At 38.8% G+C, this 243793-nt stretch overlaps 3 protein-coding genes, 1 long non-coding RNA gene and 1 pseudogene across 7 annotated transcripts; 2 read left to right on the top strand and 3 right to left on the bottom strand.

The window, feature by feature from the left end:
• Positions 1–1087: 1087 nt before the first annotated feature.
• ABCB4 (ATP binding cassette subfamily B member 4) lies at positions 1088–72549 on the top strand. Of its 4 annotated transcripts, XM_003896372.5 has the most exons (28): positions 1088–3001; positions 3174–3259; positions 5982–6036; positions 9196–9346; positions 17504–17561; positions 18974–19165; positions 20303–20474; positions 22021–22145; positions 24934–25105; positions 27223–27336; positions 28435–28545; positions 28764–28889; positions 31800–32003; positions 32358–32528; positions 41120–41281; positions 45930–46100; positions 48800–48946; positions 50628–50732; positions 52782–52859; positions 54215–54298; positions 55337–55540; positions 59095–59195; positions 60793–60933; positions 63441–63597; positions 64592–64789; positions 66365–66571; positions 71311–71457; positions 72296–72549. In XM_003896372.5, the coding sequence occupies exons 1-28, from the start codon at positions 2897–2899 to the stop codon at positions 72500–72502; spliced, it is 3951 nt and encodes a 1316-aa protein (XP_003896421.3). In that variant the 5' UTR covers positions 1088–2896; the 3' UTR covers positions 72503–72549. The 4 variants fall into 4 exon arrangements, with proteins under 4 accessions (XP_003896421.3, XP_009201778.3, XP_009201780.2 ...); XM_009203514.4 differs by lacking the exon at positions 27223–27336; XM_009203515.2 differs by lacking the exons at positions 1088–3001; positions 3174–3259; positions 5982–6036; positions 9196–9346; positions 17504–17561 and having other exon boundaries at positions 19077–19165; positions 20380–20474.
• On the bottom strand, positions 9282–13546 carry LOC116274675. The gene is made up of 3 exons (XR_004183447.1): positions 13492–13546; positions 11984–12085; positions 9282–9362 (listed from the first exon to the last, which is right to left on the bottom strand). It is a non-coding gene; the product is annotated as an uncharacterized LOC116274675 (long non-coding RNA).
• A 2260-nt stretch (positions 72550–74809) lies between the features above and the next one.
• On the bottom strand, positions 74810–126148 carry CROT (carnitine O-octanoyltransferase). Its single transcript, XM_021935310.2, is given in 21 exon segments — positions 74810–76076; positions 81845–81964; positions 82080–82173; positions 82259–82337; positions 83204–83327; positions 97975–98105; positions 98336–98443; positions 98523–98606; positions 103105–103206; positions 104310–104435; positions 104538–104631; positions 110700–110808; positions 117501–117625; positions 117785–117966; positions 120009–120133; positions 121473–121504; positions 121506–121554; positions 122694–122829; positions 123221–123274; positions 125439–125529; positions 126043–126148. Coding segments are annotated over 18 exon segments (1920 nt in total). The 5' UTR covers positions 122809–122829; positions 123221–123274; positions 125439–125529; positions 126043–126148; the 3' UTR covers positions 74810–75955.
• Positions 125373–132468, top strand: LOC108585098. Its single transcript, XM_031665854.1, has 3 exons — positions 125373–125440; positions 126015–126845; positions 130567–132468. Exons 1-2 carry the CDS (start codon positions 125373–125375, stop codon positions 126511–126513), a joined length of 567 nt encoding a protein of 188 aa, XP_031521714.1. The 3' UTR covers positions 126514–126845; positions 130567–132468.
• Positions 131525–132001, bottom strand: LOC108584804 (annotated as a pseudogene).
• Positions 132469–243793: the final 111325 nt, after the last annotated feature.

The following is a 243793-nucleotide window of genomic DNA, read 5'->3' as shown; positions in this document are numbered from 1 at the left end:
AGTTTTGATATTTATTTAGTAAGGCAAACCCATAAATAACTGATAATTTTTCAAGATAAAAGTGAAATAAATTTTCAGGAAAAAAAGAAGCTGAGAAAATTTGTCACAAACTAAAGAAAACATGAGAGACAGTAGATGAAAGAGTGCTCATTAGGTGAAAGGAAAATGATCCAAGAGGGTAGTTTTGAGATGTAGGAAGAAACAAAATGCAAAAAAATAATAAATGTCTTGATAAAGCTAAATAACTATAAAGAAAAAATATTCCCATAAGAGTCATGAATATACAGAGAAAATTAAAGTGCATGACAATGGCAGTGTAAAAGTTAGGGGTGAATAAAAAAGAGATTTAAGAGTTCTAAAATCCTTGCATTGTCCTGGAAGAGGAAAAAGTACAATGATTAGTCAAAGATACATGTCATAATCCCTAGAAAGGAGATGATTATTAAACAGAAAATAAAAGAATACATCTTAATAATCTAATAGAAAGGAAATCTAAATGATAATATTAAACAGATCTAAAATAAGACAAAAATGAAGATAAAAAAGAAAGATGGAACTAATGGGGCAAATAGAAAAAGTAACAGTGTGGTAGGGCATTAATACCAGTCTTACATCAATGCATAAGTATCTCAATATTCTACTGTAAAGGGAAAGTTAAGATTTCTTACAGCCTGAGTATAATGGAGAAATCCAGCTTATCATAGTGCTTTAAATATTGTAAGTCTTCAACTTCTAGTTGATGAATAAATGATGACATTATCAGTGATACTGCATTGTTATAAAATAAATATAAAAGGAGCTCCTAGAATTGGCTCTAATACAGGTAAAGAAGTAAACACAGCCATATAGGCATGGCTTCTCTGTCCCCACAAACACTCATTTGTCGTAGGGCCTCACTTCTGTCCTCACATGCAGAAAACATTTGATGACCTCTTCTTGCAGGGACAACTTTGTGAATGGGCTCAGACAGACCAGCAAATACACCTCATTGCCTCGTAAGTGTTTTTATTTGTTTCAGTTTTTGTTCTGAACCTTCCTACTCCTTCAAGTATCTGCATTTACTTTCTCAAATTCTCTTTTATTAGAGACTGAAGAAACTGTCATCTCCTTACATGCTAATGAGTTTAATAATGTCCTCCAGTCACCACAAGCCTTCTTTCAAACTACACAATTCCAACTGCTTCAGTCTCAGAGTATCTTGAAATAATGATCTGACCACCTGTTAGACTCGTGAAGGGAAGGAATTTGGGTTGATTGAAGAAGATAATCCTCATGGTCATGGTAGACTGATATGGACAGAAAACATTTTAAGGAAAAATACTCAACTAAATTCATTTCTACTCCAGTATGCAGTTTCAAGTTAAGTTTCACCCTAGCTCCAGGTGGCAGGCGGAGCAAGATGGAGAGGCATAGCACAAGTGAGGGGTGAGTGCGGGAGCTGCTGGCTCCTGTTCCAGTGTTTCTTCCTTGGCCTCACCTGAACTTTTACTATAATAATAGTCATCATTTATTAGGTGCCTCCCGTGTGCAGGACACTTTACACACAGTATCCCTAATCTTATTAACACCCTTATTTTATAAATTCAATGACTAAGTCAAGAGTTACATAACCTGGCCAGACAGCTAGTACATGGGAAAGGTGAGATTCACACCAGGGTCCACCCAGCATCTCTGCTTATACCATGCTCTGCTTTAAGGTTCTCTGAGAACTCACACAAGCCTTGGGCTAACAATGTGTTAACAGTACATAGCAGGAGCAAGGACCCACTGGTCATCCTGCTACCTGATCAGAAGGAAGGAAAGTTGTATTTGTTGAACACCTACTATGTTTTAGGCATAGTACTAGGTGCTTTTACCTAGAACTTAATTCACTTATCCTCAACTCATTTATTCCTCACAATAACCTGATAAGGGAGATGATTTTATCCTCATTTTACATATAAGGAAACAGGCCTAGAGAAATGAGCACAGTGTCCAAAGTCACATAGTTAATAAGATGTGAAACTCTGAGTTTGAAAGTCTCTGGTTTCAAAGCCATGAAATTTATCGCTCCCCATTTTAGACACTTCGTTTTGGGAACAGTGTGGAGGAATTAATCAGAAAGGACAAGAAAGTCATATTCAAATAGGTGGTAGGAGTAGAGACAATTCAATACAGAGAGAAGTCTTAGATGAGAGCAGTGAATCAGGGCACTGGACTGGGATTCAGGAGGCTTCCCCTAGACTCCAGTTCCACCGATGCAGCCTCAGGCAGGACTTCACCTCTCTGGGCATCAGTTTCTTCATATGTTAAACACACGGGGTTTTAATTAGGTGATCACTAAAGACCCCTGTAGCCCTAAAGCTCTGTGTCTCTAAGTGTTGAGAGGGCACCGACAGCATTCCTCCTCCCTAAGGAGCATAATGTGATGGTTCCGGCCGGCCCTGGCTGACTCTCGCCGTCCCTGGAGATGACTGGGTTCAGTGCCACCCGGACCAGAACTGGGGATGCAGAAGCAAGAGGCGAGTCTACTGTTCTCTCTCGGTCCTGGGCCGCTCTGTGATTGTTGGGCGTCCGGAAACTGTCTCCCCTATGGGTTTAAAAAGAAAACTGAGCGCTCAGGGGGTGTGACAGTCATCTGCAGGGGCTTGGGTGGTCCATCAGGCGAGGCTCTCTCTCGGCACCCGAGGCTCCAGGCTGATCTCGGCCTTATCCGCCGCAGCTGGCGCGCCCGGGCTAGGGCTGGCGGGTCGCCAGGGTGGGCGGCGGCCCCACCCGTGCGCCCCGGCGGCGAGAGCGGCAGGCTGGGCCCCTGGCCCGCGCCTGGCCTGGGGAGAGAGACTGAGCGGGCGGCGGGAGCTGCTCCTGCCGGCCGGGGCCCTAGCCCTGGCTGCAGCGGGAGGCGTCTCGGGGCCGGATGCCCGTGGGGGGCGGGGGCGAGGCCGCGGCGAACAAAGTCCAGGCCCCTCTGCTGGAGCGTCCGCGCGCCGGGAGGTTCTGCCAGACACGCGCGAGGTCCGAGGTGAGAGAGGCCAGGGAGCGCCTGGCCGCGAGGGGAGACCCAGGACACGGGGCACGGGGCGGGAGTGGCGGGACCTTCACCCAGTGCCCCCGGGGCCTCGACCAGTCCGCCGGGCTGGACGCCCCGCGCCGGAGCGGGTGCACTTGGACCTGAGGCTGTGGTTTCTCCTCAGGCTGAGATGGATCTTGAGGCGGCAAGGAACGGAACAGTCCGGAGCCCCAGGAGCGCGGAGGGCGACTTGGAACTGGGCGTCAGCAGGTACATTCCCAGCAGCCACTGGCTTTTCCGTTACACGCGAATCAGCAGGACCAAGTTCACCCTTGGAAAGAAGTTGTAAAAATCGGTTGATGCCTTTGAAGACTTTTGTTTTGGAGGCTTCTTTGAAAGGTCTTGCATCCTTCTGACCTTGGAGCAAAAGTGTTATGTGGCCTCAAAGAATGTCACTGAGGCTCCTTTTGGAACAGATTCAGGAAGAAAAGGCTGCCTTGAAAAGTGCTCCCTTCCCTTTGTGCAGGGGGATTCAATGAATATCTGTGTTGTGTAACATTCCTTGTATTACGTAACTCTTGAAACTTTTACAAATGACTTTAATATACATCATCTGGTTGTTCAGACCTATAGGGTGTCAGACATCTGCTGTTGATGGCTGTGCTTTTTGAACGAGGGTAGTGAAACAAAAACTCCCTCCCCTCCTGCCCATCCCCTGTTATGTCTCTTCCTCCTTGTCTTACCCCTCCCCCTCCTCTCATCGCCAGGCTTGTTTGTATTTCTCCTTTCTGGGACAATCGGTGGGGAGGGGGAACTTCCGTACATCCGAATCAGTTTTGTTCAAGTGCTAGGGGGAAACAGCGCTTCCTTTGCCTTCGCGTCTTTCTCGGTTCCCCTGGCCCTTGTTAAACTCACTTCACAGGCTTTATGAAAGGCGCAGAAGCTCCCAGTCAATGGCATGTGTCTTTGTTTCCTCTTTCACTGTGGGAATAGTGAATCATTTTCGCCTTTAGCCTGAAATAGTTTATGAGGCTATTACGGTCTCTGAGTTCATGCCAGGCTACCCAGAAATAATTGACCTGTGTCAAGTCATCACCCAGAGGGACAAATTTATCAGTTTCTGTGGTTTGTCCTCAAGCTGCTAGGGGCTTGATTAGCTAACTGAAAACATGCCTATCTGATGCTTAAACTGAAGCATTATTTTAGCCTGTTAACGTGTTTGTGCAGTAACCTTGCTGTATTTCTTCTAAGTACCATGGTATTTTTTCATAGAAAATTTAGTTTTGCCATATAGAATTGAAAAAGTGATAGATGGTGTTACTTCCAATGGAAGTACTTATACACGCAATAGAAAAGTATGGTTTTCATCAGCTGGCTGTTTAGGCAGGGATTGACTGTGAGTCTATTAATAGATGGCATTTTCATGAAGAAGTCTATTTATGTATTGCACTGGCTTAACATTTGATGCATGTACAGAGGAGCTATTCCTACAAAAGGTGTAGTAACACTTCAGAACCCAGGAAAGTCCTCAGAGGGGAAGACCACAGCTCCTGCTGGGAAGAAGAAAGCAGCTCAAAAGAGAAATACAGAAAGTTAACAATAAGTTAAGACCACAAGATTACGAAATAAAATGTAATGAAACTAATTTTTATAAAAGCAGACCAAAGATAATATATTTAAAAGAAGTTAAGCCTGCTTCAATCAAATTAGTTTTATTCTTGTTCTATTTATGTTGTTATTGCCCATGGCACATTCTTTTGAACGTATTTAGTGGCAGATGTTTGTCCAGTGATTTTAGTCAATACTTTACATAATTGGGAATCATCTTATGAGTAAAACTTTATCATTTAACTGGAAAAATGTATCATATATATGTAAAAATCATCATATATATAAAAATCACACACACACACACACACACATACACTCCCTCATGGATTTTATATTATAGTATGGAGGACAGACATAAATAATGCACATACTAAATAAGTAAGCCACAGCCAATGTTAGAAGGTAATTAATGCTATGAAAAAAACATTAATCCAGGTTAAGTAGATCAGGAGTGCAAAAGGGGAGTACTTAGCAATTTTAAGTAGGGTGGTTAGGGTAGATCTTATTTTAAAGGTAATATTTGAGCAAAGACTTGAAAGAAATGAGAGGAAACAGCTGTGTGGGTATCTAAGGGGACAGCATTCCTGGAAAAGGTAACTGGCAGTGCAAAGACCCTGAGTTCTGAGTTGGGTACATGTTTTGTGAGTTCATCACAGCAGAGAGTCCAGGCTGGTTGGAGCAGAGTAAGCAGGTTTGGGAGTAGGGGTGTGGTAAGAGAGGAAATAAGCAAACAGATCATGTGGGGCCTCAAAGGTTAATGCAAGGATTTTGGCTTTTATTGTAAGAAAAAGGAAAGCCATTGTAGGTTTTTGAGCAAATAAGTAATTTATGGCTTGCATTTTGAAATGATTACCCTGACTGCTGGTTGAAGATAGACTGAAGCAGCATAGGTGGAAGTGGAGAGACTAGGCAGGAGGCTGTCCTACTGGGGACAGCAATGAAAGTGGTGATAAGTGGTTAAATTCTAGATGCACTTTGAATGTATCACCAACAAGATTCCCTGACACCACTCTCCACAATCCTTCAGAAGAATGGACATTCCTAATTTTAAATCAAGATTTTTTTTTTTTTTTTTTTTAGTTTTAGAAAACAAATGATTGACTTAGCAGACACTGTTAACATACTTTTCTTTCCTGTGTATGTGAGCTCTGTAAGGCAGGCTACCATTTCTTATGTATCCATATATCCTTGTAGTACCTTGGACAGTTACTTTTGTACTTGCTGTGTTTGTTGAACTGAACAATTTTGACATTTTGTGAACATCACTGTTATATTTGAAAACATTATAATAGTTGAATATTGTAACTAAATATATTTATGTTCAATTGATTGTAAAACATTTTGTAACAGTTTTAAATTCAAGCAATTATATTTTTTACAGCAACCAAAAAAGGAAAAAAACGAAGAAAGTGAAATTGATTGGAGTATTAACATTGGTAAGCTGTGAAATGTTAAATGTGAATAATCCTACCTTTTATTCAGATTTGATGTATTGAATCAATTACCTTTAAAGCAAATACTTTAAGATTGTCCAGCTAGGCGAGTTGACTCACACTTGTAATCCCAGCTCTTTGGGAGGCTGAGGTGGGAGGGTTGCTTGAGCCTAAGAGTTTGAGACCAGCCTGGACAACATAGTGAGATCTCATCTCTACAAAATAATAAAAATAAAAATCTTTAAAAAATAGCCATATGTCATGGCATGAGCCTATAGTCCCAGCTACTTGGGAGGCTGAGGCAGGAGGGTCTTAGGAGTCTGAGGCTGCAGTGAGCTATGATCACACCACTGCACTCCAGCCTGGGTGGCAGAGCGAGGCCCTGTCTCAAAAACAACAAAAAAACTGTCTGCAGGCAGCAATAAATTGTCCTTGCTGCACCTGTGCTAAGTTTGGCTTATTATAGTCAGTGACCCACATTCTCAAGATGGATGATTTTTTAAAAAGTAGAGACAGGCTGGCGATGACACAGGGCAGAGCTAACTGGTGTGCAAGCAAAGTGAAAATGTGTTAGTAGCACAATGCAAACTCAACAAAATTTCAGGAAATTGCATTTCTGCATTTGCTTCACAAACACCCACCCTAAATTTAGCTTTAAATAAGCTTACATATCAAGAAAGTAATTGTTAAGTACATAAATTTTAATTTAAGGAATCTACATTCACATTTGGCTTCCAAAAATTGGCTAAATAGGGGATAACTATTAGGGATTCTGATTATGCTTAAAACAGTTTTCGGTGCTTTTCTGTTGGTACAAGACAAGACAATATTTTTGGAAGAAGTCTCCTAATCTGGTTTTCATTTGAAATATGTCTTACAGAGGCAGCTCAAGAAAGCATTTGCCCATTTTTGGTAAATATGATGTGTTTCAAACTGTGACAGCCATTAATTTGATAGCAAAGAAGTTAGAATTGTCGTGTCAGCTGAAATCCAACTTAGTAATTAAATGGATAAAAAGACACCAAAACCTCCACACTCTCAAACTCTGCTGCGTACTTCTCATGTAACCACGAAGCCCCCATTCCTTGTCTTCCCTCCTCTTTTTTAATTTGTTTGTTTAAAAAGGCTCAGTAAGGGCAATTAAAAAAATTACTGCTTTGGAGAATAAATTGTTTATCAAATGAAAGCTGGTTTTAATGCATAGGTTTTAAATCTGCCTCCTACAGAAAATAAAATCCTATAAACCTTAATGTAGAAACAGAAATTTTCATTTGAATTTAAAAGTTTTAGCTTAAGTTAAATTTAAATTTAATCTTTATTTTCACCTCTTAATCGATATCTTAATAGATATTTTTTGTTGAGGATAAAGTTGTGCTCTAACAGGAGTTAGAAATATATTATTTTGTGTAAAATCACTGAAAACAAACCTAGGTTTACTTAGGATGTTGCTGTGAAATTCACTTCATTTTACATTTATGCTTAGAGGCTGTAAAATTGTATTCAGTTAATATGAAAACATTTAAAATGCTTTTTAATGTTAACAACCTGACCCTGTGCTTTTAACTGTAGCTGACAGACCCAAGTGTTCTGTTTTCCTTTTCCCGGAACCATTAAAAATGAACCTTTGGGACACTGGTCCCTCTGTGGCAATTTTAGGGACCCAGCTCCATTGGCTCTTGATTTTACCTGCTCCCATTGTTTTATACAAGTTCTGCCTGGCTTCTGACCCTTTGTCTCTTTCAGTTCCCTTGCTTGCCCTGCGTGTTTGATGATGGAGTTTGCCCCATCCCTGAAACCTTGCCTGAACTCCTGGAACTCTTTGAGAACGGTTACACACATACCCACTTTCCACCATGTGCCTCTAACCTCAGCCTCGCCCGGGTTATTGATGCAGTTTGACCTAGCTTCAGCCCTCAAAGGCTCCACTGTGCCAAGCCTGACTCATCACCCACTCTCCCAATAACTGTTCCTTGTCCCCAAAAGGGGCTGGGGAGGGGGGAATGGGCAGAGTAAAGCATTTTAAAAGAGAGGAGAGAAACAAAAAACAAGACAGGAAACTATAGAAATGGAAACATAAGAGGAGGAAAATGTAGTGTAGAAGGCAGAGGAGGAAAGAAGAACAAAGAGAAAGAGTACCATAAATGGGTCAATCAAAAACAGAAAGAAAAGGTGAGAAATGGAAGAGGACTAATAAGACAGTAACAAAGTCCTTTGAAGTGTTAGGACACTGATCTGCTGGTTAGTTCTTGGGCGTTGTGCACTTCACTGTGACAACTGGTATCACCCTTCCCCTCTGTAAGTAGTACTGTGTCCAAGATTCTTGGTGTGGCTCACCAGCATAGGCCTTCTATCTCTCTCTAACTTCCTCTCCCACACTTTGTACTGTGCCCTTCAGGAATTCCACTGCTAGGGGTTACTTAAGCATTCCATCTAGTTTCTAGTTACCTTCTTGTTATAAGCCTAATTCTTCCTACTTCTTCTACACTCGCCGATTCTTCTCCAGGGAACTCCCTCTTACCTTCAAGGTTCTGCATATTTGGCAGGTGACACTGGTGACAAATAAATTTTTACAAAAGGTTCTACATAAGGATCTCCATGAGCAAGACTTCCCTAAGGTGCACATATAGACACACTGTAATGTTTGTTGTGCTTCACTACTGAGTTGCCTTTTTAAAGCTAAGTTAAACCTTTTAAAGGGATCTTATGTCAAAACTCAGAGCATCTATTTTCCCCTATTTTAAATTCTCCCTCTGAAATATTCTGAATGCTTTTTTAAAGGAGGTGGTGTGTATGTGTGTGTGTGTGTGTCTGTGTGTGTGCGTGTTTAAACTTAATGTCTTTTCCTAGCCATTCTTTATTACTGCAGGAGCTCTGGGAGATCAAATAATATTTCTTAAACCTTTATCCCTTCTGATTGTATTGTAATTATTTATTCAAATCAGATACTGATTAACCATAATTAGATTGATTTCTTCACAGAACACAAAATAAACAGAATCATGAAATTAAGGCGTTAATGATTTGAAGACCTCCTTTTCTAAGACATTCATTTGCAACTCTTAAAAAAGTACTGACTTTAAATAAAAATCCAAATAACATATAATTAGGGAAGAGGAGAAATTCCATTCCACAGCTAAGTATTATTTTATTTCCTTTTTTTAGTTTCGATACTCTGATTGGCAGGATAAATTGTTTATGTCGCTGGGTACTATCATGGCCATAGCTCACGGATCAGGTCTCCCCCTCATGATGATAGTGTTTGGAGAGATGACTGACAAATTTGTTGATACTGCAGGAAACTTCTCCTTTCCAGGTAAGCATTTCTTTACCTTTTAAAAAAATCCATAGCATTTCTTTAACTGGGTAAACATTTGGAAGTTGATTTTGCTATTCATTACCATCTTACTTAATGATTTGGATATCTGGATGACTCCAGATATCATAGAAGGAGTTGTAAAATTCTCAGAAAATTGTTCAAATACTCATTTAAATTTAAAGAAATACATGTATTCTTGTTTGACTTTCAATACAGGTGAAGCTTCTAAATAAAGTAAAGAAGTCACTCTACTTGAGAACAGTGGAAATGTAATGAGTATATATCTATGCAGTATCCATCCTATTAGTAATTGCTGATGAGTTTCAAAACACATCAGTTAAACATGGCAGTACTTCTTAGCTGTATTTAGCTTGCAGATCTGTTTCTGGGTTTTCTTTTCTTCTCTCCCCTTCACCTTAAAAAAATTATACCCATTTCTGTCTCTAATTTTGGATCAACCAGATTGACTGGAACTTGAGATGGCACTTCACTAAAGAGTGAATGGATTCAAAATGTCCCTTGGAATTCACCCAAAGGACTGTAATTACTGAAGAGCCAAAAGAGTCCCATAAGTTAATGTTATCAATAAGAGAGGCCCTGACAATAGCATGAGAGTGGGGTTCCAATAGACATACTTATTTTCATAGTAACCAAATTCAACATAGAAATGAAGATTTTCATGCTTTCTACCAAGCCTGAAGCCTCTTTTCTCTAACAGACCTTTGGGCACTGGGCTGGAGAAGACTGAGTGAAACTTTACTGTTGCACAGATGGTAGAATATTTTCAAAACACTGGTAAAGGAAAGGCAGCTTTCTTAGCAAAGATATCTAAGACAAATTATCATTTAGACAGCATTGAATGAGAATTTACAATGTTCACTGACTGAAAACTACATATTTAGTTACTATTGTAGGCCTTATGTGTAAGTTCCTAAGAGAATAGGATTGCTTAATTAATACAACAGAATATGTTTACATAAATATTGATAAATATTAATGCCTTTTTAAAATCTGATAAAAGCATCCTTTGAATATTTAAAGCAAACTCCTATAAAAAGTTTATTTATTCTCAAGTAATATTGTCTCTGAAAAAATACCTCTTCATAATAAAAATAACAGAAATGGTGATTTTTCATTGTGCTTACTATGTGCTAGGTCCTATGCTGAGCACTTTACATACATTATTCCACTTTACCCTCACAAGAAAAATACTACACAGTAGGTAATGTTATCTTCTGTGATAGATGTTAAAACCAAGGCTTGGAGAGGGCAAATAACTTGTCCATAGTTACACTGCTGGTGGATGTTAGGACAGAATTCAAACACAGGTCTTTCTGCCATCCAAACCATGCTCATTGTCATATATATTACAGGGTCAATGTAGATGATTAGGAAAAAAAGTGCTTGGGAAAGTTTTAAATGGATTGCTTATTTGTGACTAGTGACCAAAACTTTAACATAAACACTATGAAGTTGTGATAGGACAGATAGTTTAAGAAGTCTTTAAAGAGGCCAGGCACAGTGGTTCATGCCTGTAATACCAGCACTTTGGGAGACCGAGGTGGCGGATCACCTGAGTTTGGGAGTTCAAGACCAGCCTGACCAATGTGGAGAAACCCCATCTCTACTAAAAATACAAAATTAGTCAGGCCTAGTGGCTCATGCCTGTAGTCCCAGCTACTCTGGAGGCTGAGGCAGGAGAACCGCTTGAACCCAGGGGGCAGAGGTGGCGGTGGGCCAAGATCACACCATTGCACCCCAGCCTGGGCAACAAGAGCAAAACTCCGTCTCAAGAAAAAAAAAAAAAAAAAAAGAAAGAAAAAGGTCTTTAAAGAAATGGGAGAGTAGGAATTTTCTATTGTCTATTTGTTTTCCTAGAAAATCTATAGATCTACAACATATTAATTTTATATACATATAGAGCAGGATGATGCCCATATTAAGACACCTCAGTTAAAAATCTATTTCTCATGGAATACTACACATCTATAAAAAATACAAAATCACGAGCTACTTGGGAAGCTGAGGCAGGAGAATTGCTTGAACCCAGAAAGTAGAGGTTGTAGTGAGCCAAGATCGTGCCACTGCACTCCAGCCTGGGCGACAGTGCAAGACCTTGTCTAAAAAAAACAAAAACAAAAACAAAAACAAAATTGTGTCCTTTTCAGCAACATGAATACAGCTGGAGGCAATTATCCTAAGCAAATTAACACAATAACAGAAAACCAAATGTTGCATATTCTCACTTATAAGTGGGAGCTAAGCATTGGGTACACATGGACATAAAGATGAGAACAAAAGACACTGAGATCTACTAGAGAGGGGAGGGAGGGCAGCAAGGGTTGAAAAACCAAATACTAGGTACTATGCTCACTACCTGGGTGACGGGATCATTCATATCCCAAACCTCAGCATCACACAATATCCCCATGTAACAGACCTGCACATATACTCCCTGAATCTAAAATAAAAATTGAAATTATTTTAAAAAGAAGAAAGAAATGCAGACTCCCAGGCCACATCCTGGACCCACTGAATTAGCAATGGTATTTTAGCAAGACCTTTCCTTCCCCACAGTGAATCAGAGATGCATTTATGCACATTAATGTTCAAGGGTCTATTAAGTGGTCTGACCTTCCAGATGGGGAGCTGGGTTTCTCACTCATCCCTTTAGTAGCAGGACAATGACGCTATAGGAACTTATACCAGCTGTCTTTGATTTCAATCTTATTTCATCTGGAAAAAAAAAAAAAATCAAAGAAACTACAAAGACGCTTCTCCAGCTCCTGAATTGTCAGCATCATATTTCCACTGCCCCTACTTTGAAATTATCTTTGGGTTTCACATTTCCTGATTTTCAAACCATAAAGCACCATTTATTAGAGCACCAATAGAATATTTTTGTGGAATAAGACCCAACTTTATCTGTTCATGTATGGTCTAGCACCTCTTTTCAAGTGTTGCAGATATTATCTCTTGGTGACTCACATTAGCCTTCCAGTGAAGCACTTGTATGCCCATAAAACATCTGTGAAATAATATAGAGAAACTGGTGATTACTTCTAGGGAGAGAAAGTGAGTGGCTTTGAAAATGGGTGGGTGTGATGTCTCCCTGTATTCTCACTTGTAACTGTTGACATATACACCTTTACCAAGAAAAAATAAATTTAAAGTGATTTTTTTTTAAAAAAATGGCTTCTACACGTGGTTAAAAATATCAGATTAACAGATGAATCGAAAAATAAAACATGGTAGATACATACAATGGAATATCATTCAGGTTTTTGAAGGGAAATAACTTCTGACACATGCTACGTCATAGATGAACCTTGAGGACATGATGCTAAATGAAATAAGCCACTCAAAAAAAAAGATAAATACTGTTTGATTCTACTTTTATGAGGTATCTAGAGTAAAATTCATAGGAACGCAAGTGGAATGGTGGTTAGTAGGGGTTGTGGGGAGGGACAGTAGGGAGCTGTTGTTTAATGGGTATAGAGTTTCACTTTTGCGAGATGAAAAAGTTCTGGAGGTTGGCTGGACAACAGTGTGAATATACTTAACAGTACTGAACTGTACACTTAAAAATAGTTAAGATGGTAAATTTTATGTAACATATCACAGTTAAAATTTTTAAAGTCAGATTAAAGCAATGCAATTCACTTATCACAGATCATTTCTCTTTTGGACCAACTTTATTAGTTCTGTTTTTGTTTTTACTAATACCAGAATAATTCCCAACTTTCTTACTTGGAGAACTTTTCTTGTTTTTTTTTTTTTTTCTTTTTTAACTTGTGCCTAATTATGAAACTGAATGGCTTTGTAGCTGGACATGGCAGAGAGGTGCCAAATTCAAGGTCTGTCTGGGGAACGGCCCAAGCAAGTCACTTACAGACCTGTGGTTGACACAGAGATAAACTCATGAGAGTTGCCAACTTTGTTTTGGTAGCCTCTGAATTATAAACACTCCTGTTATGACACTTGGTACCCTGTAGCCATGTTTCTCGTTAGGCTTACTGGATGGATTTAGATTGGAAAGTTCCTCAAATGTTATGAATTTCCAACATCCACTCTTTGGTCATTTGTAAAAATAATATTCGCATACCTCTTTGAAGACAATGAAATCTTTAAAGGATACTTACTCTAAATCCAGACTGCTTATTGATGTGTTGAGAGTTGTAGAGTTTAGCAAAAATCATGGGGATTGGGAACAGATAGAGTGAGTACTTAGCTGAGGTTCCAGCTTATCTCATAGAGATGTTTACTTAGTCTATTCTTTAGAATTGTTGGATGCTTGGACAACCAGACTTAATAGGAGTCAAATGAGAAGGGCATGTTAGAAGAAAAAAAGGTTTATGTTACAAGAGGGTCTGACAATGACTTATTGTGAGCAAAGCCCGTCCTTGTCAACAGAATAAAGCTACTCCATGACAGGGTTGTTCCCTCACAATGAGTCAGTTGTGCAGAAACTATGCACACAACATTCTGCATCCAAAACATTAAGGACAGAGTTGGAGAAAACAGTTTTTCTGCAGAGTGTCAAGGACTTGATATCTTTTATGCTGTCTCTGTGACTGTAATAATCTAGAAAATTCTGGGGGGAAATAGCTGCACCCTGATTGTCCTTGCATTGCCTCTTGGTTGAGGGAAAAAATGCCATTTTGAGCCCCAAGGCACCTTCATTAATTGTCCATCGTGCCTAGGGTGCCTGAACAAACACCAGCTCTTTATTTTGAGATGAATAATTCTATGTGGTAAAAGAAGTCCTAGGCAACATTTAAAAATAACTAAAAGCATGTAATTGGATTGTTTGTAACACAAAGAAAGGAGAGATGCTTGAGGTGATGGAAACCTCTCCTTCTTCCTCTTCGAAGAAAAAGAAGTCTTGGGCAGATTCAGGAAAGGTGGACACTGACTTACTTTGAGACTCAAAAGTGAAAATGAAGACTATGTTTCCCTATCTAATCCTTAATGTATACACTGCTTATTCAGACCCTTCACCCATGAGCTGTGTGACCATGGGCAAGTCTCTGAACCTCTATAATCCTTACTGTTCTCACCTTTGAAAGGTAAGCATAAATTTACTGATAGAATTAAGTGAGATGATTTGTGTAAAGTGTCTGGAACATAGTAAATGATCAATAAATATTGGGAGAAACTAATTATAAGAACTTGGAAATGAAACAACCCACTCTGTTTCTTCATTTATAACATGTACAGGTTATATAGGTATTCTCTAAAATGAATAGGTAGCTTCAGGACTTCCCCAGTTCCTTACTATGGGAGGCATTCAGGTGGACTGGGGTGTAAGTTTTACATCCTGGCATATTAGAATCAACCAGGACACTTTTTCTTTTTTGAGACAGGGTCTTGCTCTGTTGCCCAGGCTAGAGTGCAGTGAAGTTATCATAACTCACTCCAGCCTTGAACTCCAGGGCTCAGGTAATCCTCCTGCCTCAACCACCTGAGTAGCTGGGACTACAGGCACCTGCCACCATGCCGGGCCAACTTTTTGTAGAGGTGGGTTTCACCACGTTGCCCAGGCTGGTCTCAAACTCCTGGCCTCAAGGGATCCTCCCACCTCAGCCTCCCAAACTGCTGTAATTACAGGTGTGAGCCACTGGGCCTGGCAGGAGGCACTTTTAAAAAATGTGATGCTTTGGACTCAACCAGAGATTCTGGCTGCATTGGGCTTGAGTGGAGCCTGGGCATCTGTAATTCTTAAGCTCCCCATGTAATTCTAATGCACAGACAGCATTAAGAACCACTAAGCCAAATGACCATGTAGATATCGTTTATGAGACTGAAGCAGAATAGGTAGCATCTGACAAGACCAGGACTAGGCTCTTTTCAGATCTAGCATACCATGACTCTCCAGGCGACACACCAACATACATTTAGTTCACCTTTGTCCCAGGCAACAAAGTGTCTGAGTTTCCCCGGGGGGTTCTGGGGCTCCTCAGGTTACTAACCCAGCACTAGATTTCCATTCTTAGGACTCTGAGAAAGGAGCGGGTCCAATCTGGAATGCTCATAGATTCTTTCCTAGGAGGGAGAGTCAATTTGAGTTGATATCTGTGTTAGTCCATTTTGTGTTGCTATGAACGAATATCTGAGACTGGGTAATTTATAAAGAAAATGTGGTTTTTTGGCTCATGGTTTGGCAGGCTGTGAAAGTATGGTACCCACATCTGTTTGGAGCTTCTGGCGAAGCCTCAGGAAGCTTTTACTCAATGAGGGAAGGTGAATGGGGAGCAGATGTGTCATATGGAGAGAGAGGGAGCAGAAGGGAGAGGCCAGGCTCTTTTTAACGACCAGCTGTCACATGAACTGAGTGAGAATTTGCTCATTATCTCAGGGAGGGCACCAAGCCATTCATGTGGCATCTGTCCCGTTGACCGAAACACGTCCCATCAGGCCCCACCTCCAACACTGAGGATGAAATGTGAGATTCGGTGGGAACAAACATCCAAACCATATCAGTATCTTTATTGAGAGAATTTAAAAGTTTGAGGTAGGTGTTGAAAGAGAGGAAAAACTTATTTCAGATTTCACCCAATTTTTCAGTTCAGGGAAATGAAAAACCACAATGAGTTTTACAAATGCCACAGCTTTAGAATAACTTGTCTGCCTCTAGTTCCAAACACTATTATAATTTGCTCTATTTAAAACTTCAGGATGGAAATGAACACACAGAAATGAACTGATAAGATGAAAAGTAAAATAGGGCATGAATCTTCAAGGTTCTGATAGCTTATAAAGAGCTAGATTCATAATCAGAAATTTCACTGTGAACATCAGTAGAATTTATAATCCTGGGGGAAAGATTATGCTGCAGTTGGGGCCAGATGCCTGGTAATTTATCCTGACAGTAGTTTGAGTTTTAAATAAATTTCAACCTTATCTTTCTTTGGAAAAAGATAAGGAGGATACACAGCACCATGAAAACATGACCCCTGGGCTATTTACACATGGCAAAGGAACAAAGAGACCAATTTCTCTCCTAGGACCATGGAAAATGAGAAATATGTACCCTGATGTATTTTCTCAACAATGCTGTGGTGATATTTTATCCTATTATTTTGTGAATGCAGTAGATGTCAGCTGTTTCTTATTTTTTCATTTGTGTTTTCTAAAAAGTAAAAATAAGTCATTATCACATGAATAAATCAGTACAGTATAGTGTTACGAGCATAGACCAAATTGCCTGGGCTGACTTTCAGCTCTGCCACTTACTAGCTGTATGACATTAAGTAGGTTATTTTATTTATCTGTGCCTCCATTTCCTCTTTTATAAAATGGGGTTTGTAAAATAGTCTCACCTCATAAGATAATTCAATGAATTTACACACTTAAAATATTCAGAACAGTGCCTGGTATTTAATAAACGCTCAATAAACATCAACTATTATTAAAACATGAAAATCAGGAAAGATACATTGACATTTTATCAAATTAGCTCAAATTAATAGACAATAGATTTCTTTCCAATTAACCCTGCTTCAAAAATACTAGAATACAGCAGTGCTGGTAAACAAGAGGTAGAATGCAGGATATTCATTTATTGCCAGTGATCACTGACGTGCCTTTGAGCAACCAAGTTATCTTCCCTTTCTAGTTTTTCCTCCTTTGCGATGGATAAACTTAGCCTTTCCCTTACTTATGTCATATGAGTTGTGTAAAGAAAAAACACACAGATATAAAAATAAAATTTATTGAAGTACCTATAAAGTGCTTTGAGCCACCAAAAAAAGTGCCTCTTAAATCCTGTGTTTTCTATTTTAAATATTTCTTAATCCCTTCTCTGTCTTCTGTGTGTCTTGTGGCTTCCTCGTCTCTTCAGTGGCTCCTCTATGCCTCCTTAGAAGGCTGCTTTGCTAAAGGCTGAGACTACCAGGATGGGGGAAAGACCTGGGAGGGCTTATCTTCCCTTTCTTGGCCCTTAATGTCCAGTACCTAAACCCTTGGGCTCTTTACTTGAGTAAAGTGAAAATAATGCACTTGAGTGTGCAAAGAAAAGAGTGTTTTTTAAAGAGAACCTTAACAATAGCATCTTCTAGCTTTCATACATTTAAATTAACAGATTTTTTAAAACCTGGCAATGACTATAATAGTTTGATCTTTTAACATGTTTTATTTTATTTTTTAATTTAGTGAACTTTTCATTGTCGCTGCTAAATCCAGGCAAAATTCTGGAAGAAGAAATGACTAGGTAACTCATATATATGGTGTACTTTTTTAAAGTTCCATTTGAAAATAATTTCAAATTATAGAATTATAAGAATATACAAATAACATGTATACCCAGATTCACCTATTGTTATCATTTTTTGCCCCCAAATCCCAATTTAAATTAAGATGCACACATCATGGCCTTTTACTGCAGTATGACTCCTAAGAATAAGGATATTTTCTTACATAATCACGGTACAGCCATTAGCTTCAGTAAATTTCAATACTTTTATCTAATATAACATCAATATTCCAATTTTGTCATTTGATCCAATAATGTCATTTATGGCATTTTCTCCTCCTTCTAGTTTCTCAGTAGTAATCTCTAAAGCCTGTAAGCATGATGTTTGTATGTCTGCATAGCAATGTTGCTGATTGTAACAAGTGCTGTCTGTACACTGAAAGGCCTGAAAGGTGTCTATCTGGAAGCAGTTTATAAAATTAGATAATAAAAATTTGAAAGTATTGATATGTACTTATTATTTTTTAAAATACTAACTTTCTACTAATTTGGTAAAACCTTCATTCCAAATTAGTTTGAATTCATGACATTTTACCATGTCATTTTTTAAAAATATTTCAAATTCTGACAAATAGGAACAGAGTTTTTGGTTCTTTGTATAAAGAATGTGGAAAAACCAGTATGGAAAGGATGATTTCACACGTTCAATCTGCTTATTACTATATATGCAATATGTAAATAGTAGTGAACTTTTCAGTACAATAAGATATACAAGTCTAGAATATAATTATGAAAGAGGAGTTAAATTGTATCTCAAATTATCAATATCAGTTAAAAACAAATCATTAACTTTTTTACAGTTAACAACAAAAATTTATCCATTTTCTTTAGCTAACAGTTCAAATAAACAGATTTGCCATCATGGAGCTCATCATTTTATAATTTAAGAAAAGAAAAAAATGTAATGTCTCTTTGTTATAATGTATACAGTTTTTGTTATCAGTTTAGTAAATTGATTAATTTCCAGTTCTGAAAATTTCTCCTGAAAGAGATGAATAAAGGATGGTAGGGTGGGGGCAGTGGCTCACGCCTGTAATCCCAGCACTTTGAGAGGCCAAGGTGGGCAGATCACTTGAGGTCAGGAGTTTGAGACCAGCCTGGCCAACATGGTGAAACCCCATCTCCACTAAAAATACAAAAATTAGCTGGGCGTGGTGGTGCATGCCTGTAATCCCAGCTACTCGGGAGGCTGAGGCAGGAGAATCACTTGGATCCAGGAGGCGGAGGTTGCAGTGAGCTGAGATAGTGCCACTGCACTCCAGCCTAGGTGACAGAGTGAGACTCAGTTTCAAAAGAAAAGAAAAGAAAAGAAAAAAGAAAAGGAAAGAAAAACAAAGGTATTTAATAGAGCCTTTCTTTTTTTTTTCCAGATATGCATATTACTACTCAGGATTGGGTGCTGGAGTTCTTGTTGCTGCCTATATACAAGTTTCATTTTGGACTTTGGCAGCTGGTCGACAGATCAGGAAAATTAGGCAAAAGTTTTTTCATGCTGTTCTACGACAGGAAATAGGATGGTTTGACATCAACGACACCACTGAACTCAATACGCGGCTAACAGAGTAGGTACATTGTTAATGTCACACTTTCATACAGAAATTAATTACTATGTGAAAATTTGTCAAGGAAAGTTTTTAAATGAAAAATGTGACTAGATTGAGCATCTGACCTGTATTAGAAATCGATCATCTGGCAGCCATGTCTGGCAGCATCTATAGCCTAGGCCATTGCATGTTAGCTTTCCCCCAAGGTGCACAGCAGGTTTATTTGAGGACTGAGCTCACATCTTATACTTGTTTATTTCTCATGGAACTTTCTACTGCAGGACCTGACAGGTGCTAGACTCTTAGTAAAGATGGTTGAATGAATGAATAGATGATTGAATTAATTTACAAAGAGACTTGCTTTAGCAATTATCGACTCTTCACTTATTCAACAAATATTTGAGGGTGTTTAATGTGCTAAGTACCATTCTATGTGTTCGTAATGTATCAGTGAACAAAGCACAGATCTCTGTTCTTTTGGTGCTTACATTCCAGTAGGGGGAGATAGATGATAAACTTTCCTGACTGAGAGTCCTGGCAAGGGCATCCTGAGCAAATAAGTCAAAAAAAAAAAAAAAAGAGGGAAGAGCAAGACATTTAGGGTCTTGTAAACCACAAAGACCTCAGCTTTCACCCAGTGAAATGGCAGCCGTTGGTAGTTTCTGAGCTGAGGAGTAACATGACCAGACTTGCATTTTCAAAGGATCACACTGTCTGCTGTGTTGAGAATAGACTGGGATGAGAATAGGGACAAGGGTAGAAGCAAAGATCTTTTCCCTGTTACTTCCCTATAATAAGAAATGCAGTAATCCTTCCCTATTACTGTTGTTTATTATTGTTGCAATGTTCTTCTTAATTCTTGCTTTTAAACAGATAGATTTATATGCTCAAAATGTTAATGCTTCTCTCATAGGATTGACTTATTTAATAGTATCAACTTTAATGATACTAACTTATTAGAAGCATTGATTAATCCTGAATTTCTTCCTTTGTGCGGTGTTTAGGTGGGGAAGATGTTATTCAAGAGGCTAAGACTCTCAAAGAGGCTTGCAGTCAGTGAACAAATTTTACTTGTCTATGTGTTTGTTGGATGTCTACTTCATCTTTCTAACTGAAACCTCCTGCCTGTAACCACTTAGGTGTGATCTTTTTTAGTGACATCTCCAAAATCAGTGAAGGAATTGGTGACAAGGTTGGAATGTTCTTTCAAGCAGTAGCCACGTTTTTTGCAGGATTCATAGTGGGATTCATCAGAGGATGGAAGCTCACCCTTGTGATAATGGCCATCAGCCCTATTCTGGGACTCTCTGCAGCCGTTTGGGCAAAGGTATGTTTGAAAGCTGGCCATTTTTATGTGTGTTAACCCCTGCACACAGTTATCTTTAATATGCAGAAGTCTCATACTTTACCTGTGCAGGTCTGCATTAAATGTCAGTTGAAACTACATCCAGTAACATGGTGTTAATATGGTGCTTTAGTAAGGAAATTAATTTTTAACATAATTCAAAATGTCACAGCTTGGGTGTGGTGACTCATTCCTATATCTCAGCACTTTGGAAGGCCAAGGTGGGTAGATCACTTGAGGTCAGGAGTTCAAGACCAGCCTGGCCAACATGGCAAAACCCTGTCTCTACTAAAAATATGAAAAACTAGCCTTGCATGGTGGTGCATGCCTGTAATCCCAGCTACTCAGGAGGCTGAGACAGGAGAATCGCTGAACCCAGGAGGTGGAGGTTGCAGTGAGCCACGATCATGCCACTTCACTCCAGCTTGGGTGACAGAGTAAGACTTCATCTCAAAATAATAATAATAATAATAATAATAATAATAATAAAAGAATTCACAGTTCTTACTTCAGTTACCCTTAGTTAAGGAAGTGCAACTTTAAAATATAACATTGCCCTCAAATTATTGCATGAACATAAAAATTTTAAATAGAGTTTGGATTTGTTCTATTTATTTTAATTATTACCTGTTATGGGTAAGTGGCACTCTGCCAGTTTTGCCTTGCAATAAAATACACAAAATGTATTCTGCGTCGGTCAACACTTCAGAGTCGAGAAATTTTACTGGCAATTTTTGCTCATCCTGGGGTTGATGATTTACATAGTGAACTACTTGTATCTCTTTTGTTTTTATTTTTCCTTTGCTTTTCTCCTGAAACGTCTTGTTTGGCTATCTTATTATTCAGCAGAATGCCCATGAGGAGGTCTGGAAGTATTGTTTTTATAGTAATTAAAAATTGTGACACAAGGCCAAGGTGGGTGGATCACGAGGTCAGGAGATTGAGACCATCCTGGCTAACACAGTGAAACCCCGTCTCTACTAAAAATACAAAGAATTAGCCAGGCGTGGTGGTGCGCACTTGTAGTCCCAGCTACTCGGGAGGCTGAGGCAGGAGAATCGCTTGAAAATGGGAGGCGGAGGTTGCAGTGAGCCAAGATCGTGCCACTGCATTCCAGCTTGGGCAACAGAGTGAGACTCTGTCTCAGAAAAAATGTGACACAATAAAGGAAAGAATGGTAAATCCTTTCAAAGCAGTAAAGCTTTATTTTATTTTACCTTATAACTAACAGAGAAAAACAGTAGATGTGGAACTTGACAGTGTTCCCAAGAATGCTATTAAGAGAATTATGTGTGGATTTTCTTTTTTCCTGAGTACTCTTGGGGAGCCTATCACCTGGGTGGGTCAGATATAGCCTTTGAGGGATGTGGACGCAGTCATTGGATCTAGAACACTGGCATTTGCTATGTGACTTTAATATTTGGTAAAGGAGAGGGTTTGAGAAGAAAAAGTAGGTTAAAGAGTTGACCAGAGTGCCTTTAAACTTTTCTCCCTATTCAAAAGTGATCACTGTTTCTTTTCTGTCCAGATACTCTCGGCATTTAGTGACAAAGAACTAGCTGCTTATGCAAAAGCAGGCGCCGTGGCAGAAGAGGCTCTGGGGGCCATCAGGACTGTGATAGCTTTCGGGGGCCAGAACAAAGAGCTGGAAAGGTCAGGAAGGTTCTTTAGCCACTGGTTTAAAGAATGTGTTTTTACATTTCGTTGCTTCTTCTTTTGTGGTTTGTGTTTATTACCTTCCCTTTCCTAATATTAACCCTTCTCCCATAAATTATAAGCACCCTTTACTGATGGCTATAGTTGAATGTCAGACTCTAAAGCAAGGTTCTTAACTTTTTATGTTCCATGGACTCTTTTGGCTATGTGATAATACAAATGGACTCCCTTGTTTTTAAATGCATAAACCAAAATATGCTAGCCCTTTGGGGAGCCAAGGCAGGAGGAGAGCTGGAGTCCAGGAGTTCAAGACCAGCCTGGGCAATAGTAAGACCCCGGCTCTACATTTTTTTTTAATTAGCTGGGTGTGGTGGTGTTTTCCTGTGGTCCCAGCTACTCAGGAGGCTGAGGCAGGATAATCACTTGAGCCCAGAATGTCAATGGTGCAGTGAGCTGAACTCCAGCCTGGATGATAGAGTAAGCCTCTGTCTCAAAAAAATAAATAAATAAATAAAAATTTTTTAAAAACACAAAAACTAAATAAATAACCACTCCCCCCCAAAAAAACAAGTAGGATTACAAAGGAAAATAATTGTATTAAAAATACTTATCAAAATTTTTTTATTTTTACTCCCTTAATGACTATGAACTGGAATATAGAAGAGAAAAACCTGAGAAAAGATTGACTTCCCAGTTATAGCCCAGAATTCTTTGTAGGGCCTTGTGGGTCCTCCATGACAATGAGGTAGGGCTTCCCAACCAGGCCTCTGGCTTTCAACTTTAATACTCCAGAATAAGCCTGGAAAATTGACCAGTGTCTGGGGGCATGTTGCAAACTCTTCTCTGAAAAAATTATCAAGGTATGATTGACATATGAAAAGCTGTGTATACATCTTTAATGTGTATATCTCAATGAGTTTGGGTATAAGCATACACCTATGAAAAAGGCTATTCTGCTCTACTTAAATGAAAAGAATTACTTAGGGTTTTATTTAAATAACATTATCCCCTACTATAGTTGAAGTATGATAAAGCATTTAAAGTATATAAAGCATTTTCTTCAGCTGTTCTATGGGACTCTTGATACCCACAACTCTTGGATATAAAAATTCTCTGGAAATTCTCTAGCATTAAAAACAAAGTTTCCCTTACTCCCCCCATTTCATTTTCTACTTTTCTATTCCTTAATCCCTCTTCAAAGCCAACATGTTTCTGGTCCTCTAACCTCTTCCTTTTTTCTCTCTCACTGCTGTTTCCTGTACACAGTAGTCCACACAGACCACACTAACCCTCAGTTGGACCTCTGGATGTCAGTGTAATCTGTGCCACTCCATTAGTCCCGGTAAGCGAGCCACCTAAGCGAAGGTAATTACAGTGTGTCCGCTGCTGTCACTGGAGCTCTGTGTCACACTGGGCAGACACAAGTCTTCCTGCCATGCCTTGAGGCTCAGCCACGCAGGAGAAATCACAGTGCTGGCCATGGCCTACTGGCTACCCCCAGAGATGCAGCTCTGCTCTATGAATGCAGCCCCCAACCAGAGAAAAGCACCCTGAAGAGCTGGGTGCTTTACGCAATAAAAAAGACAAACCTTCTGGTGGCAGAATATGTTTTTTAAAAAACTAATGAATTCCCATGTTTTATTTGGTTCAACACTAAAAGTGGTATTGCTGTAGTTTTTTTGTTTGTTTGTTTTGGTTTTTTTTGTCACAAAGAGAAATACCCTAATTTGTGTAATATTTTCCCCTCGAAGTGAAGTGTCATTGCATATCATCCATTGGATTTTTCTTTAAATTTCAGGGAGCCCAAATTAAATTTTACATACCCTCTGGGTCTAGCATGGAAAAGTAGATTTGATTTAACTTGATGAAAAAAATATTGTAATTTAACAGAATCATTCTAGATATTTTAAACTTTATATCAAATGCCAGCAGCCAGTAATAATGCATTTGAATTATGATTCAAAGATATGATAGTAATAGAATGAGCAAAACTCAGGAAGAGATAAAAGTTGAACACAATTATACTAATATAATAGTAAGAGAAATGATCAGGCTTGCTAACTATGAACCAGCTACTGTACTACTTTCTATAATTATCTATCAATCTCACAATTATCTTGCAAATTAGGCATTATTAAATCCATTTTACATATGATGAATTAAAGTCTGGAAAATTGAATAAGAACTCATATTGCATAAGTAGTGACTACCTTATAACCTGTACCTACCTTGACAGATGAAGGTCACCCTGATTTTTAAAAGAGTCAAAGAGAGAAGCCTATGTTTATGTACAACATGTAAAATTTTCATCCCTCACCCAGTGGGCAATAGAGGGAGGATTTTCTTTTCTCCAGAGAGAAGACATTGACTAGAATTAAGAATCTAACTGTTTATGAGTTCCGGTAGTGTTTACAGTCAATTCTGGTTTGACTTGGTTTCTCTCATTCCTTCTTAATGCTGACTTGTGATGTTGCCGTGAAGGTGATGGAGAAGCTCTTACATATCCCAGGATGAGCCATCAATTCTGGAATAGCCACAGGAATGTTGGTTGGCCTGCAAGGGATGAAGGGAAATGGAGCCAGGCCAGTAAAGAGAAGGCTTGGATCTGTTCTAGGCCTGGCTGATCCTGAATTAGTTCAATTCCCAAAGAGCTGGGTCTCATCATGGGTTCATTACCTTGACTGATTTTGTTACTTAAACCTCCAACTATATAGGAGCTGAGTGTGACTCGGATTATGGATTGTTATTCTTAGTTATAACGTTTTCCCTCTCATTTTTCTGGTAGGTATCAGAAACATTTAGAAAATGCCAAAGAGATTGGAATTAAAAAAGCTATTTCAGCAAACATTTCCATGGGTATTGCCTTCCTGTTAATATACGCGTCATATGCACTGGCCTTCTGGTATGGATCTACTCTAGTCATATCAAAAGAATATACTATTGGAAATGCAATGACAGTAAGTAGTTCTCCTAACATTTATGAAGAATATGAAAATCTTATTTCTCCATCTACCTTCTCTTCTTTTTGATATCCCTCCTTTGTGAAAGATGAGCATGATTATAGGTTTTTGTTTTTGGTGAATCTTTCCGCTGTCCAGTGGGCAGGGCTGACTTTCTAGAATATACAAGTCATAATTATGAGTGTGGATAAGAAAATAGCATGTGGTTAGACCATTTGCGAAACATATACAATGTATAAAAGGAAATTAAAATGGGATGAATTTACGAATAAACAAATATGGATGGGAGCCATCCTCCCTCTGCCACTGAGTTTTATTATATAAGAAAGTAAGCATCATTATTATAGAATAGGTCATTGCACAAGAGAATTTACATTTGTAGCACTTAAAACAATCAGCTCTCTGAAATACAAGAAGGGAGGTTATGTTAGTTTATTTTTCTTATTTATCAAAATGAAGATAGCTTCATTTTATGATTATTAAAATAATATATACTAATTTTACAAAGGATTAGGATACAGAATTTTTAAAATTAAAATTGCTTACAATCTAATAATTTATATTCTCTTGATGATAATTTTTGGCATATATCTTCCAGGTCATTTTATATATATATATATATATACACATACATACACACACACATACATACACACACACACACACACACACATACACACACATACATATTATTCTCTTTCAAAACTGGGATCATACTATGTATACCTTTTTGTAACCACATTTGTGAACTACCATTATTTTGTGACCATCTTTCTATATCGGAGACTCGAACAATATGTAACTATTTAAATAGAAATCTTTTAAAATCTTTACTTCCCTGTCTTACTAAAGTGAGGATACTGAGCATAATTTGGCCCTTTGATGATGACTTGGGGTTATTATGAAGTGAATATTTTCAGAATGCTTTATGCAGTGGTATCTTCAGACTTCATTGAAGGGTTGTGGGTGTTTGACTTGGTGAGCCCTCATTAATGCTGAGTCTAGTTTTTCTCACTTCTATCTTCTCTCTGGCAGTCAGTTTGGAAGCTTGACACCCTTTCTTCACTTCTTCATTTACTATTGATGTTTTATAAAGAAAGGAGGTTGAATCCTGACTCTACCATTCACCTTTGGTGATTAGTTGGTCCTCTCTGGCCTTAATTTCCTCATTTGTAGTATGTGGACAATGATACCTATCCTGTAGGGCTGAGAGTGCTATCCCCAGAGGGAGCCCAAGCAAAGCCCTCTGCATAAGGGGCAGGGACTCTATTGCATTAACCTTATAACATCTATATGGTCAACATTATTTTTCTTTCTTATTGGTCTTTATCTGTATTGCAGAAGGGGGATAGATATTTAACTGATATTTGAGTTATGGGTACATGAAGTGTTACTGTGTTTTGAGAAAAGCCAAATTATATGTAGAAGTTTTACCATGCCCTGAGAGAAGAAAATAATTTGTCTTCACTTACGTTTTTCTCAGTTAAGTTATGCTAATAATCTGGATTCCTGAAGCTATATTCTGAGCTTCTTTATATCAATTCATTTTCCTAGTGAAAAAATACTGTGAAGGTAAATGTGTTAAGTTTTGTATGCTATAGTACAGAATAACTGTGTAAAGGAATTGCTAACCAGTGCACACTGGAGTGATTTTACATTTTATGATGTGCAAACTGTTTTTATGTTTAAAATCTTCTAAAAATATATGTGACATGGTGCTTTTTAGGAGCATTACATGGGGCCAAAATCTGCCATGTTTTATATTGAACCATCTATGTAATTCCATGCATAGTTAGAGAAAATCATATAGGATGGAATAATAATACTGATTGAAAATGTTTCTCTCTGGTGGCATTTGTGAATGAGTCAATGAAATAGGTTTGAAAAATCTTTTTAACTATATATTCAGGAGAACAACAGGTAGTGTGAGAAAATAGAACCATTCAGGCAATAAAATGCTATATTAGCCTTGTAAATGTTGCTCTTCTGCAAAAAAAATTAAAGGATAAACCTAAACTTAATCCTTTATGTAGTATGTTACATATAAATCACATTTTAGATAATAATGAATGCCAGAATGTGACTTAAGCTTTTCCTCATGTTATTTTGCTCAGGTTTTTTTTTCAATCCTAATTGGAGCTTTCAGTGTTGGTCAGGCTGCCCCATGTATTGATGCTTTTGCCAATGCAAGAGGAGCAGCATATGTGATCTTTGATATTATTGATAATGTAAGTCATTTATTATTTTAATGCCAAAAGAAGTCTTTGAGCTTGTATAATTAAATCTGGCTTTAGGTTGCATATTTTTGAATCAATTACATTGAATAAGTTGTACTGACTAAAGTGACATTTAATTATATGAAATGAATGACCTCTTAGTAATAAATGAAAGAAAATACCTCTTATTAATATTTTTAAAATGTATCTTTAGATAATATAATAATACTGATCTCATTTTGGAGAAGTACATCTGCACTAGTGCAGAGCAAAGATGTTTCTCTTCATAGTTTTTAATCTTGATTTTCACTTTCATGTTGTAGCCAGACTGAGAATCTCACAATTTCTATATAGGATGGGGGGTAGATAAATTATTGGTCGGGCCAAAACTGACAGTATATTTTGTTGTGGGTTGGCCCTCTCCAAAAAATTATCACCGCATGTTTGGCATGATTTTAAATAAGCTACATTAAATAAGTTAAAACTGACTACAGTGAAAAAGAAAAAGTTTTCACATAAAAAAGTATGTCACTGCATTCAAATATTGCCAAGTAGATAACTGAAATTTGATCATTTAATCTAAGCAACATTTCCTTTTTCATTGATCCAAGTCATGAGAAAGTTTCTCAGTTTCTGATGGTATTAAAAGTTGACATTATTTCTAAATAACTGCTATAATCAATCATTCAATCTTCTCAGTTCAATCTATTACATTTATTATTTAGGAATGAGCTAATTTTCACTAAATGCTGAAATATTTGGCTATAATATATATCAATTATTGTATTTTTGTTATTGCACTTGTATAAATATGCATATCTGACCATTTAGAAAATTTATGAGGATATGCCAAAAGCTTAAAGGGAAATATTATATGAAATGAGATGAATATCTCTTATGTACTCTTCAGGAAAAGACTATTTTCTGAAAAGGAGTATTTCTTTAAAGAGCGCACACAGATATACACACAATCTTCATCTTGGGTTTTTCTGATGTATAGGGGATTGTGACATTCCAGGTCCTATTTTTGGAATTTGCTGAATCATATTCCTTAAAAATGCAACTTGTTTGTACTATGATGGAATAGTCATTAAATTTTGTTTTATTTAGAATCCTAAAATTGACAGTTTTTCAGAGAGAGGACACAAACCAGACAGCATCAAAGGGAATTTGGAGTTCAATGATGTTCACTTTTCTTACCCTTCTCGAGCTAACGTCAAGGTACTGCAAGTAATATTTATAGGAATTCCTAACTGAGGTTGATTGTTGAATTATTTTAAAGAATAAAGTCTCTATTATTTTGATACTTATGTGCCTTTTCCTTTGGGGGTTATATTCCCTTATTTGATTTTTTTTTTTCAACTTTCAAACTGAATTGAACTATTCCCATTTTAGGGCTTTGTTGTGAAGTGTGTTCTTTTTTCTCATTTGCCTTACAGATCTTGAAGGGCCTCAACCTGAAGGTGCAGAGTGGGCAGACGGTGGCCCTGGTTGGAAGCAGTGGCTGTGGGAAGAGCACAACGGTCCAGCTGATACAGAGGCTCTATGACCCTGACGAGGGCACGGTAAGTGGGAAGAACCAAGCTTTCCAGAGTGGGAAGCTGGATACAAATTGGCCCTTTGAGATTGGCTTTTCAGTAACAAATTTGCATGTGAATCCAGTTTTGGTAAAGAGCCTACAAAATGGCAATGCCTATGGATAATGCCTTCACACCGTTGGGGTGGTTTCACAAATGTATTAAATGAAAGTCATAAAAGCTGTGGAAGCTGGACAAAGCTCTCCTCTGTTCTGACTAAGCTTTCATAACACATTAAATTACTGCAAAGCAGTCTACAAACCACTGAGAGGATTACTTTCAACGAGTTATTGGGTTTGGTCAAACATATTCCATATAGCAATTGTTGGCAACAATTGATGACAATTAGGGTCACCAGATATTTTAGGAGAGCAATTAAATTCATCCAAGACAGTTGAGTTTTCTTAAACTTTGGAATATCAAAGGGGGAAAGTGGAATGATCTCTTAAGAAACTAGTCTCTTGAGAAATTTCTGGAAACACAGGGACAGTAATAGCCTAGGGTATGTTTTTTGCCGTTTAAAAGTTTTGTTATAAATTTGAATTTACAGAAAATTTTAACTAGAGAACTCACAGATCCTTCACCCAGATTTAGATTGTTTATATTTTGACCCACTCGCTTTATCATCTTCTCTTTCTCTCTCTGTGTGTGTGTGTGTGTGTGTGTGTATGTGTATTATGTATACCCTTATACTTCAGAATATATTTTCTAAAAAGGACATTCTCTTAGATAACCACAAAACAATGATAAAAATCAGTAAATTTAACATTAATGCAATTCAAGTCCACAAACTATATTCAGAATTTCCTCATTTGTCCCAACTTTAGAGCATTGAGTTTATCTGATATTAAAATGGATTATAATTCAATAATTGCAAAAACAGAAGATTATAAGGTAAAAAGTAAAAATAATGACATGCCAAAACCAAAAATCATAAAAAGGCATTGGGAAGAACAGAGATCTCCAGAATTAATATATAATTTTCTATAATACGTGGAACTATTTATTTAATTAAAGAAAATTAATGTTATTAGAAAAATCTGATATTACTATGGGGGAACATAGGCCCATTCTCATTTACTAAAGTAAACTCTGGGTTGGTTCAAGTGTAAATATTTTACTTTTTAAAAAGAACCTAGTAAAATACCAACCATTGAGGATTTAAATTATTATTGAAACAATTCACATTTTTAAAGAAAACATACGTTAACAGAAAAAAAGATCTTCAGAAATTCTGAAACTCAGAGATATTCACTGTGAACATCATGATTTAATAATTTTCTTACCGCTGAAATAATGGAAAAAGTGCCCACTGGTATAATTGATTAATTCAGTTGTTCCTGAAACCTCTTTCCGATAAAACTATGATAAAAGAAAGCAATAAAGGCCTGACATGGTGGCTAATGCTTGTGATCTCAGCACTTTGGGAGGTTGAGATGGGAGGTTCACTGGAGGCCAGGAGTTTGAGATCATCCTGGGCAACTAATGAGAATCTGTCTCTACAAAATATTTTTTTAAATAGCCAAGCCTGGTGGTGCACACCCATAGTCCTACTTGGGAGGCTCAGGCAGGAGGATCACTTGAGTCCAGGAGTTCAAGGCTGCGGTGAGCTATTGTTACACCAATGATTGCACTACTATGCTCCTCCAAAGCCTGGGTGACAGAATGAGACTCTGTCTCTAAAATAAAAATTAAAAAAAGGAAAAAAATAAAGTAATAAATTGGAGCAAAAGATTTGTTATATATGGAAAAAGTATTATATTTATTATTACAGAAGTTAATATGAATATATGAAGGCAACTCTGCTCATTATGAACATGTGACTCTCTGGAATATAAACAGATTTGTAAAAAGTTTCAAGAAATGGTCAACTTTACTTATAAATATATACAAATGAAAACAGATATAAGCTATCACCTCATACCTATTAATTGGAAGAAAACAGATTAAAATGATAAAACCCAGTGCTAGTAAATTACAATGAAACAGATATATTTATATATTCCTGTTTGACATTGTAAATTATTAAAATGTTTTAAGAGAATTATTTAGCCTTTTATCAACAAGCAACAAATGCCAGCAAATGCAGTCATGGTACATGTAGGCAATTGTTGTCAAGGGAGAAAAAATAAATCATAATCTTCAACTTAGTAATTTTCTACTCTTGCAATAAATATTGAAGGAAGCCAAATATTGAAAGGATTGGAAACAAAGTAAATTATAGTATGTAAAAAATAGCAAAACATCAGCTGTGTTTTTGATGGCTCACGCCTGTAATCTCAGCACTTTGGGAGGCCAAGGCGGGCGGATCACCAGGTCAGGAGATCAAGATCATCCTGGCTAACACGGTGAAACCCCGTCTCTACTAAAAATACAAAAAATTAGCTGGGCGTGGTGGTTGGTGCCTGTAGTCCCAGCTACTCGGGAGGCTGAGCAGGAGAATGGCGTGAACCCGGGAGGCGGAGCTTGCAGTGAGCAGAGATGGCGCCACTGCACTCCAGCCTGTGCAACAGAGCAAGACTCCATCTCAAAAAATAAAAAATAAATAGCAAAATATCATAATGCCATCAAAATTATATGTAGACCAGGAAGGTAAGTATGCATTTTTATTTAAATTTAATATTGGAACATAAAAATAATGGTATGCCAAAAACATAAAACCCAAAATAGTTTATGACAAATAATCCTTCCATGAAAAAAACTGTATATATGAAAATAAATATCAGGAGAGAGCAGAAGATTTTTATTTTTGTTCTTGCATATTGCTGTTTATTTCTAATTATTATTTCTAAACACTGAACTAAGTTAAATATTAGATAGGATGTTTTTCATAAATGGTCCTGATACTTCAGCTATTAGATGGTTAAATACCTAATATGAAATATTTCTTTCTTTCAGATTAACATTGATGGGCAGGATATTAGGAACTTTAATGTGAGCTATCTGAGGGAAATAATTGGTGTGGTGAGTCAGGAGCCAGTGCTGTTTTCCACCACAATTGCTGAAAATATTCGTTACGGCCGTGGAAATGTAACCATGGATGAGATAAAGAAAGCTGTCAAAGAGGCCAACGCCTATGAGTTTATCATGAAATTACCACAGGTAAAACCTCTGATAATGTAGTTGTCCTTGAAATTAGAATTTCACCTCATAGGACTGAGTTTGTTCTTCAAAGGTTTAGCTAAGTCAGATGCATGATTGTCCAACTTTGCTAGGCAAGTCCCCTGAAGGACTCAGTTAGGAGTTAAAGGATTATAGCCTGGTAGATGAGTAATATAAAATTTTATACAGAATATGTCAGTTTTTATAATTCAGAATTCATTTATCTTATCATACTTTATGATACATTAAAATAGTTAAGACAAAGCTCCATGTTGTCTTTATGTAGTTCTATAGAATTCCCAGCCTTTTTAAATTTAAGTTACTTCAAGAGCTGATCCATGTTTTCTGTGGTAGAAATTCGACACCCTGGTTGGAGAGAGAGGGGCCCAGCTGAGTGGTGGGCAGAAACAGAGAATCGCCATTGCACGTGCCCTGGTTCGCAACCCCAAGATCCTCCTGCTGGACGAGGCCACGTCAGCGTTGGACACAGAAAGCGAAGCTGAGGTACAGGCAGCTCTGGATAAGGTCAGTAGACCCTAAACAGCTGAAGGACCACCACATTGAAACCTATTAAAAATTCTTGCCAATGCTTCCGGAGCCTGGATTGAGAAACAGTAACATAAGGGCAAATGCAGCTACCTTGTGGAGCTGTATTGATTTCTCCTTTCTGTCAGGTTACATTGTCTTCAGAGAGAGGTGAATGATACTGACTTGTTCTGACCATGGTGCAGTGAGCCCAGATCCAGGTCTGTGCAACAAGCCATTTAGTTTTGTTTATTTCTTGCACATGGGCTATTGCAAGACTGCTTCTGACCAAAAGTAGTCAAATTAAAATAAATATATATATATACACATATACATACATATACATACATATACATATATATATATATATATATATATATATATATATATATATATATGTTTAAATCTGGTTACCCAGACACTGGTCCAGCTGCAAACTAATTCAAAATATTCACCCTATTTTGTAGGCACATAATCTTTATCTATTCATGTAGGTGACCAGGTACTTTTCTGGAAATAAAGTTCAACTCTGTACTTGTCGAAGCATATAAATAAGCAATTCATTTTAAGGGTGCTGAGTTCATCTGTCCAGCTCAGATATTTCTAAGTCTCTCATTAGCATCTTTACTAAGTTGAAGTATCACAGAAAGGACCTTATCTTAGTGCACTTTTGGGGTAATGCTGATGTCATCTGTATTAACAACACAATGTAAATACCAGAGTCAGATGACACCATATAAATTAGTTTCAAACACATAAATATCATAAATATATTTGATTTAAGACAGTTTAGCAATAACATGTGTAAGTTCCTTAAGGAATTCTATCGGAACCACCTCTTACAATTTAAGAGACAAGCTGCATGAACCTTATTTCCTCAGGAAAATTTATATGTGAATCCTAAGTTAACAGAACTCCCTTGTATGCTGTAAACTGTAGTTAGTTAATGCTTCATGGTTTATCAGCTTAATATCTTGACTCTTTTTGTTGTATTTTAAGACAGGGTCTTGCTCTGTCACCCAGGCTGGAGTGCAGTGGTATGATCACAGCTCCCTGCAACCTCCACCTCCTGGGCTCAAGCCATCCTTCCACCTCAGCCTTCTGAGTAGCTGGTACTACAGGTGTGCGCCACCACACCTAGCTAATTTTCGTATTTTTGGTAGAGATGGGTTTTTGCCATGTTGCCCAGGCTGGTCCCAAACTCCTGACTTCAAGTGATCATCCTGCCTCAACCTCCCAAAGTGCTAGGATTATAGACATGAGCCACTGCACCCAACCAATATATTGACTTACTTTATATAATTTAATAATGATTAATAAGATAATAATAATTATTCCTTACAAATTCTTGCACTGAATTATATTGCTTTTGTGTATATTAAATCACGATATGAAGGAGTCAAAATACAATGCATATGAGACTGGTATATGGCTGGTTATTCTGAAGTTACTTAAAGCAGGACATTATAAAGTAATACATGCATAAGTTAAACTATTAATTCTAACTTAAAAATATAATTAGACATTCATGTATTGACATAGACTTTTTAGAGTAGAGTTGGGTAGAATGAGAGATATATTTACCAAAAAAATCAAAAACAAGGAAGAGTCCTATTGAGCCCTGGAGTCTAGGTTCCAATCATTTCCAGGATACAGATATTCAATATACAATATTAGTTCTTGCTGTGCTAAAATAATAGAATTATTGGAGATGACCAGTATGTATTGCTTTTCATAATATGACCTCTGCCAGAAAAACTGTGATCTCACAAGTTTTAGTATGTATTTGGACAAGTCACTTCATTCAATTTTAGCAGTTTCTTTGTGTTCCATAGGATCATAGCACACTCCTTAGTTGATAACCTTTTATATATTTACTTTAAAAATAGCTGATGAACCACTCATAACTTTATAAAGTCTCCAAGAAAAGCTATTAGCAGCTTAGGGTAATGGTTAAGGGTGCAGGCTTTGATGCTAGGCTGGGGTTGGAGTCCTGGCTCTGTTCTTTTCTAGCTGTGTCCTTGGGCACATTAACTAACCTCTCTAAGCCTGAGACATGTCTAAAGTAATGGGGGAAGAGGGGACAGAAATAGTATCATAGGATTATTTAAAGAATAACCAAGATACTACATGTAAATTTATTAGCACATGCCTAGCACATAGGAAACACTTGATATTGTTGGCTGCTGCTATTATTATGGTGATTACCATTACAAATATTATTATTATTATTATTATTTTGGTTGTTAAATTGGTTACCTATTGCTACGTAACAAACCATCGTGAATCCAGGCTTAAAACACTTTCATGTATTGGCTGAGTAGATCCCCTGTTCTTTCCACCTGAGCACATGGCTGCATTTACCTGGAGGGCTGGCTTCATTAAAATGGTCCATGGTGGCCTCACTCACATGCTGGCTGTTGGCTGGCCATCTCAGTTCTCCATATGACTTCTCACACTCATACAATAGGCTAACCTGGCTTCCTTACATGAAAGTTTCAGGGCAGTGTACCCAGAGAGCAAAGACCAATGCGTGAAGTGTCCAGAGGATTAGACTCCAGAACTCATTTTGTTGGTCACAGCAAGTCACAGGCTAGCCCAGATTTGAGGAGAGATAACAGACTGTGCCTCTTAATGGGTGAGCAGTAAAAAATCTGTGACCATGTTCAATCTTCTACAACATGCCCTCTGTCACAATTATTTACATTTCTTCCACATGCAAAAGAAGATCACCTCTTCCTCAGACTGTCAAAATTTTCATACAGTGATAGCATCTGGCTCAAAGACCAGTGTCTGAAGATGTGCATGTGGTCTAATACAGATGAGGGTCTTCATTTTCAGCTCATCTTGACCCAGAGACCTATGAAAAAGACAAGTTATCATCAACACATACTCTCAACATAGAGTTGCGGTGCAGGGACACGATAATCATAGCAGATACTCATTCAAACAGGAAGCTCATAGCAGTCCTTGGCCACAGCGATTCTGACATGCAGCCAATTACCCCACTACTCCAGGGAAATGGAATGTTTCTTGATTAAGGCCCGATTCTGTTCCCCAGGAGTGGGTTCCCTAGTCTATTGTTCTCTTTAGTTCCAGGGTCTTTTACCTTCCCTCTGAGAGGGCTTTCCTTTTTTATAAGAAATGGTCTGTCTGCAGCTGAGTGGCTTTCTTAGCATGTTTCTGCCCATAAAAATTTAGGGCCCTTTTCCTTTTGTACTTTTTTCAGTCTCTTTTAGACTAAGCTGAAGGACTCTTTTAAAGACTTTGTGAGTTTACTTAGAATCTAGCTGTCATTTACTCAAGCCCCAGAAGTTATGCCTATATATTTTATTTTGAGACAGGCCCCTCTCTTCTTTTTTTATTTTTATTTTTATTTATTTTTATTTTTTATTATTGTTATACTTTAAGTTCTAGGGTACATGTGCATAACGTGCAGGTTTGTTACATATGTATACTTGTGCCATGTTGCTGTGCTGCACCCATCAACTCGTCAGCACCCCTCAACTCGTCATTTACATCAGGTATAACTCCCAATGCAATCCCTCCCGCCTCCCCCCTCCCCATGATAGGCCCCGGTGTGTGATGTTCCCCTTCCCGAGTCCAAGTGATCTCATTGTTCAGTTCCCACCTATGAGTGAGAACATGTGGTGTTGGTTTTCTGTTCTTGTGATACTTTGCTAAGAATGATGGTTTCCAGCTGCATCCATGTCCCTACAAAGGACACAAACTCATCCTTTTTTATGGCTGGATAGTATTCCATGGTGTATATGTGCCACATTTTATCAGGCCCCTCTCTTCTTTGGGCTGCAAGTGAATCTGCCATCAGAAAACTCTTAAAGAGTTTTTAAGGCTTTGTGTGTGTGTGTGTGTGTGTGTGTGTGTGTGTGTGTAGCTGAAAGTGTCTACTAGGCTCTGCCTAAAATCTTCCAGAGATTTTTGCTAAAAATCTTACACCCACACACTCTGATTTTTGCCCTAATTTCACTGGATGACTAACAACTTCACTTTCCAACTGAGTACTGGGGTCTGCTATATTGTCTTTAAATTCTCCTTGTAACCAAGTAGCTCATTCTTTAGCTGATCATTCTCTTCCCAAATCTCATTGTACACAGCTAGGGGAATCCACTTGTCTCTCCTAGAGATGTCTGGAATCTCCTCAGCCAGATGTACAGATTCATTAAATAAAATGTCTTTCTTCCTAGTCACTGCAGGAAATATTTTTGTCAAGTTTTCCAAGGTTACATAACGAAGGTACTCCTTTTCTATCCTCTTTACTCTTCTTTCAGTCTCCACTAACAATATTATCACCTTCCTTTCAACCACCACCTACCACTCAATCCCAAAGCCAATGTCACATGCTTTATTTAGGTTTTTGTTACAGCAGCATCCCAGTGTAATTACTAATTTCCGTACCAGTTGTTTTAAGCCAAGAATTTAGTGGCTTAAAATACAAACTTGTATTGCCCACAAATTTGTGGGTTGGTAAAGTGGTTTTTCTGTTGGTTTTGCCTAGTCTTACGTCAGCTCAGGGTCACCTGGGCTGGAATGTTCAAGGTGGCTTCACTCACGTGCCTGGCAGCTGGGGATAGCTGTTGCCTAAGGCAGGTTGCTTTTCCTCTCCGAAGTCAGTTATCCTCTAGGAGGCTAGAGAAACTTCCTTTCACTGCGGTTCCAGGGTAACATCTGAAGATGGCAAACAGACGAGCTGTGTGAGATCGCTTGAGGCCTGGGCTCCAGAAATTGTAGAAATCAATTTCTTTACATTTTCTTTGTCAAAACAAGTTACAGGGCCTGCCTTGATTTGAGGAGGCAGAGAAATTGACTCCACCTCTGTACAGCAGAAGCCACAAAGTGTTTGTGGCCATATTAATCTGCCATAGTTGCTATGAACATAGTTTATAATCTATACTAATTGGCTCCACACTGCAAGGTAACTATGCTAATATTTTTACAGACAATAAACCATACCTTTAAAGATAAACCCTTTATGACTATATCCCCAAAGATGATACCAATCAGTCAGTTAGCCAGTCACTCTAACTTACAAGCCAACTTTCTTTATAATGATGAAAAGTTGAATTTCATAAATTGTAGTCTTGCTTCTGAGGACCATAAGGATATATTACTATTATATCTACTGTTATTTCTACCTAATTACCCATCCTGGAAGAATAATATTTTTCTTTTGTGGATCCTTTATACATTGATCAGTTCTTCCTTGTGTGGCACCAGCTTACTGTAGTTAGCTACTTATTTTTATGCCACCCCCAGGAGGTAGAATTAATAAAAAGATTCATATTTGAATCTCTATAGCAGCCCAGTGCCTTGCAGATAGTAGAGGCCAAATATTTACTAAATTGAATATGATGGTCCAGCTCATTGAGAAAATATGTCTACATTAAAATAATATTTCTTTTTTGAGACAGAGTCTCGCTCTGTCTCCAGGCTGGAGTGCAGTGGTGTGATCTTGGCTCACTGCAACCTCCGCTTCCCAGGTTCAGGCAATTCTCCTGCCTCAGCCTCCTGGGTATCTGGGACTACAGGCACATGCCACCACACCCAGCTAATTTCTGTATTTTTAGTAGAGATGGGGTTTTCCCATGTTGGCCAGGATGGTCTCAATCTCCTGACCTGATCCGCCCGCCTCGGCCTCCCAAAGTGCTGGGATTACAGGCATGAGCCACAGCGCCCGGCCCTAAAATAAATTTTAATAGTGATGACCATATTAGCTTTTGACTCTACAGATAGCAACTATTTGTCAAAAATAATTAAAATGCTATTAAATATAAGATCTTGAAGAAAGATATAACAGCAGATTTGGTATTTTGACTCTTTTAAAGAAAGTCAATACAGTTTCATACCTACACGCACACTCCTGATCATGGCGTTATCATATAAGAACAGGAAAAGAAACAAAATGGTGACTGGGTGCAGTGGCTCACCCCTGTAATCCCACCACTTTGGGAGGCTGAGGCGGGCAGATCACGAGGTCAGGAGATTGAGACCATCCTGGCCAACAAGGTGAAACCCCGTCTCTACTAAAATACAAAAAAAAAAAAAAATTAGCTGAGCATGGTGGCGGACACCTGTAGTCCCAGTTGCTCGGGAGGCTGAGGCAGGATAATCGCTTGAACCCAGGAGGTGGAGGTTGCAGTGAACCAAGATCACACCACTGCATTCCAGCCTGGCAAAAGAGCAAGACTCCATCTCAAAAAAAATAAAAATAAAAAAAGAACCAAATTGGTGATGCTGTGGTGATTTTTATAAAAAGATTCCAAAAGGTTTCATTTTGATGCTGTTTTACCAAAGTTCCAGAAAGGCTAGTAGATTAGTCCTCCCTTTGTTTAGGCCCGCCTTTCATCCCTGCACATCCCAAATTAGTCCAAGGTCTAAATTTCATAACAGTTGGTGTACCTAAATCTAGGATATTTATTTGCCAATGTCCTGTCATCATCAGGATGTCTGGGAGCTCTGGAAAAAAAAACTCTTGTGTGTGTGTCAAAGCTCTACTTTGGCCAACTTCTCTTGGTCAAAGGTGACAGTTGCTTACTTTTAAATTGATGAACACATACTTTATTTCTTTCACATAGCAATCATTCACTCATGCATCTGATTCCAATTCCTTTGTGTATATATGTTGACATATCATCAACCTGTTATCATCATCATGACAATATAGTCATTGTTAGCAATTTATTCATCACTATTAGCATTGTGAATATAATTATAGTAATCAAATTATTTCTTATGTGCTTTATTATATATGGACTAAACCCAGCTTCCATATAAGTAAATATTTGTGAGTGCTTCTTTGGGGCTTATATACTAAAAATGAAAGAATAGTCTTAAATGTTGTCCAAGAGAGCTGTGTTCTAGCCTCTCTCTCTTTTCAGTGATTTTTCTCTTTTATATTTACTTAAAAACAATTGATTCATCTGGATTTATTTTAATGTAAGGACTAAAATAGAAATAGCACATTACTTTATTAAGTGGCTACACAATTGTCCCAATACCATTTATTGTATAATTCACCTTTTCTCCACCAATAGGTAGTACCATATTTATTATAATTAAATTCTTAAATGGTTTATGTCTATTTCTGGACTCTCCATTTGGTTCTGTTGATCAAATTACCCATTCACATGCTGGTTTTCCCTAGATTTTACTATTTTAATTGCTGTAGCTTTTTATGTACTAATATCTGTTCGAGATATTTCCTTCTCATTATTCCTCTCATTGACTTCTTTTTCAGAATTTTCATGGCTATCTTAAAAAAATTGATATACAAATCACATGCCATAAAACTCATCCCTAAAGAATATACAATTTCAGGGTTTTTAGAATATTCACAAGGTTGTGCAACCATCACCACTATCGAATTTCAGAACATTTTCACCACTTCATTAAGAAACCAGTCACCCTGCATTCCACCCTCACTCTAGCCCTTGGCAACCATGAATCTACCTTCTGTCTCTATGAATTTGCCTATTCTTAGATATCTCACGTAAATAAAATCATACCATGTGTCATCTTTTGTGACTGGCTTCTTTCACTTAGCACAATGTTTTCAAAGTTCATCTATGTTGTGACGTGAATCAAAATGCATTCTATTTTATGGTCTAACAATATTCCATTGTATGGATATACCACATTTTTTATGTTTGCCAACTGATGAATATTTGGATTGTTTCCACTTTTTGCCTATTATGAATCTAGCCTCTCATTTTTAATTTATATGTTAACCACTTAGGTGAATTAGGCTATTCTCTAATAACCATCCTAATGATGTGGTTTGATTGTCTCAGAGTAGGACTGATCTTAAGCTATTGGGTAAAAGGGCTAATGAGTGTCAGAAAGAGTAGCTATTACTAATGACATAATATCAATACTTTTATTGGCATTATCTAGGATTTAAATGCCCATTTATAAATCCACCAAGCAAACATATGAGGCCACTAAACTAGTTAGACAGGTGATTTGTAGATTTTAGCATGCATAAAAATCACCTAGTGCACTTGTTAAAGAGCAAAGTTACTTGCCTTACTCCAGAGATTATGCTTTGGATGGTTTTGAACCATAATTTTAAGTCCTGATCCCAAGGTACATTTTCACCTAAACTGCCTGCTTTCAGTTCATCAGAATCAGTTACGATCAGGTTCCTAAAAAGGGACCCTACAGCAGTGCTCTGGAAAAGGCTGTCACTTGGCAACAACTTCCCTAAAATATTTCTGGTAATGTCTCTAACATTCCATATAACTTAGAGCTAGGGATTCTCAGACAAGTGTGAAAACACTGAAGAAGGATCAAACCCCTGTTTTTCTTAAGTAAACACTGACACTACCATGGGTTTCTGGAGAAATCATCCATCCTGCTACTGAAGGGGTTAGCCACTTGTCTGGTCCCAAACTCAAGTCTGACTTTAATTTTTCATCAAGAGTGATGCCTTTGCCATAATCACACAAAGATCTGGAGTATAAACTACTCTCTAATCATCTACAAACAGCATTCGTCCAAGTGCTTAACTGTGCATGTTAATTGACAGTGTGCCAATACTGTAACCCTGATGCATCACATTTTTGTTCTTTTAGGCCAGAGAAGGCCGGACCACCATTGTGATAGCACACCGACTGTCTACGGTCCGAAATGCAGATGTCATTGCTGGGTTTGAGGATGGAGTAATTGTGGAGCAAGGAAGCCACAGCGAACTGATGAAGAAGGAAGGGGTGTACTTCAAACTTGTCAACATGCAGGTACTTGCTTTTCAGGAATTTTTTCTGCTATTTGCCCCTCAATATAGTGTTCTTTAAATAATAAAATATGATCCAATGATTGCTATACTGAGCAAGAAGAAACTTCAATGAGATGCCTAAAAGTGTGTATCTGAGACTTTAAATCAGAATCTGTAAAGAGGTGGCAGGTGAGAAAATAGGGGAAAGGGCCAAAAACATCATGGATATATTCCTTAGGACAGAGATTCCTAATTACCTGAGGAATATGGTCAAACTAAAAGGTCCTTTCTACCAAAATGGAATGATCAGAGTTTTGGGAGTCAGAGGATGAGAGAAGTGTTTCACACTTGTCTGAGGAGTCCTGGCTCTGAATTATATGGAATGCTAGAGACTTTACCAGAGACATTTTAGGGAAGTCATTGACAAGTGACAGCCTTTTCCAGAGCACTGCTGTAGGGTTCCTTTTAACGAGCCAGGATCTCTAGTGGTTGAGGGAGGTCTTGTGTGATCTAAAATTGTTTCCCAGATGATCCTAATAAGACCATCATCAAGATTCATGGCTCTAGGAAGTGAATAGTTTGTCTTTTAAAAGGAAAGAGCAGGCTGGGTGCAGTGGCTCATGCCTGTAATCCCAGCACTTTGGGAGGCCGAGGTGGGCAGATCACCTGAGGTCAGGAGTTCGAGACGAACTTGGCCAACATTGTGAAACCCTGTCTCTACTAAAAATACAAAAATTAGCTGGGCATGGTGGCATACGCCTGTAGTCCCAGGTACTTGGGAGGCTGAGGGAGGAGAATCACTTGAATTCAGGAGGTGGCGATTGCAATGAGCTGAGACCGCACCACTGTACTCCAGCCTGGGTGACAGTGAGACTCCATCTCAGGGAAGAGAGAGAGAGAAAGAGAGAGAGAGAGAGAAGGAAGGAAGGAAGGAAGGAAGGAAGGAAGGAAGGAAGGAAGGAAAGAGAGAAAGGAAGGAAGGAAAAGAAAAGAAAGGAGAGAGAGAGGGAGGGAGGGAGGGAGGGAGGAAGGAAGGAAGGAAGGAAGGAAGGAAGGAAGGAAGGAAGGAAGGAGCATTCATTCACTCTAGTTCCTAAAACAGGTTATATTGATAACTACTGGTTTTTCTTCTTATTAAGACATGTTATTATACTCAGTCACTTGAGCAACATTGCAGAATAAATAACCTAAAAATATTTTATTCTATGAACAGATTCTGTTTGTGAAAGTATATACATTTGCTTTGATACAACTGTAATTAGTATGTACACACATAGTTTTGTTCTTTTGTCTTAACATTTCAGATATATGTCATCCACATACTATTATTTTAATGGGTGCTCAGAAGTTCATTTTATTAATGTGTGAAATTAGTCATTTTTCTAAAGTTAGATATTTGGTCTGTTTCCAGTATTTCTCTATTCTAAATATTGCAATTGTGAGCACAAGTAGATCAAAAAAGGTTGTCAAAATTTTGCCTTGTTTTCTGACAAGTAACTTAACTCTTCTGAGCCTTTGTTTCTACATTTGGAATACCAAACCTACCATGAGAGGTTGCTATAAGTTTATAAAAATAAACATCTGAATATTTGTGTACCAAAAAAAAAAAAAAAAAAAACCCACTGAAATGCTTAAAAGGGTAGATTTTGTGATATGCTAATTATATTTCAAAAAAGCTGTTTTTCTTTTTTTAAAAAAAATTAGATGGTGATAAATGGTGGTTACTAAAACTTGCAAATTCCCCCAAATGAAAATACCAAATGAAATGACGAAAAGTTTTATAACTCAGGCTTGCATTTGCCAAAGAGTGTTCTCCAGTAGGAGGGAATCAATCACGGTGTCTTTGCCGAATGCTACCATATGGTCTAGCCACCATAAAGGATCTTTGTCATTTCACTAGTTAGGAATGCATAAAATGTTACTTTAAATCCATTTTAGTTTTCATTTCATGAATGGTTACCAAGGGTCTGTGATTTTGCCCATAATGACATGTTGAATCCTCAAGTGAGATAACCACTTGGCTGTCCTATTGCCATAAGCTCTGTAAGAATGATTTCTGCTTCCATCAGGACTTGGATTGGGAGACTGCTAAAGAGATACAGACAGCTCTCACCTTTGTATATCATATTCCCAAGCTTACTTTCTTAGGAAAAGTTGTACATTTGAAGACTGAACAATGAATGGTCTGGCATAAAAGAAATCTGTCACCAACTAGGCAACAGCTTTGAGCAAGTCATTTAACCAAATTGGGTTTTGGTATCCTCACTTGCTAAATGAGCATGAGCTTGAAGTAAGATGACCTCTGATATTTCTACCAGCTCTGGCATTCTGTGATTCTCAGCCACTTTGAATGGTTCCACCTGGGTACTCCCAAATTTCACATTTCTGATTTGAGTTTTGCCCTCCCACTTACTTGGTAAGGCTGGAGAGATGAGGGAAAGACCCATTGTGAGCCTGAGAGTCAGCAGATGCTCAAACTAATGCAGTACTCTTTTCTCAAGTCTCAAAGACCAACCTGGTTTTCATTCAACCTTGTTTTGGTGTTGTTTCTAAGAAGTGTCACTGCTTTTCCATTAGGTAGACTGTTGGCTCTTAGTTGTTTCTCTTAAGTGTATCTTAATTTTTTTCTGATTATAAAGTAATGCATTCTTTTAAAAAATCAAGCATTTTTTAAAAATCCAAACATGTACATTTTAGAAACTTGAAAGTCATCATAAGCCAAATCCCTACAAATAGCCGCTGATAGCCATTTCATATTTATTTTTCATCTTTGCCAGTTTAAAGAGTTAAACAGTATCTTCAAATTTAACTATTTATAAGATTGAGCTTATTTTCACATTTTTATTGGCCATTTATATTTTTCTTCCTTTGTGAAAGTATTTGTTCCTGTATTAGGACATTTTTCTGTTGTGTTGTTCCTAATATTCTTACTGATTTGTAAGAACTCTTTACATAAAAAGGAAATACACTCTTCTCTTACATGTATTGGAGAGATTTTTTTTTTCCTGCTTTGTTCCTTTCAATTTCACTTTGTTGTATTTGGCTACTATAAAGAAGCTTTAAAATTGTCTGTAATTAGGTTGTCAGTTTTTTCCTCCATGTCTTCAGGATTTGAGGTTGTTCTTTGAAAGGATATTCACCCCATTTCCTTTCAGAATTTATTGTTCTGCTTTTTACAATTAAATCTTTGAGACATCTGAAGTATATCTGGGTGGAAGAAATGAGGGCTACTGGTTTTAAATAGATACTTTTTGACACCTGGTGGAAAAGTGGCTATCTTGGCTTGGAGCTTGATGACTTTCAGCTGAAGCGCCCAACATCAAGTGAGTGTTTTAGGTAAGGCACAGAAAAAATATTATGAAAGAGACAGGTAATGTTCATTTGGTCATAGAAGGAAGCTAAAATCTGAATGGGCTTATTGGAAGAACTGTCCATTGAGATGGACCTCTTGATAGCATTGATGAAATTACAAAAAGAGGAGAAGTTCTGGGGAAGTATTCATGAGAGGTGGTCCGGTTTGACTTGCCATGAGCTAGATTTTTGGGGATCCAGGCTTGGGCAGGTACTGGGAAGCTGGGGATGATTTTGAGCTGCCCTTTAGGAAAATAAAGCTGGTAGCAGTGTGGGAACAGATGGCAGTGAGAATGCAAGGGATAAGTTACAAAGTTTGTAGCCTAGGTTGGTTTTTGTTGAGAGATGGTATAAAATTGATTCAGTAATGAGCAAATAAGGAAGTCCACCAAGCAGAACATATCATTGCAATGCGGTTCAAGGCAATATATAAGCACATGGGCAGTGTTCTGTCAGATGTTGAATGAGCAACTGGAAGAGATCATAATTGGCTAAGAGATCATAATTGGCTATTGTAGGTACAGTAAGGCACTAGCCATAGGATTGGGTTCAGGGCAAGACTTGAAGGGAGGAGCAAGAACAAGACACTACTACAAGGACTAAGACCCTGAACTAACCGTTAAGATGTGTAGTTGGACATAGATGAAGCAAATAGGGAAGCAGACCAAAGTCCAACTCCAGCAGGGCTTGATGTTCCCTCACCCTTACTAGGCAGTGAACTAAAAGTCCTTAGATGACCACTCCCCATCCCCATTCCCATTAAAAAGAGAGTTGATCTCACAGTCAGCAATGAGGCTGAGCCTGCATGTTGGGTCACGTGGGTCAAGGTGTGTGTCAGAGCAGGACTGTGAGGAAGGAAGATGACCATACTCAGCCAGTCAAGGAAGACAGTTTTACCTCCCGTGGGTAGTGATCAGGCTCTTTGATTCAGCTTTCCTTGTTTGTAGCTTTAAAAACAAACCCTTGATAGTGTTTCCATGTACTCTTCTTCCCTTTCTTGGTGGCCATGACTTGTTCCCTGGATTACTGCATATTGAGTAAATTCCTGTATACTTTCTGGATTATGAAAAATGTGTCTTTAAATTTTTAGAAAATATTCTTATACTCCAATTTTCTTATTGGTCAAATTGAATTTAACTTTTCTATAGTTCTTTATAGGTTTTTAGTTATCCTTGATTGAGAAGCAGTTAGGAAATCTGAAAAGCTTGATACATGTAATATTCCAAATTGCTTTATGATTCTAAACTTGGAGGTTACGTCCATTTGGACACACACACACACACATACACATACACTTTAATGTCTTGATATTCTTTCAGACATCAGGAAGCCAGACCCAGTCAGAAGAATTTGAACTAAATGATGAAAAGGCTGCCACTGGAATGGCCCCAAATGGCTGGAAATCTCGCCTATTTAGGCATTCTACTCAGAAAAACCTTAAAAATTCACAAATGTGTCAGAATAGCCTTGATGTGGAAATCGATGGACTTGTAAGTTGTTTTTCACTTAAATTAAGTCTTTTACTTTGTAGTTTTGCTACAATTGTTGAAATTCTTAGCCTTGCAAATATTTTTCAGGCACAGATGACTGCAACTATGAGCCATACTCTGTAAAGAAAAAAAAATTCAAATTTTAAATGTATTTGACAATTAATTGAAATCAGTTCCAATTATAAATGGATTTTCAAGGAAAAAAAATCCAGAAATGTAGTCTTTGTGCTGAGAGGCTTAATATTAAAATTGAATTTGACATTCATCTTTGAGGTCCAGAGATAATAAGACTGGTCCAAAACGAGAGGCCCTGATATTTGCATACTCTATTGGGTAGGATTACATTTGATTATCTTTATTAGGAAACCCAGAATAGCATCCGTTTAAGCAAATAAGAGCTTTTATTTCTGTTTCACATACCAAAATCTTAGAGGTGAAAAACTCAGGGCTAGAACGGTAGCTCCACAGTCCCCATAGACACAAGCTCCCTTCATCTTTATCTGCACTACCCTGGCATCAGGTTTCCATCCTCAGGGTCACTTATGATCTAATGTGGCTCCTGAAGCCCTACCTATCACATCTGTGGTCCAAGCAACAGGAAGAAACAAAGAGGTTTTCCAGAATTCCCATATAATACTATTACTTATAAGTCATTGGTCATAATTCAATCACATGGCCATACTTAGCATGAGTATGGAAAATTCAATTTTTTTAGGTTTTTTGCGGTATGCATTGACACTCTAAATTAGATTGGAATTATCTTACTTAGAAAAAGAGGAGAATGGTGAGAAATAGCAACGTTGGATTTAGAAGATTATTAATTCCAGTTAACAATTTTATTTATTTATTTATTTATTTTTAATGTTATTTTTTTGAGACAGGGTCTTGCTGTGTTGCCCAGGCTGAAGCACAGTGGTACAATCGCAGCTCACTGCAACCTCCACTTCCTGGGGTCAACTGATTGTCCCACTTCAGCCTCCTGAGTAGCCGGGACTACAGGTGTGTGCCACCACACCTGGTTAATTTTTTTGTGCTTTTTGTAGAGACGAGGTTTTACCATGTTGCCCAGGTTGGAACAAATAATTTTATTACAGGGAGGGAATCCATTCCAAAAAAAGATTTCCTTATTTCAAGATATAGTTTTGAGATATTTTGATGTTCTTTGTTGACGAATGCTGAGTTTATTTTTACTCCTGTGTTGGCCTGAGAAAACTAATACTACCAAGAATGCAGTGCATCTGTTTTTATCTGTGTAGGCTATTACTGCAGAAATTACAAGGCCTATTTTAGAGGTCTTAATCTTGGTATATTTATAGAAAGAAGAATAACAATTGTACCATTTTGGAGCTTCATTATTATAACTAAGATAAGCAATTTCTCCTCTTTTGGCTATGGAATTATCCACTTTTCATTTCCTCATTTATTTTGAGAGTTATTTTACTATCTCTTTAAACTCCAGTATTTCACAGGAGCACGTCTCTTGAGGAAATGCACAGAGAAGAGGGGGAGGCAGGAAATGCTGCAATCAACAACATTGTCCCAAGTACCATCGTAGGGAGAAAACAACGTGCCAAAGGAGAGGGAGAGATTAAGTCTGATTAGAGGGACCTGGGTAGACCTGTTTGTGTGCTGAAGAGCAGTAATCCAAGAAAAAGATTCATTCATTATGCTGGAGATAGGGACTTAAAGATAATGTTAACTAGAGAGAAAAAAAAAAAAAAACCCTGAAGTAATTTGTAAGAAGAAGGCTGAATAGAACCTACTTCTATATTCTCTGTTTTTTAGAGATATAAATATAACCTTTCTCAGTGACCTCAAGCTTTTGGGATTCCATAGTCACCTATGTCTCAAGTTTAATGTTAAACTGCTTCTATCATCAGAACATTCTTTATGAGACCTAAATCCTGCATGCTTGGTCAGACATTTAATTAAACATTTGCTGAGAATCTTATATGTGCCAGGAATTGGATACTTTCTAGGAATATAAAGATATAATATTTACGTTTAAAAAAAGGTTACATACTAGAAATGGAGATATGTAAACAAAAAAATCACAAACAAGCTAAGCTATGAAATAAGAGAACTCTGCACAGGGAAAAGTGTGATAAGAGAAAAGGAATGTAATTAATTTGGTTTTGTGAGTTGAAAATATGGCACAGAAAAGGCAGGGTTTTGGGGTGAGGAGGCCAAGCCCATGTTCTCCAGTTAGTAATGGTTTCCTACATTTGCAAAGATATTTATCCATCTACTCAGGTGTATTGTCTCATTTGACCCTGATATCATCCCTGTTAGAGAGGCAGGACTGTGTCATAATATATGAGAAAACTGCAGCTCAGCTCATGTGGCCCAGCCATGACTGTCACACCAACACAGTGTAGTGTAACTCCAGAGCTGGATGCCAAGGTGTTTGTGCCCAGAGCCTGCTACCTCACAGTCTGCTGAGGCCAGAATAGGGACGGCCTAAGCACACCATGAAGGTTGCTTCTTGGCCGAACAACCTATACTCAGCTTATGATGTGTAATCAGTAAACATTGTTAACATGTTATAATATACTGTCCTACTCTCTAGTAGTTTGCTTGTCATTGTCTGCACCTAGTTTGCAGGTCCCTTGAGGGCAATGGCCATGCCTTTTCTATGTCTGCGGACTCTGGTAACTGTTGCGTCATCACCAGTTTGCCCTGATGTTTGTATGTTCTAGGAAGCAAATGTGCCACCAGTGTCTTTTCTGAAGGTTCTGAAACTGAATAAAACAGAATGGCCCTACTTCGTCGTGGGAACAGTATGTGCCATTGCCAATGGGGGGCTTCAGCCGGCATTTTCAGTCATATTCTCAGAGATCATAGAGGTAAGCTTGCAAACATCCCGTAACAGCCTGAATTAAATCAGTTCATCAGCTGCTGCTTCTCCCAACCTCACTAACTGGCTCCATTCTGGGATTAAGCAGCCTTAAATTAAACTAAGCCAAAGTCCTTAAATCCCTTTTGAGAAAAGCTGTGAGGGAAAAGATAAGTAGCCTTTGAATCACTCTAAGTTATGATATTAATGAAATTATAAAATGTAAAATCAATGAAGAAGGCATTCTAATGAGCTCTCTTCATTTGGTGAAACTGATGTCAGATAATGATCCCCAATCTGTTTGTGTAGAGAAGCTGGTACACGTTGCACAGTGAGGTGGGGAGAGAGTGGAGCAGGGAGGGGTTAAAGTCATAGAGTTTAATAAGAGTCCAGGCACTGGGTATAGATTGGCCTTACCACTCAATAGCTCTCGGTACCTCAGTTTCTTCATCTATACAATAAATCTACCTCATAACATGGCTGAGGATTGAGAGATTATATAGGTAACTATCTGGAAAGCATTTAAGAGTGTGTGCCTTGTAGTAAGTATTCAAAAAGCAATAGCCACCCCATTTTAGCAATCCTTCCAAGGCTTGAGGAGTCCCAGACTAAGAACGAAAACATACTAGTCAATCATTCAATTAATTGGGGGATATTTAAAGGAAGTTATCACAGATATAAACTCTCCATCAATTCCATGAAATCCAGAATTCGTATTCTACAATTTTAGTCAACCTCTAACATTATTGGAGGGACTTTGTTGTTGAGGATAAATAATTCTCCATCATGTTACGAGTTTATTATTTTGTGATGCTGGGCATTGATCCACAATTAAGACCACAAGCCAAAAAATAAATAAATTAGAAAGGATCCTCCTCCACATCTTTTAAAGTTTCAAAACAAAGCAAGCTCTGGCTCTCTTGCAATTCAAGGCAATGTAGACTATATATTTTGGGGCATCTATCTGCCTAGTGCTTCTCCAGGCACTGGAGATACAGTGGTACAGAAATAAACCAAGTCATGTCCTCACACAGCATGGTTTCTGTTGGGGAAGATATGCAACAGACAAACAAAAAAATAATCCACAAACATGTAATGTGTTGAGGGATAACAAGTGTTTTAAAAGATGGGTAGGGTAATAGAGAGGGGTTAGCTGGGGGTGCTGTTTCAGACAGAATGCTCAGGAGAGGCCCCTCTGGGTAGAAGCCTGATGGAATGAGAAGTGGAGGGCTGGGGCAGGGAGGAATCAGAGGGAGAAGGGGACATATAGGAAGAGGAACAAATGCTAAAATGTGCAGCCACTCACAGTCCATATGCAGTATGTCAACCTATGTTAATAACCATGCAGTCAGAAAGTAGAATAGAGATTACCAGGAGCTGGGAGGAAGGAGGGAATGGGGAGTCATTGTAATGGTATCAAGTTTGAGAAGTTTGGGAAGGTGAAAAATTCCATAGATGGATAGTGGTGAAGGTTGCACAACAATGTGACTATACTTAATGCCACTGAATTATACACTTAAAAATGGTTAAAATGGTAAATTTTGTGTTATGTATATTTTACCACAATTACGAAAACCCTACATATTTGAAGCCTAGTTTTAAACATGTGACAGTCAAGCCACTATTTATGGAAGGAATGAACAAGGATCAATCATGTAATCCAAGTGGGCATTTTAAATACTCTTTTGTAGATTTTTGGACCAGGCGACGATGCAGTGAAGCAGCAGAAGTGCAACATGTTCTCTTTGCTTTTCTTATGTCTGGGAATTATTTCTTTTTTTACTTTCTTCCTTCAGGTAGGTACCCATGATTTGCCTTTCTTACCAAGTTTATAATTTAATTAGAGAAGTTAAATTAAACCTAATGGAGCATCCAAATTCTTACAGTGAAATAAATTGCAAACACAAGTGGCATAAGGCTCTGCTGGAGGGTAGACTCCTTATCAGGGGGAACTGTGACTTCCCTGTGTCCTAATTATATTACATTACGAGTTTGCCCTCAGCAAACATTCATTACCAAGGAAAAAGAGACCTCAGTTTACTGCAGAGCATAAGAGTAACCTAAATTCAACAGGTTGCGAACTGGGAAAGTACAGTCCAATATTCTCTTTCCTGTTGTTACTCTTTATAGAATAACAAGTAACTTCTCTGATCTTTTCCTACTTAACTGATGAACTATTTGAAAGAAGACAATATTTTGCATTCTAATATTGTAGACCTGGCCAAAATAAACTAGTCAAACTCTCTAATTATACTTTTCTACCTAGTTAGACTTCTCTCTAATTTCTTTTGTCTCTTTAACCCAGTGGGCACCACATAGGCCTTTCAAATATAATACAATCCAGTCAGCAAAATAGTGTTTCCTAGTCGTGTCAGCATGCTTCTCTTTTATTATTGTTGAACCAATGGCAAAAATAAACCACGCTTTTTATTTAGAAATCATTGCCCTACTAGACACAACTCAATGATCAATCCAGCCCCAATCCCTGGGATGCTAGGCAGTGCAGCTAGAAAAACGTGTTTCAGGGGCTGCAGGAACGGTGGGCTGATGCACAGAACTGTATTGCCTGTAGCAATCTGCCAGCAAATGGAGGGGGAGGGCAGGCTGGTCCTGGACACGGAACACCTGGAGCCTATTCACGAGGTGCACTGATCACCCATCCCCCTGGCTTAGTAAACAGTTCTGATGTGCACTCCCCCACGTGCCCTGGGCACGGCTACCCCAACACTCACACTGTGGCTGGAGACTCACACATCCCAGAAGTCAGCCCACTTCTGGACATCTGGACTCCTCTCCAGTTTGGATGTGGTAATTAGAAAGAAGGAAATTGTCCCAAAGAGGCTGGAGGAGTACCCTGATTGTTCCCCAATTTGAGTGCAGGTGGAGCTGTGACCAGGCACCAGCATACTCATTTGGATCTTATTTTTAAGGACATCCTTCCTCTACACTGCACGAGCCAAAATGAATTCCTGTGTAGGACTTTGTTACTTCTTTATTTAACTGCTTTATTGGAAGTAGTAGGAACATTCCAACTGAATGTTGTAGTTACACACAGTATCTTTGTCACTGAGATGTTGCCCTTCAAAGTTTTGAAAAATAAACTTATTTAGAATGGTTTAGAAGTCAGGACTGGACACCTTTAAGATTTTTGGTCTTTGATTCTAATGCATACTAATGATTTTGCAGTACATGAATTTGACATGGGAGCTTTGAATTCGTATTTTGTCCTGGACTTTTGTTATTTAAATAGATGATTAACATACAAATAATATAAAATCAATGTGAATATATGCACCTGTGTCAAAATACTAGGAACTGTTACCCACACAGCAAGTGGGTTTGGTCACTTGGTGGGTTTCAATCCAATGACCACATCAAGGAGGATTTAGCAAAGGAATTTTATAACTTGTCACAAGTGAGGAGCTCACAGGGCATAGTTCCCAAAGCAGTATCTCCCCAAGCTGGAGGCTGGGTCAGGTTTTATAAGCATATGGTAATGAAGTGTGATCTGATTGGATCTTGCAATGAGGTGATGCCAGGAAGCGCCATCTGACTGGATCCTGCCATGGGCTGATGTCAGAGTTCGATCTGATTGAATCCTGCATCCTGCATTGTGGTGTCTGCTTCTTCATTCAGTCCCTGATTCTTGGTTCGGAGCACTTAGGTTCCCGCTATGGTTGCATGTTTGATTCATCTGGGGTTGCTCAGGTTATTAACATGACTTGAGGGTCTGTGGCAACTGTAAAACAACTCATAACTTTGCCACATAGAAGTTGAACAGGATTGGTCTGGTGCAATTACATACATAAAGATCAAAAGAGACCATAGCCTTTTTTCTCAACCAGGGTTTCACGTTTGGGAAAGCTGGCGAGATCCTCACCAGGAGACTACGGTCAATGGCTTTTAAAGCAATGCTAAGACAGGTAGGAGTGTGCGCTGGAGAATGCCTTCTGGTTTTTCACATTTCTTCCGTATTAAGCTTCTTACTGTTCTTATTGCTATGTTGATAGGCATGTTTTCCACCCATGAAATTCATGCAAGGATGGGGCAGAGTCCTGCAAATTGTCCTGGTCCTTCAAGAGCTAAAGACCTCTCATGATTTTTTTTTCACAGAAATAGGCTTTGTTTGGGTAGCTTTGGCTTATTCTGTAAATATCTCTCTCCATGTAGACACTATCATTTCAAAGACCTGTATCTCTTTTCTGGATCCTGTGCAGGCCCTGGTGAGTCCATTGAGACTCCAGGATGTCTTTAAACCAAGGAAAAGCTAGTTGGTAGCATTTAATCTCATGTACCACAATCTACCATACTAACTGTAGGTATTCTCAAATGTTAATAATTGTTTTGTTTATTTCTTATTTGAGGTCTATTTTCACATTAATTCATGTGTTGGTTTATTCAAACATTACTTATCATGTACCAGACAGTGTGCTGGTGGCTGGTACTGTACAATCCATTATTCGCTCTCCTGGTAAGTTCACATTCTAGTGCATGACAGAGGAAAATGTGCAAACATGAATTATCTATTTTTATAGAAAATGCCTAAGAGAGGGCCAGAATATTATCCATTCAATTGACAGGAACTGATTACATTTCTTTTCACAAACGGGCACATAGTAGGGAGTATATTCTAATTAAATCTGTTTACAAATCCTATTTCAGTATCTCCTAAACTCTTGCTATGCAGGAAAAATTATTTTATGTGAAGGTAAAAGATGCCATGGATGAGTAGCTTACAATTAAAATCAAGTCTCAGACACGCTTCTTTTTTAACCTGCGGCTAACTGGATATAAGACACACTTTTAAATCAGTGTTTTTTTAAAAAAAAAAAATCAAACAAAAGCTTGGTGAGAAACCAGGGCTTATTTTCTCCTGCCTAGAATCTATCAGAACAAGATGCCCAAGACAGCCCCACCACCCTTTATAAGAGACAACACCATATCAGGGCAGAAGTGTCCATAGTGAACGACGTGATGGTTGGGTGAATGGAATGCCCACCAGCCTCCCAGCCTTGGGCGGAGCTGGCAAAGAGCATGGCAGCCATCTGGGTGAGCCCTGCTCCCCTAGACCAGAGATGGTCTCCCTGCTACCACAGAGCAGTCAGGAAGCTGGGTTCTGCCAGATTCTGGGGGAGTGTGCTCAGAGCAAGGCCAGGGACTACACTGCATTTGAGGTCTCCCCGAAATTTCCTCAGCCTTGGAGCTTTGGGAGGCTTTGTCTGGTTTTCTTTGCTTGTTTTAATTTTGAACTAATATAAAGGTATATTTTATGCCACAGGACATGAGCTGGTTTGATGACCATAAAAACAGTACTGGTGCACTTTCTACAAGACTTGCCACGGATGCTGCCCAAGTCCAAGGAGTATGTAGACTGCACTCTACTTGGATTTTTTTACAAACATGGTTTTAGATAAGCATATAGCATACCCACACTTGTTAAGATGCTTCCAGCTAGAAATAGCAGAAAGCTCAAATCAAAACTGCTGTAAACAATAAGCAGAAGATTAAACTTCAGGGTTGGTTGACCCACTGCCCCTCCAGATTTAATCCAGAATCCAGGTTCCCATCATTGGCTTTGGCTTTATCCCAAGGCTGATTCCCTGCAGTCACAGGATGGCTGCTAATAGTAATTAGAACTACAAGCTTCCTTATTTCCCATCCAGTGAAAGAGAGCACACACCTCTACCTCAACCACCAAACAAAACCCTTTGCTGAAATCTAATTTGGGCTACTTTGGGTCACATGCCCCACCCTGAACCACTAGCTGTCTCCAGGGGACAGTGGTGTTCTGAGTGGCCTACATCCCCACCCCTGTAGCTGAGGTGGGTTACTTTGCAGCTCACTGCTTCCACACAACAGGAGAAGGAGGAATGGATGCAGAGAGCCGACGGTAATGTCACTACAGCCACCTTTGTTTTCTGAGCAGCGAGCCGTACAACACTAATTCATCCTTATATGTGCTTTGTGGTGGATTCTCTCTTAGGACACGTACCCTTTGTAACAACAGATGGTCTCTGGGAGTGTGTAAATTTCCCTTTTACACTTTTGAAGCAAATGATCTTTAAAGTTACCCAGGTACATTGGAGTTAGTTTCCTCTTTGAACATTGCATCTATGAAAAAATACATGCACCCCCAGTGCCCATCCACAAAGCAGAGAAGTTGATTACTTGGTTGTAGAATGTTGGTTCAAGTGGGCAGGAGAGGAATGAGAGTGTAAAGGCACAATGAAGAAAAGTCTGCAGAGCCTCGTGAGTTAAGCACAGGTGTCGTGGGTTTACTGTAATGAAAGTAAGCCAATGTAGCTCAGGCACAGAACCCACTCATCATTCTGACCAAGAGGCTAAGGCTGGAGCGCATGCATTGGAGCTTAAAACTTTCTCTGTGCTTTTTCTCTTCCAGGCCACAGGAACTAGGTTGGCTTTAATTGCACAGAATATAGCTAACCTTGGAACTGGTATTATCATATCATTTATCTACGGTTGGCAGTTAACCCTATTGCTATTAGCAGTTGTTCCAATTATTGCTGTATCAGGAATTGTTGAAATGAAATTGTTGGCTGGAAATGCCAAAAGAGATAAAAAAGAACTGGAAGCTGCTGGAAAGGTAGGTCAAATAAGGTTTTAATTGGTGTAAGTGTTGTTTTTAGACATGTGTTTTATTTGAATTATTTATCATGATATGCAGGCTTTAAAAATTAAATGTGCTCACTACAACTAATAATTGTCAATTGTGTATGAAATATTTTACTGTATTAATGTCTAGAACTTAAATATAAGGTGATTAACATAAAACTTTCAGCCTATAGAAAGCAGTTAACATAGTTATGATAAAGAACTTCTGAATATTCAAAGTGCATTTCATTTTACTTCATAGCCCAATGCTACTGTTTGGACAAATGTCATCCCTGTTTCAGAAACATTCATACAGAAGACTGTAAGTGAATTGTTCAGGGTCAGACATGTGCTGGTATTTAAGAGATCCTCTTCTTCTTGGCTGTGATTTCTATAATTAAGGTGGCAGCCACCAGATGGCAGTAATGCCTCAATTTTGTGGTTCGCACTATAATGGCTCTTGGGCTTAACATTTACTTGAGCCTTACTATGTGCCAGTTATTGTGCTACGTATTTATATGCACCAATTTATTACATTTTCACAATAATCCTATAAGGCAGGCACTATTGTTATCCCAATCTCAGAAATGCAGAACCTGAGATTCAAACAGAAGTTAGAGATTTGGCTGGGATTTAAGTTCAGGTCTAGTCTCAAAGTTCTTATCTCTACTATATGGTCTCTTTATATGTGTTTAAGTGTGTTTAAATCTACACATAAACATTTTATTTACATGTACATGCACTTAAATGTTCAAATGTAGATTATACTCATGAACATTTTAGTCTGATTTATGTTATTATCCTTTGTTGAAACATGAGGAAGTGAAACAGATGATAAATATAAATTGTGGTATAGTTTTTATAGCATTGCACTTTACAAAGCCCTTTTACGAACATTACTGCAACTGACCTTCACTAGTTATGAGAAATGGAACAGACAGTATCTCTATAGGGAAGAAGGTGTCAGAGACTGGGTGAGTGACTAGCTTCAGAGGTACCATATTAAGGGGGAAGATTAACATTTGGACCAACCGTGTTCCCACTAAACCAGTTATGTCTGGTGAAATCCTTTCCTGTCCTCTTGTAACCGGCGTCAGCTGCTGCTGTGTGCAGTGTTAGGTGTAACAGTATCTCCAGGTTTCCATCAGAATGCACTCTCCTCATTTTCATCCTGCATCCTCTCCAGGACTTGGAGCTTGCTAGGACAATATGTGGTTCCCAGGAGTTGGGAACCCCTGGGTGTCCAGAGTTCTTGAAGATTCTCTTGGCTGCTGACTGTGGGTACTTTAGGGCATCATTTCCTTTACTTGTGAGCGTCTCAACTAACTGTTGAAGAAACACTGTGTAGCTCTGTTTCCTCCCCTGCCCCTCAATCCTGCTTCTTTCCACATTTCCTATGGGAGAATGGTCAGCTGGATGGAATGAAAATCAACTTTTCTTAGACAAGTTAACATGATAGAAAACATCTTGAATCTAGTTAATAGTCTTAACTCCATTAATTGTTAGAATTTTGTCAGAGTAAAGCAGGTAGAACTGAGCAGTATTGAAACAAAACAAAATCTTGCGTTATTAGCCTTGGTCTTGCTACTCAGTGTGTGAGGCTGGAGAAGATGCCCAACTTCTCTGTTCCTCACGTTGCACTTTAGTAAAATGAGAAATTGTACCAGATACTGTCCCAAGTTCCTTCCAGCTAAAACCCTGTTATTCTAGGGATCAGAGATTGAATAACTCAGACTGGCCAGTTTAATTTTTTTTAGTAGCTACTTTGACCTACTAGGGCTTTTAAAAATACGAAAGATTAAAAAATTTTTAAATGTTAGTATCAGCAGTTCAATCATAGTTCAATATTGTTTACTCAGTCAGCACTTGATTGAGAGTGAGAGTCGGAAAGAAGTTTCTAGAAAAACCCTAAATCACTGTTTATTTAAAAAGAAATGCTCTCATTTACCTGGGTACAGTTTCATCATTGTTAAAGGACAACAGAGTTTGAGGTATTCCCATCCCAATTTTCCAAAAAGGGCTTGGTAGTGAGAGTGTTGGTTGCTGGGCAGGGAGTGGGGAGGGAAGACTGCCTCATAACCGTCTTGATCCAGGCCCTGTCTGGTCACTGAGATTAAGGGCCCTCTGTGCCTGAGCTAACCCGCAAAGCAGTTGACCCATGACTAGAATGTCAAGAGAAGTGTCAAGTCATTACTGGTTTCTCCTTGTGTAAATTACACAGCAGGGGTAGCAGAATAGCATAATGGCTTAGGAACGTGGACTCCGCATCAGATAGCCTGGATTGGAATTCTTGCTTTGCTACTTATTAACTTTAGAACTTAAGGCAATTCAGTTAACTTCTCTGTGCCTCGGTTCTCTCATCTGTGTAAATAGGAATACTATTTACCTTTCAGGGTTGTGACGCTAAAAGAGATCATATCGGTGAATGAGGTAATACTTGGACATAGTAAAAGCTCAGTAATTTTTCTCTATTCTCGTAATAGCTATCTGTTATATCTTTATTACAAATGAAAAATCTATGGTTATTCAGTCTCAAGCATCAAATATCTTCCTTTTAGCTCATTACAGAAGCTAAGAACTGAGGTAAAAAAAAAGTCTTAAAGCTGTTAAAAGCCTAAAATTAAGATCTTATGCTCTGTGTGCTGATGGTTTAGATGACTCAACTACAGAGCTATGATTTAGACTAAATAGCTAAGTCACAGACTGAACATTTGTCAAGGGTGGTTTGGCTATAAGAATCAGAAAACTTCTCTGGCTGGTTTGGGTAAAAGCGATTTGATGTAAGTACACTTCGAAGTACAGGAAATACAGGCAGTTTGTGTTTAACTGGCTCTTAGAGCCACAGGCTCTAATATCTGAATCTTCATATATACCTATTCCATTCCTCAGATGCTATATATTCAGACCAGCTTCTTACACATACCCAATGTGACATCAGCCTCTGAAGCCACAGGGCCTCGCAGTTCAAACTTGTATCCAGGGCCAGGAAACCAAATCTGATTGACCCAGATTAGTCAGATGTCTGCCTCTGATTTAACCACAGATTTAAAGCATGCTCATGTTGTTTACAATTGGGATCTCCTTCCCATTGTGGGTGGACAGCTTTTATAAGAAGTTATACTCAGGGAGGAAATAATTGGCAGCTCCAATAGGCCCTTAGAAATCACAGCCTAATCCTTTCTTCTAGGACTCTGCCCTGCGAAGAAAGTCAGGCCACAAAGGGGTTGTGACTAAGGCCAGTCATGTAACTGGTGGCAGGCTGGGAATAGAACCAGACCCTTGGTTCCCAGGTCACAGTTCTTGCCCTAAGCTGATCAGCCTTCCTGGGCATACAAAGACTTGCCTACCATACTTAGCAGAACCAGAAGTACCAGTTTTGTCATAAAGCTAGTCTTGAACATATTATACCTTTTGTTTTTAATGTAAAGAAAATTAAAGCCTATCAAAATAACCTTCAGGGTGCTTTTGACAGAGCCCTAGGGCTTATTTTTCATTATTTCAGAAGTAAAAACACCACTTTTAATGAAGGTCTATTCTGTGTTACAGATTGCAACAGAGGCAATAGAAAATATTAGGACAGTTGTGTCTTTGACCCAGGAAAGAAAATTTGAATCAATGTATGTTGAAAAATTGTACGGACCTTACAGGTAATGAACCATATGATTCCTGCTAAGAACCTAGTGCTTTCCTAAGGCTGAATTATTATCCCTTATAAAAGATAATAAAAGCTCTGCTGCTCCAAACAATGATATGAATATAAGGGTGACCTTTTTTCAATAATTCTATCACTGAAAATAAGTAACTTTTTGATATGACTGGGACACAGAATTATATTTTTTACATCTTATGCAAACAATAAGAATAGGTCTCCAAGAGGTAAAAGATATAGAGAATTGCACAGTCGTTGGTCATCAGTGCAGGTAACAGAAATAACCTATCTGGGTGACTTAGGACAAACATTCCTTTAAGGAAATGCTCAAATCTTCCTTTGCAGTGTGTAGACTGAACCAAAAGTGAGACTTGCTATTGGGTATGTTCCAGAGGAAAGTATTTCATTTGTTCTCTGAATGAGGACCAGATCCAACCTACTCTGAAGATAAAGAAACACAGCCTATTTCAGTGGTTTATAGTTGAGCAATTCAAGAAACTCCTAATGGCACCATTTGCCACTCATTTCCACCGCAGCCTGATTTTATAAATGAGTATGTTTTAACACAAACAAAGTTGAACACAACTTAGATTACAATTTTGCAGACTGGAACAGTAGTTCTGAACACTTGCAAATTTGAACAGATATCTTCAAAAGTCTGAATTGATGCCATCTCCTCAGTTATGCACACTTCATATGACACTAAAGAACATGCAGCTACATCTTTGTGTCCATTTGATGTTGGACATATAAACATGTATGCACCATTAATGATAACCTATTTTGAACTTCAAGGAGGGTTAAGGAAGAATAGAAAGCTGAAGCTAATTATGAACTTGGTTATAATTTAAAGATTCAATAGCATCACAAATTGCTCAGTTAAGTTTTGTAACACCATGTTCACAGCACGTAAGTTAAACCATCCAAATTAGTAACATTTTGAATTTTTCCTTTTGCCAAATATGCCCTCATATTTGAGAGTAACTCAATTATAGTTCTTTTGGAGGATTCAGAAGCCAATAAAGTATAGCATGAGGTCAAATTAGAAACTGTACAAAATAAATTATATACAGGGGCTGGCAGGATCTAGCTTGGGAAAGGACTTCTGGTGTATATCTATGTAAACTTCAGGGACTCAACTTTTGTGAATCTGAAACATGAATTTTAAACTAACAGAGTACAACTAGTTACAGGAAACAACATAATAGTAGTAAATCACATTCAGATAATTCAAACTTAAATTCAGATCCTGACGTTTTAGGCATTTTTGAAACAACAGCTATGCTTACATAATAGGAGTTGAACATTGGAGTCATCAGATATTAATATGTAATAACAGTTATCATTTGAGGAACCGCTATGAACTAGGCACTGAGCTAGACATTTATATGGTTTTTAATTGTCAAAACAATTCTGCATTACAGTGATTATTTCCATTGTATAAATGTTTAGAGAAGTTATCATTTACCCAAGCTAATATAACTGGAGGTGGAACTTAAACCTGGTTGGCCAGACTTAGAAGCCGTGTTCTTTCCACTACACAGCGCTAACGGAGGCTGAAGAGATGGTTACGAGTATACTGATTTGCTTTTCAGGAATTCCGTGCAGAAGGCACACATCTATGGAATTACTTTTAGTATCTCACAAGCATTTATGTATTTTTCCTATGCCGGTTGTTTTCGATTTGGTGCGTATCTCATTGTGAATGGACATATGCGCTTCAGAGATGTTATTCTGTAAGTAGTTTTAAAAATATTAAGATTATTCTATAGTAAGGTTTTAGTAGGTTTATGCAAAAGTTTAGAGTAGGAAAAAAACGACTCCTGTGTCCAAAGATGAGGTCAGGGATTTAAATCTACCATCCTGGCAGGCACAGAGATCTGATCTTGTTAATACTCCAAGTGCAGTTTCACTTTGTGGACTACAATAAAGCTTATGAAAATGATCAGAAAGCACAGTTTTAGTTGCACATATAACCCTGGTCAGGATGATGCAAATTTTCTCATTATGGAATATAGGCAGAAAAAAATCATAATTAGAAAGTTGCTGGTGACCATGGACTCAAAACAGGGTTATATAGCTTACTATTATCTACAACCAAAACATGGCCTGGAAAACGAGATGGGAATACTCGATGGAAGTCTGGCAAAGGCACTCTCTCCCTAACCAGGCCTGAGATGAGATGGCCCTGCCAACATTTGCCTCTCGGCTTCTCCTTTTTCCTTGGTTTCCAAGGCAAACTACTGGTCTGTTTGATGCCTTCTTTTCATAATGTGCTCAGTACATTCCATTAGGCTGCAATCTAGGCTTGAAAGAGGGAAGCCACTCTTTTTAAGATCATTTAGTATGTTTCTGCTCTGGTGGGATGATTTTAAAGCAGTGGTGAACGGCCATTTTTGAAACAGGGTCAAGACAAAAAAGCAAAAGTGTATAAGAGCTAGTATTTTTTTTTCCTCCAAAATTAAAATTACCATGAAAAAATGTATCTGTATAATCTTTGTATCAGGATCCCAACAGGAAACAAATGGCACAGCAAATGGGTTAATTGATGAGTTTGCTAAAGGGTCTATTTACAAAGGCCTGGGAAGTGTTAAGGTAAGCAGTACCCAAGAAGGAAGTTAACACCCCAGCAATACCCAGCTAGAAACTGCTACCACCCTAAGCCTAAAGGCAAGAGGAAGGAAAGGTTGCCGGAACTCAGCATAGGTGCTGTCTGTGGTCTCTGATGGAGGGACAGCAACTGCACAAGCAATCTGACAGGAAAGAAGCCAAAGAAACACATACCCTGGCCTCACTCTTCCAGCCTCCCTATCCTCTGCTGTGCCTTCCATTGGCCAAACCCTGTGAAACCAGAGGACCAGAAAACCTTTTGATTCCGTTCATGACAGTTGGAATCCCCAGACATGGAGTAGGGAGATAGAAGGTAGAGATGGGTAAAAAGTGAGGAGTGATTTTGGGGGACAAATGGAACTAGCAGCTGGGGATTACAACTTAGAGTACAACTATTGTATAAAAAATGTTGAGAACGTTTCTGAAAGTGAAAACCGTTGGAAAGTTACATTAATCCTGCTTCGTTTCTTTTTTAAAATCATTGAAATGTTAAATTATGGAAACCTAGAAGACAGCTTTTTACTCTTTCATGCTAAAACTAAATAACAGGCAGTACAGGGAAGCTATGAAGCCACATGTGGGTTGTTCATCACTATTTTAAAACTTAGTTTTTGGCGACTAACCTTTTCATCATATTTAAAGGCAAGCCTTACTATACCTCTCATCCCAGCCCCTAGGTACTAAAAACTCATTTTTAATGTCTTAGCTTGAGAAGTTTGGGAGGTGAAAACTTAAAGTTCTCTATTATTACTAGAGAACTCCCACTCCTTTCTCTGGGATAGTGCTAGTATCAAAAGTAAATTATTTTGTGAAGTTGTAGATCTCAGGATCTTTAGCCCTTCCTAAAAGTTGTCATAATCAATATCCATCCTTTAAAGAGCATATAATTAGAAAATAGAACTTTAGTTTAAGGTAACCTTTTTTTTCAGAGTGCTGTCAATAGTTATTTTAACTTTTATTTTAGGTTCAGGGGTACATATGCAGGTCTGTTAATACAGGCAAACTCATGTCGTGGGGGTTTGATGGTCATCAAACCCAGGTACTAAGCATAATAACTGATAGCATAGTTAATTTAATTGTAAACAAAAAGCTATTTCTAGTAAAGGCTTATTTTCCCTAACAAAAATTCTTTACAGTGATGATGATTATCATTTGTGTGGTAGTATAGAAGAAACCACAAACTGGAAGTCAGTCAGGGCCGGAGCTTTATTAGAAAAAGCTTACTTGGAACTGATCAAGGCCCTTACACACTTTGTGCTTCAATTCCCTCAACTCTAAAAAGAGTATAACCAGCAACTAAAATTAGCTGAGCTCACAAATCAGATTCAGTTATAAGCCTCTTCTTGAAAGTAAAAACCTTTGGAAAGTCACAGTAGTCCTAAGAAATTAGGGGCTCCTATGCAAAGGGAAGTCAGAAAGCAAGTCGAGAAAAGGCAAACCCTCACGAAGTGGATCTTGCCCCTCTCCTATATTTATCTTGTTACTAGAATTTTATGGAAATGTATGTCGGGGAGATAGGGGATGATTAAGGAGTAAAGAGGAAAAATATTGGTAAGCTCTATGCCTTTAGACTTTCAAACATCATGGAGTTAATTATATAATCTAATTTTTGAATTCCTCTCCTTCTGTCTAGGGTGTTTTCTGCCATTGTGTTTGGTGCAGTGGCTCTAGGACATGCCAGTTCATTTGCTCCAGACTATGCTAAAGCTAAGCTGTCTGCAGCCCACTTATTCATGCTGTTTGAAAGACAACCTTTGATTGACAACTACAGTGAAGAGGGGCTGAAGCCTGTAAGTTCTCTGATGCCTGATGATGCTTGATCAATTTTTCCCTAACACTTGCTGTCTGCTAGATTATAGCTACAGGATAAGTTTGTGATGATTACACCAACATGTGTTTAATTTAATTTGTAATATTTATATAGCTAATATTTGGGCAACTTGACTGGCATTTAAAAACTTTATAGGTGGTTCAAGGATCCTGAAGTTTAGCACATCGAAATAAAAAAAAGGAAAACCAGATATATTAGAACTGAATAGTTTCCACAAAAATTTAGTCATTTCTACATAAAGGTATAATTCTGCCATGTTAACGCAATTAGCAATTTGACTTTAGTCACTTTTTATAATGGTTAAGTATAACTGGTAAGAAGGCAGTTCATTCACAATGAGAGTAATAATCCTATGCTTTATTATCTACAAAGGTAACTTAAACTCACATCTGAGTGTTCTTTGTATGAAACAAGATGCTACACATTGTCATATACAAGCAGCTGTGCAGGTAAAGAGACTGGGACTTACACAGTCTTCCCAGGACTTTCCCAGGTATTTCATGTTCTGATAAAATTGCTGTGCCCAGTAAGTGAGATAAAGAAAGTGAACTTAAGAAACTGCCAGGGTTTGCCATCAGAGCTGTCCACTGAAACTTTAGGTAGAAACTGTTGCTAAATTTCCAAGTCTTTAGAGCCTTTTGGACACTGGCTTGATTCCAGCTTCAGAATCAGCAGTTGGGAAAGCTAAATCAATATCTTAAAGAAATCAGAAACTGAGTTAGATAACAACTCATGGTAATGACTTTTTGTCTAATCTCACCTGTACCTTTATCTCTCACCTTCATTTCACATCATAATAACTTGCTATCAATATTAACTGGCACCAGAACTATACCAAATATGAATTTTATGTTTCTCTACTACAGTCTTTGGTAAAGGTTCTTTGAAATAATATTTCTTATTCCGATAATTATCAGTCCAATTATAATAGCAACATTTAAACATTTATTCAGGATAAATTTGAAGGAAATATAACATTTAATGAAGTCGTGTTCAACTATCCCACCCGACCAAACGTGCCAGTGCTTCAGGGGCTGAGCCTGGAGGTGAAGAAAGGCCAGACATTGGCCCTGGTGGGCAGCAGTGGCTGTGGGAAGAGCACAGTGGTCCAGCTCCTGGAGCGGTTCTACGACCCCTTAGCGGGGACAGTGGTGAGCACATTTCCTTAGTAACTTGATTGAAGGCTATATTTTAATTGGCCCAACCAATATTGTCATAATGGAAAATATTGGACAAATGTAGACCCAGAATCCTGTTTGATACAATGACCACATTCTATACACCCCAAACTGGCACCATATCCAAGAAATATATGGGGACAATAGGACAGAATGTCTGGAATTCAGTCTAGTTCAGAAAACACTGAATATAAAGTTAATTTTTACCCTGCCATGGACCTTTCCAGTCAGCCTGATTTTTCTAAGCAAACACTGACTTACTGGCTTATAAAGGTGAACCACAAACTCCTGCCCAAATTCAAAGTTGACTTCCAAAACAAGGTGCTACCTGCTTATTGCCTCCCTACTGTTTTCAGTTTTGCCACCTTCTCTTATCTTGAATTCTAGGCTCTTGAACTTTGACTTTGATCCTCAACCTCCAGCTCTTTCATATTTGGCTTTTGTCATTGATTTTCTAGCATGTAGCCCTCTGGCTCTCTTCCTTGAGTGAAGACCAGCTCTTACCAATAATGCTTGTATCTGCCATAACCTTGGGACGGCACCCATGACCAAGCCCTGGGAGCCTGTCCCCATTAGACAGTCACCAAAGTGTTAAGCCTTGTTTAAGTTGTTTTATTAATAGTTGTTAAGCCTAAATCAGCCTTGTTAAGCCTAAATCGGCCTTGTTAAGCCTAATTTAGTTGTTTCTCTCTGGAAATCTTATGCGTTGCTATTATAACTATTCTGCAGGTAACATAGGCAAACCAGTTCACCAAAACTCTGTAAATGTGAAGTGCTGATACTATGGTGGGAATTTTTTTCTTTATTGAGATCAAGACTAGCTGGGCTTGTGTCTAGTCCTTTGCCTGTAACCTTTACCTTACAGAAGGCTGTATTTTCAAGTACATATTACAACACTTCCCTAGGAGCACCATGCCTCCTGCCTATAGCAAGTAAAACAAAAACGAAACCATCACTGCCAGCAAAAATAATTCTCCCACAGACACTGCCCTTTGTAACTTGTCCATTTTCCACTGGATTCTTGTCCTTAGTGCTATCAGAGAGGTGGGGGGAAGTTAAGGCTAGTAGTTTTCAGGGAAAAGAGAGGTAGAGGTAGGACCAGAGTCAAGCAACTTTTGGAATCTGGGGGCCATGCTTCTGATCAGCTTTTTCACTGGTATGTGTGGGGGAGGGGAAAATCAAGTCAAGTTGAAGGGTTACGATTATTCTGGGGACAGCAGACCTGAGTGGGACACCTTGATGCAGGCTTCTTTAAGGCAGAGTAGGACACAGATGGCTGGAGGAGGGCAGACAAGGACAAAGCGAAGTGTGAAAAAAGAGGGTCAAATGTGCTACCATTTTGCCAGTTAGACCAAGATAGGGATGGCTTAATCACCATAAAAATCATCATGTTGGCCATGCTGGCCTCAATAGTGTAAGTCTTGGAGGGTTGTTGTTTTGCAGCTGCTGATGCCCTCATGCAACAATCCTCCAAATGGACAATCTAGTAACTTTTTAGTTTTTTTCTTTTTTAAAACCTCCTTATAGTTTGTGGACTTTGGTTTTCAGCTTCTCGATGGTCAAGAAGCAAAGAAACTCAATGTCCAGTGGCTCAGAGCTCAACTCGGAATCGTGTCTCAGGAGCCCATCCTATTTGACTGCAGCATTGCCGAGAATATTGCCTATGGAGACAACAGCCGGGTTGTATCACAGGATGAAATTGTGAGTGCAGCCAAAGCTGCCAACATACATCCTTTCATCGAGACGTTACCCCATGTAAGTTAACGGGTAACTTCTTAGCTGGAATCAGAAGAGACTATTTTTTATCCCCCAAACAATTACCAAAGTTATGCCAACAAAATCTTGTAACCAAATATGTTGATTTACTAACATTAACAACTTGGACAAGGCACTTGACTTCAGGATACCAAGCTTCCTTATTTGTAAATGGGAATACATCATGCCTACCTCATACAAATGGAGTGAGAAGCTGAAAACCACCATACTTCAGGTTGCAGACTGGTGATTGAGGGCTGCATTTAGACTGCAGTCATGTTTGATTTAGACCTATGGTACTTTTAAAACAATTATAGTTTTTATTTTGAGATAATTATAGATTTACATGTAGTCGTAAGGAATACAGAGATATTACGTACCCTTTACCTAGTTTCTGCCAATGACAATATCTTGCAAAACTGGTATACAGTGTCACAAGCAGGATACTGATATTGATACAATCCACCGATCTTATTCAGACTTACCTTGTAGACTTCCCTTGTTTTACTTGCATTCATTTGCATAAGGATTTAGTTCTGTGCAGCTGTATTGTAGATGTGGATTCATAGATCCACTAATTAAGATACAGAACACTGGTGCGGTGGCTCACACCTGTAATCCCAGCACTTTGGGAGGCCAAGGTGGGTGGATCACGAGGACAGGAGATCGAGACCATCCTGGCCAACATGGTGAGACCCTGTCTCTACTGAAAACACAAAAATTAACCAGGCGTGCTGGCGGCTGCCTGTAGTTGCAGCTACTCAGGAGGCTGAGGCAGGAGAATTACTTGAACCTGAGAGACAGAGGTTGCAGTGAGCCGAGATCCCACCATTGCACTCCAGCCTGGGCAACAGAGTGAGACTCTGTCTCAAAAAAAAAAAAAAAAAAGATACAGAACATTCCCATCTCCATAAAGATCCCTCATCTTGCCCTTTTAGAGCCATGCATACATCCCTTCCTCCCACCCTCACACCTCCCAAACTCTGGCAAACACCAATCTGTTCTCTGTTTGTATAATTTTATATCTTAAAAATGTTTTATAAAAATATATACAGTATGTAAACTTTTGGGATATCTTTTGTCATTCAGCTAATTCCCTGAAGTTGTGTGTATTCATAGGCATTGCTTTTTATTACTGAATAGTATTCCACAGTATGGAGGTACCACAGTTTAACCACTCACCTGTTGAAGGATAGCTGGGTTATTTCCTGTTTCTGGCTATTGCAAATAAAGCTGCTATAAATACTTGTATACAGGTTTCTGTATGAATTCACGTTTTTATTTCTTTGGGATAAAGACCCAGGAGTGGAGTTATGGAGCAGTATGGCAATTTCATGTTTAGTTTATAAGCCACTGCTCAACTCTCTTCCAGAGTGGCCATCCCATTTTACATTCCTACCAGCAATGTCTAAGTAATGCAGTTTCTCTGAATCTTTGCCAACATTTACTGTTGTCATTAGTTTTTATTTTTACCATTCTGATAGGAGTGTAGTGATACATCACTGTGGCTTTAATATGCATTTCCCAATGGCAAATGATGTTGAACATAGTTTTTTATATGCTTATTTGCCATCTATATATCCTCTTTGGTGAAACGTCTCCATGTTGTTTGCCCATATTCTAATCGGATATTTTTCTTTTACTGCTGAGTTTTGGGAAGTTTTTTGTTTTTGTTTTTTTTTAAACATATTGTAATTACTGTTGGATATGTAGTTTGTAAATGTTTTCTCCCAGTCTGTAGCTTGTTTATTCATCCTATAAGAGGATTTTTTGCAGACCAAAAGTTTTACTTTTGATGAGGTCCAATTTATCAATTCTTCTTTGTATGGATTATGCTTTCAGTGTCAAGTCTAAGAACTCGTTGCCTAGCCCTAGGACCAAAATATTTTCTGCATTTTTTTCCTAGAAGTTTCATAGCTTTACGTTTTAAATTTCAGTCCATGACAGTTTTGAGTCCACTTTAAACATGTGTAGCCCCAGAAGGATGGCTTGAGGTCCCTAAAAGTGATGGTAGGGACAATTCATTTTATGGCATTCTTCCAGCATTCGAGGTTCCACTGGGTTACACTGACGTAGAGCTTAATTAGTTTCTGCTATAGTTAGAAATCACTCACACCCACAAATAAAATTTTAAAAACATTTCATTTTGGTTAGTCTTACCAACCTTTAATGCACAGGCATTGACCTGAATCAAATATTGGATTTGATTGTGAATAGAAAAATTTACAGCTTCAGCTCTGAATATGAGTGACCACTGGACTTTAGGAAATTAATTCACATGATATACATCACTGCATAAGCCCTGCAAACTGAACTGACTCAATTTACCTCTCTATTCATGTTCTTTCTCAGCCTAGAATGTTATCTCAAAATCTAGCTCCCCAAACTTCTCTAAAAAGTTTCTTTCATTTATTTCCCCTTTTTTTCCTCCTTCCACCCTGTCTCCACAACAACTTCTATCTCCCTCTTCTGGTCTTTCATAGTGTGCTGTGTATACTACTACAGTCATGTGTTACATAACATTTTGGTCAATGACAGACTGCATATACCACAGTGGTTCCCATAAGATTATAATGGAGCTGAAAAATTCCTATTGCCTAGTGACATAGCTATTATAATATCATAGTGCAACACAAAATTCATGTGTTTGTGGTGATGCTAGCATAACAAAGCCACTGCGCTGCCAGTTGTATAAAAGTATAGCACATACTACTATGTACAGTGCATAATACTTGATAATGACAACAAATGACTTATTGATTCATATATCTGTCATACTATTTGTTGTTAGAGTATACTCCTCCTATTTTAAAGAAAGTTAATTATAAGATAGCCTTAGGCAGGTCCTTCAGGAGGTATTCCATTAGGCAGGCATTACTATTATAGGAGATGATGGCAGCTCTGTGTGTATTATTGCTCCTGAAGGCCTTTCAGTGGGACAAAACATGGGGGTAGAAGACAGTGATATTGATTATCTTGATCTTGCATAGACCTAGGCTAATGTATGTTTGTATCTTAGTTTATAACATAAAAGTGTGAAAAGTAAAAAATAAAAAATTAATTTTTTTGAGACATCTGCTCTGTTGCCTAGGCTGGAGTACAGTGGGATGATCATGGCTCACCGCAACCTCTGCCTCCTGGGCTCAAGTGATCCTCCCATGTCAGCCTCCAGAGTAGCTGGGACAGGTGCATGCCACCACGCCCAGCTAATTTTTTGTATTTTTGGTAGAGATGGGGTTTCACCATGTTGCCCAGGCTGGTCTCGAACTCCTGACCTCAAGTGATTCACTTGCCTCAGCCTCCCAAAGTGCTGGATTATAGGCATGAACCAGTGTGCCTAGCCATAAAAAATTTTAGACTGAAAACTTATAGAATAAGGACATAAAGAAAGAATCTTTGCAAAACTGTACAATCAATGTGTTTTTAAGCTAAGTGTTATTACAAAAGAGTCCAAAGGTTTGACAAATTTAAAAGTTCATGCCTGTAGTCTTAGCACTTTGGGAGGTTGAGATGAGAGGATTACTTGAGGCAAGCCCAGCCTGGGCAACATAGGGAGATCTAGTTTCTACAAAAACAAAAACAAAATTAGCCAGGCTTGGTGGCACACTCTTGTAGTCTCAGCTACTTGAGAGGGATTGCTTGAGCCCCAGAGTCCAAGGTTGCAGTGAGCTATGATCACACCACGGCACTCTGGCCTGGGTGAAAGAACAAAACCCGATCTCTAAAATAATAATAATAATTTAAAAATTTATAAAGTAAAAAAGTCAAAGTAAGCTAAGGTTAATTTATTGTTAAAAATTATAAAATTTAGTGTAGCCTAAGTGTACAGTGTTCATAAAGTCTACAGTAGTACACAGTAAGGCCTTCACATTCCACTCACCAGTCACTTACTGACTCACTCAGGCAACTTCCAGTCCTGCAAGCTCCATTCATGGTAAGTGCCATATACAGGTGTACCATTTTTTAATCTTTTATACTGTATTTTTACTGTTCCTTTTCTATGTTTAGATACACAAATACTTACCATTGTGTTACAACTGCCAGTATTCAGTACAGTTACATGCTCTATAGGTTTGTAGCCTAGGAGCAACTGGCCATACCACATTGTCTAAGTGTATATAGTATGTGATACCATCTAGGTTTGTGTAAATACTGTACAATGTTTGTACAACAGTAACATTGTCTAATAATGCAGTTTTCAGAACATATCGCAGTCATTAAGCAATGCATCATTGTAATTCAGTCCTTACTTGACCTTACATTGAATGATTTATATGTATAGTTTTTCTCTGTAGATTATAAATTCCTTTAGGGCAGGAACAAAGCTGAATTCATTTTCATATTTTTCACAGTTCATAGCATAGCATGTGCTCAGTAAATATTTAAGGGAATAAATAAGTTTGAAAGAATACACTAGTATCTACATGGATCATATGAACATTTGAAATTTAAAAAAAGACTTTGAAAGTATTCATATTTAACCTTTACAGGACTCCAGTGACATCAGATTAACTGGCATTATAACAGTAGGAACTCGAAAATTTGCTCAACTTCCTATTGTAGAATACCATTGAGAATTAAAGTCATTAGTTTTGTAGTTTGATTTTTAAAATAAACACTTTGTTAAGTTGAAATGTTATAGAAACTGTTATTGACTCTAAATGTTTTTCTTATAAATTGAACTGTCAACTGTTAAGCAAAAGTTCATTCAACATCTTTATAACTTGGTTAACTTGCAGAAATATGAAACAAGAGTGGGAGACAAGGGGACTCAGCTCTCAGGAGGTCAAAAACAGAGGATTGCTATTGCCCGAGCCCTCATCAGACAACCTCAAATCCTCCTGTTGGATGAAGCTACATCGGCTCTGGATACTGAAAGTGAAAAGGTATGTGTGGCCTCCCAACTTATGTCCTATTCAATTTATGAAATAGAAGGGATTTTGTTGTCAACCATGAAAAAAAAAAAAACACAAGCACAGGGGGGAAAGCATGGAACTTTAGATAGTGAGTTTTTTTTAATTTTTATTTTTTTGAGACAGGGTCTCGCTCTGTTGCCTAGGCTGTAGTGCAGTGGCGCAATCTGGCTCAATGCAACCTCTGCCTCCCGGGTTCAAGCAATTCTCTTGCCTCAGCCTCCCAAGTAGCTGGGACTACAGGTGCCCACTACTATGCCCGGCTAATTTTTGTATTTTTAGTAGAGGCAGGGTTTCATTATGTTGGCCAGGCTGGTCTCGAATCCTGACCTTGTGATCTGCCTGCCTCGGCCTCCCGAAGTGCTGGGATTACAGGCGTGGGCCACCTTGCCTGGCCGATAGTGGTTATTTTGAAGTAATGGAATACTTTATTCCAAATTTTCTAAAATGATTATATATTTTATAAACAAAGCATTCAAAAGAAAAAAGCTGCATAAATTACATTTTTAGCACATTAGGAATGAAAAACTGGAAAATACTCAAAAGGGAACTAGTTAAACAGAAGATTAGAAATTTTAAATACTTAAGAATTTTTTTACAGCATGGGAACCCATTTGTGTTATATTTAAAAAGCAACATAACTATGTAGATTAAATGTTGATTATACAAAATACACATACATAAAGTTCAAAGATTCTAAGAGATTAGAAATTAAAAGTTTATTAGAATGGTAAGATTTTCAAATTTACTTGAATGTTAAAACTAATTTATGCAATTGTTATGATAAGGTGTCTGTCTGATTTATCAATAGGTTGTCCAAGAAGCCCTGGACAAAGCCAGAGAAGGCCGCACCTGCATTGTGATTGCTCACCGCCTGTCCACCATCCAGAATGCAGACTTAATAGTGGTGTTTCAGAATGGCAGAGTCAAGGAGCACGGCACACATCAGCAGCTGCTGGCACAGAAAGGCATCTATTTTTCAATGGTCAGTGTCCAGGTTGGGACACAGAACTTATGAACTTTTGCTACAGTATATTTTAAAAATAAATTCAAATTATTCTACAATTTTATCTGACTTGTAAAAGAAGTTTCTAGTTTGTCATCATAAAACATAGGTATATCTCATTCTAGATCAATTTAGAAGATCCAATTGGGTTTATTACGGCATTTGAAATTTGAGAGTTAGAAGTGACACCTGTCTTGAAGTATTAAAACAACAGGCTGGCTCTCCCTAAGTTATTAGAAACATCCAGAAAAAGAACAAAATTCAAGATAAGTACAGGTATAGAAATATAGAAGCCACAGACATAGGGAAATGGTCTTATGGTCCTGAATGGGTTGGGTAGACAGGATAGTTTGGGAATAATTTTCCCAAGTACAAAAGAAAAATAAATTGTTCAATAGCCTCATCTCTCTTGGTAATTTTCTAAATAATTCTATTATGGAATCAAAGTTTTTTAAATGAATGAATTTCCAGCTTTATCATCGAAGACTAAGAGAAAATGAAATTGCCCCTATCTAGCTAACTCTGAAAGCACATATCAGTTCCATTCAGCAAGAAAGAGCCCTATCATTAAGTATCTCTTTAAAGTTTTAAACTCGTTAATTTAAAATGTACAATTATCAATATAATTTGAAACATCAAACATCAACGATACATGCTGAGTTTCTATAGCAACTGTGTTCTCTTTTATAAATTTACTACTTTTCCCAGAAAATCCGTTTTTCCTACAAGGAAAGGTATGTTTAATGGAAAGCCAAAAATATTCTAGACAACCCCTGGAAGCTAACCACACTGAAATGTTTCCGTATTTTTCCCTTTGTTTTCTCCACAATTTTCTGCAACAAATTAGTTCTTAGTGTCATATCAGGTTGTTAAATTCAGTAAATTATCCAAAGTTCTTCTAACTGTAATAAACCATATTACCAAAGAATTTTTCAAAAGTGACCACTGTGTGAGTGGATCAAATTTCAGATTAACCAAGACAAAAGTGAGGCAAAAAGTATATTACTGCAGTGACCCAAAGTAGTATTCAACCTATTCCTCTATAATGATTCCCAAACTTGCCGGGTCAGAATCATGGGGCATCTATTCCTAAACAAAATAATAGATTCAGTAGGTCTGGGTTGAGACCCAGGAATCTGTTTTTTAAAATGCACTCTAGATGATTATTCACGTCAGGCAAGTTAGGAAAAGTGGTGAGGTGTGACTGAGAGGGGGTTTCTGTGCAGGTGATGCAGCTTCCAAAATACCCCACTCATTACACATTATAGGTTGAGTATTCTTATCTAAAATGCTTGGGATCAGAAGTGTTTTATATGTCAGAATATTTGCATTATACTCACTGGCTGAGCATCCCAAGTCCAGAAATCCTAAATGTTCCAGTGAGCATTTCCTTATGTCAGCACTCAAAATGTTTTGGATTTTGGAGAATTTCTGGTGTTCAGATTTGGGATTCTTAACCTGTATTTAAACACCAACCAAATGATTCTAAATGCCCTTGCTGTCTAGTTTACAACCCTGCACTAGAGTGAGGGAAAAGGTTCTTAGTTCAGAGCTCATCTTCCTTTTCTAGACTAACCATGAAGAAATGTATCAAATGTCACAGAAGCCAACTCTGAATGTTTTCACAGAGAAACAGTACTGGTGCTTTTCAGGACAGAGGCTGGCACAGTGTAAAGGGCTTAACTGTTAGTAATAAACCAGTCTTATCAAATTCAAAATATATGTGTTTTTTAAAAGGGATGTATAGAATCAGTATGATGTAATCTTTATATATATTAAAATGTCTGGCAGATTGCTATAGTGCCCAATAATCATGCCCTCTCATGTTTAAATAAACATTAAAGTGCCCACTCTTTTACAAAGTGACTTTCTCTTATCAAGAGATTACTTTTTCCCCACTCCTTAAATCTGGACTTCCCTTGTGACTTGGTTTAATCAACAAAATGCAGCCAAGTGATGGCATGTGACTTCAGGGCCTAGGCCTCAAGGGACCTTCACCTCTCAGAACACTCTCTCTACCAAGTAAGGAAGCTCAATTTTGAATACTGGATGATGAGAGACCATGTCAGGAGAGAGAGTCACAGCCACCAAATTTGCAGATAGTGGGTGAGGTGATCTTAAACTTTTCAGCCTCAGTCCTGGCTGCCTGATGATTATAGCTGTATAAATAAACACAGGCAAGACCAGCAGAAGAACTGTCTAGCTATTATCAATCAACTGACAAAGTCATGAGAAACAATAAATGAATACAAGACACTAAGTTTTGGATGGTTAATTACACAGCAATATATAACCGAGGTCAAAAAGCACGAGAAAAGCAAACAGGAATGAATCATTTATTCAAACATAAAAAGCCATATAATTTTGGGAGTTTCATTTTTTGAGAGTAAAAACTACAAAATTGAACAGCGAGGAGGAAAAAGTTCTGATAATCTGATTCAACATTAGTCCTTTAAAAATCTAACAAGTTTAAATATAAGTGCTTTATTTTTATATTCACAAAACTAATTATAATACACCACAATGAATTTTGTTACAGTTTTATGTGTGTGTGATAGAGGGTATACATCTCCATCTACTACCTAATTTGTCTGTTCAAAATAGTTATTTTTCTTTTTTTTTTTTTTTTGAGACAGGGTCTCACTCTCTTGCCCAGGCTATAGCATAAGGGCACCACCATCACAGCTCACTGCAGCCACAACCTCCTGGGCTCAACTGATCCTCCTGTCTCAACCTTCAAGTAGCTTGGTCTACAGGCACACATGCACTATCATACCCCACTAGTTTTTTGATCTTGTAGAGACAGGACCTTACCCTGTTGCCCAGGCTGGTCTCAAACTCCTAGCTTCAAGCAATACACTCCCACCTCGGCCTCCCAAAGTGCTAAGATTATAGGCATGAGCCACTGCACCCAGCCCAAAAGAGTTATTTTAGATCACCATTAAAGTGTAGTGGTCTTTCCCATCAAACGTAACAGGCTTGTAACCCTGTGGTGAACATAGAAGGCATTGATTTCAGGGAAATTAGCATAAAATAATGTAATTCATACCCTTTGGTAGCTAAAAACATTAAAGTGCTTGAAAGATGGACTCTACACTGATGTCCAGAGAGAGGATTTATAACCCATGTAAGTACCAACAAAAATACTTAAAAATTAGAGTAAGATTTGCATTGTTAAAATTTATAGATTTGGATTGTTGAGGCTTAAATACTGCATAGTTCTATATTCACTATGTCATAATTTGCATTGCTGCTGCATCAGAGGAGCTTAAAAATATTTCTACCTCCTATGGCAGAATAAATTTAGAGAGCATGATTCCACTAATTTCTACATTTAACAAGTTTTCTTAACTTGTTAAAGGAATGTTAGCAAGTCAACATTCCTTCCCATCTCATATTACCAACTCACTCCCAGCACCCAGCTTAATGATATGTTTTGGTAAGTGCTTAATAGATGATTCATCTCTAAAGATGAGTAATGTTCATCAGCTGTATCATATCATAAAAAGCACAAAAAGTCAGCTGAACTAGCTTTTCGGCATCAGTCTCGGGACAGGATTTCCAGGCTGAACAGGCCACAACAAACCTGTGAAGCATAAATAATGATTAATGATTACACAAAAGGCTCCAAATAGTGATGGTGAATACAACCAGGACTTTATTTCATCTGGATATTCATACATGAAATGTGAAGTCTTGCTGACATTAGGTAAATGTAACCTGACACAACTGAAGGTAAAGCCATATCTGTAGATAATGCTAAGGAGCACCTCATTCATTAGATGACGAGAGCCTAGGGACAAAGGGGAACAAATTAGCTACAGCTCTGAAGTGCTCTGAAGCTAGGTCTTACTACGTTTAAAACAGAACAAAAAACCTCCTTCCTAGAAAATCCTTCCTAAAGTGCTACTGGAATGAGTTGGAATATAAATTCATGCTACAGTTTTTAATGAAATTTAAACTGTTTTTAAAGAGTATAGTACTTGAAGAAAGTTTGAAAAAAAAAACGGGAGGGAAGGATAATAGGTGAGAAAGGCTATTTCTAGAAGAGTCAAAAAGAGAAACTCTTGGGATCAAGTCAGGCCTTCTACCATCTTTCTCGATATACTCCTAATAGGAAATCCCAGATCTGGCAAGTGAGAAGAGTGGCCCCAGGAAGCTTGAAATAAATAGGAGAGAAGCCTGACTTAGAGCTAGTCTTCCATTTTACAGAGAGAAGTTTCCATAGCAAAATATGAATTAGGCTCAAAATTAAAATGTGCAATGTAATGCTTCTGGAAAACTACGCAATTTTCACATCACTTAAAAAAAGAGTAAATTAAGTAAATTATGTCTTCAACATGTGCTTTAAATTAAGCAAAAAGAAATAAAAATAAGAACATGCTCTGGCCCAGTATATAATTATGAAACCAATGTCTGAGTGGATTATATTTGCAGAAAGATAATACAGAAACCTTTAGGAAGTCCTGCCTTGTTTTCACCTAGTGATTCATGATCACGAATCATTCTCCAGCTACACTGGGCATGGAATTCCCAGATATTTAGCAGCATCTAAACATGTTTCTCTCCACAGATGAACCGTTCTTATTCAAGTGTCAATTTTTTAAAACAATTTATCTTTCTAAATTATAAAGAACAGCCTTTCCTACATGTACAGACAATTCATGAAAGGAACACAATGCCAAAAACAATTAAAAAAAAGTTTTACTTCATAGGTAAACAAGTAATTTATGTTATTTTTTGCCAGCAAATGGGTAAAGACTTTTTTTGAGAAAGACTCTCGCTCTGTTGCCCAGGCTGGAGTGCAGTGGCATGATCTCAGCTCACTGCAACCTCCATCTCCCAGTGTGAAGCAATTCTCATGCCTCAGGTTCCCAAGTAACTTGGACTACAGTTGTGTGCCACCACACCAGCGAATTTTTGTATTTTTAGTAGAGATGGGGTTTCACCATGTTGGCCAGACTGGTCTTGAACTCCTGGCCTCAAGTGATCCACCCACCTTGGCCTCCCAAAGTGCTGGGATTACGGGCATGAGCCACCATGCCTAGCCTAAAGAATTTTTATAATAACTAGAGTTGGCAATGGTGTGATGAAATGAGAAAGGATACATTTATAACCTTATACATTATTTGTAATGATGGAAAAACAAAATAGTAGAGAAGCAGTTAGATAAATCATAGGAATCCTAAGACTGGAAATTATACAATCATCAAAATATCGCAAAGTATACTTAAAGGCATTGCAAACTGCTTGAAATAATAAGAACGAAATTCACAAAAAAGGACACAAATATTTACAGTGTAAATATACAATCTACATACATTATAAGTTGGGAGCATCATATAATTATAGTCTTATGCCATGTAATGGAAATGTAGATAACTTTGTTCTTATGTATTTTTTATATTTAACTTTTTTTTTTACAATCAGTGTGTAATACTTTTAAAATGCAATGGTCTTATCTTGGGGTAGAAGAGATAAAAGGAGAGGCAGGGGAGGCAGGCACACTCAGTGTAACTTTATGTAAATACATTGTAATTTCTATCTTTTTGCTTTTTCATTTCTCTGAAAATCTTTCTATATTGTACCAACCCTTGCCCCACTTGCTTTAGTTTCAATGCTCCTATAATAGAAGGGTCCAGTGCATGTCATAAAAGCCATCAAAAACAGTCTTGAATAATCAGAACACTTCTGTGAGATTATTTAACAACAGTTCTGGCACTGGTTCTACTATGTCTTCCTCCTCGTCATTTGGCTCTGGTTCAGAAGCACTCATCTCCTTCAAGTCACCTTCTGTTAATTTCTGTGGTGTGGTGACTAATAGTGCTTGATTTTTAAAAATTTTTAATAGAGATGAAGTCTTACTATATTGCTCAGGATGGTCTCAAACTCCTGGTCTCAAGCAATCTTCCCACCTTGGCCTTCCAAACTGCTGGAAATACAGGCATGAGCCACCGAACCTGGCCCAACATCCATACCTTGAAACCCTTCACCTTCCCCCGCCTTTTTTTTTTTGGCCATATCCACAATCTGTTACATGATTTCCTAGACTGACTCTGTCGCAAATCCTGTGAAATCATGTACATCTGGACATAGTTTTCTCTAGCAGAAATTTATTGTTTTGGGCTTGATTGCTTTCATGACTTCTTCTATAACAACAATGGCATCTTCAGTGGTGTAATCCTTCCAGACTTTCATGATGCTCTCTTCCATTGGGGTAAAAGACAATCCTTGGTGACCATCCTTTCTATTGAGTCCTGCATGTAATGAGCCTTATAGGTCCTTATGACCCCCGATCTAGAGCCTGAATTAGAGACATGTCTGGGGGCAAGTAGACCAAAGACCTTGACACTTTGGGTGTTTAAATCATGGCGTTCTGGGTGGCCAGTGTCACTGTCCAAAATCAAAACAACTTTAAAAGGCAGTCTCTGGCCGGGCACGGTGGATCACACCTGTAATCCCAGCACTTTGGGAGGCCAAGGCGGGCGGATCACGAGGTCAGGAGATTGAGACCATCCTAACACAGTGAAACCCCGTCTCTACTAAAAATACAAAAAAATTAGCCGGGTGAGGTGGTGGGCGCCTGTAGTCTCAGCTACTCAGGAGGCTGAGGCAGGAGAATGGCGTGAACCCAGGAGGCGGAGCTTGCAGTGAGCCGAGATCGTGCCACTTCACTCCAGCCTGGGGACAGGGCAAGACTCCGTCTCAAAACAAAAACAAAAACAAAAACAAAAACACAGTCCCTTACTGACTAGGTACTTCCTGACTTCAGTGACAAAGCATCAAAGAAACCAATCCAGAAAAAAAGGTTATCATTGTCCAGGCCTTCTTGTAAACTACCAGCTGATGTTTATCTTTTCCCTTCAAGGCTCAAAGTTAACAGCTTTACAGACAAAGGCAGTCCTGATCATAAACCCTACTGCATTTGCACAAAACAGTAGTGTTGGCCTATCCCTTTCTGCCTTAAAGCCTGATGCTTGCTTCTTGTGATGGTTAATACTGAGTGTCAACTTGATTTGATTGAAAGATGCAAAGTATTGATCCTGGGTGTGTCTGAGACAGTGTTGTCAAAGGAGATTAACATTTGAGTCAGTGGGCTGGGAAAGGCAGACCCACCCTTTGTCTGGGAGGACACCATCTAATCAGCTGCCAGCGCAGCCAGAATATAAAGCAGGCAGAAAAACGTGAAAAGACTAGACTGGCTTAGCCTCCCAGCCTACATCTTTCTCCTGTGCTGGATGCTTCCTGCCCTTGAACATTAGACTCTAACTTCTCCAGCTGTGGGACTCAGATTGGCTTCCTTGCTCCTCAGCTTGCAGCTGGCCTATTGTGGGACCTTGTGATCATGTGAGTTAATGCTTCTTATATATATCCTATTAGTTCTGTCCCTGTAGAGAACCCTGACTAATACACTTCTCTTATGAACAAATGTCCTTTGTGGCATTTTTTTTTTCCAGAATAGGGCACATTTGTCTGCATTAAAAACCTGTTCAGGCAGATATCCTTTCTCCTCAGTGATTTTCTTAATGGTGTCTGGGAACTTGTCTGCTGCCTCTACTTCTCCTGTTATCTTGACATTTTTAAAGCCAAACTTCTTTCTAAAATTATCAAACTATCCTTTGCTGGCATTAAATTCTCCAGCTTTAGATCCTTCACCTTCCTTTAAAGTTGTCATATAGTAACTTTGCTTTTTCTAGAATCGTAGTAGAGTCCATAGGTATGACTTTTTATAGCAATCCTGTACCCACAAAAAAGCTGCATTTTTAATTGGAGATCAAAAGGTATTTTGCAAAAAGGGCAAAGTTTTAATGCCTGCCAGTGTAGCTGCAGCAACAGCTTCACAAATTTCCTTTTTTTTTTTTAATGGTACTCATACTAGATTTATTTATGTTGAAATGATGGGCAAATGCAGCTACAGATCTCAATCTATCATACTTATCAAGCAATCAACTCTTTATTGTAATATCATGACTTTTCTCTGCTTCTTGGGAGCACTTCCAGTATTACTAGAAGCACTACATATGGGTCCCATGGTATTATTCAATGTTTATAATACTGTACTACCCACAATGAAAAATACATGAGAATAGAACCACGAAAGATCACTTTTTGTGATCCACTAAAGAGACAAACTGCTTATGCAGAGATGACTAGCATTATATAACATCTTAAGGAGATACTTGCAACTAATCTTTAGCTTACCACAATAGCAACATGAGGTGACTACAAAATTATTATAGTAGTACAGTACGTACCACAATTAATTTTATGCAATTATGACTGAAAACTGCATCTTTACATTTGTTTACATTTCTCTCGACTCCAAATGGCCCCACATAAAGTCTGTAAGGGCTTATGGTCATACATTTTGAAAAATTTTAACTTTTTATAGTAGATTTGTATATATTTTATGGTAGTAAATGATGAAATAGATGAGTATCTTTATATATTTTATGCATTCATGAATACTTTAGTTTTTGGATATTTCTAAGCTACACAGTTTTGAGTTTTTTTCAAATATCTCAATCTCTAAAAAATTTTCTCATTTATTTAAAATCTGCATATAAGTGTATCCATGCAGTTCAAACCCATGTTGTTCGAGGGTCAATTGTATGAGAAACTGAAATATATCATGTATATTACCATTCCAATTTTTCACATTCTATCTGCAGTGCCTCCAAGCCTTCCCTCTTCTTATTCACATAGTGCTAAACGTAGCCACATAATTTTTACGAAACCAACTATGCTTTGAAAGGTCCCCTGTAAAGAGACTGCCAGACTGTAAATAAGGACCTTACAAGCCTTGCTATCACTTTCATTTTATTTTGTTTTCTACCACTCTTTTTTATACTGGGTTTTGATCTTTTCGTTCTCATTCTTTCCATAAACATAAGTCAGACTCCACACAGCCCAAATGAACTGCATCTGAATTGGTAAAACATGTTTTAAAAAGTATAATTTACCCAATCTCTCTTCTCTACCTCATTAATATTGTCTATGACTACATGAACCACCATATATTTAAACATTTTATCTGAGCTTACTATAAAATACCTTGTACAAACCAAATATGTTCACGGGTATACTGATTTTGAGGAGGATGATATGATTGCTGAATCGACCTGAAACAGTGTTCTGCATAAAAACACCTAAGGGACTAATCTGACAAGTGTCTCAAAAGCAGGACAGAGAAACATGAATATGCATTAAATGCCTAAGTGGAAAAAACAGATACTTATGTAGCAAGTGACAGATGGCAATATAAGAATCACCGTGTAGGAAAGGCATTTAAATAACAAAAGTAATACCTTTCTTACTCTACAGCACTGTACAAATAAAAAAGAGAAGCCTCACCTGTCATCTCTGATGTGGTAGAAAAATCCATAACCATTGTGTACCATGGGAACTACCACTCCCTGGACTCGTAAATAGCCAACCAGACTTGTTGAGAGAACAAAATTTCCACCTCCTCCGCTGTGTGGCACAATAAAAGGACATTTTACTAGGCCTACAGATGCTTATATTGTTTCCAAAAAGCATTTAACATATAAAAAAATTGATGAAGTTGTTAAATACTACACTATATTACCTTTTGGAAAAAAGTGGGTCCGTAAAGAGTTCTGGAACAGGAAGACCTTCCTCTTTCGCTATGAGTAAGAGACCTAAAAGGTGACGATCAAATCCTGCAATGAAATCCCAAATCTAAAGTTAGAAAAAAATTTTTCACCATGAGAGATTTTTAAGTCAGAAAAATTTTAACATAAGTACCTTTTCCAGCTGAACAATCTTTCATCATTTTATTATGCTTTGCAAAAGCTTGTAACATCTTTTGCTGCCGCTCATGAGGCTGTATTAAAAATCGAGAGACACTTCAATAACATGCTGTGCAAAACCCAACTAGAAAAAAATCCTAAGCTCATTGTAATTAGGATTTGGGTAATTTGGCAGAGGAAAGAAGATTTCTAGGAAGATCTATAATACATACTGCTACATCTTTCCCTCAGTTATTCTATCGCCTATTCTTCCCTGTATGTCCTGCTTCTTATTTCTTTCCTGGAATAGGAAACTATGAACTTGTGGGCAGCACTGAAGTGACATTAACAAGTATAAAGATAGAAGCAAGATTTCAAAAATGAAAGCATAACTAAACAAATGACAATAAAACAGTTCTATAAAATTAAGATACAGGCACTCATATATAACCACATCTAGCAAAACTAAAGAAACAAATATAATACTAAAATAACAGTGAGAAGGAAATTTGCTGTTGTCTAAATGCTTCAAAAAAAAGAGTATGAAACAAAGCATACAACTGTCCTGGTTCCAGTATATGAAACAAGAATCTGTGATTTCAAAAACATTCAACCATTTCAAGAAAACCTTCCTTTTTAATGGCACCTTGGAACTTCTGCACTTTATTAGTGTTGTTCTAAAGGTAAATAAGAAGTCCTGAAATACCTAAAGTACTGAAGACCCCTTGCCTAGAAATTAACACAAATGGGGTCCTTTTCCCGCCTTCCCTGTTTCTTAGTCTTTCCAAGAAGTACACACTTAACTGGTGAATGAACAAATGCTTTAAAAACCTCAAAAAGATGTCTCAAAGTATTTTAATGATCCAGGAAAACTGAAGCAAAGAAATTAGTTACTCAAAGACCACAGTTCCTTTAGAACAATTAAACAAATCTTGTGCGTTTTTTCTTTTCCAATACTCACAGTGACAGAAGGATCCTGCATGGACTGGCACCACCTGACTGCTTCAACTGTGCATGACCGCATAGTCTCTGTACGGCCATGATAAAAATATCTTGTCATAGCTGTTTCATAGCAACAACCAGGGCTACAAGAAAAAATTAAAAGAGTGTATCATAAGAAATAAAATGTTCTAATATCATTACAGATATAGTTGCCTAATAAAGCTAGCTTTGTTCAGAGAGTAAGCCCTTTAACACAGATAGGTTGGAGACTTTCAATAAAAAAGAGGCTATTTTCAATACCAAAGAGCAAAAAGTACTCTGATAATGTGGACTGTTTCAAAGGCATGGCTGCTGTCAGGTATACACTACAGCCTCTAAGATGGCCCCCGTCATTCCTGCCTCCTGCTATTTACGCTCTGCTGTAACCCCTCACTTTTGAGCGCAGGCTAGACAGTGACTTGCATCTAATGGAAAGAGTACAGCACAAGAGATGGGACATCACACCTGAAATTAGGTTACAAAGAGAGCTCTCTCTTGTTCTCTTATTTCTCATCTGAAGAAAGTCAGCTGCCATGCTGAGGCTGCCCGATGGAGAGCCCTAGTGACAGAAAACTGAGGACGGCCCTCTGGACAACAGCTAGGGAGGAACCAAATCCTATTAGTTCCCGTAGGTGAGGTGAGAAGTGGACCTACCCTCAGGAGAGCAGATGACAACAGCCTTGGCTGATACTGACTACAACCTCATGAAAAACCTTAATTAAGTCAGAGGTACTCAACTAAGCTGTATCACAAAAAAAATGACCCACAACATTGTGATATAAAATTACTGATCCATAAAATACGTGATATAAAAAATGTATGTGTTTTAAGCCACTACATTTTGGGGTAATTTATTATACAGAAATAGGTAATACAGAGTCCTTGACCTTTAGTGCCTCCATATAGAACACGAATGGCTAGAATAAAGTAGAAGTATAATTTAAGAAGTTCCCCAAAGTGATATCTGTTTTCCTGGGTTGGAGAATGATATAGCAATTTTAGGTATAAAACTCTCTTACTTTCTTGTTGGTTAGAATCTGGAGTCAAAGAGATCAAATAAAGTGAGAGTGAAAAGTCTCTGATGTGGGTACTAAGAGGACTCAAACAGTTTTCAAGCCTCTTCTGTTCAGTGTTTCTGTCTCTGGAGTGAAATGGTATCTCTTCAAAGTGTGAAGGAGAAAGTGTGAATAATATTTTTAAATAGCACTGAAATAACATTCTTTCAGGAAAACAAATTAAAAATAAAAGCAGTAAAAATGAGTAACAAAATATTACCACTGTAACCTCAAATGAAATAATGCATCTTAGCAATGATCTTCAATGACTATTAAAATGTTAGGTAAAAATATTCAGGGAGCAAACTTTTTATAATAGATGCTGGCTGACAAGTAAACACACCTCAATCTTAAACTATGGAGTAGAAAACAAAGAGCATTAACTATTTATTATTGTAAAACATAACCAAAATAAGAAGTGATGCTTATTATCAATCCTCTAGCTCTAACTACCAGTTTATAAGACATACAGGAGACTGAGCAACATGTTAAATATCAACATGGGACTACAATCAGGAAAATTCAGAAAACTCTACAGGATAAATGACCCAGTTTCTTCATCAAATCAAATACAATAAGAGAAAGGTAGGAAAAAGATTCCCATATTTAAAAAGGACTTAAGAGGCGTATCAATCAAATGCAATGTGTAAAATTTATTTGGAACCTCATTTGAACATATCTTCTGTATAAAAAAAATACTATGTGAAATTTCCAATGCCAGCTATGAGAAGCTAGTTTGTAGCAAGGCAGTCTTAATGCTAGGAACAAAAACAAAAACTGGACTTAAAAAACATCTATTTGAAGGCTTTGCAGAATTTTTTTTTATTATACTTTTAAGTTCTGGGATACATGTGCAGAATGTGCAGGTTCATTACATAGGTATACATGTGCCATGGTGGTTTGCTGCACCCATCAACCCATCATCTACATTAGGCATTTCTCCTAATGCCATCCCTCCCCTAGGTCCCCACCCCATGACAGCCCCCAGTGTGTGATGTTCTCCTTCCTGTGTCCATGTATTCTCACTGTTCAACTCCCACTTATGAGTGAGAACATGCGGTGTTTGGTTTTCTGTTCCTGTGTTAGTTTGTTAAGAATGATGGTTTCCAGCTTCATCCATGTCCCTGCAAAGGACATGAACTCATCCTCTTTTATGCTGCATAGTATTCCATGGTGTATATGCGCCACATTTTCTTTATCTAGTCTATCATTGATGGGCACTTGAGTTGGTTCCAAGTCTTTGCTATTGTGAAAAGTGCTGCAATATACGTATGTGTGCATGTATCTTTATAGTAGAATGATCTATAATCCTTTGGGTATATACTGGGATTGCTGGATCAAATGGTATTTCTGGTTCCAGATCCTTGAGGAATCGCCACACTGTCTTCCACAACGGTTGAACTAATTTACGCTCCCACCAACAGTGTAAAACTATTCCTATTTCTCCACATGCTCTCCAGCATCTGTTGTTTCCTGACTTTTTAATGATCACCATTCTAACCGGCATGAGATGGTATCTCATTGTGATTTTGATTTGCATTTCTCTAATGACCAATGATGATCAGCTTTTTTTCATGTTTGTTGGCTACATAAATGTCTTCTTTCGAGAAGTGTCTGTTCCTATCTTTCACCCACTTTTTGGTACGGTTGTTTTTTTCTTGTAAATTTATTTAAGTTCCCTGTAGATTCTGGATATTAGCCCTTTGTCAGGTGGTTAGATTGCAAAATTTTTCTCCCATTCTGTAGGTTGCCTGTTCACTCTGATGGTAGTTTCATTTGTTGTGCAGAAGCTCTTTAGGTTAATTAGACCCCATTTGTCAATTTTGGCCTTTGTTGCCATTGATTTTGGTGTTCTAGTCATGAAGCCTTTGCCCATGCCTATGTCCTGAATGGTATTGTCTAGGTTTTCTTATAGAGTTTTTATGGGTTTAGGTCTTACATTTAAGTCTTTAATCCATCTTGAGTTAATTTTTGTATAAGGTGTAAGGAAGGGGTCCAGTTTCAGTTTTCTGCAATGGATAGCCAGTTTTCCCAACACCATTTATTAAATAGGAAATTCTTTCCCCATTGCTTGTTTTTCTCAGGTTTGTTACAGATCAGATGGTTGTAGATGTGTGGTATTATTTCTGAGGCCTCTATTCTGTTGCATTGGTCTATATATCTGTGTCGATACCAGTACCATGCTGTTTGGTTACTGTAGCCTTGTAGTATAGTTTGAAGTCAGGTAGCATGATGCCTCCAGCTTTTTTCTTTTTGCTTAGGATTGTTTTGGCTATACAGGCTCTCTTTTGGTTCCATATGAAATTTAAAGTAGTTTTTATTTTAATTCTGTGAAGAAAGTCAGTGGTAGATTGATGGAGATAGCATTGAATCTATAAATTAATTTGGGCAACTGTTAAAGCAGCCAGAATATGAGGGCCAAGATCTGGAGAGAAGAGCAGCTCTTTGAAGTGAGGTACCTTGGAGTCTCGGCTCCAGGCCTGCTTGTCTGTGTAGTCTTGGAGGAAGTCCCATCTGTTTAGGGACCTGGAAGGTATCACACCTACCTGCTCCCCAGGAATAGACCCACCAAAACTGTGCATTTGACTGTGGACACAGAAGCAGCCCTTTAACCCAGCTCCAGTCCTACTCAATGGTAGTCCTAGAGACAGTCCCATCTGTCCAGGGACCAGGCAGGAGCCATGCCAACCTGTATTCTCATAACAACCTGCTGACTATCTAATACATAAGCAGTCCTATGACCTGGCTGCAGCCCCACTCAACTGTAGCTCTGGAGGCAGTCCTGTCCACCCAGGGACCAGGCAGGAGAAAGTCCTTACCTGCTGAAACAAGTCCATAAAAACTGGAAGTGACTTATTTAAATGCATAGACATCAACACAGGACTACAAGGATAGGCAAGCCTGACTCCACTAAAGAAAACTAATAAAGAAATCAAAATGGCATACTAAAAAATTCAATAAAAAGAGTAGTAATAGAGTAATTAAGGAACAAAAACAATATAAGACCTAAAGTTATATGTTTTATTATCTTATCAGTAATTATTTCAAATTTAAATAATTTCAAATGTAACTCTCCAATCAAAGAAAGAGATTGGTAGACTGGACTGAAAAAGCCTGAAAAAACATGATCCATCTACAGGCATACCTCACAGATATGGCAAGCTCAGTTCCAGATCATCTCAGTAAAGTGAATATTGCAATAAAAAGAGTAACACAAATTTTTTGGTTTCCCAGTATATACAAAAGTTGTATTTACATGATACTGTAGTCTATCAAGTGTAAAATTCAATATGTGTAAAAGCCTATTGGTTCTGCTTTTCTGAAGAACTCCAATACAGATCCTTACCTTACACCATATACAAAAATTAACTCAAAAATGGGTCAAAGACCTAAAGTAATAGCTAAAATTATAAAAATACTAGAGGAAAACACAGGGAAAAGACTTCATGACACTGAATTTGGCAATGATTTCCTGTGTATGACACCAAAAGCACAAGCAACAATAGAAAAAAATAGATGAACTTCATAAAAACTTAAAACTTTGTACATCAAAGGATACTATTATGACAGCAAAAAAAGACAACCACCTACAAGGAGGAGCTGGTACCATTCCTTCTGAAACTATTCCAATCAATAGAAAAAGAGGGAATCCTCCCTAACTGATTTTATGAGGCCAACATCATCCTGATACCAAAGCCTGGCAGAGACACAACAAAAAAAGAGAATTTTAGACCAATATCCCTGATGAACATCGATGCAAAAATCCTCAATAAAATACTGGCAAACCAAATCCGCAGCATATCAAAAAGCTTATCCACCACGATCAAGTGGGCTTCATCCCTGGGATGCAAGGCTGGTTCAACATTCGCAAATCAATAAACGTAATCCAGCATATAAACAGAACCAGAGACAAAACCACATGATTATCTCAATAGATGCAGAAAAAGGCCTCTGATAAAATTCAACAGTGCTTCATGCCAAAACTTCCCAATAAATTCGCCAGGTATTGATGGAACGTGAGCTCAAAAATAATAAAAGCTATTTATGACAAACCCATGTTTCAATATCATACTGAATGGGCTAAAACTGGAAGCATTCCCTTTGAAACTGGCACAAGACAGGGATGCCCTCACCAATTCTATTCAACATAGTAAGCAGTTCTGGCCAGGGCAGTCAGCAGGAGAAAGAAATCATGGGTATTCAATTAGGGAAAGAAGTCAAACTGTCCCTATTTGGCAGATGACATGATTGTATATTTAGAAAACCCCATCGTCTTCAGCCCAAAATCTCCTTAAGCTGATAAGCAACTTCCAGCAAAGTCTCAGGATACAAAATCAATGTGCAAAAATCACAAACACTTATACACCAATAACAGACAAACAGAGAGCTAACCATAAGTGAACTCCCATTCACAATTGCTTCAAATAGAATAAAATACCTAGTAAATCCAACTTACAAGTGATGTGAAGGACCTTCAAGGAGAATCACAAACCACTGCTCAATGAAATAAAAGAGGACACAAACAAATGGAAGAAAGCATTCCATGCTTATGGATAGGAAGAATCATTATCATGAAAATGGCCATACTGCCCAAGGTAATTTATAGATTCACCGCCATCCCCATTAAGCTACCACAATGACTTTCACAGAATTGGAAAAACTACTTTAAATTTCATATGGAACCAAAAAAAGCCTGCATAGCCAAGACAACTTCTAAGCCAAAGAAAAAGCTGGAGGCATCATGCTACCTGACTTCAAACTATTACAAGGCTACAGTAACCAAACAGTAAGTGTACTGGTACCAAAACCAGGAGATATAGACCAATGTAACAGAACAATTCTGAAATAATACCACCACATCTACAACCATCTGGATTCTTTGACCAACCTCACAAAAACAAAATGGGGAAAGGATTCCCTATTTAATAAATGGTGCTTGGAAAACTGGCTAGCCATAGGTAGAAAGCTGAAACTGGATCCCTTCCTTAGACCTTATACAAAAATTAATTCAAGACGGATTAGAGACTTAAATGTTAGACCTAAAACCATAAAAACCCTAGAAGATAACCTAGGCAATACCATTCAGGACATAGGCATGGGCAAGGACTTCATGTTCAAAAACACCAAAAGCAATGACAACAAAAGCCAACATTGGCAAATGGGATCTAATGAAACTACATTTCTGCACAGCAAAAAAGAAACTACCATGAGACTGAACAGGCAACCTATAGACTGGGAGAAAATTTCTTGCAATCTACCAACTGACAAAGGCTAATATCCAGAACCCCAAAGAACTCGCTGAACAAATTTACAGGAAAAACAAACAACCCCATCAAAAGTGCGGGCAAAGGATATGAACAGACTACCATCTGAGTGAACAGGCAACCTATAAACTGGGAGACAATTTATGCAATCTACTCAACTGACAAAGGGCTAATATCCAGAACCTACAAAGAACTCAAACAAATTTACAAGAAAAACAAACAACCCCACTCAAAAAGTGGGCAAAGGATATGAACAGACACTTCTCAAAAGAAGACATTTATGCAGCCAACAGACACATGAAAAAATGTTCATCATCACTTGCCATCAAAGAAATGCAACCAAAACCACAATGAGAAACCATCTCACACCAGTGCTAGAATGGTGGATCATTAAAAAAGTCAGGAAACAACAGGTGCTGGAGGATGTGGAGAAATAGAAACACTTTACACTGTTGGTGGGACTGTAAATCACTTCAACCATTGTGGGAAGACAGTGTGGTGATTCCTCAAGGATCTAGGAACTAGAAATACCATTTGACCCTCAGATCCCATTACTGGTATATACCCAAAGGATTATAAATCATGCTGCTAGAAAGACACACACATGCACATCGCCTGTTTATTGCAGCACTATTCACAATAGCAAAGACTTGAACCAACCCAAATGTCCATCAATGATGACTGGATTAAGAAATGGTACACATACACCATGGAATACTATGCAGCCATAAAAAGGATGAGTTCATGTCCTTTGTAGGGATATGGATGCAGCTGGAAACCATCATTTTCAGTAAACCATCGCAAGAACAGAAAACCAACACTGCATGTTCTCACTCATAGAGGAACTGAAAATGAGAACACTTGGACACAGGAAGGGGAACATCGCAAATCCACCACCAAACAATCGGGCCTGTCGTGGGTGGGGAGGGGAGAGGAAATAGCATTAGGAGATACACTCTAATGTAAATGACGATAATGGGCAGCACACCAATATGGCACACGATACATATGTAATAAACCTGCATGTTGTGCACATGTACCCTAGAACTTGCAGAAGTATAATAAAAAAAGACAACCCACACAATGGGTGAAAATATTTGCAAGTCATATATGTGATGAGGGTTTCATATCTAGAAAATATAAAGAACTTCTACAATTCTCAAACAAAAAGAGAAACAACCCAATTAACAAACATGTGAAAGACTTGAATAGACATTTTGTCAAAGAAGATAAATAAATGACCAATGAAAAAGCATGAAAAGATACTCAACATCTTAAGTCGTTACAGAATTATAAATCAAAACCACAAGGAGTTATGCCACTTCACAAATGACTAGGAGAGTTATAATTTTTTTTAAATGGGAAAATAAGTGTTGGCAAGGACATTGAAATGTACAATGTTACAGCTACCATGGAAAATATTTTGCAGTTCCTCAGTTCCTCAAAAAGTTAAAGAATTATCATACAAACCAGCAATTCCATTCCCCAAAAGACTTGAAAATGGGGACTGAAACAGATACTTGCATATAAATGATCATAGCAGCATTATTCACATTAGCCCAAAGGTGGAAACAACATAAGTATCTATCAACAAATGAATGGATAAACAAAATGTGGTGTACATCCAATAATGGAATGTTACTTGGCCATAAATAGGAATGATGTTTTGATTCTACAACATGGATGAACCTTGAGAATATTATCCTAGGTGAAATAAACCAGACACAAAAGGATAAACTGTAAGATTCCACTTATTTGAAATATCTAGATCAGGCAAATTCATAGAGACAAAGAGATTAGAGGTAACCAGGAACTGAGGAATGGGAAAGTTATTGCTTACGGGGCACAGAGTTTCTGTTTGTGGTGATGAAAAAATTTTGAAAATAGTGGTGAAAACTGTAAAACATTATGAATGTAATTAATGCCACTGTATTATATACTTAAAAATGTTTAAAATGGCAAATTTTGTTATATATATTTTATCACATTAAAAAATTAATTATGAATGGAGCGTGAGTACCAAGCTCATCAAGAGCTTTTGAGGCCGAGATGGGCGATCATAAGTCAGTGATCGACATCCTGAAGTTAACACGGTGAGTCCCCGCCTCATTGCAGCACAAAATTTGCCGGTGGCGGCATCAGTCTCATACTGAGGTGCTGAGCCAGAATGGCGTGAGGCGGAGCTGTAGTGAAAGCAGAGATCCGCCACCGCACCCAGCCTGGGTGACAGAGCCGCAGACCCGCCTAAAAAAAAAAAAAAAAATTAATTGTTTAACAAATATATTAAAGGGGATTGTGTTTATAACACATGTAGAAGTACAATGTATGACAGCAGCACAAAGAATGGGAGAAGGAAATGGAGGCATTCTATTTTAAGGTTCTTACATCATACTTAAAATGGAAAATACTATTTGACTGTGTAGAGTATGATTTTTAAAAAAGTATTTTGTAAACCCTAGTGCAACTACAGCTGATCTGTGAACAACGAAGATTTAAACTCTGTGGGTCCACTTAAATGGGAATTTTCTTCCACTGCTGCTACCCCTGAGAAAGCATCTTCCTACTCCTCCTCTGCCTAACTCAAGGTGAAGATGAGGCTACAGACCTTTATGATGAGCCACTTAATGAACAGTAAATATATTTTCTCCTCCTTATGATTTTTTTTGAGACTGGAGTCTGGCTCTGTCACCCAGGCTGGAGCAGTGGCCGGATCTCTGCTCACTGTAAAGCTCCGGGCCTCCGGTTTACCATTCTGCTCTCAGCTCCCAGTAGCTGGGACTACAGGCTGCCCTCACCACCCTGGCCTGCTAGTTTTTGTGGCCTCTTAGTAGAGACGAGCAGCCCACCATTCAAAGAAGGATGGTCTCGCCATCTCCTGATCTCGGATCCTACCTGCCTCTGCCTCCCAAAGTGCTGGATTACAGGCTTGAGCCACCTACTGCCTTGAGACAAGTTCCTCTGTCGCCCAGGCTGAAGTGCAGTGGCACACTGAGTTCATTCTCCTGTCTCTGCCCAGTAGCTGAATTACAGGTATGCACCACAATACCCAAATTTTTGTATTTTGCCATAGAGATGGGAATACATACATTTTACCATGTTGGCCAGACTAGTCTCGAACTCCTGACCTCAAGTGATATGCCTGCCTCAGCCTCCAAAAGTGCTGGGATTACACAGGTGTCAGCCACCACGCCCAGCCTCCTCATGATTTTCTTAACAAAATTTTCCTTTCTCTAGTTTACTTTTTTGTAAGAATACAATATATAATACATACAAAATGTGTGTTAATTGTTTATGTTATTGGTAAGACTTCTGATCAATAGTAGGCTATTAGTAATTTTGGGGGAGTCAAAATTCACACTTGGACTTTCTAATGCACTGGGGGCTTGGGGACCCCTAACCTCCAAGATGTTGAAGGGTCAATTGTACAAAAAAAAAGAAGTATAGTTGATGTTGGAAATAAAATGAAGCAATTTTTTTAAAGCTCTAAAAATTCAAAAGAGAAAGAAAAAAGAACAGATGGGATAACTAGAAAATAAAGAGCAAGATGGTAGACTTAAACACAAATTTAGATAATTATACTGAATTTAATGATCTAAATAACGTATTTAAAGACAGATATTCTCAGACTTGATAAAAAAGCAAAACTGAGAGGAGTCATGTTACCACAATGGCAGAGTAGAAGCAATGTGGCTTCACTCTTCCCCACAGAAAACCAAAACAACTATCCAGTACCAATTACCCTCACAAGCATCCCAGAAAGCAAAACCGAGGCTGTGATGATCCCGGGGGACCAGAGAGAAGCAAAAAACTTCAAGCAGAAGGTTAGAGAAACAGACTACTCCATCCACAACACCCTGCCCTCAAGCTGCTGGGCCGCATGTGGAAAAACTCCCATGGACTCACAATACTACACTGAAAGAAGTCAGATAAAGGCAGACAGACACCTTTATCTCCATGTTGGGTTCTTTCACAGAAAAATCATTCCTGCTTCAACCTAAGGGAAGCATCTTTGCCTAGAGGGTAAAAAAAAATCCTAAAGGCAGCCAAAGACAATGGGTAGAGATGGGGTTAGCAATCCCCAATGAACAAAACTCAGTGATACTCTTCATCTCAGCCAAAAAAGACACCAAATCAGAGAGGTTGTTCAGCAGTATCATGGTTTGGAAGCATGCTCCATGAGTCCATGAGGCTATGAAGCCCTAGCCAGCCTTCCCACGCTGCCAGGGTATCCTTTTGTTGTAGACACTCCCAGTCCACAACAGTAAGCATTCTGAACTTTTACAAGAGCTGCAAAAGTTAATTTTTTGACAAGATAAACAATATTGACAAACCTGTAGGTAGAATAAGGAAAAAAGAAAAGACTCAAATAAATTAATTCAGAGATGAAATGAGATATGGTAACCAATACCACAGAAATATAAAGGATCATTAGACACTATTATGAGTAACTATATACCAACAAATTGGAAAACCTAGAAGGAATGGATAAATTCCTGGACACATACAACCTAAGATTGAAATATAAAGACACAGAAAACCTAAACAGACCAATAACAAGTAATGTGATTGAAGCAATAAAAAGTCTCCCATCAAGAAAAAGCTTAGGACCTGATGGCTTAACTGCTGAATTCTAATAAACATTTAAAAAAAGAATTAATACCAATTATACTCAAACTATTCCAAAAACGTGAAGAGGACAGAATATTTTCAATCTCATTCTATGAAGACAACATTATCCTAATACCAAAACCAGAAAAGGACACAACTAAAGAAGTAAACTACAGAGCAGTATCCCTCCCAGATGAACACAGATGCAGAAATCCTCAACAAAATACTAGCAAACTGAACTTAATAGCACATTAAAAAGATCATTCACCATGATTAGGTGGGATTCAGATGGTTCAACATATGCAAATTAATAAGCATGATACATCACATCAACAGAATAAAGGACAAAAACCATATCATCATTTCAATAGATGCTGAAAAAGCATTTGATAAAATTAAACATACCTTCATGATAAAAAAAATTTTCAACAAACTCAGTAAAGAAGAAATATACATCAAAACAATAAAAGCCACATATGACAAATCCAGAGCTAACGTCATACGGAACATGGAAAAATTGCAAGACTTTCCTCTAAGATCTAGAACATGACAAAGATGCCTACTTTCACCACTTTTATGCAACATAGTGTTGGAAGTCCTACCCAAAGCAATTAGAAAAGAGAATGAAATAAAGAGCACTCAAATTACAAAGGAAAAAGTCAAATTGTCCTGTCTGCAGATGACATGATCTAATACTTAAGACACCAACAAACAGCCATTAGACTGATAAACAAATTCAGTAAAGTTGCAAGATATAAAATCAACATATTAAAATCAGTAGCATTTTTATATGCCAAAAGCAAACAATCTGAAAAGCAAATTAAGAAAGCAATCCCATTTACAACAGCTACAAAGAATATAAAATACCTAGGAATCAACTGAACCAAAAAAGTAAAAAAAAAAATCTATACAAGGAAAACTATAAGACATGATGAAAGAGAGAGGACACCAAAAAATGGAAAGACAGCCCATGTTCATTAATTAGAAGAATTAATATTGTTAAAATGTCCATCCTACCCAAAGCAACCTACAGATTCAATGCAATTCCTATAAAAATACCAATGATATTCTTCACATAAATAGCGGGAAAAAATCCAAAAATTCATATGGAACCACAAAGACCCAGAATAGTCAATGTAATCTCAGGGAGAAAAAAAAAAAAAAAAAAAAAAAAAGCTTGAGGCATCGTATTACCTAACTTCAAAATATACCACAAAACTATAGTAAACAAAACAGCATGTTACTGGCATAAAAACAGACATACAGATCAATGGAACAGAATAGAGAACCCAGAAATAAATCCAAGTATTTACAGGCATCTCCTTTTCAGCAAAGGCACATTAGGGAAAGGACAGGCTCTTCAATAAATGGCTCTGTGAAAACTGGATATCCATATGCAGAAGAAAGAAACTAGACCACTATCTCTCACCAGGTACAAAATTCAAATCAAAATGGATTAAAACTTAAATATAAGACCTGAAACTATAAAACTACTAAAAGAAAACATTGGGGAAGCTCTCTAAGACACTGAACTGGCTAAATATTTGTTGAGTAATACCCCACAAGCATGGAAACTAAAGCACAAATGGACAAATGGGATCATATGAAGTTAAAAAGCTTCTGCACTGCAGAGGAAACAATCAGCAAAGTGAAAAGGCAACCCACAGAATGGGAGAAAATATCTGCAAACTATCCATCTCATAAGAAATTAATAATCAGAATATATAAGGAACTTTTATCTGACTTAAAATGGACAAATAATCTTTTGTTGTTGTTGTTAGACAGTGTCTTGCTCTGTCACCCAGGCTGGAGTTGCTGTGGTACGATCTCAGCTCACTGCAACCTCCACCTCCCAGGTTCAACGGATTCTCACACCTCAGCCTCCTGAGTAGCTGGAGTTACAGACATGTGCCCCCACATCAGGCTAATTTTTGTATTTTTAGTAGAGACAGGGTTTCGCTATGTTGGCCAGGCTGATCTCAAACTCCTGACCTCAGGTGATCTGCCCACCTCAGCCTCCCAAATAGCTGGGATTACAGGTGTGAGTCACTGCACCTGGTGACAAATGATCTTAATAGACATTTCTCAAAAGAAGACATACAAACAGCCAGCAAGTATATGAAAAATGCTCAACATCACTAATCATCAGGGAAATGCAAATTAAAACTACAATGAGACATCACCTCACCCCAGTTAAAAATGACTTTTATCAAAAAGATAGGCAATAACAGATGCTAGCAAGGAGGTGGAGAAAAGGGAACCCTCATACACTGTTGGTGGAAAGTAAATTAGTGCAGCCACTATGGCGAACAGTCTGAAAGTGCCTCACAAAACTAAAAAAATAGAACTACTCTACAATCTGATGATCCCACTGCTAGGTATATATCCAAGAGAAAGGAAATTAATATATCAAAGAGATATCTGCACTCCAATGTTTATTGCAGCACTATTTACAATAGTCAAGATATAGAATCAACCTAAGTGTCCATCAACAGATGTATGGATAAAGAAAATGTGGGCCGGGAGTGGTGGCTCACACCTCTAATTCCAGCACTTTGGGAGGCCGAGGCACGCAGATCACCTGAGGTCAGGAGTTCGAGACCAGCCTGGCCAACATGGCAAAACTCCATCTCTACTAAAACTATAAAAATTAGCCAGGCATGGTAATGGGCACCTGTAATCCCAGCTACTCAGGCAGGGAGAATTGCTTGAACCCAGGAGGCGGAGGTTGCAGTGAACCAAGATCACACTACTGCACTCCAGCCTGGGCAACAGAGCAAGACTCTGACTCAAAAAAAAAAGAGAAAGAAAGAAATGTGATATATATATACACACACACACATATATATACACACACATATATATACACATATATATATACACATACATAAAATGGAATATTACTCAGCCAAAATGTAAAAAAAAGAAAAGAAATCTCTTTATTTGCAGCAACATGGGTAAGGGCGGATGGCTTTTTGTTAAGTGAAATAAGCCAGAAATACAAAGACAAATATTGCAGGTTCTCACCTATATATGGGAGTTTAAAAAATTGATCTCATGGAGATAGACAGTAAAATGGTGGTTAATAGAGATTGGGATGAATGTGGGGAGAGGAGAATGAAGAAAAGCTAGCTAATGGGTATAATGGTACAGTTAGATGGAATAACTTCTAGTGTTCGATAGCACAGTAGGTTGACTATAGTTAACAATAATTTGCTGTATATTTCAAAATACCTAGAAGAGAAGACTTGGAACATTCCCTACACAAAGACATAATAAATGGTTGAGGCAGTGGATATCCCAATTACCGTGATTTGACCATTACACATTTTATGCATGTATCAAAAAAAATCACATGTACCTGGTAAGTATGTTCAATTATAACCTATTTATCAATGAAAAAGCAAGACTGAGGAACTTCCACTTCCTCTTAGGATGTATTAAGTCACAACATTAATGTCACATCTAAAAATGAGTAAAGGCTGGATTATTTATAAAATCACAACTTTTCATGAACCCATCAGAAAACTGACGTTGCAAGAAAACCAAGCGATCTGAATGCCAAAGAATGACCAATCCTCTTTCAGATGAGAATAGACACTTCAAAAGTCATCAAGTGGATACTGTGATAAACTAACAAGGAAAAACTATGAAACCACCACAGATCAGAAATCTAATAATCTATTGATAGAAGTACAAATAGGACACAGTACCAGCTGGGAAAAAAGTGAGCAAAAACACTGAGGAGTTAGGATGAAACAGCTACAAAAAAGATATACCCTTGGACTTCAAGAGTGTGAAAATAGAAACCGAATGGTCCTTACCGTCCATGAAGTCTGTAATAGGCCAGCTGAAGTGCAAGCTGAATAAATGTATCCGGGTGAAGCATCTTGTTCTTGGTTAGCTTTTTGCCGAAAGATGTAAAGGCATAAGCCGCAATCTGTAGATCAGATGCCTAACAAGAAGAATTAAATGAGAACAGTGAAAAATCATCTAAGGAGAATACACCAAAGAGAACCAAATTATCACCTGCATTAAAGTAATCACCAGACATAAAGAATTAAAGGTGTTAAAGGCATAATTTTAAAATTTTTGTGCAGACATGCTTGGATGACAGCCAAATTTTTACATATGGTTGTTAAAAGAAAAAATCATGATTATTTAAGAGAAAAGTGAAAAATATACCTCCCTGAGATACTGAGCTTTAGCTTGGCTGATGTCATTTAATAGTTTCTCATCCACAGTGAAAATAAGCTCTTCTGGAAGTGGTATATCTCGTACCTTCTCTGAACCCTGAAAATAGGAACAACTTAAAATATTTTATCTATAAAATTATTAGGAGAAAAAAGATGAAATACTTATTCAAACATACCTTCCATCTTCCTTCATTCTGAAAAATTTTCTCATCCACATAATAACTGATGTTCACCATAACCATTGCATCAAAAGGGGCATGCTAAAATGAGAACACACAAGATTTCTGAATACTTTATGTCAACTTAAAACTTGACCCAGTATTTTATTTTCACTTTGTGTCTATTCTTAACAGATAATAAAGCATAGAGTCTTCAAATGCCTCACCTCCTGATGATAAGATATAGGACTCCCTATGGTTCAGTAACTGCTGTATTTTATTTTTTGGAAAAAAAAATTGTTTAAATTTGGAAGCACCTAGTAGGGCTCCTGGTGGGGCTTGGGGTCATGAGGGTGTATAGTGTATAAAGTAACATATAAACAATCTAGATAAACTAATTGCTATTTTTACTAGAAGTCAAAGCAAGTGTATATATGCAATACGAAGATGTTCTGGAATTGTAAGAACGGGGTGGAAAAGCAGATGGGGATGGCAGCCTACCTGAAAGCATTTGGGATGGGCATGAACTTCTTTAGGTAAGGACTTAGGCCACGTAGTGAATATTAGAAAGCATAACCGTTTTGTGTTTTTTATACATATGGGGTCCCGATGTGATAATTCTCAGTTTAAGAAATGTGGGAAAGATAGGCTAGGTGTTACAGGGGTGTTTCAGGTTTGCCAGGTATATTCAGAGAAATAAATTGCAGTTAGTGAATTTTCCCATCATTTATATTGAAGAACAAAGTTTTTGCCCGCATTTTCCCCATGTTCCTTAGATGAGAGTTACATCAGATGGTTCCTTGTGACTGTCACCACTTTACATTAGACACAGATATCATTCATGATCTGAACATGACACTGAGAGCTTGGGAGGGAAAGAAGGGAAGTCTCAAGATATGGGCCCAGTTTCAGAGGAGTAATTAGGTGTCTTAAATGTCACCCTAACACTATAGCTCTATAGCCTGTATCATGGCCCAGTGGAGCCTATAAACACAATTTATTGTTACCAGGCAACAACTAAATCAGGAAAGGCTTTTGAGGGAGGTCAGTATAAGATGCCTGAGCAGTTTATCTGCCAGCAACAGCACACATGACAAGACTCACAGGTCACTGACAAACCCATTTGCTAACAGTATCTCACAACTGTGTGCTACTTTACAATTTTACAAAGAATTTTCAGATATTATCACATATACTGTTTCATTTAAGACATTTTACAACTATTTTACTGGAGCCAGTAGGAAATAGCAAGAATGAAGGATGTCTCTTTGAGTTATAATTCTAAGCACCCATCTCCTAATGGAAACCTAATAATCTCAAAAAAGTTAGAAAATATATAAAATTCCAATGCTATCGTGATGCTTTATTTGTTCACATGATTTTTGCCTTTCATTTCTTGCACTTACACAGAGGCAATATGTGTTGACAAAGTGTTTAAGAATGTAGGCTTTGGTTCTGAATTCAAACTACTTCCTAGTTGTGCAATAGTAAGAAAGTTACTTTGCTTTCTAATTAAACTGCCTCATTTCTCAGTAGAGATAATGCATACATACCTACAGATGCTGTGAAAAATGATTTTTTATGCCCCTTATACTGTACTTACTAAGGATCTGGCTCACAGCAATAATTAGTAACTACTGTTATTATTAACTAAAGTTTTTACATACTTCCTGTGCACCCTCTGCAAAGCCTTACAATAAAGCCTACAATATAGAGAAGAAAACATAGTTGACTTCAGGATTATAAAATATGAGGGAAATGGAATGAATATAATCACAAAAGAACATATTCAAACAATTATAATTATGGAACAGCAACATGGCTTGAGGGTAAAATAGCTTTATTTTACAGTACATATACTTACTTCGTTTTTTTCTTTTTTTTTTTTGAGATAGGGTCTTATTCTGTTGCCTGGGTGGGAGTGCAGTGGTACAACCATGGCTCACTGCAACCTGGACCTCCTAGGCTCAAGTGATCCTCCCACCTCAGCCTCCCAAGTAGTTGGGAGTATAGGTATGCATTACCATGCCCAGCTCATTTTTTATTTTTTGTAGAGATGGGGGTCTCACTATGTTGCCCAGGCTGGTGTTGAACTGCTGGAATCAAATCCTCCCACCTTGGTCTCCCAAAGTGCTGGGATTATAGGCATAAGCTCCCATGTCTGGCCTACAGCATATGTATTTCACTAATAATGATTTACAAAGGTTAAACTGCACTGTCTATAATCATCTTAGGTTAGAAGGGAAACTTCCATGGAATTTAACGCAAATTATCAGGTGGAGATAATCAGATCAATTTTATAAATATATGCATGTTAATGCACACACATAAAACATGTCCACACACTATAGAAAAGCACCTCAGTTGTGCTGAGAGATGCTCATTATGAGCCCAGTATTCTTTATTCAGAGACAGACAATATTATCAAAATTATTTTCATCCTGAATTTGTGTGAACAGCAGGATACCAGTGCTATTAGTAAAAATCAGTTTAGCAAAAGGTGTTTTTTGGTGGGCTTGGGAATGAGGGACGGAAAACAAGATGAGTTACTCTTGATGAGATTGATTTACTCTTATGTAACAATATAACATCCAATTTGAACAATTTAACATATAATGAAACACAACTCTCAAATGAGAATACTAGGTAAAAGCTAGAAAAGTATAACTGCGAGTTACATATATAACAATAGGTCAATCAAACTATTTAAATCAGGGAAGAAAGTGGTCAGAGGGGGAAAAGTGTCATGAGTATTAAGGTCAGTTTCAGAATCAGTAGATAGGAAAATACTGTGAAGAGGAAAGAGGCAGTGTCAAAATATGTATGAAGAGGGTAACCAACTGCAGCAGACAGGTCAAAGAGAAATCAAGGGAAGAAGCCAGGTGGTAGTTAACCACCTTACAAAGGGTAGTTTGCAAGGAACGGTAAGGTCATAAACCAGACTGAGGAATGTCAAGGAGAATCAAATGAGGAGCTGAAAAGACAAAAACTGAGGCAATTAACAACAACTATTCTGTCAACAGTAGACTCAAAGGAAGAGTAAAGAAAACATCTTCAAAATGACTCCTGGCAACTTTTCACTGTAGCTCTGATGAGATACTCCAACAGACATTCACTTTCAGTACCTATTAACCAATCCGCCTTGTTCTGAAATAACAGCTACTTTATTGTTCTTTAGGCAACCAAACACCACTTTGTAATGGTTTGAATGAGACTGATTCTATCCACTAGATTCTAAGGTTGGGCATGTGACCCAGGCCAAGCTCATCCAAGCACCTGATTCCCCAGGATGGGGACATGAATCACACAGGCCAATCACAACTGATGAGGATTATTCCAGGAACTTTGCCGGAACCATTGGAAAAAAAGAAGCTGACTATTTCCTTTGGGAGTCAATAAGTTATGAAGAAAGCTATGAAGACATGAGACTGTTGGTACAACAATCACATTGGGCAGTCTACCTAAATATGAAGCCAAACAAAGAAAAGCAGCACTAAAAAATGGGAAGAGATTTCCAATGAAAGCATTTGAACACTGAAGTCAGCTTTACCCAAATTTAGCTACATCCCTTGCCAACAAATATCTTCTTAAGTTAATGCCAGTTTGATTTAGGTTTCTATCACCTAAACCTGAATATAGATTAATACAACTACTGAACCCTATCTTTTTTCTTTTTTTTTGAGACAGAGTCTCAGTCTGTTGCCCAGGCTGAGCAGGTGATTGACCCAGTCACTGCTCACTGCACCCTCAACCTCCCAGGTTCAAGCGATCCTCCTACCTCAGCCTCCCAAGTAGCTGGGACCACAGGCGCACACCACCATGTGAGGCTAATTTCTGTATTTTTTGTAGAGATGGGGTTTCATGACATTGCCCAGGCCAGTTTCCATCTCCTGGGCTCAAGTGATTCACCTGCCTTGGCCTCCCAAAGTGCTGGGATTACAGGTATAAGCCATCAGGCCCAGCCCTAAACCCCTTTATAAAAAATTTTCTTGGTTCATAGACCTCCTGAATGCCTATCAGACAGTTAGTAGGCAGAGCTAGTAAAGACATCCATGGGAGGGGGAACAGAGGAGAAACAAGAAAAGTTGTTTTTGTTTTTGTTTTTTTTTTTATGAAAATGGTCAAAAATGGTAGTAACTGCCATTTTAATATCCACAGCCTAAATAGTGTTCCAAAGATCATGTGTCATTTTAGGAAAATAGTTACCTAGTTACTAGGTGAATCTTAAACTCTATAAATATATCCAAATGCATTGCTCTGTGCATAGAACACATACATAATGCCATATAATACCTTTTGAAATAGGTATTCTCAGCAAGCAGATAATACTGGGTTTTAAGAGCTTACACTACATAAATACTATATGCAAATTCCATTTTGCAGATATAGTACTAACAAACTGTTGGCCTTACTACAGAAGAAAATAACTTGTCCTATACTCTACTTTCACTGAGAATTCATAACTAAACTTTTCACCAAAGTGCCATAAAACTAAATTAGTATTCACTTACACTGTTCCCCAGCACAAGTATTTATGGTTTATTGCCATTAATTTAACCTAAAAGATCAAAAGAGAAAAAAATTTCAGTAGTTTACTTACATCACAATTACAGCCAAATACTCCATTAGAAAAGGAAATCAAGTTATAGGATTTGTCACCCCAGCGTACTGTTGGATCTCCAATAAGGATGGCTGCAATAATCTAAAATAAATTTAATTTTTCCAAATTAAAAGGGTTTAATATTGGTTTGTAAGAATTCATATCTTAAACATATATATCACATCACCATTCCTCTTCAGGTCAACCAAATTTAATAAAATGATAATATAGTTATACTCGAGAGAGTAATTCTGGCCCTGACTTTAGGGGTTTCTCAAAATCTCAAATCAAGAAAATCCTACCAGAAAAGAAAATGCTGGTACAATATTCATGAATGTTTACAGAACATAGAATTGAGAGAAGAAGGCTTTGTAACTTGAATAGGATAAAAGATCTTGATAAAAGTTTAGTCATTAAAGTCTAGTTAGGAGGAAATATTTTAAGAATTCATTTCCTACTAAACCTGTTTTTCAAACTGTATACTTTGGCCTATTAATGAATCGTGAAATCAATTCAGTGCATCACAATCAATATTCCTTATAAAAAAGAATAAAATAGACTGGAAATATCAGTGTACCTCACAGATAATAAAAGTAGTTAGTGTTCTGTGAAACTCCTATTTTATATATGTGTTTGCATGCATACACACATGTACATATAGTGGGCTGCAATCTAAATGTATTTGTAACTAAAAATTGTGGTCAAAAAAGTCTCAACAACACTGCATTAAAATACGTTCTTCCTTAAAAAGAAGTCTGGTGATTCTCCAAAAACAACAACAACAACAACAAAAAAACCTCTTTCCTTGCTACAAGGTTTTTCAATCCTTGATATTCTTTTCCTATTATTTAATACCAATTAATGCATTATAAAATAATTTAAGTATTTTCAAAAGACTATGAGATTTCTAATACAATTACTATCTTTTATTATTTCCTGGGAAACTGAAATGTCACCCTGGGAGTGGCAGGGGAGCATAAAATAAGGCCGTATTTACCCTTAACGTCACTGACATCGATGTGTTCAGTAATTAACCAAATGATAAAACAAATGATTTACAAGGGTGACATAATTCTTAGGAGAGATACTCCCAGCTATGGTGTCAAGATACACTAGTGCAGGTTATGATTAGGTTCTCGTTTCACCTTTGGCAAGAAAAGTTCATTAACCTAGAGGTCCGTGTAAAACAGAAGATAGTTAAGTACCTCAGAATAATCCTCTGGTGTTACATGTGGACTGTCATCCTCCATGGAATATACCAGTAAACTACTCTGAATTTTTTCTAACAAGGCCAAGTTCTCTGCATCAAGACCAATCAGATACTCTCGTGCCTAAAGGGCAAGGAGATGATGATCAAATATTACAACTGAAATACAATACATCAGAAGAGTTTGTTAGAGAAAAGCTTCGTTAAGAAAAATGTAAATCAGAACCTTAGCCCATCGAGTTCGCTCCTCACTAGTTAATGCTGCAATCCCAGGTCCATCAGGTTCACTATGGCACTTCTTGTGGATATATGTCAGTTGTCTTATGGAAGATGAAAAGAAGATTCAAAAACAGTACAGGCAGAAAGTAACTACTTTGGCCTTTAAAAGGTCATAACATTGATCAATATTTAAATGTTTGGATATATTACCCAAAGAAACCACTTATGATGCCAATAGATTTCCCACAGCACATATTTTTAAGTGATTGTGTTCTATTAATACCCAAAGCATATTTGACAATAATTTAATTTCAGTAAATAAATTTAGTTATTGGCTAAATTTAGTTCGGTTGATATATACTTTTGAAATGTGCATGCACTTCTAGGTTACAAGTAAATATCCTTTTTACTGTAAATATCCTGACAATAGAGAACTTGAAAAATATCCTGGTAATCAATTTCACAAAAACCATGTACATCTTATCCAACTAAAAACTATGTGCATATATATTTAACCAGAGGACTTACTGCATACTCAATTAATACCTGTGTTTAAAAAAAAAAAAATAGAAATACCATGTAATCAGTTTTAAGTATTTTCATATGTGCCAATTTGTTACTTCTAATCATTATATTTTTAAAGAATCTACTAGCTAAGGATAAACTACTTCCCCTCCATAGTATTTTATGCTCCCAGATTGATGAGTTTCATGTATCTTTAAACATACAGCAGATAAATAACTGGGTTCTCCCATAAAGAAATTTTCATCAGTCAAAAATCCACAGAGCTTTAATTTAGCTCTACTTCTTCATGGCACATGTTAAGAAATTACTTCAATTTAAAAGCTTTCAAGGTTTTCTCAGGAAGTGAGCTAATATAGCTTAATAAATGGTCAAAAAACACCACTAGTAGCCATCAGCTCTGACTTCATCATTCAAAACTGGAATTCATCATTTATCTACCGATTTGCATACTCTCCTCTGTTTGTTCATTATATCTGTAACACTGATAAAGAAATAATTTTCTTGCTGAAAAATCCCCCCCTTTTTATTTGCAAGTTAATGGTGTCCTGAGGAACAGAATAAGGGTTTCTTCACCAATCTGCATCTATAGCGAGAGTAACTTGCCTTGCCTCTCTTCCTGCTTACTTGTCTTTAGTAGCTACTGATTTTGCTCCAATTATGAATAAACTTTTGCAGTTTGTGGTTACTAGCATAAACTCTGAATTTCTAAATAAAAATCAACCTGTTTCTCTCTATATGGTACTTGTTGCTACCTTTCCCTTATCAACTACCTCAAAGCACCAGTTTTGACTATGAAACTTTTTCTTCCTCCCTGAAATGATCATTTTCATGTTCGTTTTACAAGGTGGTCATTATTATGGATAAATTACAAAGGAAAGTGTGTTAAACCTGAAATGACATTTTAAGTGTGATAATAAAAGGTCACATAACTGCCCAAATCGTCACCATTAAGAGATGCAGATTTGGTAACAAGATAATCCCTCTTTTCCTTTAACTTGGCTAACTATGCAACTGTTTTTCAGCTACACATCTAATTTTTTATATTTCAAAGCACAAAGATTTGTATTAAAAATATCTGCATTACAGAATCATATATTTTTAAAAATATTCTATACGCCACACAATCTGGCTTTTTCTTCATCGCTTTCCGTTCACTCTTTAATTTACTGTCCTCGATTTTTGTTCTCCAGTGATCATCTTGAAACTGCTCTTCTGAAAGTCACCAATAATGTCCATTAAGGAAACCCAGTAGCTTTATCTAAGTCTAGTTTTCCTCATTATAGAATTTTGACACTCAGGAATGAATGTTAAAATTATCTTCTTACTTGAGTTTTTCACACGGTTCCATTGTGGTCTCCGTATCTCACTGCAGTCTTTTTCATTGACCATTTGTTCTCCTTACACTGCTGAATGTGTCTTTTCCCAAATTTCTGTCACTGGCCTTTCCAAGCTCCTCTTGTAAGTTTCTCCCTCGGTAATCTCATCTACTTCTTTAATAGTTTCAACTATCACTTTTAAGTAAGAGGCAAGCAACTCTTTAACTTCAACACCATTTTCCCTCTCAATCTCTGTTACCAAAGTTCCAAAGTTCCAAAAGCTTGTTGGATATCTCTACTTCAATTCCTGCCAACATTTCCAACTAAATGTACATTTAAACATTATCTCCCCGCTTTCCCACAATTTTTTTTAAAAGATGTTAAAAGATAACATATGTGTAAATCTTCATGTCCTCAGATTAGGCAATGGTTTCTCAGATACAATACCAGAAGCACATGTAACAACAACAAAAAAGATAAAATTGGATTTTGTCAAAATGAAAAATATTGTGCATCAAAAGAGGCCATCAAAAAAGTGAAAAGCCAAGCCTAGGAGATATAATTTGCTAAATTATATATCTGTAAAAAGACTTATATCTAAAGAACTATTACAATTCAATAATAAAAAGACAACCTCATTTAAAAATTGGCCAAGTAACTGATTAGATATCTCTCCAAGGAAGATATATACAAATGGCCAAAAGGTATGTGAAAAAATCTTCAACATCATTATCAAATATAAACTACAACGAGATCCCACTTTACCCTTACTAGCGTGGCTACAATAAAAAAGGCAGACAATAAGTGTTGGTGAAGATGTGGAGAAACTGGAACCCTAATATACTGCGCCATTTTGGAAAACTCTCTGGTAGTTTCTCAATAGTTAAACATAGAATTACCATATGACCTGGCAATTCTACTCCTAAAATATACCCAAGAGAAATGAAAACATACATTTACATGAAAACCTGTACACAATATTCAAGGAAGCATTATGAATAATTTACTATTTGTCTATTATTCATAATAGACAAAAAGTAGAAACAACTCAAATGTCCATCAACTGATGAATAGTTAATAAAATGTGGCATATCTGTAAAATAGAATGTTATTCAGCAATAAAAAGGAATAAAGCATTCATACATGCCGAAACATGGATGAACCTTGAAAAAATTATGCTAAGTAAAAGAAGCCACACACAAAAGCCTACATGTTGTAAGACGCCATTCCTATATTAATGAAATGTATAAAATAGGCGCATTTATAGAGGCAGAAAGTAGACTGGTGGTTGTCAGAACTTTTGGGGTTTTTTTAAGGCAAAAACAGAAATCCAGATGTTTATGTAAAATTTCATGATTTTTAAACAGTGATTCAAAATCTGCTGTCCAAGCAAAATAGGTCACAGGCTGAATGTAGCCCATGAAGCACATGTGTTCAATTTCTGGAAGAGTGGCTTTGAATAATCCAATTATAAGCCTGATCTAATAATTATGTGTCAAATTTAAAACACACTAACTAAAACATGTAATGGGAAGACACACAAATATTATCCAAGATATAAAAGCAAATGATTAAAAAGATAAATCTGCCTAAACCAAAATTAAGATTGGACAATTTCCAAAATTTGCTTCAAGTTAACTGGAAGAAAATGTTTGCAACACACATAATCTATAAAGGATTAATGTGGAGACCATATAAATAATTGCTATAAATCAATCAGAATAAAGTAAAATAGCCAATAGAAAAATAGGCCAAAGTAACTCACGGAAAACACAAATAAGTGGCCTATAAAACATACAAAAATGCTCAACTTCACTTGTAATGAGGGATATGTAAATTCAAACAACAATGAAAACCATTTTTCACCTGTCAGTTCACTAGATACAGCTTTTTTTTTTTTTTTTTTTTTTTTTTGAGACAGGGTCTTGGTCTGTCACCCAAGGCTGGAGTGCAGTGGCATGATCACAGCTCACTGTGGTCTCAACCTCCTGGGCTCAAGTAATCTTCCCACCCCAGCCTTCCAAGTAGCTGGGAGCACTCCCAAGTAGCACTATCATGTCCAGCTAATTTTTTAACTTTTTGTAGAGACAGGGTCACCCTGTGTTGCCCAGGCTGGTATTCAACTCCTGACCTTATGTCATCCTCCAGCCTCAGTCTCCCAAAATGTTGCAATTACAGGCATGAGCCACTGTGTCCCCCCGCCACCAGATGTTTTAAGTTTAACAGTACCATGTCAACAATGATTAGAAGTGGGTGTCGTCATATAAAATACTGGCAGAAAAAACAATGCCACTGTGGATGACAATTTGACTTAGTCAAAAATTTTAAATGTATACATCAGATGATGTGAAAATTTCACTTCTAATATCAAACCGTAGATATTTTATCCAAATACACAAAGAGGCATGTTTGAACATGTTAATTATTTGTTATAGCAACAAATGGAAACAACTTTAATGTCACATCATAGAGAAATGGTCACATCAACTATAATATATCCATTTGATGGAATTATATGTAATAGTTTAAAAGAATAAGGTAGATGTATTTGTACCAATAGAAAAGATTACATTTATTGTTGATTAAAAGAAGCTAGTGAGAAAAATAACACTATTTTTTAAATGTGCAACTACCCTTGTACCTCATGTCAAACACAAAAATCAGTTAACTCCAGGAAGTCTATAAATACAAATGTAAAAGGCAAAACAAAATTCTAGAACATAAGAAATTATCTTCTTGGCAATGAGTTAGGGAAAAATTTTTTAAAACAGAACACAAAATGTATCACCTGTATGGTAAAGATTAAAACATTAATAAACTGGACTACATTCAATTAAGAACTTCTGTTCACCAGGAAGATGTGTTTAATAGAACAAAAGATCAGTTATAAACATCTTCTATTCTGTGTATTGCAACACACACGACCAAGTAAGAACTCTTACCCAGAATGTATAAAGAACTCCTATAACACTCACACACTAGTAGACATAACTACTTTGGAAAACTGGCATTATCTATTGAAGCTGAACATACACATACCCTATGACTTGGCAAATTCTCTCCTGGGTGTTTTCCAGACAGAAATACATGCATGTGTACACCAAAAGACTTACACAAGGATTTTCACAGCAGCCTTTTAAAAATAATAATGCAAACTGTAAACAACCTAAATGACTGCCCCTGGGAAGGAGTGAAAGTATGGAAGAGGGATGAGGGGAATCTTCATGTTCTAATTTTTAGAATATTAGAAATGTTCTAATTTTTGACCTGGGTGCAGGTTACATGAGTATTTAGCTGTACATTTCTGTGTGCAGTTTTGTACATGTTTGTAATATTTATTTAAAATAATTTAAGTTATAAATACATATATATACCCAACAATTAGAAAACAATTAGAGCAACTGATCATCTGTTAATAATATTAAAATACTGTTTATTTGGCTGGGTGTGGTGGCTCACGCCTGTAATCTCAGCACTTTGGGAGGCCGAGGTGGGTGGATCACTAGGTCAGGAGATCGAGACCATCCTGGCTAACACGGTGAAACCCTACCTCTACCAAAAATACAAAAAATTAGCCGGGCATGGTGGCAGGCACCTGTAGTCCCAGCTACTCGGGAGGCTGAGGCAAGAGAATGGGGTGAACCTGGGAGGTGGAGCTTGCAGTGAGCTGAGATCGCGCCACTGTACTCCAGCCTGGGCGATGAGCAAGACTCTGTCTCAAAAATAATAATAATAATCATCATCATCATCATCATCATCCATGGGAAAGTAAGGGAAAGGGCAAAAGAGGTATAGTTGAAACAGCACTGACTATGAGTTTATAACTGTTGATGCTAGGAGTTGGTAACTGTTGAAGTTAGGAGATGTGTACACAGGAGTTGTCAGTATATAATTCCCTATACATTTTGAAATTTTCCATAATATACTTTAAAACATACACACAGAAAATGTATACCATATGTATGTACATATATAATATATTTTATATATGTATTTTTTAAGCTAGGTATGCATGTAAATTCATTGCAACAGGCACAGAAAGATGGAACACACTAAACAAGTAACAGTGATTAATTCTGAGGCAGGGAATGGAATTGGTAATATATGTAATGTTTTCCTTTTCTCCAAGTGAACATATTTATATATGTCTAGTAAAATTTAAAAATAATTTAAATTAAAAGTACAAACAGACTTTTTTTTTAAAAAAGCAAGTATAAAATTCTTATTTTTCAGCTTACTGTCACCTTGAAAGGCAATTCTAAACATGTATATTTTAATTCAAGCAACACCATAAGACCTAATGAGACTCAAGAAAGTAGTCTGAAAACCTGAGAAGTTCTGGCGGGGTGACCAAACATCCTTCATGTATTACATCAAAGACAAAAGCTCGGCCTCGACACAGCACTACAATGTGGTTTGGGGAACGCCCTTCACTCTCTGGAAACAGAAACAGAAAACACAAGACTCAAATCTGATGCTAAACAGGAGTAAAGTTGCATATATCCAATAGAAGAAAAGTAGGTATTCTTCCAATATTTTAATCATATAGTCATCAAATATGTCACATAACAAAAACAATGTATTAATGGAATTGCAGTTACTATGATATAAATACATACTCCTGACACTTGTTCCATGTGAGACATCTAGAAATCCATAAGTTTCAAATACCCTGAAAACCATATAAATCCCAAACTACTACAGACCTTTCTAGATTTATTTAGAAACAGAAATGGGAAGGGGAGAAGGAGACCAGTGGAATCTTGGAGGAGAGCCATTTGAATTAACAGGTTTCTCTTTTGGATTATTTTAATGTTAATTACTCATCAGGTAATTTAATTACAGCAATATCTAGCTATGATAACACAATAAAATAATTTTTAGTAGAGAAGGATACAGTATGCCTGAGTGGCAAAGGAAAAGAATTTTGTCCAGTCTGGTAACATCTGGTAAGCCACTGACAATGGATTATCTCTGATTTCTTTGGCACGCCTTAACTCCCCAAGTACTATTTGTTTGCTGTAAACCTCAGATTATTGTAATACAGCCTCATCTTTAGGTACTTGTCCTTTTGCCAAGGATCTTCTTATATGATCCCTGCCCCACCTTCTAAGAAAAGAAAACGGAAAAAGAGGAAGAAAGAGAAGACATACACTGCTGCTTGAAGGAAATATACTGGTGGGTATTATTTATGGGTCAGTATTAAGTGCTTTACATACATTATCTCATGAAATATTTTCATCAACTATGAGGAATAACAGTTTCCTGATAATATTACTCTTTTTTCTCTTATACCTATTTCCTCAAGACCTAGAGGGTGAGGTATGTATTTTCCTTGTTCCTCATGGCTACCTCCAAACCATTTCTTCTTTCTTCCCCTTCAAAAACCTCCAGATCCTTTTATCTCTACTACCACTACTCTTTTATTGCTGTCCTCTCCTGACCACACCCCTTTCAAAGTTTAGGGCTGGGAAAGAAAAAAGAAAATAAACCTGATGCCAAATTAATCAATGAATGGTTGGAAAGGGTGAGGGTGGCAGAAGGGTGCTACCTCAGGATAAACCTGGGGGATATTTGAGCAGAAAACTGAATGAAGTGAGAAAAGTATGCCACGGAAATACCCACAGAAGAGTGTTTCAGGGCAGAGGAAACAGCAAGCACAAAGGCATCAGAATAAACATGAGTTGATCTGCTTAAAGGAAAACAAGGTCAGTGCAGCTGTGGCACAGAGAAAAGGGTAGAGTGGTAGATAAGGTTGAGACCCGATTACACTGGCCTCAGAAAGTGGTTTCCAGTATGATGGGAAGGAAATCAATGGACGGTTTTAAGCAGGGGAGTGATAATGTGATCTAACTAAAAAGATCACTCTAGCCGCTATATGGAGAACAGATTATAAGGGTGAAGAGAAGGTATGGCAAATTAGGAAGTGACTAAAGTGGTCCAGGTGAGACCAATCTACGGGAGACGGGATGGTGGCTTCGACTGGGGCCTGATACTTGAAGGAGACAAGGGGTGAATTGTTTTCCTTTTAAGATGGAAGATATTACAGATTGGAACAATCGAGTAAAGAAAGAAAACTGATAAGCAGCAGGGAGAGAGGATAATGCAAAAGCAAGGTCCCTGACTAGGCAAGAGGAACCAGGACTCAGCACAGATATAGAAGAGTTGTCCTTAGGAGTCAGAGGAGTTAATCTATTTTTCAAAAAGAAAAGAAAAGTATATGAATTTGCAGTAACATATTACACGGGGGTAGGGAATGGGCAATATTTGAATTAGTATATTTACACTGGTTGCAAAAACAAGTTACTACTGACTTAGTAGCTTAAAACAACACAAATGTATTATCTTACAGGTCTAAGGACTAGAAATCTGAAATGCGGCTTACTGGGCTAAAATGAAGGTGCCGTCAGGGCTGTGTTCCTTCTAGAGGCTCTAGAAGAAAATTGGTTTCCTTCCTTTCTCCAGCTTTTAGAGGCTATCCACATTCCTTGGGCTCATGAATCCCTTCTTCCATCTTCAAGGCCATGAAGGGAAGATCATAACCTTCTCATATTGCCATCTCTTTGGTTCTCTCCTTTGCCTCCCTCTTCCAGGTATAAGGACCCCTGTGATTATACACTTTGGGCACATGTGAATAATCCAGGATAATGTCCCCATTTCAAGGCCAACTAACTAGCAACCTGAATTCCTCTTTACCATGTAACCTAACATATTAACAATTTCAGGAATTTGAAAGTAGACATCTATGGGGGACCATTATTCTGCCCAGCACTGGAAGGCTGGTAAATGTCATGATGGGAAGAAAGCTCATATTTCTTGAGAAGAAGAGTTTGTAAGCTAAAAAGGAGGGAGAAAGGCATAAAACAGTCTTCTCTGGAAGAGAAAGAATAAGCTAACCAAGGAAGATAGTACAGTAGTGCTGGAGGCCAACTTGAGATTTAACTGAGATCATTAAGTGAGGTGTTGCAGTTTTCTCTGGCCAAGTAAATTGCTAGAGTAGGTATCTTTGATATGTTGAGAAAAGACAAATTAAATTTTAAACTATGTTTAGGTTTTACCACATTAGTACTGAGGAGGGGTGACAAAGATTTGAATGTGCATGCCTGGGAGTAATGATGGTGAAGAACGAGAAAGAAGCGAAGACTTGGGGAAGTAGGAATGGAGCCGTGAAGAGCAGTAGCATCATTAAACTGTAAATCACAATGTGGCCAAAGGAACAGCTGAGTTGGAGTACTGAAAGATGTAGTTTCCTAGAGCTATAAACTGAAGGAAATGAGAGCCTATGGATCGTCTGCAACTGAAAGCTAAAATCATCAAGAATGTGACTGAGATAGTAATGGAAAGAAAGACAGGCACTGGAGCTAAAGCAATCAATAGATGAAGGGGAATGGGCAGGAGGTAAGTCACTGCAACAAGGTAGTGGTGATATAACCTGAAGGCATTTTTTTCCCCAAAAAGGCTAAAATTGTTAAGGAAGAAGGGAAAACAGAAAGGGCAAAGGGAAACAAAAAGGATACCAACACCTCCCACAGGCCCTGTAGTGCTACGTAAAAGAAAAAGAAAAATCCCCCTTGCAAGGGTACAGGGGAAGTAGTAAGCTTAATGAATAATCAAGCTTTAGTAACATCTTTCAGAGAAAAGGTTGAGGATACAATGGATTTTGCTGATCACGAGCTCCAGAAAGTACAGCAGAATGGTTTAGGGAAGTCGTGAGGGTATATCGGAGCAATGAGAAATTTGGATCAAATTAGACCATGCACAAATCCATGAATCCAGTTGACAAGGGATAACATGAACAGTCTGGGCTTTTTGTGTAAATGTGGTAGAGAGAGATGAAAGGTATGACTGAATTAGTCTCAATGGTCTCTTGGGCATAGGTAAAAACAAATACATAAACAACAACAGGCTGGGTGCTGCGGCTCACACGTGTAATCCCAACACTTTAGGGGCTGAAGCGGGCAGATTGCTTGAGTTCACGAGTTCGAGACCAGCCTGGGTAACATGGCAAAACCCGGTCTCCACAAAAAATACAAAAATTAGCCAGGTGTGGTGGCATGTGCCTGGTCCCAGCTACTCAGGAGGCTGAAGTGGGAGGACTGCCAGAGCCCAGGAGGTCGAGGTTGCAGTGAGCTGTAATTGCACCTGCATTCCACCCTGGGTGACAGACCAAAAAAAAAAAAAAAAAAAAGACAAGCAAAAAACAAAAAACTAGTTCTAATTATAGCCTGCTTATTGAGACTAACCTCAGTGGCTTAAATGCTGCCCATCCTATCAACACTCATTTTTTCAATTTTCTCTCTTTTTTTTTTCTTTTATTTTTTTGAGATGGAGTCTCACTCTGTTGCCCAGGCCAGAGTGCAGTGGCATGATCTCAGCTCACTGCAACCTCCTATTCATGAACTCAAGTGATTCTCCTGCCTCAGGTTCCCGCGTAGCTGGGACTACAGGTGTGAGCCACTATGCCCAGCTAAATTTTCTGTATTTTTAGTAGAGATGGGGTTTCACCATGTTGGCCAGGCTGTTCTCAAATTCCTGACCTCAGGTGATCTGCCCACCTAGGCCTCCCAAAGTGCTGGGACTACAGGCATGAGCCACCAGGCCTGGTCCAATTTTCACTTTACTCAGGATAGATTCAATGGTCCCAAATTATTTCGCCATTGCAAAAAGCTTTCATCCTTCAGCCCCTCTTCCTTTGTACCTGCCCCTCCTGCCCCTCACTGATGCTGAAGAAAAAACCACAACATGTCATCTCATCTAACTTTAAATGCATGAACACACATCTCAAATGGGCACTCAGCAGTGTTCAGTAACTCCATTATTTCCACAGCATGTTTATTTCTCCCACTTTCCAAAAAGAATATTTCAAACCTCCTTTTTCTTCAAATCTTCCATCCCAGTTGATGACCTCAGTTTTTATTTCACTAAAAACATAAGCAATACAAAGTACCTCCTCATCTTCCTACAGCAAAACTGGCCAATCTGTTTGCTTCTAGATTCACAGTTTCTGCATTCCCTCCTATTGCCTCTCTTCTTTGATCCTGTCAAAGACTAACCCTCTACCTTTCTGCTCTTGATCCTCTTGCCTTTTACCTTCTCAATGACTTTGGCTCCTTATCATCTCCCCTGCAAGATTATTTTTCCTCCTCTCCTGTATCAATGCCTATGATGTAATACCACAATCTTAAAAAAATTATTTTTGATCTCCCAGTGCACATCAAAACTTTTCTTGCAAGCATTATTTCCAAATGTTACCACCACTTCATCAATCTGCTTTTGTCTCTTCCAGCTGGGCTTCCCTCTTCAACTTTCACTAAAACTGCATTTTAAATGCAAACCAAACACTTTACCTTGGTTTATAAAGTACCGTATGATCTACCTTCTAGTCACCTTTCCAATCTGCCCATCCATCTCCCTCCTGTGTACCCTGCTCCATCCGTACTGCCCTTTGAATCTGCTAAATTTATTCCTGCCCAGGGCATTCTGCCCTTAACACACACAAAAAAATAACAACAACAACAAAAGTGAACTAAACAAAAGAAAGCCAAAAAACTCTGCATCTTATCATTCAGATCCTTGGAGAGGCCTTCCCTGACTATCTAATATAAAACAGCCATGTAGTTACTTATCTTATTTGAACACTCTGTATACTATTTGCCATGAATTCTGATTTTTTTTCATGTCTACCTCACACTTTATCCCTATCTCTACATGTCTTCACATGTAAGCCCCAAAATATAATAACCATGTCAGCTTCAATCAACATGTCAAGAGATGCATTATTAATGAATCCCCATTTTACAAACTATAACTCAAAAGAGTCACCTTATCTAAGGATATACCTACTAAGTGATAAAGACAATTCAAAACTAGGTCTATTGATATTAGTTCTTAACTAGTATGCATATTTTCTTTTTTTGCTATTACTCTTCTTACATTGATTTTATCTTGTTCGTCTTTTACATTAAACTTCAGACCATGAATAACTCAGTTTCTCTAATCCTTTAATTGTTTCACTGGTAACATCAAGGTAAATATATGTGGGCTTGAGGACATTAAATATCTCAAGCATGTAAATAAGTTTACAAAGAAGAGTTGAATTCCACATGAAAGTAAGCTCATATCCCTCATACTATGAGCATGATTGGCTATAAATATTTTACTTTTAAATAACATTTTATGTAAGAAAAAAAATCCATTCATAATTATACTCTTCAGTAAGTGTAAACTGAGAAAAAAAAACAGTTACCCCGGCAGATATTTCCATTTCAAGATAAGCTAGGACACCAAGCAGAAACTGCCATTAAACTGCCAGTTTAAAAAAAAAAATTGATGAGTCAATCTGAACTCATGTGTCTCTAAGAAGAGTGACTCCAAGCCAGGCATGGTGGCCCACGCCTGTAATCTCAGCACTTCTGGAGGTTGAGGCGGACAGACTGCTTAAGCCCAGAAGTTCGAGACCAGCCTGGGCCTCATGGTGAAACTCCGTCTCTACAAAAAATACACAATTAGCCAGGTGTGGCAGTGCCTGCCTATAGTCCCAGCCACTCGTGAGACTGAGGCAAGAGGACCACTTGTGTCCAAGAGGTGGAGGTTGCAGTGAGCTGAGATCGCAACCTGGTCAACAGAGTGAGACCCTGTCTCAAAAAAAAAAAAAAAAACAATAAAAAAAAGGAAGAGTGACTCCAGGCTTTTACCTCATATAAGGTGGAGGGACAAGCAGACTCACAGGGAGACTGTGGCATGATGAGCACATATAAGCAAACACTTAAAAAGACAATTCAGGTAATAAAAAATGACGGTAGAAAGAGAAGCAAGAGAAGCATCCAGATCGTATGTTTCAGGATTTTCTTAATACTCTGATTCTACTCTTCAACTAAACTTTAAACTTTCAAATGATGGAATATAAGCATCAGGTTTGTGCTGAACCATGTAAGACACATTTAGAAAATCCATTGCCATAAATCATATCTGAACTAATCAGAATGATTCAAATATAAGGCTCACAGAAAACCTTTCTTTGTCAAAGTCCCAACAGTAATATTCTTCAAAAGTGTATGTTCCATCACATCATAGTAGGCTACCCAAATTCCAGTGCCTTTACTAAAAAAGATACCTGAATTATTACTTACCAGTCCTAAAATAATTCATAATTGAGTCTCTAGTAATTCCTGGAACCTTGCAGGTAGAAAATAGCATTCGGAATTGATTCATATCTAGAGGAGTATTTCCAACTTTATGAACAGGCACTTTTTCTCTATTAAAAAAAAAAGGATTTTGACCAAGAAGTCATTATAAAATTTAAAAACCAGCCACAACTGAAGTATTCATCCCCAAATAAGTAAATTAAGCTTCTCAACATTTTGCTACCTAAGACTTCAGGTAAGCTTGTTACTAAATTCACACGTGTCCTTACTTTCTTAATAGCTGCCAGTAGTTCAAGTTGTGCCAAAGAATTATACTTCCTCTTTCCAACTGAGTCCCTTCCTTTGGAGGCCAGTAGTGTTCAAAGTGAGCTGCAGGACCCGCAAAGTTGACATTCAATTGTGATGGTATACGAACATCCAGATAGGCAACATTCAGCCACCACTCTTCCAGCTAAAAGAAATTGAGAACATCACCTTAATGTTCTTCATAATACATGAATGTGTCACTACTGGGAATTTTAAAAAGCAAGCTACATTTGTTCTTTAATTATTCTTCAACATTTAAAAACATGTTTTTTGGCTGGGTGAGGTGACTCACACCTATAATCCCAGCACTTTGGGAGGCCAAGGCAACATAGAGAGACCCTGTCTCTACGAAAAAAAAAAAAAAAAATTTAATTAGCTGGGCCTGCATGTAGTCTTAGCTACTCAAGAGGCTGAGGCAGGAGGATCACCTGAGCCCAGGAGTTCAAGGGTGCAGTGAGCTATGATTGTACCGCTGCACTCCAGCCTTGGTAACAGAGAAAGACCCTGTCTCAAAAATAAATAAAAACATGTTTTCTTGCTTTAAATCATCGTACATATTGAGAAATGTTATTGTGATAATTTCTTTTCAGCAGGGAGCTATAGGATCTTAGGTATTATTTGGTTTAACTACACTATCAAAAACAAGTAGCAAGAAAGCACCAAAAGATACCTTCAGACATATTGTATTGTAGTCACAAGTATGCAACAAAGTACATAGGTGTTTCTTCAGAGTACTTGGGGCATAATAGATAATCAATAAATCCTTACCTAATCATAACAATTATTAAGGTATTAACAATTTTCCTTTTCCAAACAGAAACTGAAATACTAAATCAGAAATATAAAAACTGGCTGGGCATAGTGGCTCACACCTGTAATTCCAGCACTTTGGGAGGCAGAGGCGGGCAGATCACTTGAGGCCAGGAATTTAAGACCAGCCTGGCCAACATGGCAAAACCCCATCTCTACAAAAAATACAAAAATCAGTTGGGTGTGGTAGTGCGCACCTGTAATTACAGCTACATAGGAGGCTGAGGCACGAGAATAGCTTGAACCCGGGAGGCAGAGGTTGCAGTGAGCCGAGATTGCACCACTGCACTTAAGCCTGGGCAACAGAACCAGACTCTGTCTCCAAAAAATAAATACATGAAAGAAAGAAAGAAAGAAAAGAAATAAATAAAAGTTTTCAGTAGGCTTCAAAGTAATTTAGATTTTTCACAAACACTGTTTTCTATGTATCCCTCTTTCACAATATGCAATTGAATTCCATGTATAAGTAAGTACATCTTATCAAATTACCTAGAGTATTTTTTGAAGAAAGTGATGTTATAAACTATACTCAGTAATTCAGAAAGAGACATAAACAAAAAAGACACAGATAAAACAACAACTTCTTTACCTTTGCCCCACTTTAATTAAAATAACTCAAGGCTCAAAATTGAGAACAAAGGAATCCGGAAGTGTGAAATTTTATTATTCCATCACAGATATCAATGGTTCATCAAAAAAAATATCAGCTTGCTTTTTATTTCTAAAACTAAATGATAGGTACAATAATTATTTCTAGACCAAGGCAATGCTTTTTAATTATAAAACCTTATCCTCTGATTCATAATAGAGAATAACAGAAATGGTTGAGCTGAAGAAGTTAAAGAATTTTGCGGAAAATTATTGAGACCTTCAATAAATACTATACTAGCTTCTTCCTTCCTCAATTTATCTAACTGAAATATACAATATACGTAACCATTCTCCACTCTGATTTTTAATGATTCCCTTTCTCCACTGTACTACTAAAATATTTCTATGCCACCTACGTGACATGTCCATTTTAGAGTTTCAGATTTTTCCAGCTAGTCACCTGGACAAAATGTTTTTCTTAAGCATAGTCTACAGATCACCTGCAGCCAAACCACATGAAGTGATTGTTAAAATAAGAATCTCTGGGCCTCATTCCAGACATGTGAATCAGAATCACTTATCCCAGCAAATCTGCATTTTAACAAGTTCCCGAATCTACCCACTGAAAACTCCCAAAGTTAAGTGATTTATTCCTTCTTTCGGATTATGAAAATGACAATATTAAACTGTAAAAATTTTTACAGCAATAATTTAAAATAAAAACTATGTACTTTTTATTTATCATTCTTTAAACATCATCAATTATTCAATTGTAACAACAAATACCCAATTTCTTTTTCCTTTTGCCCTTTCAAGCAATTTCTGGTGCAATTTTTCTCCAATCCCACTTTGAAATTTTTGAACTATTTCTTCAGTTTTCCTATATTCTTCTTCATTTGCAAATGGTTTCACTAGAAAGGAAAAATACATATTAAGGTATTTAGACCAAGTACCACCAACTCACCTCTATTATTACTAACTTACACAAATCTTAAGACTTGGATATGTAAAACACAGTACTGTACTAAATATCAGAGCAGAACAATAAAATTAAGAGTTGACAACATGAAAGTGGCAGAAAAGAAACAAATAAAAGATTTGGAAATCCTTGCTTAAGAGAGTGGGATTAGCAAGTTGGGAGGGAGCCAGGGAGATGGGGCAAAGGACTACATTTTTCATCACAAGACTATTTACACTATTTGGCTTTTCAAACTGTGGAAAAATTAACATAAAGAGAGAAAAAAAACTTTGGATATTTTAAGGACATGGTTGACTCGAAAAACATGAGTTTGAACTGCACAGGTCCATTTATACCTAATAAAATGAGTGTGCTTGCCTCTCCTGTCCCTACTTCCACCTCCTCTACCACCTCTGAGACAACAAGACCAGTCCCTCCTCTTCCTCCACATACTCAACATGAAAACCATCAGAATGAAAACTTTTATGATGATCCACTTCCACTTAATGGATAATAAATATACTTTTCTCTTCCTTATCATTTTTAATAACATTTGCTTTAACTTAAATAATACAGAAAATAATACATATAACATAAAAATATCGATTAATCAACTGTTTATGTTATTGGTAAGGCTTCTGGTCAATAGTAGGCTATTAGCAGTTCAGTACTTGAGGAGTCAAAAGTTGTACTTGGATTTTCTAATACACATGGGTCAGCACCGCCAGCCCTGCATTGTTCAAGAGTCACCTATACTTTATTACAAGTCTAGATGAAGAAGCACTTAAACCTTCAACTTCTAACAGTGTTGTTAAGGAAGCAGGAGCTTAGGAGAGCCAGAGTAATGCCATTTTAATTTCAGCTCCATCTGCAGACTAACAAGGTACAATTCCTTGCTGGTCGTGACCCACATTCAGAAGATATTTACAGTTGAGTGAACAGCCTATAGATGTCTACAAGGACACACTCCTAAACAGCAGAAAGTCCAGGTGTCCCAATACCCACAACAATATATGTTTTCAAGATAATTACAGTTATGCTTGGATGTATTCACACACTAAAATGTCAAGGATAGTTTAATTTAAATCAATAGAATAATAAATTGTGTCATGTTGTCTGCTCACCCTCATGTAGACGTAGCTTAGTTTAGTCTTTACATAGATAAGGGCTCTATATAAGAAACACTTAAAATAAGTATGGTGCATTCCTTTGCTTGCCCTCTGAGGATGCCCTACTCCACAATGGAGTAGCTTTCAATAAGCTGTCTCTTCTCACTGCCCTCTGCAACTCACCTTGAATTCCTTCCCGTGTGTGATCCAAGTACCTTCTTAGGGTCTGGATCAAGACCCCTTATGTGGTAACATCTTCTGGTGACTATAAAGGAACATTAGGACGAGATCCCATGCTGAGGAAATTCAGCTGGCACAGCACTAATTGACCACCTCTGATAAGTGGGGTCTGTCTTGGCATCCTATCAAGGATAGTATTTCTAGCCCAATGGGGTTAGAGTCTGAAGGATATAATATTTGGGTTAGAGTCCCAGACCAATGGGGTGAGAGTCCCTGGGGTATAATAAAAATTAAAGTAGCCTTGTAAGATGTATGCCAATACATGCTTTGGACTAATCCACTTTGTCCCCTTTGCCAGATATGGGAAAGCTACAGTTCTTGTCATTTCCCAGATTGTTGCCTTTGCTTTACTGCAGCCTTACAGTGGCCCCTATGGCCAGCCCAGAGGTTACTGCATTCACTTTCCACACTTGCCTTTTGTCCATCACCTTTTCGTTTGCTTTGTCATGTCTCAGGATAGCATGGGAAACCTGAGGACTTACAAGATTTGTTCTCGATATATATATTTTGAGACAGAGTCTCGCTCTGTCACCCAGGCTGGAGTGCAATGGCGCAATCTTGGCTGACAGCAACCTCTGCCTCCCAGGTTCAGGCAATTCTCCTGCCTCAGCCTCCTAAGTAGCTAGAATTACAGGTGCCCACCACCACGCCCAGCTAATTTTTGTATTTTTAGTGGAGACGGGGTTTCACCATGTTGGCCAGGCTGGTCTTGAACTCCTGACCTCAGGTGATCTGCCCGCTTTGGCCTCCCAAAGTACTGGGATTACAGATATTAGCAACGGTGTCCAGCCTGTTCTTGCTATATCTTAACCATTGCAGGACTTAGTTGCTTTTACACCCCACGTTATGGATGTGGTTCTAACACATGAATGTTGAACATGCATGTAACATATGACTGTTTAACCCTGTGATGGAGACTTAACCCTTGCCTGACGTGATCTTAGATCCTATTTATAATTTGGTATTTTATTACCATAAAGAGTCTGTTTTGTCTGTGTGTCAACTTCACATAGACACAGCTTAGTCTTTACATAGATTAGACCCCTATGTAAGAAAAACTTAAAGACCGTCTGCTTGCTTTCTGAGGATGCCCTACTCTAAAATGGAGAAGCTTTCAATAAACTTTCAATAAGCTTTCAATATACTAAAAGATTATTAACATACCTGATTCAAGGTATTTTTTTAATGATTCTTTGAGTGAAGGAACAGGCAGTGATGGAAGAGAATCCTGGTACTGAAATGTTCGTTCTTCAGTTGATTTAGCCAATTGATTTTCCATGATAAAATCACAGTAGGAAAACTAAAGAAAAGAGAGACAACCCTCACAACTTCAATCTCATAGATAGTCTTATGTATCCTAGGTACAATTCACAATTCACTAAACCAGTATTTAGGGACCACAGCATATCTAGGATATGGTACCAGTTATTATGAAATTTATAAATCTGTCAGATAGAGAAAACCAACTTAAAAAGAATGTGTAGACTCAAAGTGCTAGAAGTAAAGAGTGATCAATGAGACTGGTATATAATTAGTTACCATTTATTGAATACCTAGCATTTGCCAGGTACTCCAGTTTGCATTACAGAAAATATGTGTTAGCTACCTAACTTTTACGTTATCTCTGAAAGGTGGCATTGTTTGCCATTTTACATATGAATATACCAAAACTCAGAAATGTAGTAACTTACCTAAGGTCAAACGCAGGACTCAAACCCAGATCTCTTAAGACTGCAATCTTTCCCCTATACAAAACATGATAGAAGGTGAGGGAACGTGCAGTAAATCTTAGTGGATAGATAATATTTGATGTATAGAAAAGGATTATGCATTGATACAGAAAACATTGGGGCGCAAAGTACAAAGAGGTGTGGAAGTGTCCAACTGTAGAATTAAAGATTATTATAGAATACATAAACCATATGACAAGCTGCTTTAATTGTACAGGTGGTATGAGGCCTACACAGAATGGTCTCAAGTGTTCCAAAGCAATCCTGAACATATTGACACATGTATTCATTGTTATCAAAGAAATCTAACCCAAAATGTGAATAAGATGTACAAATGCTAAATAAAAAATGAGATTTATCAAAGCCTTTGTAAATTATCATATATTAATTATAATAATGTAATATATTAAATATAATTATATATTAAAATAGCAACTGAGAAATCAAAGAATGTTAATACTGAATTCAAATTTCCTACTCTTTCAAAAACTACTTTTTAAAACTGATAGCAACACTAAACAAAATATTCCACTCATATAAGGTTACAGAATTGAACACTATCAAAAACATGGAGACAGCAGAGACTGTTTTCTGCTAATACCTTTTTTCCTCTGCTTTAACAGAATCCTGAGTTTCAGCCATGCATACAGCCCCCAGTTACATCTTTCCCACCCTCTCTTGAAGCTCAGTGTGGCTTTGTGATGACCTTGTGTGTGTCACTTCCAGGTCATGCTCCCAAAAAGGAATAATGCATGTGTTCTCCCTGCACTTTCCCTCCTTTTCACTACCTGCTAGGTAGTGACGAACTAAACAGCACTGTGGCTCCATTTATGGAAGTCATGTATGGAGGATGTCAGAATCTCCCTACTAGTCCTGGACTCCTACCTCTAGCTGTATGGGAAAAAAAAAAAAAAAAAAAACTTCTATTTTATTCACATCATTGCATTTTGGGCTTTCTTTTGTAGGGAGAAGAGCTTAGCCTGTACCACTAATATAAAGAGATAATTTGAAAATGAGAAATAATAATTAACTCAAAGTTCTTTAGCTTCTTGCTGTCTATTGACTTTGGCTGCACACCATTTTGACCATCCATAAACATGGGTTTGGACCTAATGGAAATGTAGATCTGGATCCAAGTATAGACTCTGCCACTTTCTAGCCAAGTGCCCCTAGGGCAACTAACTTTTTCCCTATCTTAGAGTGGTTAATCATACAATTCAATAAAGTCAGAATTTGTTTTCAATGCCTGTGAAAGCACATTATAAAAACAAAATAATCCTGCCTGAAACCACCATATTGTGGTAGGCACAATTACTATGAATGACCCCCAAGATTCCACCCCTGCTAATCCCCAGAACCTGCAAATATGGTGAGATCATTACTCCTGTGACTGTGATATTCTCTACAGAACTGACCTTAAAATAGGGAAATTATCCAAGTGGAACTAATCTAATCACTTGAGTCCATAAGAGCAGGGAGCTTTCTCTGGGCAGTGGCAGACAAGTAAGACTGCTTTAATGCTTGAGAAGGATTTGTGGTGTCTTTGAAGATGCAGATGGCCTTAAAGAACTGAAAAAGGCTCACGCTGACTACAGTAAGGATATGGAGATGTCAGTGTGAATTTTGTCAACAACCTGAAATAGCCTAGAGGTGGATTCTCCCCTAGAGCCTCCAGAAAAGGACTCATATCTACAGAAACCTTGGTTTCTGTTTTGTGAAATTCTAAGCCAAGAACTCAGCTAAGCCCACCCAAACTTCACATCTACAGAAGCTATGAGATAATACATTTGTGTTGTTTTAATTGTTGCATTTGTGGTAATTGGTTAAAGCAACAATAGAAGACTAGTACACCCATACAGAGAAGATAAGCTATTCTGTTTACCTCTGTGCCACTTAATAGACTCTAGAAAACTGGAAGCAAGAGTATTAGTTTCATACCCACTATAGTGCTTAACCCACCAACCGGTACACATTAAAAATATAAATTATCGGATTCTTTCTTGAAGAGTTTTCTTGAATTCTCAACCACAAAGATTAGATTACACAATATAGTTCCAATAGCACTAAGAAAATGATTATGCTAGATTTAATTAGAATGGACTTTCTGGGGGCAATGAAATATGAATTCACCGAAAGTGGAAAAGAACCACGAACAATAAGTGAAGGAATTGTCACATACCAGTACACCAAGAAGATGAACTGCTTAAGACTGCCAGGAGCCTGCTGCAACAATTGTTTTGGGATCACAGGGAACTAAACTAAGTTGGTGACTGTGGGAAGAAAGAAACAAGCTTAACAAACATTTAAGAGGGAAAACGAAGTGAACAAGCCAGTGAAAGAAGGTAGAATGCAGACAACCTAGGAGCTGGGAGTTCCCAAGACAAACTTTTTGTGAATCGCTGCAAACACACGCAAATAGTCCACCTGCTAGAGAGCAGGAGTAAATGATTATACAATTAATTAGGTTTCAGACAGTACACCTTCCATTAGACGGGTTCAAAGAGTAGAGGATACCTTTTCAGTGGCCGGGTAACAGGTTCGTCCAGAATGGCAAAGGGTGGAAGCGAGAGCAGAGGGCAATGAGAGCTCGGAGGCTCCTCCCACCAACCCAAGGGCAACTCTGTACTCCAGAGGCCATCCAAGTGAGAGAAATCCAAGCACCACAACGGAGCAGCCCCGCGGCCCAACCTTGGGGGTACCCCTCAGACCCCAGCAGGCGAGATGCTTGATGACACTACTCCCCCGCCAAATCCAGGCACCTTTGCGATTCTGCACGACTTAACTCTGCTCTGCACGACTTAACTTTCCCCTGCCCCCGAGTTGAAGGATTAGGGAAGGGAGGGAGTGCTGCTTCAGCGGGCGTCTCCGTCCTCACCGCCGGCGCCTCGCCGCCTCTGCCGCAGCCTCAGCCTACAGCAGCGCCGGCTCGCTCCCCCTTGGGCCTCAAAGGTGCGGGAATTGGACGGAAAGCCGCTAGGGTACCGCCCCTCATTCGCCGGGGAACAGGATTGGACAAAAAGTCGCGAGGGTCCCGCCCCGCACTTACCGGGGAACGGGATTGGACGGACAGCTGCAAGGGTCCCGCCCCGTGCCTGAGGTCTGGGTCGGGCCGGGCCTGCGCGGAAGTGGGATCCGACCCTGCCTCTAGTGGGCGTATTGGGTCCCGGCTCTATTTTGGACTGCTGGCCTGGGAAAGGCTCCTCGAGTGCCAAATGAGCGGTCCTAACTCTGCGGGGCTGCAGCTTCCTGCATGATGCTGGGGAACTTGGCGGCTGACCCAGGATATAGAAGGCACTCTGGGCAGGCCGCGCTCCGCCCACGAAGGTACCCAACCCTCTGGGATAGATGCAGGAACCGATGGCTAGGACCCATTTTCTCCCAACTTCTCGCCCCAGCTCTGGCTTACCACACGCTCCTCCCCATTCCCAGTGAGCCGCTTTTTGCAGCACCAGGCAAACACTTACACAAGTTCTTTGTAAAGGAATCTTATTGTCCACCCCGTGTCTTGGCAAAAGAACAGTGATCACACGGATTCCTACTTGGGTTCTTTCCTTTCATCTTCGGAGGCAGAGTTTGCCCAACTCAGGTATGCCGCAGCACACTACATCCTCTCGGGTCTCCTTGCCCTTCAGCAGCTCTTCCTTGCTACCCAAGGTATTTGAATACCCCAGGGATGCTTACCCTACAAGCTTAGGGGCCTATCCGATGTCTTTTACTGTTGTGCCAAGAAATGCAATCTTTAACCAGAGTGGAGCTACCCAAGTTCTAGAAGATCATAATGTGATTAACTTAGTTTCACAGAGTAATTCATTTCGCTTTTACCTTCTGAAATAAAATATACTGTTTCATTTTTAATTTTAAATACACTTTCATTTTTTTGTGGAAGGAAAGACCAAATGTTTACACTGACTCTGAACTAGTTATCAAACATAAAGATTTAGATTTCAAATTAACATGTCATGACAGGCCCCATTTCTTTGTCTGTCATTTCTAACTCCTTTAGTAGTAAAGTTTGACCTGAACGGAACTGAGGCTATCTGTAACTGAATGTTCATTTGGTGTAAATATTCATAAGTTTTCTACAGAAATACTGTGTTTGATTGCAGTACAGCTTTTGGAAGTGCTGCATAACATATGGGAGACGTACTATTCTAAGAAAAGTTCTGAATTTTGAAACCTATGTAGCCAAAAAGACTTTAAATAAAGGATTAGGAATTTGTAGTTGTAATTTCTGAAGGTGTGATAAATAACTTTTTCTTTCATATATAAGTGCGATGCTCTGGATAATGTTAAAGTTTGCTTACAAGATAAAGTTCTTAAATTGAGTAACTAAAAACTACTCAGAAACCTTCGTTGTACTTTTTTTCTCCTTTTTAGTGAGTTTTGGCATCTCTAAAAGTTTATGCATGTTTAATGCCTGTTGGTGCATAGAATTTAGAACCATTTCGCTGCACTCTTTTTCCTACTCTTGTTGTTTATTTCAATGGAAACAAGATGTTTCTGTAAAGATTCCTGAATTCTTGGATAAACAAAAAGTTGTGGGAGTGAAAAAATGAATGAAACACAGATTTGAGTATGTAGACAAAAATCTTTTAAAATATGTTATACTGATAAGCATATGTACCCCAAATCACCAAAAAACAGGTATTTTAAAATAATTTATGTTTGGCTTCAAAATATGTGATATATATTTTAATGATAGATTCCAAATTATGTTGCATTCAGGTTAAACTTGAACAAGTTTGCATTTCTTAGAGTGGAGTGGGAGATATTGACTGGTAAGGAAGATGTTTTAGACACTTGAAGTATTTCTGATAGCAAGAAGTTGTTCCAAGATTAAAAATTGACTATGAGTTGGCCGGACGCAGTGGCTCACGCCTGTAATTCCAGCACTTTGGGAGGCCGAGGTGGGCGGATCATGAGGTCAGGAGATCGAGACCATCCTGGCTAACATGGTGAAACCCCGTCTCTACTAAAAAAAAATGCAAAAAATTAGCCGGGCGCGGTGGCCGGCGCCTGTAGTCCCAGCTACTCGGGAGGCTGAGGCAGGAGAATGGCGTGACCCCGGGAGGCGGAGCTTGCAGTGAGCCGAGATGGCGCCACTGCACCTCCAGCCTGGGCAGCAGAGCGAGACTCGGTCTCAAAAACAAAAACAAAAAAACCAAAACAAACAAACAAAAAAAATTGACCATGAGTCAAAATAATTTTCTGGAGGAAAATTTGTAAGTAGTACAAGTGGCGATAATTTTTAAAGTTGCCATTAAAAAATATTTTATTTTTGTTCTTCTGTAGTTCTTACTCAGCATACCACAAATTGCAAAAGCCTTTATAGATAAGTCTAGATAAATTTCACCATTAAAAAGTATTAAAATGCTAGACTAAGAAGTTCATATTTCAATCTATATAACTGGCTTCCTGATAAGATTTGTGACCCTAATAAGTAAGGAGATACGGTAAATAGCCCTAATCTATGGGAGATCTGTAACCTCATTTCATCCTGATGTATAAAATGAACATGTTGAAGAAATAATTTTGTGATGTTTCTTCTTTTTAATGGGGGGGGGGGCAGTAGAAATATGGTCATTTTGGTAAGTAGCCAACAGCAAATTAAAGTACACTGGTAGCAAAGAGGTCAATGTAGCATTAAAAATGAACTCCACTGCCAACAGCAAATGAACAGTGTTTGATACAAAAGATCTCTTTTTAGTACTAATCATTGATTTGGTTTGGGGTTGCTTTTGATGATATTTACTGTATATGAAAAGTTGCCACCAAAATCTAAGGGGAAGAGTTAAGATAACTGTGATGTTTTTACATCTCAGAAAAAAATGCCTTCTTACTAAACAAAATATAGCATTTAAAACTTTTGTTAACATCTTTATTGAAATATAATTTACATACCATAAAGCTCTGCCATTTAAAGTCCATAAATCAATGGTTTTACTATATTCACAGGGTTATGCAGTCACCATAATCTAATTTTAGAACATTTGGTTTAAATATTTAAAAAGATTATTTTCTTCTTATTCAAATCTCTGTTCCATTCATTTTTTTTTCAGTCCCACAACTTTTTCTGTATCCAAAAATCCAGGTATCTTTACAGGAATATTTTGTTTCCATTGAAATAAATAACAAGACTAGGAAAAGAGTGAAGCAAAGTGGCTCTAAATTCTGTGCTACCAACAGGCATTAAACATGATTCATCAACTGATGAATGGATAAACCACTTTTTGTTTGTCCATTCATCAGTTCATGGACATTTAGGTTGTTTCTACCTTTTGTCTATTTAAATAATGCTACTATAAACATTTGTGTACAAGCTTTGTGTGAACAGGCTTTCAATTATCTTAGTATTTTAGGAGTGGAGTTGTTGGGTCATATGTTAACTCTATGTTTAACATTTTCAAAAACTGTCAAACTGATTTCCAAAGGAACTGTACTGTTTTTACATATCTGCCAGCAATATATGAGTTTCAATTTCTCTGTGCATTTAGTTACAATAACAATATAACAGCCCTCGTTACTGTATTTTAAAAAAATTATAGCCCTTCTAATGAGTGTAAAGTGGTGTCTTGTGGTTTTTATTTACATTTTTTTGTGAAGACTAAGAGTGTTGAGTATTTTTTCATGTGCTTATTGGCCATTTATATATCCTCTTTGGAGAAATGTCTATTAAGATCCTTTTCCCATTATTTAATTAATGCACATATTTTAAAATTATATTAAAATTAGGCAATGGTCTGACCATAACAAGGCTGCTTATGGAATACTGTTACGTTAAACTTCACTTACAGGATGTTAAATCCTTAGAACTGAGATTTTCCCCAGAAAAAGATTAATGGAAACGTCAGTTGCTTTTCAGACTTAATGCTGCTTCAAAAGATGGTTTTACGCAAATAATTTAAAAAAACTTTAGCACACAATGAATCGTTTTTAGTTTGGTATGGGTCCACATTTCAGCATTTAGTAGTGGTCCTGAACAGAAAGTGAAAAACACAGCAATTTTCCGGGAGGTCAAGTCTGCCAATTTCAGGGATCTGCTGTGTACCCCTATTTCTTTCTTAATCCCTGCTGAGGATCTTGAGAAGCAGGAGCAGCACCAAAACCAAGGCATGCACTGTATCCAAGGTTCTTTTTGTTCCCGTTGTCGGATTCCAAACTAGACCCCAGTGGATTGCAAGGATGACCAAATGAGAGCCCTGTTTAAAACTTCTTCAATTTTTAAAAGCAAAAGCAATTACAAGAAAATAAAACAGTGCAGAGGGATCATGTATGCTTACAAGTGTCTTCATGTGGTCTTTCTCCAGGTTTAACCACCAAGGACTCTGAGAGCTGGCAGGTCTGAGTAACCCTGGTAACCATTCTCTTCACCTTATCAAAACCTGAGCTAAAACCAATGCATCAGCTGATGATGACAGCTGGCAGGGCTGATGACCCAATATTCATTTCCCAGGCTGGTGGAGAGTGAGTAAATGAGATTCTAAAACTAAACAAGGGAGGTCAGAGACTCTTTCCAACCTTACCTGATGGCTTCTGGCCAAAGCAAGGAAGTGTCTTGGAAGGTGTTGGTTGGTGATGGTGTGAAAAGACACTTGAGGAGGAAGGAAGAAAAAGCAGCACCCGTGATAAAGGCGGGGGAGAGAAGATATGGGGAAATCCCTGAATTCCTCACCAAAGGCCAATCTCAGAGAGTAGTGGAGGGGTTACAATCTATGCTTTGGCCAAGGGAGGGAGCAGAGGAGGGGGGGTTAGGATGATGGCTTGAAGAGGCATCATTTAAGACTTAAAGAAACCAGGGGTGCAGGTAAAGCATCCCACACCACTAAGCAGTAGTCCTACAGGCTGTGACCTGAAACCTTCACATCTACTCTTAACAAGCCCCCCAGGCTAGAGGGCTATTGCAAGGGGAGAAGGCAGACACCCCAGACCATGTAATCAACAGCAAGGTGATTGTGTGATGTGTCTTTTCACAGTTGAGTTATTAATAGATGTGCCGCACCAGCTATAATGGGAATCAATTTAAATATACTTTTTTGATCCCAGACGTTCAACTACGTGGACAGTAGTTACATTTAGCACAACTTACATGTTTCAAATGGACAAAAAATTAATATCATTTACACTATCTTAAGATAAATTTACTTTGAATGGGAGCATCCTTTCCAGAATGTTGATATCTATAAGATGTATCCGGAAAATGTACTACTGTGGAAAATGAGGACTGCTTAAATCGAAAGGGGAAGGGCCTGTGGTTTTTCTTTTTGATTAACTGCTGTAACACTGTCCTTCAGGCAGCTGAGGGAGCTTCATATTTTATTTAGACATCATTAGGCACTGAAGCTCTTGCAGGACAACTTTGATCCTGTATGAATTCTGTCATTTTGCTAGCACTGATATGGCTCTTGGGTTTACCACTCCATTAGAACTATTAACTCCATTCATATTAATTTTTGTTACAAATCTTACAAAGGGGGGTGCTTCTGGGTATTTAGGTCCACATTCTAGTTTAAGCCTGCATATTTGGTTTTCATAAATTGCTCTTGGAGGCCCAATTATCATCCCCGTTCATCTTTTAAGTGTTGTGTCTTCGTCACCTTCTAGACCCCAGCTAATTGTGCCATTTTCTATTCCTTTCTGACCTTTTTCAAGTTATTCCAACAGTTGGAAATTGCAAAGGACTTTTACTCCTGAGCCCGTGGTGGCTGCTATCTTGCATTGCTGTCGCTCCTCTTTACAACCCATTTTTAATTGGATTATGAGTTGTAAAGTTTCTTTATATAGTCTAGATACAAGTCCTTTGTCAGATATATGATTTGCAAATGTTTTCCTCGCCTTATTTGGGTTGTCTTTTCACTTTCTTGATAGTGTCCTTTGAAGCACAAAAAGTCTTTCATTTTGATGATCCCAACAAATCAATCTTCTCTTTTATCACTTGTGATTTTGATGCTGTATCTAAGAAATCATTGCCTAATCTAAGTTTGCAAAGATTTACTTCTGTATTTTCTTCAGTTTTCTAGTATTTGCTTGTACACTTATGCCTATAATCCAATTTAAGTTACTTTTTGTGTATTGTATGAAGTAAGAGTACAAATTCTTCTTTTGTGTGTAGAAATCCAGTTTGTTCCAGCACCATTTGATGAAAAGACTATGTTATTTGTCCATTGAACTGCTGTGGCATTTTTGTCAAAAAAAAAAAAAAAAAAAAAAAATCAATGGACCACAAATGGTAGAGTTTACTTCTGAAGTCTTAATTCAATTTTATCTATCTATATATATCTGTTCTTATTCAATGCCACACTGTCTTGATTACTACAGATTTTTAGATTTGAAATCTGGAAGTCTGAGCCCTCCAACTTTATTTTTTTCAAGATTGTTTTAGTTACTTAGGATCCATTGCATTTTTCCAAGGTCATAACATTTGGGAATATAGCTAGGTATACCAGAGTATAATATTTAATTTTCATTTAGTACAGAAATATTGGCTCTTTATGTATGCTATGCTTCTGAGAAGCCAATCTAACCTAGTTAATGAACTGGAAGCCAATCTAACCTAGTTAATGAACTGGAAGTATCAATGTTCTTGTTTTTCCAGTATCACCCAGGCATATTTTCATCTACACAGTTATGAGAAATAAAGTATTAACAACTGTAAAGTTCAATATGAATATTTATTAATAACACTAGGTCTATAATCCATATATTGCATAATATTCATGTTAATGGTATCTAGGGATTTTTCCAAAATATAGCTATCCAAGAAAATAGGGGAAATTATGTTTATTTACCCTCAAAAAGAAACCAGTTTTATTCAGTTTAGTTTTAAATAACTACCCTATAGCTTACATAACAAATGCTGTGATCAGCCCTCTAATGAAACATCAGTGGGTGAAGGTTGTGGGGGAAGAGGGCTGATCAACAGGCCATATGTTCCTAAGTAAATTATATTATCAATAATCTGATTTTGAAAATCATCCTAGAACATGGCCACCCATGGAATTGTGGGTGATCTGCCCAATTATACTGCATCTTGCTTGCTGTCATTTGAACCTGACCTTTTTGAATTTGGAGAATATTCTTCAATTTTTAATTAAGTTTTAATAATTAATATGGAAATGTACCACTAGCAGTTTAAATTTATAGCCTTTCAATTAGCATTCAGTACTTAGAGAAAAATGTCAGATGTTGAGTATGGCTTGTAATTTACCTTTCTAGTACAGTATTTTGTCTTTTTAAGATTTGCATAGCATATTCCAATAAATGCCTATTAAAAATGAATATACATTTTTTGAAGTATATTGAAACTCTTGTATTATTTAAAATACTTCTAGTGACTTAGCCATCATTCTGTTTTTTTCTTCTGTCCTTAAGCTATTAGAAGGCAGATCATAAACCAAACAGAGAGAACTCCATTATGGGTTTATACAGAAGAGATCATGTTATTCTGTGTTATTTTATCATGGCATCTCTAGTAGTTTGCAACTCCTCTGAGCTCTGGGGTTTGTTTGTTTGTTTGTTGCGTATCATACCTGTGAGTAAAATTAAATGTTAAAACTTAACATTACCAAATACTTTTTAAAAGTCCTAGAGTAAGTATTCTTATATCACTCATGAGATGGGGTAAAGTCTCTCCTAAACTCATGAAACTTTGAAAAATGGGAAGCACAAACAAAATTTGAATTTTCCTTTAGTATATGTCAAGATAATTTATATTTATGATGATCTAAAATGTTGCATGATGAACCCTCTGTAATGGCAAAGAGATATATAATTGTTCTACATAGTGTTAGAGTCACGTCATTTATTATAGTTTTATTCTTAACAATCCTTATATTACAAAGCAGAGGCACATGAAGCATGGTTTGTACAACCATCCCTAATATCAAGAAGCTGAAGGAGGACAAAGCCCACACTCCTAAATCAGTCTTTTCCCCCCTTCTAATTTCATCCTTATTCTACCATGTCAAGTTCATCTAAAAACATATTATTAATATTTTAACATATGAGGGACTTGGGAGATATACTGTGTACAAATAAGATCTCAATTTTAGGGAAATTAGTTAAACACAAAAATTGTTTTCTTTATTTTCCTTCTAGTCACTGGTTACTTTTCTAACATAAACTCCTAAGGCTACTATAGTTTGAAGAGGTGGTTTTACTTTCTATTAGAGCCCAGATGGAACTACTCTTCCTACTGAAACTTCTCACAACCGCTGATATCCCCTATATTCCCACTTCCTGCCTAGCTTTTACTTTAGTTCTACACATTCAGTATCTTTAAAATGTCTCATATCAACTAGCATATTTATGAATTCCTTCCTCGAAATTCATAGGACTTCTAAATCCATCTCTTTTCTTTCCTGTTTGTTTTATTTTGGTTGCCTCTGGCCATATCAATTCAAGTGACCCTAAAGCTCATAGGACACATAGTAGGTGTAGCCAGGCTCATGCTAGCAAAGCACAAAGCACTATGTTGAAAGCTCTTGGCAATAGAAAGCCATTGTAAGTTTGTAAGCTAGAAAATATTTTAGAAAGTATAGCAGAGGGAGGGAACAGCTGTAAAGAGATAGAAACACAGAAGAGTCTCAATCAGTATTTTAATTTTTTAGAAGAAATTTATTACTGAAGGGGTCAAAGCTTACTGCCTAGGAAGCACTCCTAGCACACTGCAGCGTTCTTGCTATCGTTTCTGCATTGCAAAAGGCGCGATAACAATACAGAAGTCTCTCTTTATGAGGATTGGCATGTTTCTGGGAAGTGTTTTGGTTGCTCTACTTCAGTTACTCCAGTGTCCTTTGAGCTCTGTCTCGGTGGAGTTGGAAGACAGCTCATCTTCATTTCTTGATTACTTTATATTCAGAAGTCATACAAAGTAGATATAAAAATATCAATTTACACAACGATAATTTAAGGATTTTCGTAGGAACAGCTACTCCAATATACTTACTAGACAGTTCTCTTAAGTCACAGTCTGTCCATTGTTTGGAATATATGAGTCCATGTAATTACTACTTTTCAGGAAAATGAAAGGCACTGAAAGATACCTTTTCCCATATTTAGGAGGGTGAGTTTTATGAATGACTTTAAATATTATGCACTTAATGATTATGTTTATTACTTCGTACAAAATATTTTTGAGGGCCAGGTGCAGTGGCTCACGCCTGTAATCTCAGCACTTTGGGAGCCCGAGGTGGGTGGATCACTTGAGCCCAGGAAGTCGAGACCAGCCTGGGCAACATGGCAAAACCTTGTCTCTGCAAAAAAATTTTTTAAAAATTAGCCTTGTATAGTGGTGCACACCAGTAGCCCCAGGTATTTGGAAGGCTGATGTAGGAGGATCTCTTGAGCCTAGGAGGTCAAGGTTGCAGCGAGCCGTGATCATGCCACTGCACTCCCACCTGGGTGACAGAGTGAAACTTGGTCTCAATAATAATGTTTGAGAAATCATTCAATTTAAGCAGGTACTAAAGAAGAAATTCAGGGCTCTTCCTTACTGAAAGTTTTTCCCTGAGAAATAGAAATTTGGCACCTTTATGCAAAACTTCAAATGACTTATTATTAGGTCAATAAAAATAAAATAATGTTGAAGCACTAAGATTGTTAAAGAAGCTTAAAGATATTATTATCATATTAGTGTTTACACAATAGTGTATCAACTTTTATTCAACATTATCACCTTGCTTTTTGAGCAAATATATTTTGTATAAAGTATTGAGAATGTCTGAGGTGTTTCCTGTACCTCTTCTGGGTTCTCAGTCTTATCTTGGTGTATAAAACCATTCAGGCTTTAGGGGTATCATTTTTTTCCAGATGTAATTTTCCAGATGAGCCTATAATATTCTGGAATAAACAACAAACCATTGTTTATAAAAATTTAGAAGAACCTTGATAAGCCTCAAGATTCCACAGCAGGACCATTGCAATTCAGATGACTGGTTGAGGCACGGTAACATAGAGTGCTGAAGGGGAAGTCTAGAAACTTAATTGTGTCGCTAAAAGACGTGTGGTCTTGGGCTAATCATTTAAACCCTACTGGTTAGACCTCAGCATTCTCTTGGAAATAAAATTATTGCTCTCTGTTCTCCAGAATCCCTACTTATTTTATAGCTCTCAGAAACTCCCCGTGAGCTTTACAAGGTATCTCCGAGCAGAGTTCATTGTGGCATTGTCTCCTGCAGGGCAGAAATCCCATGGAAAAGTGGAGTAGTCATGACAAGTGTGTGATTTACAATCCACCACAGGAAACTTGTAGGATTCCTTAGAAAACAAAGTGGGTTCCACCGTCTCTTGAGTCTGCTATTCCCTTTTAAGAAACCTTTCTTCTTCTTCTCCTTTTTTTCCTCTTCTCGGCTCTTCACTAGCAATCCAGGCCGACTACACAACCTGTCTCCTCAAAGATCATTTTCACTGCCTGTCTTTTTCACAACCATTGTGACCTCTTCTCAGCTGCAGTTTCACCCTGAGGCCTTGTGCAACTGAAGTTGTCTAACTGGGACAGTTAACTGTGCCTGGGCAACTTGATACACTGACCACAGGCTGCCTAATATTTTTTCCTTTTTAGCATTTTAACTACTTTGGACTCTGCTTTGGATTGCACAAGGTTCACTTCTTTTTCTTTTTGTTTAATAGAAGCTGCTGTGTGACTAGTTAAAGAGGTAAAAGGCTATACAAATAAGTATTTATTGAACACTGTTCCTTGCCCAGCATTATGTTAAATACAGATACAAATCAAGGAGATAATTCTGAATTTCCCAGTTTTCTGTTTCCATGGATATGGCAGCTCATAGAAGGTGAGAGTCCTTAGGTATACTTCATTGTATTTTATGGTGAAGCAAGGATACTGTGAAAAATAATCATAGACTGTCCAAGTATATAACTTCTATACACAATACATTTGACTTTCTGCTTGTATAAATATAAGTGCTGCACTTATGTATCTTTTTATTACTTATACAGTTCTCAATGCTATCCCTTGCATTAATATTTGCTTTTGAATAAAAATTCAACATATGGCACATATCATTTTAGTAGACATACATTGCGTGTCTCTAAGACAATGTCAAGCCAAAGTGGATGCAGCTTGAATTTTTATGTGTTAAAAAAACACACTGGATAAGAGCTTTTACCTCTGAGTTATAAGAATATAGGATATTTTTATTTCTTTGCAACCGTCTGCATTTTCCAATGGCCTAACATGAATAATAATTTTATATAAATATATATGTATGTATATATGTATACATATAATTGTATATTTGTGAATATGCATATCCATATTTCTAACGGACCTCAGGATATCATAAATTTCTGCATCCTGCCTTCAAAAGTGTTATGTGCCATTATCTCTATAAGAGGTCAATCATCAGAATCCCAGTAATATTAAGTGACTTCTCTAGAATTATTTACCCAGGAAGCGATGAAAGAGAGATCAGAACCAAGATTTATCTAACTACTAGTCTTGTACTTTTCCTGTTTAAATGCAAATGACAGGTGGAATTTTGGGACTCCCCTTTCCTCCAGCAGTATAGATGTGTGCTGCCTGCTTTATGTTAAAACTGGCATTCCAGAACTTAAAGTGTGCAGTCCAGGTTTGTGTGTTTGTGTGTCTACTGTCCTTAGTCATTTTAAACATTTTTATCTTTTTTTTGTATATTGAAGAATGTCTTACAGAGTAAAATGCTTATATTAGACCTTATAAGCATTTTGGTACCTTAAAGAAAATATAACAAAAAACATTAGCAGTGGTTGCTTCTGGGTTATTGGGTAATATTTGTCTTCTCATTTACATTTTCCTATGATTTTTCTTATTTTCTATAATGAGTACTTCATAGTTTACGAAGCCATCAAAATTGATTTATTTATAGAAAGGAGATTGATATTTCTGAGTTCATGCTTTTTACTTTTTCTTCAAGTAAGGAAGAAGTTTTATTCAACAAAGCCAAATATATATATTTATGGTAAATAACATTATAAAGTGTTGCTTTTTAAAAAAAATTCTATCACAGACTCCTTTAATAATCTGTTGGAAGTTATGAAACCTTTCCTTGGAAAAATACAAATATATGTAAAGCCACAAAATGTTACAAAGAATTTCTCGAGGTTCACAGACCCCTGAAGCTCATTAATTTAGACCTCCAGTATTGATGAAAGGATGGGCTACAATTTTTATCAGAATACTTGGGATGTTTGTATTAAATGCAGATTTCCAGCCTTGCCCTTGACTTCCTGAATTGGATGGGAAGAGTGGGGCCTAGGAATCTGCCCCTTCAATAAGATAGTCCTTCCCTACCCTCTAAGCAAATGGAATGCAAAGCAAGTAAGAAAATCTCAGGACCTACATGTCTAGAGGGCTCGTATTAAGAATCCTAAATAAGAATAACACAAACTAAAATGATAGAGAATGTCCAGTGCCAGTCCTTGAAATTAGGAGTCTGAGCAGGAGTTTGTTAGGTAGAGAATGGGAAAAGGGTGTGTCTAGCTGAGGAAAGGGCAGAGTTGAACAAGTGGAAGCATGGGCACAGTGGAAAGTATGGACTAATAACAAGTTTGCCTGGGAACCAAAAGTAATTAAATAAAGGCAGCTGGAAAGGCTTATACTTAATCACGATCCTACAGGAGTGGCATATAGCAGTCATGAGGCCAAAAATAGTGATGCCAGACTCGGGCTTGTATTGTCTTGGGAAAATAATATTTAAAGCAATCTCAATAACATGTAGCTGTTAAGTTTCTCATTGTGAGAGTGGAATGGGATCCCATGGACAAGTATAGAAGTAGTATTTACCTGGAGAAAAGATAGAGGCACTCATGAGATCTTCGGACTATTCCAGAATTATAAAATGTTAAAAATAGAAGAGTCTTTATTTATTATCTCTTTCTACTTTCTCAATTAAAAAAGTAAAATTCTTTGGAGTTTATCAAATCTTGTTTATTACTATTTGAGTTATTAATTCCATAAAGTAAGATAACAAGTTAATACAGCCACCAAAAAGAACAAGATCATCTCCAAGATCATTTCCTTTGCAGGGATGTGGATAGAGCTGGAGGCCATTATCCTTAGTAAACTAACACAGGAGCGGAAAACCAAATACCACATGGTCTCGCTTGTAAGTGGGAGCTAAATGATGAGAACATATGGACACATAGAGGGGAACAACACATACTGGGGCCTTTCAGAGAATGGCGGGGGGTAGCAGAGGAGTAATAACTGATGATATTAGGCTTAATACCTGTGTGATTAAATAATCTCTACAACAAACCCACATGACAGAAGTTTACCCGTGTAACATACCTGAGCATGTTCCCCTGAACTTAAAAGCATAAAAAAGTTATTATAATGCATATTTCCTTATGTTATGGTTGAAATGGCAAGTAATGATGTGATTTGCCTCCAGGGCACACACTGGCAGAGCTGAGTTAGGAAACAGTTTTATTACTTAATTGCTTCTTTTCAAAAACATTTTAGAGACAGGGCCTTGCTCTGTCACCAGGCTAGAATGCAGTGGCACAAACATAGCTCACTGCAGCCTTGAACTTCTGGCTCAAGTGATCCTCTCACCTCAGCCTCTTGAGTAGCTGGGACTACAGGCATGTGCCACCATACCTAGTTAATTAAAAAAAATAAAATAAAAATGTAGAGCTGTGGTCTATGTCATCCACACTGTTCTTGAATCCCTAGCCTTAAGCAATCCTCCCACCTCAACTTCCCAAGGAGCTGAGATTAGTGGCATGAGCCACCATGTCTGGCTAGATTACTTCTTAAATTACACCATGCCCAACCCAGATCAGCAATAATTGTGTGTTTGCACATTGTACTATGTATCTGTAAACCATCTTTGTTCAGATGTATGACCGTGAGAATGAGCATTGGGAAAGCTATAACAACAGGCTGAAGCCTAGTACCTGGCACCAGGAACGAGATAAACACCATGGTAGCCCTTTGGAAACACTGCAATTTGATAGCTCATGAGGAGAAAAGGAGTAATAGTCTACAGAACCATAAGTGTTTTCAGAAAATATGAAATCAATGAGTTGGATTATATTTGTGGTAAATGAAACCTAGGCTTTGGAAATGACATTCAAGCATTAGGAATATTAGTAGTTCTAGATAAATGTCACAAGCCCATAAGCAAGTGAAAGTTTTTGTCCTGGTTAAATGCCCTAATATGGTACATTTTAATTTTCTTGTTTGTTCATCCATTCAACAATACTTATTGTTTCCATCACGGTACTAAGAGCAAGAAATAAATTAAGAGAATAAGACTGAAATGCTTTCTAGTCTCATGGAACTCACAGGCTAGACAGGGAGATAGCCGTTAAAACAATGAAATACACAAATTTAAAATTAAAATGTTTCACATGCTCTTCCATCTATTTCAAGGACACTTCCCACCATCTCCACCTGGCAACAATTATTCATCCTTCAGCTCTCAGCTTAGATGTTATCTCTTTAGTCTTCCTTTACCACCAAATATAAATTAATATTTTATTTCACCTAACAAACATTTTTAAATGACTTTTACCCAAAAGAAAGGCAATAACCAATGCTGGCAAGGATGTGGAGATAATGGAACTCTTGTACCTTGCTGGTGGGAATGTCAATTAATACAGCCACTATGGAGAATAGTATGGAGGTTCCTCAAATTAAAAATAGAAATACCATATGATCCAGCAATCCCACTGCTAGGTATATACTCAAAAGAAACGAAATCAGTATATCAAAGAGATATCTGCATCCAATGTTTATTGCAGCACTATTCACAATAGCTAAGATTTGGAAGCAACTTAAATTGCTTCCTAAGTGCCCATCAACAAATGAATGGATTGAAAAATGTGGTACATGATGGAATACTATTTAGCCATAAAAAAGAATAGGATCCCATCATCTGCAACAACATGGATGGAATTGGAATTGGAGGTCATTATGTTAAGGGAAATAAGCCTGGCACAGAAAGACAAACTTCTCATACTTTCAATTATTCATGGGAGCTGAAAATTAAAACAGTTGAACTTATAGAGATAGAAAGTAGAAGGACGGTTATCAGAGGCTGGGAAGGGTAGTAGGGGTGAGGGGGTAGTGAGGATGGTTAATGGGTACAAACATAGATAGGATGAATAGTATCTAGTATTTGATAGCACAACAAGGTTACTACAGTCAACAAATAATACATTGTAAATTGAAAAATAACTAAAACAATATAATTGGAATGTTTGTAACACACACAAAAAAAGATAAATGCTTGAGGTGTTGGATACCCCAGTTACCCTGATGTAATTTTTAGGCATTGAATGCCTGTATCAGAATTTCTCGTGTATGCTACAAATTATAAGCACCTACTCACAAAAATTAAAAATAAAAAAATACCTACACAATGGGAAAACATATATTTTCTAATGATAGATAAAATAAGACATTTAAAATTAAAAGAGATTGATATATATAATCTGTTTTAATTTTGATATATAAAATAAGACATTTTATTTAAAATAAAGACATTTTATTTAAAATGTCTTATTTATATATAAAATAAGACATGATATATAAAATAAGACATTTAAAATTAAAACAGATACAAAACCACGGGCCAGTATCTGTCCATGGCCCATTAGGACCTGGGCCACACTGCAGGAGGTAAGCGGTGGAGCAAGTATTACTGCCTGAGCTCTGCCCCGTGGCAGAACAGTGGTTGTTTTAGATTCTCATAGGACTGCAAACGCTATTGTGAACTATGCATGCAAGGTGTCTAGGTTGTGCACTCCTTATGAGAGAATCTAAAGCCTGATTATCTGAGGTGGAGCAGTTTCATCCTGAAACCATCCGCCCGAGTCCCCATCCATGGAAAAATTGTCTTCCAAGAAACTGGTTTTGGGTTCCCAAAAGATTGAGGACCACTGAAATAAGGCTCTAATATCTAGAATATATTAAAAGAAACTCTTACAAATCAACAGCAAAAATACAAATAACCTGATTATAAAAATTGGCAAAGGAGTTAAAAAGACATTTCTCTAAAGAAGATAGATAAATGTCCAATAAGCAGATGAAAGAGGATCAATGTCATTTGTCACTAAGGGACTGCAAATCCAAACCACAATGAGATACCTCTTCATACCTACGATGGGTATTAAAAAAGTAAAGTAAGTGTTAGAGAGGATGGTCTAGTTATAGATGTGAAGAAATTGGAATCCTTATTTATTGCTGGTGGGAAGTAAAATGGTGCAGCTTCTGTGGAAAAAAATGGGCAGTTCCTCAAAATGTTAACATAGAATTCATGGCCCAGGAATTCCACTCCTAGGTCTATACACCCAAGGAATTCAACAGGCACTCATACAAATCTTTGTATATAAATATCCATTGCAATACTAGTTACAATAGGCAACAGGTAGAAACAACCCAAATGACCATAAATTTTGGTATATCCATACAATGGAACATTATTCAGTCACAAAAGGGAGCAAAGTATTGATACATGCTACGACACGCATTTACCTTGTAAATAATACAAGAAGTAAAAGAAGACAAACTCAAAAAGTCACATATTGTAAGATTCCATTTCTATGAAACACCTAAAGTAAGCAAATCCATAGGAACAGAAAACTGAAAGGAGAGTAGAATGGTGAGTGACTGCTAATGAGTATGCAGTTTCTTTTTAGATTAATTAAAATATTCCAGAATTAGATATTAGTGACTATTGGCCAAATTTGTGAATATGTTAATATATTTTTAAAACTACTGAATGTATAACCAAACAGGTAAATGCTATGATGTGTAAATTATATCTTAATTTCATAATGAAAAAATATTATTAAATATAGGCATCTGCAAAATTTTTGTTTCTTTTTCTTACAACATTCATATTTTTTAGTTTTAAAAATATAAGATAAAATAATTTCAAATTTAAACTGGCTAATTTCCAAACCCGTATTTATAAACAATCTGAATTTATAGAAGGATGCAATTTCAACGGTAAATTTAATTTTATGGAAAAGAGAAAAATATTAGGAGAGTAAAACAATGTTCCAAAAATGGGAAAAAAAGCAGCCTATATATCTTAAAGAAAAAAGATAAGCCACATTTTACCGATTTTGAATCTGTAAAATACAGGTTTTGAATATTCTTGATTCAAGAGAGAACTAATTAATAAATTTTTTTAAATTTTTTTTTTTTTGAGACAGTCTTGTTCTATTGCCCAGACTGAAGTACAGTGGCACTTCATACCTCACTGTAGCCTGGAACTCCCTGGCCCCACCTGGAACCATAGGTATGCAAAACCACACACGGCTAATTTTTTAAATTCTTTTTTTTCTAAAACTTGCTTGCAGGACAAAACACAAATTTTAAAAATATATTTTTTGTAGAAACAGGGTTTCCCTATCTTGCCCAGGCTGGTCTCAAACTCCTGGGCCCAAGTGATCCTCCTGCCTCAGCTTCCCAGTGCTGGGATTACAGGTGTGAGCCACAGTGCCTGGCCTTAACAGAAATTTCTAAAACATCAAAAGATGCATCTAAAACCAATCATTCATGAGCAGTTTTGCTGAACCTTTAGAATTCATGTTGGAACAAATTTTCATTTCAAAAGGAAGCTTAAATATAGAAGCAGCCAAGTCATTTTACCAAATATACTTCTGAAAGAGTATAGAAATCCTATTTCTAGGGAAACAGAATACTGAACTTAAATAAACATTTGTGTTCCAAAGGGCAGTCATAACTTAATGACTCTCCTTAAATGATTAACAAGAACATTTAATTTAAAGTCAACCTGTTTACAACAGAGCCTTGAAATACATTTTTTTTCTAACAAAACAGGGAAAAATGTTCACATAAATACTAACCTGAGCTGCCATTATGGTCTAGCAATAGAACACAATTCAAATGAATTACCATTGGTAGCCTAGTGAATTAAGTGAGAGAAAAAGTCCTCCCACATCTCCTGAAGAAGGGGAGCTTCAACAAACTTCACTAATTGGAATGAGAAAGACTAGAGAGACTTATATCGTTTATCTCTGTATATAACATTAATAGAAAAACACTAGCAACATGTAGTCAGTTACTTGAAATAGCCTATTTCTGTAACCATAAAACAGGTTCTTTCTGCCTACCGCACAAACAAAATCAACTCACAGAGACCATGGCATTACAGTAAAGAAAGACTTTGATGCTGGTGATGCCATGTCAGAGACAAAGTTATTACTCAAATCAATCTCATTCAAGGCTTTTAGGTGAGGGCTTTTCAAAGGTAGTTTGGTGGACAGGGGGCTAGGGTATAGCGAGTGCTGACTGGTTGGGTTGGAGATGAAATCATAGGGAGCAGAAGCTGTCCTCTTGCTCTGCGTCCTTTCTGAGTGGGGCCACAGGAGTGGTTGGCCAATCCAGGTAGAGCCACTGGTTGACAGACATGCCAAGAATCCTGAAAAAAAAAAATCAAAAGGCCAAACTTACGTTCTACAATAGTGATGTTCTCTGCAGGAATAATTGGGGAAGTTGCATATTTTGTGACCTCCAGAATAATGGCTGGTTTATGTCTACACCTTAGCAGAATTCAGGCACCTCTGTCCTCCTAGCCTGGTGTTCTCTCATTAGCTTTACAAAGGCAGTTTTATTTTGGAGAAGGGCTGTTATCGTTTAAACTATAAACTAAATGTCTCTCAAAGTTATCTTGACCTAAGCCCAGTAATAATTAAGGGCAGCTAAAGGCAAGGTGGGGGTTGGTTAAATCAGATCTCTTTCACTGCCATAATTTTCTCACTGCTATAATTTTTGCAAAAGCCATTCATTTTTACTTTCATCTAACTATTGAGCCTGATATCATAAATACATTAAACATTAGTGATTTCTGACAACATGATGATCATCAACATCTTAGTTCTCAAATGTCAGTGAGACTAAATAATGCTTCAATCCTATTGGTGTCACTGAGATTATATAAAGGAAGAAACCAGTCAGGCAGGCAATTAGGGAGGGTCCTTGGTTGAATTCTTTCAAACAAAAGAACAGACTGCAGGCACAGATAAGAAAACTTGCACAGGGGGGCTTGCCTAAGATGTGCCCACAGCTGCACAGATAAGAAAGGCTAAACAGGTGACTTGCCCAGACAAGCCCACAAAAAATTCCATCCTCTGACACACACACAGTTAAGGGAACAAAGCAATATGGAGTAACTCAAGCTAAGGGCCCAAATGTGCACTAGGAGGACAGGGTGGAGCTACCAGAAATTCATGCCTTATGCAGATGAGATGTCCAGCTATCATCATTTTCTTATAAAAGCCTTTGCATTCAACTGTAAAAACAGCAACCCTCTTCCAGGCCGCCTCTCAGTGGTGGAGAGCTTTCTTCTTTTGCTTATTAAACTTTTGCTCCAACCTCACCCTTTGTGTCCATGCTTGTTAATTCTCTTGATCCTGTGACAAAGAACTCTGGGTGATACCTCACAATGAGAGACTTCTACATTGTGGTGCATTGGCTGGGAAAGGAAACATCAGAAGAATGAGTAGGAGTGGACCTCCAACTCTACTTTCATTTCTGAGGCTTTTCATCCTCATTTTTAAAAGTTAAACAAAACACTGGGCCCCTGTCAGCCAGTTAAAAGCTTTTAGAGTGACTGCCAGCCTTACAAGACTCAGGGGACAGGCTTGCTCTAGAGGACTTTGTCAATACCCGATTGCCCTCATGTGGTGGGAATGTTGGCTCTGTTCCAATCCAGTTTCCTTTCACAGAGGACCTAGCCATCTATGGGGTTGGAAGTGAGAGACAGGACTAGCTGGATTTCCTAGGCCGACTAAGAATTCCTAAGCCTAGCTGGGGAAGGTGACTGCACCCACCTTTAAACATGGGCTTGTAACTCAGCTCACACCCAGACAATCAGGTAGTAAAGAGAGCTCTTTAAAATACCAATTAGGCTAAAAACAGGAGGTAAAGAAATAATCAAATTGAGAGACAGTACTAGCTGGATTTCCTAGGCCGACTAAGAATCCCTAAGCCTAGCTGGGAAGGCGACTGCTTCCACCTTTAAACACAGGGCTTGCAACTTAGCTCACACACGACCAATCAGATAGTAAGGAAAGCTCACTAAAATGCTAATTAGGCAACAACAGGAGGTAAAGAAATAGCCAATCATCTGTTGCCTGAGAGCACAGCGGGAGGGACAATGATCAGGATATAAACCCAGGCATTCAAGCTGTCAACGGAAACCCCCTTTGGGTCCCCTCCCTTTGTATGGGAGCTCTGTTTTTCACTCTATTTCACTCTATTAAATCTTGCAACTGCACCCTTCTGGTCTGTGTTTGTTACAGTTCAAGCTGAGCTTTCACTCACCGTCCACCACTGCTGTTTGCTGCCATCGCAGACCCGCCGCTGACTTCCATCCCTCTGGATCCAGCGGGTGTCCGCTGTGCTCCTGATCCAGTGAGGCACCCATTGCCACTCCCGATTGGGCTAAAGGCTTGCCATTGTTCCTGCATGGCTAAGTGCCCGGGTTCGTCCTAATCAAGCTGAACACTAGTCACTGGGTTCCACGGTTCTCTTCTGTGATGCACATCTTGTAATAGAGCTATAACACTCACCGCGTGGCCCAAGATTCCATTCCTTGGAATCTGTGAGGCCAAGAACCCCAGGTCAGAGAACACGAGGCTTGCCACCATCTTGGAAATGGCTTGCCACCATCTTGGGAGCTCTGTGAGCAAGGACCCCCTGGTAACAAAATCATCTATTGCCTGAGAACACAGGGGGAGGGAGAATGATCGGGATATAAACCCAGGCATTCGAACCCAATCGGGCAACCCTTTGGGTCCCCTCCTGTTGTATGGGAGCTCTTTCATTCTATTAAATCTTGCAACTGCACATTCTTCTGGTCTCAGCTCAAGCTGAGCTATTGCTCGTTGTCGCAGGCCTGCTGCTGACTTCCATCCCTCCGGATCCAGCAGGTTGTCTGCTGTGCTTCTGATTCAGTGAGGTGCCCATTGCCACTCCCGATCAGGCTAGAGGCTTGCCATTGTTCCTGCACAGCTAAGTGCCCGGGTTTGTCCTAATTGAGCTGAACAGTAGTCGCTGGGTTCCACAGTTCTCTTCCATGACTCATGGCTTCTAATAGAGCTGTAACACTCACTGCATGGCCCAAGGTTCCATTACTTGGAATCTGTGAGGCCAAGAACCCCAGGTCAGAGAACAAAATGCTTGCTCTCATTTTGGGAGCCACCCACCACCATCTTGGGAGCTCTAAGAAGAAAGACCCCCGGGTAACAGAAGGAGACTCTGGGACAACTGAAGACATCTGATAGAGGCTACACCTCAGTGTTACCTGAAGGCCCTTGGATTAATTCTGCCCCCCAACGGCCCATCAGAGTATTGGCACAAGAACTTCCAGACAATCGCATTTCCTTCCTTTCTTTTCACAGCTATCATATCTGCTATCCCTTCTTTGCATGCTATATTAAGGGACTATTTAAAGCCTGGGAAGATAATCTTGTTGGATAAAGTTAGCAAGTGCCTTAGTAACCAGGAATGTAACTCAAAAAAATTGCTGCTTCTGTGATTTCCTTGAGATGGGGGAATTTCAATATTTCAGTCTAAACTTTCACCTATTAAGGGCTTTTTTGTCCCCTAATAATTCATAGCATTCATGGCACTGTATGGGAGGATATTTTACCCTGAGTGAATACCCTTTCCATTTGGGTTGTTTTCTTCTCAGTGCAAGAGCTCAGAACTGCCCAGTGAGTTTAAGCAGTTCCTTTAGAAAACAAATTAAGTTTTTCTTGCTAGGAAGCATATTATGGGGACAGCCTATTAAATCCAACACCTCTCTTTCTAACCTCTCCTTGGAAAGCCAGTTTTTTTCCTAACATTTCAAACCCTACAGTGCCACCTAGCGGGATGGGATTTTTCTCTATGGGGAGCCTTGTCAGCCCTTTGCCCCAAAACTCTAGTTCCCTGATTGCTTTCCCTCTTACATCCCTCTCCCAGTAATCAGTCCCCATGGCCTGTTTGTAATCAGAAAAACTCCCATTTCAGCAGCTGGGAGGAAGCTACCTTGGCAAGACAGATTTTAGCCTAAGTGCTATCATCATCAGAGGCAGGATGGCCAGTCAATTCTTATGTTCTTTTGAGGCATCTGTTCTGTATCCAGCTATATTGGCATCTGAGTGAGAAAGGAATCTTATGTTTAGAAGTCAATTGGTCCCATTCTCTAGGAATTCATAACTTTGCCTGAGTGGTAGTAAGAGGAAGTAAGGGATAGATTTAAGACACTCCTCCCATTAAAGGGCCTTGCCCAAATTCAACTACCATACAGTCTCTTCTGAGCCCCTGGGGTGCCCTCAGAGTCTTATGGGCCAACTGGATCTAGGAAATCAGCAGGGCAGAGAGCTAGGGCCTCACACAGGCAAACATGGCTACTCCTGCTGACTAGCTCCTCCAGATCCATGGGTGAAGGTCATGCTTGCATCCATAGGTGGCACATATGTTGGTTTCCAGGACCCAGAGGAGATGGGAGGGAAGAGGAGAATGGGGATGTCCTTTCTGTCTTTCTCTCCACTCTGGGTCACTCTGAAAGGAGGAAGGAGACTTCTTCTCCCCTTTTTCCTAGATAGGTAACAACCCATCTTCAAGCCTGCACTCCCCTTGAGTGCAGCCTGGATATTCTTTAACCCTTAGACCCTAAAGTTCACTCTGGGAATGCTCCAACATCACTCACATATAGAGGTCTTCCAGGATTTAAACTCTCCTGGAAGGATGTGATGCTACTCTTAAATCAAACCCTAACTGCTGCTGAGAAATAGGCAGCCCTACAGGTAGCAGAGAAATTCAGAGACAAACAGCATGTCTCCTATAGCTAGTCAAAAAAGAAAGCCAGTCAAAAAGGGAAAGAAGGTGAGAAAGAGGCAGAATCCCCATTCCCAGTAGGAAGAGAGGCAGTGTCTCTTAAACAACCTGATTGAAACCCCAGTGATACCTTAGATGAGTGCAAATTAAAACATTTTCAAATGTGCATATTAGAGGGCTTATGGAGGACCAGAGCCAAGCCTCTTAATTACTCCAAACTTTCCGTGATCAAAAACTACCTGAAAATCCCTTGGCCTTTTTGGGAAGACTGAAAGAGTATTTAGTGAAACACACCTCCCTGTCTCCTGATTCAATTGAGGGAAAAGGTAGAGGAGGGATATCTTAGAATGGAATGATGGCTTGGGACTCCATAAACTTACAGTTCAATCTAGCCTGATAAACTGGTCAGTTACAAGCTTTGCTGCAGGACTCCATCTTGTTTTACATTTTGACCTGTAACCACATGGCAGTACTTTGTTTTAGACTCTGCCATTTTACAAAGGTGACCCAGGTTCAATCCTGGCTTGGGGAATTAATACTTGCAAGTTAATAGCTGTGTGACTTTTGCCATTTGCTGATTCTCTTCCCCTCCATGAACAACTTCTAGCTCCTTTCTTAAATCTTCCTTCTCTGAGTTTCCTTTAAAGGTTCTAGATTTTGTAAAAGTGTAACCACACAATGGGTTCATCCTGCCTGCTGCCTAGACAGAGCTGATTTATCAGGATGGGGAATGGAGAAGGGGTGATTCATGTGGGACTGGCTGTGCAGGAGGTGGAGTTCTGTTATTGCTTGGGTCTGTCTCCCGGAGAATTTGTGGAGCAGAGTTTTTGAGGATGGCTGGTTGATGGGGGGAGGCCAGTGAGCTGGGAGTGCTGATAGGTCAATTCAGAGATAAAATCGTAGGGAGTTGAAGCTACCTTCTTGTGCTTAGTCAGTTCGTGGTTTGGGGTCACAAGATCAGATGAGCCAGTTTATCAGTCTGAGTGGTGCCAGCTGATCTATCAAGTGCAGGGTCTGCAGAATATCTGAAATGCTGGTCTTAGGAGCAGTTTAGAGAGGGTCAGAATCTTGTGGCCTCTAGCAGTGTGACTCCTAACACACAGTTTCTAATCTTGTGGCTGATTTCTTGGTCCTACAAAGGCATTCGTCTCCCAGGCAAGAAGGAGGTTTGTTTTGCGAAAGGGCTATTACCGTTTTTGTTTTGGACTATAAACTATAAGTTCCTCCCAGAGTTGGTTAAGCCTATGACCAGAAATGAACAAGGACAGCTTGGAGGCTAGAAGCAAGATGGAGGTGGTTAGGTCAGATTTCTTTTACTGTCTCAGTTACAATTTTGCAACGGCGATTTCAAAAGCTGCTTACCACCCCTTTGAAAGTACCTCATACACTCATGGTTAAATCATAACCTTAATTGAGGCTTCTTGATTTCACCCGTGAGGTTACTTTTGGTAAAGTTCAAAAACCAGAAATGGTAATTGCTTGATGTGGCTAAAGTCGGGTAGCATGAGATTTAAAAGGATTTTCTTAAAGAGTGCTAAGCTTAATTAAAACTGGATATCCAAGCTACAGGTATATGTACAAGGTCTTTATGGTTTCCTCTTCTTGGATCTTGTTTTTCTGGAAAAGGTTTTTTTCTCAGTCAACTGAATTCTTTTTCTCCACTTCGTCTTGCCACTCTAAATGCATGCATGAGAGGCCCTAAGATAATTTCTGATGGCCTGGGACTCCTTGGGAAAAAACGAAAACGTGCCACAGATTCCATTTTGAGAGAAACTTCCATTTTCCTCATGAAACCCCAGGAATTAGAGGCAGGTAGGTCCCTCTCAAAATCTGTTTTTGTCCTCCAGCAATACCTAGAAACTGTATGCTTTCCTAGCCCTGCTCTTAAACAGCACCACCCAGAGGCCAATAATTCAATTAGGAGATTGATGAACAAAAATATCTAATAAATACTGAATCTGCTTCTGTTCGCTTTTGTAGTTATATATGTGTTGTGTGCAATGCCTATAAAAAGAGCTCTGATTGACTTAAAGAAAAATAAGTGCTTAAATCAAATTTTTAAAGGAAATACAAAAGCTGTAATGCCTTTTAGTTCACATAACTTTAATCTTTAAGAAATAAAAATAGTTTTAAAAAATAATTGGTAAAATGCAGATGTCAAAATGTAAATAGGTGGCCTAAATCATGTAACTCAGATACTAGGTTTGCTAAATGTTTCAAGGTTGTAAACTGCCTCCTTTACAACTTGGTAAGGCCTGGGTATATCCAAAATTAACTTAACTATGCTGGAAAAAGTCAGACGTTATCTGTGCCTAGTACATAATTAAGACAATGTACCAGTTTTACATTAAAGGTAAAAATTGCCAAGAGTTACCATTGTAACATGTAAATGAGACTACTGAAATTAGATTTACATGAAAGGTATGTAAGAACAGTAAAATGTGTTTGTGGTAAAAGACTGTAAAAAGACATAGAAATGTAAATCTTGCCTAGGGATAAAGGATTGTTTTAAAACCAATATAAGGGTAAAATTTGGCTTTCTCTGCCTTGTACAAGATTTTCATGTAATAGTGAAAGATAATGAAAATTTTTAATTTGCCTTGCAGATAAACTGCCAAGGAGAAGAGTGAGAAGACAGGAAACAAACTGTTTGGAAAGCTAAATCTTCCCTCTTAATGAGTAAAGGTTTTTGCCTTGTCTTTAAGTTTCTGAGTCCTAATTTTGGCAAAACAAACAACTTATGGTAATCTGGAATCATATTTTGTAATATTAAGTGTTTTAAACCTCTAACATTTACTTCCCAAAGTCAAACTTCAATTCCAAAATTGTCTCTCTTGACCCCTAGCTTTTGGATGCTACAGAAGGCCCCTGAAGCATCCAGTAGAGAGGTAAACAGGATTATTTAACATGTTTAGGTACATGGGATTGGCCAAATGGTGTTTAATGATCTTCAGTTGTATTTTAGTGAATAATAATAATATATGTTCCAAAATTGTATGGGTTTTCTAAAATTCTAATGTCTGAGTATATGCTAGAAATCATAATTAAGGTTATTATGTTAAGTTATTGTAAACCACAGAAAGAATAAAATTTGTCAGTCATGTTCTCGACTAACTACCTTGGACATTTCACCATTCACAATCGTCTTGTTTTAATCCTCTTTAAAGGACCGTTTATTATTAGCTATAGGACTTTGACACATGCTCTCAAATGCAAGTTTCTGATAACTTTGGAGATTATGACATTAGAATAAAGGAAAAATGTACAGGACTCATGAAGAGCTAAAATATTCATGAATATCAAGCAAAAAAAGAGTTAACAAAATGGACTTTTTAACCTTTTTGCTTAAAATGTTGCTGATCCTTGTTTTGTTTTTCAGAGTCAAGGAAACTTATTTTAAGCTATTTGCAGCCTTTAATAATTATGTAAGTATATTACTGTAAACAGAATTCAGAGCATATTTGTTTCTCTCTGTCTGGTTCCTCTAGAACTTGGAAGCTATTTGTGAGTATTCTTAACTTATGACAGTATAATTCTTTGCATCAGCACAATGAGAATAATTTTCTTTTACAAGAGGACACAATTGGAGAAACTGGTTGTCTTGTCAAGGTTTTAACCGGAAGGCTGTGCTTCCCTTTAAGGAATCAAGCTTGACTTGCAGAGCCAATAAAAGCCCCTTGGGAAAACTGCTTCATACTTTGTCTACACAGCCCCCGAACAGAGTTCCTAACCTGTGGCGAGTAAAGAATGTCACTTTCTATAGGCCCAGGAACCCCATGTTCTTGGGATCTCAAGGAGAGAGGAATTTACCCAACTCATAGGTATTTGAGGGTACAAACCCATGGCTGGGCTCAACTTTAAAAAGCTCTATCTGAAATTCCTGTGGAATAGTTTCATCAAAGCCAATTTAAAAACCTAGGTAAAAATAATTATTCTTGCTGCACTTTGTACAAATAATCAGGCCAAGTATAAAACTAAAGTTGATTTTCCAAAAACTCAGTCCTATCATGATTTGTTTTTTAACAAAAATAAGGAGTAGAGACAGAAAAATTATGTTTCAAAACATATCATATGCTTGTCATTAATTTTAATCTCATTGGTTGTTTTTAAGTTCTTCCCTACATTTTAAACTAATCCTGCTTATTCCTATAAGCCAACCAGCAATCTCTGGCTGCAGCTCAGAAAGTACAAAAAGGGATGGGTGATGTACAAATCTGAATCAATATTCTAGTTCTTGGCAATTATCCTATAAATCCTGTCAGGTAATGGGAGTAAATATGGTGCCCATAACCCAGAGGTTTCTTTTGGAAAATAAAACCAAGGAAGTTAACTAAAGGCAAGCCCCTTGCACCCAAATCTTAGCGGGAATAACTGTGACCACCAGTTATCTGTACATGTCAGCAGCCTTGGGATTTTTAAGCTGTCCTTATCCCCTGCTTGTTTCCTCTACTAACCCAAATTGTTTCTTGTTACCTAAAGACTATCAAACTCCAAATGGTAATGCAAATGAAACAATACATGGATGTGCCTTTCTTCCAGGAATCCTTAGACCAGTCCCAGGAGAAACCCTAACCACTGTTCCCCACACAGTGCCCCTTTCCAGCAGGAAGTAGCTAGAAGAATCATCACCCCATTCCCTCTAACAGCAGTTAGGGTCTCCACTCCTGAGGAAGGAAATAAGAGAAAGGTGAAACTGGTCAGGGAGGCAGTTAAAGTGGGTCCTTGGTTGAATTCTTTCAAACAAAAGAACACCCTGAAGGCACATATAAGGGAACTTGCACAGGACGGCTTGCCTAAGACATGGCCACAGCCACACAGATAAGAAAGGCTACACAGGTGACTTGCCCAGACATGCTCAGCAATGGGAAATTCTGCCCCCTGACACATACACAGTAAGGGGAACAAAGCAATTTGGAGTACCTCAAGCTAAGGGCCCACATGTGCACTAGGAGGACAGGGTGGAGCTGTAGAAATTCATGCTCTATGCAGATGAAATGCCCAGCTATCATCAGTTTCTTATAAAAGCCTTTGCATTCAACTGTAAAAATGGCAGGTCTCTTCTGGGCCTCCTCTCAGTGGCAGAGAGCTTTTTTCTTTTGCTTATTAAACTTTTGCTCCAACCTCACCGTTTGTGCCCATGCTTCTTAATTTTCTTAGTCCTGAGACAAGGAGCTCTGGGTGATACCTCAAAATGAGAGACTGCTACATTGCAGTGTACTGGCAAGACTGTAACATCCCTTAAAGGCAAAGAGAAAAAAATAATAAAGAAAAGAATTCAATTTTTCAAGAGATAGTGATAAGAAAGAAGGAGATGGAAGAAATGAAAATGAGTAAATGGAATGTCAGCAGCACTTTTCTCAAATGCCACTGAAGGGAAAATTCACAGAGAACCCCCATCTAGCAACTTTTAAGTATCCCCACTAAACCACTTTATGAAAAAATACCTCAATAAACATACTTCAGCATATTAACCATGATGATTACTGAGTGGTAAAACCATGTGTGTTTTCTTTCTTTCTACATTTCCATATTCACCATGTTTTCAAAAATAAGACATTTTATAAGTTAAAGCTATCAACAGATTGGGTAATATTTTTTCTTCTTTTTTTATTTTGAGATAGGGTCTTGCTCTGTTGCCCAGGCTGGAGTGCAGTGGTGCGATCTCGGATCACTGCAAGCTCTGCCTCCCGGGTTCACGCCATTCTCCTGCCTCAGACTCCCGAGTAGCTGGGAATACAGGTGCCTGCCACCATGCCCAGCTAGTTTTTTGAGTTTTTTAGTAGAGACGGGGTTTCACCGTGTTAGCCAGGATGGTCTTGATCTCCTGACCTCATGATCCACCCCTCTCATCTTTTCTTAAATTATACTTTAAGTTCTGGGGTACATGTGCAGAACGTGCAGATTTGTTACATAGCCATACATGTGCCATGGTGGTTTGCTGCACCCATCACCCCATCATCTACATTAGGTATTTCTCCTAATGCTATCCCTACTCTAGTCCCCCAACCCCCAACAGACCCCAGTGTGTCATGTTTCCATCCCTATATCCATGTGTTTGCATTGTTCAACACCCACTTATGAGTGAGAACATGTGGTGTTTGGTTTTCTGCTCCTGTGTTAGTTTGCTGAGTATGATAGTTTCCAGCTTCATCCATGTCCCTGCAAAGGACATGAACTCATAATTTTTTATGGCTGCACAGTATTCCATGGTGTATATGTGCAACATTTTCTTTATCTGGTCTATCATTGATGGGCATTTGGGTTGGTTCCAAGTCTTTGCTATTATAAACAGTGCTGCAGTAAACATACATGTGCATGTGTCTTTATAATAGAATGATTTATAATCCTTTGGGTATAAATCCAGCAATGGGATTGCTGGGTCAAATGGTATTTCTGGTTCTACATCCTTGAAGAATCACCACGCTGTTTTCCACAGTGGATGAACTAATTTACACTCCCACCAGCAGTGTAAAAGCATTCCTAATTCTCCATATCCTCTCCAGCATCTGTTGTTTCCTGACTTTTTAATGATTGCCATTCTAACTGGCATGAGGTGATATCTCATTGTGGTTTTGATTTACATTTCTCTAATGACCAATGATAATGAGCTTCTTTTTATATGTTTGTTGGCTGCATAAAATTCTTATTTTGAGAAGTGTCTGTTCATATCCTTTACCCACTTTTTGATGGGGTTATTTTCCTTATAAATTTGTTTAAGTTCTTTGTAGATTCTGGATATTAGCCCTTTGTCAAATAAATAGATTGCAAACAGTTTCTTCCATTCTGTGGGTTGCCTGCTCACTCTGATGACAGCTTCTTTTGCTGTGAAAGTGCTATCATCACTCTGATGATAGCTTCTTTTGCTGTGAATGTGCTATCATCACTCTGATGATAGCTTCTTTTGCTCTTTAATTAGATCCCATTTGTCAATGTTGGCTTTTGTTGCCATTGCTTTTGGTGTTTTAGTCATGAAGTCTTTGCCCCTGCCATGTCCTGAATGGTATTACCTAGGTTTTCTCCTAGGGTTTTTATGGTTTTATGTCTTACATTTAATTCTTTAATCCATCTTTAGTTAATTTTTGTATAAGGTGTAAGGAAAAAGTCCAGTTTCAATTTTCTGCATATGGCTAGCCAGTTTTCCCAGCACAATTTATTAAATAGGGAATCCTTTCCCCATTGCTTGTTTTTGTCAGTTTTGTCAAAGATCAGATGGTTGAAGATGTGTGGTGTTATTTCTGAAGCTTCTGTTCTGTTCTGTTGTTCTATATATCTGTTTTGGTACCAGTACCATGCTGTGTTGGTTACTGTAGGCTTGCAGTATAGTTTGCAGTCAGGTAGCATGATGCCTCCAACTTTGTTCTTTTTGCTTAGGATTGTCTTGGCTATGTGGGCTCTTTTTCAGTTCCATATGAAATTTAAAGTAGTTTTTTGTAATTCTGTGAAGAAAGTCAATGGTAGCTTCATGGGGATAGCATTGAATCTATAAATTGCTTTGGGCAGTATGGCCATTTTCATGATACTGATTCTTCCTATCCATGAGCATGGAATGTTTTTCCATTTGTTTGTGTCCTCTCTTATTTCCTTGAGCACGAGTTTGTATTTCTGCTTGAATAGGTCCATCACATCCCTTGAAAGTTGTATTCCTAGCTATTTTATTCTCTTTGTAGCAATTGTGAATGGGAGTTCACTCATGATTTGGCTCTCTGTTGGTCTATTATTGGTGTATAGGAATGCTTGTGATTTTTGCATATTGATTTTGTATCCTGAGACTTCGCTGAAGTTGTTTATCAGGTTAAGGAGATTTTGGACTGAGATGGTGGGGTTTTGTAAATATACAATCATGTCATCTGCAGACAGAGACAATTTGACTTCCTCGTTTCTATTTGAATACCATTTATTTCTTTCTCTTGCCTGATTGCCCTGTCCAGAACTTCCAATACTATATTGAATATGATTTGTGAGAGAGGGCATTCTTGTCTTGTGGTGGTTTTCAAAGGGAATGCTTCCAGCTTTTGCCCATTCAGTATGATATTGGCTGTGAATTAGTCATAAATAGCTCTTACTATTTTGAGATACGTTCCCTCAATACCTAGTTTATTGAGAGTTTTTAGTGTGAAGGGGTGTTGAATTTTATCAAAGACCTTTTCTCCATCTATTGAGATAATCATGTGGTTTTTGTCATTGGTTCTGTTTATGTGAACACATTTATTGATTTATTGATTTGCGTTTGTTGAACCAGCCTTTCATCCCAGGAATGAAGCTGACTTTATTGTGGTGGATAAGATGTTGACGTGCTGCTGGATTTGGTTTGCCAGTATTTTATTGAGGATTTTCGCATCAATGTTTATCAGGGACATTGGTTTTAAGTTTTCTTTTTTTGTTGTGTCTCTGCCAGGTTTTGGTATCAGGATGATGCTGGCATCATAAAATGCGTTAGGAAGGAGTCCCTTTTTTTCTATTGTTTGAAATACTTTTGGAAGGAACAGTACCAGCTCCTCTTTGTACCTCTGGTAGAATTCGGCTGTGAATACATCTGGTCCTGGACTTTTTTGGTCGGTAGGCTATTAATTACTGCCTCAATTTCAGACTTGTTATTGGTCTATTCAGGGATTCGACATCTTCCTGGTTTAGACTTGGGAGGGTGTATGTGTCCAGGAATTTATCCATTTCTTCTAGATTTTCTAGTTTATTTATATAGAGGTGTTTATAATATTCTGTAATGGTGGTTTGTATTTCTGTGGGATCAGTGGTAATATCCCCTTTATCATTTTTTATTGCATCTGTTTGATTCCTCTGTATTTTCTTCTTTATTAGTCTGGCTAGTGTTCTATCTATTTTGTTGATCCTTCACAAAACCAGCTCCTAGATTTATCGATTATTTTGAAGGGTTTTTCATGTCTCTATCTCCTTCAGTTCTGCTCTGATCTTAGTTATTTCTTGTCTTCTGTTAGCTTTTGAACTTGTTTGCTCTTGCTTCTCTAGTTCTTTTCATTGTGATGTTAGGGTGTCGATTTTAGATCTTTCCTCCTTCCTCCTGTGGGCGTTTAGTGCTATAAATTTCCCTCTGAACACTGCTTTAACTGTGTCCCAGAGATTCTGATACATTGTGTCTTTGTTTTCATTGGTTTCATACAGCTTATTTATTTCTGCTGTAATTTCGTTATTTATCCAGTAGTCATTCAGCAGCAGGCTGTTCAGTTTTCATGTAGTTGTGCAGTTTTGAGTGAGTTTCTTAATCCTGAGTGCTAATTTGATTGTACTGTGGTCTGAGAGACTGTTTGTTATGATTTTCATTCTTTTGGGTTTGCTAAGTAGTGTTTTACTTCCAATTATGTGGTCAATTTTAGAATAAGTGTGATGTGGTGCTGAGAAGAATGTATATTATGTCAATTTGGGGTGGAGAGTTCTGTAGATGTCTATTAGTTCCGCTCAGTCCAGAGCTGAGTTCAAGTCCTGAATATCCCTGTGAATTTTATGTCTCATTGATCTGTTTATAATGGACAGTGAGATTGTTAAAGTCTCCCACTATTGTTGTGTGGGAGTCTAAGTCTCTTTGTAGGTCTCTAAGGACTTGCTTTATGTATCTGGGTGCTCCTGTATTGGATGCATGTATATTTAGGATTGTTAGCTCTTCTTGTTACATTGATTCCTCTACCATTATGTAATGCCCTTATCTCTTTTGATCTTTGTTGGTTTATAGTCTGTTTTATCAGAGACTAGGATTGCAACTGCTACTTTTTTTTTTTTTTGCTTTCCGTTTGTTTGGTAAATATTCCTCCATCCCTTTATTTTGAGCCAATGCATGTCTTTGCACGTGAGATGTGTCTCCTGAATACAGCACACCAATGAGTTTTTACTCTTTATCTAGTTTGCCAAATGTAATGGGCATTTAGCCCATTTACATTTAAGGTTAATATTGTTATGTGTGAATTTGATCCTGTTATTATGATACTAGCTGGTTACTTTGTCTGTTAGTTGATGCAGTTTCTTCATAGTGTTGATGGTCTTTACAATTTGGTATGTTTTTGCAGTAGCTGGTACTGGTTGTTCCTTTCCATGTTTAGTGCTTCCTTCAGAATCTCTTGTAAGGCAGGCAACAAAGGTGACAAAATCTCTCATCATTTGCTTGTCTGTAAAGGATTTTATTTCTCCTTTGCTCATGAAGCTTAGTTTGGCTGGATATGAAATTCTGTGTTGAAAATTATTTTATTTAAGAATGTTCAATATTGGCTTCCTTTTAGGGTTTCTGCAGATAAATCTGCTGTTAGTCTGATGGGCTTCCTTTTGTGGGTAACCCCACCTTTCTCTCTGGCTGCCCTTAACTTTTTTTCCTTCATTTCAACCTTGGTGAATCTGACTATTATGTGTGTTAGGGTTGCTCTTCTCAAGGAGTATCTTTGTGCTGTTCTCTGTGTTTCCTGAATTTGAATGTTGGCCTGTCTTGCTAGGTTGGGGAAGTTCTGCTGGATAATATCCTGAAGAGTGTTTTCCAACCTGATTCCATTCTCCCCGTCACTTTCAGGTACACCAGTCAAACGTAGGTTTGGTCTTTTCACATAGTCCCATATTTCTTGGAGAATTGGTCCATTCCTTTTCATTATTTTTTTTCTAATCTCGTCTTCACAGTTTATTTCATTAAGTTGATCTTCAATCTCTGATATCCTTTCTTCCACTTGATTGATTCGGCTATTGATACTTGTGTATGCTTCACAAAGTTCTCATGCTTTGTTTTTCAGCTCCATCAGGTCATTTATTTTCTTCTCTACATTGGTTATTCTAGTTAGCAATTCCTCTAACCTTTTTTCAACCTTTCAACCTTTATTAACTTTCTGCTCCTTTAGCTCAGAGGAGTTTGTTGTTACCCACCTTCTGAAGCCTACTTCTGTCAATTTGTCCAATTCATTCTCCATCCAGTTTTGTTTCTTCGCTAGCAAGGTGTTGTGATCCTTTGGAAGAGAAGAGGCATTCTGGTTTTTGGAATTTTCAGCCTTTTTGCACTGGTTTCTCCCCATCTTTGTGGATTTATCTACCTTTGGTCTTTGATGTTGGTGACCTTTGTTTGGGGTTTCTGAGTGGGTGTCCTTTTTGTTGATGTTGATGCTATCTGTTTATTAGTTTTCTTCTAACAGCCAGGCTTCTCTGCTGCAGGTCTGCTAGAGTTTGCTGGAGGTCCACTCCAGACCCTGTTTGCTTGTATCACCAGCAGAGGCTTCACAACAGCAAACATTGCTGCCTGTTTCTTCCTCTGGAAGCTTTATCCCAGAGTGGCATTCATCAGATGCCATCTGGAGCTCTCCTGTATGAGGTGTCTGTTGGCCCCTGCTGGGAGGTATCTCCAGTCAGGAGACACAGGGTCAGGCATCCACTCAAGGAAGCAGTCTGGCCCTTAGCACAGCTGGAGCAATGTGCTGGAAGATCCACTGCACAGAGCTAGCAGGCAGGGACATTTAAGTCTGCTGAAGCTGTACCCACAGCTGCCCCTTCCCCCAGGTGCTCTGTCCTAGGGAGATGGGAGTTTGATCTATAAGCCCCTGACGGGGGCTGCTGCCTTTTTTTCAGAGATGCCCTGCCCAGAGAGGAAGAATCTAGAGAGGCAGTCTGGCCACAGCAGATTTGCCAAGCTGCAGTGGGCTCCACCCAGTTCAAACTTCCTGGCGGCTTTGTTCACACTGTGAGGGGGAAACCGCCTACTCAAGCCTCAGTAATGGTGGACGCTTCTCCCCCAACCAAGCTTGAACATCCCAGGTCGACTCCAGACTGCTATGCTCACAGTGAGAATTTCAAGCCCGTGGATCTTAGCTTGCTGGACTCCATGTAGGTGGGATCTGCTTAGCTAGACCACTTGACTCCCTGGCTTCAGCCCCCTTTCCAGGAGAGTGAATGGTTCTGTCTTGCTGGTGTTCCAGGTGCCACTGGTGTATGAAAAAAACTCCTGCAGTTAGCTCAGTGTCTGCCCAAATGGCTGCCCTGTTTTGTGCTTGAAACCCAGGTCCCTGGTGGCATGGGCACCCAAGGGAATCTCCTGGTCTATTGGTTGCACAGACTATGGGAAAAGCATAGTATCTGGGCCGGGGTGCACTGTTCCTCAAGGCACAGTCCCTCACAGCTTCCCTTGGCTAGGAGAGGGAGTTCCCCACCCCCTTACACTTCCCTGGCAAGGCAAGGCCCCACCCTGTTTTGTCACGCCCTCCATGGGCTGCACCCACTGTCTAATCAGTCCCAGTGAGATGAGCCGGGTACCTCAGTTGGAAATGCAGAAATCAGCCACCTTCTGCGTTGATCTCGCTGGGAGCTGCAGACCAAAGCTGCTCCTATTTGTCCATCTTGCCAGGACTCTTAGATTGAGCAATTTATAATAAACAGAAATGTATTGGCTCACAGTTCAGGTGACTGGGAAGTCCAATATCAAAATGTCAGAATCTAGTGAGGGCCTTCTTGTTGCATCCTAATGTGGTGGAAGTTTTCACATGGCAAGAGAAGGGGACCAAAATATCTCATATATAACAGCACTAATCCCACCTGTGAGGATGGATTCCTCATGGTCTAACCACCTCTTACAGGTACCACCTATTAATACCTTTACAATGGCAGTTAAATTTCAACATGAGCTTTGGATAGAACAAACATTTAAATCATAGCAGGATATTTCCAGATGGGATTAGCATTTGAGTTAGGAGGCTCAGTAGATTGCCCTCCCTTATGTGAGTGGGAACCATCCAACCTGTTGAGGGCCTGAATAGAACAAAAGCCAGGGGAAGGAGGGGTTTGCCCCTTCCTAGCTGCCTGCTTGAGCTGGGACATCAGTCTTCTTCTGACTTTTTACTGAGATTTACATCCTCAGCTTTCCTGGGTCTCATGCCTTTGAAGTTCTGACTGGAATGATGCCATCAGTCTTCCTGTATCTCCAGCTGGCAGATGGCAGATCATGGGACTCAGCCTCCATAATTATGTGAGCCCATTCTTCATAATCTCTCTTTCTGTACTTATTGTATCAGTTTCTCTGAAGAACCTTGACTAACACAGCATTTTACCACAATTTATAAACATATAAAAAATTCCTTAAGTCATAAATTCTTTTTTCTGTCACAACCTCCTGTGCCTGCACTTTTACTACTCTTTCTTCCTGTAAATCTGTTTCTTGCCCTTGGATGTCCTACAGTCTGTTTTCTTCTCCCTCTTCCCTTACTTTAACCCCCAAGGAAAACAGAGGCTATCAAATCATGAATTCCTTCAACTTCTTTTCTCTGTTATCTCTGCACTCACCTATATGTTTACTAATTCTACATTTCTGCTTTTCATTGCAGAGGGAAAAATTATCCTGACCAGTCTAACCTATGCTATTGACGCTTTTATCTCCCATCTGCTAAGAGACCTTGCCCGACTGCTTATCTTCTCTTTCATCTCAACCCTTCTTTACTGGATTCTTTGTCTTATTTATAAAAATTGCCCTTTTCCTGAACATACTAAGACATAAACCAGAGACTTTCCATAGACTATGCTTCTCCCTCAAGAGATTTCTTTTTCCACCTGCAAATTTCTTGATAGAGACTGTTTCTATTTCTCTTCTACTCACCTTCCATGTACTCCACTGTGTTGCTAAAACAGTCCATGCAAATGTTACTAATGACCTCCATCATAACCACCAAAGTAAGTAGAATTCAGTGCCTCCTTCCCTTCCCAATTTACCTCTTTCTTGACCTCTCTGCAGTGTGTGAGACTGATCACCATCTTCCCCGCATCTTTCCTCCACGATTTCCATGATGCCACTTTCTCCCGTGTTCTGTCTTTAAACATTCTCACTTAAACCCTATTTTAGAGTTTTTTTGTGTGGATTCTTGACTGCTTTCTCCCTAGCTTCATGTTTAACCACTCACAAGATTCTGTCATTTGTCAGCTGAGATGTCCCTCGAATAGTTTATTTCTCTCCATTCACTGCCATGGATCCAGTCCAAGCCCTTCACCTGGTCCATGCCCCTTCCTCCTCCCAACCTGCATGAAACCCTGTGTGACCCTCCGCACTGCTCCTTGAGCTATCTAAGACCCAAATCTGATCAAATCACTCCTTTGAATAAAAAAATTAATGGTTCTCCAGCAATCCTGGGGTAATGTTTAGGCTTTATAGTAGTCCTTACCTGCTTTTCACTCATTTCCATGACTGTGCCTTACCCTCAAGGCTTCCCTCGAAGCCTGGTAAGCACCTCCTTGTGCTTTAAAGCCAGATCAAATGTCTCTTCTAAAATACCTTTTCTAGTCTTCCCTTTTTCTCTTTCTCTCTCCCTCTTTCGCTGTTCTTAACAACCTGAAATACATATGTACAGAGCTCTTTGGGAGTACAGAGAGTCACTTCAGTATCTTCTTCATGCTAAATATTCTTACACATTTATCTTGATTGTTATGAATAACATTGCCAAATAAAATACAGGATGCTAGTTAAATTTGAATTTCAGATTAACAACAAATTGCTTTTTTTAGCATAAATATATTCCATGCACTATCTGGGACATACCTTATACTACAAAAACTATCAAATTTAACTAGTTGTCCTAAAAATATATTTGTACTAAAAATAATTTGTTGGTTATATCTGAAATTCAGATTTAACTATGTGTCCTATAGTTTTGTTTGCAAAATCTTGCAATTCCAGTTATGAACAACATTGAAGGGTAGGTGAATAATCTCAATTTCACAGTTGATGAAACTGAATGGAACAAAGAGATAAATTCCCCAAAGTCACATAATTGAAAAAAAGGGCAGAGACATGATCTGAATCCAGATTTGATTCGTTGTCACCTCTTCAGTCTCAGTAACCATTAGCAATGTTGAGAAAATGATAGCAAGGAGATGGAGGCATAATTTGTGGACCTGAGGATGGAGCTAGCCACCCCCACATTCCCTCTACAAATATAAATGGGCACTACGGAGGCACCCTGCTCACCCCTGCCCAGGCTTCCCCAACACATCTGCGAGTTTCCTCTGCATGAAAACACCAGCTCCATACCTGACTTCATGTTTGTGTTGGTTTTTGAACTTGCTGAGACCTGTCTGACTCATGACTTGCCTTTCACTGTGGCTGTGTTCTCTGAGGTCTTACATCCAGCCTGCCCTTTAGATCTCAATACCTGGAAGGCCACCTCCACCCAAGCTTCTTGATAGCGTGGGAAGAGGGAGGTAAATGAGAGACCCCAAGACTGGGCTAGCTGGCTGCTGGCTGTTGAGACACTCCCAGCAGGGATTAATAGTATGAATATTAATACAAAGAATAGCTACCATTCATTGATACTTGATAGTATTAATACAAACAGCAGCTTCCCCATCCTTGCACTGCTGAATCTTTTATGTACATCATCACATGTAATCCTCTCAGCAGTCCTAGCAGACAATGCTATTATCCTCATTGTACAGGTTTAGGAAAGTGAGCAATGTGCCCCAAATCATCCATCAGAGCTAAAATTCCTGTCTAATTTGGCCTGCCCCCAAATCTCTGCTCCTACCTTTGATACACAGCTTTTCAGCTGTCCCAGAATGTCAGGAAACAACCCAGAGGTGTGGCTGCTGCCGTTTGCAGCTACTCCAGCTTCCTTGTACTTCAGAGAGCGCAAGGAAGGTCAGGAATTTAAATGAGCTCCACTCTGCCTGGGCTTGCCATCCCTGCATGTGAAGAGGTTGCTGAAGAGAAGCAATCCTCACTCGTGTCATTGCAATTTTTTCTTTCTTTTCTAATTAACCATAGGTGCCATGGGTAAAAGGTAAACCATCCACCAGTTTCCAAAGTGTCCTGTCCTCTAGGATAGGCTTTGTGCCTCTTGCTGCCCCCAGGGTGAATGAATATGATCTTTTATTTGGATTTTAGTGAGTAAAGCAAATATAATTTACTTATAAACAAGTACTGCATCTAATTCTTTGGCAATTAAAGCACAAGATGAAACTTGTGTTCTATCATGTCAAGGACTCCAGGACAAGTCACTCTAACTCCACATCAAATCAGGAAATAAGCGTAAATATTGTATTAAGAATGCAAAAAGAATTTAATTAGATTCATCCTCTTATTTAAGAGGTTGGAAACTTTTCTTCAGAAGAACGCCCTGGAAAGGGAAGTCCAAGGAATAAGGGATAGTGTTCAAAGATAATTACTGATATTAACATAAGACTTCCTAGAATTTATAGCTGTATTTTGAGGGAGTGCTTAGTAATAAATCTTTCCGTTTACGAATGTTTGTTGTCATGTTAAATTTATAAAGTGTCAAAAACCCATTTTAGAAAATGCTGGTCCAGACCCTTGCTACTCACTGTGGTCCAGGAACCAGTAGTATTGATGTCACCTGGCAGCTTATTAGACTCTAGGGCCTCACCCCAGAGCTACTGAATCAGAATCTTCAGTTTAACAAAATCCCCAGGTGATTTCTATGCAGTGGTCTAGACTGGCAAATAACAGCAGCTAGGAGTTTTGGTGGTCAGTGGAACCTAAAGTGATACTGAGGCCTATCTTGAAAGAAGTTACTGGGCAGGCAAGGGGAGCAGGTGGACTTTCTGTGGAGCGCATGGCCTGCAGCAAAAGGGTAGGTGGCACTTCCAGCTGGGCAGGGGACTCATATCTGTGGCAGCAATGCTCCGTTTTATTGAGTTCATTGTGCCTAGTGAAGGAAGCCTAGTGAAATAATTTAACCAGCTTCTGCAGATTCACTGCCCCATATAGTCTCATATTCTGCAACTCAGAGGACAGGAGGTTTTCAGGGCTTTATTAAGTCTCTTCTTTGTATTGAATCACAGATGATTTAATGTTTATTAGCAATTCCCTCATTCCAAGCCCTTCTGCCTCATATTTTCTAGAATGCCCTAAATGCCTCTGGTCCACTAACAAAACCTTTCTATATTTTTCAGTACTGCTACAGATTTTGTGTGTGTATATGTGTAGACATGTACATGCGTGTGTATGCGTGTGTGCATATATATGTAAAATCATTGCAATATTATGGTTGTGAGAAAGGTGCTGATTTGCCTTTTTAAAGCCATACTTTCAGCCAATAAAACAACACAAACTTCCCTGAAATATTTCAACCCAAAATTTCATTTTCAGAAACCAGATTCCTATCTAAGTTATAGAACTGACATTTAGAAGTGCTTATAAGTGAGCTTCTAAATGAAAAATAATGTTGAGTAATGGAAAATCTGGAATCCTTTATTTAAATTCAGCATCTTCTTCTGGGAAATAGTGATTATAATACTTACTGGTGGGTTGTAGTGAGATGCATAGTGAGATACATGGTATGTTGTTGTTGTTGTTATTGTTGTTGTTGTTGTTGTTTTGGAGACAGAGTCCCACTCTGTCGCCCAGGCTGCAGTGCAGTGGCATGATCTCGGCTCACTGCAACCTCCACCTCCCGGGTTCAGGCAATTCTTGAACTCAGCCTCCCAAGTAGCCGGGACTACAGGCATCTGCCACCATGCCCAGCTAATTTTTGTATTTTAGTAGAGACGGGGTTTCACTGTGTTGCCCAGGCTGGCCTCAAACTCAGCTTGGCAACTCAAACTCAGCCAAGCTCAGGCAATCCACGCGCCTTAGCCTCCCAAAGTGCTGGGATTACAGGCATGAGCCACCACACCTGGCCAATATATGGTATGTTTTCTAAACTGATAAAATTATTAGAATCAGCATTCATTTATACCAGTGTAAACACAGCATTAGCCTCACTGAGTATCTACATATGAAACCAGTGAGAATCCAGGTTTCTGGCAAGGTACATCTGACTCTTCAAAGCAGCAGACCTTGACTCAACCTGAAGTTCTCAATTACACTAACTTCAAAGCTTATTTGTGACCATATATGATAAGGAGAGTTAAAAGTGAATGACCATAGAGGAGATAAGTGGGAGAACCCTTTTATAAAAGGGACAGTTGTCACCCATCTTGCCAGGAATGATGACAAGGAAGGATGGAATTTCCCACGATCCTAACAATCCACTGGACCCAGGGTCAACCCAAGCCAATAATACCAGAATTTCTTCATATTGTCCTGCCAAAGAGGATATTTTAGATGAATATGGAGCAGGCCTAGCCCAGACCTATTGCTTTCTGTGACAAGCTTTATATAGCCCAAGAGCTGTCGCCTCAACTCCCCACTGTGGCCCCCTCCCAAACTGTTTAGTTACTTTTTGCTGCATAACAAACTACCCTACACTTAGTAGCTTACTAGAACAAGTCATTATTTCTCAAGAATCTATGGTTTGATTGGGCCCTTCCAGACAATCCCATTCTCCAGCTTGGTTTTTCTTTTCGTTCTTTCTTTCTTTTTATTTTTTAAAGATGTAGTCTAGCTCTGTTGCCCAGGCTTGAGTGTAGTGGCACAATCTGGGCTCACTGTAACTTTGACTTCCCAGGTTCAAGCAATTCTCCTGCCTCAGTCTCCCAAGTAGGTGGGATTATAGGTGCCTGCCACCATGCCTGGCTAATTTTTGTATTTTCAGTAGAGACAGAGTTTCACCATGTTGGCCAGTCTAGTATCGAACTCCTGACCTCAGGTGATCTACCTGCCTTGGCCTCTCAAAGTGCTGGGATTACAGGTGTGAGCCACCGTGCCCAGCCTCAAGGTCAGTTTTTGTTTTTGTTTTTGAGAAGGAGTTTCACCCTTGTTGCTTAGTCTGAAGTGCAATGGCGTGATCTCAGCTCACTGCAACCTCCCCTTCCTGGGTTCAAGTAATTCTCCTGCCTCAGCCTCCCAAGTAGCTGGGATTACAGGCATGTGCCACCACGCCCACCTAATTTTGTATTTTTAGTAGAGACGGGGTTTTTCCATGTTGATCAGGCCGATCTCAAACTCCCTACCTCAGGTGATCCACCTGCCTCAGCCTCTCAAAGTGCTGGGATTACAGGCATGAGCCACCACGCCTGGCTTGGGTCAGTTTTTTAGTAATAGAGCTGCTGTCTGATCGCCACTTGTCCTTTTATAGTGCTTCATTTCTCGGGTGTTCTGAATTTCAGAGGCGATGATAATATCACCAACGAAAGACTGTATAATCTGTAACCAACTTTACTACACAGCCATGAGTGACTAGAGGAAATGTCAATATAGGGGGAAATAAACTTAAGTTATATATTAATTATAAATGTTCCCGTTGTAGACTTTTTAAAAATAGTTAAGACTTTCCCTGGACACAATCCATCTCCCTTCAGCAAAAGGGTAGGTAGCACTTACTACCTTCTTCAGAAAGGTCTTGGTGTCCACTCTCTTCAGTAAGAGAATAAGTGGAGTTTCTTCAGTATCGCACAGTAGAAATCAAACCCTATCCTTCAGGAAACCCCTTAACAGAGATAAATGTATTTCCTATCCCTTCTCCAAGAGGCACCTTAAGACAATAACTTGCCATAAACAATTTCCCAAATCTTAACATAGAGTGAGGAGAGGAGCTTTGTCAGATTGGCTCCACTGGGACTTTGACACTCCAGGTCTCCTGGTATCCTTTGAGAAATCTCTACAGGTATGAAATGAGGATGTGTCTCTTCCTCATTCTTCCTGTAAACTCCTAATGGATGTCTTCTCCCAGCCACACATATACACCCTGTAAGGATAAACAGTCAGAGATGAAAGAGTCTAAGTTCATATGAGGAATGAGAGCCATTTCTCTAAGTTCAACCTCTCCAGCATATTTCTCTTCCCTCAACTGAGAGAGTGCTTCACTTTGCAGACCAGGATCCATTCTTCTTTGTGGATTTTCTGTTTCCAGGTCTTACCCAGAAACCTATTGTTTTAACATATATATATTTAAAATCAGACCCATTAGAGTGTCTTTCCAACAATAGGTAGTATAACTCTGACGGCTGCTTTTTAGCAACATAAACCCCAAGCAGAAGCACTGATTGTCAGTTCGCCTTTACTTTGAACAAACTCAAATTCTTGGAGACTAGTCTTTATAAGCAGTAGATGAGCAGTTTAAAGAATTAACTTCTGTCTGTCCAGAGGATACCCCAGAGGGGCTGTGTTGAGGAGGTGTGTTTTTCTTTCTGCATGTATAACTCTATATTTATGAAGGCTATTCATTGTGATCATTTTTCCCCCAGTGGAAGAGAATAATCTAAGGAAAAATGTGCCAAATACCTAGATAGCAGTCAAATACACCTTTAGAGCCTGTTTCCTGCCTACCTCTGTGTAGTATTGCTTTCCCCCATCAGATCACCTGGTGAAGGCAGTCAGTCCCCATGGCTCCAGTCTCTGAAGCAGTCCCTTAAATGCCAAGTGTTGGCTTTACTTTTTCAAAACATTTTGACAGATTTCTTCTTGGAGACTAGATCTCTAGAACAACTTTATCCTGAAAGAAAGCAAGACATACATTGCCCCACACTCCCACTTTGAAAAGTTCCTAGCATATACACACATTTTGCTAAGAATCTTAAAATAACTGACTATAAGATGAATTAATTTTTAAACGACCTCAATAATTTAATCATAATTTGAATAGCAGATCAAATCTCATTTGGGTAACGACATGAGGAAAATATGTACTTGGCCACAGCCGGCTATTTGGTCTTAGATTTAAAATAAATGGATTTAGTGAGGAGCAGGGCTTTCCTTCCAGTACCAACTGTGATGGAGCGACACCTTCTGGCACACATGGAGTACTGCATGCTGGCGGGCTCCCCTTCTAGGAAGCCCTCTTCAAGAGATCTCAATCAACTCCGCTGACCCAAGTTCGGTTGCATCAAAAGGGTCAAATGTAGGCGACAGTGTTGGCTAGAGAGTTAATAATTTCCATTGCTCTCTTTACACATCATTCCTGGCTGGCCATTGGCCTTTTAGAAAAAAAAGCAGCCTCAAGTACCCAGATCATCTAACATTATTAGAAGTATTGGCCACATCCACCCCACTCTTCACTCCCTGTCCCACCCGAAGGGAAACTTCACAGAACCAAAAAGTAAATGAAATCTTTGCAACAGGGATCAGTCCAGAGCTCACTTTGGGTGATACAGGTAACAGACCAGTTGTTAAAAAGGCATTTCATCTGGCCGGGCGTGGTGGCTCAAGCCTGTAATCCCAGCACTTTGGGAGGCCGAGGCGGGGGGATCACGAGGTCAGGAGATCGAGACCATCCTGGCTAACATGGTGAAACCCCGTCTCTACTAAAAATACAAAAAACTAGCCGGGCGTGGTGACGGGCGCCTGTAGTCCCAGCTACTCGGAGGCTGAGGCAGGAGAATGGCGTGAACCTGGGAGGCGGAGCTTGCAGTGAGCCGAGATCGCGCCACTGCACTCCAGCCTGGGTGACACAGCGCGAGACTCCGTCTCAAAAAAAAAAAAAAAAAAAGGCATTTCATCTCATGTTATTCTGGTGGGCCCCAAGGCAATGGTGGCTGGGGGTGGAATGGAGGGGCGTGGAGAACACAAACACGATAATAGAATTCCTAATTTCAGAAGAGAAAAGCAGTGTATGGATACTTAAGTCTGTTCGTTTGCTAGGGCTGCCATTACAAAGTACCACAAACTAGGTGGCTTAAACAGTAGAAATGTCTTGTCTGACAGTCCTGGAGGCGAGAAGCCCCAGATCAAGGTGTCAATAGGGTTTTTCCCTCAGAGGGCTGTGCAGAAGAACCTGTTCTATGCCTCTCTGCCAATTTCTAGTGGTTTTCTGGAAATCTTTGGTGTTTCTTGGCTTGTACAGATTTTTGCCTTCATCCTCCCTGTGTGTGTCTGTCTCAGTCATGGCATTCTTTTATAAAGACACCAGTCATATTGGATTAGGGGCCCACCGTACTCCAGTATGACCTCATCTCATCTAAGTATATCTGCAATGACAGATATCTTCCAAATAAAGCAACATTTGGAGGTACTGGGAGTTAGGACTTTCATATATGAATTTTGGGGGAGACACAATTCAACTCATAACATTAAGGAAATATTTTCTTGTTTAATCTCTTCTCCAAAAAGTACAATAACTGTCTATAAGAAATATGCATGTGCTTATTCTAATAGGCCTCATGCTTAAAGAACATGATGATATGCCAACAGGTTATACTGGAGATAACATTGAGAAGTAAGTCAGGACACAAGCCCACAGTAGTCCTCAATACCTAGAGCAGCAGTGATTTTTGCCTGCTCCTGCAGTACAAGTGAGCACAGCATTGCTAAAAGCCTAGCCACATCCCTGGGACTCCTCCAGACTGAATGACACAGACTTGGGTGAAGTACACAGTTGGAATGAGAATGGATTCAGGACTTATGACTGTTCCCTGTGGGTAGGGGCTGGCTGCCTGAAGGAGATGGTTGGGATTGATCTGGAAAGACCATGGACCACGCTCTTTGGGATGGGGGATACATAAAAGAAGAACCCTCTCTGTGAAGGGCCCTCCAGGCTCTGATGCTATACCTGCAGAACTCTGGCAAAGTCCCAGTTAGAAAGGACTTTGTCCCTGTTTCTATGGTGTTAATCCCTTTGAAAATTTCCCTCACCTTTCAAAGAAAACGTGTATACACCTTACAGGAGTGCCTCAATGAGATGGAAGGAATCAGAAGGTCAGGGAAGGAGAGGCCGGAATTACTCATTTTATCACTAGCTCCAACAGAGAAGGGATATTAGCTGGTTAAGAGGACTATTTAATGCATGGTGAGAAGTGCAGCCAGCAGTGACCTGGTAAGAGCAGTGGGGAAAACCATCTGATCCTACAGTGTGCTCAAGCCAAGAGGGACTGTAACACTATAATGTATATCTGCTTGTGCATACATATTAGAGAAAGCTGGGAAAAAGGGTTGACATCTGAGTTATAATTACAAGGAGAGTCTAGCCTGGAATAAATTACTGCCTTTTCCTGGAACCCTTATTTTCTAAAAGGTAGAGGGTGGCTTTCTTTTTTTTTTTTTTTCTTTCTTTCTTTTTTTTATTATTATACTTTAAGTTCCAATATACATGTGCAGAACGTGCACTTTTGTTACATAGGTATACACGTGCCATGGTGGTTTGCTGAACCCATCAACCGCATTAGGTATTTATCCTAATACTATCCCTCCTCTGGCCACCCACCCCCTGACAGGCCCTGGTGTGTGATGTTCCCCTCCCTGTGTCCATGTGTTCTCGTTGTTCAACTCTCACTTATGAGTGAGATCATGAGATATTTTCTTTTCTGTTCCTGTGTTAGTTTGCTGAGAATGATGGTTTCAAGCTTCATCCATGTCCCTGCAGAGGACATGAACTCATCCTTTTCTGCATAGTATTTCCTGGTGTATATGTGCCACACTTTCTTCATCCAGTCTATCATTGACAGGCATTTGAGTTGGTTCCAAGTCTTTGCTATTGGGAATAGTGCTGCAATAAACATACGTGTGCATGTGTCTTTATAGTAGAATGATTTATAATCCTTTGAGTATATACCCAGTAATGGAGTTGCTGGGTCAAATGGTATTTCTAGTTCTAGATCCTTGATCTAAATCCCTGTCTTCCACAATGGTTGAACTAAGTTACAATCCCACCACGAGTGTAAAAGCATTCCTATCTTTCACCATCCTCTCCAGCATCTGTTGTTTCCTGACTTTTTAATGATTGCCATTCTAACTGGCATGAGATGGTATCTCATTGTGGTATGGTTGGCATTTATCTAAATGACCAGTGGTAATGAACTTTTTAAAACATATTTGTTGGCTGCATAAATGTCTTATTTTGAGAAGTGTCTGTTCATATCCTTCACTCACTTTTTGATGGGGTTGTTTGTTTGTTTTCTTGTAAATATGTTTAAGTTCTTTGTAGATTCTGGATATTAGCCCTTTGTTAGATGGATAGATTACAAAAATTTTCTTCCATTCTGTAGGTTGCCTGTTCACTCTGATGATAGTTTCTTTTGCTGTGCAGAAACTTTTTAGTGTAATTAGATTCCATTTGTCAATTCTGGCTTGTGTTGCTATTGCTTTTGGTGTTTTAGTCATGAAGTCTTTGCCTATGCCTATGTCCTGAATGGTATTTCCTAGGTTTTCTTCTAGGGTTTTTATGGTTTTAAGTCTTATGTTTAATTCTGTAATCCATCTTGAGTTAATTTTTGTATAAGGTTTAAGGAAAAGGTCCAGTTTCAGTTTTCTGCATATGGCTAGCCAGTTTTCCCAGCTGGAAACTGTCAGGTTTAACAACAATAAATTCCCTATTTATTAAATAGGGAATCCTTTCCCCATTGCTTGTTTTTGTAAGGTTTGTTAAAGATCAGATGGTTATAGTTGTGTGGCATTATTTCTGAGGCCTCTGTTCTGTTCCATTGGTCTATATGTCTGTTTTGGTATGGGTACCATGCTGTTTTTGTTACTATAGCCTTGTAGTATAGTTTGAAGTCAGGTGGCGTGATGCCCCCAGCTTTGTTCTTTTTGCATAGGATGGTCTTGGCTATGCAGGGTTTTTTGGTTCCATATGAAGTTTAAAGCAGTTTTTTCCAATTTTGTGAAGAAAGTCAGTGGTAGCTTATGGGGATAGCCTTGAATCTATAAATTACTGTGGGCAGTATGGCCATTTTCATGATGCTGATTCTTCCTATCCATGAGCATGGAATGTTGTTCTATTTGTTTGTGTCCTCTCTTATTTCCTTGAGCACTGGTTTGTAGTTCTCCCTGAAGAGATTCTTCACATCCTTTGAGAGTTGTATTCCTAGCTATTTTATTCTCTTTGTAGCAATTGTGAATGGGAGTTCACCCATGATTTGGCTCTCTGTTGGTCTATTATTGGTGTATAGGAATGCTTATAATTTTTGCATATTGATTTCGTATCCTAAGACTTTGCTGAAGTTGTTTATCAGGTTAAGGAGATTTTGGACTGAGATGGTGGGGTTTTGTAAATATACAATCATGTCATCTGCAAACAGAGAAAATTTGACTTCCTCTCTTCTTATTTGAATACCATTTATTTCTTTGTCTTGCCTGATTTCCCTGTCCAGAACTTCCAATACTATATTGAATAGGAGTAGTGAGAGAGGGCATCCTTGTCTTGTGCCAGTTTTCAAAGGGACTGCTTCCAACAGTTGCCCATTCAGTATGATATTGGCTGTGGGTTTGTCATAAATAGCTCTTATTATTTTGAGATACATTCCCTCAATACCTAGTTTATTGAGAGTTTTCAGTGTGAAGGGTGTTGATTTTATCGAAGGCCTTTTCTGCATCTATTGAGATAATCATGTGGTTTTTGTCATTGGTTCTGCTTATGTGATGGATTATGTTTATTGATTTGCGTTTGTTGGACCAGCCTTTCATCCCAGGGATGAAGCCAACTTGATCTTTGTGGATAAGATTTTCGATGTGCTGCTGGATTTGGTTTGCCAGTATTTTATTGAGGATTTTCGCATCAATGTTAACCAGGGATATCGGCCTGAAATTTTCTTTTTTGTTGTGTCTCTGCCAGGTTTTGTTATCAAATGATACTGGCCTCATAAAATGAGTTAGGAAGGAGTCCCTCTTTTTCTAGTGTTTGGAGTAGTTTCAGAAGGAATGATACCAGCTCTACTTTGTACCTCTGGTAGAGTTCAGCTGTGAATACATCTGGTCCTGGGATTTTTGGTTAGTAGGCTATTAATTACTGCCTCAATTTCAGAACTTGTTATTCGTCTATTCAGGGATTCGACTTCTTCCTGGTTTAGTGTTGGGAGGGTGTATATGTCCAGGAGTTTATCCATTTCTTTTAGATTTTCTGGTTTATTCCTGTGGAGGTGCTGATAGTATTCTCTGATGGTAGTTTGTATTTCTGTGGAATCAGTGGTGGCATCCCCTGTATCATTTTTTATTGAGTCTATTTGATTCTTCTATCTTTTCTTCTTTATTAGCCTGGCTAGCAGTCTTTCTATTCTGTTGATCTTTTCAAAAAAACAGCTCCTGGATTCATTGACTTTTTTGAAGCTTTTTTTGTGTCTTTACCTCCTTCAGTTCTGCTCTGATCTTAGTTATTTCTTGCCTTCTGCTAGCTTTTGAATTTGTTTACTCTTGCTTCTCTAGTTCTTTTCATTGTGATGTTAGGGTGTCAATTTTAGATCTTTCCTGCTTTCTGCTGTGAGCATTTAGTGCTATAAATTTCCCTCTAAACACTGCTTTAACTGCGTACCAGAGATTCTGGTACATTGTGTCTTTGTTCTCATTGGTTTCATACAACTTATTTATTTCTGCCGTAATTTCATTATTTACCCAGTAGTCATTCAGGAGCAGGCTGTTCATTTTTCATATAGTTGTGTGGTTTTGAGTAAGTTTCTTAATCCTGAGTTCTAATTTGATTGCACTGTGGTCTGAGAGACTGTTTGTTATGATTTTCGTTCTTTTGCATTTGCTAAGGAGTGTTTTACTTCCTATACTGTGATCAATTTTAGAATAAGTGTGATGTGGTGCTGAGAAAAATGTGTATTATGTCAATTTGGGGTGGAGAGTTCTGTAGATGTCTATTAGGTCTGCTTGGTGCAGAGCTGAGTTCAAGTCCTGAATATCCTTGTTAATTTTCTGTCTCATTGATCTGTTTAATATTGACAGTGGGGTATTAAAGTCTCCCACTATTATTGTGTGGGAGTCTAAGTCTCTTTATAGGTCTCTAAGAACTTACTTTATGAATCTGGATGCTCCTATATTGGGTGCCTATATATTTAGGGTAGTTAGCGCTTCCTGTTACATTGATCCCTCTACCATTATGTAATGCCCTTCTTTGTCTCTTTCGATCTTTGTTGGTTTAAAGTCTCTTTTATCAGAGACTAGGACTGCAACCCCTGCTTTTTTTGCTTTCCATTTGCTTGGTAAATATTCCTCCATCCCTTTATTTTGAGCCTGTGTATATCTTTGCATGTGAGATGGAGCTCCTGAATACAGCATACCGATGGGTCTTGACCATTTATCCAATTTGCCAGTCTGTTATTTTTAATTGGGGTGCTTAGTCCATTTACATTTAAGGTTAATATTGTTATGTGTGAATTTAATCTTGTCATTACGATGTTAGTTGGTTGTTTTGCCCACTAGTTAATGCAGTTTCTTCATAGTGTTGATATTCTTTACAATTTGACATGTTTTTGCAGTGGCTGGTACTGGCTGTTCCTTTCCATGTTTAGTGCTTCCTTCAGGAGCTCTTATAAGGCAGGTCTGATGGTAACAAAACCTCTCAGCATTTGCTTCTCTGTAAAGGATTTTATTTCTCCTTCGCTTATGAAGCTTAGTGTGGCTGGATATGAAATTCTGGGTTGAAAATTCTTTTCTTTAAGAATGTCAAATACTGGCCCCCACTCTCTTCTGGCTTGTAGGGTTTCTGCTGAGAGATCTGCTGTTAGTCTGATGGGCTTCCCTTTGTGGGTAGCTTAACCTTTCTCTTTGGCTGCCCTTAACATTTTTTTCCTTCACTTTAAACTTGGTGAATCTGATGATTATGTGTCTTGGGGTTGCTCTTCTTGAGGAGTATCTTTGTGATGTTCTCTGTATTTCCTGGGTTTGAATGTTGGCCTGTCTTTCTAGGTTGGGGAAGTTCTTCTGGATAATATCCTGAAGAGTATTTTCCAACTTGGTTCCATTCTTCACATCACTTTGAGGTACACCAATCAAACATAGGTTTGATCTTTTCACATAGTCCCATATTTTTTGGAGCCTTTGTTCATTTATTTTTATTTTTATTTTTATCTTTTCTCTAAACTTGTCTTCACGCTTTATTTCATTAAATTGATCTTCAATCTCTGATATCCTTTCTTCCACTTGATCGATTTGGCTATTGATACTTATGTATGTTTCACGAAGTTCTCATGCTGTGTTTTTCCGCTCCATCAGGTCATTTGTGTTCTTCTCTAAACTGGTTATTCTAGTTAGCAATTCCTCTCTCCTGTTTTCAAGGTTTTAGCTTCCTTGCATTGAGTTAGAACATGCTCCTTTAGCTTGAAGGAGTTTGTTATTTCCCACCTTCTGAAGCCTACTTCTGTCAATTCATCAGACTCGTTCTCCATCCTGTTTTGTTCCCTTGCTGGTGAAGAGTTGTGATCCTTTACCATATCCCAGTGGCACCTGGAACACCAGCATTCTGGTTTTTGGAATTTTCAGACTTTTTGTGCTGGTTTTTCCTCATCTTTGTAGATTTATCTACCATTGGCCTTTGATGTTGGTGAGGTTCAGATGAAGTTTCTGTGTGAATGTCCTTTTGGTTAATGTTGATGCTATTACTGTCTGTTTGTTAGTTTTTCTTCTTATAGTCAGGCCCCTTTGCTCCAGGTCTGCTGGAGTTTGCTGGAGGTCCAGTCTGTACCGTGTTTGCCTGTATCACCAGCAGAGGCTGCACAACAGCAAAGATTATTGCCTGTTCCTTCCTCTGGAAGCTTCATCCCAGAGGGGCACCCACAGATGCCATCTGGAGCTCTCCTGTATGAGGTGTCTGTTGGCCTCTGCTGGGAGGTGTCTCCCAGTCAGTAGGCACGGGAGTCAGGGTCCCACTTAAGGAGGCAATCTCTCCCTTAGCAGAGGTCAAGAGCTGTGCTGGGAGATCCGTTGCTCTTTTCAGAGCCGACAGGCAGGAATGTTTAAGTCTGCTGAAGCTGCGCCCACAGTTGCCCCTTCCCCCAAGTGCTCTGTCCCAGGGAGGTGGGAGTTTGATCTGTAAGCCCCTGACTGGGGCTCCTGCCTTTTTTTCACAGATGCCCTACCCAGACAAGAGGAATCTAGAGAGGCAGTCTGGCTACCATGGCTTTGCCAAGCTGCGGTAGGCTCCACCTAGTTTGAACTTCCTGGCAGCTTTGTTTACACTGTGAGGGGAAAACCCCTTACTCAAGCCTCAGTAATGGCAGATGCTTCTCTCCCAACCAACCTTGAATGTCCCAGGTTGACTGCAGACTGCTGTGCTGGCAGTGAGAATTTCAAGCCAGTGAGTCTTAGCTTGCTGGGCCCCATGGGGGTGGGATCCACTGAGCTAGACCACTTGGCTCCCTGGCTTCAGCCCCCTTTCCAGGGGAGTGAATGGTTCTTTCTTGCTGGTGTTCCAGGTGCCACTGGGATATGAAAAAAAAACTCCTGCAGCTAGCTCGGTGTCTGCCCAAATGGCCGCCCAGTTTTGTGCTGGTAACCCAGGGCCATGTTGGCATAGGCACCCGAGGGAATCTCCTGGTCAGCAGGTTGTGAAGGCTGTGGGAGAAGCATCTGAGCTGGAGTGCACTGTTCCTCATGGCACAGTTCCTCATGGCTTCCCTTGGCTAGAGGAGGGATTTCCCCAACCGCTTGTGCTTCCTGGGTGAGGCAACATTCCACCCTGCTTTGGCTCGCCCTCCTGCTCCGTACCCACTGTCTAACCATTCCCAGTGAGATGACCCCGGTACCTCAGTTGGAAATGCAGAAATTACCCACCTTCTGTGTTGATCTTGCTGGGAGCTGCAGACTGGAGTTGTTCCTATTTGGCCATCTTGCCAGCCACCAAGACTGAGGGTGGCTTTCTAAATAGGAGATATATGCCTTTCTGTTTATAAAAGGAAATAAGCCTTCTTCTGAATATTTTGTGGATGCCTCTCTGTAATTTGAATTTCTTTGTAATTTTAAAGTTAGAAAATGATTTCAGAAGGAAAAGAGTCACTGACTTTTGCAAAAATGTTTTCAAGTTCATCTTTGACAAAGGATTCCTCAAATTATCACCTTTCTTATCAAAGAATAATAGTAAAAAAAAGTCATAGAAATCATTTCTGGCAATTTAGTCTTGTTTTTGTACAGGGGCATTAAGTTCATAATTGTTGGTTTCAGTAGAGGAGTTAATGGAAGACAAACACTTTCTTTTAGAGGAAAATCTTTTTTATGATATAATAAAACAAGGCCAAACAAACAAAAAGCTCAACAAGCACAGAGCTCCACAGGTAAAACATGCAGACAGATGCAGCTGCCTCGACTGGCTCAGGTTCTAAGAGTGGGGCATTAGGACACCTCGCCCTCCATAACAGCAAGTGGTTTCATTTAAAAAGATCCCCAGATGAAAGCTGGAGGATTCTGAGGAAGGATGAGATGAAATAACAAGTCCTATGACCTTGACCAACTCTGTACAGCACCTTAAATTATGGAGACCTCATCTTCTGGTCCCAGTCTTCCAGGTCTGACCCTTCAGTGTCCAAATAACAACCAACGCCTGCCTGGTGGGCAGCAACATGGAGTGATAGTGAGTGCACAAGCACGCTGGACACTGGAGAGCAGACACTGGGCGGTAGTCTTTAGGCTCAGCCTGTCACACATGTGCATTCTCAGAGCTCCCCAGACAGCACCCTGCTGCTTTAAGACAAACACGTCTTAGCAGTTCTGGATAATGGATGGAGGGTAATGTAGAGTGTATTTGAAATTGAACATCTAGAAAATGTCAATAAAAGCATTACTGCCTCAACTATTCTCTCAATGTATCCTTTTAAATCAAATGTTACATTTCCAAATCAAATTTCACACAATTACAAAATTTGACTCTTGGAAATGTCTTTAGCAAACATTTCTGGTCTCCTTATTTTGCAAATGAGGAAAAAGTCTCAGAGAAGGGTTTGGCCTACATTCTGCCTCTAATTACTGGCTGCTTTAGTTAATGTCTCTAGAGCAGTGGTTCCTAAATATTAAGCGCATGAGAATCACCTGTAGGGCTCGTTAAAAATGCAGACTGCCAGGCCCCAACCCCAGAGTTTCTGGTTTAGTAGGTTTTGTTTAAGAATGAAGAATTTGCATCCCAGGCAATGCTGATGCTGTAGGTCTGGGGTCCCCGGATTGAGAACTGCTGTCCCAGAAATTGCAAGCATTTAGAAAAAGAAAACGGAAATTAAAGCTTTAGATTTTTTATTGTGTCGGATAGTCTCTTTGGGTTATAAGGACAGAAACTGGTAAGTTAACTTAGTTAATAAAAGCCTGTTGTGAAGCTGTAGAATATTGTATGAACTTAAGATATTTTGGGGCTATAAGTAGACATTTCCTTTTTTTTTTTTTTTTTTTTTTTAATATATGACAGAGTCTCACCATGTTACCCGGGTTGGTCTTGAACTCCTAGGCTTAAACAGTCTTCTCATCTCAGCCATTGAGATATTTTTAAAAGGCAGAGGATGTGAACACAAAGACAGCACTGGAAAAACAAGTACTGCAGCTCAGCTAGGCTTCAAAATGTACTGTAGTTTAGAGGATAAAGTTTAATCATTCAGAATCCAATGAATGACTTAGTTGACACTTTGCTCCCAGTGGATGAATAAAATGTGTTTGCCATAATGAAATGGAAACTTTGACTACACAGTGAAGCCACCTGGGAAACTTAAACAAACGGAGAAAAACAACCTGAAGCCTAGATTCCACGCCAGTGGTTCTGAAATAATTGATTTGTTGTATGGCCTGGACTTTGGTATTTTTAAAGCTCCCCAGGTGATTTTAATGTGCTTCACCATTAAGGTGACTCGTTGCCTCTCTCTCATTCTGTGACACCCCAAAAGAATACAATACTTCTCCAATAACAGAGTCCAATGAAAAAGAAATTCATGAAATGCCTAAAAAGAATCCAAAATAATGATATTAAAGAAGCTCAGTGAGATATGAGCACACAGATAAATAATACAAAGAAATCAGAAAAACAAGTCAAAATATAAATAAGAAACTAACCAGAGAGATAGATATATAACAAAAAAAGAACCAAACAGAAATCCTGAAACTAAATAATTTAATGAAAGAAATAAAAAATATATTTATTTGATTCAGAAATGTAATCTCTGATTTGAAAGGATATATTAAGAGAATGATTGAGGCAGTAATGCTTTCATTGACATTTTTCAGATGTTCTTAAAAAAGAACTTCAAAAATAGACTAGCTCAAACAAGAAAAAATTTCAGAATTTGAAGACGGTTCTTTTGAAATAACCCAGTCCTACAGGAAAAAAAAAAAAAAGAAATAAAGAATAAAAGAGAGGTGAAGGTTGAAAAATTACCTATTGGGTACAATGTTTACTATTTGAGTGATGGGTACACCAGAAGCCTGGTCCCCACCACTATGCAATATATCCATGTAACAAAGGTGCACGTGTATCTCTTGAATCTATAAAAATTTTAAAAATTAAAAAAATGCATGCTTACATTTGCCTTTTGTAGTTGCGTATGTAAAACCACGTTATATGAAGAAATATAGACAAACATGTTTTAATAACATTCTCTTTTTAAATACTTTTTAAACTTTTATTTTAGTTTCAGGGGTGCACGTGAAGTTTTGTTATATAGGTAAACTGCATATCACAGCGGTTTGGTGTACAGATAATTACATCACTCAGGTAGTAAGCATAGTACCCGATAGGTATTTTATCTGATCCTCTCCTTCCTCCTTCCCTCTACCCTCAAGTAGGCCCCAGTGTCTATTGTTCCCTCCTAGATAAGTGTGTTCTTATTGTTTAGCTCCCACTTATAAATGAGAACATGTGGCATTTGTTTTTCTGCTCCTGTTTCAGTCTGCTTAGGATAATGGCCTCCAGCTCTATCCATGTTACTGCAAAGGACATGATCTCATTTGATCTCATTCTTTTTTATGACTGCATAGTATTCCATGGTGTATATATACCATATTTACTTTATGCAGTATACTGTTGACGGGCATTTAGGTTGATTTTATGTCTTTGCTATTGTGAACAGGGCTGCAATAAACATACACATGCATGTGTCTTTATGGTAGAATAATTTATATTCCTTTGAGTATATACCCAATAATGGGATTTCTGGGTCGAACGGAAATTATGTTTTTAGCTCTTTGAGGAATTGCCACACTGCTTTCCACAATGGCTGAACTAATTTACACTCTCACCAGCAGTCTATAAGCTTTTCATTTTTTTCCACAACATTGTGAGCATCTGTTATTTTTTGACTTCTTATTAATAGTCATTCTGGCTGGCATGAGATGGTTATCTCATTGTGGTTTCGATTTGCATTCGTGTAATGATTAGCAATGTTGAACAATCTTTCATACGCTTGCTGGCCACATGTATGTCTTCTTTTGAAAAGTGTCTGTTCATGTTGTTTACCTACTTTTTAATGGAGTTGGATGTTTTTTGCTTATAAATCTCTTTAACTTCCTTACAAATTCTGAATATTAGCCTTTTATCATATGCTTATGTTGCAAGTATTTTCTCCCATTCTGTAGGTTATCTGTTTGTTCTGTCAATAGTTTATTTTGCTGTGCAGAAGCTTTTTCATTTAATGAGCTCCCATTTGTCAATTTCTGTTTTTGTTGCAATTGCTTTTGTTTTCTTCATTATGAAATCTTGGCCAAGTTCTAGGTCCAGAATGGTATTTCCTAGGTTATTGATATGATTTGGCTCTGTTTCTATCCAAATCTCATCTTGAATTGTACTTCCATATTTCCGGGTATTGTGGGAGGTACCTGGTGGGAGATAATTGAATCATGGGGGTGGTTTCTCCCAAACTGTTCTTATGGTAGTGAATAAGTCTCTCGAGATCTAATGGTTTTATAGGGGAAATCCCTTTCACTTGGCTCTCATTCTCTCTCTTGCTGCTGACATGTAAGAAGTGTCTTTTGCCTTCCACCATGATTGTGAGGCCTTCCCAGCCACATGAAACTGTAATCCATTAAAGCTCTTTCTTTTGTAAATTGCCCAGTCTCAGGTATGTCTTTATCAGCAGCATGAAAATGGACTAATACAGTAAATTGGTACCAGGAGTGAGGCACTGCTGAAAAGATACCTGAAAATGTGGAAGTGACTTTGAAACTGGGTAACAGGCCAAGGTTGGAACAGTTTGGAGGACTCAGAAGAAGACAGGAAAATGTGGGAGGGAAAGTTTGGAACTTTCTAGGGACTTGTTGAATGGCTCTGCCCAAAATGCTGATAGTGATATGGACAATAAGATCCAGGCTGAGGTGGTCTCAGGTGGAGATGAGGAACTTTTTGGGAACTGGAGCAAAGGTGACTCTTGTTATGTTTTAGCAAAGAGATTGGCAGCATTTTGCCCCTGCCCTAGAGATTTGTGGAACTTTGAACTTGGGATAGATGATTTAGTGTATCTGGCAGAAGAAATTTCTAAGCAGCAAAGCATTCAAGAGGTGACTTGGCTACTGTTAAAGGCTTTCAGTTTTAAAAGGGAAATAGAACATAAAAGTTTGGAAAATTCCCAGCCTGAAAATGTGATAGAAAAGAAAATCCCATTTTCTGGGGAGAAATTCAAGCCGGCTGCAGAAATTTGCAAAAGTAACGAGGAGCCTAATGTTAATCCCCAAGACAACGGGAAAAATATCTCCAGGGCATGTCAGAGGTCTTCACAGCAGCCCCTCCTATCACAGGCCCAGAGACCTAGGAGGAAAAGATGGTTTCATGGGCTGAACCCAGGACTCCCTGCTCTGTGCAGCCTAGGGACTTGACACCCCGTGTTCCAGCCACTTCGACCATGGCTAAAAGGGACCAAAGTACAGCTCAGCCTGCTGCTTCAGAGGGTGGAAGCCCCAAGCCTTGGCAGCTTTCATGTGGTGTTGAGCCTGTGGGTGCACAGAAGTCAATAATTGAGGTTTGGGAACCTCTGCCTATATTTCAGAGGATGTATGGAAACACCTGAATGCCTAGAGAGAAGTTTGCTGCAAGGCTGGGGCCCTCATGCAGAAGCTCTGCTAGGGCAGTGCAGAAGGGAAATGTGGGGTTGAAGCCCCCACACAGAGTTCCTACTATGGCACCACCTAGTGGAGCTGTGAGAAGAGGGCCACCGTCTTCCAGGCCCCAGAATGGTAGGTCCACTGACAGCTTGCACCATTTGCCTGGAAAAGCCACAGACATTCAATGCCAGCTTGTAAAAGCAGCCAAGAGGGGACTCTAACATGCAAAGCCACAGGGTTGGAGCTGCCCAAGACCATGGGAGTCCACTTCTTGCATCAGCATGAGCTGGATGTGAGATATGGACTCAAAGGACAACATTTTGGAGCTTTAAGATTTTACTGCCCTGCTGGATTTCAGACTTGCATGGGGCCTGTAACCTCTTTGTTTTGGTCAATTTCTCCCAATTGGAACAGCTGTATTAACCCAATGTCTGTACCTTCATTGTATCTAGGAAGTAACTAACTTGCTTTTGATTTTACAGACTCATAGATGGAAGGAACATGCTTTGTCTCAGATGAGTCTGTGGACTATGGACTTTGGAGTTAATGCTGAAATGAGTTAAGACTCTAGGAGACTGTTGGGAAGGCATGATTGGTTTTGAAATGTGAGGACATGAGATTTGGGAGGAGTCAGGGGTGGAATGATATGATTTGGCTCTGTGTCCCCATCCAAATATCAACTTGAATTCCCATAATTCCCACATGTTGTGGGAGGGACTTGGTGGGGGATAATTGAATCAGGGGAATAGTTTATCCCATACTGTTCTCATGGTAGTGAATAATTCTCATGAGATCTAATGGTTTTATAAGGGGACACCCCTTTCACTTGGCTCTCATTCTGTCTCTTGCTGCTGCCATGTAAGAAGTTCCTTTTACCTTCTGCCATAACTTTGAGGCCTCCCAAGCCACATGGAACTATATGTCTATTTAAGCTCTTTCTTTTGTAAGTTGCCCAGTCTTGGGGATGCCTTTATCAGCAGCATGAAAACGGACTAATACAGTTATCTTCTAGGGTTTTTTTTTTTTTAATGGTTTTAGCTTTTATATTTAAGTCTTAAGTCCATCTTGAGCTGATTTTTGTATTCAGTTTAAGGTAAGGGTCCAATTTCCATTTTCTGCATATGGCTAGCCAGTGATCTCAGCACCATTTGTTGAATGAGGTATCTTTTCCCTATTGCTTGTTTTTGTCAACTTTGTCAAAGATCAGATGATTGTAGGTGTGCGGCATTATTTCTGAGATCTCTATTCTGTTCCATTGGTCTATGTGTCTGTGTTTGTATCAGTACTATGCTGTTTAGGTTACTGTAGCTCTGTAGTATAGTTTGAAGTTGGGTCATGTAACACTTCCTGCTTTTTCCTTTTTATTTAGAATTGCTCTTTTTAGGTTCCATGTAAAATTTAAAATCTTTTTTACTAATTCTATGAATAATGTCATTAGTAGTTTAAAAGGAATAGCACTGAATTTGTGAATCACTTTGGGCAGTATGGCTATTTTAACAATGTTAATTCTTCCTAACCATGAGCATGGAATGTTTTTTCATTTGTTTGTGTTGTATCTGGTTTCTTTGAGCAGTATTTTATAACTATTGTTGTAGAGATCATTCACTCTCCTGGTTAGCTGTATTCTTAGGTTTTTGCTTTTTGTTTTTTGTTTTTCATGGCAGTTGTGAATGGAATTGCAATCCTGATTTGGCTCTCAGCTTGGATGTTGTTTGTGTATAGGAATGTTACTGATGTTTGAATGTTGATTTTGCTTCCTAAAACTTTGCTGAAGTTGTTTGTCAGATCAAGGAGCTTTTGGGAAGAGACTGAAATCATCTTTGCAAAATTTTGGCAGTGATATAGTTTGGCTCTGTGTCCCCATCCAAATCTCATCTTGAATTGTAACTCCTACAATTCCCACATGTGATGAGAAAAGCCCGGTGGGAGGTGATTGAATTACGGGGGTGGGTCTTTCCTGCACTGCCCTCATGATAGTGAATGAGTCTCAAAGATCTAATGGTTTAAAAAAAAATAAGTTTGCCTGCAGAAGCTCTCTCTTTGCCTGCCATCATCCATTTAAGATGTGACTTGCTCCTCCTTGTTTTCCACCATGATTGTGAGGCTTCCCCAGCCACATGGAACTATGTGTTATCCATTAAACTTGTTTCCTTAATAAATTGCCCAGTCTTGGGTATGTCTTTATCAGCAGCATGTAAATGAACTAATTCAGACAGTAAGAGAAATCTGACATGGCTGACTTCAACTTGCTTATAAATCTCACAGGTTGGCTGTCTTTGCTTATTCCTAGGCGTGGACCAAGATAGCTTTAGTAGAAATTTAGTTTATAGTTTAAATGATAATAGCCCTTCCCCAAAACTAAGCTATTCTTGTATAACAAATGAAAGGCCACCTAGTTAGGGAAGATAAGAGAGGCTTGAATTCTAAATAATTGCCAACCATTATTCCGGAGGTCATAAGATTTGCAATTTCCCAATTATTCTTGTAGATAACATCACCATTGTATACCTAAAAATTGATCTTTTAAGATGTCTTTTCAGGTTTTTGCATGTCTGACAACTGGACAGTCTCATCTGGACCCGCCAACCAGTCCTGTGGTCCCTACCCACAAACTGACTCAGCACAAGGTGAGAGCTTTGATTCCCTATGATTTCATCTCCAGCCCAACAATCAGCATGCTCCCTACTTTAGCCCCCTGCCCACCAAACTATATTTGAAAAACCCCTAACTTCCAATCCTTTGGAAAGACTGATTTGTGTAATTACTCCATCTCCCATCTGGCATTGGTGGCTTTGCATTTATTAAACTCTTTATTTACTGCAATGTCATAGTCTCATTGTATCAATTTCATTTGTGCAGCCAAAAGGAAGGACTCTGGGTGGTTATAAGACTATGGGGTTTTCTAGCTATAGAATCATGTTGACTGCAAACAGTGGTAGTTTGACTTCCTCTCTTCCTATTTGGATGCTTTTTATTTCTTTCTCTTGCCTGATTGCTCTGGCCAAGAATTCCAATACTATGTTGAATAAGAGTGGTGAGACAGGACATTTTTGTCTTGTGCTTGCTGGTTTGCAAGGCGAATGCTTTCAGCTTTTGCCCATTCAGTACTATGTTGGCTGTAGTTTTATCACAGATGGTTCTTATTATGAGACATGTTCCTTCAATGCCTAGTTTTTTGAGGGTTTTTTTTAACATGAAGGAATGTTGAGTTTTATCAAAAGCCTTTACTGCGATTGAAATAATCATGTGGTTTTTGTTTTTAGTTCTGTTTATGTGATGAATCACATTTATTGATTTTTGTGTATTAAACCAATTTTGCATTCCAGAAATAAAGCCTACTTGATAGTGTGGATTAGCTTTTTGATGTTCTGATGAATTAGGTTTGCTTGTATTTTGTTGAGGATTTTCGCAACTATATTCACTAAGGATATTGGCCTGAAGTTTTCTTTTCTTGTTGTGTATCCATTAGGTTTTGGAATCAATATGATGCTGGTCTCACAGAAAGAGTTGAGGAGGAGTCCCTCATTCTCAATTTTTAAAATAGTTTCAGTAGGAATGACACCAGCTCTTCTTTATACATCTGTAGAATTTCTTACTTGTTCGGTCTTGACAGGGTGTATGTGTCGAGGAATTTATCCATTTCTTCTAGATTTTCTAGTTTGTGTACATACAGGTGTTCATAATATTTCCTGATGGTTATTTGTATTTCTGTGGGGTAAGTGGTAATATCCCCTTTTTCATTTCTCATGTGTTTATTTGGATTTTCTCTTTTCTTTTTTATTAGTCTAGCTAGCGGTCTATTTTATTATTTTTTTCAGAAAACTCCTGGATTTATTGATCTTTTGAATTTTAAAATAAATTGTTAATTTCCTTCAGTTTAGCTCTAATTTTGGTTATCTCTTGTCTTCTGCTAGCTTTGGGTTGATTTGCTCTTGCTTCCCTAGTTCGTCTACTTGTGATGTTAGGTTGTTAATATGAGATCTTTTTTGACTTTCTGATGTGGACATTTAGTGCTATAAACTTCCTTCTTAACATTGCCTTAATACTCTTAAACAGTGTCCCAGAGATTTTGGTATGTTGTATCTTTGTTCTCATTAGTTTCAATTTTTTAAATTTCCACCTTAACTTTATTGTTCACCCAAAAGTCACTCAAGAGCAGGCAGTTTAATTCCCATGTTATTGTATGGTTTTCAGTGATTTTCCTAGTATTAATTTCCATTTTTATTGTGTTTTGCCCCGAGAGTGTAGTTGGTATAATTTTTTATTTGTTTGTTTGTTTTTGAGATGGAGTCTCGCTCTGTCACCCAGGCTGGAGTACAGTGGTGTGATCTCGGCTCACTGCAAGCTCTGCCTCCTGGATTCACGCCATTCTCCTGCCTCAGCCTCCCAAGTGGCTGGGACTACAGGTGCCTGCCACCATGCCTGGCCAATTTTTTATATTTTTAGTAGAGACGGGGTTTCACCATGTTAGCCAGGATGGTCTTGATCTCCTGACCTTGTGATCCGCCCACCTCGGCCTCCCAAAGTGCTGGGATTACAGGCGTGAGCCACCATGCCTGGCCAATTTTGATTTTTTTGACTTTGCCAAGTATTGCTTTATGTCCTACTGTGTGGCCAATTCTGGAGTATATTCCATGAGGCAATAAGAGGAATGTATGTTCTGTTGTTTTGGGGTGGAAAATTCTGTAGATATCTATTAAGTCCATGTGTTCAAGTGTTGAGTACAGGTCCTGAATATCTTTGTTAATTTTCTCCCTCAATGATCTGTCTAATATGGTCAGTGGGGTGTCGAAGTCTCGCACTATTACTGTGTGGAAATTTAAGTCTCTTTGTAGGTCTCTAAGAACTTGCTTTAAGAATCTGTGTGCTCCTGTGTTGGGTGTGTATATATTTGGGATAGTCTGGTCTTCTTATTGAGTTGAATGTTTTACTATTATATAATGAATGCCTTTCTTTTATGTTTTAAACTTTGTTCGTTTAAAGTCTGTTTTGTCTGAAATTAGGATTGCAACCCATACTTTTTTCTGTTTTCTGTCATTGCATGTGAAATGGGTTTCTCTCTCTCTTTTTTTTTTTTTTTTTTTTTTTTTTTTTTTGATGCAGAACCCCACACTGTTGCCCAGGTTGGAGTGCAGTGGCATGATCTCTGCTCACTGCAGCCTCCATCTCCAACTCCAAGGTTCAAGGAATTCTCCCACCTTAGCCTGCTATCTGGGATTACAGGTGTGTGCCACCACTCCCGGCTGATTTTTGTATTTTTAGTAGAGATGGAATCTTGCCATGTTGGCCAGGCTGGTCTCAAACTCCCAACCTCAGGTGATCCACCTGCCTTGGACTCCCAAAGTGCTGGGATTACAGATGTGAGCCACCACACCTGGCCCCCAAGATGGGTCTCTGGAAGACTGTGTAACACTAGGTCTTGCTTCTTTTTATTTTATTTTATTTTATTTTATTTTTTTTTGAGACGGAGTCTCGCTCTGTCACCCAGGCTGGAGTGCTGTGGCCCGATCTCAGCTCACTGCAAGCTCCGCCTCCCGGGTTCCCGCCATTCTCCTGCCTCAGCCTCCCGAGTAGCCGGGACTACAGGCGCCCGCCACCTCGCCCGGCTAGTTTTTTTTTTGTATTTTTTAGTAGAGACGGGGTTTCACCGTGTTAGCCAGGATGGTCTCGATCTCCTGACCTCGTGATCCGCCCGTCTCAGCCTCCCAAAGTGCTGGGATTACAGGCTTGAGCCACCGCGCCCGGCCTAGGTCTTGCTTCTTTATCCAGCTTGCCACTCTGTGATTTTTAATTGGGGCATTTAACCCATTTACATTCAAGGTTAATATTAATCTGTGCAAGTTTGATTCTGTCATCATGTTGTTAGCTAGTTATTATGCAGATCAGCTAGTGTGGTTGCTTTGATCAGCTAGTGTCACTGGTCTGTGTATTTAAGTGTGTTTTTGTAGCAGCTGGTAATGGTATTTCCTATTTAGTGCTCCTTTCAGGAGCACTTGTAGGGCAGATCTGGTGGTAATGAGTTTCTCAGCATTTGCTTGTCTGATAAGGATTGTATTTCTCCTTCACTTATGAAACTTAGTTTGGCCAGATATAAAATTCTTGGCTTAAGACTCTTTTTTTCCCCTTAAAAACGTTGAATGTAGTCCCCCAATCTCTTTTGGCTTGTAGAGTTTCTGCTGAAAGGTCTACTTTTAGCCTGACAGGATTCCATTTGTAGATGATCTGCCCTTTTTCTCTAGCTTCCATTAACATTTTTTCTTTTATTTCAACCTTGGAGAATCTGATGAGTATGTTTCTTGGGGATGGTCTTCTTGCATAGCATCTTTCAGGGGTTCTCTGCATTTCCTGAATTTGAATGTTGACTTCTCTAGTGAAGCTGGGAAAGTTTTCATGGATTATATCTTGAAATATATTTCCTAAGTTGCTTAGTTTCTCCCCTTCTCTTTCTGGAACACCAATGAGTCATGGATTTGGTCTCTTTACATAATACCATGTTTCTCAGGGGTTTTGTTCATTCCTTTGTTTTCAATTTTTTAAAAAAAATTTGTCCGACTCTCTTACTTCAGAAAGCCAGTCTTTAAACTCTGAGATTCTTTCCTCAGCTTTGTCCATTCTGCTGTTAATACTTGGCAATTACATGATGAAATTTTTGTAGCGTGTTTTTCATCTCTATCAGGTTAGTTATGCTCTTTTTCACACTGGCTATTTTGTCTGTCAGCTCCTGTGTCATTTTATTATTATTCTTAGATTCCTTGAACTGAGTTTTGACATTCTCCTGAATTTTGATAATCTTCGTTGCTATCCAAATGAATTATATTTCTGACATGTCAGTCATCTCAGCCTGGTTAAGAACCCTTGCTGGAGAATTAGTGCAGTCATTTGGAGGAATGAGAGCATGCAGTCATTTGGAGGTATGAGGGCAATCTCCTACATGTGCCTTTTGAGTTGCCAGAGTTCTTCTGCTGGTTCCTTCTCATCTGTGTAGGTCGATGTTCCTTCTATTTTGAAGTTGCCATCTTTGGATGGATTTCTTTTTCTTCTTTCTTCTTTGATGTCCTTGGGGGTTAGATTATGGTATAGGGTAGGCTTGGTTGATTGGTTTTGACTCTAGTCTGCTCTTGGGTCTTGGAGGAGTCCCATCCAATTACTGTCCCATCTGTGCCAACATTTCTTCTTTTGAGTGTTCTGGTCTATGGGGCTCCATCAGGCAGGGGCCACAGTTGGCATACAAGATGTATCATTGCCAGATTGGCCTTAATCTGCTGTCTGTGTGCTTCCTGGAGAAACACAGGGTTGCACCTGCCCACAGAGTTCTGGAAAAAGTGGGACTGCTGGGTTGGAAGCTCTCACAGGTGTGGCCCATCTGACTGTGGGAGGTAGGGGTGGGTGGAATTGCCTACCCTGCAATCAAAGGGTATCCAGGGCAAAAGGGAGACTGTGCTTCTCTGCAATTTCAGGCAGAAGTAGGACTGCTGGGCCAGAAATTCTCTGCAATTTCAGGCAGAAGTAGGACTGCTGGGCCAGAAATTCTAGCAGGCATGGCTCACCTGGCTACCAGCAGTGGCCGTGGGTACAAACACCTGTCCTGCCACCTACGTGCTTCCTGGGACAACAGGAGGCTGCATCTGCCAGCTGAATTCCCATAGAAGTGAGACCACTGAACCAGAAGCTCTAGCAGGTGTTCCCTGCCTGGCTATCAGTGGCAGAGGTGTGGGGTCACGTGCCCTGCTGTCCAGGTGTTTACTGGGACAACAGGAAGCTGTGTCCTTTAGCCAAGCTCACACTGAAGTGGGGCCATTGAGCCAAAAACTCCATCAGGTGTTGCCCTCCTGGCTGCCAGTGGCAGGGGTGGGTGGGGTCACATCTCTGCCATACACATGCTTCCCAGGACAACAAGAAGCTGCTCCCTCTAGTTGAGCTCACACAGAAGTGGGGCTGCTGGGCTGAATGTTCTAGAAGGGATTGCCTGCCTAGGTGTCAATGGTGGTATAGAAGGGGCCACGTGCTCTGCCATCTGGGTATTTCCTGTGACAATTGGCAACTGCACCCTCCAGTTGAGTTCACACAGAAACAAAGCCACTGGACCAGAATCTCTAGCAAGAGTTGTCTGCCTGGCTATCAATAGTGTGGTTGGGTGGATTCATGTGCCCTGCCGTGTAGTTGTTTCCTGGGAGAGCAGGAAGCTGTGCCCTCTGCCAGAGTTCACCCAGAAGTGGCCTACTAAGCCAGAAGCTCTAGCAAGCATCAACTACCTGGTTATCAATTACAGAGGTGGGTAGGATCACATGCCCAGCTATCCAGGTGCTTCCCAGGACAGCAGGAAGCTGTGCCCTCTGGCTGGGTTCACACAAAAGTAGGTGTATTATCCGTTTTCACATTCCTGATAAAGACATACCCAAGACTGGGAAGAAAAAGAGGTTTAATTGGACTTAAAATTCCACAAGACTGGGGAGACGTCAGAATCATAGTGGGAGGCGAAAGGCACTTCTTACATGGTGATGGCAAGAGAAAATGAGGAAGAAGCAGAAGCAGAAACCCCTAATAAACCCACAAGATCTCGTGAGACTTATTCACTATCATGAGAATAGCATGAGAAACACTGATTCCAATGATTCAATTACCTCCCCCTGGGTCCCTCCCACAACATGTGGAAATTATGGCAGATAGACTTCAAGTTGAGATATGGGTGGGGAAACAGCCAAACCATATAATTCTGCTCCTGGCCCCTCCAAATTTCATGTAATCACATTTCAAAACCAATCATGCCTTCCCAACAGTCTCCCAAAGTCTTAACTCATTTCAGCATTAACCCAAAAGTCCACAGTTCATGGTCTCATCTGAGACAAAGCGAGTCCCTTTTGCCTATGAACCTGTAAAATCAAAAGCAAACTAGTTACTTCCTAATATGATGGGGGTAGAGTTATTGGGTAAATACAGCCATTCCAATGGAAGAAATTGGCCAAAACAAAGGGGTTACAGGGCCCATGCAAGTCCGAAATCCAGTAGGTCCATCAAATTTTAAAGCTCAAAAGTGGGCAGGGCCTGGTGGCTCACTCCTGTAATCCCAGTATTTTGGGAGACTGAGGTGGGCAGATCACCTGAGGTCAGGAGTTCAAGACCAACTTGGCCAACATGATGAAACCCCATCTCTCAAAAATACAAAGATTAGCTGGGCATGATGATGGTGGGTGCCTATAATCCCAGCTATTCAAGAGGCTGAGGTCGGAGATTCACTTGAACACAGGAGGCAGATGTTGCAGTGAGCCGATATTGCACCACTGCACTTCAGCCTGGGTTACGGAGGGAGACACGGTATTAAAAAAAAAAAAAAGAAAGAAAGAAAAATCTGTTTTTTTGGGGGGCTGGCAAAATGGCTAAATAGGAACAGTTCAGATTTGCAGCTTGCAGTGAGATCAGTACAGAAGGTGGGTGATTTCTGCATTTCCAACTGAGCTACCCTGCTCATCTCACTGGTTAGACAGTGGGTGCAGCCCATGGAGGGTGAGCCAAAGCAGGGTGGGGTGTCACCTCACCTGGGGAGCAAAAAGGTCAGAGATCTCCATCCTTTAGCCAAAGGAAGCCGTGAGGGACTGTGCCATGAGGAATGGTGCACTCCAGCCCAGATACTATGCTGTTCCTATGGTCTTCACAACCCACACACCAGGAAATTCCCTCCAGTGCCTACACCACAAGGGCCCTGGATTTCAAGCACAAAACTGGGCAGCTGTTTGGGCAGACACCGAGCTCGCTGCAGGATTTTTTTTCATACCCCAGTGGCACCTGGAAAGCCAGCAAGACAGAACCATTCACTCCCCTGGAAAGGGGGCTGGATCCAGGGAGCCAAATGGTCTAGCTCAGCAGATCCCACCCGCATGGATCCCAGCAAGCTAAGACCCACTGGCTTGAAATTATTCCTGCCAGCACAGCAGTCTGAAGTCAACCTGGGATGCTCAAGCTTGATGAGGGTAGGGACATCTGCCATTACTGAGGCTTGAGTAGGCAGTTTTCCCCTCACAGTGTAAACAACGCCACTGGGAAGTTTGAACTGGGTGGAGCCCACTGCAGGTCCGAGCCACTGAAGCCAGACTGCCTCTCTAGATTACTCCTCTCTGGGCAGGGCATCTCTGAAAGAAAGGCAGCAGCCCCAGTCTGGAGCTTATAGACCAAACTCCTATCTCCCATGGACAGAGAACCTAGGGGAAGGGGTGGCTGTGGGTACAGCTTCAGCAGACTTAAACACTCCTGTCTGCCAGCACTGAAAAGAGCAGCAGATCCCCCAGCACAGCACTCGAGCTCTGCTAAGGGACAGATTGCCTCCTCAAGTGGATCCCTGACCCCTGTGCCACCTGACTGGGACACCTCCCAGCAGGGATCAACAGACACCTCATAGAGAAGAGCTCTGGCTGGCACCTGGCAGGTGCCCCTCTGGGATTAAGCTTCCAGAAACAGGAACAGGCAGCAATCTCTGCTGTTCTGCAGCCTCCACTGGTGAAATCTAGACAAACAGAGTCTGGAGTACACCTCCAGCGAACTCCAGCAGACCTGCAGCAGAGGGGCCTGACTCTTAGAAGCAAAACTAACAAACAGAAAGGAATAGCATCAATATCAACCAAAAGGACGTCCACACGGAAACTCCATCCGAACCTCACCAACATCAAAGACCAAAGATAAATCCACAGAGATAAGGAAAAACCAGCACAAAAAGGCTGAAAATTCCAAAATCCAGTACACTTCTCCTTCAAAGGATCACAACTCCTTACCAGCAAGGGAACAAAACTGGACGGAGAATGAGTTCGACGAATTGCCAGTAGTAGGCTTCAGAAGATGGCTAATAACAAACTCCTCTGAACTAAAGGAGCATGTTCTAACCAAATGCAAGGAAGCTGAGAACCTTGAAAAAAGTTAAGAGGAAATGCTAACTAGAATAACTAGTTTAGAGAAGCACATAAATGACCTGATCAAGCTGGGAAACACTCTTCAGGATATTATCCAGGAGAATTTCCCCAACTTAGCAAGACAGGCCAACATTCAAATTCAGGAAATACAGAGAACACCACAAAGATACTCCTCAAGAAAAGCAACCCCAAGACACATAATAGTCAGATATACCAGGGTTGAAATGAAGAAAAAAATGTTAAAGACAGCAAGAGAGAAAGGTCAAGTTACCCACAAGGGGAAACCCATCAGACTAACAGCAGATCTCTCTGCAGAAACCCTACAAACCAAAGAGAGTGGAGACCAATACTCAACATTCTTAAAGAGAATAAGTTTCAACCTAGAATTTCATATCCAGTCAAACTAAACTTCACAAGTGAAGGAGAAATAAAATTCTCTACAGACAAGCAAATGCTGAGTTTTGGCACCACCAGGCCTGCCTTACAAGAGATCCTGAAGGAATCACTAAACATGAAAAGGAAAAATCAGTACCAGCCAGTGCAAAAACATACCAAATTGTAAAGACCATCAACATTATGAAAGGACTTCAATAATTAACTGCCAAAATAACCAGTTAGATCATAATGACAGGATCAAATTTACACATAACAATATTAACCTTAAATATAAACAGGCTAAATGCCCCGATTAAAAGACACAGACTGGCTAATTGGATAAACAGTCAAGACCCATCAGTATTTTGTATTCAAGGGAGACATCTCACATGCAAAGACACACATAGGCTCAAAATAAAGGGATGGAGGAATATTTACCAAGCAAATGGAAAGCAATAAATAAATAAACAAACAAATAAAGCAGGGGTTGCAATCTCCTCTCTGATAAAACAGACTTTAAACCAACAAAGATCAAAAAAGACAAAAAGGGCATTACATAATGGTAGATAGAGGGATCAATGAAACAAGAAGAGCTCACCATCCTAAATATATATGCACCCAATACAGGAGCACCCAGATTCATAAAGTAACTTCTTAGAGACCTACAAAGAGACTTAGACTCCCACACAATAATAGTGGGAGGCTTTATCACCCCACTGTCAGTATTAGACAGGTCAACAAGACAGAAAATTAACAAGGATATTCAGGACTTGAACCCAGCTCTTGACCAAGCAGACCTAATAGACATCTACAGAACTCTCCACCCCAATTTGACAGAATATACATTCTTCTCAGCCCCAAATCGCACTTATTTTAAAATTTACCACATAATTGGAAGTAAAACATTCCTCAGCAAACCCAAAATAACAGAAATCATAACAAACAGTCTCTCAAACCACAGTGCAATGAAATTAGAACTCAGGATTAAGAAATTCACTCAAAACTGCACAACTACGTGGAAACTGAACAACTTACTCCTGAATGACTACTAAGTAAATAACAAAATGAAGGCAGAAATAAATAAGTTCTTTGAAACCAATGTGAACATGGACGCAACACACCAGAATATCTAGAACACAGCCACAGCAGTATTTAGAGGGAAATTTATAGCATGAAATACCCAGAGGAGAATGCAGGAAAGATCTAAAATGGACGCCCTAACATCACAATTAAAAGAACAAAGAAGCAAGAAAAAGCAAATTCAAAAGCTAGCAGAAGATAATAACTAAGATCAGAGTAGAACAGAGATACAGATATGAAAAACCCTTCAAAAACAAATCATTGAATACAGGAGTTGGCTTTTTGAAAAGATCAACAAAATAGGTAGGCCACTAGCCAGACTAATAAAAAGGAAAAGAGAGAAGAATCGAATTGACTCAATAAAAAATGATCTAGAGGATATCACCACTGATCCCACAGAAATACAACCATCAGAGAATACTATGAAGAACTCTATGCAAATAAACTAGAAAATCTAGAAGAAATGGATATTTCTCAGACACATACACCCTCCGAACACTTCGACAGGAAGAAGTCGAATCCCAGAATAGACCAATAACAGGTTCTGAAAGTGAAGCAGTAATTAATAGCCTAGCAACCAAAAAAAGCTTAGGACAAGATGGATTCACAGCCAAATTCTACCAGAGGTACAAGGAGGAGCTGTACCGTTTCTTCTGAAACTATTCCAAACAATAGGAAAAGAGTGAATCCTCCCTAACTCATTTTATGAGGCCAGCATCATCCTGACACCAAAACCTGGAAGAGACACTACCAAAAAAGAAAATTTCAGCCCAATATCCCTGATGAACATCGATGTGAAAATCCTCACTAAGATACTAGCAAACCAAATCCAGCAGCACATGATAAAGCTTATCCACCACAATCAAGTCGGTTTCATCCCTGGGATGCAAGGCTAGTTCAACATATACAAATCAGTAAACATAATCCATCACATAAACAGAACCAGTGGAAAAAAACCACATTATTATCTCAATACATGCAGAAAAAGTCTTTGATAAAATTCAACAATGCTCATGCTAAAAACTCTCAACAAACTAGGTATTGATGGAACATATCTCAAAATAATAAGAGCTATTTATGACAAACCCACAGCCAAAATCATACCGAATGGGCAAAACCTGGACGCATTCCCTTTGAACACGAGTGGAAGACAAGGATGCCCTCTCTCACCACTCCTATTCAACATAGTATTGGAAATCTGGCCAAGGCAATCAGGCAAGACAAAGAAATAAAGGGTATTCAAATAGGAAGAGAAGAAGTGAAATTGTATCTGTTTGCAATGACATAGTTGTATATTTAGAAAACCCCATCATCTCAGCCCCAAATCTCCTTAAGCTGATAAGCAACTTCAGCAAAGTCTCAGGATACAAAATCAATGTGCAAAAATCACAAGCATTCCTATACACCAATAACAGACAAACAGACAGCCAAATCATGACTAAACTCCCATTCACAATTGCTACAGAGAGAATCCTCAAGGATCTAGTACAAGAAATACCACTTGACCCAGCAATTCCAATTCTGGGTATATACCCAAAGGATTATAAATCATTCTACTATGAAGACACATGCACACGCATGTTCATTGCAGCACTGTTCACAATAGCAAAGGCTTGGAACCAACCCAAATGCCCACCAATGATAGACTTGATTGAGAAAATGTGACTCATATACACCATTGAATACTATGCAGCTATAAAATAGGATGAGTTCATGTCCTTCACAGGGACATGAATAAAACTGGAAAACATCATTCTCAGCAAACTAACACAGGAACAAAAAACCAAATACCACCTATTCTCATGCAAAAGTGGGAGTTGAACAATGAGAACAGGTGGACATAGGGAGGGAAACATCACACACTGGAGCCTGTCAGGGTGTGGGGGTCCAGGGTAGGGATAGCATTAGGAGAAATATCTAATGTAGATGACTGGTTGATGGATTCAGCAAACCACCATGGCACGTGTATACCTATGTAACAAACCTGCACATTCTGTACATTTATCCCAGAACTTAAAGTATTAAAAAAAAAAAACTCCTTTGACTCCATGTCTCACATCCAGGTCATGCTGATGTAAGAGGTGGGTTCCCATGGTCTTGGGCAGCTCTAACCCTGTGGCTTTGCAGGGTACAGCCTCCCTCCTGGCTGTTTTCATGGGCTGGTATTGAGTTTCTGAGGCTTTTCCAGGTGCAGTGTGCAAGGTGTCAGTGGATCTATCATTCTGGGATCTGGAGGATGGTGGCCCTTTTCTCATAGCTCCACTAAGCAGCGCCCCAGTAGGGACTCTGTGTGGGGGCTTCAACCACACATTTCCCTTCTGCACTGCCCTAACAGAAGTTCTCCATGAGGGCCCTGCCCCTGCAGCAAACTTTTTTCTGGGCATCCAGCATTTCCATACGTCATCTAAAATCTCAGCAGAGGTTCCCAAACCTTAATTTTGACTTCTGTGTACCTGCAAGGTCAACACCATGTGAAAGTTGCCAAGACTTGGGGCTTCCACCCACTGAAACCAAAGCCCAAGCTGTACATTGGCCCCTTTCTGCCACAGCTGGAGCAGCTGAGATGCAGGGCACCAAGTCCCTAGGCTGCACACAGCACGGGGACCCTGGGATCAGCCCAGGAAACCACTTTTTCCTCCTGAGCCTCCAGGCCTGTGATGGAAGGATCTGCCTTGAAGACCTCTGACATGCCCTGGAAACATTTTCCCCATGGTCTTGGGGATTAACATAGGCTCCTTGCTACTTATGCAAATTTCTGCAACTGGCTTTAATTTCTCCCCAGAAAATAGCTTTTTCTTTTCTATTGAATAGTCAGCCTGCAAATTTTCTGAACTTTTATGCTCTGTTTCCTTTTTAAAACTCAGTGTCCCTAACAGTACCCAAGCCACCTCTTGAATACTTTGCTGCTTTGAAATTTCTTCTGCCAGTTACCCTAAATCATCTCTCTCAAGTTCAAGATTCCACCAATCTCTAGGGCAGGGACAAAATGCTGCCAGTCTCTTTGCTAAAACATAACAAGAGTCACCTTTGCTCCAGTTCCTAAGTTCCTCATCTCCATCTGAGACCACCTCAGCCTGGACCTTATTGTCCAGATCGCTAACAGCATTTTGGGCAAAGCCATTCAACAAGTCTCCAGGAAGTTCCAAACTTTTTCACATTTTCCTATCTTCTTCTGAGCCCTCCAAACTGTTCTAATTTCTTCCTGTTATCCACTTCCAAAGTCACTTTCACATTTTTGGGTATCTTTTCAGCAGCACCCCACTCTACTGGTACCAACTTACTGTATTAGTCCATTTTCATGCTGCTGATAAAGACATACCTGAGACTGGGAAGAAAAACAGGTTTAACTGGACTTACAGTTCCACATGGCTGGGGAGGCCTCAGAATCATGGCGGGAGGCAAAAGGCATTTCTTACATGGCTGTGGCAAGAGAAAATGAGGAAGAAGCAAAGCTAAAACCCCTGATAAACTCATCAGATTTCGTAAGACTTATTCACTATCACGAGAATAGCATGAGAAAGACCAGCTCCCATGATTCAATTACCTCCCCCAGGGTCCCTCCCACAACACATGGTAATTATGGGAGATACAATTCAAGTTGAGATTTGGGTAGGGACACAGCCAAACCATATCAGTGGGACTACTGGGCTTGGAAGCTCTAACAAGCAATTGTTGGCCTGGATACAAGTGGTGGGGGTGGGTGGAGTGGCTGGCCAATTTCAGGCTGAAACAGGACTCTTGGACTAGAAACTGGCACTAAGCCCTGTCTGGCAAGGGGGCATGGAGCAATGTTGCTGCTTCCAGTCACTGCAACTGTGGCACTAGTTCTGGTCTGCTCTGGTCCCAAGGGTTGTAGAGACCCCCTTGGACTTGAGAGTTTCCTCCACAAAACATCTAGGTGGCTCTCTGCCTCAGTCTAGAAGTGCAATGGGGAGGTATGGAGGGGGGCCCCAGAAGGTTCTCCTGTTCCTAGTTTTTTACAGGTCCTTATGGAGAACACAAATCCCCCTGGGGGCTCTCACTCACTCACCCTTTGCTGTGTTAGAGAGGTTCTCCTGGCTCTGTGCTGGACCCAGACAGGTTGGTGCCCAACTTTGTTCCTCTCTGCTCACTGTGTTCCCCTGCTGCCTTGATGGATCCTGATGTGGTTCTTCAGATGATCAGCCTGCAGGGTCAGTGTTCACTAGGCCTTTTGTTTCCTCTCCATATGAGTTGCTCACGTGAGCTTCTTTTAGTCTGCCATCTTGGCCTCTCCACATATTCTCACATTTACTTACAAAGGTGTTTCTCTGTGAAACTCTTCCTTTCACTGAGAGAAAACATTTTACAATGCATCTTAGTAAAAGCATGCTTACATTTGTTTATTTTTGCTGGATTCCTTTACTTGGCCTATTAGAGTCCAATGGAGACATTAACATGTTCTATTAACATGTTCTAAAAGTTAGATTTCGAAAGTATTTATTTGTCAGTCATTTTCATTCATCTAAAGAAAACAACTTATGATAAATCCTTAGGAAACCATGCTTATATTTGCCTTTTATAGCTGCATATGTAATCCTGTGTATTATAAACCAATGGAGAAAGAAACCTGTTCTATTAACATACTCTCAATGTTTAACAGATATTTCTCTGTCAAATTCTGCCATTCATTGAAAGAAAACAGTTTATGATGAATCTTAAAGAAAACATGCTTATCTTTGCTATCAGTGCTGAATTTCTCTACTTGACCTATTAGCACCCAATGGAGAAAGAAACATGTTCTAATAACATATTTTCAGTGTTTTCTTATAAAGGTGTTTCTCTGTCAAACTCTGCCATTCACTGAAAGAAAAGAGTTTATGATGCATCTTAAATAAGGCATGGTTACATTTGCCATTTACTGTGGGATTTTGTTACTTGGCCTACATATTACTCTAGGTTCTCTAGAAGGATAGAATAATATATATTATACATATATATAATATATGAGTTTATATATATATATATATGAGTTTATTAAGTATTAACTCATGCAATCACAAGATATCTGTAGGCTGAGGAGCAAAGAGAGCCTGTCTGCAATCCAAAACTGAAGAACTTGGAGTTTAATGTTCGAGGGCAGTAAGCATCTAGCAAGGGAGAAAGATGTAGGCTGGGAGGCTAGGCCAGTCTCTCTTTTCACATTTTTCTGCCTGCTTATATTCTAGCTGTGCTGGCAACTGATTAGATTGTACCCACCCAGATTAAGGGTGGTTCTGCCTTTCCCAGTCCACTGACTTAAATGTTAAACTCCTTTGACAACACCTTCACAGACACACCCAGGATCAATACTTTGTTTCCTTCAATCCAATCAAGCTGCAACTCAGTATTAACCATCACAAATCCACCCCTTGTCAACCTGAGCTCATACATATCTCCTGAGATTATACATAATCTTCAAATAAAGACTAATAAGGTCATAATTACACCTAACATAATACAACTATCCTTTCCCCAATTCCCAACTGAAATACTATTACATAAAGTTAATAATACTTAAATGCTGATATGAAGTCAATAAATCTTATATCACATGACAACAAAGATGGAAATAAAATGAAGATCTTTTCTTACTACAAGCATATACATGCACAAACATGTTTTTAACAATAGAAAGAGGAAATACTAATGACAATTACAGACCTCATTTCTGCAGCTAGTCACATGGTCTTAGCTGGTATTGATGACTACCTTCTTCTACTACACATTCTGTATTCCCTTTGCCTTCAGCAAGCAACTCAGGTGATCCAGGGTTTTTCCTGGTGTAATGACCCAAACCTTCATTCCTGAAGGGTCTATGTCATTTGTAGTCCATCCTGGATTGAGCTGTTGTAGTTTCCCATTGACATTAATCACATGGCATGGTAATACTAAGAGACACCCTAACGGATCTCCTGTATTCCATGCATACTCTTCCTTGCCTCCATTGTGAAGTAGTAGACTGCTTTCATCTTGATAGTCTGGGTCAATCACCCCAGCCAACACTGTAACTCCCCTCTCAGCCTGTTGACTTAGAGGTAGGAGGAGCCCAAAGGGTACAGGTGGCAATCTTGGCAGAAGCATTGTGTGCAGGATAAGCAAACCCATAGCTGGAGTAAGTGTCTATTCCAGTGAGGACAAACCTCTGCCCTTTCCACTATGGAAGAGTTCCAATACAGTCAACCTGCCACCAGGTAGCTAATCACCTCAAGGAATGGTGTCATATCGAGGGCTCACTGTTGGTCCTTTCTGCTGGCAAACTGGACACTCAGACTCAGCAGTGGCCATAGCCAGGTCAGCTTTGGTGAGAGGAAGTCCATGTTGCTAAGCCCATGTATAATGTCCATCCCTGCCGCCATGGCCACTTTGTTCATGGGCCCATTGGGAAATGACAGGGGTGGCTGGGGAAAGAGGCTGAGTAGTGTTCACAGAACAGCTCATCCTATCTACTTGATTATTAAAATCCTCCTCTGCTGAGGTCACCCATTGGTGAGTACTCACACGGGATACAAATATCTTCACAGTTTTTGACCACTCAGAGAGGTTCATCCACATACCTCTTCTCCAAATTTCTTTGTCACCAATTTTCCAATCATGCTTCTCCCAAGTCCCTTACATCCAGCCAAACCATTGGCTACAGCCCATGAATCAGTATGTAATTGTACATCTGGTCATTTCTCCTTCCATGAAAAATGCACAATGAGGTGCACTGCTCAAAGTTCTTCCCACTGGGAAGATTTCCCTTCACAGCCGTCCTTCAGGGATGTTCTAGAAAAGGGCTATAGTGCTGCAGCTGTCCACTTTTGGGTTGGACCTACATATCGTGCAAAGCTATCTGTGAGCTAGGCCCTAGTCTTCTCTTCCTCTGTCAACTGATCACAGGGAACTCCCCATGAGGCCATCTGTGCAGGCTGGGGGATAGAAGGCAGGGTGGCAGGAGTGGAGACCGTAGGCATCTGAGCCACTTCCTCAGGTAACTTACTTGTGACTTCAGGACCTGCTTGAGCACAATCACATATAGCCACTTCCTTTTGATAATGGAATGCTGCTGTGCATGACCCACTTTATACTAGATGGGTCAGAAAGCACCCAGTTCATGATTGGCAGTTCAGGTCACATGGTGACTTGATGACCCATAGTGAAAGGTTCAGTTTCCACCAAATCTGAATAACAGGCCAAGAGCTGTCTCTCAAAAGGAGAGTAGTTATCTTTAGAAGATGGCAGGGCCTTGCTCCAAAATCCTAGAGGCCTGTGCTGTGATTCACCTATGGGAGCCTGACAAAGGCTCCAAATAGCATCCCTATCTGCCACTGACACCTCAAACACCATTGGATCTGCTGGGTCACGTCGCCCAAGTGGCAGAGCAGCTTGTACAGCAGCAAGGACCTGTTGCAGAGCCTTCTCCTATTCTGGACTCCACTCAAAACTGGCAGCTTTTTGAGTCACTTGATAAATGGGCTGGAGCAACACACCTAAATGAGGAGTGTGTTGTCTCCAAAATCCAAATAGGTCCACTAGGCTTTGTGCCTCTTTTTTGGTTGTAGGAGGGGCCAAATGCAGCAACTTATCATTCACCTTAGAAGGAATATATCAACAGCCCCCATACCACTGGACCCCTAGAAATTTTACTGGGGTAGAAGGTCCCTGAATTTTAGTTGGATGTATTCCCATCCTATGGCACACAAATGAGATTGAGATACACAGATATAGGAAGCTCAAAAATCTCCAAATTGACACAACCCAAAAAAAATCTTCTTTAAGACACATTATAGTCAAATTATCAAAAGTCAAAGACAAAGAATTCCCTAAACAGCAAGAGAAAGATATCTAGTCACATACAAGGGAACTCTCATCAGGTTAACAGTTGACTTCTCAGTGAAAACCTTCCAGGCTCAGAAAGAATGGGAGATGTATTCAAAGTGCTGAAAGAAAACAACACTATCAGCCAAGAATACTACAACCAGCAAAATTATCATTCAAAAATGAAGAAGCAATAAAGTCTTTCCTAGGTTAGCAAAAACTGAGGGAATTCTTCACTACACTGGTCCTGTAAGAAATGCTTAAGGGATTACTATATCTGGGAGCCAAAGAAAAATATATATGATCATAATAACACACAAAAGTATAAAACTCATGGGTAGAGGAGGCATGCAAATAGGAAGAAAAAGGACTCAGATCAATCAATTCAGTTGATTGATCAAATCAATCAGCTCAGATCAATCAATATATTTGGTATTATGATCAAATATGTATGATCATAATAACACACAAAAGTATAAAACTTACTGGTAAAGCAGGCATGCAAATGAGGAAGAAAAATGACATCAGATGTTACCACTACAGAAAATCACACACCACAATGATAAACAATAAGAGAGAAAGACAGTAACAAAGGATATACAAAACAACCAGAAAACAACGAACAAAATAAAAGGAATAAGTTCTCACACATTAATATGAGCCTTGAATATAAACAGATTAGATTTTCAACTTAAAAGACAGAAAACTGGCTGAATGGATTTAAAAAATTAAATTTAATCCATTAAATTAAATGGAGTTAAAAAAAATGCCCCAACTATATGCTGCCCACAAGAAACTCACTGTACTTGTAAAGACACGCAGACTGAAAATAAAGGGATGGAAAAAGATATTTCATACAAATGAAAACCAAAAGTGAACAGGAGTAGCCATAATTATATCAAATAAAACAGACTTTAAGTCAAAAAGAGTAAAAAGTAAAAAATGTCACTACAAAATGATAAAGCAATCAAAATCAGCAGGAGATAACAATTGTAAGTATATATATGCACTCAACAACTGGGCACCCCTTATGTATATAGCAAATCTGAGATTTAAATAAAGAGATTGGCTACAATGCAATAACAGTTGGGAACTTCAGCAACACACTCTCAGCACTAGACAAATTATCTAGCCTAAAAATTAACAAGAAACATTGAATTTAAACTGCACTTTAGAGCACAAGGGCCTAACAGACATGTACAAAACATATTACTCAAGAGCTGCAAAATATATATGATTCTTATCAGCATATGGAGTATTTACCAGGATAGACCCTATTTTAGGCCACAAAACAAGTCTTAACAAATTTTAAAAAATTGAAGTCATATCAATTATCTTCTCAGATCTCAGTGGAATAAAATTAAAAATCAATAACAAGAGGAACTTTTACAACTGTACAAATTCATGGAAATTAAACAGTATGCTCCTGAATGACTGTTGAGTCAATGAAAATATTAAGAAAGACATAAAAAACTTTCGTGAAAAAAATGAAAATGGAAATACAACATACCAAAGCCTATGGAATATAGCAAAACCAGAGCTAACATGGAAATTTATAGCAATAAACACCTTTCACAACTGAGAAGATTTCAAATAAATGATCTAACAATGCACCTCAAGAAACAGACAAGCAAGAACAAACCAAACCTGAAGTTAGTAAAAGGAAAGAAATAAAAAATCAATGTAGAACTAAACAAAACAGGGGCAAAAAACAAAACAAAACAAACAAACAAACAAAAAACAATATAAATGATCAATAAAATGAAAAGTTGGCTTTTTGAAAAGATAAAGTCAATAAGTGATATGGTTTGGCTGTGTCCTTACTCAAATCTCATGTTGAATTGTAATCCTCAGTGTTGGAGGAGGGGCCTGGTAGGAGGTGATTGAATCATGTGGGCAGATTTCCCCTTGCTGTTCTTGTGAAAGAGTTCTCCCAAGAACTGCTTATTTAAAAGTATGTAGCACCTTGCCCTGCCTCCCATTCTCTAGTCATGTGAAGATGTGCCTGCTTCCCCTTCTCCTTCTGCCACCTGAGGACTCCCCAGCCATGAGGAACTGTGGGTCAATTAAACCTATTTTCTTCATAAATTACCCAGTTTCAGGTATGTCTTTATAGCAGTGTAAGCATCAACTAATATAGAAAATTGGTACTGAGAAAATTGGGGCATTGCTATAAAGATACCTGAAAATGTGGAAGTGACTTTGGAACTGGGTAACAGGCAGAGGTTGGGATAATTTGGAGGGCTCAGAAGAAGACAACAAGATGAGGGAAAGTTTGGAACTTCCTAGACACTTGCTAAATTGTTGTGATCAAAATGTTGATAGTAATATGGATAATGAAGTCCAAGCTGAGGTGGTCTCAGGTGGAGATGAGGAACTTATTGGGAACTGGAGTAAAAGTCACTTTTGCTATGCTTTAGCAAAGAGACTGGTGGCATTGTGCCCCTGCTCTAGAGATCTGTTGAACTTTGATCTTGAGAGAGGTGATTTAGGGTATCTGGAAGAAGAAATTTCTTTCTTTCTTTTTTTTTTTTTTTTTTTTTGAGATGGAGTTTTGCTCTTGTCACCCAGGCTGGAGTGCAATGGCCCGATCTTGGCTCATTGCAACCTCCGCCTCCCAGGTTCAAGTGATTCCCCTGCCTCAGCCTCCCGAGTCACTGGGATTACAGGTGGCCACCACCATACCTAGCTAATATTTGTATTGTTAGTAGAGAAGGGGTTTCACCATATTGGCCAGGTTGGTTTCAAACTCCTTACCTCAGGTAATCCACCTGCCTCAGCCTCCCAAATTACTGGGATTACAGGCATGAGCCACCACACCTGGCTTGGCAGAAGAAATTTCTAAGCAGCAAAGCTTTCCAGATGTGGCCTGGCTCCTTCTGAAGCCTAATCTCATCTATATAAACAAAGAAATGATCTGAAACTAACATATTTAAAACAGAAGCAGAGCATAAAAGTTTGGAAAAATGTGCAGCCAGACCATGTGATAGCAAAGAAAAACCCATTTTCTGGGGAGCAATTCAAACTGGCTATAGAAATTTACGTAAGTGAAGAGGAGCCCAATGTGAATAGCCAAGACATTGGGGAAAATGCTTCCAAGGCACTTCAGAGACATTTGCAGCAGACCCACCCATCACAGGCCTGGAGGCCAAGGGAGGAAAAATGGTTTCATGGGCCTATCCCAGGGCTCCACTGCTCTGTGCAGCTTCAGGACATGGCACCCTGCATTGTGGTCACTCCACCAGCTGTGGCTAAAAGGGGTCAAGGTACAGCTCAGGCCATTGCTTCAGAGGGTGCAAACCCCAAGCCTTGGTGGCTTCCACATGATGTTAAGCCTGCAGTTGGGTGCCGAGAGGGCAAGGGAGCTCCACTTAGATTTCAGAGGATGTAAGGAAATGCCTGGATGTCCAGGTAGCAGTCTGCTGCAGGGGAAGAGCCCTCATGGAGAATCTCTACTAGGGCAGTGTAGAGGGAAAATGTGAAGTTGGAGTGCCCACAGAGGGTTCCCACTGGGGCACTGCCTAGTGGAGGTGTGAGAAGAGGGCCACCATCCTCCAGACCCCAGAATGGTAGATCTATCTACTGCTTGCACTGTAAACCTGGAAAAGCCACAGGCACTCAATGCCAGTCCATGAAAGCAGCCATGGGAGATATACCCTGTAAAGCCACAGGGATGGAGATGCCCAAGGCCTTGGCAGCCCACCCCTTGCATCACTGTGGCCTGGATATGAGAATGGAGTCAAAAGAGATTTTTTGGAGCTTTAAGATTTAATGACTGCCTTACTTTGTGTTAGACTTGCATGGGGCCTGTAGCCCCTTCGTTTTGGTCAATTTCTCCCTTTTGGAAAGTATTTACCCAATGCCTGTACCTCCATTGTGTCTTGGAAGTAACTAACTTGTTTTGATTTTACAGGCTCACAGGCAGAAGGGACTAGCTTTGTCTCAGATGAGACTTTGGACTGTGGACTGGACTTTTGAGTTAATGCTGGAATGAGTTAAGACTTTTGGGGATCGTTGAGAAGGTATAGTTGTATTTTGAAATATGAGAAGGACGTGAGATTTTGGATGGGCCAAAGGTGGAATGATATGGTTTGGCTGTGTCCCCACCCAAATCTCATGTTGAATTGAAATCCTCAATGTTGGAGGAAGGGCCTGGTGGGAAGTGATTAAATAATAAATGTGGACTTCTCCCTTGCTGTTCTTGTGATAGAGTTCTCCCAAGAACTGCTTGTTTAACAGTGTGTAGCACCTCTCCCCTCTCTCTCTATCTCTCTTCTCCAGCCATGTGAATATGTGCCTGCTTCCCCTTCACCTTCTGCCATGATTGTAAGTTTCCTGAGGCCTCCCCAGCCATGCAAAACTGTGAGTCTATTAAACCTCTTTTCTTCATAATCTCAGTTGTGTATTTATAGCAGTTTGAGAATGGAATAATACAGTAAGGTACTAGCTAGACCAAAAAAAAGAAGAAAGAAGACCAAAATAAACAAAATTAGAAATGAAAAAGAAGACATTACAACTTATATCACAGAAATACAAAAATCATCAGAGACTATTACGAAAACTAACAAACTGAAAAACCCAGAAGACATGGATAAGTTCCTGGATATATACAACCTACCAATATCGAATCAGAAATGAATAGGAAACCTAATCAGATCAATAATAAGTAACAATATTGAATCAGTAATTTAAAAGTTTTACAACAAAGGAAAGTCCCAGACCAAATGGCTTCACTGTCAAAATTTTACCAAACTTATAAAGAAGAACTAACACTATTCTCCTCAAACTATTCAAAAAAAATTGAAGAGTAGAGAATTCTTCCTTTACTCTTCTACAAGGCCAGCATTACTCTGATATCAAAACCAAAGGCACAAAAAAAGGAAAACTACAAGCCAATAACCCTGATAAATATAGACACAAAATATCCCCCAAATAATCCCAGCAATCTCAATCCAAAAGCACATCAAAACAATAATACACCATGATCAAGTGGGCTTTCTTCCAGGGATGCAAGGATAGTTCAACATATGCAAATCAATAAATGTGATCCATCACATTAACAGAATAAAGGATTAAAACCACATGATAATTTCAATAGACACAGATAAAGCATTTGATAAAATTCAACAACCCTTCATGATAAAACAAACTCCTAACAAACCAGATGTAGAAGGAAAATACCTCAACATAATAAAGACCAAATATGACAAACCCACAGCTAACATCATACTGAACGGGGAAAGGCTGAAAGTCTTTCCTTTAAGAACTGGAACAAGACAAGAATGCCCATCCCATTTTCACCACTCCTATTCAACATAGTACCGGAAGTATAGCCAGAGCAATTACTCAAGAGAAATAAATAAAAGACACCCCAACTGGAAAAGAGAAACTTAAACTATCCCTCGTTGCAGATGACATAATCTTGTATTTAGAAAAACCCAAAGACTCCACCAGGAAACTCTTAGATTCGATAAACAACTTAAATAAAGTTTAAGTATACAAAATCGACATACAATAGTCATAGCATTTCTATACAGTAATAATGAACTAAAATAAAAAGAAATCAAGAAGGCAATCCCATTTACAATAGCTACCAAAAAAAAAAAAAAAAAAAACCCTAGGAATAAATTTCCCAAGAAAGTAAAAGGCTTCTACAAGGAAAACTACAAAACGCTGATGAAAGAAATTGAAGAGAACACAAAGCAATAGAAAGATATTTCATGCTCACGGACTAGAAAAAATAATATTGTTAAAATGACCATGCTATCAAAAGCAATCTGCAGATTCAATGTAATATCTATCAAAATACTAATGACATTCTTCACTTATAGAAAAAACAATCTTAAAATTCATATGGAACTAAAAAAGGGCCCAAATAGCCAAAGAAATTCTGAGCAATACGAACAAAGTTGGAAGCATCACATGCCCTGACTTTAAAGTATATCACAAGGTTATAGTGGTCAATATCAAGTAGCATGGTATTGGTATAAAAACAGGCACATAGACCAATGGAAGAGATTAAAGAACCTGGAAAAAATCCATGTATTTATAGCCAACTGAGTTTTGATAATGGTGCCGAGAACATACGTTAGGGAAAGGACACTATCTTCAATAAATGGTGCTGGGAAAACTGGATATTCTTATGTAGAAGCATGAAACTAGGCCCCTATCTCCCACTACATACAAAAATCAATTCAGAATGGATTAAAGACTTAAATATAAGACCTTAAACTAACTACTAGAGGAAAACATAGGGGAAACACTCCAGGACATTGGTCTAAGCAAAGATTTTATAGCTAAGACCTCAAAACCACAGGCAATGAAAACAAAAGTGGATAAATGAGACTATATTAAATTAAATGCTTCTTCACAGCAAAGGAAGCAGTCAACATAGTGAAGAGACATCCTGTTGAATGGAACAAAATATTTGCAAACTATCCACCCAACAAGGAACTAATATCCAGAATATATAAGGAGGTCAAACAACTCAATAGCAAAAATTCAAATAATCCCATTAAAAAATAAAGCAAAAGATCTGAATAGACATTTCCCAAAAAAAGACACACAAATGGCCAACAGGTACATGAAAAAATGCACATCACTATTCATCAAGGAAATGCAAATCAAAACCACAATGAGATATCATCCTACCCCAGTTAGAATGGCTGTTATCAAACAAAACAAAACAAAACAAAACAAAACAGGTGCTGACAAGGATGTGGAGAAGAGGGAACTCTTATATACTGTTGGTAGGAGCATAAATTAATACAGCCATTATGGAAACAGTATGGCAATTTGTCAAAAACTAAAAAATAGAGCTACCGTATGATCCAGCAATTCTGTCCTGAGTATTTATCCAAAGGAAAGGAAATCAGTATATTAAAGTGATACCTGCACCCCCATTTTTATTGCAGCACTGTTCACAATAGCAAAGATATGGAATCAACCCAAGTGTCTATCAGTGGTTGAATAGATAAAGAAAATATGGCATATATACACAATGGAATATTATTAAGCCATGAAAAAAGAATAAAATTCTGTCATGTGCAGCAACATGGATGGAACTGGAGGTCATTATGTTAAGTGAAATAAACCAGGCATAGAAAGACAAATATTACATGTTCTCACTCACATGTGGGAGCTAAAAACGTTTATCTCATGGGGGTAGAAAGTATAATGGAGTTACCAGAGGCTGGGAAGGTTATGTGTAGGGGTAGGGAGATGAAGAAGAGATGTTTAATAGGTACACACATACAGTTAGATAGAAGGAATAAGTTCTAACGTTCGATAACAGACTAGGATGATTATAGTTAACAATAATACATTATATATTACAAAATAGCAAGAGAAGAGGGCTTGAAATGTTCCCAATACATAGTAATGATCAATGCTCAAGGTGATGAATATCCTAAATACCCTGACTTGATCATTACACATTCTATGGATGTAATAGAATACCATGCATACTCCACAAATGTGCATAATTATTGTGTATTAATAAAAATATGTAACCTAATTGTAAATTGTTGTACTTTAGTGTTTAATAATGGCTAGTTTAATCAACTGGGTCATGGAATTCCTGAAAAATTAACAATTGGCTCTCATAAGTTTGTAGGAGCTAACTGAAGCTCATTACTAAAAGTGTGAGAATATTTCAGAAAGAAAATGGCTTCCTAAGGTCAAACACTGCTTCAAGGGGCAGAAGGGAAATTACAGTGGATAAAAAGAAAAGTACCTTATGTACTTTATAGTATTTTATGTCTTTATTTGAACTGTCATAAATGTGAGATGGTAAGGATTCATATTAATGCAGAATCCCTAATATGATAAAATTGATTTTAAGTACACTACAAAGTCTTAAGGATTCAAGAGAAAAATAGCTCTACCTCTGAAGTGGTTTGGCAGAAATGACTCACAGTTGAATAAGTCCAGTATATATTGATCTACTTTAACAAACTTTCTGTCATGTTTGTCATGTCTGTCTGTAACAATACCGTTTATTGTCAGTAACAATACCTTTTATTGTCACGTGCTACATGTTCTAAGCATAATTTCAATGGCCATTGATTTCCCAGAACTACTAAAATCTTTTGCCACACAGAAGTAATGTAGGTTGTATAGTTTATTATCTTCTAATTCCATTGAATATTTTGAACAAATTTAGAATTACAAAACTGAAAATGCAGTACTTGGCACCATCACTTTACTGTGGAGATATAAAGCACCAGGATTTCTATTATAATGAAAATTGTTCCTCTGACATTTGGAAAACAATTTAGCACTAGACAGAAAACGAGTAATTTTGAGGTGGCCAGTTCTTTAGTACTAGGATCTGCAATTCGCAGAAGCATGCTGGTTTCCTAACCAGCCTTAAAACTCTTCCTTTGTTATAACCTTTCTAATCTAGCACATCTTTTTTTCCTATATTTTTGAAACATATGAAATGAGGAGGAAGGAACCCTAAGCTCACATAATTGTTGGACCAGACATTAGTGTCACCAGGGAAATACACAAGCAAAATTAAAATATATCTAGGTCTTCATCAGTTGAATTTTGTAAAATTCAAAAAGGACTTTTGTGTGCTGAAAAACTACTTATCATTGCTTGTATTTAAATTAATATTAAATTTATTAAAGTCAAAAATGTTAAAACCTAGTTTTTTAAGGCATTGGGTTCAACTAAAAAATAATGATTTTCCATTTATAAATAAAATAATTTTAAATCTCTTAAGAAAAGTCAAACACTTTTTTTTTTTTTTTTTTTGAGATGGAGTCTCACTCTGTTGCCCAGGCTGGAGTGTGGTGACACAGTCTCTGCTCACTGCAACCCCCACCTCCCAGATTCAAATGATTCTCCTGACTCAGCCTCCCAAGTAGCTAGGATTACAGGCATGTGCCTCCATGCATGGCTAATTTGTTGTATTTTTAGTAGAGATGGGGTTTCACCATGCTGGCCAGGCTGGTCTCAAACTCCTGACCTCAAGATCTGCCTGCCTCGGCCTCCCAAAGTGCTGGGATTACAGGTGTGAGCCACTGTGCCTGGCCTCAAATACTCTTTAACTAATGTTCCCCTAACAGTTTAAATTCCCCTGAACAAATAACCTGTTTATAAACTTATTTAATTAAGTTAACTTAAGCCAGTGGTTCTCAAACGTCTAGAGAGTTTATTAAAACACAAACTGCTGGACTCCATCCCTACAGTTTCTGATATAGTAGGTCTGAGGTTAAATATGCACATTTAACACTTTTCCAGATGATGCTGATGCTACTGATATGGGAACCACACTTGGAGAATTACAACCTTTATCATTTAAAAGCAACAAGTACAGATATAATGTATCTGACCTTCTTGAACACTTCAAACATAGATTGAGATAGCCAAATAAAACACATCAGCAAGATCATTCTTAGTGCTTATCTCTTGTAAATCAAATTCTCTTAAACATTCAGAATCAGTTTACAGATTTAATAAAATTCTACACATGCTAAATTCAAATCACAAATGTAACATAAATTACACATTTCAGATAAAAATCACATGTTCGGAATATCAGATACTCTAACAAGTTAGCTTTTACAAACACCTTAAATAACAAAATGTGCAGGGCTTATCACAATGAATACAAACTTTATCATCAGAGTTAACATCTAAGATGGGCTGAGGTTACTAGATAGAATATTTTGGACTGTGAAATAATTACTTATGTTAAGGAAATACTCAGAAACAAAAGCATTGAGAAAATGAAATGACTCTTACTTTCAAACTTCAGATTTAAAAAGAATTAGTTTACCCAAGCAAAAATACAGCAATACTCTAAAAGTTACCAAGGTTAATCTGTTCATGGCAGAAAAGCAAAATTTTTTTCCCTTCATTTGATTAGTATCTCCTAGAAATATCACTATCTGTAGAAGTCAGCTATGCAAATTTCAGGGTCACATTTATTTTTGTAAGAGAATCAGTTTCACCTATTGCTAAAGATAGTACCTTTTTAAAGTTTTTATTTTAAATAGCAAAGTACTTTTTTTTTTTTTCTGACTGTGGTATATGATGTTGCAGCAGGACAAGGGGTAAGTTCATCTTCTTCACTTACTGAGCAGCAGTTGGATACCAGGACATGAAACATGGGCACTACATATTTCCTGGGTAAATTTACCTGAGCTAGAAGTGAGCATGCCAACCCATTTCCTACAGTTAGGAATGGCCAGCCAGGTAAATGGAGGACACTAAGGCTGCATTTAAGCTAGGTCTTAGCTATGCAAGACTGCAACGTCATAGATCTCTAAGCATCTTCCAGTTTCAATCATGTTAAGATTTTATCTGATTCTTACTCTTATCTTCTGATATAATTTCATAGATTCTATACTCCATACATTTCAGATTGCTGCTAATTTCCTTCACCAAGGATTCAACTAATCTCTTTACTATCTGAGTGGTTTTACATTCTTTTCTTATTTTTAAAAAAACTGGGTCTAGACTATTTATTCGTAGTTTTTACTATATAAATCAAGAATCAAAATTCCATGAATTTACTAAAAGAAATGAAACCGTAAAGAAAATAGTTCAACATAGCAACAGCAAAACAATAATTAATCTTATTTTACCTCTTGGAAAAAACACTTCATTTGTAATATGATTTAAGAAATATTAATAAATGTAAAATACAAGATTAAAATTTGAAAGTGTTTCTAATGCCTTAGTTGGCACTCTAATGCTCACTTGGCATTTTTTCTTAAAAGATTTTAACATTCTAGGGGTCGTTACATTAAAAGGATTACAACAATGTTTCCAGGTATACTAGAAAAGTTTGGTATTTAGGCATACCAGGTAGGGTGCTCAGCACTGAATACGGTAACTGTGATCTTGTTTTAATGGTAAAGATTAAATATATACATATATATGGAGCTATTAATAAGCAAAAATTGAAAACATCAATTGAAATATATATCAGATAAAAAATACATCAATTGAAACACAAATTTGTTTCTTATTAAAAAGAGCAGGAGCTGTTAGATAAACTTGATAGGGAGATTGAAGTTGTGTATCTTTTGAATCAAAGGCTGAATATATTGAAAAAACATATATATTAATAACATTTGCAATAATACTGAATTATGTCAGGCATAATCTGCTCATGAAATCTATTCCTTTTTTTATAGTTTCTTTTTATTTTGTTACACTTTAAGTTCTGGGGTCCATGTGCAGAATGTGCACTTTTGTTATATTGGTATAAACGTGCCATGGTGGTTTGCTACACCCATCAACCCATCACCTACATTAGGTATTTCTCCTAATGCTATCCCTCCCCTAGGCCCCCAAACCCCAACAGGCCCCAGTGTGTGATGTTCTCTTCCCTATGTCCATGTGTTCTCATTGTTCAACTCCCACTTATGAGTGAGAACATGTGGTGTTTGGTTTTCTTTCCTTGTGATAGTTTGCTGAGAATGATGGTTTCTAACTTCATCCATGTCCCTACAAAGTACATAAACTCATCCTGTTTTATACCTATGTAGTACTCCATGGTGTATATGTGCTACATTTTCGGAATCCAGTCTATCATTGATGGACATCTGGGTTGGTTCCAAGTCTTTGCTATTGTGAATAGTGCCGCAATAAACATACATGTGCAAAAAACATACATGTGCATGTGTCTTTATAGTAGAATGATTTATAATCCTTTGGATTATACCCAGGAATAGGATTGCTGGGTCAAATGGTATTTCTAGTTCTAGTTCCTTGAGGAATTGTCACATTGTCTTCCACAATGGTTGAATTAATTTACACTCCCATCAACACTGTAAAAGCATTCCTATTTCTCCACATCCTCTGCAGCATCTGTTGTTTCCTGACTTTTTAATGATTGCCATTCTAATTCTCATTGTAGTTTTTATTTGCATTTCTCTAATGACCAGTGATCATTAGCATTTTTTCATGTGTCGGCTGCATAAATGTCTTCTTTTGAGAAGTGTCTATTCATGTACTTTGCTCACTTTTTGATGGGGTTGCTTGTTTTTTTCTTGTAAATTTGTTTACGTTCTTTGTAGATTCTGGATATTAGCCCTTTGTCAGATGCGTAGATTGCAAAAACTTTCTCCCATTCTATAGGTTGCCAGTTGACTCTGATGGTAGTTCCTTTTGCTGTGCAGAAACTCTTCAGTTTAATTAGATCCCATTTGTCAATTTTGGCTTTTGTTGCCATTGCTTTTGGTGTTTTAAACATGAAGTCTTTGCCCATGCCTATGTCCTGAATGGTATTGCCCAGGTCTTCTTCTGGTATTTTTATAGTCCTGGGTCTTACATTTAAGTCTTTGATCCATCTTAAAGTGATTTTGTATAAGGTGTAAAGAAGGGGACCAGTTTCAGTTTTCTGCATATGGCTAGCCAATTTTCTCAACACCATTATTAAACAGGGAATCCTTTCCCCATTGCTTGTGTCAGGTTTGTCAAAGATCAGATGGTTGTAGATGTGTGGTGTTATTTCTGAGGCCTCTGTTCTATTCCATTGTTTTGGTACCAGTGCCAAATTTGTACTGGTACCAATCTGTTTTGGTACTAGTATCATGCTGTTTTGGTTACTGTAGCCTTGTAGTATAGTTTGAAGTCAGGTAGCATGATGCCTCCAGCTTTGTTCTTTTTGCTTATGATTGTCTTGCCTATGCAGGCTCTTTTTTGTTCCATATGAAGTTTAAAGTAGTTTTTTCCAATTCTACTAAGAAAGTCATTGGTAGCTTGATGGGGATAGCATTGAATCTATAAATTACTTTGGGCAATATGGTCATTTTCATGATATTGATTCTTCCTATCCATGAGCATGAAATGTTTTTCTATTTTTTTGTGTCTTCTCTTATTTTCTCAAGCAATCGTTTGTAGTTCTCTTTGAAGAGGTCCTTCACATACCTTGTAAGTTGTATTCCTAGGTATTTTATTCTCTTTGTAGCAATTGTGAATGGGAATTCACTCGTGATTTGGCTCTCTGTTTGTCTGTTATTGGTGTATAGGAATGCTTGTGATATTTGCACGTTGATTTTGTATCCTGAGACTTTGCTGAAGTTGCTTGTTAGCATAAGGAGATTTGGGGCTGAGACGATGGGGTTTTCTAAATATACAATCATGTCATCTGCAAACAGGGACAATTTGACTTCCTCACTTCCTATTTGAATACCTTTTATTTATTTGTCTTGCCTGATTGCCCTGGCCAGAACTTCCAATACTATGTTGATCAGTAGTGAGAGAGGGCATCCTCGTCTTGTGCCAGTTTTCAAAGGAAATGCTTCCAGTTTTTGCCTGTTAAGTATGGTATTGGCTGTGGGTTTGTCATAAATAGCTCTTATTATTTTGAGATATGTTCCATTGATACCTAGTTTATTGAGAGTTTTTAGAATGAAGGGCTGTTGAATTTTGTCAAAAGCCTTTTCTGCATCTATTGAGATAATCATATGATTTTTGTCATTGGTTCTGTTTATGTGATGGATTACGTTTATTGATTTCTGTATGTTGAACTACCCTTGCATCCCAGGGATGAAGCTGACTTGATCATGGTGGATAAGCTTTATGTTGTGCTGCTGGATTTGCTTTGCCAGTATTTTATTGAGGATTTCGCATTGATGTTCATCGGGCATATTGGCCTGAAATTTCCTTTTATTGTTGTGTCTCTGTCAGGTTTCGGTATCAGGATGATGCTGTCCTCATAAGATGGGTTAGTGGGTAGCTTCCAAGATGGCCAAATAAGAACAGCTCTGGTCTGCAGGTCCCAGCATGATCGACACAGAAGATGGGTGATTTCTGCATTTCTAACTGAGGTACATGGTTTATCTCATTGGGACTGGTTGGACAGTGGGTGCCACCCACGGAGGGTGAGCGGAAGCAGGGTAGGGTGTCGCCTCACTTGGGAAGCACAAGGGGTCAGGGAATTTCCCTTTTCTGGCCAAGGGAAGCCATGACACACTGTACCTAGAGGAATGGTACACTCCTGTCCAAACACTGTGCTTTTCCCATGGTCTTAGTAACCAGCAGACCAGGAAATTCCCTACTGTACCTGGCTTGGAGGTCCCAAACCCATGGAGCCTTGCTCACTGCTAGTGCTGCAGTCTGAGATTGACCTGTGACACTGCAGCCTGGCTGGGGGAGGGGCATCCACGATTGCTGAGGCTTGAGTAGGTAAACAAAGTGGCTGGGAAGCTGAACTGGGCAGATCCCACTGCAACTCAGCAAGATCTAACGACTCTCTAGACTCTACCTCTGTGGGCAGGGCATAGCTGAACAAAAGACAGCAGACAACCTCTGCAGACTTACGTCCCTGTTTGGCAGCTCTGAAGAGAGCAGTGGTTCTCCCAGCATGGTGTTTGAGCTCTGAGAATGGACAGACTGCCTTCTCAAGTGGGTCCCTGACACACAGGTAGCCTAACTGGGAGACACCTCCCAGTAGGGGCCAACAGATAACTCATACAGGCAAGTGCCCCTCTGGGATGAAGCAACCAGAGGAAGGATCAGGCAGCAGTATTTTATGTTCTAAAATATTTGCTGTTCTGCAGCCTCCACTGGTGATACCCAGGCAAACAGGGTCTGGAGTGGATCTCCAACAAACTCCAACAGACCTGCAGCTGAGGCACCTGACTGTTGGAAGGAAAACTAACAGAAAGGAATAGCATCAACATTAACAAAAAGAACATCCACACCAAAACCCCATCTTTAGGTAACCAACATCAAAGACCAAAGGAAGATAAAACCATAAAGACAGGGAGAAACCAGAGCAGAAAAGCTGACAATTCCGAAAGCCAGAGCACCTCTTCTCCTCCAAAGGATCACAGCTCCTTGGCATCAACGGAGCAAAACTGGACGGAAAAGAAGTTTACGTGTTTACAGAAGTAGGCTTGGGAAGGTCAGTAATAATAAACTTCTCTGAACTAAAGGAGCATGTTTTAACCCAAAGCAAGGAAGTTAAAAACCTTGAAAAAAAGTTAGACAAATTGCTAACTAGAATAAACAGTGTAGAGAAGACCTTAAATGACCTGATGGAGCTGAAAACCACAGCACGAGAACTTTGTGATGCATGCACAAGCTTCAATAGCCGATTCGATCAAGTGGAAGAAAGGATCTCAGAGATTGAAGATAAAATTAATGAAGTAAAGTGAGAAGACAAGATTAGAGAAAAAAGAGTGGAAAGAAAAGAAGAAAGCCTCCAAGAAATGTGGGACTATGTGAAAAGACCGAATCTATATTTGATTGGTGTACCCGAAAGTGATGGAGAGAATGGAACCAAGTTGGAAAGCACTCTTCAGGATATCATCCAGGAGAACTTCCCCAACCTAGCAAGGCAGGTCAACATTCAAATTCAGGAAATACAGAGAACACCACAAAGATACTCCTTGAGAAGAGCAACCCCAAGACACATAATTTTCAGATTCACCAAGGCTGAAATTAGGGAAAAAATATTAAGGGCAGCCAGAGACAAAGGTCAGGTTGCCCACAAAGGGAAGCCCATCAAACTAACAGCAGATCTCTCAGCAGAAACCCAACAAGCCAGAAGAGAGTGGGGACCAATATTCAACATTCTTAAAGAAAAGAATTTGCAGCCTAGAATTTCATATCCAACAAAACTAAGCTTCATAAGTGAAGGAGAAATAAAATCCTTTACAGACAAGCAAATGCTGAGAGATTTTGTCACCACCAGGCCCACCTTACAAGAGTTCCTGAAAGAAGCACTAAACATGGAAAGGAACAACCATTACCAGCCACTGCAAAAACATGCCAAATTGTAAACACAACTGTGCTACTAAGAAACTGCATCAATTAATGGGCAAAATAACTAGCTAACATCATAATGACAGGATCAAATTCACACTTAACAATATTAGCCTTATATATAAATGAGCTAAATGCCCCAATTAAAAGACACAGATTGCCAAATTGGATAAAGAGTCAAGACCCATCAGTGTGCTGCATTCAGGAGCCATCTCATGGGCAGAGGCACACATAGGCTCAAAATAAAGGGATGGAGGAAGATCTACCAAGCAAATGCAAAGCAAAAAATAAATAAATAAATAAATAAAAACAGGGGTTGCAATCCTAGTCTCTGATAAAACAGACTTTAAAGCAACAAAGATCAAAAGAGACAAAGAAGGCCACTATATAATGGTAAAGGGATTAAGTCAACAAGAAGAGCTAACTATCCTAAATATATATGCACCCAATATAGGAGCACCGAGAATCATAAAGCAAGTCCTTAGAGACCTACAAAGAGACTTAGACTCCCACACAATAATAGTGGGAGACATTAACACCCCACTCTCAATATTAGACAGATCAACAAGACAGGAGGTTAACAAGTATATCCAGGACTTGAACTCAGCTCTGAACCAAGCAGACCTAATAGACATCTACACAACTCTCTACCACAAATCAACAGAATATACATTCTTCTCAGCATCACATCGCATTTATTCTAAAATTGACCACATAATTGGAAGTAAAACACTCCTCAGCAAATGTAAAAGAACAGAAATCACAACAAACTGTCTCTCAGACCACAGTGCAATCAAATTAGAACTCAGGATTAAGAAACTCATTCAAAACCACACAACTGCATGGAAACTGAACAACCTGCTCATGAATGACTACTGGGTAAATAATAATGAAATGAAGGCAGAAATAAAGATGTTCTTGGAAACCAATCAGAATGAAGACACAACATACCAGAATCTCTGGGACACAGTTAAAGCAGTGTGTAGAGGTGAAATTTATAGTATTTTCTGATGATAATTTGTATTTCTGTGGGATGGTGATGATATCCCATTCATCACTTTTTATTTTGTCTATTTGATTCTTCTCTCTTTTTTTCTTTATTAGTCTTGTTAGTGATGTATCTATTGTATTAATCTTTTCTTTTCTTTTTTTTTTTTCTTTTAGAAAAGATTGGCTGGGCACGGTGGCTCAAGCCTGTAATCCCAGCACTTTGGGAGGCTGAGACGGGTGGATCACGAGGTCAGGAGATTGAGACCATCCTGGCTAGCACGGTGAGACCCCGTCTCTACTAAAAATTGCAAAAAAACTAGCCGGGGGAGGTGGCGGGCGCCTGTAGTCCCAGCTACTCAGGAGGCTGAGGCAGGAGAATGGCTTGAACCTGGGAGGCGGAGCTTGCAGTGAGCTGAGATCCGGGCACTGCACTCCAGCCTGGGCGACAGAGCGAGACTCCGTCTCAAAAAAAAAAAAAAAAAAAAAAAGAAAAGAAAAGATTAATACAATAGATACATCACTAACAAGACTAATAAAGAAAAAAAGAGAGAAGAATCAAATAGACAAAATAAAAAGTGATGAATGGGATATCATCACCATCCCACAGAAATACAAATTATCATCAGAAAATACTATAAACACCTCTACACAAATAAACTAGAAAATCTGGAAGAAATGGATATTTCCTGGACACATACACCCTCCCAAGACTAAACCAGGAAGAAGTTGAATCTCTCAATAGACCAATAGCAGGTTCTGAAATTGAGGCAGTAATTAATAGCCTACCAACCAAAAAATGTCCAGGACCAGATGGATTCACAGCTGAATTCTACCAGAGGTACAAAGAGGAGCTGGTATCATTCCTTCTGAAACTATTCCAAACGTTAGACAAAGAGGGAATCCTTCCTAACTCATTTTATGAGGCCAGCATCATCCTGATGCCAAAGTCTGGCAGAGACATAACAAAAAAAGAGAATTTTAGACCAATATCCCTGAAGAACATCGATGCTCAAATCCTCAATAAAATACTGGCAAAGTGAATCCAGCAGCACATCAAAAAACATATCCACCATGATCAAATCGGCTTCATCCCTGGGATGCAAGGCTGGTTCAACATACACAAATCAATAAATGTAATCCATCACATAAACAGAACCAACGACAAAACCACATGATTATCTCAATAGATGTAGAAAAGGCCTTTGACAAAATTCAACAGCTCTTCATGCTAAACACTCTCAGTAAACTAGGTATCAATGGAACGTATCTCAAAGTAATAAGAGCTATTTATGACAAACCCACAGCTAATATCATACTTAACAGGAAAAAACTGGAAGCATTCCCTTTGAAAACTGGCACAAGACAAGGATGCCTTCTCTCACTTCTGTTTAACATAGTATTGGAAGTTCTAGCCAGGGCATTCAGGCAAGACCAAGAAATGAAGAGTATTCAATTAGGAAAAGAGGAAGTCAAATTGTTCCTGTTTGCAGATGACGTGATTGTGTATTTAGAAAACCCCATCGTCTCAGCCCAAAATCTCCTTATGCTGATAAGCAACTTCAGCAAAGTCTCAGGAAGCAAAATCAATGTGCAAATATCACAAGCATTCCTACACAACAACAACAGACAAACAGAGAGCCAAATCATGAGTGAATTCCCATTCACAATTGCTACAAAGAAAATAAAATACCTAGGAATACAACTTACAAGGGATGCGAAGGACCTCTTTAAGGAGAACTATAAACCATTGCTCAACGATATAAAAGAGGACACAAACAAATGGAAAAACATTTCATGCTCATGGATAGGAAGAGTCAATATCTTGAAAATGACCATACTGCCCAAGGTAATTTATACATTCAGTGCCATCCCCATCAAGTTACCAATGACTTTCTTCACAGAATTGGAAAAAACTACTTTAAAGTTTATATGGACAAAAAAGAGTCTGCATAGCCAAGACAATCCTAAACCAAAAGAACAAAGCTGGAGACATCACGCTACCTGACTTCAAACTATACTACAGGGCTATAGTAACCAAAAACAGCATAGTACTGGTACCAAAACAGATATATAGACCAATGGAACAGAACAGAGACCTCAGAAATAACACCACACATCTACAACTTTCTGCTCTTTGGCAAATCTGACAAAAACAAGCAATAGGGAAATGATCCCCTATTTAATAAATGGTGCTTGGAAAACTGGCTAGCCATAGGTAGAAATTGAAACTGGATCCCTTCCTTACACCTTATATAAAAATTAATTCAAGATGGATTAAAGACTTAAATGTAAGACTTAAAACCATAAAAACCCTGTAAGAAAACCTAGGCAATACCATTCAGGACATGGGCATGGGAAAGGACTTCATGTCTAAAACACCAAAAGCAATGGCAACAAAAGCCAAAATTGACAAATGGGATCTAATTAAACTAAAGAGTTTCTGCACCTCAAAAGAAACTATCATCAGAGTCAATAGACAACCTATAGAATGGGAGAAAGTTTTTGCAATCTACCCATCTGACAAAGGGCTAATATTCAGAATCTACAAAGAACGTAAACAAATTTACAAGAAAAAAACAAGCAACCCCATCAAAAAGTGAGCAAAATATATGAACAGACACTTCTCAAAAGAAGACATTTATGCAGTCAACAGACACATAAAAAAATTCTCATCATCACTGGTCATCAGAGAAATGCAAATCAAAACCACAATGAGATACCATCTCACACCAATAATAATGGCAATCATTAAAAAGTCAGGAAACAATAGATGCTGCAGAGGATGTGGAGAAATAGGAACGCTTTTACAGTGTTGGTGGGTGTGTAAATTAGTTCAACCATTGTGGAAGACAGTGTGGCAATTCCTCAAGGAACTAGAAATAGAAATACCATTTGACCCAGTGATCCCATTACTGGGTATATACCCAAAGGACTATAAATCATTCTACTATAAAGACACATGCACAGGTATGTTTATTGTGGCACTATTCACAATAGCAAAGACTTGGAATCAACTCAAATGTCCAGCAATGATAGACTGGATTAAGAAAATGTGGCACATATGTACCATGGAATACTATGCAGTCATAAAACAGGATGAGTTCATGTCCTTTGCAGGGACATGGATGAAGCTGGAAACCATCATTCTCAGCAAACTATCACAAGGATAGAAAACCAAATACCACATGTTCTCACTCATAGGTGGGAGTTGAACAATGAAAACACATGGACACAGGGCAGGGAACATCACATACCAGGGCCTGTTGGGGAGGGGGAGGGCTGGGGGAGAGACAGCATTAGGAGAAAATACCTAATGTAAATATCGAGTTGATGGGTGCAGCAAACCAACATGACACATGTATACCTATGTAACAAACCTGCATGTTGTGCACATGTACCCTAGAACTTAAAGTATAATTTACAAAATATTTTTAAAATAACAAATAAAAATAAATAAATTGGATTAGGGAGGATTTCCTCTTTTTCTATGGTTTGGAATAGTTTCAGAAGGAATGATACCAGCAACTCTTTGTACTTCTGATAGAATTCGGCTGTGAATCTGTCTGGCACTGGACTTTTTTTGGTTGGTAGGCTATTAATTACTGCCTCAATTTCAGAACTTGTTATTGGTTTATTCAGGGATTTGACTTCCTCCGGGTTTAGACATTGGCGGGTGTATGTGTCCAGGAATTTATCTATTTCTTCTAGATTTTCTAGTTTATTTGCATAGAGGTGTTTATGGTATTCTCTGATGGCAGTTTGTATTTCTGTGGGATCAGTGGTGATATCCTCTATATCATTTTTTATTGCATCTATTTGATTCTTCTGTCTTTTCTTCTTTACTAGTCTGGCTAGAGGTCTATCTATTTTGTTGATCTTTTCTAAAAACCAGCACCTGGATTGATTGATTTTTCTTAAAGGGTTTTTTTGTGTCTCTATCTCTTTCAGTTTTCCTCTGATCTTAGTTATTTCTTGCCTTCTGCTAGGTTTTGAATTTGTTTGCTCTTGCTTCTCTAGTTCTTTTAACTGTGATGTTAGGGTGACAATTTTAGATCTTTCCTGCTTTCTCTTGTGGGCATTTAGAGCTATAAATTTCCCTCTACACACTGCTTTAACTGTGTCCCAGAGATTCTGGTATGTTGTGTCTTCATTCTGATTGGTTTCCAAGAACATCTTTATTTCTGCCTTCATTTCATTATTTACCCTGTAGTCATTCATGAGCAGGTTGTTCAGTTTCCATGTAGTTGTGAGGTTTTGAGTGAGTTTCTTAATCCTGAGTTCTAATTTGATTGCACTGTGGTCTGAGAGACTGTTTGTTATAATTTCCATTCTTTTGCATTTGCTGAGGAGTGTTTTATTTTCAATTATATGGTCAATTTTAGAATAAATGCAATGAGGTGCTGAGAAGAATGTATATTCTGTTGATTTGTGGTAGAGAGTTCTGTAGATGTCTATTAGGTCCACTTGGTCCAGAGCTGAGTTCAAGTCCTGAATAACCTTGTTAATTTTCTGCCTCATTGATCTGTCTAATATTGACAATGAGGTGTTAAAGTCACCCACTATTATTGTGTGGGAGTCCAAGTCTGTTTGTAAGTCTCCAAGAACTTCCTTTATGAATCTGGGTCCTCCTGTATTGGGTGTGTATATATTTAGGATAGTTAGCTCTTCTTACTGCATTGATTCTTTTACCATTACATAGTGGCCTTCTTTGTCTCTTTTGATCTTTGTTGGTTTACAGTCTGTTTTATCAGAGATTAGGATTGCAACTCCTGTGTTTTTTTTTTTTAATTTCCATTTGCTTAGTAAATTATCCTCCATCCCTTTATTTTGAGCCTATGTGTGTCTTTGCACATGAGATGTGTCTCCTGAATGCAGCACACTGATGGGTCTTGACTCTTTATCCAATTTGGCAGTCTGTGTCTTTTAATTGGGGCATTTAGCCCATTTATATTTAAGGCTAATATTGTTATGTGTGAATTTGATCCTGTCATTACGATGCTAGCTGGTTATTTTGCCTGTTAGTTGATGCAAAGAAAAAAGATATATATGAATAACATTTGCAATAATACTGAATTATATCAGGCATAAACTGCTCATGAAATCCATTCCTGTTTTTAAAAACAGGCACGGTTTTTAGATTATGTAAATAACATAATTAACTATCAAATATTACTTTTTTAGGGAACTTAGAACAGAAGAAAAGGCAAAGTAGCATTTTTTGTTGATTAGATTTAAAGAAATCATATGGCTCATGTCATCTAAGACAAAAATCCCTACCTTAGATCACCAGTGAAGAATGAACCAAACTTTTAGATTTGAAGTTCCCATTCATTCAAACATATTTCTCTGCATGAGTTTTAACAATAGTTGCATAAATGTATGATTTAAATCACTAACTTCATGAGAAAAAAAATGTGTTCCACTTTTCTGCAATGAAGTTGGTTCCCAGATATTAAAGTGATGTTCTAGGCAGCTACATTCCTAAAATTGTAGAGTTGGAAAATATATTTCAGGAAAGGGTCTCAGTCTTAAAACTTAGAGAAAATGAATTAACATTGTCGTGTTCTCTTTGTTCAATGAATATTGACAGTATGAGTGAAGAACTAAAAATGGAAGCTATAGATCAGTGATGCAATATAATACTGGAAATGGAACATCAAACTCTTAGAAAATCAAATTTATTATAAATATCTCTAAAACCCTTTTCTTGGGGCCAGGCATGGTGGCTCACACAATTCCACTACTTTGGGAGCCTGAGGTGGGAGGGTTGGTTGAGGCCAGGAGTTCAGCCTGGGCAACATAGTGAGATCCCCATCCCTCCAAAAATAAAAATAAGAAATTATCTGGACTTGATGACAGGTGCCTGTAGTCCTAGCTACTTGGGAGGCTGAGGTGGGAGGATCAATTAAGCCCAGGAGTTTGAGGCTGCAGTGAGCTATGACGGTACCACTGCACTCCAACCTGGGTGACAGAGTGAGACCTGTCTCTAAAAACTAAACTAAACTAAAATAAAATAAAATATTTTTAAATAAAAAATTATGATATCTTTTCACATTTAGAACATATCTTTGTGAATCACTTTTTTTTCATTTTAAATAAAACTAACTTTTGCCTCCAATTAAACAATCCAAGGCAAAAATTTCATAATAGGTACAAGACCTAAGACTGGCAGCTAGAAACAGGAGAAAAGGTATCAGATTTCCACTTCCAAATTTGAGTCATGAATTATAAAGGAATGTAATAACTAAGATATTTCCATTTCTCACAATCATATTTAAAATGTCTCCAACATAATACATGTATGCTGGGTCCATGTCTATAAGGATATAAGCTTGTTTTCTCTTCCTGCTGCTCTTTCTAATCTCTGCTTTTTCCTTCCCCTACCCCCAAAATCAATGAATCTAACTTACTTATTTTAGAAGCCAGTTTGTAAAGCAAAATTCTCCATATCCAAAAACCAGAGGCAACTCAGACCTCGGAGGAGGATGGAAGAGAGAAAAGACAGACTAGCATAAGAGGGAGAGGAAAGAGTGGAGCGCCTGAGTTCTAGAAAGGGAGGGAAGTAGATGGTCCATCACAGGACCCATGGAACAGTGTGGAAGCGGCTCTGTGCCCAGCAGGAGTAGAGTGAGTTCCATCAGTTGCCAGCCCATCAGACCACCATCCAATGAACCTGAGGGCAAAGCAAGCTGCCAGAACAAGGGCTGGACACTTGACTATCTTGTGGGGAGAAAGGGAGAATCTCATTTCTTCTTCTTTTTTTTTACTTTTTTTTGAGATGGAGCCTCACTTTGTCACCCAGGCTGGAGTGCAGTGGCACGATCTGGGCTCACTGCAAGCTCTGCCTCCTGGGTTCACGCCATTCTCCTGCCTCAGCCTCCTGAGTGGCTGGGACTACAGGTGTCTGCCACCATGCCTGGCTAATTTTTGCATTTTTAGTGGAGATGGGGTTTCCCCATGTTAGCCAGGATGGTCTTGATCTACTGACCTCGTGATCTGCCCGCCTAGGCCTCCCAAAGTGCTGGGATTACAGGCATGTGCCACCACGCCTGGCCTCTCACTTCTTAATAAGAACTGCACAGAACCCATTTGAAATTTCCCTAGTAGCCCAGCAGGGAGAGATACATTATTTCTACTTCAACACATGACTGATATGGTGCATACTTTCACTACAGTCTGGTAAAAATAAATAAAATGTGAGTATAATTTTGGCAGTCAATAATTTTTCTTGTAAGTGTATGTAATTTGGCTTACCCTGTACCATTTTTGTTGATTTGAACTACTTGACTATTTAGAGTCATACATTGCCAATTAAGTTATACCATATGATATGGTTTGGCTGTGTCCTATCCAAATCTTATCTTGAATTCCCACATGTTGTGGGAGGGACCTGGTGGGAGGTAATTAAATCATGGGGGCAGGTCTTTCCCTTGCTGTGCTCGTGATAGTGAGTAAGTCTCATGAGATCTAATGGTTATTATAAGGGCGAGTTTTCCTGCACAAGCTCTTTTTGCTTGCTGCCATCCAAGTAAAACGTGATTTGCTCCTCCTTGTCTTCCACCATGATTGTGAGGCTTCCCCAGCCAAGTGGAACTGTAAGTCTAATGAAACCTCTTTGTTTTGTAAATTGCCCAGTCTTGGGTATGTATTTATCAGCAGTGTGAAAAAAGACTAATACACATATGTTTAAAGAGAATTTGTTTAATATAGATACATGCTATTCAGAAGTTGAGTTTACTTTAAATGATCTTGAGTTAGATTTTTAAGTTAGTTATTGCAATGTGATTATTTTGTTTGAGCTTTTCAATGACAAGAATTTTTAAAAATAGTATGAGAAAGTATAACATATACTTTCTGTTATGGTCTTTCTGTTGATAATGCCAGAAAGACAAAAAACAAATGATTAATAGTGGTTGTCTGTGGAGGTGAGAATCAAACTAGAAAGAAGTAGGGTAGGGGATTATTGCATTTTTACTGCAAGTCTTTCTCTATTGTTTTAAAAAATTTTTGGTAACATGATAATTGGGTAGGTCTTCATGCCATATCTCTAAATGTTCATTTTATTTAGTAAGAAAATAAATAATTTTCTACTCTTTCAAAGTTTCAACAAAAAATCAACATCTATCTAAATTTGGAAATTCAGCATTAAAAATTAATCTATAAATATTATACATACTTTACTTGATTTTAATCAGTTATATAATATATAATACAGATAATATAACCATGTATTTTATTAAATTATGTATTTAACCCAAATGACTAATATTCAATAATATATGTATTTAATAAATATGTTTTCTAAAAGTTGTTTTATTCTTAAATGTTTCTTTTAAATAGCTGGCTTTTAAAACTGTTTTTGTTTAATATTAATTGAATAAATTTGAATAGAGAGAACATCTTCAGTTGTTGGGAGTGTGGTAGACTGTAATGGGAAGACATGTAGGAAGGCTTACTTTGAAATTTGTTTAAAGAAAGAAACATTCTCAGGAAGACAAAGGAGTCTAAAAGATTTTTACTCAAGTAATCATTTTTATACAAAGCTGTAAACTCACTTGGTCAGAATTTAGTGTCATTTTTTTCTTAGCTTCTTAATGATTGCTACCATTCACAAGTTGTTGCCCAATACAGTGCTATGCCCATTACATACATTAAATAATTACATGTGATTATGTGCATTTTATGTAAACACTCATATCATTGTTTGTGTTTTATTTCCATCTTACAGATGATGAAAAGGAAGATAAGAGACATCAGAAACTTGATTAAGGGTCCAAAGCTGTAAGTGGTGAAACAGGATGTAACACTGGGTCTGTTTGGCTTCAAAGACCCTTCTCTCCACTATGCTGTCTCTTGCCAGGGTCACCAGGATTTATTCTTGTGGGGAAGCCCAGAAGATCTAAAGTCCACCCTAGTTCTTTGGCCCTTTGCCAATCTTCTCTAAGAAGAGAAGTTTCCCTGCTTTCCAAGTGTAACTCCTCCATCTGAGCCCCTGATTGGAATTTCTTGTCACTTCACTGGGAGCTTTCTGCATGATGTTCTGATTCTCTTAGATTTTGTTATTCTCTCTTCCTGGATTCCTTCCCCTCAGTCTACACACATGCTTAAATTTCACCTATTGTACAAAAACAAACATCCCACTCCCTTCCATGCCTGCTTCTCCCTCCTTAAGTCCTTACTGCCCCGCCCCAACCACCCTTTTAAATGTACTTGGATAAGAACCTTGTCTTATTGTTCTCTGGTTTGTAAGTAACTGGCACATAAAAACAGTAACTACAATGATAAACTTCAGTTATATAGGCTTCTACTAGATGCCAGGTGTTGTATAAAACACAGACATTATGATTTTATAGATGTTCGATAAACATGTTGAATTGGCAGGCTCCCTTCCCACATTCTTAGCTGTATGCCTCTCTCCTGATGCTCAGTGTCTGACAGTCACTCCGATAGGATTTTGCCAAATGCGGTGGAGCCTTCTGCTCTCAGTGCCTGGCTCTTGGTAATCAAATAGGGGAAACAAAACTATTTCCCAGAACGTTTCTGCTGGTATTTACAGCTTTTGCTATGGGAACTATATGTTCCAGCATGTGTTGTGTGACTGAAAATAGCTTTCTGCCTAATTGTTTTCTGAAGGTCGCAATCCCTGAATGGATATGTGACGAAAGGGTCTGATTCTTTTAAGATATTTATGCAAGAAACATTTACTCCAAAGTATGAGTTAAAGAGTATAAATGGCACTTGGGGATACAAAGGTGAATAAGATATTGTGAGAAGGAATTTTAACAAGAGTAAATTGATGGGGTTGGCAATCAGAAAAATGGGAAAAGCACAATGACTGCCTCAAAAGACAGTGCCTGTGACTGGCCAATAGACTTTGACTTTCTGAAATGGAGAGCAAAACAGTGGCATAAAAACTAAAGACTTCCCTCTATTGAAAGCAGGCCAGTTTGCTCAGTTTCTGAAGTACAGAATGGGTTGTCTGCCAAATATGTCTTCAATTCAGTTCTAATGGACTTAATAAACATTTCTCCCACATTCTGATAAACGTCCTGGTTATTAGTGAGTTTCTGAATCATCATCTTCCTTGTCTTAATTGACATTATATTACTTAATCAACTGGGGAAGGATGGGTTATTGGTTACCTACACAGCATATAGTAAAATTAGGTTCATATTTCACATCAAACACATACATGAATTCCAGATGGATTAAAGATCTAAATGTGGAAAGCAAAATTAAAACATCTAGCATGAAGTGTAGAAGAGAATATTTATAACCTTCAATAGAGTAATGCTTTCTAAACAAGACATGCAAAGAACAAACCATAAAGGGAAAGATTAATGGTGTCAAAATTAAAACTTTTGCACATCAAAAGATGCCTTTTAAAAATGAAAAGACAAACCATGGATAGGGAAAAGATATTCACTAATAGATTCACCGGCACCTATTACCAGTGAAAAATTGGTATCCAGGATATATAATAGAACTTCTACAAATCAGCAAGAAAAATGGTGAAGAAGTCAATAGGAAAATGGGCAAAGGTTTTGAATAGGTAAGTCACTAACGAGAAAACCCAAAAGCCAATAAATATCTGAAATGATGCTCAGTCTCCCTAGTAATCAGGTAAATGCAAATTAATACAATGAGATAGAATTTTATACCTCTAATATTAGCAAAAATAAAAACATCTCACAATACTGAGCATTGTTAAGAATGTGGAGCTGAAGTAACGTGGATGCATCACTAGTGGGAACATAAAACTGCAACTTCGTTGTGAGCCGAGATTGTGCCACTGCACTCCAGCCTGAGCAACAGAGCAAAACTCTGTCTCAAAATAACAATAATAATAACTGTGCAACTTTGGAAATCCATCTGGCTATATCTGGGAAGTTAAAGATGCTCTTATCTTCCTGCCCTCTGTATATAGCAAAGAAACTCCCAAGTGCGGTACAAAATTCAAAACCTAAATTTCCATTATTGTAAAAGTGAGTAAATGAATCTTCGTATATTTTCAAATAATAGAGAATTGTACAATATTAAAATAAATGAACTAGATGAGCACTATGTATCAACAGAGATGAAACTCAAAAATGCAGTGTTAAGGGGAAAAGCAAGTTGTAGAAGAATGATAAAAGCATGCAAGGATATTATAAATTTCTGGGGTATGTGGGATGGAAATGGTATGGGGCAGAGATGCAAATGGGGCTTCAATGTTATATATTAAGTATATTTTATTTCTTTACAAAAATATGAAGCAAACGTGATAAAGCATTGGCAAAGCTGTGGGAGGTATATACTTAATGCATTAAGTATTCACTTTAAAAGAAAAAATAAAAAGCTTTAGCATCTGACAGACCTGATTTCAGACTGTGGCTAAAGACTTTGGCTGTCACAGCTCTCCAAACTTAGGCAAGTTACTTACTTCTCTTAGTGTTAATTGCTTTACTACACATGTATGTTCTCATACTTGTCTGATAATTAATATATATATATATATATATATGGTGTCTTTCTTTTTTTTTATTATACTTTAAGTTCTAGGGTACGTGTGCACAACATGCAGGTTTGTTACATATGTATACATGTGCCATCTGATAATTCTTATATGTGAAGGATTTGTGGTTCTGATTCTAAGGTCTGGTGCCTGTTTTCTTGTTAGCTCTCATTCATGTTTGTTTGTGAGTATTGTGGTTTTTGACAGTGAGTTACAGTTTCTTGGAACTTTATGGAAATTCTTGGAAGCCCAAATTTAAGGTGTTTTCTTCCTTGGAGAACATATGTTTGTGTCTGCCAGATGCCTGAGGCCACTGCTAACTCAGAGCCACTTTAAATTCTTGCCCTGAGGGTTTTTCTTTTTCCGAAGTACTCTGATAGTGCTGTTTTGGGGCTGAGAACCTACTGAGAGAGTATTTTGTGGTTATAAATTTTCATAGATGTTTTTTCTGCTTCGCTCAGTATCAAGGTTTGAGGCAACTGGTTTTTTTGTGGCTCCCTGGGAAGCTGGCTATTTCTAGCTTACATTACCACTGAACATGTGGCCGCAGGGGAGCTCAACTTAAACGTGGAAGAGTGGTGATCTCTCATACTCCCATCTTGTGTGGATTTGGGTTTTAGGTCCTGTCCGGTGCATCCATAGAAACCATTAAGAATAGAAGCTCAAGTTCATTTGGGTTAAATTAAAATCCTTAAAGTGAAACCTGGTTTCATTTCTCTGCTTAATTCTCTGATTCTTACTTTCACTTATTCTGCCTCTGAAAATTCCTCTTTCTTGCCAACTCTTCATTGTATTTTTAGCAGTTTTCTTCCCCTTTTGTTTAATCCAGCAATTTTTCTTTTTAAATTTTAGTTGTGTGTTTTCTAAAAATATTCCCATAGGAGAATTGAAGTAAAACTTTATGACTAAAAATAATTCTGTGTGGCTGCAAAACTCATGCCCCTAGCCATGCTAGTAGATTGCTTCGCACTGCACCAGACATTGAAAAGAAGGAAAAAGACAAAGGCATAACCTCCCTTTCCTCTTTTTTTTTTTTTAGACAGAGTCTCGCTCTGTCGCCAGACTGGAGTGCAGTGGTGGCTCACGGCAACCTCTGCCTCCCTGGTTCAAGTGATTCTACTGCCTCAGCCTCCTGAGTAGCTGAGACTATAGGCGCGCGCGCTACCAGATCTGGCTAATTTTTGTATTTTTAGTAGAGACAGGTTTTCACCATGTTGGTCAGGATGGTCTCAATCTCTTGACCTCGTGATCCGCCCACCTCAGCCTCCCAAAGTGCTGGGATTACAGGCTTGAGCCACCGTACCTGGCTCATTTGTTCTTTTAAAATAATTCCATAATTTTTTTTAAACCACAAAGTTGGCAAAGTGTTGAAGCTAGGTGATAGGTACAATGGGGTTCATTATACTACTCTGTCTAACTTTGTGTTTGAGAATTTTCACAATAAAAAATCATAAACAGAGAAAAAGAGAATCAGATGTTTAAGGCATTTGATCACAAAATGGCTCCCTTTCCCATTCCCTCAAAGTGTTGTCTGATCTCGGCTCTTATAGCCTCCAACCAAAATTTTGACCCCCTCTGCTCTCAGTACGTATAAATATAGGAAAATAAAAATAAAAATTATAGTTTACCTGTAGCTATTATTTATTGTCTTTACTCTGCCTCAGGTGGCCCAATAAGTAGGCATCATTAATATCTCCATTTATTGATGAGGAAACAGACACTTAACTAGGTTAAAAGTAATTTTTTGATAATGGTATATTCCATCATTGTTGGAGCCACCAACTAAAACCTTATGACTAAAAATCATTCTGTCTGGCTGCACAACTCATGCCCCCCGCCATGCCAGTAGATTGCTTCCCACGGCACCATCCATTGAAAAGAAAGAAAAAGACAAAGGCATGAGCTCCCTTTCCTCCGTCTGGAACTTTTCATGTCTTGTCTTCCTTACAGCTCAGAAGAGGAGTTAGTTCTCCTCTCCCCTTCCCTATTCTGCATTTACACTGCCTGCAGTTTCCCAGGCTCTCTCCTCACCTCTCCCACCTTCTAGGCCTGATTCATCACTTCCTTTTAGGAATTTTCTATTGGCCATTCCAGCAACCATCTCTGTGGCCATATCTTTTTCATGCCCATAGCCAGTACCCAAAGCTAGGCACGGGGCCTTGAGTACTTTGATAACCTCCTAACCAGTTTCCTTCCTCTAATATCTTCTTTGTCCTGTGTAATCTGTGTTTCACACAGGTGAGTTACCCTAAAACATTGCATTGTGTTGACCTTGTTCAAAAACTTTTGATTCATCCTCGAACCTATGACTGGAATGACAAACTCATATCACAGAGGAGCCTCTCCTTGTCCCCACACCTAACTCTTATCCCAGTGCATAGCACTAACAGACCATAGCACTCTCCTCTCACACTCAGTGTTCTTGAATATCTCATCCGGCAGAGGTGCATATGAAGCCTTGAAGGTAAACTATGCTGTATAGTCAAGGCCTTCCCCATAAACCATTTCATTATTAGGGTGAAATCTCACTGGAAATTTACAAGAACCTTCTGTTCTAGCTAAACTGCTCTATTCAGGGTCCCAAGAGCATGTGTGGCACTTTCTCACCTTGGCATCTGCCCTTTGTCCATGCCGTTTCTCTAACTTCATTTTTCACACCATCTTCTCTACCTACTGAACCCTCTCCCAACAAGGTCCAGCTCAGACTTCAACCTCTACAAATCCCCCTCGATTGCCTCAATTGGACATGCCCTTTCTCTCCTTTAAGCCCTTCCCTGTTGTCTGGTTCCCATCTTACTGTCTGGCAGTGACCACTTAGTAATCTGACTGTCTGTCTTTCTTACTGCATCTTTTTGTTTCTTAAACCCTGTAGCTCATAGAATGATGCAGTTGGGAGGATGTTATAAACATAATCTCATGTTCTTAACTTCCCAGGTAAGAAAACGAAAGTGCAGACAGGTTAAGGGATTTACCCATGGCGACTCCATAAGTTAGAGCTGGCCTGGGCATAGAACATCAATTCCCAATGCCCCTTCTTAGCATTCTCCCCTCACTATGCATTTTCCCTCACCAGCTAAGGGCTAACTTCCTTGTGGGAATGACATGTCTTCTATCCTCTTTGTACATACCCTTCCCCCACACCATCCCCATGTCTGATATGCAGTAGGTACTTTATAAATGTTTGCTGCTGATGAGAAGGCAGTCCCATTTAGAATTACAATGTCTCAAATATGGAAATGATTTTTTTATTTGACAAGTGGAACATTTTAACATATAACCACCAGAGAGAGCAGTAATAATAAAGAAGTGCATTTAAATATTCTTATGTAACTATCTAATTCTCAGAAGTGCAAAGGAAGGAAACCTTAAGGCCATTTTGAGACAGTAGGGAGAGATCAATCTGATGTATTCCTTTTCCTGACTGCCAGATAATTCTGCTCAAAAATTCATTGCAGAAATCAGATGTGGAAACTGGAATATTCAATTCAACTAAATGTTTCCGGATCAATGATGTGTAGGACTTTGCACTTGGTCAGTGTAGAAGATTATAAAATGAGAGCCTCACAGGTTAGTTGGGAAATTGTCACATTGTAAAAGTTACTCTACATCAAGACACATTCTCAAGGGGGCCTACTGGTGGGTCAAACGTAGATGACAAATGTACTAGTCTGTTTTCATGCTACTAATAAAGACATACTCAAGACTAAGAAGAAAAAGAGGTTTAATTGGATTTACACCCATGGCTGGTGAGGCCTCAGAATCATGGTGAGAGGCAAAATGCACCTCTTACATGGTGGCAGCAAGAGAAAATGAGGAAGAAGCAAAAGTGGAAACCCCTACTAAACTCATCAGATCTCATAGACTTATTCACTATCATGAGAATAGCATGGGAAAGACCAGCCCCTACAATCCAATTACCTCCCGCTGGGTCCTTCCCACAACATGTGGAAATTCTGGGAGATACAATTAAGTTGAGATTTGAGTGGAGACATCGAGTCAAACCATATCATTCCACCCCTGGTTCCTCCAAATCTATGTCCACACATTTCAAAACCTATTATGCCTTCCCAATAGTCCCCAAAAGTCTTAACTTATTTCGGCATTAACCCAAAGTCCACATTCCAAAATCTCATCTAAGACAAGGCAAGTCCCTTTGTCCTTTGAGCCTGTAAAATCAAAGCAAGCTAGTTACTTCCTAGATACAATGGGGGTACAGGTATTGGGTGAAAACAGCCAAATGGGAGAAACTGGCTAAAGCAAAGGGGTTATAGGGCCCATGCAAGTCCAAAATACAGCAGGGCCATCAAATTTTAAAGCTCCAAAATGAATGATCTCTTTTAACTCCAGGTCTCACATACATGTCACCCTGATACAAGAGGTAGGTTCCTATGGTCTTGGGCAGCTCTGCCCCTGTGGCTTTGCAGTGTACAGCCTGCCTCCCAGTGGCTTTCATGGGCTGACATTGAGTGTCTGTGACTTTTCAGGTGAACAGTACAAGCTGTTGGTCAATCTAATATTCTGGGGTCTCAAGGATGGAGGCCCTCTTCTCACAGCTCCACTAGGCAGTGCCCCAGTAGGGACTCTGTGGAGGCTCTGACCCCACATTTCCCTTCTGCACTGCCCCCGCACAGGTTCTCCATGAGGGCCCCACCCCTGCAGCAAACTTTTGCGTGGCCATCCAGGCGTTTCCATAAATCTTCTGAAATCTAGGCGGAGGTTCCCAAACCTCAATTCTTGACTTCTGTGCACCCACAGACCCAACACCATGTGGTAGCTGCCAAAGCTTGGGGCTTGCACCCTCTGAAGTCTCAGCCCGAGCAGTACGTTGGCCCCTTTCTGCCATGGCTGGAGTGGCTGGGACACAGGGCATCAAGTACCTAGGCTGCATATAGCATGGGGACCCTGGGCCTGGCCCATGAAACCACTTTTTCGCCCTGAGCTTCTGGGCCTATGATGGGAGGGGCTGCTATGAAAATCTCTGACACAGCCTGGAGACATTTTCCCCATGGTCTTGGGGATTCACATAGGCTCCTTGCTCCTTATGCAAATTTCTGCAGCCAGTTTGAATTTCTTCCCAGAAAGTGTGTTTTTCTTTTCTATCACATTGTCAGGCTGCAAATTTTCCAAACTTCTATGCTCTACTTTCCTTATAAAATGGAATTCCTTTAACAGTATCCAAGTCACCTCTTAAATGCTTTGATGCTTAGAAATTTCTTCTGCCAGGTACCCTAAATCATCTCTCTCAAGTTCAAAGTTCCACAAATCTCTAGGGTGAGGCAAAATGCTAAATATAACAAGAGTCACCTTTGCTCCTGTTCCCAACAAGTTCCTCATCTCCATCTGTGACCACCTCAGCCAGGACTTTATTGTCCATATTGCTATCAGCATTTTGGGCAAAGCCATTCAACAAGTCTCTAGAAAGTTCCAAACTTTCTCACGTTTTCTTGTCTTCTTCTGAGCCCTCCAAACTGTTCTAACCTCTGCCTGTTATTCTGTTCCAAAGTCGCTTACACATTTTTGGGTATCTTTTCAGCAACACCACACTCTACTGGTACCAATTTCCTGTATTAGTCCATTTTTGTGACTGGGAAGAAAAAGAGGTTTAACTGGACTTACGGTTCTATGTGGCTGGGGAAGCCTCAGAATCATGGCGGGAGGTGAAAGGCATTTCGTACATGGTGGCAGCAAGAGAAAACGAGGAAGAAGCAAAAGTGGAAACCCCTAATAAACTCATCAGATCTGGTGAGACTTACTCACTATCATGAGAATAGCACAGGAAAGACCAGCCCCCATAATTCAATTACCTCCCCCTGGGTCCCTCCTATAACACGTGGGAATTCTGGGAGATAGAATTCAAGTTGAGATTTGGGTGGAGACACAGCCAAACTATATCAACAAATAAGCTTGAAAAATGTGAAAAATTGTTTTACATCACTAGTAAACAAAGACAAGCAAAATTTAAATAATATCATTCCTTGATGAAATTGGCAAAGCTTTTTTTGTTTTAAATCTAAAGATCCAGCGTTGCCTAGAGTTTGGGCTTTCAAACACTGGTGATAAAGGGTCCTTTACCCATCCTTCCTTGTGGCTAATTTAGCAAAATTTTTTAAAAACCTTAAAAATGTACTTACCATTATCCCTAGCAATTCTATTTTCACAAGTAGACTTAATGAAGTCTGCTTTCCAAAGATTTTGCTACAGAGATATTCATTGCATCAATATTTTTACTTATAATAGTGAAAAACTGGATACAACCTAAATAGTGATAATACCTAACATCTAATTGAGTATTTACCATACATTGATCTGAGCACTTTAGATAAGAGAATTCATTCAAACCTCATAGACAACCCTATGAGGGAGGTACTATTGAGGCTATTATCATCTCCATTGGACAGATGAAGTAACCTGGTCACACACCCAGTAAATGGAAGAGTTTAACCCAGCAGTGTACTTTAGAGCCTATGTTCTTAACCATTTCATTCTATTCCCTCTCCAAACTTTCTAATCTAAATAGCCAATGATAGGACAATTGTTAAAATTAGTAATGCTCAGTGTGTGTGTGTGTGTGTATGTGAGAGAGAGAGAGAGAGAGAGAGAGAAAGAGAGAATGTGTGTGTCAGATGGGAGAGAGAAGTGTTATGTGAGTGTTTCCAAATTACCTAGAGCCTCTCTTACTGGTAGGAATGTGTTATACAAGGAGAGAGAACCACTGGGTTACCTGAATTATAGTAAATTATACAAATACTATGTAATTATTAAAAATTATGATATATAGCTATATTGAATAGAACGGTATCTTTCAAATTCTTTTGACATTACCTATATTAAAAAATAAACATTTTACATCTCAATCTTGCCCATCCATAAAAGGCTGAACAGCTGGCTCCCTCTAATATAACTGTGTTAGTTGTTTACAATGGGTGTCTATGCCTATGTTATGTCAGTTGTTAAATATTTTGAATATCACATATTTAGGTTGGTCCAAAAGCAATTGTGGCTTTTGCCACTCTTTAAACTGCAATTGCTTTTGCACCCAAAACATTTATAGGCACATGTGCGCGCACGCACACACACAGGTACACACACACATCTAAAACAAAAGTTTCATGAAACAATACTGAATCGTGTTTTTTTTGTTTTTTTTTTTTTTTTTTGAGACTGAGTCTCGCTCTGTTGCCCAGGCTGGAGTGCAGTGGCGCGATCTCAGCTCATTGCAAGCTCTGCCCCTCGAGTTTCAGCCCGTTCCCCTCCCTCGCCCCCCCCGGTATTGGGGTTTACGGGCCCCCCCCCCCCCCCCGGGCTTTTTTATTTTTTTTTTTTTTTTTTGTATTTTTAGTAAAGACGCGGTTTCACTGTGTTATCCAAGAGGGTCTCGATCTGCTGACCTCGCGATCTGCCCGCCTCGGACTCCCAAAGTGCTGGGATTACAGGCATGAGCAAACCGCGCCCGGCCGAAACAATACTCAATAAATGAGATGCACTCTTATGTTTTTCCATTTCATTATTAAAATTCTGGACCAAATATATTGTTGTCAACTTCTCGTTGATTTCATCATCCTAAATTAATGTACCCATAGTTTGAAAACAATCCTAGAAGCAAATTATGGCTCTTGTAATACTTAAAATGTCCACGAGAGGGCACCACAATTCTAGCCAGACACATGCTCTACCAAGGGAGCTCCACTGGAAAGGGCAGGAATGTTGTCCTTTGCAGGGCACAGCCCAGCCAGGTAGGCACTCTCTATCTTGACCAATCACCTATCAAAAGGTCTGATGCAAAAAAGCCTTGATGATAAAGAGGCTGTCAGGGTCCATCAGAGGCTCTGTGTCATGAATCTGAAATCGAACATGCAGAAAGATTTTATGTGGTTGACAGACTAGGCAAAAGGTAAAAGTCCTTGAGATAAGGAGAGGCTAGAATGGTAATAATGGGTCATTTGTAAGCTAAAGGTTTCAGTAAGTTGAGGTTATGGGAAAATAGAAGCTATGAATAAGCAAGAGATATAAGCAGGGGAAAGACACAGGGCTGGAAAGCCTGTTGACAGGAAGAGAGCAGCAATATGCATTACTATGTAATCACATTAATGGCAGAACCCTAGAGTTAGGCCCCAGACTCCTGCTGCTAGCATTCCAAGAGCTTCCAGGCTCTGTAAGGTCCAGTCAGATGGGTTCTCTTTCTAGATTTCGTGTGGATCCCTGTATTTCTTAGTGCGTTGGTAACATTAGAGTAAACTCTTCCTACCTTTGCTGACCTAGCAGCAGTTGAGTCTCTTCTGTTTATTCCTACAAAGAAGTCTAATTGGAAAGAAAAAAACAGGAAAAAAAATGTTTCCAGTATATTAATTTTAAAAGGCATATTAATATCACCTCTTTAGAATCTAATTTTGTTTTAAAATGTATAATATAGTATGAAACCTGGAAGGATAGACATTAAGATATTAACAGAAGTTATAGCTGAATAATGTAATGTGGGTGTGATATTATGATATAAATATGTTGCTTTTCATCCACAGTTCCTTGTTGCAGTATTCTGTTATAGCCCTTGTTGCAGTCTTCTGTTATAATGTTGGAGCACTTTAGGCATCAGAAGCAGGCCTCAGGTATCGCTCTCAGACCTTTCCCTGCCTTCTTTTCAACTGCCCAAGGCAGGACTCTAATCGAATGTGGGTCAAAGACCATCATTCCAGAGTAGTCCTGCCCCATACCCTGGAGGAAAGCAAGCTTCACAGAGAGGCCCTGAAGAAGCTGAGCAGGCCTTGCTGGGTTTCCCCACTGTCCCTCAGTACTAGATCACACTCTTTTTGTTCAATCGTGTTTTGGTTGTCCATGCTTCAATCATGTCTATCCAGTGATGTCTTCATATAAGGCTCAAGAGGACAGGGTTGGGGGAGCTTCCACGTAGCTGAACATGGGTAGGCTGACGGGAAGGGTGACAAGACCTCCTCCATGCGCTGGGAGAGTGGCACGCCCCAGCACCACGGGAGCAGAAACTCCTGCACTTGGGACTCTTTCAGACCTCACCCTGTATATCTCTTCATCTGGTGGTTTATTTGTATTCTTTAAAATATCCTTTGTAATAAACTGGTAAACATAAGCAAGTGTTTCCCTGAGTTCTGTCAGCTGCTTTAGCAAATTAACCAAACCCAAAGAGGGACTGTGGGAACTGCAGTTTGAAGCTGTTTGGTTAGAAGTTTCCAAGGCCCAGACTTGTGACTGGTGGGAAGGTGGGGTGGTCTTCCGGGTCTGAGCCCTCCACCTGTGGTTTCTGAGGCTATCTACAGATAGAGAGCGTTAGAACTAAAAGGAATTGGAGGACGCTCCACTGCAGAACTGATTGCTTGCTTAGTGTGTGGAGACAAACATCGATATATGTGGTCACAGAAGTCTTCTGTGTTCATTGTTGTGGTTGTGTGACAGCAGAGGAGAAAACAGTTTGAGTTTTTTCTACTCACAGTGGTCATGCTTTAACCTTTATTCACAAGTATTTTTTTTTAACAAAGTAAGCATACACTAATTGTTTTCTGTTTTACAAGTTTTAAAGAGTTTCATTAAAAAGAAAGAAAATTCTAAAAACCAAAATCTCTTTAAAGATAACAGCACAGTTACTGAATGTTTCCAGAAGGATCACATGATTTGTGGTGGGATCAAGAGGACTTGCGAGGCAGAGATGTCTGTGAGGGAACTTTCTCCAAAGGGGCCACCTTGGGCAAAGTCAGAGAGGCCAGTGCCTCTCTAGAGGGAGGCTGACTGAAGCTGAAGCAGACAGCACTCCATTAAAGGACACAAACTTCTGAATATATTTGGTGGAGATTGTTTCATTTGTTAGGCTTCTAAAAATTATGTAATAGTGATATTTTAAAAGAAATAATTTATATGTAAGTTATGAAATATAATACAACAAAAAAAATCCATTGCCCAAGCTTAAAACATAGAACACAACTAATACTTTTGAGACCCTCATACGCTCCTCCCTGAACCTATCATTCTCTCTTCCTTCCATAAGTAATTGTTACCACAATTCCGAATTTTGTGTTAACCTTTATTGTTTTATTCAAAATGTATGCGTCTTTGATAACAGCAACAGTTAATGTTATTCGAGTGCTTGCTTTGGGTTAGACACTATTATAAATCCTTTACCTATTCACATGATTTGGGTATTTGTGTCTTCGAAATCTCATGTTGAAATGTGATTCCCAGTGTTGGAGGTGGGACCTGGTGGGTGGTGATTGGATCATGGGGGTGGATCCTTCCTGAATGGTTTAGCACCATCCCCTCAGTGATGAGTGAGTTTTCACTCAGTTCACAGGGGATCTGGTTGTTTAAAAGAGTCTGGGACCTCCCACTTTTTCTTGCTCCTACTCTCGCCATGTGATACTCCAGCTCCCCTGTTGCCTTCCACCATGATTGGAAGGTTCCTGAGGCCTCACCAGAAGCAGATGGTGGCACCATGCTTTGTGTACAGCCTGCAGAACCGTGTGCCAATTAAACTTCTTTTCTCTATAAAATTACCCAGTCTTGGCTGGGTGTGTTGGCTCATGCCTGTAATCCCAGCACTTTGGGAGGCCGAGGCGGGTGGATCACCTGAGGTCAGGAGTTCGAGACCAGCCTGACCAACATGGAGAAACCCCATCTCTACTAAAAATACAAAAAGCCAGGTGTGGTGGTGCATGCCTGTAATCCCAGCTACTCGGGAGGCTGAGGCAGAAGAATTGCTTGAACCTGGGAGGCAGAGGTTGTGGTGAGCCAAGATTGTGCCACTGTATTCCAGCCTGGGCAACAAGAGTGAAACTTCGTCTCAAATAAATAAATAAATAAATAAATAAATAAATAAAATGACCCAGTCTCAGGTATTCCTTTATAGAACGCAAAAATGGACTAATACACTTCTATTAACTCTAATTCTCATAGCAACCATATGAGGTAAATACTGTTATTAGCATCCCCCATTCAGTACATAGGGAAACTGAGGCACAGAGAAGTTAACTGACTTTCTCAGAATCACATAGTTCATAAGTGGCAGACCCTGGTTTCAAACACAGGTAGTCCAACTAATGCCCTTAACCATTAGCCATCTACCTCCTCTAAACAATATATAGGCATACTTCACTGTGCTTTACAGATATTGTATTTTTTACAAATTGAAGGTTTGTAGCCACCCTGCATAGAGCAAATCTATTGGTATCATTTTTCCCACTGTGTGTGCTCACTGCATGTCTCTGTACCACATTTTGGTATTTCTCACAATATTTCAAACTTTTTCACTTTTATTATATCTATCATGGTGATCTGTGATCAATGATTTTGGTGTTACTATTATAATTGCTTTAGGGTGCCACAAACAGCACTCATATAAGACAGTGAACTTAATCTATACATGTGTGTGTTCTGATTGTTCCATCGACCAGCACTTTGCCCATTTGTCTCCATCTCCTCAGATTCTCTGAGACACAATGATGTTGAAATTAGGCCAGTTACTTCCCCCTACAATGGCCTCTAAGTGTTCAAGTAGAAAGGAAGAGTCACATGTCTCTTTCTTTAGGGCAAAAGCTAGAAATGATTGAGCTTGGTGTGGTAGGCATGTCAGAAGTTGAGATTGGATGAAAGCTGGGCTTCTTGGATCAATTATCCAAGCTGTGAATGCAAAGGAAAAGTTCTTGAAGGAGATTAAAAGTGCTACTCCAGTGAACACATGAATGATAAGAAAGAAAGACAGCCTTATTGCAGATATGGAGAAAGTTTTAGTGGTCTGGATAGATCAAACCAGCCACATTCCCTTAAGCCACGGCCTCATCCAGAGCCAGGCTCCAATTCTCTTCAGTTCTATGAAGGATGAGAGAGGTGAGGAAGC

This window comes from Papio anubis, chromosome 4 (assembly GCF_008728515.1).
Source record: "Papio anubis isolate 15944 chromosome 4, Panubis1.0, whole genome shotgun sequence".
NCBI classification, from domain to species: Eukaryota; Metazoa; Chordata; class Mammalia; order Primates; family Cercopithecidae; genus Papio; species Papio anubis.
The sequence above is the reverse complement of the archived record's forward strand: the minus strand, read 5'-3'. Positions and strand labels throughout refer to the sequence as shown.

Bases quoted from the DNA above. Each gene is read 5' to 3' on its own strand.
- LOC108585098 (XM_031665854.1), top strand. From the start codon at position 125,373: ATGAAATATGAATTCACCGAAAGTGGAAAAGAACCACGAACAATAAGT. The intron at 125,441-126,014 runs GTACACCAAGAA...CGCCAAATCCAG, and splicing joins GAAGGAATTGTCACATACCA to GCACCTTTGCGATTCTGCAC.
- ABCB4 (XM_003896372.5), top strand. From the start codon at position 2,897: ATGCCCGTGGGGGGCGGGGGCGAGGCCGCGGCGAACAAAGTCCAGGCC. The intron at 54,299-55,336 runs GTATGTAGACTG...TTTCTCTTCCAG, and splicing joins ATGCTGCCCAAGTCCAAGGA to GCCACAGGAACTAGGTTGGC. The intron at 66,572-71,310 runs GTAAGTTAACGG...GTTAACTTGCAG, and splicing joins TCATCGAGACGTTACCCCAT to AAATATGAAACAAGAGTGGG.